Source organism: Chiloscyllium punctatum, chromosome 12 (genome assembly GCF_047496795.1).
Source record: "Chiloscyllium punctatum isolate Juve2018m chromosome 12, sChiPun1.3, whole genome shotgun sequence".
NCBI lineage: Eukaryota > Metazoa > Chordata > Chondrichthyes > Orectolobiformes > Hemiscylliidae > Chiloscyllium > Chiloscyllium punctatum.
The window spans coordinates 73755660-74044017 of record NC_092750.1 but is presented as its reverse complement, the minus strand read 5'-3'; the positions used below and the strand labels follow the sequence as shown (position 1 = coordinate 74044017).

Genomic DNA, 288358 nt, shown 5'->3' with positions numbered 1-288358 from the left:
CTGCCAAGGACATGGAGGTCCTGGGCCTCCTTCACCGCTGCTCCCTCACCACCAGACGCCTGGAGGAAGAACGCCTCATCTTCCGCCTCGGAACACTTCAACCCCAGGGCATCAATGTGGACTTCAACAGTTTCCTCATTTCCCCTTCCCCCACCTCATCCCAGTTCCAAACTTCCAGCTCAGCACTGTCCCCATGACTTGTCCTACCTGCCTATCTTCTTTTCCACCTATCCGCTCCACCCTCCCCCGGCCCCTGACCTTCATCCCCTCCCCCACTCACCTATTGTACTCTATGCTCCTTTCTCCCCACTCCCACCCTCCTCTCATTTATCTCTCCACCCTTCAGGCACTCTGCCTGTATTCCCGATGAAAGGCTTTTGCCCGAAACGTCGATTTTCCTGCTCCTCGGATGCTGCCTGAACTGCTGTGTTTTTCCAGCACCACTCTAATCTAGACACTGTTTCTAAAATGCAAACTTTTAAAAAGTGGTGGCCGTAATGCAATTGCATTGCCAACACTTAAAGCACTGTTTCTAAAGCATGGTTTTCCTATAATGCGGAGTTCCGTAAGAAAGCAACCACTGCGTTATGGAAGAACTATCTGTGTATAGAATAACAGATACCTAGGAGTGCGTTCCAGACTGGAATCGAGAATATAGAACATCTTGAATAAGAGTTCTACACTTTCTATCAGGGCAGCTAAAAATAGGTTCAAGGTAATCAGGCAGAATCATCATGGTTATGTGAAAGGGAGATCATATATGACCAATGTACTGAAGTTCTTAGAGTAGGTAACACATGCTGTGGATAGGGCAGAATTAGTGGAATATACTGTATGTAGGTTTCCAGATAAGCTGCAGCATTTACACTTATTACAGAAAACGTATGCTTGTGTTTTTGTGGGCAGCATATTGACAACATGACATCTATTATGGTCTTGGATGACGGGATCAAAGGAATGGTTGCTGAATTTGCAATGGCACAAGGATAGAGAGGAAAGTAATTTGTAAGGAGGACTTATGGAGAATACAAAGAGTTTCGTTGAGTGAGTAGGGTAAGTTGTGGCAATAGGGACAGAATCCCAGCAGGCTCTGAGTGACAAGGGGAAACAGGGGAATCTCAGCATTTGCAATTCAGTGTTGCACCTCAGGCTGTACCAGTAACACTCATTATAATGTGAAGGGACACATACCCAACTCATGGCCTGGGATAGGCTGTGTCTCGGGGCTCTTCCCTCACTGCTATAGTATTCACTCACTTTCTCATTTGGCCAGCTCAGCCAGAGAATCAAAGCGAATATTACTTCAGTCCTGCCTTGCCATTTAGCAAATACACGAAGCAAGAAGCTTGTTGTGGTTGTCAGCTAGCCTCAGTCAAGTTGACCCTTCACTCAGGGGTTCCCCCCCCCCCCCCCAGTAAATTATAGTAGTCTCTGACACTAGGGCAGGGCCTTTTGATTTTGCAAGTCCACCATCCTTGCGGGCAGTCCCTGTCGAGACACTGTCCACGGGTGAGACACAGGAGACAGGGTCCATGGGTGAGACACAGGGGACAGGGTCCATGGGTGAGACACAGGAGACAGGGTCCATGGGTGAGACACAGGAGACAGGGTCCATGGGTGAGCCACAGGAGACAGGGTCCATGGGTGAGACACAGGAGACAGGGTCCATGGGTGAGACACAGGAGACAGGGTCCACGGGTGAGACACAGGAGACAGGGACCAGGGGTGAGACACAGGAGGCAGGGTCCATGGGTGAGACACAGGAGACAGGGTCCACGGGTGAGACACAGGAGACAGGGACCAGGGGTGAGACACAGGAGGCAGGGTCCATGGGTGAGACACAGGAGACAGGGTCCACGAGTGAGACACAGGAGACAGGGTCCACGAGTGAGACACAGGAGACAGGGTCCATGGGTGAGACACAGGAGACAGGGTCCATGGGTGAGACACAGGAGACAGGGTCCATGGAGAGAGACAGGAGACAGGGTCCACGGGTGAGACACAGGAGACAGGGTCCACGGGTGAGACACAGGAGACAGGGACCATGGGTGAGACACAGGAGACAGGGTCCATGGAGAGAGACAGGAGACAGGGTCAACAGGTGAGACACAGGAGACAGGGTCCATGGGTGAGACACAGGAGACAGGGTCCATGGAGAGAGACAGGAGACAGGGTCCATGGGTGAGACACAGGAGACAGGGTCCATGGAGAGAGACAGGAGACAGGGTCAACAGGTGAGACACAGGAGACAGGGTCCACAGGTGAGACACAGGAGACAGGGTCCACAGGTGAGACACAGGAGACAGGGTCCATGGGAGAGACACAGGAGACAGGGTCCATGGGAGAGACACAGGAGACAGGGTCCATGGGAGAGACACAGGAGACAGGGTCCATGGGAGAGAGACAGGAGACAGGGTCCTTGGGTGAGACACAGGAGACAGGGTCCACGGGTGAGACACAGGAGACAGGGTCCACGGGTGAGACACAGGAGACAGGGTCCACGGGTGAGACACAGGAGACAGGGTCCACGGGTGAGACACAGGAGACAGGGTCCACGGGTGAGACACAGGAGACAGGGTCCACGGGTGAGACACAGGAGACAGGGTCCACGGGTGAGACACAGGGGACAGGGTCCATGGGTGAGACACAGGAGACAGGGTCCTTGGGTGAGACACAGGAGACAGGGTCCACGGGTGAGACACAGGAGACAGGGTCCACGGGTGAGACACAGGAGACAGGGTCCACGGGTGAGACACAGGAGACAGGGACCACGGGTGAGACACAGGGGACAGGGTCCATGGGTGAGACACAGGGGACAGGGTCCATGGGTGAGACACAGGGGACAGGGTCCATGGGTGAGACACAGGGGACAGGGTCCATGGGTGAGACACAGGAGACAGGGTCCACGGGTGAGACACAGGAGACAGGGTCCACGGGTGAGACACAGGAGACAGGGTCCACGGGTGAGACACAGGAGACAGGGTCCACGGGTGAGACACAGGAGACAGGGTCCACGGGTGAGACACAGGAGACAGGGTCCACGGGTGAGACACAGGAGACAGGGTCCACGGGTGAGACACAGGAGACAGGGTCCACGGGTGAGACACAGGAGACAGGGTCCACGGGTGAGACACAGGAGACAGGGTCCACGGGTGAGACACAGGAGACAGGGTCCACGGGTGAGACACAGGAGACAGGGTCCATGGGTGAGACACAGGAGACACACTCCATGGGTGAGACACAGGAGACAGTGTCAATGGTGAGACACAGGAGACAGGGTCCATGGGTGAGACACAGGAGACAGGGTCCACGGGTGAGACACAGGAGGCACGGTCACTGGGTGAGACACAGGAGACAGTGTCAATGGTGAGACACAGGAGACAGGGTCCATGGGTGAGACACAGGAGACAGGGTCCACGGGTGAGACACAGGAGACAGTGTCAATGGTGAGACACAGGAGACAGGGTCCATGGGTGAGACACAGGAGACAGGGTCCATGGGTGAGACACAGGAGACAGGGTCCATGGGTGAGACACAGGAGACAGGGTCCATGGGAGAGACACAGGAGACAGGGTCCATGGGTGAGACACAGGAGACAGGGTCCATGGGTGAGACACAGGAGACAGGGTCCACTGGTGAGACACAGGAGACAGGGTCCATGGGTGAGACACAGGAGACAGGGTCCATGGGTGAGACACAGGAGACAGGGTCCACTGGTGAGACACAGGAGACAGGGTCCACTGGTGAGACACAGGAGACAGGGTCCACTGGTGAGACACAGGAGACAGGGTCCATGGGTGAGACACAGGAGACAGGGTCCACGGGTGAGACACAGGAGGCACGGTCACTGGGTGAGACACAGGAGACAGTGTCAATGGTGAGACACAGGAGACAGGGTCCATGGGTGAGACACAGGAGACAGGGTCCACGGGTGAGACACAGGAGACAGTGTCAATGGTGAGACACAGGAGACAGGGTCCATGGGTGAGACACAGGAGACAGGGTCCACGGGTGAGACACAGGAGACAGGGTCCATGGGTGAGACACAGGAGACAGGGTCCACGGGTGAGACACAGGAGACAGGGCCAACTGGTGAGACACAGGAGACAGGGTCCATGGAGAGAGATAGGAGACACGGTCCATGGGTGAGAGACAGGAGACAGGGTCCACGGGTGAGACACAGGAGACAGGGTCCATGGAGAGAGACAGGAGACAGGGTCCACGGGTGAGACACAGGAGACAGGGTCCATGGATGAGACACAGGAGACAGGGTCCATGGGTAAGACACAGGAGACAGGGTCCATGGGTAAGACACAGGAGACAGGGTCCATGGGTGAGACACAGGAGACACACTCCATGGGTGAGACACAGGAGACACACTCCATGGGTGAGACACAGGAGACAGGGTCCATGGGTGAGACACAGGAGACAGGGTCCATGGGTGAGACACAGGAGACAGGGACCATGGGTGAGACACAGGAGACACACTCCATGGGTGAGACACAGGAGACACACTCCATGGGTGAGACACAGGAGACACACTCCATGGGTGAGACACAGGAGACAGGGTCCATGGGTGAGACACAGGAGACAGGGTCCATGGGTGAGACACAGGAGACAGGGTCCATGGGTGAGACACAGGAGACAGGGACCATGGGTGAGACACAGGAGACAGGGTCCATGGGTGAGACACAGGAGACAGGGTCCATGGGTGAGACACAGGAGACAGGGACCATGGGTGAGACACAGGAGACACACTCCATGGGTGAGACACAGGAGACAGGGTCCACGGGTGAGACACAGGAGACAGGGACCATGGGTGAGACACAGGAGACACACTCCATGGGTGAGACACAGGAGACACACTCCATGGGTGAGACACAGGAGACAGGGTCCATGGGTGAGACACAGGAGACAGGGTCCATGGGTGAGACACAGGAGACAGGGTCCATGGGTGAGACACAGGAGACAGGGTCCACGGGTGAGACACAGGGGACACACTCCATGGGTGAGACACAGGAGACAGGGACCATGGGTGAGACACAGGAGACAGGGTCCATGGGTGAGACACAGGAGACAGGGACCATGGGTGAGACACAGGAGACAGGGACCATGGGTGAGACACAGGAGACACACTCCATGGGTGAGACACAGGAGACACACTCCATGGGTGAGACACAGGAGACAGGGTCCATGGGTGAGACACAGGAGACAGGGTCCATGGGTGAGACACTCGAGACAGGGTCCATGGGTGAGACACAGGAGACAGGGACCATGGGAGAGAGACAGGAGACAGGGTCCACAGGTGAGACACAGGAGACAGGGTCCATGGGTGAGACACAGGAGACAGGGTCCTTGGGTGAGACACAGGAGACACGGTCCATGGGTGAGACACAGGAGACACGGTCCATGGGTGAGACACAGGAGACAGGGTCCATGGGTGAGACACAGGAGACAGGGTCCATGGATGAGACACAGGAGACAGGGTCCATGGGTAAGACACAGGAGACAGGGTCCATGGGTGAGACACAGGAGACACACTCCATGGGTGAGACACAGGAGACAGGGTCCTTGGGTGAGACACAGGAGACAGGGTCCACGGGTGAGACACAGGAGACAGGGTCCACGGGTGAGACACAGGAGACAGGGTCCACGGGTGAGACACAGGGGACAGGGTCCACGGGTGAGACACAGGAGACAGGGTCCTTGGGTGAGACACAGGAGACAGGGTCCTTGGGTGAGACACAGGAGACAGGGTCCACGGGTGAGACACAGGAGACAGGGTCCACGGGTGAGACACAGGGGACAGGGTCCATGGGTGAGACACAGGGGACAGGGTCCATGGGTGAGACACAGGAGACAGGGTCCACGGGTGAGACACAGGAGACAGGGTCCACGGGTGAGACACAGGAGACAGGGTCCACGGGTGAGACACAGGAGACAGGGTCCACGGGTGAGACACAGGAGACAGGGTCCACGGGTGAGACACAGGAGACAGGGTCCACGGGTGAGACACAGGAGACAGGGTCCACGGGTGAGACACAGGAGACACACTCCATGGGTGAGACACAGGAGACAGTGTCAATGGTGAGACACAGGAGACAGGGTCCATGGGTGAGACACAGGAGACAGGGTCCACGGGTGAGACACAGGAGGCACGGTCACTGGGTGAGACACAGGAGACAGTGTCAATGGTGAGACACAGGAGACAGGGTCCATGGGTGAGACACAGGAGACAGGGTCCACGGGTGAGACACAGGAGACAGTGTCAATGGTGAGACACAGGAGACAGGGTCCATGGGTGAGACACAGGAGACAGGGTCCATGGGTGAGACACAGGAGACAGGGTCCATGGGATAGACACAGGAGACAGGGTCCATGGGTGAGACACAGGAGACAGGGTCCATGGGTGAGACACAGGAGACAGGGTCCATGGGTGAGACACAGGAGACAGGGTCCACGGGTGAGACACAGGAGACAGGGTCCATGGAGAGAGATAGGAGACACGGTCCATGGGTGAGAGACAGGAGACAGGGTCCACGGGTGAGACACAGGAGACAGGGTCCATGGAGAGAGACAGGAGACACGGTCCATGGGTGAGACACAGGAGACAGGGTCCATGGAGAGAGACAGGAGACAGGGTCCACGGGTGAGACACAGGAGACAGGGTCCACGGATGAGACACAGGAGACAGGGTCCATGGGTAAGACACAGGAGACAGGGTCCATGGGTGAGACACAGGAGACAGGGACCATGGGTGAGACACAGGAGACAGGGTCCATGGGTGAGACACAGGAGACAGGGTCCATGGGTGAGACACAGGAGACAGGGACCATGGGTGAGACACAGGAGACACACTCCATGGGTGAGACACAGGAGACACACTCCATGGGTGAGACACAGGAGACAGGGTCCCTGGGTGAGACACAGGAGACAGGGTCCATGGGTGAGACACAGGAGACAGGGTCCATGGGTGAGACACAGGAGACAGGGTCCATGGGTGAGACACAGGAGACAGGGTCCATGGAGAGAGACAGGAGACAGGGTCCATGGGTGAGACACAGGAGACACACTCCATGGGTGAGACACAGGAGACAGGGTCCATGGGTGAGACACAGGAGACAGGGACCATGGGTGAGACACAGGAGACAGGGTCCATGGGTGAGACACAGGAGACAGGGTCCATGGGTGAGACACAAGAGACAGGGTCCATGGGTGAGACACAGGAGACAGGGTCCATGGGTGAGACACAGGAGACAGGGTCCATGGGTGAGACACAAGAGACAGGGTCCATGGGTGAGACACAGGAGACAGGGTCCATGGGTGAGACACAGGAGACAGGGTCCATGGGTGAGACACAGGAGACACACTCCATGGGTGAGACACAGGAGACAGGGTCCACGGGTGAGACACAGGAGACAGGGACCATGGGTGAGACACAGGAGACAGGGTCCATGGGTGAGACACAGGAGACACACTCCATGGGTGAGACACAGGAGACAGGGTCCATGGGTGAGACACAGGAGACAGGGTCCATGGGTGAGACACAGGAGACACGGTCCATGGGTGAGACACAGGAGACAGGGTCCATGGGTGAGACACGGGAGACAGGGTCCATGGGTGAGATACGGGAGACAGGGTCCATGGGTGAGGAGCCATCCATCTTGACTCTGTCTGCTCTATTGGGGGTTACTTTCCTCTTGGAATAAAAGGATCCAGGTATTAATCGGAGGTGAACGTGGGTGGTACAGATGGTGCCATTGGTGCCGGTGGAGAGATGTCTCAAGTAAGTGAGCAGGCAGCACAGGGGTCAGGCTCAATTGGTGGTATTGGAGGCTGGGGTGGGTGACAGTGTCCATGGGTGAGAGTGGTGGAGCATGAGTCTCTGTGAGCATCATGGGGAAACCGTGAGTGCAAACTAGCAGAGAGAAGTTAATGGCCCTGACACTGGCAAAGTGGAGAAGGACACTGAGCAATGGGTAATCCTCCAGATGGTGAGAATCGGACCAAGATGGCACGGTCAGGTGTCGTGGCCTCCACTGCTAGTCCTAGGAAATCTGGTCTCTGCACCACCACATGCAACATTACTGCAAGCTTTCTGCCTGCACAGTACCACGCCAATTTCAGACTGCAACCGCCCCCCACCCCACCCATCTGCCCTATCCACCCTACTGCCAGAAACTGAACAGGGCAGCTCCAGACTGACTGTGCGTGTCCAGGTATACACCAGGATTTAATTCAGAATGCCGGTGACTTCCAGGGTCACTGGCAAGAGACAAGTTGCACCGGGAACGGCGAGCGTTAGGATGGGGGCAGCAATCAGATCAGAGACACTGCAGGTACTGAAACCCCACTCGACGCAGTGAGTCCTGTAAGAAAGGATGAGGAACTTCATAGCGAGAATCCCTTCGCAAAACTCAACTTGCATTTAATCAAACAAAAATAAACCGTAAGGTTCAGCCCAGAGAGTATAATAACTGGAAATTGTCCTCCTTGGGACGAAGACTAAAAAAAGAAGCATATTATCTATTATAGGGGCTGCAGAGCTCTCACGCGCAGAGGGACCTGGGTGTCCTAGTGAAGAAGGTCAGTATGCAGGTACAGCAAGTAATCAAGAAAGCTCACAGAATGTTATGTTTTATTGTGACAAAGGATACACGAATAGGGAGGTTAAGCTTCAGTTATACAGGGCACTGGTGAGACCACGCCTGGAATACTCTGTACAGTACTAGTCAATATATGTATGTGAACATGCTGGAAGCATCTTCAGAACACAAGCTGGAATAGCCTGTGTTCTGAGGAAAGGCTAGCCGGGCTAGGTGTGTATCCTTTGAAGGTTAGAAGAGTCAGAGGTGATTTGATAGGATCCTATATGTCTTGGAGGGATCTTGACTGGGTGGATATGAAGAGGATGTTGTGGGAGGCTTGAAAATTCAGGGACACTGTTTAAAAATAAGGAGTCACTCATTGAAGGCAGAGACAGGGAGCAATTGTGGATGGCACGGTGGCACAGTGGTTAGCACTGCTGCCTCACAGTGCCAGAGACCTGGGTTCAATTCCCACCTCAGGCGACTGACTGTGTGGAGTTTGCATGTTCTCCCTGTGTCTGCGTGGGTTTCCTCCGGGTGCTCCGGTTTCCCCTCACAGTCCAAAGATGTGCAGGTTAGGTGAATTGGCCATGCTAAATTACCCGTAGTGTTAGGTAAGGGGTCAATGTATGGGTGGATGGCGGGTCGGTGTGGACTTGTTGGGCCGAAGGGCCTGTTTCCACACTGTAATGTAATCTAATCAATTTTCTCTCAGCGTCATGAGTCCTTGGAATGCTTTTCATCAAAAGGAGGTGGGAATATCATTAAGCATTCACCTTAAGTAAGGAGGGTGAAAGATTATCAGTAGCTGGGCAGGAATATGGAGCTCTCAGATTAGCCAGGACCTTCTGAGACAGTAGTGCTTGAGAGGCTGAATGGCCTACTCCTGATTTACATGCTCATATATATCTTGGCAATATAGGATCACAATGCAGAATCTTCTGTTGTTTTTGTTTCTCCTTTAGGATTCACCAACAAATAAACTCTTATACGCAAAGGAAATCCCAGAATACAAGAAAGCTGTGCAGAGATATTACCGAGAGATCCAGGAAATGATCACACTAAGTGAACAGGAAATGAATGCTCACCTGGCAGAGGAGTCTCGGGTAAGCAGCAGAGACTGAGTGGAAGGTTGTAGAGAGAGCTTTACTCTGTATTCAACCCTTCTGCTGTCCCTGACCTGGGAGTGTTTGTTGGGGACACCCTAAAGAGAGATTTATTTTGTCTCTATCCCCATGCTGTCTCTGTCCTGAGAATGTTTGATGGGGGTCAATATAGAGAGAGATTTACTTTTATCTAACCCCATGCTGTCCCTGTCCTGCAGAGTGTTTGATAGGGGACAGTGCAGATGGAGCTTTACTCTGTATATAACTCTGTGCTGTCCCTGTCCTGCAGAGTGTTTGATAGGGGATAGTGCAGATGGAGCTTTACTCTGTATATAACTCTGTGCTGTCCCTGTCCTGCAGAGTGTTTGATAGGGGATAGTGCAGATGGAGCTTTACTCTGTATATAACTCTGTGCAGTCCCTGTCCTGGGAATGTTTGATAGGGGACAGTGCAGATGGAGCTTTACTCTGTATATAACTCTGTGCTGTCCCTGTCCTGGGAGTGTTTGATAGGGGATAGTGCAGATGGAGCTTTACTCTGTATATAACTCTGTGCAGTCCCTGTCCTGGGAATGTTTGATAGGGGACAGTGCAGATGGAGCTTTACTCTGTATATAACTCTGTGCAGTCCCTGTCCTGGGAATGTTTGATAGGGGACAGTGCAGATGGAGCTTTACTCTGTGCTGTCCCTGTCCTGCAGAGTGTTTGATGAGGTACGTACTGTTGGAGCTCTGTATTTGATGCAGTAAGAAAGAGTACAATGTGATTTGTTGTTCCTTTGTGCTGATATCTGTCAAATGTTGAACTGAATCAACAATGAAATTGGCTTTGCATTCTGCCAGGAAGATGTAGCAAAACGGGGTTTCTGAAATTGGAGCATTCTCATTTTATTTTGTTTGCAGAAACACCAAAATGAGTTCAACACTAATTTCGCTATGGCTGAAATCTACAAATACGCCAAGAGATATCGCGGTCAGGTGGGTGCACTGTGTGTGTGTTAGTTCCTGCTGTTTCTGTTCTGCAGAAGGTGGTGGTTGTGAAATTGACAGGTCATGTAACCAATCGGAGCCCAGTAGACAGCCTTCTGCCCCCACCTACAAGCCCAGTCCGCACTCCCTCCCTCATTATGGGTGGCACGGTGGCACAGTGGTTAGCACTGCTGCCTCACAGCGCCAGAGACCTGGGTTCAATTCCCGCCTCAGGCGACTGACTGTGTGGAGTTTGCACATTCTCCCCGTGTCTGCGTGGGTTTCCTCCGGGTGCTCCGGTTTCCTCCCACAGTCCAAAGATGTGCAGGTCAGGTGGATTGGCCATGCTAAATTGCCCGTAGTGTTAGGTAAGGGGTAGATGTAGGGGAATGGGTGGGTTGCGCTTCGGCGAGGCGGTGTGGACTTGTTGGGCCGAAGGGCCTGTTTCCACACTGTAAGTAATCTAATCTAATCTACCACGTCGAGAGGTGTGCAGGGACATCCACAGATATTTCCCACTCGTCACTCCCAACACCGTCGGGCTCAGGTACAGTCAGACACATTCACCCTCAAAGACTAGCACACAGACTCACACTCCAACTGAATTCTCCTTTATTGGCGCACATGTGCTGGCATCACATGAGTTCGGATGGAAAACAGACCAATCGGCCCTTTGATCTTGTTCTGTCCTTCAATAAGATTGTGATAGCTCTGATCTTCACGTTCCCCCCTGACAGTCTCAATCTGGCCTTCAATCCAACCTCCACTGGGCTCTGGGGAAGAATATTAAAAAGTCAAATGAGTTGAGTTCAGATACAGCGACTCCTATCACCAGGTTTCCCCAATCCGCTGGGATGAGGAGGGAAATACTGAAAATAGTGTGTGCTTCTGAAGCCCTGTGTCCATCTGCTCACAAAACGTGAGGTCTATCAGTAGGGATGACACCCTGCTGCTCGAACATACTGTACACTACATGTCAATCTTACACCATCCACGGTCACCTCTTCTACCCTCACCCCATCCTCTTTCATCCCCTTCCACCATCACCCCATCCACCCTCACCCCACACTCTTCCACCTCCATTTCCTCTCACCCCTTTCACCATCACGTTCTCACTCCCATCCTCCTCCACCTCTACCACCATCACTCTCTTCCCCCCTCACTCCCATTCTCCCTCACCTTTTCCACCATCACTCCCTCTTCCCTCACTCCCATCCTCCTTCACCCCTTCCACCATCACTCCATCCTCCCTCACACCTTCCACCATCACTCTCTCCTCCCTCACCTCTTCCACCATCACTCCCTCTTCCCTCACTCCCATCCTCCTTCACCCCTTCCACCATCACTCCATCCTCCCTCACACCTTCCACCATCACTCTCTCCTCCCTCACCTCTTCCACCATCACTCCCTCTTCCCTCACTCCCATCCTCCTTCACCCCTTCCACCATCACTCCCTCCTCCCTCACCCCATCCTCCCTCACACCTTCCACCATCACTCCCTCTTCCCTCACCCCATCCTCCCTCACCCCATCCTCCCATCCTCCCTCACCTCTTCCACCATCACTCCCTCCTCCCTCACCCCATCCTCCCTCATCCCATCCTCCCTCCTCCCATCTTCCCTCACTCCCTCCTCCCATCCTCCCTCACTCCCTCCTCCTTCACCCCATCCTCCCTCACCCCCATCCTCCCTCACTCCCTCCTCCCATCCTCCCTCATGCCCTCCTCCCTCACCCCCATTCTCCCTTCTCCCTCCCTCACCCCCATCCTCCCTCACCCCCATCCTCCCTCACCCCCATCCTCCCTCACCCCATCTTCCCTAACTCCCTCCTCCCATCCTCCCTCACTCCCTCCTCCCTCACCCTATCCTCCCTCACCCTATCCTCCCTCACCCCATCCTCCCTCACCCCATCCTCCCTCACCCCATCCTCCCTCACCCCATCCTCCCTCACCCCATCCTCCCTCACCCCATCTTCCCTAACTCCCTCCTCCCATCCTCCCTCACTCCCTCCTCCCTCACCCTATCCTCCCTCACCCCATCCTCCCTCACCCCATCCTCCCTCACCCCATCCTCCCTCACTCCCTCCTCCCATCATCCCTCACTCCCTCCTCCCTCACCCCATCCTCCCTCCTCCCATCCTCCCTCACTCCCTCCTCCCATTCTCCCTCACACCATCTTCCCTCATACTCTCCTTCCTTACCTCATCCTCTATCACCACATCCCCTCCCCTCACCCCCATTCACATTGCTCTGTGATGTTTACCGTCTAACCTCTTCCTTTTTGCCTCATGTTTGACTTCAGCGGGAGTCTCCACACCTCCTCAGTGCCAGAGCAAGCTGCCAAAATCTCGGGATCTCCTCCTTTCGAGACATCACTAACGAGACTTCTTGTCACACTCTCAGTTCCAGCACCTCTCCATTTGTTTCCCACTCTGAGGATGGAAATTTGTTGGCATTTGTCCCATGCTTCCACATTTCAAAGGCAGGGATAATCTCCCACACATCCCTCACATAACACCCTCCCCCCTACAGGACAGTGAGGGGAATACGGTCTCAGAGTCCCAGTGTAGCATAACTGGTGCTGCCATTAGGAACACTTTTCAGAGGTTTGGAGAGGAAAACCACATTTAAAACTCTCAGTTGTGAATGTTAGCTGCTAATACTTATTCTCCCCTCCCTTCCCCTGTCCACCCTTCCCCTCTCTGTTTATTAATGTCTCTGTCTCACCCATTTTCTACATCTCTGACTCTCTCACTATTTCTTATTCACTCACCTCCTATCTCTCTCTCTCTCTCTCACACACACAATTTCATATTCCCACACTTTTCCTATCCCCGGCTGTGTCTCTCTCCCTTACTCTGTCTCTGTGACTGTCTCTCACTCACTATTTCATATTCACACTTGCCCCCAACCCCCTCACTATTTCATACTCTCACATCCCCCACACACCCCCCTCACTATTTCATACTCTCACACTCTCCCACACCCCCCTCACTATTTAATACTCTTACACTCTCCCACACCCCCCTCACTATTTAATACTCTCACACTCTCCCACACCCCCCTCACTATTTCATCCTCTCACACTCCTCCACACCCCCCTCACTGTATCATGTTCTCACATTCCACTCCACCCCCCTCACTATTTCATGTTCGCACACTCACCCACACCCCCCTCACTATTTCATACTCTCACATCCCCCACACACCCCCCTCACTATTTCATACTCTCACACTCTCCCACACCCCCCTCACTATTTAATACTCTCACACTCTCCCACACCCCCCTCACTATTTAATACTCTCACACTCCCCCACACCCCCCTCACTATTTCATACTCTCACACTCCCCCACACCCCCCTCACTATTTCATACTCTCACACTCCCCCACACCCCCCTCACTGTATCATGTTCTCACATCCCCCACACACCCCCCTCACTATTTCATACTCTCACATCCCCCACACACCCCCCTCACTATTTCATACTCTCACACTCTCCCACACCCCCCTCACTATTTAATACTCTCACACTCTCCCACACCCCCCTCACTATTTAATACTCTCACACTCCCCCACACCCCCCTCACTATTTAATATTCTCACACTCACCCACACCCCCCTCACTATTTCATATTCTCACACTCCCCCACACCCCCCTCACTATCTCATACTCTCACACTCACCCACACCCCCCCTCACTATTTCATGTTCGCACACTCACCCACACCCCCCCTCACTATTTCATATTCTCACACTCCCCCGCACCCCCCTCACTATTTCATATTCTCACACTCCCCCGCACCCCCCTCACTATTTAATATTCTCACACTCCTCCACACCCCCCCCTCACTATTTCATACTCTCACACTCCCCCACACCCCCCTCACTATTTCATACTCTCACACTCCCCACACCCCCCCTCACTATTTCATACTCTCACACTCCCCCACACCCCCCCTCACTGTATCATGTTCTCACATTCCACTCCACCCCCCTCACTATTTCATATTCTCACACTCCCCCACACCCCCCTCACTATCTCATACTCTCACACTCCCCCGCACCCCCCTCACTATTTAATATTCTCACACTCCCCCACACCCCCCCTCACTATTTAATACTCTCACACTCCCCCACACCCCCCTCACTATTTCATCCTCTCACACTCCCCCACACCCCCCTCACTATTTAATACTCTCACACTCCCCCACACCCCCCTCACTATTTCATCCTCTCACACTCCCCCACACCCCCCCTCACTATTTCATACTCTCACACTCCCCCACACCCCCCCTCACTATTTCATACTCTCACACTCCCCCACACCCCCCCTCACTATTTCATCCTCTCACACTCCCCCACACCCCCTCACTATTTAATACTCTCACACTCCCCCACACCCCCCTCACTATTTCATACTCTCACACTCCCCCACACCCCCCCTCACTATTTCATCCTCTCACACTCCCCCACACCCCCTCACTATTTAATATTCTCACACTCCCCCACACCCCCCTCACTATTTAATATTCTCACACTCCCCACACCCCCCCTCACTATTTCATACTCTCACACTCCCCCACACCCCCCCTCACTATTTAATACTCTCACACTCCTCCACACCCCCTCACTATTTAATATTCTCACACTCCCCCACACCCCCCCTCACTATTTCATACTCTCACACTCCCCCACACCCCCCCTCACTATTTAATATTCTCACACTCCCCCACACCCCCCCTCACTATTTAATATTCTCACACTCCCCCACACCCCCCCTCACTATTTCATACTCTCACACTCCTCCACACCCCCCCTCACTATTTAATATTCTCACACTCCCCCACACCCCCCCTCACTATTTCATACTCTCACACTCCCCCACACCCCCCCTCACTATTTAATATTCTCACACTCCCCCACACCCCCCCTCACTATTTAATATTCTCACACTCCCCCACACCCCCCCTCACTATTTCATACTCTCACACTCCCCCACACCCCCCCTCACTATTTCATACTCTCACACTCCTCCACACCCCCTCACTATTTAATATTCTCACACTCCCCCACACCCCCCCTCACTATTTAATATTCTCACACTCCCCCACACTCCCCTCACTATTTCATCCTCTCACACTCCCCCACACCCCCCTCACTATCTCATACTCTCACACTCCTCCACACCCCCCCTCACTATTTCATACTCTCACACTCCTCCACACCCCCTCACTATTTAATATTCTCACACTCCCCACACCCCCCCTCACTATTTCATACTCTCACACTCTCCCTCTCTGTGTCTCTCCAGGTGATGAATGCTTTGGAATCTAATTCAGTGACCAGACGCATGCAGTTCCAACACAAGTTTGAGCAAGTGATCGCATTAATGGAAGACAATATTTATGAATGTTGTAGTGAAGCCTAGCTGGCAGAGGCTGACTGACTGAGTACATTATCTCCTACACCTCCTAACACTGACAACCTTCGATGGACTGGTCCCTGTGCCAACCAATGCTGTTTGATGCCCCCAACACCACAATGTGAAGCAGACTGTGTGGTATATCTGGGAGTGATGGATGAGCACAAGTAATATTGGCCATTGATCAGCCCTGGTGACCGGTGTGCCAACAGGTGATGAACGGCGATGCGAGTGGCATCTCCGTGTCTGATAGGTGGTCAACCAGTGTGCCGAGGGAAGGGCGAGGATGGGATGCCCTTGGAACAGTGCGGGGGGTTGTGATCTCATCATGCCAGAGAGAGAAACCACACCTGGCAGACCTCTGGGGGCACAGTCTGATCCCAGTCGGAGGGCAGCAGCAGCTGGCAGGAGCTGGGGTGGGTTAGGGTGTGTGCCCATCTGTCAATGAAGAGGAACCAGAGTAAAAGGAGGGTAGAAACTGTACTCAGAATGGATGTTGGTAATCTCAGGGTCTGTTCAATTGGGAATGGGGGAGTCATGCAGTGACAGCCCCTTCCTTCTCAGGGATTCACTCCAGATCTTGAGGGGGGTGGGGGGCTGGGGCGGGGGGGGTGGGGGGTGCGGATGTGGTTTTACTTTATAAATGAGGCATTCTCAGTGTTGCACAGGGTCAGATCACTTTGATCAGTTTCTCAATCGGAGGCAAGGAACTAAGATTCCATCCTTAGACATGTTTAGTTGCTTCCAAGCTGTGTATAGGGGCTTCAGTTCATAAATAGGGAGGGGGGAGGGGGGGGGGTGGTGGTGTGTGTTTAATTTTACTGACACAACTGATTACATTTAGCATATTTAAGTACTGACAAGTTACTAACCAAAGTGGTTTAATGTGTGCTAATGGAGCTGGTTATCTCAGCAGTTGGGGAGCTCCTATAATGAGAGTGGGCTTCCTGCGATCCGAGCAGAATAGGATGGGAAACACAGGAAAAGACCTCCTGGGTTGGGACTGCCCCTCAGGAAGCCTCGGAAGCTTTGTGTCTGTCCCAGACGAGGACAGCTCTGTGGCTATGAAAATCAGACGTTTTTGGGTGACGCCCCCCCCCCCTCCCCGCCCCCCCCCCCTCCCCGCCCCCACGCCCCCACGCCCCCACGCCCCCACGCCCCCGCCCCCGCCCCCGCCCCCGCCCCCGCCCCCACGCCAGAGAGAAACTGCATCTGTCCAGCATAGGACAATAACAGGAAACCATATGGAAGGCCATTACTTCAGTCAAACAAAAGAGCCTCCCAGGAAAGCTGGAGGGCGGGATCTCCATGTTTGATAGGACTAGGTACATCTTGGGAATATCAAATGAGAACCCAGTCCACTTCCTAGCATGATCAGGTCCATTCCGCAGGGAGAGCAGCCACCTCCCATGTTTTATTGCCTGGTATCTGTTCCTGGATCAGGGTGAAGCTGGTTTGCAAGTGAATTTATTGGATTGTATGGGACCACCATTTGGACATATGCAAATCCCACCAGAATGACAAATGTTTCCCCAAGGGAGGAGGGAAATCTAGCCCACGGTGAGGGGCTCCATTTTAAGAATCAGGAAGTCTTTCTGTTTAAGACAGGGATGAGGAGGAATTCCTTGTTGGAGTCTCAGGAATCGTCTTCTGCGGTGGAGGCTGGGTCATTGCGTATTCACAATTGTGTTAGACCATTCTGATTGACCAGGATGTGGGGAATAGACACCGATAGAGCTCTGAAGCTCAAATCAGAGTAGCTATGATTTGATTGAAAGGTGAGGCAGGCTTAGGAAGAGGCCAGGTTCTGTTGTGCTCAAGTATGCAAGTATGTTTTGGTTATCCATTTTCCTTTCTAATCAACCTGTTTGGACATGTTATTAGACGCCTCTGGAGCAGATGGGGCTTGAACCTGGCTTCCCAGGCCTCCCGGTCCAGGGAAGGGTCACTACCATTGTGCTATTTTATACAGTCATTGTTAAAGTTGTGGTAGGATGCATCGACTTGGGCGAAATCGGGTTAGCGTATACAATGGATTTAAATAAAGCACTTGTTTTACTGTTCAAATTACGCCCAGACTCTCATCTTTGTTGCGTGGTACTGATTAGGAGATTGCTGGCATTGGTCAAATGGAGAAAGGGAGGACTGCAGATGCTGGAGATCTGAGTCGAGAGTGTGGTGCTGGAAAACCACAGCAGGTCAGGCAGCATCCGAGGAGCAAGAGATTCGACGTTTCGAGCATAAGCCCTTCGCCAGGAATGTGGATCCTAAATCAGTGAAACATCCTGCCAGGGACAGTGTGGATGTCATTTGAATGTTTCAGACCAGCTCTGCAAGTCTTTCTTTCCAATAAAACATTTCCTTGCTCAGTGGCTTGCACTCATTTCTTCAATGGCCAACGAGCAGCTTGCAGTATGAACCTTGAACCAAGATGGCTGGCATCACTCATTACTGCAGTGCCTTCGACTTTAACTCTAATGGCACTCATCATTCACGTTACAGAACCTGTCTTCCCAAACAGAGTCATTGTATTGGACCAGACAGATTGATGTTGGAAGTGGGCTTGAAAATTATTTTAAAAATTCATTTCCAGCTAGCATTGCTGACTAGACAGCATTGATTATCATCACTAATGGCCCAGCTAAGAGTTAACCGCATCACTGTGGGTCTGGAGTCACATGTAGACCAGGCACAGTTGACAGTTTCCTTCATAAAGGACGTTACTGAATCCAATAGGTTTGTCATCATTAGTAGATACTTCATTCCGGATTCTTATTCAATTCAAATCCCACCCTGTAGGTATTTATTCAATCTAAGCTGTAAGTTATTATTGAACCAGGTTCCAGCACCTTATTAGCAAAAAACATTGCTGACCACGATATCTATGTAAGGAAATTTTTTTGCCTTCATGTTGCCCCTGGATACAATGGAGGCATTAATCAAAATATTCTGGAACATTCTAAATTCCGGAGGGTCCCAACAGAATGGAAAATTGCTAATGTAACACAATAGCAGCATAGTGGCTCATTGCTTAGCAATGCTGCCTCTCAGTGGCAAGGACTTGCACTCAATTCAACCTGTATGGAGTTTGCACGTTCTCCCCGTGTTGGAGTAGGTTTCCCCTGGGTGCTCCAGTTTCCTCCCACAGTCCAAAGCTGTGGAGGTTAGGTGCATTAGCCATGGAAAATTGCCCATAGTATCCAGGGATATGTAGGTCAGGTAGATTAACCATGGGAAATGTAGGGTTACAGAGAAAGGGTATGGGGGTGAGTTTAGGTGGATTTTGGAGGAAGTTGGCGTAGTTGGGCTGCATAGTCTGTTTCCACACTGTAGAGATTCCAAGATAATTCTCCAACGAGTAGACCAGTTAGCCAAAAGCATGCCGTTCGGAAAATACTAGCTTTCATTTAAGAAGAAGAAATGGCAGGACATATTGAAAAATCTTAACTCAAAGAGAGTCAGCACTATTTTGTGAAAGGTGTAACGACGCTGTTCCTTTAACAAGGTCGTGTTGTCCTTGGTTACTCTTTCAGAGGAGTAACAAAGGCAGAGATTGTGATATGTCTGGGTTTATCTACTTGAAGAAGCTTTTCAGTGTTTTTTTTTTAAAACACGTGTACAATGAAAGGGGACTGGCCAATTCTTCCAGTCCAGGGATTGGTTTGTTTTAGCAAGCTGTTTTGTTTGCAGCTACCTGTCAAGTTTTAGCTGGGAACCCAGCTTTTGCAAGTTTAGCAAGAGTCCCCAGCCACCGACTTCCCCAGCCTTCCCTACTATTGCATTCTTAACATTCAACTAAGACCACTTTTTCAGTTAATTATGGGAAAGGCCCTATTTGACAGTAAGTGTCTCAGCCTTAATTTTAGGAACAAACTTGAAAAAGGTGGAAGAGAGGCAAAGATAGAGACCACATGGTCAGAGAAAGAAACCTACCCTGCTGTCTGTCACAACAGAGAATCTGCACAGCTACTGCCTTTGCTGTTTGAGTTCATGGATCTCTGTACATCAGAGTACACCGAAGAAAAATGAATAAACAGCAAAATTCACAGCTGACCTTGTAAGGGACCTGTGTGGGACAGCTAAGTGCATAGTTTAATTGTAACCTTGCTGTAAATCTACAAGAGTGAATCAAATGGGTTCTTCTTTGTTTAAGTTTTATTGAGATCTTCTCTTGATTGAATTTTAAAAATATAAAACATAGGTACTAAGTCAGCCTGGAGCAGTGTTTTTTTTAGAGCAGTAAGATGGTGCTATTTTCTGAGTCTGTAGATTGTTGAGGTGCAAAGTTGGCCTTTAGTAGAGCGATATGCTCTTCCTTTTGTATGTGGGAGATTAGGGAGAGTTTCCATGTTGCTGATGTCTACAGGGAGTGCCTTTCAGATCGCATGGATCAGCAGTTAGAGGCAATGAGGAATTTACAGGAGCTAGGGGGTTTGATGGATGATGGTTATAGGCTATCCTCATCTCAAACAAGTATTTTGGAAAACATAGAGGGTGACGGACTTGGGAACGTAGCACAATCAGCCGAGTTTCTGGTCGTAACATAACGAAGGGTATGTCAGGTTCCAAGTAATTGATTGTGAAGGAGGGGGGGCAGGGTCTCTAGTCAGAGGCACAGACAGATGTGTCTGCAGCTGACAGTGAAAAATCAAAATGTTGTGTTGCCTCCCTGGTGCCAGGATCAAAGATATCTCAGAGTGCAACATATTCTCAGATAGGAGAGGAACCAGCAGGAGATTGTTGTACGCATTGGAACTAATGACATAGGAAGGAAAAAGGATGAGATTCTCAAGGGAGAATATAGGAACTTAACTTTCCAAACATAGACTGGGACTGCCATAGTATTAAGGGTTTAGATGGAGAGGAATTTGTTATGTGTGTACAAGAAAATTCCAGTCCTGTATGTGGATGTACCTGCTAGAGAAAGTGCAAATCTTTACCTACTCTTGGGAAAAAGACAGGGCAAGTAACCGAGGTGTCAGTGAGGGAGCACTTTGGGGCCAGCGACCATAATTCTATTAGTTTTAAAATAGTGATGGAAAAGGATAGTTCTAAAAGTTAAAGTTTAAATTGGAGGAAGGCTAATTTTGATGGCATAAGGACTTTCAAAAATTTGATTGGGGCGGATGTTTGCAGGTAAGGGGATGGCTGGAAAATGGGAAGCCTTGAAAAACGAGATAATGGGGGTCCAGAGAAAGTTTATTCCTGTTAGGGTGTAAGACAAAGCTGGTAGGTGTAGGGTACGCTGGATGACTAGAAAAGTTGAAGTTTTGGTTCAGAAAAAGGACGCATGTGTCAGGTATAAACAGCAGAGACTGAGTGAATCCTTAGAAGAGTATATAGGCAGTTAAGAGTATTCTTAAAGAACTCAGGAGGGCAAAAAGAGGACATGAGATAGCTTTGGCTAATAAGATTAAGGAGAATTGAAAGGGAATTTTAAATACATTAAGGACAAAAGGGTAACTAAAGGAGAGAATAGCGCCCCTCAAAGATCAGCAAGGCAGTCTATGTATGGAATTGCAGGAGGTGGGGGAGATACAAAAAGAGTATTTTGCATAATTGTTTACTGTGAAGAACAAGGAAGATATAAAATGTGGGGAAATAGATGGTGACATCTTGAAAAAAAGTGTCCATTTTCCAGAGGGGTTGGTGGATGTCTTAAAAGGCATAAAGTGGTATAAATCCCCAGGACCTGATCAGGTGTACCTGAGAAGACTCTGGGAAGCTAAGGAAGTGATTGCTGGGCTCCTTACAGAGATATTTGTATCATCGATAGTCTCAGGTGAGATGGCAGAAGACTGGAGGTTAGCTAACATATTATCAATATTTAAGAAAAGTGGCAAGGACAAGCCAGGAACAGTGGACTGGTGAGCCTGGCATCAGTGGTGGGCAAATTGTTGGAGGGAATCCTGAGTGACAGGATTGACATGTATTTGGAAAGGCAAGGTCTGATTAGGAATAGTCAACATGTGTGTGTGTGGGAAACCATGTCTCACTAACTTGATCGAATGTTTGAGGTAGTAACAATTGGATTGGTGGATGTGATCAATATGGACTTGAGCAAGGCGTTCAACAAGGTTCCTCATGGTAGACTGGTTAGCGAGATTGGATCATGTGGAATACAGGGAGAACTAGCCATTGAGATACAGAACTGGCTCAAAGATGGGGTGCTGGAGGAGAGTTGTTTGTCAGACTGAAGACCTGTAACTAATGGTGTGCCACCAGGATCGGTGCTGGGTCCACTGCTTTTTGTCATCTATATATGATTCTGATGTGAACAAAGGAGGTGTGGTAGGTAGGTTTGCACATGAACAGTGGATAGCACTGCTGCCTCACAGCACCAGGGACCAGGGTTCGATTCCAGCCTTGGGCGACTGTGGAGTTTGCACATTCTCAGTGTCTGCATGGGTCTTCTCCCATGGTCCAAAGACATGCAGATTAGGTGAATTGCCAAAACTGCCCATAGTGCTTAGGGATGTGTAGGTTAGGGGAAATGTAGAGTAATAGGGTAGGGGAATGGGTCTGGGTGGGTTACTCTGAGGATCAGTGTGGACTTGGGCCAAATGGCCTGTTTCCACACTGTCGGGATTCTATGATGAAATCAAAATTGGAGGTACAGTGGACAGAAGGTTACCTCACTGTACAATGAGGTCTTGATCAGAGTGGGAAATAGAGTTTAATTAGGGTCATTGAGTCCTACAGCACAGAGGCCTTTTGGCCCCAAACTGGCCTATGCCAACCAAAACATCTGTCAACACTAACCTCATTTCCCTGCACTTGGCCTATATCCTGCGAATGGATTTTTTTATCTAAATGCCTTTTAAATGTTGTTAATGTACCCACTTCTGCAGGCAGCTTATTCCATGTGTACCACCGTGGTAAATGCGAGGTGCTGCATTTTGGAAAGGCAAATCAGAGCAGAACCTATACACTTAATGGTAAGGTCCTGGGGAGCGTCGCTGAACAAAGACATCGGAGTGCAGATTCATAGTTCCTTGGAAGTAGATGACAGGTCGATAGGATAATGAAGGCAACGTTTGGTATGTTTTCTTTATTGGTTAAATGATTGAGTGCAGGAGTTGGGAGGTCATGTTGCGGCTGTAAGGGACATTGTTTAGGCCATTTTTTGGAATCTTTTGTACAATTCGGGTCTCCCCGTTATACAAAGAATGTTGCGAAACTTGAAAAGGATTCAGAGAGGATTTACGAGGGTGTTGCCAGGATTGGAGGGTTTGAGCTATAGGGAGAGGCTGCAACTGTTTTCCCTGGAACAGAGGCTAAGCAGTGATCTTGGAGGTTTACAAAATTATGAGGGGCATGGATAGGGTGAATAGACAAGGTCTTTTTCTTGGGGTGAGGAAATCCAGAACTAGAGGGCATTAGTTTAAGGTGAGGGGGGCATGGACCAATTGGACCAAAGGGTCTGTTTCCATGCTGAACATTTATGACAGACTAAGGAGCTGAGCCAGACTGATCATAACTTAGATTCAAGATTGTTCTTGAAGGGACAAGAATGAGCTAGAAATTAAAACTTTCAATAGAAGGTGATGTTGGCGGGGGGGGGGGTAAAATCTAATTAAAAAAGTCAGCCTTAGAAAATCTGGCCAATCCTGAGGAAAATCTTTATTTGTTGTGGTGGTGGATTTGAGCCCTGTCCTTTCCTAGCCACCCAAACTCCTCCATTTAAAACTCCTTAAGTATACGGAGAGCTGGGCCAACTGAAAGAAATGGCCTACACCACAAGATCAAAGTGACAAAGGCGTATCAGTTCCTTAATGTAGTCTGCGGCTTGACCAGTGTATACTTAAGATCTTTTGTACAAAGACACCATTACTATCAATGATCCCTCCAAGGTTTCACTGCTTGAAGAGCCACCCCATTAAATAGAACATTGAACAGAACAGTGCAGTACAGGCCCTTCAGCCCTCGGTGTTGTGCTGACCTGTGGAACCAATCTGAAGCCTATTTAACCTACTCCATTTTCATCCATATGTTTACCCAGTGACCACTTAAATGCCCCGAACGTTGGCGGGTCTATTCTTGTTGCAAGTGGGTTCCATGCTCCTGCTACCCTGAGTAAAGAAACTACCTTCTGACATCTGTCCTATATCTATCACCCCTCAATTTAAAGCGTTGTCCCCTGTGTTAGCCATCACTATCCGAGGAAAAAGGCTCTCCCTGTCCACCCTATCTAACCCTCTGATTATCTTGTATGTCACCTCTCAACCTTCTCTCTAATGAAAACAGCCTCAAGTCCCTCAACCTTCCCTCCATACCAGGCAACATCCTAGGAAATCTCATCTGAACCCTTTCCAAAGATTCCACGTTAGTTATAGTTGATTATATTTGGTTCCAAGATCCTTAAAGACAGCTCAGAAGAAACTATTGAAGACTAGTTTCTGGAACCCCATGATTTTACGTGTTCAGCAAGCATTGTTTTTAACTGACTGTAAACCATCACTCTTTAGTTGAAAACCCCTCAAGTGGACTGCCATGCGTAATGGACAACTCAAGGGTCAAGAATACAAAAAGGTAGAATACAAATCAGGCTCATTAGTTCAACTGCTCTGAGCCAGCTTCCAAATCCCATTACCAACGACAACAATTCTACTGAACATGTATTGGGAAGATTGACAGATTGAATGGATTTGGGTCATAGCCAAATCAATTCAGCAAGCTGCAATCAGCTCTAAGACCAATTTGAACACATTGTCCTTAGAGGGAATGGAGGATAGAACATAGAACATAGAAGAATACAGCACAGGTCAGGCCCTTTGGCCCTCGATGTTGCGCCGATCCAAGCCCACCTAACCCATACTAGTCCACTATCCTCCATATGCCTATCCAATCTTTGACTACATAATTTTTAAAAGGCAAACGACCTACAATTTCCAGAGTGATGCTCAATCAAATACACAGGTCAATGAGCCAGAGATCGCGCACTCTTCTGAAGTGATCAGACATCACGAAGACAAGTCTGGTAAGCGTGGTCAAGAACAATCAACCTTCATACCCTTCCACACCTATTCTGGGCCATTAGGTATATTCAAGGCAGAGAGTTTAAAACCAGTAAAGCAAGAGCTGTGGGGAAAATACAAAAGTTTAATTCAGATCAACTCTGCTTGGGCGAAAAACAGACAGGCTCAATGAGCTGAATAGCCCAATTCTGCTCTTGTCTCATGGTGTTAAGAATCCTGAGCAGTGGTACAAGATTGAGACTGATGTTCATTGTGTTCAACTGACGTGGTTGCTATTTCACCAATACCCTTGAGGGGAACCAAGGATCACCCTCGTGCAACAGTTCACCCATTGATTGCTCAAAAAGGTCTGACCACACTCCATCTTGAAGGTGGTCAGTAGTATGATGTAAAATACATGCCACTCCTCACTAGCCTCAGACCACTTCAGACTGTAAACTGTCCAAGAGAACCTCAGGGCTGGATTCTTGACTACCTACTCAAGGAAAGTTTCCCTTCACCAGTAACTCATGAGATTGATCTGTCTGTTCTTCAGTTACTTTTGATTAAAAAAAACTCCCTTCACAAAATTCCAAACAAACAGTACAGTTAGAACCAGGACAAGAGTTCATGCTTTTGTGCAAATAGTCATCTCCACAAATTTCTGTCGTGGCAAGTCTACATCGTACAATGTCAATGAACAATAGTCAAGCCAAGAAACTGATATCTGATCAAACACCTGGATTTGAAGTTTGTGTACTTCATGAATGAGCTATATTGCCAAATCTCGCTAATTGCGTAATGATAATCTGATGGTCCTTGATCTGCCCAAGTGCTGTTAGTGTAGGACCTATACTCGTCTTTGTAGAAGTTACATAAAAGTGTAACTTTTAAACCTCAGAAGGGGAGTGCACCATTAAAAATATTCAGATGACATCATGACATGATCACTCATTAGTTATTGCTACTGAATGAGGCACACCAATCTGCTATGGAGTCAGCAAAATACCCGAATCACTGGAAAGACCAGGGAAATCATGTGGAAGTGGGAAATTGAATAAAAACCAGATATTGAATAAAGACTTTAGCCTTGACATAAGAGGGAAAATAACTAGAGAATAATAATTTCCTCTGAACCTAATGGGATAGCCTAGGATATTAAAATTGCTACAGGGATAATGGATGCATGGGTAGTAACCTTCCAGGAAGCCTTGGATTCTGGAAATGTTCCAAAGAATTGGCAAACTGCCAATGACACTTATGCAAAAGTTAGAAGACAAAGTTAGGCTGGTTAGCTTACTACCTGTGTAAGCAAGTTGCAGATGCAGGAAACCTGCTTGGGTCTGGCAGCATCTGTGGATGCTCACTATCCAAGGTTACAGAAACCTTGAAGATGAAGGAAGGATTTACATACACTTCAACTATTCTACTGCTTTCAACTACCCACTTTAATCCCCTGCACTGGGGAGATGAAAGACTAGTGACTGTTTTGCTGAACACCTATGTTCTGAACAAAAATGACCGAGCGTCTAGTTGCCTGTCATTTCAGTGCTCCCACTGGCATTAGGTCTTTGGCTTGATGTGGTGTTCCAACAAAGCTCAGTGTAAATGGAGAGAACAGCACCTCATTTTCCACTTGGAAAATCCTTCAGCTTTTGCACCTCAATGTTGGGTGCACTATAGAAACATGGACAAGGCGGCAGCTTGTTGGGATAAAGGGGACATTCAGGATGACAATGTATTTAGAGACATGCCATAGGGAATCAATGCTGGGGCTGCAATTAAATTGACAGTGTAATGTTAATGAGAATAATACCCAATATCTCAGACTGTCCATGTCATTGTATGCAAGGCTGAAGAATCTGGTGTAAAACATTGAGGACCCAATCACTCCTAAGTAGAAGAGTGACAGACTTTGCAGGTTAGAGGGAATAGCTACGCTTCAGGGTACAGAATAGAAGCTAGAAAACATGCAGCCAGCTGGCACCACAACTAAATGTGGAGAAATGGATTCAATCTTTTTTTTTAAAAAAAAGGGCACCATCACAAGATGCAGGAAAGGAAGGGTCAGATGGCACAAGAAAGGGGGAAAAAGGGTAAGCCCACCCAGGGTGGGGGCAAGAGATTTAAACTATTCAAGGGTCATTTGAAACAGCCACTCACCATTTCCTCAACTAGCCTCAGAGGGCCAGGATATTTACCTTGAGGACAAGCTTGGCGATAGGATTAGACATTGAACAATTTAACAGCAGTACTCATTAGCTCCACAGCCTCAGAGGCAAGTACCCCCATTAATATTTTTGGTGATAGCAAAGGGTTGATGTGGGAAATAACTTGCATTTTCACCTTGCGCAAGGAGGAGAGGGAAGACTATAATAGTAACAACTGACATGCCAAGAAAGCCTGCTGTTCAATCTGTTTTCAGGAAAGACTACCTCAGCATATTAAACTATGCTAGTCTGGCAAGAATATTTCCATTACAATTTGAGATGGCAAACACTGACTGGGTTGGGGGGGGTGGGGAAGAACCAAGGGGTCACCAGGTCTCAAGAGGGCCATCAAAACATTGTCAACTTTCTGCACCCCACAGATGAAGTTAGCATGTGTACAGGAAGAGGTTATTCAGCACAGTCTGCCTGCACTGTCCTATTCATTCTATTCTTCCATTGAGCAGGCAGATGGCTCATTGAAGCCATGAGCCTACTGCCCTATTCTGGCATGACAGGGTTCCCAGACATGGCCAAGGTTATAGGCAGTTCCATTCAAACAGAAGCTTAAAACAAAATGCCCCCAGTCAAAAAACAGGAACATTAATTCAAGAACACTACCAGAATAGTGCTTGAAAGTGTGCTACCCTCATTTGAGTGTCTGCTCAAGTCATTCAATACTGGAAATGGCCCAAAGTTTAAACATGGTACACCTTTCTCACATTTCAGAATGTCCAAAAGCACAGTAGAACCCAATTGGCACTTCATTCACAATGATCTAGGTGATAAAACAATAACAGCTATTCCTAACCCTACAGGAATATACAAATACTGGCAATTGCCCCAGTCAGGATGGGGATCTAAAGCTTAGTCAAATTTGAAGGGTTGTAATGAGGTGGTTTGGGAATGTCAGGAATGAAGTAAAGCTGGAATTACACTCGTCCTGTTGGAGAAAGATCAAGGCAAGCAACTTTGAATCAATACTGGAAGGGTTACCACTCCTACATTTTATATTGGCACCTAAAGATAACATGTGCACAGTGTAATGTTACTTACAAAAACTAAGTAGTTGCCCCAAATAACTGCTTGAGAAAAAGTATGGAATGGCAGTCACCTGGACTACAAACTCTGCAATTTAAGAGTCAAAATGCACCAGTTTAGCCTTAAAGATTTCATATTAAAGTTAGTTTTTATTGAACAGTTTACAAAATGCATTTTTAAAAAAGTGCAACTCAAATTTAATAAATTACTAGGAGTTTCAAGAGATGCATGAAAGGCAGTACTTTGCTTAATTATTTTTTGTTACTTTTGTCCTTTGTCTTGCTTTCTGCTTTCTTGTTCGGACCTTCAGCAGCTTTCAGTGAGGGCCCTGGCGCAGATGAGCCAGTTTTACGGCCAGACAGTTGAGTGTCCTCTGAAGAGGACGGTGCCTGTTTCAGTTCTTTCTTCTTACTTTTGCCCTTAGGGCCTTGTTTCACTCCAGTGCTGGATGGGAGCAACTGATTTGAAGTCTTCTTATTTATTGGAACTTTAGGACATGAATCTGGTTCGTCTTTTACAGCCTTGCTCTTTTGGCTGCTGTCTCCTTTTGATTTTGAAGGGAGAGACTGTCCCAGCTGCTTAACCTGAAAGTGGGGGGGCAAAGGAAACTTCAGCGAAAGTCCTACAAATCACTTGCATTGAAACAGATACCTATGAAGTATTTGCCTTAACTTTCATTAGTTTTCTAAACCAAAGTCCCTTATACAGAGGGGTCATTTGGCCCCATCAAGTCTGTCCCAATCCCCAAGAGCATCCAACCCTACTCTTTAAACCCCACTTTAGAGTTAGCCCACCCACCCTACAGGTCAATTTAGCATAACAGTAGCTTAGAGCTCCATGAAGCTGAGTCACAGACTTGAGACATGAGCTTGCTCTCTCTACAGATACTGCCTGACATGCTGCAATTTCCAGCTTTTTTTCCCCAATACAGGTGTTGGCATCTGCAGTAATTAGCTGTTAACAGGCACATCTTTGGATTGTGGAAAGAAAGCCATGCAGAAATGGGTAGATTTTGTACAAACTGTATACAGATACCCAAGGTTAGCACTGGGAGGCAATGGTGCTAGTCACTAAGCCAAAGGCAGGATTTATATACCTTTACCCAGTGCAAGTCATTCTGCAGCTTAGTTCACCTCAGTAAATAGACTGAAGAACAGAGTAGTAAAGAGACCAGTGGGGTGATGAAGCAAGAAGGTCTTGGAGGTTCCAGGGATGACTCCAATACCATAAACCTGATCCAACAATAGCTTAAAGGACCGAACAGGTGCCACACTTACCTTCCCAGATTTCTCTCCTTTGCCTTTGGAAGCATCTGAAGATTTTGATTTGGACTTTGTATCTGCAAGATTACAAGGTTTACTAGGGTTAAGGAGGAAGGAGAAAGATCAAGCTCAACATTTAACAGGACTAGACAGTTTAGATGTAGAAAGGATGTGCATGTTAACTGGAGAATCTGGGGTCAGTTCAAGGATACTTTCAGATAGAGATGAGAAATCTCTTCACTGACTGAGGACTTTGAAATTCACTCCAAATGGGTGCAAAGCATTGAATGTTTGCATTTAGATCAGTTCTTAGGGATAAAGTGGTCAAAGGCTGAGGTGGAGTAGTAACAAGGTACTGAGCTGGATGATCAGCCATGTAAAATGGTGGAGCAGACTCAAGGGTAGAATGGGCTGTTTTAGAGTGGGGCTTCATTTCATTCGTGACATGCATAGCTAACCAGCATTTGTAGATGTCATCCGTTAGCTACAAACTAAGGAATGGATGGTATTCTCCATTGAGGGGTGCAGACTGCTATTGTCTAGGAACATCTTATGCGACACAAACTGTTTAATGATTAGATTCTACAGTGTGGAAACAGGCCCTTCAGCCCAACAAGTCCACACCAACCCTCCGAAGTGAAACCCACCCAGACCCATTCCTCTATCCTATATGTACCCCTGACTAACACCTAACACTGGGCAATTTAGCATGGTCAATTCACCTGACCTACACATCTTTGGATCGTAGGAAGAAACCCGAGCACCCAGAGGAAACCCACACAGACAGGGAGAATGTGTGAAAGTTTGCGCAGACAGGTGGGAATCGAACCCAGGTGCTGTGAGGCAGCAGTGCTAACCACAGCCACCGTGCCACCCCAAAGTTTAATCAAAAAGGCCCTTTGAAATGTCTTCAGAGGGGGGTTCAGGTCAATCCTTGTGAGTATTAACACCGCAGGGATTAGAATAATATGATCCTAGAATTGAAGATCAGGTACTTAATTTAGATTTAAATTCAATGCAATAGTTATTGCTAGATGTTGAGGTGAAGTCCACTCAGGGGCTAGAAATGGAGGATAAGCACCAGAGATGACATTAAGCCATTATCATTTTGAGTACAGAGGGAAGTAAAGGTTGCAACTAATTTAATCAATTTTTAAAAATAGACAATTTTAGATAAGATTTCCTTTCCTGCAGTTGCTTTGAGCGTCACTATTCAGCGATTGGTGTTAATATTCACAGTTTAGCGAGCTGACAAAAACCAAACAGCATTTAATCCCTATTCACTATGAATTGGAAGCAGAGGAAGTTTTAAACAATAGTTGCACCCAGTTTAGAGGAGAGATTCAAGTTTACAAACAATGAAGCTCATATCCTCTAATCAGACAGGGCTGATTTTAAAAATGGGAAAGATAAATTGAGGCAAGGAGAAATCTTTTTCAAATTAATGCCATTGGAAGATTGAGAAAAGTTAGGTTATTCTGGTGCAAATTCATGGATTACTTTTATTCTAGTAATTCACACATTCTGGAGAAGTGCATACCGCAGTGTTACTGCATCAAATGAAACAATAGTTACTGAACTGAACTGGATCTATGGACAGAACAACATTTACCCAAGGCAGTGGATTGCAGTCCCCAGAATAAAAACCAAACCAGTACCAGATCTTCTGCGATATTTGATTCAATACTGTTGAGCTACATGTGCATGATCACCAAAATTATACTTTACCCCCACAATTGATCTAGCCCAAAGAGGGCCCAGGCACTAAATTGAGCTACAAGATGTAATGTGTTACCCGATTTTTTATCGGCTTCAGTTTTCTTCACCTTGGACCTCACTTTTGCAGCTGCCATTTTGACTGACTCACTGTTTGGATCAACATTTTCACTGCTTTTCTTCACATCTCTCTTACTTGCAAGCTGGAGATAGGAACAGAAACATCTCAGGCAGCCTCAAGTTAGTGCAAATTCAAAACTGGAAGGAAGTCTCTGGAGGCCTGTATTAATTCTTCTCCAAAAGTTTAAAATCACAACACCAGGTCCAACAGGTTGATTGGGAAGCACTAGTTTTCAGAATGCTGCTCCACCAGGTGGTTGGAGTACAAGACAGGATTTATAGCCAAAGTCTATAGGGTGTTGCAGCTGGAATATATTGGGCGACACAGTGGCAGTGGTTAGCACTGCTGCCTCACAGCACCAGAGACCCAGGTTCAATTCCCACCTTAGGCGACTGACTGTGGAGTTTGCACATTCTCCCCGTGTCTGCGTGGGTTTCCCCCGGGTGCTCCGGTTTCCTCCCACAGTCCAAAGATGTGCAGGTCAGGTGAATTGGCCATACTAAATTGCCCGTAGTGTTAGGTGAAGGGGTAAGTGTAGGGGTATGGGTGGTTGCACTTCAGCAGGTCAGTGTGGACTTGTTGGGCTGAAGGGCCTGTTTCCACACTGTAGGTAATCTAATCTAACCTGGATTGTATGTTAAATCTCATCTTTTAGAATTACCAGGCTGTTTTCAGTTCTTTCATATGTAAATCACAACTTTAAAGTTACATTCTCAAGTGAACTTTAGGTGTCATGTCAACTCAGAAGGTGTGAGACTGACTGATTCTATTTCTAAACAAGCTCTCCTACACACCCCTCGACTTGTATCCCTTACACTCGGGCACTCCTTCCCTTCACTCCAAACAAGTTTGTGAGGAGAATTTGTACTTGCAGAATTATATTTTACTTTGCTCAAAAAGTACTGAATCCATGCAAGATTCTTTAAACCTTTTAGAAATAGAATCAGACTGAGCATTTGGGGCACAGAGCCTCACACAGGATACCTCATACCTTCAATGCGTTATCTGAGCTGACTTGGCACCCATTGTTAAAATTCACTTGAGAACATAATTTTAAAAAGTCCTGCAATTTACACAAGACATGAAACCAACATGGTTATTTTAAAAGATGAGATTTAACAATCCAGGTAGTTTTCAATAGAAACTTTCAGTTACACCACACCAAACATTTGCTATAAAATGTGTTTTATGATCTTATACTCCACTACCTGATAAAGAACAGCACTCTGAAAGCTAGTTCTTCCAAATAAACCTGGTGTTGTGACTTTTAATCTTTCTACACCCCAGTCCAACACTAGCATCTTCAAGTCATGATCCCAAAGTTTGGCTGTTTGTAAACAATAGCCAATCTTTACTATCACCAGGGTTCCATCAAAACATGCACAATTTAAGTGTCCCAGGGATACAAATTGAACAGTAAATCAAGTGTCATACTTTATGATAACTGAGTACTGACAGACCCACTGCTGCTGGGGCAAGAGTCACTAACTGCTGTGATGAGCAAATGGTGCTGAGATTCTAAGTGAATAGATGTTCCAGTGGTACACTGCGCTGCTGAGTGATCGAGAGCTGGTGAAACAGCAGGGGGCTCCATTGGAAGGAAATCTCAATGGTGCTACATCAAAAGCACAGGCTAATAGCTACCCAGTGTTTAAACAGAACCAAATAACAAAGGTTTAAAAGTTAGTTTGTGCCATCCTCATCTGCAAGTATGGGGATTGAGGGGGGGGAAAGCTTAAAAAAGTGCAGTTTTTGAACCGACCACTGACTACTTAGATATGAAGGCAGGTATTTATTCTCACTTATTTGCAATGTTCCAAAAACTGTCAGCAATTGACTGCTGCACTAAGCAGAATTGTAACATAGTATCTTACCTTGGGTCTGGGTTCAATCCCACCCCATGCAGAGCTACCCCATGTCTCTAAGCCAATTAAGGCTTATAGCACAGTACTAGACCCTTGGACCAAACTTATCCATGTTGGATAATTTTCACAAACTTGTCCCATATACCTTTATATATCCAACTGTTTAAAACAGACCATCCTCATTCCCATGACTACCTCTGGCAACTGATTCCAGACCCTGCACTCTGAACTCTGAACTCTTGTCTGTCCCTTTAAACCTATGCCTTCTAGTCAGAAGACCTGACCACAGGAGAAAACGGTTAGCGATCTACCTAACCTCAAACATGGTTTTATAGACTCCTACAAGGTGACCCCTACAGTTTCCTACACTCCAGGGAAAAGTCCAGCTTACCCAGACTTCAACAGACCTGCCTCCTTCAGCAAACTGGTCTTGGGGGCATAGACCTAGATAAGCAGCTTAAGCTTAAAACATTCCACATGAGGCACTTTAAAGCTGTTGGTTGTTCCACACTGCAGCTGTACAGGACATTGTTAGACCACTTATGGAATATTGTGCAATTCTGGTTTCCTTCCTATCTCTAGGATAGGATGGAACTTGAAAGGGTTCAGAAAAGGATTTATGAAGATGCTGCCAGGGTTGGGGGACCTGAGCTCTAGGGAGAGGTTGAATAGGCTGGGGCATCAGAGGCTGAGGGGTGACCGTAAGTTTATTAAAATGAGGGGCATGGAGAGTCTTTTCTCCATGTGAGGAGTGTCCAGAACTAGAGGGCATAGGTTTCGGGTGAGAGGGAGAAGATGATAAGAGACCCACGGGGCAACTTTTTCCAGAGGGTATGTGTATGGAATGAGCTGCCAGAGGAAATGGTTGAGGCTGGTACAATTGCAACATTTAAAGGCAACTGGATGGGTATATGAATAGGAAGGGTTTGGAGGGATATGGGTTGGTTGCTGGCAAGTGGGACTAGATTGGGTTGGGATATCTGGTCAGCATGGACAAGCTGAACTGAAGGATCTGTTAGTGTTGCACATCTCTATTTATCTGACACATTGCCAGTGTCCTGCTCCAGGAAAAACAGCTACAAAATTGTGAATGGACATGATTTCAGATATTTCAAATCCTTGATACCCAGTTTCAAGTCCACTTGCTCCGGGCCTTTGTGGTGACGTCAACAGGTTGATTAAAATGCCTCGAGAAATGAATGTCCATTTAAACAGATGAGCTTTTACAATAGTTTGCACATAACTACGGCTTCATGCTTGGGGGCAGAACCAAGCAGCTTTTCTTCAATGGTTATCAAAACCTCAAGCACTTTGTTTAAAATTAATGTTGACAGTCACTGCTAACCAACTGACTAAACAATCAACAGCTTTGGGACATTGTAAATAAAACAAAATAGGACCCCCATTACTCAATTGCAAGTGACTGACCACCTATTATCACACTTCATATTGAAGTGGTGTTTTACAAACAGAGGGAGATCCCAGATGAACAATGCTATGCTTACTTTAAATCTTCCTGTTGCACCAGTAGCTTTGGAGTTTGCAGGCCGAACCAGAATACCCTTCTCAAGGCCAATAGCTAGGGCTTTCTTGAGACTGGTTTTCAAGTAGATTGGGTTCACTGTGGGGTACGTTGTCAGAATGTAATTCCTTATAGCTGGGACTGTTGTACCTTTCCGATCTTTGCTTTTCTTCAAGGCATTTATCACCATTTTAATCACCGGAGGACGTTTGTAAAATATCAGAGTACTGGCTCTCAAACCTAGAACAAACAGTAAGCTAGATCCAGGAGACAGAGGCTGGCATTTTTATACATAGTTATTGACACAGCTTTTAGTAGTCATATACAGCCACTGGAACACCCTTCTCCCCTTCTCTCTCTCCCCCCCCCCCCCCCCCCCAATAAAAGTTTAATGTCACTAAAATTAAGTTCTAGAGATTGAAATGCAGAAGCTCAAAGTTTGAATGCAATAGTAACTGAGCAGGAAGAAAGTGAAGACAGCATTTGCTGGAAAAGTCAGTTGAAAAGGGTGGCACTGGAAAAACCCAAATCAGACAGCTTCTGAGGAGCAGGCAAGCTGATGTTCCCTTCATCAGGGACCTTTTTAAAGGATAGAGATTTATAGCAACCTAGGTTGTATTGCATCAGTTGTACGACACTACAATCTGTTGTTATAAATGCTGTGTCTCATGATCCTACCCCACTAGCTACCCGATAAAGGAACAGCACTCCGAGAGCTCATACTTCCAAGTAAACCCATTGGTCTAGGATCTGGTGTTGAGAGAGAGAGATTTTTAAACACTGGACAAGGAGATCAAGTCCACTCGATTAGAAACAAGATTTTATAGCAGAAGCGATTGGAGTAACAAAACCGATTCACTGCTGCTGGGAAATTTAAGCAAGCAAACTGGTTGGGTGACACCAAAATTACTTACTTTCACATGAGCATTATACCAGAAGGTAATAATTTTTTTTAAAAAAGTGTATTTCACCTCCCTCAAGACCCTATAAGTAGGTTAGCCATTAGGCAATTGCCTAGCCCTTAAAACAGTTAAAAACAAACAATAAAATAGACACCAGGAGAGAATCCAGCTACTCACAGGAGTAAGTCAAAAGAAACTTAAAATTAGCTATTATAGCAACTGGAGGCATTCAGAAGCAACACTGAACAAATCAGTCACTATTAGGAAGCGAGGGCTGGTTGCAGGAACACCTAGATAATAAACCATATGAGTAGAAGGAATGCATTCAGCTCATCAAATCCATATCACTATTTAGTTAATGCACAGTCAATGTGAATCCTAAGCACCACACTCCTGTATTTCCCTCCCCCCATAGCCCTGGACTCAAAACCCATCCATTCCAGTCTGAATATGGTTAAAAATCACAACACCAGGTTATAGTCCAACAGGTTTAATTGGAAGCACACTAGCTTTCAGGGCTAGTGTGCTTCCAATTAAACCTGTTGGACTATAACCTGGTGTTGTGTGATTGTTAACTTTGTACACCCCAGTCCAACACCGGCATCTCCAAATCAAGTCTGAATATGGAATAACAGCCCCCTGTAGTAAAGGGATTCACTGCTCTCAAGAAATTCCTCTTCAGGTACTTTAGTCTGAAACTAGGAAGATGGGAACAGCCTACAATTATGGCCTTAAACCACTTCATAGACAGCCTGGGCAAAGTGAGAGCATTTCCTCACCGTTCCTACCTTGCAGAGACTGTCGGCGACTCTTCAATGCCACAATCCTATCGCCAACTGTGGTAGAAACTGTTACCTTAGTGACTGCTGACATTCTTTTGGGAGCCATAATGAACAAACAGGGACCTGTAGTTGCAGGTTGTCTATATAATCAGAGAGTTAACTGCAAGGGCTTCTGATTGGCTGAACAAGGGATGTCTCTCCAAGTCAGTCACCAACTCTATTGTTTTTGGAGTGGATCATTAAGATCCCTGGGTTATTTTAATCAACCTGTTTGGCCGTGTTATGACACACCTCCTAGACAGAGTCAGACTTCCTGAACAGTCTGTGAGAAATAGAGAGACTGCTAACCAGCCTCAGTGAAAATAAATTGAATTTGAGAAGATGGCCATAATTCAAGAAAAATAAAATGAAGCAAAACAAAATAAGCTCATCATTGAAATCACAGCATTATTATTTGTGTAGCTTAGATTACTTACAGTGTGGAAACAGGCCCTTCGGCCCAACAAGTCCACACCGCCCCGCCGAAGCGCAACCCACCCATACCCCTACATTTACCCCTTACCTAACACTACGGGCAATTTAGCATGGCCAGTTCACCTGAGCTGCACATCTTTGGACTGTGGGAGGAAACCGGAGCACCCTGAGGAAACCCACGCAGACACGGGGAGAACGTGCAAACTCCACACAGTCAGTCGCCTGAGGCGGGAATTGAACCCAGGTCTCTGGCGCTGTGAGGCAGCAGTGCTAACCACTGTGCCACTCTTAGACACCCAGCTAAAACAGTGTTTCACTGGAATAGCAGAGGGTATTGTGCAGGTGATAGGTATTATTAAATAAGACCTGAAGACTAAACAGGTGGAAATTGAACATAGTTTATTTCTTTAAAAAAAGTGACTTTCATCTACATAGCATCTTTTCCAGACACAGAATGCCCCAAAGGGCTTTACATTTGTAATTGAGAAAATAATGCACTCACTTTGTTAACAGGAAGCTCTCACACACAGCAATGTAATGATTAGACAAGAATGCTGTTTCTGATGTTAAATAAAGAACAAATATTAGTCAGAACACCAGGAATATCTCCTCTGCTGTTCTTAAAATAGTACTGTTGGATCTTTTAGATGTCTGTTTGAGTCTTTGTTCAATGTTTTCCCTGAAGGACAGCACTCTTTCAGTACAACATCAGAGTATCAAGCCCGATTCCTTGATTAAAGTGTTCATACATTGACAGTAGGATTTGAACCTGCAAACTTTGGTTCAGACAATATCAAAAATAGCAGCAAGACCAGTCTATTCAGCCCATCGATCCTACCCCAGCATCCAATGTGATCCTGGGCGATCTTGGGTCTCACTTCCACTTTACTGCCAACTCATTCTATCCCATGATTCCATTTCCAATATGACATTTAATATTGGAATCTCCACAAACCTCTTAGGTTAAGAATTCCAAAGATTCACAACACTTTGGATGAAATGATATTTCCTCATTTCAATTGCAAAGAGCAAAATGTCATTTTATCTTCCTGTATTTTTAATTGTAAACGAAGTGGGAATAGAACTGTTTTTAGAAAATGAAGACTGAGTCTTAGTTATAGAAACAAATGTATAAATGTCTATGCTGACCAACAGACACTAAGCTACAGTAATCCCATTTCCCTGCACTTGGTCCATAGCCTACTATGGCCTAGTATTTTAAATACTCACCCAGATGGTCCATAAACATTATGAGGGAAATTTGCTTCCTCCACCCTCTCTGGCAGCATCTTCCATATTTCACACACCTTCTGAGTGAAAAAATATTTTCCTTAGACCTCCACTAAACCATTTATTCCTCACTTTATACTTCTGGTCTTACACAGGTCTATTATGTGGAAAAGATTCTTACAATCTACCCTGTCTAGGCCTTTTATAATTTTGTATATCTCAACCAGATCATGCCTCAGCCTCCTCTGCTCCAAGGAAAACAAACCCAGACTATCTATTCTCTCCTAATATTGAGACTTCTCATCCCAGGCAACATCCCGGTGAATCTCGTCTGCACCCTCGCCAGTGTAATCACATTATTCCAATAGAGTGAAGGTGAACTGCACATAGTACCTCAAATTTGTAACAAGACTTCCTTGTTCCTATATTCTATGCTGAAAAATGTGTTGCTGGAAAAGCGCAGCAGGTCAGGCAGCATCCAAGGAGCAGGAGAATCGACGTTTCGGGCATGAGCCCTTCATCTCGAATGTGGGGGAGTGGGGGGCTGAAGGGGGCTGAGAGATAAATTGGAGGGTTGAGTGGGGCTGGGGAAATGATAGCTGGGAAGGCAATAGCTAGATGGAGGTGGGAGATGATAGTGATAGGTCAGAGATGAGGATGGAGTGGATAGGTGGGAAGGAAGATGGACAGGTAGGACAGTTCAAGTATGCGGTGACAAGTTGTAGGGTTGGGTCGGGGATGAGGTGGGAGGATGGGAGATGATGAAACTGGTGAAATTGATATTGGTGCTGTGGGATTGAAGGGTCCTTCCCACCTATCCATTCCACCCTTCCCTCCGACCTATCACCATCACCCCCAACTCCATCTACCTATCGCATTCCCAGTTACCTTCACCCCAGCCTCAACCCCCCCACCCTTCTATTTATCCCTCAGTCCACTTCCTCACACCCCCCCACATTCCTGACAAAGGGATTATGCCTGAAACGTTGATTCTCCTCCTCCTCGGATGCTGTCTGATCTGTTGGGTTTTTCTAACACCACACTTTTTGCCCCTAGCTAATGAAGGCAAACATCTTGTATGCCTTATTCATTACTCTGTCTACCTTCAGTGATCCATGGTATTGACCACCAAAGTCTCGTAGTTCCTTAGTACGTAGTTCCTCCCCAGGGGTCTACCATTCATTGTATAAATCCTTCCCTTATTAAACCTCCCAAAACGCATCACCTCACACTAATCAGGATTAAATTCCATCTGCCATTGCTCTGCCTGTTGATCAACATTCTCCTCACTATCAAAAATTCCACCAATTTTTGTGTTATCTGCAAACTTACTAATTATACCCTCTACATTCACATCCAAGATTTTAATATGCATAACACACAGTAAGGGTACCAGCACTGATCTCTGCGGTGCTCCACTGGTTACATGCTTCCAATCTCCACCATTACCCTTTGCCTCACATCTGTAAGTCAGTTTTACTAACTTGCCTTGGATCCTGTGGGCTCTTACCTTTTGGACTAGCCCCCAATATGGAACTTTACCAAAGGCCTTACCAAAGTCCATGTAAATCACATGAACTGCACTAACCCATGAATATATTCGATCACCTTTTTGAAAAACACAACTTAATTAATCAGACAGGCCCTCTCTCAAACAAATCCGTGCTGTCTATTCCTGATCAATCCCTGCCTTTCCAAGTATTGATCACTCCTGCCCTTCAGGATTGTTTCCAAGAATTTCCCTCCCACTGATGTCAGACTAACTGCTCTGTAATTAACTGGCCTATCCCTGCTGCCCTTCTCAAACAAAGAAGCTCCATTAGTGTCACTGGCCACTCGGGTGTTTTTCCTATCTTCCTGGTGGCGGAAATTGAATAAAGATTCGTGCACTTTGTGTCTTTCACTGTGTCTCACACCTGCACACACACACCATGGGTGCTGGGGAAAAAAATAAGCACTACCGCACTTAGGCGGTAGTGTGGGGGTTAAATTTAAAAAAAGAAAAAAAAAAAAAAGAGAAAAAAAAAGAGAAAGAGAAAGAAAAAAAAAAAAAAAAAAAAAAAAAAAAAAGAAGCTCCATTAGTGTCACTGGCCACTCGGGTGTTTTTCCTATCTTCCTGGTGGCGGAAATTGAATAAAGATTCGTGCACTTTGTGTCTTTCACTGTGTCTCACACCTGCACACACACACCATGGGTGCTGGGAAAAATATAAGCACTACCGCAGTTAGGCGGTAGTGCGGGGGGGGTTGGAGAAAAAAAAAGAGAGGAAAAAAAAGAATAAGAGTGTCTGATTACACAGCATTGTCCTTTGATGTAAAGGGCAGAAAAAAAAGAAGAAAAAGAAAAAAACGAAGCTCCATTAGCTATCCTCTAGTCATCTGGCACCTCACCTGCAGCCAGCAAAGTATTAAATACATCGATCAAGACTCCAACAATCTCCTCCCTTGCCTCACTTAACAGCCTGCAATCCATCTTATCACCACCTGGGAGTTATGTACCTTTATGTCTGCATTAACGACTAACTAAAATCTTCAGCTGCAATGTTTTTCTTGTCCGTGAATACAAATGAGATAAATTCATTTATGATTTCACCCACATTCACTGACTCCATGTACAGGTTGACCCTTTGATCTCTAAAAAGTCCCACTCTTGTCCTGGTAACCCTCTTACTCTTCATATACTTATAAAAGGTCTTGGAACGTTTCTTAATCTGATCTGCCAAAGATATTTTGTGCCCCCCCCCCCCAATCTTTGTCCTCCTAATGCCCTTTTTAAACAATCTCCTACACACGCTACAACCTGAAAGGGCTCCCCTGTTTTTAATGCTCATTTCTTCCTTCTTTACTTTTGCCAAACTCTTGATATCACTTAGCATCCAGGGTTCTCCAGACTTGCTGCCCTTGCCCTTCACTGTCAGAGGAGTACACTGACCCTGAATTCTCACTACGTCACTTTTAAAACACTCCCACTTTCGAGATGTAGACTCACCTGCAGGGAGCTGCTCTCCGTCTAAGTTTGCCAGATCCTGTCTAATGATATTGAAATTGTCACTCCCCAGTTTAGACCCTTAACCTCCGCACTATCTTTTGCACAAGGACTTGGACACTTACAAAGTTATGGTCATTATCACTGAAATACTTGTTCATTGAAACTTCAGCCAGCTCTAGCGCTGCCCCATCTGATACTGGCACAGAGTTCTCCTGGATGTACCTTAAAAATTCCACCCTGTGTAGTCCAACTAAGGCAATCCCAGTCATTATGAGCAAAGAAATCCCCTACAACTATAACCCAGTTTCTCTCACATATTTCTATGATTTGTTTATACGTCTGCTCTCCTATCTCCCTCTGACTGCTGGGAAGCCTGTGGTATAACCCCAGCAACGTAATCACCTCTTTTTTTCTTATTTCTAAGCCCTACCTGGTTGGCCTCATGTGAAGACCCTTCTAAGATACCCTTCCTCATTACTGCAGCAATGGTTTCCTTCATCAATAATGCAATGCGCTACCTCTGTTACTCTCTGACTTACCTCAGGGTCATTGTTACCATGAGCCTCCAGTTGGCTGCCACTTCAACACTGTTCCCTGGCCAACATCCCTGTCTTGGGCTCACTGCAGTGCTCCAGTGGAGTACAGGACAAGCTGGAAAAAAAACAGCACCTCATTTTCCACTCGGGAACTCTGTAGCCTTCTAGACTCAATACAGAGTTCAACAATTTTAGGGTTTGAGGCACCTTCTCCCATGTCCTTACCCCAAACCTCAAATACAGCTCTTGTCATCAGATGGGCTGCTACCATAAACAGTCTCTTGTCAGAAACTAATAGTCCCCATTCGTTCTTCTAGGCTGACCGTTATCCATCCATTGTTGGTCCAACTATGTCTTTCTCTTTTTTGGTTCTATCCCCACCTTTTAGTTATTCCACTCCCAGCCCACCCACTCCACCTTCTGCATATATGCCAACATTTTGCTAGCTGCCATCAGTTCTGAAGAAGGGTCACTGAACCGAAACATTAAGTCTGATTTCTCTCCACAGACGCTGCCAGATTTGATGAGCTTCCTCAGCCGTCTCTGTTTTTGTTCCTGATTTCCAGCATCCTCAGTTCTTTCAGTTTTCCGCAAGCCCACAGAATCGAGGGCAAGCTACTGACGTAGATCCGAAATTGGTGGAGTGACAGGAAACAGAGTCGGAATGATGAGTAAGTACTCAAATCAGCAGGATCTGACTGGTATACCACAGGGATCTGTGCTGGGGCCTCAATTATTCACAGTATTCATCAACAACTTGGATAATGGCATAAAAAGTCAAATTGGCTGGTGGCACAATTGGGCAACGTTGTAGACAGTGTTGATGCCATCATAAAATTGCGACAGGACATTAGTAGATTAGGTGGTTGGGCAAAGCTATGGCAGGTAGATTTTTAATAGAAGCAAATGTGAGATTATCAATTTCAAGCCAAAAGAAGGATAGATTAGTGTACCTTTTTAGAAGGGACAGTGGATGTCCAGCTGGTTTTGGGGGTTCAGATGCACAGCTCTTTAAAATGCCATGAATTGCTGCAGAAAATAGTCCAGACGTCCAACAGAATGCTGGGTTCATCTTTAAAGAGCTGAATTATAGGATCTCGACATTATGCTGCAGTTGTACAAAATGCTAGTTAGATCCCACTTAGCATACTGTGAGCAGATCAGGAAGTGATGTAGAGGGAGTTCAAAGCAGATTTATATGGATGATATCGGGACTTCGGTGGTTGATTTATTAGGAGAGATTAGGCTACAATTATTTACGTCTTTATTCTCAATAATCTAGATTAGATTAGATTCCCTACAGTGTGGAAACAGGCCCTTCGGCCCAACCAGTCCACGCTGACCCTCCAAAGAGTAACCCATCCAGACCTATTTACCCCACACTAATGTACCTAGCACTATGGCCAATTCACCTGGCCTGCACAAGGAAACCCACGCGGACACAGGAAGAATGTGCAAACTCCAGTTGCTCAAGGCTGGAATTGAACCTGGAACCCTAGTGCTGTGAGGCAGCAGTGCTAACCACTGAGCCACCGTGCCACCCAGCATTTAGAAGGTTAAGGATGATTTAATCAAGGGTGTTTAGGCTATTAAAGAAGTCGAACTGTTCATCAACTTCCACCCCGACCTTAAATTCACCTGGACCATCTCAGACACCTCCCTCTCCTTCCTGGACCTCTCCATCTCCATCAATGGTGATCGACTCAACACTGATATTTTCTACAAACCCACTGACTCCCACAGCGACCTGGATTATTCCTCTTCTGACCCTGCCTCCTGCAAAAATGCTATCCCGTATTCCCAACTCCTCCGCCTCCCCCACATCTGCTCCCAGGAGGACCTGTTCCACCACAGAGCACACCAGATGGCCTCCTTCTTTAGAGACCGCAATTTCCCCTCCCGCATGGTTTTTGATGTCCTCCAGCATATCTCATCCACTCCCTGTCCCTCCGCCCTTGAACTCCACCCGTCCAACCACAACAAGGACAGAGTCCCCCCAACCCCTGGTCCTCACCTTCCACCCCACCAACCTCCGCATAAATTACATCATCTGCTGACATTTCCGCCACCTACAAACCGACCCCACCACCAGAGAAATATTTCCCTCCCCACCCCTATCCGCTTTTGGAAAAAGCTGTTCCCTCCGCGATTACCTCTTCAGGACCACACCCCCCAACAACCCACCCTCCCCTCCTGGCACCTTCCCCAGGAATTGCAAAACCTGTGCCCACCCCTCCTCCCTCACCTCCGCCCAAGGCCCCAAAGGAGCCTTCCACATCCATCAATGTTTCACCTGCGCTTCCAAACATGTAATTTCCTGTACCTGTTGCTCCCGATGCGGTCACCTTTACACTGGGGACCCAGGACACCCACTCACAGAGCGCTTCAGCGAACATCTCTGGGACACCTGCGCTAGCTAACCCCACTGCCCCGTGGCCAAACGCTTCAACTCCCCCTCCCACTCTGCCGAGGACATGCAGGTCCTGGGCCTCCTCCATCGCCATTCCCTCACCGCCTGGAGGAAGAACGCGTCATCGTCCGCCTTAGGACCCTCCAACCCCATGGCATCAAGGTGAACTTCACCAGTTTCCTCATTTCCCCTGCCCCCACCTTATCCCAGTTCCAACCTTCCAGCTCAGCACCGCCCTCATGACCTGTCCCACCTGTCCACCTTCCTTCCCACCTCTCCCACTCCACCCTCCCCTCCGACCTATCACCTTTACCCCCACCTCCATCCACCTATTGCACACTCAGCTACCTTCCCTCCAGACCCACCCTCCTCCCATCTATTTCTCTACCCCCGAGGCTCCCAGCCTCATTCCTGAGGAAGGGCTTTTGCCCAAAACGTCGATTTTCCTGCTTTTCAGATGTTTTCAGATCTGCTGGACTTTTCTCGACTCTAACCTGCATTCCTCACTTTCGCCCAATAGATAAAGACAAACTATTTCCACTGGTTGAAGCTTCTTGTACTGGAGGTCAATGTGGAGAAATTCGGTCCAGGCTATTCAGGAGAGATGTTAAAAAGCACTTCCAGTGTGCAAGGAGTAGTGGAGGCTTGGAACGTTTTTCTGATGCTTTTTCTGATTGCGACATTTAAATCTGAGATAGACAAAGCTTTATTCAGCGAGGATTATGTGCCTCATCTCAGGATACTCCAGAGGTAGCTGGGCCCAACCCTGTAAGTCTTGGAAATCCGAGCCGAGTCAAGTCTGCTTTCCCTCGAGCAGGAAGACCCGCAGCAGAAGGGTCACTGGACCTGAACAAATATAGAATCCCTACAATGTGGAAACAGGCCGTTCAGCCCAACACGACCCTCCAAAGAGTAACCCACCCAGACCCATTCCCCAGACCCTATTGTCCTATATTTACCTCTGACTAATGCACCTAACCTACACATCCCTGAACACTACGGGCGATTTAGCATGGCCAATTCACCTGACCTGCACATCTTTGGAGTGTGGGAGGAAACCGGAGCACCCGGAGGAAACCCACGCAGACACGGGGAGAATGTGCAAACTCCAAGTAAACGGTCGCCCGAGGCAGGAATTGAACCGGGTCCCTGGCGCTGTGAGGCAGCAGTGCTAACCGCTGAGCCACCGTGCCGCCCTGAAACATTAACTCTGCTTTCTCTCCCCAGAGGGTGAAAGTGAGGATTGCAGATGCTGGAGATTAGAGTCAAGATTAGCGTGGTGCTGGAAAAGCACAGCAGGTCAGGCAGCATCCGAGGAGCAGGAAAATCAATGTTTCAGGCAGGAGCCCTTCATCAGGAATCATCCTGATGAAGGGCTCCTGCCCTAACCGTCAAACTTCCTGCTGCCTGCCCTGCTGTGCTCTTTCTCTCCACAGATGCTGCTGGATCTGCTGAGTTCGCTCCAGCAATCTCAGCTTTTGTTTCAGAATGCATCATTGATCCATGTCTATGTTGAGAAGTTGCTGCACAATGTCAAAGCAAGACGGACCAGGCAGATATTGGGTAATGGGTTCTGCTGGTGTCATTACTCCTCAGGGCTGATTCTTACACTCTGTCAAATAGCATTTTTGTGAATGAAGTGGTCAACAGTGTTTGGATGGGAAGGTGGACAGTGTACAGGAGTTAATGTATTAGGATCTTCAGGAGTCCCAGACACCTCCTGTTATCGTCCACACCCCTCCAGACTGCCTGTTATCGCCCACACACCTCCACACTGCCTGTTATCGCCCACACACCTCCACACTGCCTGTTATCACCCACACACCGCCACACTGCTTGTTATCCCCCTCACCTCCACACTGCCTGTTATCCCCCTCACCTCCACACTGCCTGTTATCACCCACACACCGCCACACTGCCTGTTATCACACCCTCACCTCCACACTGCCTGTTATCATCCACACACCGCCACACTGCCTGTTATCACACCCTCACCGCCACACTGCCTGTTGTCACACCCTCACCTCCACACTGCCTGTTATCGCCAACACACCACCACACTGCCTGTTATCACCCACACACCTCCACACTGCCTGTTATCACACCCTCACCTCCACACTGCCTGTTATCACCCACACACCGCCACACTGCCTGTTATCACACCCTCACCTCCACACTGCCTGTTATCACACCCTCACCTCCACACTGCCTGTTATCACCCACACACCTCCACACTGCCTGTTATCACACCCTCACCTCCACACTGCCTGTTATCACCCACACACCTCCACACTGCCTGTTATCACCAACACACCACCACACTGCCTGTTATCACACCCTCACCTCCACACCGCCTGTTATCACCCACACACCTCCACACTGCCTGTTATCACCAACACACCACCACATTGCCTGTTATCACCCACACACCTCCACACTGCCTGTTATCACCCACACACCTCCACACTGCCTGTTATCGCCAACACACCACCACATTGCCTGTTATCACCCACACACCTCCACACTGCCTGTTATCGCCAACACACCACCACATTGCCTGTTATCACCCACACACCACCACACTGCCTGTTATCACCCACATACCTCCACACTGCCTGTTATCGCCCACATACCTCCACACTGCCTGTTATCGCCAACACACCACCACATTGCCTGTTATCACCCACACACCTCCACACTGCCTGTTATCGCCAACACACCACCACATTGCCTGTTATCGCCCACATACCTCCACACTGCCTGTTATCGCCAACACACCTCCACACTGCCTGTTATCACCCACACACCTCCACACTGCCTGTTATCACCCACACACCTCCACACTGCCTGTTATCACCCACATACCTCCACACTGCCTGTTATCGCCCACATACCTCCACACTGCCTGTTATCACCAACACACCACCACATTGCCTGTTATCACCCACACACCTCCACACTGCCTGTTATCGCCAACACACCACCACATTGCCTGTTATCACCCACATACCTCCACACTGCCTGTTATCACCAACACACCACCACATTGCCTGTTATCACCCACACACCTCCACACTGCCTGTTATCGCCAACACACCTCCACACTGCCTGTTATCGCCAACACACCTCCACACTGCCTGTTATCCCCTCACCTCCACACTGTCTGTTATTCCCCCTCACCTCCACACTGCCTGTTATCCCCCCTCACCTCCACCACTGCCTGTTATCCCCTCACCTCCACACTGTCTGTTATTCCCCCTCACCTCCACACTGTCTGTTATCCCCCCTCACCTCCACCACTGCCTGTTATCCCCTCACCTCCACACTGTCTGTTATTCCCCCTCACCTCCACACTGTCTGTTATTCCCCCTCACCTCCACACTGTCTGTTATTCCCCCTCACCTCCACACTGCCTGTTATCGCCAACACACCTCCACACTGTCTGTTATTCCCCCTCACCTCCACACTGTCTGTTATTCCCCCTCACCTCCACACTGTCTGTTATTCCCCCTCACCTCCACACTGCCTGTTATCGCCAACACACCTCCACACTGCCTGTTATCCCCCCTCACCTCCACCACTGCCTGTTATCCCCTCACCTCCACACTGCCTGTTCTCCCCCCTCACCTCCACACCGTCTGTAATCCCCCCTCACCTCCACACTGTCTGTTATTCCCCCTCACCTCCACACTGTCTGTTATTCCCCCTCACCTCCACACTGTCTGTTATTCCCCCTCACCTCCACACTGTCTGTTATCCCCCCTCACCTCCACACTGCCTGTTATCCCCCCTCACCTCCACCACTGCCTGTTATCCCCCTCACCTCCACACTGCCTGTTATCCCCTCTCACCTCCACACTGCCTGTTATCCCCTCTCACCTCCACACTGCCTGTTATCCCCCCTCACCTCCACACTGTCTGTTATTCCCCCTCACCTCCACACTGTCTGTTATTCCCCCTCACCTCCACACTGTCTGTTATCCCCCTCACCTCCACACCGTCTGTAATCCCCCCTCACCTCCACACTGCCTGTTATCCCGTCACCTCCACACTGTCTGTTATCCCCCCTCACCTCCACACTGTCTGTTATCCCCCCTCACCTCCACACTGCCTGTTATCCCCTCACCTCCACACTGCCTGTTATCCCCTCACCTCCACACTGCCTGTTACCTCCCTCACCTCCACACTGCCTGTTACCTCCCTCACCTCCACACTGCCTGTTATCCCCTCACCTCCACACTGCCTGTTATCCCCTCACCTCCACACTGCCTGTTACCTCCCTCACCTCCACACTGCCTGTTATCCCCTCACCTCCACACTGCCTGTTATCCCCTCACCTCCACACTGCCTGTTACCTCCCTCACCTCCACACCGTCTGTAATCCCCCCTCACCTCCACACTGCCTGTTATCCCCTCACCTCCACACTGTCTGTTATTCCCCCTCACCTCCACACCGTCTGTAATCCCCCCTCACCTCCACACCGTCTGTAATCCCCCCTCACCTCCACACCGTCTGTAATCCCCCCTCACCTCCACACCGCCTGTTATCCCCTCACCTCCACACTGTCTGTTATTCCCCCTCACCTCCACACCGTCTGTAATCCCCCCTCACCTCCACACTGTCTGTAATCCCCCCTCACCTCCACACCGCCTGTTATCCCCCCTCACCTCCACACTGCCTGTTATCCTCCCTCACCACCACACTGTCTGTTATTCCCCTCACCTCCACACTGCCTGTTATCCTCCCTCACCACCACACTGTCTGTTATTCCCCTCACCTCCACACTGCCAGTTCTCTCCCTCACCTCCACACCGCCTGTTATCCTCCCTCACTTCCACACCGCCTGTTATCCCCCCTCACCTCCATACCGCCTGTTATCCCCCTCACTTCCACACCACCTGTTATCCTCCCTCACCTCCACACTGCCTGTTATCCTCCATCACTTCCACAGTGCTTGTAATCCCCCCTCACCTCCACACTGCCTGTCATCCCCACACATTTCCACACTGCCTGTTATCCTCCCTCACCTCCACACTGCCTGTTATCCTCCATCACTTCCACAGTGCTTGTAATCCCCCCTCACCTCCACACTGCCTGTCATCCCCACACATTTCCACACTGCCTGTTATCCTCCCTCACCTCCACACTGTCTGTTATTACCCCTTGCCTCCACACGATCTGTTATCCCCCTCACCTACAAGCAGCCTTTTATCCCTCCTCACCTGCACACCGCCTGTAATCACTCCTCACCTCCACACCGCCTGTTATTGCTCACACACCTCCACACGGCCTGTTATCCCCCCTCACTTCCACACTGTCTGTTATTCCCACTCACCTCCACACTGCCTGTTATCCCCCCTCACCTCCACACGGCCTGTAATCCCCCCTCACCTCCACACAGCCTGTTATCTCCCTCACCTCCACACAGCCTGTTATCTCCCTCACCTCCACACAGCCTGTTATTCGCCGTCACCTCCACACGGCCTGTTATTCGCCGTCACCTCCACACGGCCTGTTATTCGCCGTCACCTCCACATCGCCTGTTATCCTCCCTCATCTCCACACCATCTGTAATCCCCCCTCACCTCCACACGGCCTGTTTTCCCCCTCACCAACAAACAGCCTTTTATCCCCCCTCACCTCCACACTGCCTGTTATCGCCCACACACCTCCACAATGCCTGTTATCACTCTTCACCTCCACACTGCCTGTTATCCCCCTCACCTCCAACCTGCCTGTTATCACTCCTCACCTCCACACCGCCTGTTATCCCCCCTCACCTCCACACTGCCTGTTATCGCCCACACACCTCCACAATGCCTGTTATCACTCTTCACCTCCACACTGCCTGTTATCCCCCTCACCTCCAACCTGCCTGTTATCACTCCTCACCTCCACACTGCCTGTTATTCCCCTCACCTCCACACCGCCTGTTATCCTCCTCACTTCCACACCGTCTGTAATCCCCCCTCACCTCCACACTGCCTGTTATCACTCCTGATCTCCACACAGCCTGTTATCCCATCTCACCTCCACACCGCTTGTTATCGCCCACACATCTCCACACTGCCTCTTATCCCCCTCACCTCCACAGTTCCTGTTATCCCCCCTCACCTCCACCACTGCCTGTTATCCCCTCACCTCCACACTGTCTGTTATTCCCCCTCACCTCCACACTGTCTGTTATTCCCCCTCACCTCCACACTGTCTGTTATTCCCCCTCACCTCCACACTGCCTGTTATCGCCAACACACCTCCACACTGTCTGTTATTCCCCCTCACCTCCACACTGTCTGTTATTCCCCCTCACCTCCACACTGTCTGTTATTCCCCCTCACCTCCACACTGCCTGTTATCGCCAACACACCTCCACACTGCCTGTTATCCCCCCTCACCTCCACCACTGCCTGTTATCCCCTCACCTCCACACTGCCTGTTATCCCCCCTCACCTCCACACCGTCTGTAATCCCCCCTCACCTCCACACTGTCTGTTATTCCCCCTCACCTCCACACTGTCTGTTATTCCCCCTCACCTCCACACTGTCTGTTATTCCCCCTCACCTCCACACTGTCTGTTATCCCCCCTCACCTCCACACTGCCTGTTATCCCCCCTCACCTCCACCACTGCCTGTTATCCCCCTCACCTCCACACTGCCTGTTATCCCCTCTCACCTCCACACTGCCTGTTATCCCCCCTCATCTCCACACTGTCTGTTATCCCCCTCACCTCCACACCGTCTGTAATCCCCCCTCACCTCCACACTGCCTGTTATCCCGTCACCTCCACACTGTCTGTTATCCCCCCTCACCTCCACACTGTCTGTTATCCCCCCTCACCTCCACACTGCCTGTTATCCCCTCTCACCTCCACACTGCCTGTTATCCCCCCTCATCTCCACATTGCCTGTTATCCCCTCACCTCCACACTGCCTGTTATCCCCTCACCTCCACACTGCCTGTTACCTCCCTCACCTCCACACCGTCTGTAATCCCCCCTCACCTCCACACTGCCTGTTATCCCCTCACCTCCACACTGTCTGTTATTCCCCCTCACCTCCACACCGTCTGTAATCCCCCCTCACCTCCACACCGTCTGTAATCCCCCCTCACCTCCACACCGTCTGTAATCCCCCCTCACCTCCACACCGCCTGTTATCCCCTCACCTCCACACTGTCTGTAATCCCCCCTCACCTCCACACTGTCTGTAATCCCCCCTCACCTCCACACTGTCTGTAATCCCCCCTCACCTCCACACCGCCTGTTATCCCCCTCACCTCCACACCGCCTGTTATCCCCTCACCTCCACACTGCCTGTTATCCCCTCACCTCCACACTGCCTGTTATCCCCTCACCTCCACACTGCCTGTTATCCCCTCACCTCCACACTGCCTGTTATCCCCTCACCTCCACACCGCCTGTTATCCCCTCACCTCCACACAGCCTGTTATCCCCCTCACCTCCACAGAGCCTATTATTCCCCCTAGACTCCACACCGCCTGTTATCACTCCTCACCTCCAACCCACCTGTTATCCCCCCTCACCTCCACGCTGCCTGTAATCCCCCTCACCTCCACACCGCCTGTTATCCCCCTCACCTCCACACCGCCTGTTATCCCCCTCACCTCCACACAGCCTGTTATCCCCCTCACCTCCACACAGCCTGTTATCCTCCCTCACCACCACACTGTCTGTTATCCTCCCTCACCTCCACACTGCCTGTTATCCTCCATCACTTCCACAGTGCTTGTAATCCCCCCTCACCTCCACACTGCCTGTCATCCCCACACATTTCCACACTGCCTGTTATCCCGTCACCTCCACACTGTCTGTTATCCCCCCTCACCTCCACACTGTCTGTTATCCCCCCTCACCTCCACACTGCCTGTTATCCCCTCACCTCCACACTGCCTGTTATCCCCTCACCTCCACACTGCCTGTTACCTCCCTCACCTCCACACTGCCTGTTACCTCCCTCACCTCCACACTGCCTGTTATCCCCTCACCTCCACACTGCCTGTTATCCCCTCACCTCCACACTGCCTGTTACCTCCCTCACCTCCACACTGCCTGTTATCCCCTCACCTCCACACTGCCTGTTATCCCCTCACCTCCACACTGCCTGTTACCTCCCTCACCTCCACACCGTCTGTAATCCCCCCTCACCTCCACACTGCCTGTTATCCCCTCACCTCCACACTGTCTGTTATTCCCCCTCACCTCCACACCGTCTGTAATCCCCCCTCACCTCCACACCGTCTGTAATCCCCCCTCACCTCCACACCGTCTGTAATCCCCCCTCACCTCCACACCGCCTGTTATCCCCTCACCTCCACACTGTCTGTTATTCCCCCTCACCTCCACACCGTCTGTAATCCCCCCTCACCTCCACACTGTCTGTAATCCCCCCTCACCTCCACACCGCCTGTTATCCCCCCTCACCTCCACACTGCCTGTTATCCTCCCTCACCACCACACTGTCTGTTATTCCCCTCACCTCCACACTGCCTGTTATCCTCCCTCACCACCACACTGTCTGTTATTCCCCTCACCTCCACACTGCCAGTTCTCTCCCTCACCTCCACACCGCCTGTTATCCTCCCTCACTTCCACACCGCCTGTTATCCCCCCTCACCTCCATACCGCCTGTTATCCCCCTCACTTCCACACCACCTGTTATCCTCCCTCACCTCCACACTGCCTGTTATCCTCCATCACTTCCACAGTGCTTGTAATCCCCCCTCACCTCCACACTGCCTGTCATCCCCACACATTTCCACACTGCCTGTTATCCTCCCTCACCTCCACACTGCCTGTTATCCTCCATCACTTCCACAGTGCTTGTAATCCCCCCTCACCTCCACACTGCCTGTCATCCCCACACATTTCCACACTGCCTGTTATCCTCCCTCACCTCCACACTGTCTGTTATTACCCCTTGCCTCCACACGATCTGTTATCCCCCTCACCTACAAGCAGCCTTTTATCCCTCCTCACCTGCACACCGCCTGTAATCACTCCTCACCTCCACACCGCCTGTTATTGCTCACACACCTCCACACGGCCTGTTATCCCCCCTCACTTCCACACTGTCTGTTATTCCCACTCACCTCCACACTGCCTGTTATCCCCCCTCACCTCCACACGGCCTGTAATCCCCCCTCACCTCCACACAGCCTGTTATCTCCCTCACCTCCACACAGCCTGTTATCTCCCTCACCTCCACACAGCCTGTTATTCGCCGTCACCTCCACACGGCCTGTTATTCGCCGTCACCTCCACACGGCCTGTTATTCGCCGTCACCTCCACATCGCCTGTTATCCTCCCTCATCTCCACACCATCTGTAATCCCCCCTCACCTCCACACGGCCTGTTTTCCCCCTCACCAACAAACAGCCTTTTATCCCCCCTCACCTCCACACTGCCTGTTATCGCCCACACACCTCCACAATGCCTGTTATCACTCTTCACCTCCACACTGCCTGTTATCCCCCTCACCTCCAACCTGCCTGTTATCACTCCTCACCTCCACACCGCCTGTTATCCCCCCTCACCTCCACACTGCCTGTTATCGCCCACACACCTCCACAATGCCTGTTATCACTCTTCACCTCCACACTGCCTGTTATCCCCCTCACCTCCAACCTGCCTGTTATCACTCCTCACCTCCACACTGCCTGTTATTCCCCTCACCTCCACACCGCCTGTTATCCTCCTCACTTCCACACCGTCTGTAATCCCTCCTCACCTCCAATCTGCCTGTTATCACTCCTGATCTCCACACAGCCTGTTATCCCATCTCACCTCCACACCGCTTGTTATCGCCCACACATCTCCACACTGCCTCTTATCCCCCTCACCTCCACAGTTCCTGTTATCCCCCCTCACCTCCACCACTGCCTGTTATCCCCTCACCTCCACACTGTCTGTTATTCCCCCTCACCTCCACACTGTCTGTTATTCCCCCTCACCTCCACACTGTCTGTTATTCCCCCTCACCTCCACACTGCCTGTTATCGCCAACACACCTCCACACTGTCTGTTATTCCCCCTCACCTCCACACTGTCTGTTATTCCCCCTCACCTCCACACTGTCTGTTATTCCCCCTCACCTCCACACTGCCTGTTATCGCCAACACACCTCCACACTGCCTGTTATCCCCCCTCACCTCCACCACTGCCTGTTATCCCCTCACCTCCACACTGCCTGTTATCCCCCCTCACCTCCACACCGTCTGTAATCCCCCCTCACCTCCACACTGTCTGTTATTCCCCCTCACCTCCACACTGTCTGTTATTCCCCCTCACCTCCACACTGTCTGTTATTCCCCCTCACCTCCACACTGTCTGTTATCCCCCCTCACCTCCACACTGCCTGTTATCCCCCCTCACCTCCACCACTGCCTGTTATCCCCCTCACCTCCACACTGCCTGTTATCCCCTCTCACCTCCACACTGCCTGTTATCCCCCCTCATCTCCACACTGTCTGTTATCCCCCTCACCTCCACACCGTCTGTAATCCCCCCTCACCTCCACACTGCCTGTTATCCCGTCACCTCCACACTGTCTGTTATCCCCCCTCACCTCCACACTGTCTGTTATCCCCCCTCACCTCCACACTGCCTGTTATCCCCCCTCACCTCCACCACTGCCTGTTATCCCGTCACCTCCACACTGTCTGTTATCCCCCCTCACCTCCACACTGTCTGTTATCCCCCCTCACCTCCACACTGCCTGTTATCCCCTCTCACCTCCACACTGCCTGTTATCCCCCCTCATCTCCACATTGCCTGTTATCCCCTCACCTCCACACTGCCTGTTATCCCCTCACCTCCACACTGCCTGTTACCTCCCTCACCTCCACACCGTCTGTAATCCCCCCTCACCTCCACACTGCCTGTTATCCCCTCACCTCCACACTGTCTGTTATTCCCCCTCACCTCCACACCGTCTGTAATCCCCCCTCACCTCCACACCGTCTGTAATCCCCCCTCACCTCCACACCGTCTGTAATCCCCCCTCACCTCCACACCGCCTGTTATCCCCTCACCTCCACACTGTCTGTAATCCCCCCTCACCTCCACACTGTCTGTAATCCCCCCTCACCTCCACACTGTCTGTAATCCCCCCTCACCTCCACACCGCCTGTTATCCCCCTCACCTCCACACCGCCTGTTATCCCCTCACCTCCACACTGCCTGTTATCCCCTCACCTCCACACTGCCTGTTATCCCCTCACCTCCACACCGCCTGTTATCCCCTCACCTCCACACTGCCTGTTATCCCCTCACCTCCACACTGCCTGTTATCCCCTCACCTCCACACTGCCTGTTATCCCCTCACCTCCACACTGCCTGTTATCCCCTCACCTCCACACCGCCTGTTATCCCCTCACCTCCACACAGCCTGTTATCCCCCTCACCTCCACAGAGCCTATTATTCCCCCTAGACTCCACACCGCCTGTTATCACTCCTCACCTCCAACCCACCTGTTATCCCCCCTCACCTCCACGCTGCCTGTAATCCCCCTCACCTCCACACCGCCTGTTATCCCCCTCACCTCCACACAGCCTGTTATCCCCCTCACCTCCACACAGCCTGTTATCCTCCCTCACCACCACACTGTCTGTTATCCTCCCTCACCTCCACACTGCCTGTTATCCTCCATCACTTCCACAGTGCTTGTAATCCCCCCTCACCTCCACACTGCCTGTCATCCCCACACATTTCCACACTGCCTGTTATCCTCCCTCACCTCCACACTGTCTGTTATTACCCCTTGCCTCCACACGATCTGTTATCCCCCTCACCTACAAGCAGCCTTTTATCCCTCCTCACCTGCACACCGCCTGTAATCACTCCTCACCTCCACACCGCCTGTTATTGCTCACACACCTCCACACGGCCTGTTATCCCCCCTCACTTCCACACTGTCTGTTATTCCCACTCACCTCCACACTGCCTGTTATCCCCCCTCACCTCCACACGGCCTGTAATCCCCCCTCACCTCCACACAGCCTGTTATCTCCCTCACCTCCACACAGCCTGTTATCTCCCTCACCTCCACACGGCCTGTTATTCGCCGTCACCTCCACACGGCCTGTTATTCGCCGTCACCTCCACACGGCCTGTTATTCGCCGTCACCTCCACATCGCCTGTTATCCTCCCTCATCTCCACACCATCTGTAATCCCCCCTCACCTCCACACGGCCTGTTTTCCCCCTCACCAACAAACAGCCTTTTATCCCCCCTCACCTCCACACTGCCTGTTATCGCCCACACACCTCCACAATGCCTGTTATCACTCTTCACCTCCACACTGCCTGTTATCCCCCTCACCTCCAACCTGCCTGTTATCACTCCTCACCTCCACACCGCCTGTTATCCCCCCTCACCTCCACACTGCCTGTTATCGCCCACACACCTCCACAATGCCTGTTATCACTCTTCACCTCCACACTGCCTGTTATCCCCCTCACCTCCAACCTGCCTGTTATCACTCCTCACCTCCACACTGCCTGTTATTCCCCTCACCTCCACACCGCCTGTTATCCTCCTCACTTCCACACCGTCTGTAATCCCCCCTCACCTCCACACTGCCTGTTATCACTCCTGATCTCCACACTGCCTGTTATCACTCCTGATCTCCACACAGCCTGTTATCCCATCTCACCTCCACACCGCTTGTTATCGCCCACACATCTCCACACTGCCTGTTATTCCCCTCACCTCCACACCGCCTCTTATCCCCCTCACCTCCACAGTTCCTGTTATCCCCCCTCACCTTCACACTACCTGTTTTGCCCCCACACTTCCACACTGCCTGTTATTCCCCCTCAGCTCCACACCACCTGTTAACCCCCTCACCTCCACACTGCCTGTTATTCCCCCTCACCTCCAACCCACCTGTTATCGCCCACACACCTCCACATTGTCTGTTATCCTCCCTCACCTCCACACTGCCTGTAATCCCCCTTTCACCTCCACACCACCTGTTATCCCCCTCACCTCCACACTGCCTGTATTTCCCCCCCCCCACTGCTCCACATCACATGTTATCACCCACATACCTCCACACTGCCTGTTATCCCCCTCACGTCTACACCGCCTGTATTCCCCCACAACCCTCCACACCACCTATTATCACCCACACCCCTCTGTACCGCCTGTTATCACCTACAGCCCTCCACACTGCCTGTTATCCTCCCTCACCTCCACACCGCCTGTATTCCCCCCCCACAGCCCTCCACATCGCCTGTCATCACTTGCACATCTCCACACCACCTGTTACCACCCGCACCGCCTGTTATCACACACATCCCGCCAGACTGCCTGTTATCACACACACCCCTCCACACTGCCTGTTATCTCCCACACCGCTTGTTATCACCCACACCCCTCCAGACTGCCTGTTATCACCCACACCCCTCCTCAATGCCTGTTATCACCCACCCCCCTCCAGACTGCCTGTTATCACCCCCTCCCCACACTGCATGTAATCATCCACACCGCCTGTTATCACCCACACCCCTCCAGACTGCCTGTTATCACCCACAGCCCTCCACACCACCTGTTATCACCCACACCCCAATCACTGCCTGTTATCACCCACACCTCTCCACACTGCCTGTAATCACCCACACTCCTCCACACCGCCTGTTATCACCCACAGCCCTCCACACCACCTGTTATCACCCACACCCCAATCACTGCCTGTAATCACCCACACTCCTCCACACCGCCTGTTATCACCCACAGCCCTCCACACCACCTGTTATCACCCACACCCCAATCACTGCCTGTAATCACCCACACTCCTCCACACCGCCTGTTATCACCCACAGCCCTCCACACCACCTGTTATCACCCACACCTCTCCACACTGCCTGTAATCACCCACACTCCTCCACACCGCCTGTTATCACCCACAGCCCTCCACACCACCTGTTATCACCCACACCCCAATCACTGCCTGTTATCACCCACACCTCTCCACACTGCCTGTTATCACCCACAGCCCTCCACACCACCTGTTATCACCCACACCCCAATCACTGCCTGTTATCACCAACTACCCTCCACACCACATGTTATCATCCACATCCCTCCACACCGCCTGTTATCACCCACACCCTGACCACTGCCTGTTATCACCCACACCTCTCCAGCCTGCCCGTAATCACCCACACTCCTCCACACCGTCTGCTATCACCCACACTGCCTGTTAACACCCACACCCCTCCACACTGCCTGTAATCACCCACACCGCTTGTTATCACCCACACCCCTCCAGACTGCCTGTTATCACCCACACCCCTCCTCAATGCCTGTTATCACCCACCCCCCTCCAGACTGCCTGTTATCACCCCCCACACTGCCTGTAATCACCCACACCGCCTGTTATCACCCACACCCCTCCACACTGCCTGTTATCACCCCCCCCACACTGCCTGTAATCACCCACACCACCTGTTATCACCCACACCCCTCCAGACTGCCTGTTATCACCCACACCCCTCCAGACTGCCTGTTATCACCCACACCCCTCCAGACTGCCTGTTATCACCTGCACACCTCCACACCACCTGTAATCACCCACACCGCCTGTTATCACCCACACCCCTCCAGACTGCCTGTTATCACCCACACCCCTCCAGACTGCCTGTTATCACCCACACCCCTCCAGACTGCCTGTTATCACCCGCACCCCTCCAGACTGCCTGTTATCACCTGCACACCTCCACACCACCTGTTATCACCCACACCCCTCCATACTGCCTGTTATCACCTGCACACCTCCACACTGCCTGTAATCACCCACACCGCTTGTTATCACCCACACCCCTCCAGACTGCCTGTTATCACCCACACCCCTCCTTAATGCCTGTTATCACCCACCCCCCTCCAGACTGCCTGTTATCACCCCCCACACTGCCTGTAATCACCCACACCGCCTGTTATCACCCACACCCCTCCAGACTGCCTGTTATCACCCCCCCCACACTGCCTGTAATCACCCACACCGCCTGTTATCACCCACACCCCTCCAGACTGCCTGTTATCACCCACACCCCTCCAGACTGCCTGTTATCACCTGCACACCTCCACACCACCTGTAATCACCCACACCGCCTGTTATCACCCACACCCCTCCAGACTGCCTGTTATCACCCACACCCCTCCAGACTGCCTGTTATCACCCACACCCCTCCAGACTGCCTGTTATCACCCACACCCCTCCAGACTGCCTGTTATCACCCACACCCCTCCAGACTGCCTGTTATCACCTGCACACCTCCACACCACCTGTTATCACCCACACCACCTGTTATCACCCACACCCCTCCAGACTGCCTGTTATCACCCACACCCCTCCAGACTGCCTGTTATCACCTGCACACCTCCACACCACCTGTAATCACCCACACCGCCTGTTATCACCCACACCCCTCCAGACTGCCTGTTATCACCCACACCCCTCCAGACTGCCTGTTATCACCCACACCCCTCCAGACTGCCTGTTATCACCTGCACACCTCCACACCACCTGTTATCACCCACACCGCCTGTTATCACCCACACCCCTCCAGACTGCCTGTTATCACCTGCACACCTCCACACCACCTGTAATCACCCACACCGCCTGTTATCACCCACACCCCTCCAGACTGCCTGTTATCACCCACACCCCTCCATACTGCCTGTTATCACCTGCACACCTCCACACTGCCTGTAATCACCCACACCGCTTGTTATCACCCACACCCCTCCAGACTGCCTGTTATCACCCACACCCCTCCTCAATGCCTGTTATCACCCACCCCCCTCCAGACTGCCTGTTATCACCCCCCACACTGCCTGTAATCACCCACACCGCCTGTTATCACCCACACCCCTCCAGACTGCCTGTTATCACCCCCCCACACTGCCTGTAATCACCCACACCGCCTGTTATCACCCACACCCCTCCAGACTGCCTGTTATCACCCACACCCCTCCAGACTGCCTGTTATCACCCACACCCCTCCATACTGCCTGTTATCACCTGCACACCTCCACACCACCTGTAATCACCCACACCGCCTGTTTTCTACCACACCCCCCACACCCCTCCAGACTGCCTGTTATCACCCACACCCCTCCACACTGCCTGTTATTACCCACACTGCCTGTTTTCTACCACACCCCCCACACCCCTCCAGACTGTCTGTTATCACCAACAGCCCTCCACACCACATGTTATTATCCACAATCCCTCCACACCGCCTGTTATCACCCACACCGCCTGTTATCACCCACACCCCTCCAGACTGCCTGTAATCACCCACATCCCTCCAGACTGCGTGATATCACCCACACCCCTCCACACCGTCTGTTATCACCTGTCCACCTCCACACCGCCTGTTATCACCCACACCCCTCCAGACTGCCTGTAATCACCCATATCCCTCCAGACTGCGTGATATCACCCACACCCCTCCACACCGCCTGTTATCACCTGTCCACCTCCACACCACCTGTTATCACCCACACCGCCTGTTGTCACCCATATCCCACCAGACTGCCTGTTATCACCCACACCCCTTCACACATGTTATCACCCACACCCCTCCAGACTGCCTGTTATCACCCACACGTCTCTACACTGCCTGTTATCACCTTCACCCCTCTCCACCGCCTGTTGTCCCCCCTCACCTCCACACCATCTGTTATCCCCCTCACCTCCACACCGCCTGTTATCACCCATATTCCTCCACACTGTCTGTTATCACCCACACCCGCTACACCACTTGTTATCACCCACACCCCTCCTCACTGCCTGTTTCACCTATCCCTCCACACTGCCTGTTATCACCCACATACTTCCAGACTGCTTGTTATCACCCACACTTCTCCACACCGCCTGTTATCACCCACACCCTTCCTGACTGCCTGTTTCACCTACCCCTCCACACTGCCTGTTATCACCCACATTCCTCTCCATTGCCTGTTATTATCCACACCCCTCCATACTGCCTGTTACCCCTTGCGCTGGAGACAGTGTAGCCAATAAGGGTCTGCCTGCTTCAGGGCAGTTCATTCTTCACGTACCCAGGCCCTATAACCAAAAATGCTCCTGGGCCTGTCTGTCCAAGTCTTCCAGGCCAATGGAGTCCAGTATAGAACATGCTGCCTTTACCCCAACTGTGGACCCTGGGACAGCTCCCAGGTGCCGTGAGAGAATAAGGAAAATAAATACCCTGAGGACACATGAGTGACTCTTCATTGTAGACAAACCTTCTCTTCTGTGACCATGCCTGCACTTTTAACCTGTCTGATAGATGGCCACTTTGTGGGAGGACCACGTTACCTAGTTACTATCTCAGAGTTAGCAGCCCCCTTGACTCCTCCCAAAGAGTCAGGAGAGGGATCGCTCATCTCTGAGACAGATCCTGAAGATCAGCAGGTGTCAGACTTCCTTCGTCCTTGAGTGTGGTCTAGACTGAACTGAGGAGATCACCGAATATGAAGTTCTTCTGAGGGTCGCTGGCTGTGCTCATACCCCACCTTTGTCTTGTTTTGTGAGACGATGCGATCATTCAAGACCCAAGGGTTCATTCCATTCAAGTGTTTTATAAGTGAGCACACACTTTGTCAGGCCATAAGCTGGAGGAACAGCACGAGGCTATTCAGCCCATCTGGTCGGCTCCAACATTCAAACAGATCTTGACATGTCCAACAAGCCTCCACTCCACTTTCCTGATTTTGTTTTCATAACCCTGGATTCCTGTATGTCTATCTCAGCCTTAAATGTACTGACTCAACCTTGACAGTTCTCTGTGGTTAAAAAAAATTCCACAGATTCACTGCCTCTAGGAGAAAATGTTCTTCCTCATCTGTCTTAAATGGTTGACCCCTTATTCTGAGATGGTTCCCTCTGGCCCTAGGCTGTGGAAACAACCTCTCCATATCTACCCTGTCAAATCCCCTAAAATTCTTGACTGTTCCAATGAGATTGCCTCTCATTCCTGTAAACTTCAATGATTACAAACCCAGTCTTGTTCAACTTCTACTAAGAAGACAGGCCCTCCATACCTAGGATGAGCTGGGTGAACATTCTCTAAACTGCCCCTAATAACATGACGTTTTTCCCTACATAATGGGCCCATTCCCTACATAATGGACTGATGTCCCCATGGTTTTCCGTCTTATGCAGCTGTAATCCCTGGACTGTTTGAAGTTGGTCTGGAGTTTAGGCCACATCTGTTTGCAGTTCAGGTCACCACCCTGTCAGAAGGATAAGACCATAAGACATAGGAGTGGAAGTAAGGCCATTCGGCCCATCGAGTCCACTCCGCCATTCAATCATGGCTGATGCGCATTTCAGCTCCACTTGCCAGCGTTCTCCCCGTAGCCCTTAATTCCTCTAGACAACAAGAACCTATCAATCTCAGCCTTGAAGACATTTAGCGTCCCGGCTTCCACTGCACTCCGTGGCAATGAATTCCACAGGCCCACCACTCTCTGGCTGAAGAAATGTCTCCGCATTTCCGTTCTGAAATGACCCCCTCTAATTCTAAGGCTGTGTCCACGGGTCCTAGTCTCCTCGCCTAACGGAAACAATTTTCTAGCATCCACCTTTTCAAAGCCATGTATTATTTTGTACGTCTCTATTAGATCTCCCCTTAGTCTTCTAAACTCCAACGAATACAATCCCAGTATCCTCAGCCGTTCCTCATATGCTAGACCTGTCATTCCAGGGATCCAGGGATTCCAGGGATGTGTTTGCGCTGGAGAGGATGCAGAGGAGATTCGCCTGGATATTACCTGGGACGGAAAGTTTCAGTTGTGAGGATGGACTGGAGCAGAGGAGTCTGAGGGATGATCTGACAACACATATTAGCAAGGTTATCACAAGACTTTGCGACAGTAATCGCAATGCTCAGTATTCAGACTGTTTGGACCAGGTAACTGGTGCAGCCTTCAAAACCATGAGTCCAATACTTAAATTTTGACTGACAGTCACCCTTCTCAGAAGAATATGATGTAATTGAAGAAAAAGGACACACCGAGTGGTTTTGTATATGAGGAAGCAACTAGGGAAGGAATTGTTAACATGAGAATGATTAGATTAGATTACTTACAGTGTGGAAACAGGCCCTTCGGCCCAACAAGTCCACACCGACCCACCGAAGCGCAACCCACCCAGAACCCATACACTTACCCCTTCACCTAACACTACGGGCAATTTAGCATGGCCAATTCACCTGACCTGCACATCTTTGGACTGTGGGAGGAAACCGGAGCACCCGGAGGAAACCCACGCAGACACGGGGAGAATGTGCAAACTCCACACAGTCAGTCGCCTGAGGTGGGAATTGAACCCGGGTCCCTGGCACTGTGAGGCAACAGTGCTAACCACTGTGCCACCGTGCCGCCCTGTGAGTGTTATTGAGGTGGAGAAATGTTGCAAGGACAACAAAAAGAAATTATTGTGTGAATATTGAAAAACTCACTGAATATCTGAGGAACATAGCAATGAGTGGCAGAGAGTGTGAGAATAGACTATTAAATAACATAAAGAAGGATGAAAAATATATGAACAGCAGGAAGTAAGAAACAATCCCATTAGAGACAAAGAGGTTGATCTTTGCTTTGAAGAGCAGGCCAAGGCTGGAATACTGAATAAGTATTTTGTCTCCACATTTACTAAGGAAGGTTTCATGGCAGGAGAAGGAGAGATTAGATTAGTTTCCCTCCAGTGTGGAAACAGGCCCTTCGGCCCAACAAGTCCACACCGACCCTCCGAAGAGCATCCCACCCAGACCCATTCCCCTACACCTAACACGACGGGCAGTTTAACTCATCTAACCTGCATATCTTTGGATGGCAGGAGGAAACCCACGCAGACATGGAGAGAATGTGCAAACGCCACACAGACTGTTGCCCGAGGCAGGAATTGAACCTGTGTTCTGTGTGGCAGACACCAGGTGCTGTGAGGCAGCAGTGCTAACCACTGTGCCACCCGTGGTGGAAAGAATATGAACTGCCAATATACAAATGTCACCATGGTGAAAACTGTGGTTAAAGAGCATTAGAACAATTTTGTACGAGAATGAATATTTTTTAAAAAAATTAAGAAACTCACAAAAAAGCCGAGGTGACAATCTCAATTGTTGGAACTAACATCAAAAAAATGGGAGATGTTTCTGCACCTTGGCCACATCCTCATGGAAGCTGCTAAATTTGAAGAATTAATGTTCCAACAGAATGGATTTACTTCTGATAACAGTGTGGACACTTATTGTGTGAGACCTGGGACTGCACGGATCAGCCAAGCAAAAGAGTGAAACGAGAGCACACAGGGGTTTTATAATATTCTGGAGAGTGTCTGAGGGCGAGAGAAGACCAGATAGGTATTATCAATAGCCAGGATGGTCATCGGATAACAGTTCAATAATTACACACTGAACAAGAGAAGTAAAAACAAAAGGCAGAAGTAAAAGCAAAAAGCCTCCTTGATCAGTAACATCAAGGAATGAGCAAACGTAGCCTATCAGAAGAGAGTGAGGAAACTTAAACTGGATATTATCCCCCCATCCCACCTCCAGCTAGTGAATAGGTTCTGGGAGGAGGATGTAGGGACAGCAGGAATTGTTGACTGAGCTTAGAGGTAGAATTCTGACCGTCTCAATATCTCTCAAGTTGAGAGCTTGAGAAGACTTCAGTTGAGAACTTCAGACTCAGAGCAGGAGAGGCCATTCAACCCCTCGAGCCTGTTCCACCATTTAATATGATCATAATTGACCTCATTTTGGCCTCAACTCCACTTTCCCGTTCACTCTCTATAACCCTTCAACCCATTACTAATGAAAACTCTTTCCATCTCCTCCTTAAATATACTCAATGCCCCAGCGTTCACTGCACTCTGGGATAGGGAATTCCACAGATTCACAATCCTTTGATTGAAGTGATTTCTCCTCATCCCTGTTTTCGATCCGTTGTCCCTTATCGACCTTGCGTTCTAGTTTGCCTCACAAGAGGAAGCACCCTTTCTACACCTACTTCATCAATCCCTTTTAACTTCTTATATCCCTCAATTAGATCTCCTCTCGTTCCTTTAAACTCCAGAGTGTATAGGCCTGAACTGCTCAATCTCTCCTCCTTGGGATAGGCCAAGTGCAGGGTACACTTTGAGGCTAGAAGCTCCCTGATGGGGGCAGACAAAAATGGGGTTATAGAGTTATATAGAGTCATGTAGCACATCAACAGACCTTGTGGTCCAACTCATCTGTGCTGACCAGATATCCTACATTGATCTAGTCCCATTTGCCAGCATTTGGCCCATGCCCCTCTGAACCCATCCTATTCATATACCAATCCAGATGCCTTTAGAACCCTTTTCACATGGGCTTCCTCAACTGTGAAGTGAGTGAGGGGGCAGAAAAGAAGATCACTCAAGATTGACACTTCTTGGAGGAGATGGAGTGAAATGAAAGCCAGAAGGCAGATTATTTGCAATGTGCTCTTTATTAATTTGAATTGACACTACATTAGCTAAATCAGACCTGTACAGGGTAATTACATTGGAGTATCGCCAAAGGGACGGCTTGTTTTAGAAAGGGTCTGAGCTTTAAAAATAATTGGCGGGGGTGGGGGGGAGGGGGGTGCGGGTGAGGTACTAGACAGCCAGGTGGATTTTAGAGTGTATACGATACCCTGATAACCTGACAGTGTGGGAGACGTACTGTCACTCTTGTTATTGTCACAAAGCTCAAGATGGAAGGATTCATTCTGTTCAAATCTTCACCATGCAGATGAAAAGTTCCACTATTTTAGAACGCTTGGACTTGTTTGGAAATCGCGGTCCTTTGAATCTCAACGAGACAGATTTTTATTTTGGAAATTTCAGCTTCAACACCGCATGCCAACCTGGGCCTGGCTTGAGTTGGGCAAGCTGGCCCGTTACGCAGGCGCGACCTGACTGGATGAAACTGATGAAGCCTCAGTCTTACTGGCACTAGCTGAGGCGGACTCGTCCTCTTCGAATGGATTCTTGCCACAGCAGAGGGTGGTGATCATGCAGTTACGGAACTGGGAAAGAGCGAGAGTGAGGGAGAGAGAGAGAAGAACACAATCGAGTCACTCTGGGCTTGCACAAGTCTAACGACACACACTCTGAGCCACCCATCATCCTCCGCACTACCTACCAGAGAGTGAAACCTGCAAGTCCCAGTGCCTTCCCTTTTGAGACTATGATGATGTAGCCTATGGTGGTATACACAGACACTAGCAGGACATTACAAGGATTCAACATCTGGACTGTAGTCATTCAGAAGGAGGCAGAGAGAAAGAGAGAGAGAAAGACAGAGAGAGACAAAGAGGTAGACAGATAGACAGACAGAGAAAGACAAATAGAGACAGAGACAAACAGACAGAGAAACAGACAGAGAAACAGAGAAGCAGAAACTTTCAGACAGAACGAGAGACAGAGACAGTGGGAGAGAAAGCGAGGCAGAGAAATAGAGGGAGAGATTAGGGAGAGAGGGAGAGAGACAGAGGGAGAGTCAGAGGGAGAAAATGAGAGAGAGAGATACAGAAGGAGATAAAGAGATAGACAGGGGGATACAGAGGAAGAGAACAGCATTGTGAAGGTGTAAACGTCTTTATATACATTATTTGCCTGATTAAAAAGCTCTTCTGCAGGGTGCATTATTGAAATCAAGATCTGATGGTGTGAAATATGCTCATTGCTTTCATTTCCTTCTTCACAGACACACACACTCACTCACACACACTCTCTCACTCAATGTATTCTATCACCCACACTCTGTCTGGCAAATGCAGAATCTTTCATTCAATCTCACACTCACGCTCACTGTCACACACACACACACATACACACACACACACACACACCTGTGTATGTACATGCATAAATACAGACAGTGACTGAGAAACCTTCACATACACATTCATGCTTATACAGACACACATACAGACTGAGAGACAGCAATACCTACAAATAAACAGTGAGACATAGAAAGAGAGACTGTGAAACTGAGCCACCTTCACTAATGTATACACTCACATACAGACACACACACACTCACCACATATAGATAGACACACAGACTGAGAGACAGCAACGCCCAAATACAGAAAGATGTGGACAGAGAGACTAAGCGACTGAGACAAGCACAGTCAGATGTACATCCACACTCAGACAAACACCCACACACAGCCAGAGAGACTGAGGTACAAACACGTATCCAGATTTTAAGACAGAGATAGATGGATTGGCCTAGAGAGATAAATGAGACAGACACAAAGAGAGAACGAGAAAGAGACAGAGAGACGGAGTGTTTGAGTGACAGCGAGTGTTTAAAGACTGAGGGACAGTCGGCCTTACCTGTTTGTTCATCAGAATGTAAATCAGAGGGTTGTACAGAGCTGAGCTTTTGGCAAAGAAAGCTGGGATGGTCATGAAGACCGGCCCAAATTCACTGCCTTGATTGGTGAAGATGTAGAACGCCACAGAGGCATACGGCAACCAACAAATGAGGAAAGCAATCACCATGATGATGACCATTCGAGTGACCTCCCGCTCAGCTCTCTGGGTAGTTTCTGATTCCTGTTGCTGAGCTGCAGCCTGGGGACAAGAAGGGAGTATTAGTGAGTGAGGACCAATGTCAGTTAAGGAACAAACATCGAATGATGGTCAAATTTACAAAGCTACAAACTGCAGGTGACAGGCTGCTGGGTTATAGTATCCTCAAGCCCAGAATTGTGGATGAACAACGTGACTGAACTTCCATGCTGGCAAGCAAGAAAACAGAACTCAGCAAACCGGGGAATTTACAGGTTAACAGCAGGCCAGAGAAACCCAGAGAACTGCAGACGGTATAAGTCAAAAATTAAAACAGAAATTGCTAGAAAAAAACTCAGCAGGTCTGGCAGCATCTGTGGAGAGAAATCAGGGTCAACTTCTTGTGTTGACTTCTAACCCTGATTTCTCTCCACAGATGCTGCCAGACCTGCTGAGTGTTTTTCTAGCAATTTCTGTTTCTGTGTTAGAGAAACCCTCTGGTTCCCACGTATCCTTCAAACACAAGGAGAGGACGATGTCGTTCATGGAATGTAGGTGGAAAACATGGGTAAGAGGGGAAGTGGGAATGTGGAGTAATCAGATCAAGTTTTGTTGAATGGAAGAGCAGGTTTAAGGGCCAAATAGCCTACTGCTGATCTTGCTTGGTATGTTCATATATCTCGCTAGTGCCATCGACCTGGCTAACTTGCCCGTAGTGTTAGGTGAAGGGGTAAATGTAGGGGAATGGGTCTGGGTGGGTTGCGCTTCGGTGGGTCGGTGTGGACTTGTTGGGCCGAAGGGCCTGTTTCCACACTGTAAGTAATCTAAATTGCTTATTTCGGTTTGGATCTTGGATGGAATTTAACCCTGATATACATGAGGCAATGTACTTAGGAAGAAGGAACAAAACAAGGGAGTACTCAATGAATGGCAACACTCTAAGAAGCTCAAAGGAACTGAGGGAGCTGGGGTGCTTGTGAACATATCTGTGAAGGCAGTAGGACTGGTTAATAGGGTAGTTAAGAAGGCATGTAGGCCACTTACCTTAATTAGTCGAGACATCGCTTATAACAGCAGGGAGGTCATGTTGGAACTGCAGTGTTTTAGGCTAACCCACAACTGTGTGCAGTTCTGGTCTCCGCACTACAGCAAGGATGTGATTGTACAGGAGGGGGTGCAGAGGAGATTCACCAGGATGTTGCCTGGGATGGAGTGTTTTAGTGATGGAGAGAGGCTGGATAAGCTTAAGTTGTGTTCTTTGGAGCAGAGAAGATTGAGGTGGCACCTGCCAGAGGTGTATAAGAATATGACGGGCATGGACAGTATGAATAGAAAGCAGTTTCCCGTAGTTGAAGGGTCAATAGCAAGGGGGCGTCATTTTAAAATGAAAGAGGGGATTCAAAGAAAAACCTTTTCACCCAGAGGGTGGTATGTGCCTGGAATGCACTGCCTAGGAGGGTAGTTGAAGCAGAACATGTAAAAGGTAGCTGGATGACGATTCAAAGTGTCATAACCATTTAAGGCTATGGGTCTCATACTAGAAAGTGGGACTGGTGGAGGAAATCATGTATCTTTGGCAGTACCGGTTTGATGGGCCGAGGGTCCTCTTCCGGGGCTCTGCTGTATGGGATTATGACAGATTTAGATATGGCAGCCAAGAGAGAAAAAAAACACCCTTCATATTCGTTGATGAGACAAGGATTTGGGGATAAGATTGAAGGTTTCAGACAAGAAATAAAGGGAGGGAGTGAGAAAGATCTCACTCAGTGAGCGAGAGTGATCCAGAATTTATTGCCCAAGAAATTCAAGATGATCAATGACTTCAAAGGAACTCAAATTGCTGGGACCATGGAGATAGAGAGGGAGACATGAGACTGACCAGATTTCTCAATGGCCATTGACTTGATGGACTTCGCCTCCTCTGTGCCATGAATGACTTTTGATGATGCTGCTCTTTTAACAAGGTTATGTTCTCCTTAGTTTTTTTGGGGGCGGGGGCGGGCAAGTGTTTAAAACATAGGTTCTGAAAAGTCTGGGTTTGGGTGGGTTTTAGGGCCAATTTGATGATAGCTAGCAGATACTACCTGAGGCAAAAGGCAGCTTTGCTCTGGTTTGATTTGGTTTGAGCAGTCTGGCAATTCACTGAAAGCAGTCAGGTAGTGTTTGAGGTTGCTGATGCAAGAAACAGCTCTTTGGAAGAGGGTGTTCCATGCTGCCATCTCCCTGTCTCCGGTAAGACCCTGTGTTTGATTTTACCTTTTGTGCCAAGGGGAGCGTATGGAGATTGCTACAAGTATTTGGAACAGCATCATTAAGTTAGGATAATCTGTTGTGTTTTCGGATAGGTTACGTTTTTTTGTATTCTGTTCTTTGTTGGTTGGGTTTCATTCGGTAACCTTGTAAATAAACCCTGTTTTGTTTAAAAGTGAGTGGTTAGACCAGCTGCATCTCTCCTGGAATATGCACTTTACACCTGCTTAAAACAATTAGCAAAGTTAGGGTCGGGGCTGCTTTCATGAAATTTGTGGAGGCCTGGCCTAGTCCATAACATTCGATTATACAATGGAACATGGCATTATATGGCTCCAGCCTTTGTTATTTCATAAGATTAGGGGCATTATATGGCTCCAGCCTTTGTTATTTCATAAGATTAGGGGCAGGCAACCTCATCAGCGTTATTTATATTCAGGAAGGTATCTTAGAAAAGTATTTCACTCCAATATGACACAACATCAACTTAGAAATAAAAAACATTGGGTGCACTCAGCAGGATGAGAAGAAAAACCAATGGCTCAGGTAAGTGACCTTTTACCAGAACTGGGGAAAGTGAGAAAGCGAACAGACTGAAGCAAGTGAAGGGAGGAGGGTATTAAAAAAAATGAAAAGTCTAACAGGGAGAGAGCAAGGCAGAATACAAAAAAACGTAACCTATCCGAAAACACAACAGATTATCCTAACTTAATGATGCTGTTCCAAATACTTGTAGCAATCTCCATACGCTCCCCTTGGCACAAAAGGTAAAATCAAACACAGGGTCTTACCGGAGACAGGGAGATGGCAGCATGGAACACCCTCTTCCAAAGAGCTGTTTCGTGACAAACAGAAAGAGCTGGTGGAGAAGTGCTGAGGGAATGATATGGGGACAGACAGAGATGTTCCATAAAGTGGTTACCAAGTCTGTGTTTGGTTGAGGGATATACAAAAGGACTCCATCTCTGTCTGAGACACAATCAAGGTCTCCAATTTGTCTGCCATTTGACTTCATTTGCACCTCTTCTGTGCACATATACCTCGAGCTCCCATTTGCCTCAACCTGTTGTGTTCTGACATCTTCCCAGCACGGTTTCTCATCCCCACAGCCACTACCCGACCTGCTGAAGGGGGTAAGTGCCGAGCAATACTGCTCTTCTTTTATTCTGGACATGCCCTACCCACCCACCCCCACAGTACTTTCCGCGTTTTAGAAATGACACAAAATGTACTTTCAAAATTACCTCTTTGACTGTGCAGACGAGGCGGCCATAGCAAAAGAAGATAACAGTCAGGGGGATGGAAAAATGTACGGTGAACATGTAGATGACAAAGGATTCATTGTTCACTTCAGGCTTCAGGGTATAGTAATCGATCCCACACGAGCACTGCATTCCCTCAGGGATGTATCTGCAAAGATAAAGAAATCTTCAAGATAAAAAAAGGACCAAGGGATTTCATCAATGGAATGCCATTGGCAAACGCCATGCAAAAATGTGTTGCATTTCCCACTCTCCATTTCCCACTTGCTTCTAATCGCAACTCTTTATTAGAGTCCATCGAGCCCTCAGCCCTCTCTTCAGTCTCCTTATCCAACTTCCCCACTTTTCCAAAACGTTAAACCCACCACCTTGTCAATTCCTTCTATATTGTAAACCAGGACCTTTTGCCACCCTACACTTTGGCCTCCCTGGGGCCAAACTTTACCCTCCCTCCTTCCCCTTGTCACATTTGTCTACAACTTTCAGTCCCAGCCTTCCAGTCACCGTCACCTCCCATAGGCCACCACTCTCTTGGGAGCTCAGTAAGGAAAGCCATAGAGACTTCAAACAATTGTGAATGTGGTACCACAGGATTCTTGTGTGCTCCATGACTTTATCTTGAGTGAGGGATGAGATTTTCAAAGAGTTTTGAAGCTATTCAGAGCATCAGGTAGGCCTCAGGCTCTATCATACCATGGACTCACTTCTGTCTTCATCAACATTCCAGTTCATACCTCACTTGGGTACCATCACGTTTCATAGAAACCATACAGTGCAGAAAGAGGCTATTTGGCCCATCAAGTCTGTACCAATCCTCCAAAGAGCACCACCCCTTAACCCTGCATTTCCCATTGCTAATCCATCTAGCCTACACATCCTGGGTGGGGCAATTTAGCATGGCCAATCCACATCTTTGGACTGTGGCAGGAAACTGGATCACCCTGTTGACATGAGGACATGACAGACACGAGGAGAATGTACAAATTCCACGTACAGAGTCACCCAAGACTGGAATCGAACCTGGGTCCTGGCGCTATAAGGCAGCAGTGCTATCTACTGAGCCATCATACCGCAAGATAACTCAGAAATTAAAAAACACTTGGTGCACTCAGCACTATCCGCAGGAAAAAAAGACCTCGCACTTGGAGCTTTAACAGCCTGCAAAACACACCCCACCCCCTTAATGCACACACACACACACACACACACAAACACACACACACAAACACACACACACACACACACACCCACACACAAACACACACACACACACAAAAACACACACACACACACACACATAAAAACACACACACACACAAACACACCCACACACACAAAAACACACACACACACAAACACACACACACACACGCACAACACACACACAAACACACACACCCACACACACACAAACACAAACACACACAAACACAAACACACACACACAAAAACACACACAAACACACACACACACAAACACACACAAACATTCACACACACACAAACACACACACACACAAACACACACACACACACAAACACACACACACAAAAACACACACACACACACACACAAACACAAACACACACAAACATTCACACACACACAAACACACACACAAACACACCACACACACACAACCACACACACAAACACACACACACATAAACACACACACACACAAACACACGCACACATAAACACACACACAAACACAAAACACACACACACCAAGTTTATACTCCAGTAAATAATATTTAATTGATTTTGACAGGTAGTTGCAGGTCTGGACTGGTTTTTCATCCAGGCTCTGGGATTTAAGGCAAATCCCCATGAGAGTTGGTATATGTTGAAGTGTGACTTCTCTGAAGGTGAAGGTGTCATTTGCATTGATCAGTGAAGGAAAGGTGGGGTGTATTGCAAATGTGATTACCTGGACCATCCGACTAGTGGGGGGAAGGCACAAGCCAATGCCATGATCCACGTGAAGGCTACACCCATAAAGGCATGTTGACTGCCAAATCGGAAGTTGCTCATGGGTTTACAGACAACCACATATCGTTCAATTGCAAGAACCACAAGTGACCAGAGAGAGACTTCACCTGATGGAGAGAAAGGGAGAGTCAATCCCCTGACACAGCAAGATCCCAATCAGTCACAATATCAATTGGAACAAAGTCAGTTCAAAAATAAAATCCGCAAAAGATTCCCAATGAAAAGGTCACATCGGGCAAATTTAGTCTCACATTAATATCCAAAGAACAAGCATCCCATACAAACTCAGTGGATGGACTACTTGGAGCAAGGTCAATGGTAACGTCAACATAAATCCAACTGAAACATTCCTTCCAAAAATTTTAGTATGTCTCAAATTCGACAAAATTAATCAGGACACTAAATACAAATAACTTAATAATGCCAGCGCTTCAAAAGAAATGACCTCATTGCAGTCAGCAAACTGAGTAACATTCATACATTATCTAGTTTAAGTAACTTGAATGTAATTTAAGCTAGTAGTTATTCAATATGTTTGTAGTTTAGTTTTAGTTAAGTAGATAGGTTTGTTTTGGTAGAATAGTAACAATGGTACTATGTAATGGCCTTCTTCTGTGTACTTTTTTTCCTGTTTTGATGGGTTTTTTATATATAAATGTTTTGTAAAAGATTTTAAAAAGCTTTTCAATAAAAATATTTATAAAAAAAAGTTCATGGTTTCCAAAGAACCCAACGACATTATCATGGAAAATTCAATGACAATTTGAGATCAGCAACTCCACGAACATCCCTTCCTAAAAGTCCTAGGACATCCTTTGCATCAAACCTAGTGATATCATCAGCATTGAACAGAACAACATCAGCAATAAATGTATTCACATCATCACTGCCAACAAGTTCAGTGACATCATCAGTCTCCAGCAGGCCAAAAAACAATGTCACAATAAACACAACAACTTCATTGGCAACAAAGTGACATTACTGCCTCCATTTCCAATCACGTCATTATTTCCATCAAAGACATCTGAATGTTGGTTTCATGATTGTCAAATGTAGACGTTTTTCTTGTTCTTCTCTCTGTCTCTTACCCACACTATGAAATGGAGTAACTTGGACAAAGTTCCAAAAATAGGCAAGGATTTTTAAAATCAATCTATTCAGGAATGTTTTCCCACTCTCCTGGAGGAGGCGGGACTTGAACCTGGGTCTCTTGATTCAAGCAATAGGGAGACCACCAAGAGCATCCATTATCGCCATCAAACACATTCACATCATGATCCCCATAAACTCGAGCACATATTATCCTAATCAAAACCAAACAAATCATTATCTCCCTCAAATCCAATAACATCGTTATTCCCATTAAACTCAATGACATCATTATCCCCACCAAACTGAATGATTTGGAGATGCCAGTGTTGGACTAGGATGTACAAAGTTTAAAAAATCACACAACACCAGGTTATAGTCCAACAGGTTTATTTGGAAGCACTAGCTTTCAGAGCACTGCTCCTTCATCAAGTGGTTGTGGAGAATAAGATTGTAAGACACAGAATTTGTAGCAAACGCTTACAATGTGATGTAACTGAAATTATATATTGAAAAAGACCAGGATTGTTTGTTAAGTCTCTCATCTTTTAGAATTCTAAGAGATGACATCATTATCTCCATCAAATCCAATCACTTTGTTATCCCCAGCAAACCCAATCACAGTATGATCCTCATCAAAACTAAAGAAATCATTATCTCCCTCAACCCAATCACATCATTATCTCCATCAAATCCAACCACACCATTATCGCCATCAAACCCAATCACATCATTATCTCCATCAAACACAATCACATCATTGTCACCATCAAATCCAATCACATCATATCTCCATAAAGCCCAATCATATCGTTACCCCAATCAAATCCAATCACATCATAATCTCCATCCAGCTCAATCACATCATTATCACTGTCAAACTCAAACACATCATTAATCTCAACAAACCCAATCACAGTATTATACTCATCAAAACGAAACAAATTATCTTCATCAAACCTAATCACACCATTACTCCATCCAAGTAATGACATCATTATTTCCATCAAACCCTATGACATCATTATCACTAACAAACCCAATGACATAATTTTTCCCAACATACCCAATCACATCATTATCCTCATCAAACCCTATGACATCATTATCCCATTCAAACCTAATGACATAATTATCCCCAACAAACTCAATGACATCATATTGCCATCAAACCCAATCACATCATTATCCCTATCAAACCCAATGACATCATTATCCCCATCATACCCAATCACATCATTTCTCCATCAAACTCAATCACATTATTATCCCCATCAAATCCAATCACATCATTATCCCCATCATGTCCAATCTCTTCATTATCCCCATCATGCCCAATCACATCAATATCCCCATCAAATTCAATCACATTATTATTCCCAACAAACGCAAGGCAGAAAAGCAACATGATAATTAATTTAAAAATAATACAATTACATCACAATCTCCAAAAACAATGACAGCATCTGAGACAAAACAAGAAATCCCAACACATCACCATCAACTAATCAATTTACACCATCAAATATCATTACTATAAAAAATCCAATTACACCTATTCTCATTACTTCAATAAATCAAATTACACCATAGAATGGTGCATCCAATTACATCATTACATTATTTAAGAGATTCCAGTTATATCATCAAATACCATGACTTCAACAGATCCAATCGCAACATCAAATATTATTACTGTGATCACTTTAATTATACCCTGATTCAATTATACCCTGAAATACAATTACTTCAACAGATCTAATCACACCATCAAATATCATCACTGCAACAGATCCAATTATGGTAAGTCCATTACTGAACTCACTCCAATTACACCATCAAAAATGATTATTTAAACTGATCCAATTACACCCTAACATGCAATTACTTCAATATCCAGTTGTGCCATCAAATATCATTTTAGTAGATCCAATTACACCATCAAATACCTCACTTCAATTAGATCAAATACATCACCAAATATCATTACACCAGTAAATACAATTACACCATTAAATACCATTACTTCACTTATCCAATTATAGCTAACACCATTAATTCAGTACACCTAATTACACCATCAAATACCATTACTTCAACAGATATGATTACACCATTACTTGGTAGATCGAAATGCACCATCAATTACCATTACTGCAACGGATCAAATTATACCATCAAGTACAATTGTATCAACAGATCCAATTTTTTCAAACACCGTTAATTCAATTACTTCAGTATATCCAATACCAGTACCATCAAATAGTAGTAATTAATTGAGCCATTTATACCATGAAATATAATTACTTGAACAAATCCAGTTGAGTGAACAAATGCTATGACTTCAATGAGTCCCAGTTACATTCCATTGTAGACCCAATTATGCCATCATAAATCATTACTTCAGTCAATCCAATTGCATCATCAATTACCATTACTTCAACACATCTATTCTCACTTCAAATGCTATAATTTTTGCCGATCCAATTAAACTATCAAATACTGTTACTGCATTTGATCAAATCACACCATCAAAAACCATTATACCAGTACTTCAACACATCCAAATACATGGCAGAATCATTTCTTCAACAGATTCAATTAAACTATCAAATGCCATTACTTCAACAGATCCTATTAAACTAAAAACAATTATTTCAGTTGAACCAATGTGTGACCTTTAACAAGGTTATTCTGTCCTTGGTTTCTTTCAAGCGGCGTCGTAAAGGCAGAAGTTCCGATATATCTGGAAATATTTATTTTGAAAGTCTTTTAAGATTTTTATAAAACACTTGTACAATGAAGGGGAGGTGACCAGTTCTCCCAGTTAATGTTTTTTTTATAGTTTTGGGTTTAGTTTTTAGCTGGGGACCCAAAGGAACAGCTCCACTCTGTTTCTATCTCTCTGCAATCTCTCTCCTGTAAGAACCTGTGTTTGAGTTAACATTTTTGCCAAGGGGCGTGTTATGGGATGTTGCAGGAAATCAGAACAGCTCTTTGTTAAGTTGCGTTTTCACATCAGTTGGGTTTTCAAATAGTTATGTTATTCTAAGTTCAGCTTTCTTTTGTCTGTGTGTGAATAAATTCTGTTTGTTTAAAACCGAGTGGTTTGACCAGCTGGAATTAATGCTGCTTAAAACAACTAGAAAAGTTAGGGTCTGGGCTACCTTCATAAAATATTTTGAGGGGTCTGGCCTGGTCGATAATAGATGACACCATAAAATTCTGTTACTTCAACAGATCCAATTATACCATCAAATGCCATTACTTCTAAAGATCCAGTTAAGTCATCAAATATAGCTACATCAACAGATCCAAATACACCAAATATAATTACTTGAGTAGATCCAATTACACCATCAAATACCATAACCTCAATGGATCCAATTACAGTATACCATCAAATACCATTGCATCAGTAGATGCTATTTTAGCATCAAGTCCCTTTACTTCTTCAGATCCAATTACACCATCAAATACCATTACATCAATACATCTAATAACACAAAATCCCATTACTTCAGTAGGTTCAACGACACCATAAATAAAATTACTTCAAAAGATCCAATTACGCTAAATGTGACTACCTCAATAAATCCAAGTACATCATCAACGACTATTAGTTCAATAGATCTAATTAGACCATGAAAACAGGAATTTCTGTCATATTATCACCATGAAAACTCCAATACCATCTTCAACAAAGACCATTCAATCCAACAAACTCAATATCTTCATCACAAGTAACCCCAATGAGATCATTCAATCCAACAAGCTCAACACCTTCAACTCAGATCAACCCAACAAGGTGAATAACTCCAAGAAGTTCAACCACATGTTTCATCTCAAACAACACCCACAAGGTCACTAGAATAAACAAATTTAAAAACATTGTCACATCAATCAATGCTAATGTTGTTACGAACTTCCAAAGAACAAGATCTCCTCATCTCAACACACTCAGAAAGATCACTAACAAACTCAGTAACCTCCTCATTTCAAAAAGTACCAGCAAAATCACTAACCTAAAACACTAGAGTTTTATTTGCTCTCAGGAATTCATTAATAGAGCATACGTTGACATAATTCTCAGTTCTGATATGCCGTAACTGGCATTGGGTCTACTTTGTATCCACAACCACTGTAACTGTCCAATCAAACTTTTTAACTGTTCTTGATCTTTTTTGGATGCAAAACACTATTTTATAAGGGCTAAGCCATCAGGAAGCCATTAATTGTTCTAAGTATGAAAGTTGTCCAAAGTAATTCCTGACCTTTTCTGTTTAATTTCTTACACCAAATGTTTAGAGGTCCATAAGTCTGATTTCTAATCTTAAATTTCCTTTTCACCTTATCCATCACAAATCCCTCAAATTCTGAAGTACCTCTCCATAAACAAAATCAACATGCATCATAAAGGTGCCTTAGATGAAACCTCCCAGGTCACCTTTAAACTGAATACTGCCTATTCCAACTGGAGGTGGCTGACTGAGAAATATAGTCTTGCTGCAATAAGCAACCCATAAACACATGCAAAACTATCATAGTTTCCCTTCTATATTACTTTCTTGAAATTCCTTTTGACATTTTGCAATCTGCATAAATGTAACTTTGTTATTAATCGGATTTTATAGGAGGCGGATTGTGCTAAAAGACCTGAGAAAATGTTCAAAATCGTTTTTCCTGTAGGTAAGGTCATTATACTCCAGGGAGGAAAAAGGTCCACAAGAGGGCAGAAAGAGTCAAGACGAGTATTCAAGACCTGATATTTGGTTCCTAAACCCCTATAAGGAGAGGACCCTTGCTGTGAGTGGCAACTGACCATGCGAAAGGCCCTGGACTGATATTGAACAATGCCCTTGACTTACTATGTCTGGATGGCACTGTGGCTTAGCACTGTTGTGTCACAGCACCAGGGACCCAGCTTTGATTCCAGTCTTGAGAGACGGCCTGTATGGAGTTTGCATGTTCTTCCTCTGTCTGTGGGGGTTTCATTCAGGTGCTCGTTTCCTCCCACAGTCCAAAAGTATGTAGGTTAGGTTGACTGGCCATGCTAAACTGGCCTGTAGTATCCAGGGATATGTGGGCTAGTTGGATTAGCCATGGTAAATGTGGAGTTATGGACATTAGGACGGGAGGGTTGGGTCTGGATGGGATACACTTCAGAGGGTCAGTGCCGAGTTGATGGGCTGAATGCCTTCTTTCTGTACAGTAGGAATTTTATGGTTCTATGACACCCTGCCCTAAAGAGAGTTTCCTTTGACTTGACTGAGGATTATTCCCCTTCAACTTTAAGACTTGCCGTTTGGTGAAAGCACATCTCATGTAGCTGCTGAAAACACTTTGGCACATAGTGCAGGTATGAGATTGACATAGCTTGGTGCCATATAGCAATGTGTCCAGTCCTTTGACTATTGATAACCATGACAATTTGCCTGGCTTTGACTCTGCACTACAAGGTAAGTCAGGACAGAAGTACTTTGCGCTTGTTACTTTGGTTAAAGTGCAAAAAGGCAAGGCAAGGTGCTATTAGTATCCAAGTAGGCTCAAAGTGAGTGAGCACCAGAAGAACAAGCATTGTTCCCTAAGATGCACCGTGGTCCAATCTATGAGGTGGGAGCCCATCCCTGTGTACAAAGTAGCAGCACTACATTGAGAGACGCTGTTGTGTTCCAAAGTGCAGAAGCATATTGGAGTAGAGATGTACCATGAGAGTGGGCAGGGCTGGTATGTGTCAGATGCCCATTTCCATGGGCATGGGGTGTATGTGGCCCCTCCCAATGGGATACGTCCTGGGGTCTGAAGGAGCAAGCAGCAAGATGGAATATCAGGTTACCGCTTCAACTTTTATGTTGGCATCTAGTTTCTATCCAGCGAATGGGAGAATCAGAATCTGCATATAAGGGGACTTTTGATAGTGATGAGGTTGATAATGACTCATAATCCACACAAATTGGCCTCTTAGTGCTCACTATCCAAAATCTCAACTCGCTATCCAATACTTGCTTGGAACATGGGACCTTTTTGCACATCAAGGAGGTTCTTGAACATCTCATCCAATTTTTTCCCAACTTTCACTGTAGTCCATGTCATTCAGGGGCTGGGAAAATTTCACCCCTCCATGACTAAAGGGAATTTCTATGTCTGTTTTCATGACCACAAAGTTTATTTTTTCACACTTATTTTTAAATTCAGATTACGATCCCTCCCTTCCCACCATTTTCAGTTGGGAAATTATTCAGAGCTCCAGTCCAGTTTCTATCCATTTCTCCATTACCTTGGCAGCTATTATTCTTTTCTTTTTATACAATTGTGGAGTCGTAGTGGCTAATCTCAAGTTATAATTTTAAGACAATTCGGTCCTTTTTTTCCCTTTAAACTCTTATTTCTTGATACCAGTAATACCTGATTAACGTTGTCATTAGACAAGCTAGGTCATTCCTGCTGGATTATGTAAACTGTAAAACCACTAAAAGCTTTCGTGTTCCATATTCCACTTTCTTTGAACCTTTTTCATAGAGGGTCTGCTGAAAATAAGGATATTTCACTTGAAATAATTATGCATGTAATGGTTAAGTGCTTAACTCAGCTATTTTTACAGGGATTCACAAAATCTATAATTTGTCACACTCTTTGCAGTGATTTTAGCGCATTGGCATTCCCTAATCTGAAGCAGGGAAAGTTCTGAAATTCTTAATCTTACTTCAGCCCATCCAATTTAAAGAACCCCGATAACATTTTAACCAATCCATCGGGTTGAGGAATCTAGAACCGGGATTTGGGTGGGTAGGGTGGAGGGGGGAGGGGTTAAGGGGGAGGGGGGGAGGTGGGGCACAGTCTGACAAATAGGTCCACACTATTCATGAGCGATGTTAGGAAGTACTTCTACACATAAAAAGTGGTAGTTGTTTGGGAAGCTTTTCCACAAATAGCAGTGGATGTTGGATCAACTGCTAATTTCAAATCTGAGGTGGATGATTTTTTTAAGCGAAGGTATTAAGGGATATGGAGTCAAAGATAACTATATGAAATTAGGCCATAGATCAGCCAGGATCTCACTGAAAGGAGAAAGAGGCTCAAGGGGCAACTCCTGTTCCTATGTTCATTTAGAACAATTAACTGCAAACTGATATTTTGAGTTGCATGGTAGACCAGCCTGATAATTCCTCAGGTTATGTGGCTCAGTATTCCAATATAGTTCTCCAATTCCTTTTAATTTTCAAGCAACCTCTGTCCTCATTCCTTTTAGATTAGATTAGATTAAATTACGTACAGTGTGGAAACAGGCCCTTCGGCCCAACAAGTCCACACCGACCCTCTGAAGAGCAACCCAGCCAGACCCATTTCCCTCTTCACCTAACACTACGGGCAATTTAGCACGGCTAATTCACCTGACCTGCACATCTTTGGACTGTGGGAGGAAACCGGAGCACCCAGGGGAAACCCATGCAGACAATGTGCAAACTCCACACAGACAGTTGACTGAGGTGGGAATCTCTGGCGATGTGAGGCAGCAGTGCTAACCACTGTGCCACCATCTCACCACTATGATTTAGTTATGATTCTCATTTGATCTCGATATTTTCAGCCTATATCTGGGCAACCTTGCATTGCAGCTACATTTGAATCCTCCATTTCCTTTTGGATTTGTGCTGAATGTCCCATTTCAACCACGAAGGCTGTTCAGAATTAATGCTTTCCCAAGAATTTATTTAAGGCTTGGACATATATTCCAAAAAAATGTGGTTCTTTTGAAAAACCTAACTCTATACTAAGAGCCTACCACCCCCCCAGCCCCATGTGCAATGCATTAGTAGCATCCAACAACTTAAAGGCAAATGCTCAATTTTGGAATTGCAAAGTAGAAATTTTGAAATGTTTAATACAGTCCATTAAATTCCATTTATTGTTTAGAAAGATAGACAACAGTAGCACAAGAACCATTCCGCCCATCAAACCCACTTTACAATTCTATATGATCATGGCTGATCCTCTATCTCGACATTGCACATTCATGCTTGCACTATACTTATTGACATCTTTAGATTACAGTCATAGATTCATACAGCATGGAAACACACTCTTCAGTCCAACTTGTCCATATCGACTAAGGTTACCAAACTAAGCTAGTCCCATTCACCTGAATCTGGTCCATATCCGTCTAAACCTTCTCTGTCCCATGTCTCTGTCTCAAATTGTCTTTTAAATGTTGTAATACATGGCTTGGAAAGGGTGGATGCTAGGAAATTGTTTCCGTTAGGTGAGGAGACTAGGACCCGTGGATACAGCCTTAGAATTAGAGGGGGTAAATTCAGAACAGAAATGCGGAGACATTTCTTCAGCCAGAGAGTGGTGGGCCTGTGGAATTCATTGCTGCAGAGTGCAGTGGAGGCCGGGACGCTAAATGTCTTCAAGGCAGAGATTGATAGATTTTTGTTGTCTTGGGGAATTAAGGGCTACGGGGAGAATGCGGGTAAGTGGAGTTGAAGTGCCCATCAGCCAGGATTGAATGGCGGAGTGGACTTGATGGGCCGAATGGCCTTACTTCCACTCCTATGTCTTATGGTCTTATGGTAATTGTACACACCTCTACTACTTCTCCTGGCAGCTCATTCCATACACGAACCACCCTCTGTGTGAAAAAGTTGCCACTCAGGTCCCTTTTCGACCTTTCCCCTCTTACCTTAAACCTATACCCTCTAGTTTTGGACTCCCCTACTCTGGGTAAAAGACCTTGTCAATCACCTTATCTATGACCCTCATGATTTTATAATGCTCTATAAAGTCACACCTCAGCCTCCTATGCTCCAGGGAAAGACATCTCAGCCTATCCAGCCTCTCCTTATAACTCAAACCTTCCAGTCTTGGTAACATCCTTGGAAATCTTATACCCTTGCAAGTTTAATAACATTCTTCCTAAAGCAGGGCAACCAGAATTGTATGCAGTATTCCAAAAATGGCCTTGCAAGTCTATTTATTTCTGAAATATATACAGTGACTTGGCCTCCACCTGATGTCTGTAGTAGAGAATTAAGCAAATCTAAAACACTTTATTCCACTTTCTAAATTTATCAAAGTCTGCTCATGGTTGATTTGTTTTTAATAAACCATTTTTAGTTTTACTTATAAGGTTTTGGCCATCAACTTTAATAGAATTTCAAAGCCTGTCTTGATGTCTAGTTGCTGGGGCAGTTTCCCTTGCTGACCATCTTGCTGTTTGGTAGTGTATTTCAATCCCATATTGCACTATGTGCTAGCAGCTAATATAGCAAACACCCTGCACATGCAGGAAGTCTAAAGTGAGTAGTCTCAGTGAAGTCTGCATGAGGAGTTAGGGGAATCCTAGCACAATAAGTCAAAGACAGCCTCCGTTCCCAGTCCGGGGGATTGGTCATAACTCAGTTGTAGGGTCTGTGCCTCTTCAGTCTGTGGAGATGGTTACAGGTTCCATACATGATTCCATACTGGCCCGTCCTGAGGAGTAGGACAAGCACCATTGAGGAGACCAGGCAGAGGTTTTGGGTTCTTACTGGATGGGGCTGCTAGGTTAGGTTGCTCGAGGGATGGGTCAGTTCATCAGGTTTGTCAGGAACCCAAGGGGAAAGGGGAAATGTGGGTGGATGAGGGGGACCACTGCCGTGGAAATGAGATTCAGGAACAGAGTCTTCGGGATTGAGGCTGCAGGTTGGGTGTGCGGGGAATAGGAATTAAAGGGCGGCATGGCAAAAACATTTAAAAGGGGATACATAGGTGGGCTGGGGTCATGCAGGAAGGAGCAGGTCCACAAGAATGACCTCTCCTGGCACACTAGAAATAATATTCAAGCAATAATATTCAGAGATATTATTATTATTATTATTATTATTATTATTATTATTATTATTATTATTACCATCCTCTGGATATAGGTCAGATTTGGATATGGGCCTATTGACCCAGAGATAAGAACACTACCACCGTGCCACAAAATAACCACACCTGCCTTAGTAACCCTGTATGCCAGGACTGGGATGGGGATGGGGGTGGAAATGGGCAGATGCAGGCTGGTTTGTAAGAGTTGGTGAGATCTTGGTGAGGTTCACTGGAATAGCTACCAGACAAGGACCATGGACACTTGGGGCCTCACTGATATTAGAAGATAGAAGCTGCAAACCAAGAGCCAACGTCTCGTGTTATTTTCAATTGTGCTGGAAATCGTAAGTCATAGAGTCATAGAGATGTACAGCATGGAAACAGACCCTTTGGTCCAACTCGTCCATGCTGGGCAAGAACATCACTATGAGCACACCCGAATAGGGCAAATTAAACAACTTGACCCGTGACAAAGGAAGCTGTGGGACCCTTCAATATGAGGTCCTTTAAAGGGAAACAATATTACACACAGATCTATAGACTGTACAGAACACAGAACCTGTGGTATCCCTAATTGTTGGCCATCCTAATGCACTCATTCCTTGTTTGCTATGCACCTCCCTGTCCCAGCCATCACTTTATTCATATCATCTCATTCACACCAATACTTTTGGATACAAAGACCAGGGCTAACGGTATCCTGTATACACCATGTTCATCTTGCAACCCCCTTTTGCGGCAGACTCTCAACTCAGATATCATATCTTGTGCATCCATGAGTTAATTATTAGAGTTAATTTCTCACACCAGATGCTTAAAGACCCAGAATTCTAATTTCTAATCCTAAATTCCCTTGCTATTTTATTGATCACATAACCTTCCTGTTCTGCAGAATCTCTCCACAAAACCATCAAGATACATCATAAAGATGCCTGCCAGTTTCTCTCTGTGGTACTGGGAGAAAGTTTCTGGGTCTGCTTTAAACTGAATGCAGCCTACTTTCAGGTAGAGGTACCTAAGTGAGCAAGATCATATTCTTGCAACAAGATAAACTTACAACAAGATAAACCCATAAACTTACTTGTATAACTTTCATAACTTTCTTTCTATATCACCTGGCAGTTACATTTGGGAGTTCAGAGACTCAAACATAAAGGTACAAAGTCAAAACAGTGAGATTTATATAAATGTAACAAATAACATCCAGCGCACTGTCACCTGGCCCCCAAAGTGCCCTCAAAATGTTTTCTTCTTTCTCTCCCTCCCATTACATCTTATTGTAGTCCCTTGTTCCACAGCTGGGGGAAGAAACCTGCTCAGCAATGAAGTCCATATTCCCTAAGCGTTTGACTGGGCAATTCCAGGGGTATTTGTGCTTGGATGGCCCAAATATACCAAGAGTCCTCTTGCCAGAGGCAAGTGAATCCTCTCCACCTGCACCTTCTGAATGTGGGAAAGGGACAAGCAGGGTGGAGACTGAGGGCTTGGCTACCTCTGTAATGTCCTCAGCGGAGACTTCCAAGGATAGTGCTAGTGAATCGCCAGCTTCTGGGCAATGAGGATCAATAAAGAGCAGAATGGGCACCTTGTCTCTGGCAGGTCCTCCCAGCTACAGTGTTCTCTCTTGGTCAGCTGCAGAACTGTCACCAGATCGTGTTCCCAACCCTTTGAGTACTCTTTCTAATGTAATTAATTGATTGATAAATGCAAGACCAAAACTGGACACAATATTCCAGATATATTTGCACCATGCTGTGTTCAACTTATATCACATTTGATTTGCACCAAATTTTATGTACACTCTGACTGATTAACATCAAACAATATTTACACTGAGTTTGATTGACGCCATCATCGACTGACCTGTCCTGCTCAATATACACCAAATTGGATGCACTTCTTGCACTGTTTGTACCAGATATCTAGTTAACAAAGAAACTGGTCATCGACTGCAGGAAATGGAGTGGAGGGCACGTCCTTAATGGTGCTGAGCTGGAAGTGGTTGAGAGCTTCAGGTTCCTAGCAGTGAATATCACCAACAATCTATTCTGATCCATCCATGTCGATGTTATGGTCAAGAATGCCTCTACTTCCTCAGAGGACTAAGAAAATTCAACATGGCCATAATGACCCTTACCCAGTTATATAGATGCACCATAGAAAGCATTTTATCTGAATGCATCACAACTTGACATGGCAACTGCTCTGCCCAAGACCGCAAGAAATTACAGAGAGTTGTGAAGAGCCCAATCTCTCCCAAAAACCAGCCTCCTTTCCTTGACTCCCTGTGTACTTCTTTCTGCATTGGGAAAACAGCCAACATAATCAAAGACACCTCCCACCCCAGTGATACTTTCCTGCAGTGAGCACAACATATAAAAGTTTGTTGTACCAACAGATTCAAGAACAGCTTCTTCCCCGATGTTATCAGACTTATGAACAGACCTATATTTTAAAGATGATCTTTCTCTGCATCTTCTCCATTTTTAAAATTTAATATATTGTCACTTGTGCCTAGGTACATTTAAAAGTGAATAATGTTGCCATGTTTTAGCAGCATCTTGGATCGCAGAATAACTTACTGAATAAATTACTAAGTGGCAAAATACGAAATAAATTAATACTAAATTGATATCACTAAATACTGAAACATCTTCAAAAGTTCATCTTTCTTTCTTCATAGAGTTCACCCTTGCAGTTCCTCCAGCCGCCACCATCCAACATTGTTGCTGAGGTCTTGGCAATGTGCTCCTTTACTGCCACCATTGCCACCCGGCGCTTCTGCAATCACCACTTTCGAGCTGGAGATGGTCACCCCGCATGGGTACCATGCCTCCTCCAATGCTAGGTGTCAACTGCTGGGCTCTCCAAGGCAATCAACGGGGTCCTGGCTTGTTTTCCGATGCCTCCACCCAAGATGGAACAGGGATGGAGACACACGGGGCCCCAAACTCCCACAGGAGGACACCCCAGGGCAACAAAACAAAAAATAATAACTCCCGACCTGGAAAGACAACGGTGAGGCTGTGTGGAGGTGGCAGAGCCGGCCACAGAAGCCATGAACAGTTGGGCCTCTTGTTCAGGAGCCAAGCGCTGCCAACCCCACTGCCACCATTTAGCAATTTTCACCACCCTGCTGTCAGGGGGCTTTCACACTGAAAATAGCTATAACACTATATTCTGCATTCTATTATATTTCCATGATGTACTAACATCAGGTATGATTTATTTGGTTAGCATGTGAAACAATATTTTTCGCTGTAGCTTGGCACGTGACAATAATAAATCAAATCAAATCAAATGCTGCACGCAACATGAAGTGTACAGCAAATTCAATTATCATCCAATTCAATTCCCACCGTCCTTGACATCCTCTCAAGGCTTTGCTCTACCTGAAATTACATTTTGAGCAAATTTGATTTGCAATTTATTTGATCTGTACCCACTTCAATCAATACCACATTTAATTAATGTCATTTCCCATTTACATTCGGCTCCACGTCCTCCAGCATGAGGCATGATTTACACTAAGTATTTACTCCCTGCCTCATCACTAAATCACAATTTGCACTATTTCCATGTCCCACTGCATGTATGGAATTTACTGCTCAGCAGGAATTTCACCAGGTTCCTTTATATGCTCTCATGATTTATCCCATCCCTTGTTTATAGCCTGTCTAACATTGCACCCATTTAGTGAAACCACATTTACATTACTGTCACAGGATCTGCCCCAAGGTGCCCAAAATTATGTTATGCATATTAGGAAACTTGATCTTATTAAAATCATGGATGAAAAAGCTTCACGTCATATTCACGTCATCTTCAAAATATCCTGTCCCTGCTTATTCCCTTTCTTGATCACCAATTATCCAAGCATTTCCAGTATAGCTGTTTTAAATTTACAAGGTTCTTTTATTATCTTTGATCCCTTTGAGGAAAATTTATGCATCTTCAGGGTGGAAACGGGATAAGTTCATTCACACATTGTTCTCTCACCAGACTTTTGACATTGTTTTTCTGGTTGACTTGTCTCAAATCCCTCAGCAAACAGATTTCTTCACACTACCCATTTCTGCTCCTGAGATTCGACTTCTGATGGTGTCCCTATCTCTTCTATCATTTGGTTATTGTGAGAAGAATGTTTCTTATCCTCTTTTTTACTGGTTTCCGATATCTCCAGTTACCTTCACTCTAGAACATTGTGTTCAATATTTTTACTACTGGACTTCCAATATCATATCAGAGTATGAAATGCAGTTGAAAACAAAGAACTTGGACAAAAGGAACAGGAGTTGGCCATTCTGTCCTTTGAGGCTTGCTCTGCTATCCAATATGATCACACTTGATCATCCAATCCCCTGTTTCCTACTTTCTCCCCATTTGATCCCTTTAGCCCCAAGAACTATTTCTAACTCCTTCTTGAAAAAAAAATAACGTGACCTCAACTACTTCCTGCAGCAGAGAATTCCACAGGCTCACCACTCTCTGGGTGAAGACATTTCTCCTCAGCTTAGTCCTAAATGGCCTACCCCATATCCTTAAACTCTGGACCCTGTTTCTGGACTCCCCACATTAGGAACATCCTTCCTGCGTTTACTCTATCTAGACAAGGATAGATTTCCCGACCTTAAATCAGGGACTCTGGACACACTGTTTCAATGATTTCATCATTTCCCCCTTTTTCATTTTAAGACTGTACAGAGATTTCTCTCCCCCAGGATTAAAGGATTAAAGTTTGCGTTGGATGCCAACTTCCATTGTTTTACCCTGTTGATATCCAGGAATATTGATCTGCATAGGTGTTGAGGATCCAATACAGTACAACTTGATGCATGATTTTGTACCTTTAGTGTAGTAGTGGTTATCACATTCTGCCCAGCACACAAAAGCATCCTACTTCAAAACAGGCAGAAACATCACTAAAACTCACTCTCCCCGTTTGCGGCCAGTCTGACTTGCTCCCGTTTGCTTCAATGTGAACAGGACTCATGTTAAGCGTCTTGTGACACAGTTGTAGTTTTAGTGCCTCTGGGGCAGAAAGTCTGAGTTTAGCACACTCTTAAAAGGAATAAGAAAGACAGGGCACGGACTTAAAGTGATGTCCAAATGAGAAAAATCTTTTCCACACTGCAAGTAGTTAGGGTCTGGAATGTGTTGCATAGAAGTGTGATGGAGGCACGTTCAATTGAGGCATTCCAGTTGGCATTGGAAATGGTGTGCAGGGATATGGGGATAAGGCAGAAAATTGGCACGAGGTAATAGAACCAGCACAGGCAGAATAGGCTGAATGGCCTCCTTCTGCACCATTACTATTATGGAATTCTGCGGAAGTCCCAAACACGGCTGGGAAATGTACCATACCTTATCTGATTATAATATCTGTAACTCAATATTCTAGCCCCAAGGTTTTGACCCCAGCTAGTGAGCAACGTTTGCATTAAATAACGTAAATGGCCGATCAAGCCACACACATTAATCTTAACTTACGCTTTATCGAATCCACAGTGAAAAATTAACTTCAAGCCTTGTTACTATCTATCCTTGGAATGTCCCATTGAATTTTTCCTACAGACGCTTCTGAGCAAACAAGGGCTTGGACTGGTAATGAAATCACGCCGCCTACCCTCCTGACACATGGAGTTGGACCAAGCATTGAACCAGTGGCTGAAAACATATCCAGAACTTACCTCCAAGTGTGGCGAAGAAGCCTTCAAAGTTACAACCGGCCGGTCCGAAGATGAAATAGCCATTCATTGAGGTGATGATGGTGGTAGTGAATCCACCAAAAACCATGAAGAGATCAGAGATTGCCAGGTTGAGGAGGATGTAGTTAAGGGGTTGCCGAAGTTTCTTGTGCTGGATGGTGACATACAGGGTGAGGAAATTGACGGGGAACCCTGTTATAATGAGGAAGAACATGTAGGCTGCCAGCGCTGAGAATTTCCAAGGCTCAGCCAGGTAGTACTGCGGGTACTCGAATGGGCTCCTGACTATGCCCGTCTTATTGGACATGGGCACATAGAAGTTCTCTCCTTCTGTGCCATTCATGGTTGCAGCTTGTTGTGCAGGTCAGTCGAAGCAAACCTTTCCCTTCCTTTCCCTCGATGATGATCCTCTCTGAACCAGACCCGACCCAGCACAGGAACTGACTGACTTGAGCAATGACTGGCCAGAATCAAACCCCCCCCCACCCCAGGTCTCTGAGCCCCCTTATAAAGCCTTGGATTAAGCTGGCCCTGCCTGTCAGCAGAAAGCAATTAAGCCACGGTGAAAGCATAATAATCCAGGCTGGAGCTGAGACGGTATTGTGAACCCATCCAGTTATTAACACTCACACTGCTGGAGTGGATGGCGAGGCCTTGGCTGAGAAATCCCATTCAGAAATTATTGAATATGGAAGGAATAAAAGCACAAGGTCAACAGAGGTTTGTATCAGTGGACATGGTGTGCAACCGTATCCATATTTAGACATCATTCCAACTGGATGGACGCAGCACATCTATGGATGCAGGGGAACCGAGCCAGGTCTTTTGCATTGAACGGGATTTTGGAACCTCAGAATTGCTTGCATTATTTTACAGGCTAGAACATGTACAATAGCGAGTATTAGATGCTGTAGGATAGGACTGTGCTTGCAGTTTACATAGAAACATAAAATAGGTGCAGGAGTAGGCCATTTCACCCTTCTAAAAACGTTTTAGAAGGCTGATTCATGTAATCTCAGGATCCCACTTTCTCTTCATGCCCCTTGATCCCTTTAGCCACAAGGACCACGTCCAGCTCTCCCTTGAATATTTCTAATGAACTGGCCCCGAAAGCTCTCTGTGGTAGAGAATTCCACACATTCACAACTCTCTGCGTGAAGAAATTCTTCCTCATCTCAGTCCTGAATAACTTACCCCTTATTTTTAGAATGTGACCCCTAGATCTGGACTTTCCCAACACTGGAAACATTCTTCCTGCATCTAGCCTGTCCAGTCCCCTTAGGATTTTATACGTTTCTATGGGATTGCCCCCCTCATTCTTCTAAATTCCAATGAGTACAAGCCCAGTCAATCCAACTTTTCTTCATATGTTAGTCCTACCATCCCAGGAATCAGTCTCGTGGACCTTCACTGGACTCCCTCAATAGCAAGGATGCCCTTCCTCAGGCTTGGAGGCCAAAACTGCGCACAATACTCAAGGTGTGGCCTCACCAAGGCCCTGTATAACTGCAGCAAGGCATCCCTACACCTATACTCAAATCTTCTTGCTATGAAGGCCAGCATTTCATTAGCTTTCCTCATCGCCTTATGTACCTGCATGCCAACCTCCATCATGACTCCCGGGTTTCATTGCACATCACCTTTTCCTAAACTGCCACCATTGAGATAATAATCTGCTTTCTTGTTTTTGCGACGAAAGTAGATAATTTCACATTTATCCACCTAACATTGAATTTGCCAAATATTGGACACTCACCTGCCCAAGTCATCCTCCAGCATCTTAGCACTCTCACAGCACATACTGCCACCCAGCTTAGTGTCGTCTGCAAATTTGCAGATATTGTATTCTATTTCTTTGTCCAAACCATTAAATTTATATTGTGAACAGCTGGGGTCCCAGCACTGAACCTTGTGGTGTCCCATTCATTACTGTTTGCCTCGCTGAAAAGGACCTGTTTATTCCAATTCTCTGCTTCCTGTTTGCCAATCAGGTCTCTATCCACGGCAATACATTACCTCCAATACCATGAGCTTTAATCTTGCTTACTAATCTCTTGGCGTGGACCTTGTCAAAAGTCTTTTCAAAGTCCAAAAACACAACATTCACTGATTCATCCTTGTCCACTCCACTGGTTACATCCTCAGAGAGTTCTGGAAGATTTGTCAAGCATGATTTCCCTTTAGTGAATCCATAGTGACTTGGTCTGACCCTGTCACCGCTTTCCAAATGTTCAGTTATTACATCCTTAATAACTGACTCCAGCATTTTTCCCAGCATTGATGTCAGGCCAACTGGCCGATAAATCCCTTTTTTCTCTGTCCCTCCTTTTATTTCGAAAGAACAGGGGTCATGTGAGCAACGGGAGTGAATTTCTGTGAGGAACTATCATCGTTCTGCATGCACTGTCCTTGAGTATCACATGCCCCATGCAGAGCCAGGCACCACTGAATCAATATCTCTGACATTCGACTCTATTATGTCAGCCAAGGCACCTGGATTGGTACAGATTCACAGCCCTAAACAGGAAATCAAGTCCAGCTTGCTGACCATGTAACAGCCACAACAGGAACAGTGCGTGTTTCAGCAAGAGCCTGTTTCCACACTGTAGGGAATTTAATCTAATGGGAGTGAATCTCTGTGAGGAACAGTGTGAGTGTGAGCAATGAGAGTGAATTGTCATGAGAACAATATGTTTAGAACCAAAGAACGTAGAACCCCTGCAGTGTGGAGGCAGCCATTCAGCCCATTGAGTCCATACTGACCCTCTGAAGAACATCCTATCCAGACCCACCCCCACCCTATCCCTGTAACTTTGCATTTCCCATGGCTAATCCACCCAGTCGGCACATCCTGGCAATTTAGCATGGCCAATCTACCTGACTTGTACATCTTTGGATTGTTGGAAAAAACCGGAGCACCCAAAGGAAGCCCACATGGACATGGGGAGAATGTGCAAACTCCACATAGACAGACGCCTGAGGCTGGAATCGAACCCAGGTGCCTGGTGCTGTGAGGCAGCAGTGCTAACCACTGAGCCAGTATCCAAAAACAAAACACAATTTATTCAAACACTATAGTTAAAATATAACAAAAGAAAGAATAACTTGGTATAACTTAACTCGATTAGAAAATTTAACAGAATAATATATTTAAGATGCATTACTAATTAACTGTTCCAAAGACTAAAAGACAAATTCAGAAAACAGATAGTCTCACATGTAGTTCTGTAATCCAGGAGGAAAGAACATCAAAAGGCATTTCTGAGAGGCAGAGAGTAGTAGCTGGGAGAGATTCATTTTCCTCCAACCCTGCTGAGACCCCAGCAACTGCTGCTGAAAACTAAAAACTAAAAAAACATGGTTCTGTGGGTAGGAGTTTGACCACCCATTCAGGCTGCTTCTATTGTTCCAGCTTTTAAAAAATACCCAAGGCTACACAAGATTTTTCTCTTCTCATAGACTGCTCATCACGTATTCCCCAATCTCTCTCTTTTATAAAATAAAACAGGACAAATAATCTCTTAAAGTCACAAAACCGCCATACCTAGGTATACAGCTGATCTGTGGGGTACAGCAGGAGGTTTGTTTGCTCCTGTTTCTTCTGCTTTTGAATGCAATTTTTAAAAATACTGTTCACTTTCTCAGCCTTTTCAGAGGGCAGCTGCTTTAACCAGATTGGTGTGGGTTTGGCATCTCAGGTGGGAGAATGTGGCACAAGCAAAAGCAGTTGGAAGAAAGTATGAAGAAAAATAGAGAAATTACATAGATGTTAATTAATTTCTCAGTGTTATCGCTGAAGTAGTGTTTTTCATTCAACCACAAGATGAGGGGATTGTCCACTGGGCCAGCATTTATTACCCATCCCTAATTGCCTAGAGGGCAGTTAAGAGTCAACCATATTGCTATGGATCTGGAGTCACATGTAGGCCAGACCAGATAAGAATGGCAATTTCCTTGCCTGAAGGTCAGTAGTGAACCAAATGGGTTTTTCCAACAATCAATAGTGGTTTCACCGTCATCATTAGGCTTTTCCAGATTTTTATTGAATTCCGCCACAGGTCCCCAGAACACTACAGGGTCTCTGGATTAGCATTCCAATGATAACACCACTAGGCCACTACCTCCCCCATTGATAAGAAATTTCCCAAAACTATAGATCGAAATGACTGCCAAAAATGAGGCCTTGTAGGAAATTAGTCTTAGTAGAAAGATTGTAATGCAGAAATGAATGGGGCTGACAGTTGATAAATCCCCAGGACCTGATGGCTGTGGATATACCCAAAGTATTGCTGATTATCTTCCAAAATTCTACAGATTCTGGAACGATTTCTACAGATTGGAAGGTAGCAAGTGTCACCCCACTATTTAAGAAGGGCATGAGAGAGAAACCAACAAAGTACAGACCTGTTTGCATTATGTCAATAGTAAGAATATGCTAGAATCTAACATAAAGGACACTAGGCTAACAATGATCTAATTGGGCATTTGTTGGTGTGGATTTAAAAATGGGAAATCTGACGTTGCTAACGAAATTGATAAAGAAGAGCTGATGGATGTAATACACTTAGATTTTCTGAAGATCTTTCATGAAGTCCCCAAATGAGGTGAAGTAGAAAAATTAAAAACATGGAACAGAAGATGATGCTTTACAGACATGGTAATTGGGCCTTGTCAATGATAGAATCTTCAAACCTGTAAGTAGATTTAAAACAACATCGTTAGTAATTTTAACAGCCTTAGTATTGAGTTTTAAAAGAACAGAACAATTTTAAGTTACGTAAGACTAAGATCTGCTGTAAAGAGCTTGTAAAGTGTTGCCATGCTTAGGTGCCATCTTGGAATTCTTTAGGGTGGCAACCTGTCACTAGTGGCATGGATTAATGATTCACGAACAGATAGAAAACAGAGAGTAGGAATAAATGGGTCATTTTCTCACTGGTAGCTTGTGACAAGTGGGGTACCATAAGAATCAGTACTTGGGGCCTCAGCTGCTCACAATATATTTTAATAATTTGGAGCTGTGAACAAAATGCAATACTTCCAAATTTGCACATGACACAAAGTAAAGAATGTATAACACGAATGTTGTGTCTGTTTGGAATTCTCTACCATAGCGGGCTGTAGAGGCTCAACCTTTGAGAATGCTAAAAGTAAGGTTAAGAGATGTCTGATTGTAAGAGGGGGACAGGGTTTTGGGGGTAGGGTGAGTAAAATACATTGAAATATTTGGTCACCCATTAGCATATTAAATGGCAGGGCAGACTCACTGAATTGAATTTTGGATTAGTGGTGCTGGAAGAGCACAGCAGTTCAGGCAGCATCTGAGGAGCAGCAAAATCGACGTTTCAGGCAAAAGCCCTTCATCAGGAATAAAGGCAGTGAGCCTGAAGCGTGGAGAGATAAGCTGGAGGAGGGTGGGGGTGGGGAGAAAGTAGTATGGAGTACAATAGATGAGTGGGGGAGGGGATGAAGGTGATAGGTCAGGGAGGAGGGTGGAGGGATAGGTGGAAAAGAAGATAGGCAGGTAGGACAAGCCATGGGGACAGTGCTGAGCTGGAAGTTTGGAACTCGGGTGAGGTGGGGGAAGGGGAAATGAGGAAACTGTTGAAGTCCACATTGATGCCCTGGGGTTGAAGTGTTCCAAGCCGGAAGATGAGGCGTTCTTCCTCCAGGCGTCTGGTGGTGAGGGAGCGGCGGTGAAGGAGGCCCAGGACCTCCATGTCTTCGGCAGAGTGGGAGGGGGAGTTGAAATGTTGGGCCACAGGGCGGTGTGGTTGATTAGTGCGGGTGTCCCAGAGATGTTCCCTAAAGCGCTCTGCTAGGAGGCGTCCAGTCTCCCCAATGTAGAGGTGACCGCATCGGGAGCAACGGATGCAATAAATGATATTAGTGGATGTGCAGGTAAAACCTTGATGGATATGGAAGGCTCCTTTAGGGCCTTGGATGGACGTGAGGGAGGAGGTGTGGGCACAGGTTTTACAGTTCCTGCGGTGGCAGGGGAAGGTGCCAGGATGGGAGGGTGGGTTGTATGGGGGCGTGGACCTGACCAGGTAGTCACGGAGGGAATGGTCTTTGCGGAAGGCGGAAAGGGGTGGGGAGGGAAATATATCCTTAGTGGTGGGGTCTTTTTGGAGGTGGCGGAAATGTCGGCGGATGATTTGGTTTATGCGAAGGTTGGTAGGGTGGAAGGTGAGCACCAGGGGCGTTCTGTCCTTGTTACGGTTGGAGGGGTGGTGTCTGAGGGTGGAGGTGCGGGATGTGGACGAGATGCGTTGGAGGGCATCTTTAACCACGTGGGAAGGGAAATTGCGATCTCTAAAGAAGGAGGCCATCTGGTGTGTTCTGTGGTGGAACTGGTCCTCCTGGGAGCAGATCCGGCGGAGGCGGAGGAATTGGGAATACGGAATGGCATTTTTGCAAGAGGTAGGGTGGGAAGAGGTGTAATCCAGGTAGCTGTGGGAGTTGGTGGGTTTGTAAAAAATGTCAGTGTCAAGTCGGTTGTCATTAATGGAGATGGAGAGGTCCAGGAAGGGGAGGGAGACGTCAGAGATGGTCCAGGTAAATTTAAGGTCAGGATGGAATGTGTTGGTGAAGTTGATGAATTGCTCAACCTCCTCGCGGTAGCATGAGGTGGCGCCAATGCAGTCATCAATGTAGCGGAGGAAAAGGTGGGGAGTGGTGCCGGTGTAATTACGGAAGATCAACTGCTCTACATAGCCAACAAAGAGACAGGCATAGCTGGGGCCCATACGTGTGCCCATGGCTACCCCTTTGGTCTGGAGGAAGTGGGAGGATTCGAAGGAGAAATTGTTAAGGGTGAGGGCCAGTTCGGCCAAACGAATGAGAGTGTCGGTGGAAGGGTACTGTTGGGGACGTCTGGAGAGGAAAAAACGGAGGGCTTGGAGGCCCTGGTCATGGCGGATGGAGATGTAGAGGGATTGGATATCCATGGTGAAGATGAGGCATTGGGCGCATTGGGAAGTCTTGGAGGAGGTGGAGGGCGTGGGTGGTGTCTCGAACGTATGTGGGGAGTTCCTGGACTAGGGGGATAGGACAGTGTCGAGGTAGGTAGAGATGAGTTCAGTGGGATAGGAGTATGCTGAGAAAATGGGTCGGCCAGGGTGGTCAAACTTGTGGATCTTGGGAAGGAGGTAGAACCGGGCAGTGCAGGGTTCCCGGACTATGAGGTTGGAAGCTGTGGGTGGGAGATCTCCTGAGGTGATGAGGTTCTGTATGGTCTGGGAGATGATGGTTTGGTAATGGGCGGTGGGGTCACGGTTGAGGGGGCGGTAGGAAGAGGTGTCCTCGAGTTAGCGTTTGGCTTCAGCGGTGTAGAGGTCAGTGCGCCAGACTACCACTGCGCCCCCTTTATCTGCTGGCTTGATGGTGAGGTGGGGATTGGAGCAGAGTGATTGGTGGTTACGGAGGCAGGCACTAAGGAAGCAAACGTGGCTGTGGTAGCGAGTTTGTTTCAGGACATGTTTGAAGAGCTTCAGGGTAGAGGAAATGACCTGGGAGTTGCAGTGGGAGAGGGACTCTGAATTGAATGCCTACCTCTACTTATATATGCCTATGTTCCTGTGTCCCTACGTAGTTGGTCCCAATGTGTACCACAATCTTCAACACTTTGCCCTCCACCTACTGAATACCCCACAGCAATTCAGTGATATCCTTGACCCTGGCCCTAGGAAGCCAACACTTTGTCCTGGAGACATGTCTCAGGCCGCAGTGTTGCCTGTCTGTAGCCCTCGTTATTGAATCGCTGACCATACAAAGTGCATTAGGGTAATAGAACAGGGCAAAAAGTACAATGTTAAAGTTGCAGGCAAAGTGCACTAGGAGCAAGATCAACATTAGTTGCAACCTGATTGCAGTCCGCGGGTCAGGAAGTCAAGAATCCAGTTGCAGACGGCAGAGTAGAGACATCAGTCACGGAGTTTGGAGATTAGTTTGATTGGAATTATGGTGTTGAAGGCAGACCATAATTAGTCAATAAGAAGGAGCCTGACATAGGTATCCTTGTTATCCAGATGTTCCAAGGCCAGGGAGATGGCATCCGCCATGGACCTGCTGCAACGGTAGACAAATTGCAAGAGGATCAAGGCAGGCTGTCAGGCTAGAGTTGATGTGAGTTACGATTAAACTCTCAAAGTACTTCATAATTATGGAGGTCAGAGCCATCTGGTTGTCATTAAGGCATGCTGCAGAGTTTACTTTGGCACGTGGATAATGGTGGTTTTCTTGAAGCAGATGGGGATTAAGAACTTATTAAGGAGAGGCTAGATTAGATTAGATTCAATTCCCTATAGTGTGGAAACAGGCCCTTCGGCCAAACAAGTCCACACCGAACAGTAACTCACCCAGACCCATTTCCCTCTGACTAATGCACTTAACACAATGGGCGATTTAACATGGCCAGTTTTGGACTGTGGGAGGAAACCGCTTCCCTCAAGGTTGGGTGCCGTTCCTGAGGTGGTCGGTCCTCTTTTGGGATCAGGGTGGGCCTCCCCAGGATCAGGTTACTGCGGGTCAGGTTTTGTTCCTGGGCTGGTTAGACCTTGGTTCCCAATTTCCTCAAGGTCAGGAAAATCAGGCCTGAGGGAAGCCAGTAGGCTTCTGTTCACTCTGTGCTTTGCAGACATGGTAATTGGGCCTTGTCAATGATAGAATCTTCAAACCTGTAAGTAGATTTAAAACAACATAGTTAATAATTAAAACAGACTTAGAATTGAGTTTTAAAAGAACAGAACAATTGTAAGTTACGTAAGACTAAGATCTGCTGTAAAGAGCTTGTAAAGAGTTGCCATGCTTAGGTGCCATCTTGGAATTCTTTAGAGGGGCATTAGGATGGCAACCTGTAACAAGTGATGTGCCACAGGGATCAGTACTAGGCCCACAATTATTTACAAAATATATTAATGACTTGGGTGAGGAAAGTGCATGTACTATAGCCAAATTTGCCACTCAAAAATAGGTGGGAAGGTAATTGAAATTGTAAAAATGAAAATAAGGCTGCATAGAGATATAGATAGGTTAAGTGAGTGGGCGATAACTTGGCAAATAGAATATAATGAGGGAAAATGTGAGGTCATGTACTTGAATCAGGGAGCCAAGTGTTATTAAGTGGAGAATGGCTGCAGAAAGCTGCAGCACTGAGGGAGTTTGGAGTCCTCCTGTATAAATCACAGTAAGCAAGGATCCACGTTCATGGGTAATAGGGAATGCAAATGGAATGCTTCTTTCAACAAGAATGGAGTGTAAAAATAGAGGATTTTGCTAAAACTACACATGGCACTGGTTAGACCACAGCTAGAATTCACTGAGTTTTGGTCCCCTTATCTGATGAAAGATAAACCAGTACTGGAGTCAGTGTTCAATTGGGTTCAACTGGGATCAATTATTCATGACCCATGTTAATTAATTGGTAAAAATGCCAGACTGTATTGTATCCACAATTATTGATGACATTAAAAGGGGCAGAAAAGGAAATGGTTGGAGGAGGATACGCTGAGGGTGCAAAGTGGTACAGACAGGATAAGAGTATCGCAAACAATTGGCGAATGCAGTACCATGTGTAGAAATGTGAGGACGTCGACTCTGGCAGGACAGAAACAATATTATTGAGATGGGGAGACTACAGAATGCTAAAATACAGAGGAATCCATGTGTCCTTGTACATGAATCATGAAATGCCAGTACCATGCCCAGTAACAACACATTCTACTCGTGAACATAAACTGTTGTGTGGGATCTTCTGGAACAGGCTTTTCCTTTTACAATTTGACAAAAGATGGCTGCCAAAAAACCAGCCGAATTGATCTGTTGACTCAAAACTGCCACATTATCTCAAAATGGCAAAAAGGTTCCTTTAAGATTCCAGGTGTCACTGCCCATCTCCCAGCGGCATTTCCTGACTGGAATAGATTTTGTCTGAAGCCAAGATGAAGATCCTCTCAAGCCTCCAGGATGAATGTTTACAAACAATGAACAAGTGTGGAGTCAAGTTCACCATATTTAGAAAGAGTACTGATATCGTGAGGAGTTGGTTTGACCGTACCATAAGGACCTGAGGAAGCAGAGGCCACAACTTCACAAGGTTTCCAAGTCGGTTCCAATTTGAGGCCATTGATACAACAGGCAAATCTCAAGGAAAGAAACAACTTTGTGATCTGCAGAAATTCCATTGCTCTGAGAATCCTACAACCACCTATTGATTTCTCCTTATTACTCTTCATCCTCAGCCCAAAAGAAGACAACCCCATGAATTACAAAACAATTCTCCATCAATGAAAATGTGTTATTTTCTCAAGTGTACTTTCCACTGATGTGTGTGTGTATGTTTACTTGCATGTGTGCATGTATGTGTGTGTATATGTTTCCTTGCATGTGTGCATGCATGTGTGTGTATATGTTTATTTGCATGTGTGCATACATGTGTGTATATGTTTACTTGCATGTATGCATGCATGTGTGTGTATATGTTTACTTGCATGTGTGCATGCAGGTGTGTGTATATGCGTGTGTAATGTGTGTGCATGTCTTTTTTGAGATGGATGTATGACTGAATAATTCTCTTGATTTAAACCAACAAATAATTTGCTGCTGATCTGTCAAATAGTTCACACAAATCTACCTTCTTGAAACCTCACTGATTGTAAACAGTGGGAAAAGGAAACAGGGGCTTCAGCTTTTTCTCATCCATGTAGCAAGTGACTAGGAAGGCAAATGGAATGCTGGTCTTTAATGAAAAGGAGATGGAATTGAAACGAGGGACTCTATCTTTACTAAAGTATAGAGAATTAGTGAGATCACACTCGGAACACTGTGTATAGTTTTGTCTTCTAACCAAAGGAGTGATAGACTTACATTGGAGGAATTTCAAGAAAGGTTCCTTGGGGTGCTTCCGAGCACAAAGGGCTACCCCATGAAAAAAGGTTGGTCAGTTTGTTCTGGTATCCACTGGGGCTTAGAAGAATGAAAGATCAACAGATAAAAGATTCTGAAGGGGCTCGAAGGGGCGAATGCAATGTTGTCTCTTATCTCAAGAGGGTTGGAATATAAAAGCAGAGATGTACTACTAAGACTTTATAAAGCTCTGGTTAGGCCCCATTTGGAGTACTGTGTCCAGTTTTGGTCCCCACACCTCAGGAAGGACATACTGGCACTGGAACGTGTCCAGCGGAGATTCACACGGATGATCCCTGGAATGACAGGTCTAGCATATGAGGAACGGCTGAGGATACTGGGATTGTATTCGTTGGAGTTTAGAAGATTAAGGGGAGATCTAATAGAGACGTACAAAATAATACATGGCTTTGAAAAGGTGGATGCTAGAAAATTGTTTCTGTTAGGCGAGGAGACTAGGACCCGTGGACACAGCCTTAGAATTAGAGGGGGTCATTTCAGAACGGAAATGCGGAGACATTTCTTCAGCCAGAGAGTGGTGGGCCTGTGGAATTCATTGCCACGGAGTGCAGTGGAAGCCGGGACGCTAAATGTCTTCAAGGCCGAGATTGATAGGTTCTTGTTGTCTAGAGGAATTAAGGGCTACGGGGAGAACGCTGGCAAGTGGAGCTGAAATGCGCATCAGCCATGATTGAATGGCGGAGTGGACTCGATGGGCCGAATGGCCTTACTTCCACTCCTATGTCTTATGGTCTTATGGTCTTATGGTAAGAGGATGTTTCCCCTCATGGACGATCCTGGAACTAGTTGGCATCATTCCAAAATGAGATGTCTCTCATCTAAGACTCTTCTTCTGGCTAACCTTTTGTCTTCACAAACTTGAGCTCATTCAACACCCTAACTTTTACCAAGTGCTGGGACTACCCTCCCCTCAACTCTTGTTAGCTCCTGATCCAGAAACACCTCCATTTTAAAAATGACAACCATGAATCCAAAACTACCCCATTTGGCTCCTGTCTTCTCTGTAAAATTATTCTCTCACCTCATGTCTTGGCATCAAGCAGCCCTAGTAAAACAATGGGTATCTGGGGCAAATTCTCTGCTGGTTGAAGTCATACCTGGCACATAGGAATATGGTTGTCATCTCAGTTTCAGGACGTCTCTGCAGGAGTTCCTCAGGACAGTGACCTAGGCCCAATCATCTTCAACTGCTCCATCAATGACCTTGCCTCCATCATAAGGTTAGAAGTGGGGATGTTCGCCAATGAATGCACAATGTGCAGCACCATTCACGACTCCTCAGATACTGAAGCATTCCATGTTCAAATGCAACATGGTCTGGACAATATCCAGACTTAGGTTGACAAGTGGCAACTAACATTTGTGCCACATAAGTGCCAGGCAATAACAATCTCCAATAAGAGACCATTTCTCCACCATCCTTTGACATTCAATGGTGCTACCATCACTGAATCCCCCACTATCAACATCCTGGGGGGTTAGCATTGAACAGGATCTCAACTGGATTTGCCACATAAACACAATGGCTATAACGGCAGATCAGAGGTATGGAAAACTGCAGTGAATAACCAACCTCCTGACTCCCCTAAGCCTATCCACTATCTACAAGGCACAATGATGTGGAGATGTTGGTGTTGGACTGGGGTGGACAAAGTTAAAAATTACAAACACCAAGTTATAGTCCAACAGGTTTATGTGGAAGCACTAGCTTTCGGAGTGCTGCTCCTTTATTAGGTACCGGTGGAGCAGGATCATAAGACACAAGATTCTAGTGTTGTGTGATTTTTAGCTTTGTACAAAGCACAAGTCAGGAACGTGCTGGAATAATCCCCACTTTCTTGGATTACTATAGCTGCAACAACACACGAGAAGCTTTACACCATCAAGGACAAAGCAGCCCACTTGATAGGCACTACATGCACAATTATCCGTTCCCTCCACCAACAATGCTCTCTAGTAGAAGTGTGCACTGTCTATAACATGCACTGCAGAAATTCACCAAAGACCCTCAAACAGCATCTTCCAAACTCACAACCACTTCCATGTCAAAGGATTAGGGTAGCAGATACATGGGAATATAAGCCCCTGCAGGTTCGCCTCCAACCCACTTACCATCCTGACTTGGAAATATATGACTGTTCCTTCACTATCACTGGGTCAAAATCCTGAAATTCCCTCTCTAATGGCATTATGGGTCAACCCAGAAGAAGGCAGTTCACCATCACCTTCTCAATGGTGACTAGGGAAGGACAAAACCGCCGGCCAGCCAGCAATGTCCACATCCCATGAATGAATGAAAGAAGAACCTCTTCCAGCTAAATGCAATACCTTCCTTCCCACTCCTCCTCCTCCTCCGGCCACTCACCTTTCTCCAATCCATCCATTGGTGGCCATGGCTTCAGATGACTGAGTGCTAGCTCTGTAACTCACTCTCTCAACCTTAATATTTTGTTATGTATATAATGTTACATTTTCTCTGTTTGCACTATCTTGATCATTGATGAGGTCAATGATGTTGTAAGCAAGTTCTTGTTTGAGTGGGAATCCTGTAAGTCAACCCTGAGATTCTGATCGTTCACCATTTTAATCCATAATCCTGCTCTCAATATCAATCTCTCCTTGACACGCTCCTGTATTTGTCATTGTTCACAGAAAGGGCATCGTTGGCTGGGTCATTATTTGTTGCCCGTCCCTCGTTGCCCCCTTGAGAAGATGGTAGTGAGCTGCCTTCTTGAACCATTGTAGTCCACACACTGTAAGTTGTCCCATGATGCCCTGGGGGGAGGGGGGGGAGAATTCCAGGATTTCAACCCATGTATTTGCTGCCCTTGTCCCTCTGGATGGAAACATTGAAGATAGAAGCAGGAGGAGGCCATCTGGCCCTTCAAGCCTGCTCCTCCATTCATCACGATCATGGATGATCTCATTCGCCCCAATTACTATATCTAGCTGCCTCTTGAATAAATTCAGTGTTTTGGCATCAACTACTTCCTGTTGTAATGGATTCCACAGGCTCACCACTCTTTGGATGAAGAAATGTCTCCTCATCTCCGTCCTAAATGGTCCACTATGAGTACTCAGACTGTGACCCCTGGTTAATCATAGAATCCCTACAGTGTGGAAACAGATCATTTGTCTCAACAAGTCCACACTGACCCTCTGAAGAGTAACCCACCCAGACCCATTCCCCTACCCTATTACTCTACATTTACCCCTGACTAATGCACCTAACCTACACATCCCTGAACACTATGGGCAATTTAGTATAGCCAATTCACCTAACCAGCAGATCTTTTGGACTGTGGGAAGAAACCAGAGCACCCAAAGGAAACCCACGCAGACACAGAGAGAACGTGCAAACTCCACGTAGACAGTCGCCCGAGGAATCGATCCTGGGTTCCTGGCACTGTGAGGCAGCAGTGCTAACCACTGAGCCACTGTGTAGCCCATAACATGGAAGCACCTACCAGCAGGAACATCCTCCCTGTATCGACCCTGTTTAGTCTTATTAGAATTTTCTAAGTCTCTAGAAGATCCCCGCCCCCCTCAATCATCTGAGCTCCAGCGAAAACCATCCTAACCTAGTCAATCTCTCCTCATACGTCAGTCCTGCCATCCCTGGAATCAGCCTGGTAAACCTTCACTGCACTCCCTCGAGAGCAAGAACATCCTTCCTCAGAAAAGGAAACCAAATATTATAGGTGTGGCCTCACCAAGGCCCTGTATAACTGCAACAACACATCCCTGCTCCTGTACTGGAAACCTCTCGCAATGAAGGTCAATATACCATTTGCCTTCTTTACTGTCAGCTGCACCTGTATGTTTACCTTCAGCGACTGATGCACAAGGACACTCAGGTCCCACTGCACACTCCCCTCTCCCAATTTACTGCCATTCAAGTAGTAATCTGCCTTGTTTTTGCTTCCAAAGTGAATAACCTCGCATTTAACCAAATTGTATTGTATCTGCCATTGATTTGCCCACTCACCCAACCTGTCCAGATCATGCTGAAGGATTTCTGCATCTTCATCACATTTCACCCTCCCATCCAACTTGGCATCACCTGCAATCTTTGAGATGTTACATTTTTTTCCCTCATCCAAATCATTAACATGTATTCAGAATAGCTGGGGTCCTCATACTAATCCCTGTGTCATGCCACTAGTTACTGCCTGCCAATTTGAGTAGGACCCATGAATCCTCACTGTTTGTTTCCGCTCTGCCAACAAATTTATAACCATCTAAATAGACTTCCTATAATCCCATGTGCTTTAATCTTGCACAATAATTTCTTATGCAAGACTTCGTCAAACGCTTTCTGAAAATCCAAATATACCACATCGACTGATTTCCCCTTGTTAACTCTACAAGTTACGTCTTCATGCTGACTCGATCTGATTTTGCCAATCCTTTCTAAATGCTCCTCTATAAAGTCCTTGATAATGGACTCGAGAATTTTCCCCACTACCGATGTTAAGCTTACTGGTCTAAAATTCCCTGGTTTCTTTCTATCTTCCTTTTTGAGTATTGGAGTAATATCAGCTACCCTCCAATCTGGAGAGAATCTTGAGTCTACAGAGTCTAGCCAGTGGGATGCCACAGGGAAAAAAATGCAACATCTCAAAGATTGCAGATGACCACCAATGCATTCACTATTTCTAGAGCCACTTCCTTAAGTACTCAGGGATGTAGATTATTAGGCTGTGGGGATTTATCCACCTTCAATCCCCTCAATTTTCCCAGCACCTTTCCTGTACAAATATTGATCTCCCTCAGTTCTTTGCTCTCACTAAATCTTGCATTCTCCAACATTTCTGGTATCTGATTTGTGTCCTCTTTTGTGAAGACAGAACCAAAGTATGTATTCAGTTGCTCAGTCATTTCCTTATCCCCGATTATACATTCCCCCATTTGTATGGAGGGGGGCCTACATTTGTCTTCAGTAATCTCATTCTCTTCGTGTACCTATAGTGTCAGTCTTTATATCCCTGCAAGTTTACTTTTGCAACGCATTGACCCCTTCTTTATCAATCTCTTGGTCCTTCTTTGCTGAATTCTACACAGTTCCCAATCCTAAGACCTAGTATTTTTCTTGGCCAATCTGTATGCTTCTTACTTAGATCAGATACTATCTCGAATTTCCTTTGTAATCCATGGATTGACCCTCTTACCCATTTTGTTTTTGTGTCAAACAGGAATAAACAGTTGTTGCAGTTCCCCCATGCATTCCTTGAATGTTTCCCTTTGCCTATCCCCTGTCATCCCTTGAAGTAACTCTCCTCAATCTACCAAGGCCAACTCACACCTTATATCCTCACATTTTCCTTTATCAAGATTCAGCATCCTAGTCTCTGACTCAACTATGTCATTCCCCATCTAGATAAAACAATTCTATCATGTTATGGTTGCTCATCCCCAAGGGGTCTCACACAGCGAGATTTCACAGTACCCAGTCTGAGATGGCCTGCTGTCTAGTTGGTTCCTCCACATATTGATCAAGAAAACCATCCCATATACATTCCAGAAATTCCTCAACAGCCTTGTGGCTAATTTGATTTGCCCAGTCTACGTGCAGGTTAAAATCACCCGTGATCACCGATTTTCCCATATCACACACATCTCTAATTTCCTGCTCAATGCCATTCCCAACATCATCTCTGTAGTTTGCGGGGGCGGGGGGGTCTATATATGACACCCACTAATGTGTTTTCCTCCTTGCTATTTCTCAATAAAACCCATACAATCTCCACATTGCCAGAGCTAATATTTTTTGTCACTATTGTGTTAATTTCCTCTTTAATCAGCAATGCCACTCCACCACCTTTTCCTTTTTGTCTGTCCTTCCCAAGTACTGAATAACCTGAGACATTCCTGGTCACCCTGCAGCCATATCTCCGTAATCCCAATTATATTGTGCTCACTTACATCTATCTGCGCAATTAGTTCAACCACTTTATTTGGAATGCTTCGTGCATTTAGATACAAAGCTTTTAAATTTGTTCCCCTGGTAAATTTCCCTTTTTATTATAATTCCTTGTTGCATAAAGATATTCACCTGTTGTTGTGGTTCTGTTCGTATGTGGCGCTTAGGCGGTTGGCATAGGATTCCCATTTCCTAGCTTGTCTTAGCGTCTCTCGCCCGTTCTGTCCCTCATCTTTATTGTCTGGTAAACATCCACCACATCGTTAACCTGGAATCTTACCTCCTCGTTTAATTTGGGTTTTCTAATTTCCCCTATAACTGAATTTTCCCTTACCCTCCACCAATTTAGTTTAAAGCCCTGTCGTCATCCCTGGGTATGCGATTCGCTGGGACTGTTGCCCCACTGCGGTTCAGATGAAGACCATCCCATCAGAACATGTCCCTTCTTCCCCAGTACTGGTGCCAATGTCCCATGAATTCAAACCCATTCCTTCCACACCAATCATTAAGCCAAGCATTTACCTGCTTAATCTTATTGACCCTGTGCCAATTAGCTCGTGGGTGGGGTAGGAATCCAGAGATTATTACCTGTTTGATTCTGCTTCCTAATTTAGCTCCCAGCTGTACATACTCCCTCAGCAGAGCCTCTGTCCTGGTTTTTATTTATGTTTTGGTACCTGCATGGACCACAACCACTGGATATTTACCCTCCCATTCCAAGTACCTCTGCAGCCCAGATGTGATATCCTGAACCTGAACACCAGACAGGCAACACAACCTTCGGGACTCTCGATCCCTGACACAGTGTCTATGCCCCTAAATTTCCTATCCCCAAATACAACAACATTTCTCTTCTCATTCCCCCCCCCTCCCCCACTTGAATGGCTCCCTGCACCACAGTGCTATGGTCAGTCAGCTCATCCTCCCTGCAGTCCCATTCCTGTCCACACAGGGAGCAAAACTCTTGAATTTGTTGGACAAGGGGCTGAGGCTCCTGCAACTCTACCTCCTGGATCCCTCAACCTCCCTCACTCACAGCCACACCCTCCTCTCCCTGACCAGTGGCTAAAATTAGAGTTAGTAATTCTAAGGGGTGTGACTGCCTCCTGAAACACAGCATCCAGGTAACTCTCCCCCCTCCCTGATGTGTTACAATATTTGAATCTCAGACTCGAGTTCATCGACTCTGAGCCGGAGTTCCTTGAACAAACAACATTTGCTATAGGCGTGGTCACTGAGAACCACAATGGGGTCCACCAGCTCCCACATCATGCAGGATGTGGAAGTGGTCATGGCTTTTGAAGGTGAATGTTGGGAGGTGGACACAAAAGAGATAGATATTTTTAATATAACACATTTCTGGAGCAGGTGGGACTTGAACCCAGATCTTCTAGCTCAGAAGCAGAGACACAATGGGTACAGTACAGGAGTCTATTGCAAAGAGACCTAGGTCGGATAAGTGAGGTGAAAATTTGGCAGATGGTCTATATTGTGATGTAGCCAGTGAAAGAGGAATTACGCCTCATCTTTCAATGAATCACTTCACAGCCTTTGGGACTCAAACAACTTCAGAGCTTGAACTTTGTCCTCCATTTTGATGGATTTTTTTCCTCCTCCCCCCCCACCCCCGCCAAGAGCTGTTCTGATTCTTGGCATCATGTTTTTACTGTCAGATGGTGCTGTGCATCATTCTGCCATTAACACTTGCTCCGGAACCAATACTTTGTGTTTTGCCACAACTTTTACCACTCCCTTTGTCGTTAGCTCCAGGTCATCCATTATTTAATAGTCTTACAGCAGAGAAACAGGCCTTCAGCCCATACTGTCTATTCTGACCCACAAACACCAAGCTACAGTAATCCCACTCCCTTACACTTGGTCCATAGCCTACTATGCCCTGGCATTTTAAGTACTCACCCAGATGTTTCTTAAGTGTTGTGAGAGTCCCTGCCTCCATCACCCTCTCAGGCAGCACCTTCCATATTTCTACCAACCTCTGGGTGAATAAATATTTCCTCAAAACCCCTTTGAACCCCATTTTCTCCTCAGCATAGACGTGTGCCCTCTAGTCTTAGATGCAACTGCCATGGCGAAAATATTTTCACAATCCACTCTGTCTGTGCCTCTCATGTCCCTCAATCAGATTCCTCCCTCAGCCCCCTCTTCTCCCAGGAGAATAAACCCAGTCTATCCAGAGTCTCCTTACAACTGAGACTTTCCATCCCAGGTAATGTCTCCTACCTCTTCCTGACTTTTCCTTTTGTTCTCCCTCCCACGCCCGTCATCAACATAAAATCCACCACAACCCCAACCCCCTTCAGTTTTGGAGTCATACCTGACTCAAATCATTCATTCTGTTTCTCTGTCCATAGCTGCTGCCAGACCTGCTGAGTTTCTGTGGCATTTTCTGATTTTTACCCATAGTATTTGATCCACAGTATCTGATGCGTATGCATACAGCCACGCCCCCACAACCCCCCAACCAAAGAAGAGGCACTGATTACTGTGCCTTTCAAAGATGCAAATAGATCACATTTACTAGTTCCCCTTTATTGTCTCTGCTTGTTAAACCCTTAAGTATTTTTTTTAGATGCCAAACATTGTAGCAGCCGATCCCAGAATTAATAAGAGCATAGATTGATGGTGTTGGAGGGAGATTGTGTTGTTTAGGGAATGTGATACTGAGCTCCAAATTAGGAAGAGGCTTCTTCAGCCTGAGATAATGGTCAGAGAGGGGAATGGAGTCAGTGTCTACAGGGTGGAGATTCGTGGATGAAATTGTCAGACATTTTGTCTTGTTAACTCTGACCTGAAGATCATGTTGGAAATCAAAATTACTGTCTTAAAATTCTCCTGTACTCATCTGTGGTGTATTGAGGAGGTTGAATTGTTACTGAGAGCTTAATTCCTTGAGAAAGCAAAGTACATTTTAACCATGACTGTCAAAAGTTTAGGAGTAGAAATAAGCTGCAAGTGTTGTAGCTTACTGGTTTCCATGGGATTGATGACAGAGGAGATTCATTATGCTCTCTAGTGAGAGTAAATTTTGCTGTCCCAGTTTTTTACATGTTCAGCTGCACGGGAGCATTACTAACACTCTGATTATGGTCTTACTGAAAGCAGTTTCCAAAGTAATCCCATGTTGAGAGTTAAGTGGTAATTAATTGAGACAATTCTGTAGCTGATTGCTGACTTAGCAGGAGATTTGGGATCTGGCTGGGTTAGCAATGGACACCAGAGACAGAATTCTGTGCGTGTTCGAATCTTCAAGCAATTATTTGGCAAGGCACCCAACATGTTGTTTTGTTGTTAATTAATCAGACAGGTGACCTATCTGATAAATCTGCTTGACTGCTTTTGAATGTTTGAGGAGGTCAGAGAAGCAGGGTACTTCTTCTGTACTTGGCCCTAGGCTTTTCACTTTTTAAAAATCTTTCCCAGAATATTCAATGTGTGTGATGATGGGTACATAGTGGGATCAGGGAATGAGGAAGTATCTTATTATAATCTGAAGCCCATCTATCCTACACTATTCCATTCTCCTCCATATGCCTGTCCAACGATCATTTAAATGCCCTTAAAGTTGGTGAGTCTACTACTGTTGCAGGCAGTGCATTCCACACCCTTTCTACTCTGAGTAAAGACCCTACCTCTGACATCTGTCCTATATCTATCACCCCTCAATTTAAAGCTATGTCCCCTCGTGCCAGCCATCACCATCCGAGGAGAAAGGCTCTCCCTGTCCACCCGATCTAACCCTCTGATTATCTTATATGTCTCAGTTAAATCATCTCTCCGCCTTCTTCTAACGAAAACAGCCTCAAGTCTCTCAGCCTTTCCTCTTAAGATCTTTCATCCATACCAGGCAACATCCTAGTATATCTCCTCTGAGTCCTTTCAAAAGTTTACACATCCTTCCTATAATGCTGCTGTCTGCAATACTCCAAGTGCGGCCGCACCAGAGCTTTGTACAGCTGCAGCATGACCTCATGGTTCCAAAACTCAATCCCTCTACCAATGAAAGCTAACACACCGTATGCCTTCTTAACAACTGTATTAACCTGGGTGGTAACTTCCAAGGATCTATGTACCTGGACAAAGAGATCTCTCTGCTCATCTACACTACCAAGGATCTTGCCATTATAGCCCAATACTCTGCATTCCTGTTACTCCTTCCAAAGTGAATCACCTCACACTTATCCACATTAAACTCTATTTGCCCCCTCTTAACCCAGCTCTCCAGCTTATCTACGTCCCTCTGGAACCTGTAACATCCTTCGTCACTATCCACAACACACACAACCACTTGATGAAGAAGCAGCGCTCTGAAAGCTAGTGCTTCCAAATAAACCCATTGGACTATAACCTTGGTGTTGTGTGATTTTTAACTTTGTACACCCCAGTCTAACACCAGCACCTCCAAATCACAACTCCACTGACCTTAGTGTCATCCACAAATTTACTAACCCATCCTTCTCTGCCCTCATCCAGGTAATTTATAAATATGACAAACAGCAGTTGGCCCCAAAACAGATCCTTGCAGTACCCACTAGTAACTAAACTCCAGGATAAATATTTCTTTCAGCTAGCCAATTTCTGATCCAGCAAGGACCAGCTAGGAAATCAAAGATTATGGAGAAAAGTCAGGAAGGTGGAGTTAAGGATTATTAGGTATAGAGCGCTGCTCCTTCATCAGGTGAAATGAAGAATAGACAGGTACAGGATTTATAATCAAAGAGATCAAAAGATCAAATAAATGGTGTTCGTGGAGTGTCAGCAGATTGAATAGAATGTGCAGGTGATCAAGAGTGTCAGACAGGTGTGAGAAAGTGTCAAAGTGTGGCGCTGGAAAAGCACTTTAGGTCAGGCAGCATTGGAGGAACAGGAGAGTCGACGTTTCAGGCATAAGCTCTTCATCAGCAATGTGAGTAAAGTGTAATAGCAAGTGAAGGAATGACCTATAATTTGATTAATTGAGGCAGAGAGATAATTACAAAAAATTAAAACAAGGTGGTACTGGAGACAAATCAAATGACTGGAATAACATGATAGGTATAAGAAGCTCAAGTAATCCAAAACTGTGCAAACTAATTGGTAGATCATAACAAGTTCTCAAGGTGATTGTGTCAAAACAGGACAGTGAGGAAGATGTTACAGAAACAGAATAATATGGTGTCTTTCTTGGATACATACATTTCCATCAAGGACACTCACCTCAGTACCTCATCCTACCACAAGCACACAGATGCTGCACATCTTTTGCTTCCACCCATGCTAAAGAAGTCATCCCTTACAGACAAGTCCTGCACATACACAGGATCTGATCAGATTAGGAGGGACGCGACAAAAAAAACTAAACATGCTAAAAGATGTCCTCGTAAGAACAGGATACAATGCTCAACTCATCAACTGCCAGTTTTGATGTGCCACAGCGAAAAACTGCAGCAGCCTCCTCAGAAGGCAGGCACAAGACACGACCACTACAGTACCCTTCGTCGTCCAGTACTTCCCCTGAGTGGAGAAACTACACCACGTTCTTCACAGCCTTCAACATGTTATCGATGATGACGAACATCTCGCCAAGATTATCCTTACTCCTCCACTTCTCACCTTCAAACAAACTCCAAACCTTAAACAGACGATCGTTCACTGCAAACTGCACAGCCTTCAGGCCAACATTGACCACAACACCAGAAAAGCCTGCCACAGCAATCTCTGCAAGATCATCGACATGGATACTACCATTACACGTGGCAACGCTACCCATGACATACATGGCAGATACTCATGTGACTTGGTCTACGCTGCAGGCAAGGATGCCCTGAGGTATGGTGTGTTGGTGAGACCATGCAGACACAGCAATGGATGAAAGGACACTGTGCAACAATCGCCAGACAGGAATATTCCCTCCCAGTCGGAGAACACTCCAGCCATCAAGGACATTGGGTAAGCATCCTCCAAGGCGGCCTCTGAGATACGCAACAACATAGAACCACCGAGCCGAAACTGATAGTGAAGTTCCATACCCACGAACTGTGATCTTGAGTTCATGTCATGCTGCATGTGACCCCACCGTACTGTTCTGTTTCTGTAAAATCTTCCTCACTGTCCTGTTTTGACACCATCACCTTGAGAACTTGTTACGATCTCTCTACCTTAATTAGTTTGTACAGTTTTGGATTACTTGTTACTTTGGTTAGACCCTGGCATGCGACTCTTATACCAATTGTATTACTCCAGTCATTTGGTTTGTCTCTAGCACCACTTTAATTTTAACCTTTTGTAATTATCTCTCTGCCTCAATTAATTGGACTATAGGTCATCCCTGCACTTGCCTGTCGATACTCCACTCAGACCATTTGTTTGATATTTTGATTATAAATGTTGTGCTTCTCTTCACTTCACCTGACAAAGCAGCAGCACTCGAAAAGCTCATGATTTCAAATAAACCTGTTGAACTATTATCTGGTATTGCGTGACTTCTGACCTTGAGGATGATCACATCAGCAATGATCTCACTGAATCGCAAGGGAAACTTGCTGGGCTGAATGGCCTACTCCTGCTCCTAATTCTGACGACCTATAAGGGTAGCTTTGTGGGGGAGCAGAGATACCTGTGCAGGAGCAGAAAGACAAGCCATTTTTAGGTGATTGTCTGGGTACGAAGAATTAGATAAGAATTGAACCATGTGAGAGCAGTCCAACCTAGACGGACAATAGGAGAGAGCTGTCGGAAAAGAATGGTGTAGTCAAATATGCCAAAGGCTGCAGTCAGTTGACAGCATCATAAAGCAAAAGCTTACTTTTGCCTCACTCTCACAGGATAGATCTTGTGACTTCAGTAAGACCTATATGTTCACTGTGACTTGATTCAAGCAGTTCAAACAAAGTTGCTGGTCAGAGCAACTTTGGGAAGTGACAACACCTTCAAGGGTTATGGAACTGAAAAGAGGTTGGAGGTGTGATGGTAGTTTGCAAGAATGGTAGGGTCAAGGTTAGATTTTTTTTTAAAAGGTGGTGATGAATGGCAGATTAAAATAACAGAGGAGTTTGCAGCCAAGCAAATAAGCTGAGGATGTCTTTGCATTTTAAAACGATCTAGGGAAAGTGAAAAGCTTTAGCAAACGAAGAGTGGGACCTGATAGCATGGCCAGATCTTATTGTGGACATCCAAACATGTTCGCTGCCATATTCTTCCAAGCCTGTATTCAATGGACTTGAGGAATTGGACATGAAGGCCAGTATATGAAAGTAGGATGACCAGAGTTAGGCACAATCATGGTGGATGTGAAGGCGCAGTTGAAAAAAAAATCAGTAAGTGGTGGAATTGTTGTGATGAACATAGGGCCAGGAGCTGGAGATTTTGTAAGTGATTTGAGGACTTTTTTGATTCCCAGGGACTGACATAAGAAATAGAGTTGGGATCAATCTTCTCTCCAAGCTGGGGAGCTCTGCATGCATTGATCAATGTATCAATGGATAACTCCCACTTTCAGGTGTGGCTGCCACATGTGGACCTCACAGCGCGGCACAGCAACAAAATAAAACTACAATGAATATTGGTTGGGTTATGGAAGTGGGCAGATACCATTGGAGACTGAGATAAGGAAGTGATCAGAGATAGTCTCATAATGTTGAGGTTATCAAGACCACATTAGATGATAAGGTCAAGATGAGGTGATATAAACTATTTAATATCATTCATTTTGGGTTAGTAATGTAAGGGTTCTCTGTGTGCCTGAAGTTAATAATTGACTTGTATGTAGTTCTATCGCCATGGCGATTTTCAACTATTTGAGAAAGCTTCTTTCACAGCCCATGGATTGTTGTTTACTTTCGGATTTTATGGCTTAACATGGCAGAAGAATTCTGAGAGAACTTTCTGGACTTGGGGGTTTTGCTAAGCTTAAGGGAAACACTCATATTAGAGAGACTGACTTTTATTTCAGTTTTACTTTGGTTTTGGCAGTTCTGTGAAATTCTTACACATGCTCCTGAGAAGGGAATTGTACAGTAAACTCTCTTAGATTACCTTAGACTAAGAACTCCCTAGAGGTGTTCGGTTAAAACCCTGACGAGTACAAGAAACGGTGTTGGTTTAAACTTAGGTGTACAATAAATCCATGAATAAGCTATCACAGTGTCTCCAAACTTGGAGATAAAATCACATCTAGCTTAAATTTATTGAGGTGTTAGATAAGAGGATTCTACTCTGAATACCGTACAAGGCTTGCTATTGTGTACTATATAAGGAATTTCTTTTTACGCTTGCAAAAGTGTGTTTTGAGATTAATAGGATTGTACTTTTACTGTGTTGAAAACTTTAACTTATAAATTTTCTTTACTATTTCTTCCCAAAGACACTTGACCCTTTGAATGTGGGCAGCACGGTGGCACAGTGGTTAGCACTGCTGCCTCACAGCGCCTGAGACCCGGGTTCAATTCCCGCCTTAGGCGACTGACTGTGTGGAGTTTGTATGTTCTCCCCGTATCTGTGTGGGTTTCCTCCGGGTGCTCTGGTTTCCTCCCACAGTCCAAAGATGTGCAGGCCAGGTGAACTGGCCATGCTAAATTGCCCATAGTGATAGGTAAGGGGCAAATGTAGGGGTATGGGTGGGTTGCGCTTCGGGGGGTCGGTGTGGACTTGTTGGGCCGAAGGGCCTGTTTCCACATTGTAATGTAATCTAAAAATAACAAATTCCTCATCTCTGCCTTAATAAGGCAATCCCTTAATTTTAATCACCAAATTCTTATTAAGTTGTTTTATTCTTGAAACAAACCCTGTAACATCACGTGTTTCTGTCTCAATGACAGCGGGCCTTGTTGAAAAACAAAACAAAACAAATTATGACCTATCAATCCAGATTTCTGTCTGGGATCTGACTTGTCCAATAATAACATCAGGAGGAGATCATAATGGGGTGGACACAGGCTGGGGAGTTTTGCAAATGGTAGGATTTATGGAGGACTAGAGGGGCAGCCACTCAGTCGATAGAGAGAGGTCCTGAAGCTGTTTCCATTTTGCTGGGTGAATGCTGGACATTAGACCAGCTGCCGTGTCCAGGGGTCTAGTGCTACAGAAGTGGACCATCAGCTTGGGATTGCAATGAGGGAAAGATCTCTGCCAGAGCCATCAGGTACCCTCAGCATTAAAACCTGTGCTGTACAAGCCACGCTTTGTTCCCTCCCCATCAAGATCTGGCCAGTTAACTGCAAATGAGTCCAGCAACTCCACTTCCACCAGTGAACTGATCCAGCACCAGAAATACAACAAGGCTGTTTTTACCCCAGGAAAAACAAGGGCTTTGATTTGGATGAAATTGAACTTTAACACATTCCCACACCCGACAAACATACTAAGTTGATGTAATTATGAGTAAAATTGGTTGTGTTTGAACTTTTCATACACAGAAATATTTTCAAGGAAACCATATTGTACAAACATTTTTAGTAATGTATACATGAATTTACATCAACACAAAAAAACAGGGAGAAGACTTTCAGTATCCATTTGTAGTGAAATTAAACACTTCGTTGACAGTTTTAATTTTGTAACAATAAACACAGAAGAAAAGTGTGTTCACTTCTGGCAACATTCTAACAAACTCCTTCCATCAAAGAACTAAGCTGCCCCTGTACATTTCGCATGATATTATTTACCTTCAGAGGCCAAACCTTAAATCAGTTTATTGGACAATGAAAGGAGCACTCTTTGAACTGTATCCCTAAGGCATATCTACTGCCATTACACAGCTGCCCCTCCGCAGTGTCCCTCTATTCAGTGAGCTGTTATAAAAGGAAATCACAAGAATAACAATAAAACCTAAACCTTTAGTCTCACATATTTACATTTGCACAGATTTGTACCGAGCACAATCTGCTTCATGTGGGTCCAATTAAGACCTGATTGTCATCTTAGAAAGCAAATGTTGGTCATCACTATATTATTGGGCTGACATCCTCTCAACTTCTAGATCTCCTTGCATACAAGGTCAAAAAAATAATTCTTATAATCCTTCTTAACATTGTGAACATAATGCTCAACACTTTAGTCGGGGGGAGGGACAGGGCAAACACTTTTCTGTAAATGAGGTCAGGTGGTGCTGCCATTGGAAAATTATTGCAGTCAGTAACAAAATCAGTGTTTCAGACACTATTCCCCTCAAACACTCAGTGACAGCTGCAGCATGGTGTTAGGTATAGTGCAAAATGCCGTCTACTCTTTAGAAACTAAAATTAAAGAAACAGTCTCCATCAAACACTCTGGATAGGTGCAGCACAGGCTTAGATACAGGGTAACCGTTTGCACTTAAAGTAAACCTCCCCACACTGTCCACATCCCAAACACTCCCAAGACAGGGACAGCAGGAGGTTAGATACAGAGCAAAGGTTCATCTCCACTCACCCCATCAAACACTCCCAGGACAGGGATAGCATGGAGTTAGATACGGAGTAAAGCTCTCTCTACACTGTCCCTATCAAATACTCCCAGGACAGGGATAGTCTGGAATAGGCCAATCCCAGAGTCAAATTCCCTATACACTGTTCAGTCAATTATGCCCTAATCCAAAAGTCCAACTGCATCAGCCTGAGATATTTAACTTCTACTAAAATCCAATTGGAATCAGACTGACTTGTTAAAAATATGATTCCACTTGGTAATATTCTTAGTACAAAGCTCAGGTCAGCAGGAAGTATCAGGATGAGTTTTCTTATTTTGTACTTATGTTGTATGATCTCCTGCTGTGCTACTCTGATAGATGATGCTCAGTCTTAGAAGTATGCAACCAAAAAATTGACCCCATAATTAAATAGTGGCAGTTGTTATAAACTTGCGTTCTCTGAAAAGTGGGTTGTGATCGTCCAAAGCTTATTTCATTCACTGAAAAGAGACTATTACCCCAATGGTCTGACCCAAATCACTGGTATGCTACGGGGAATATCATCATCTGTCAGATGGACTCCTGTAATGTTTAGGTACAACTACAATATCATTACAAAACTACCCCTCAGCACAGACTGTAAGACCATCAAACACTGTACATAAATGAAAAGATCATGTTAGGCCTGTGACGTTCTATGATCTACGTGTATGTTTGATGTGAAATGGAAAACCATTCTAGGCATCATTTAATAATCAAGCTTCAAACCTGCTAATTAAATTTACTGAGAATATAAATTCCATCTTCACTCCACACACATTTCGTTGTTTCTCAACCGATGTAAACATGGAACATGGGGCCTTGTTTGTAGGATAACTTTTTGAAAATATTTTAGTAATTCTTCTTATATACTGTAGGTAGGTTTCAACTTGGGTGGATGTGATCTCATTTTGGTTCACGTGGAATGTTTTAATTTATCTTTGAGGTAACTGGATGTAAATTGGCAAACACAACGGAAATGCATTCTATGGGAGGTGGGGGAGTGCTGTAAATCTATTCTGGTTCTGTAATATACTTCAAATCAATGGGAGGAATATTGCTCCCCAAAGTCGAAGCTCTTTACCAGTGGTGCATACTTACTTAGTTAGCCCAAAAACACATATCAATAGCACACTTAGCTGCAGCTGATGTATGCAGTTATAGTCCAATGAGATTTTCCAACATGTCTCTTGGAAAACCATCTACTCAAGGGAGGCAGCTGGAGTTGGGAATGGGAGCAAACTCTTAATACTGAGGCTAATTGAAACAATTGGGGATAATGAATGAACCAGTATCACTCATCTGTATCATATACCATGGGGTGGGGGGGGGGGGGGGGGGGAGAGAGGGGCAGGATTGTAGTTAAAGAACTGGTCACATCATAAATGTGTCACCCATGAGTGTTTTTAAGTTAATATCCACATTTCTTACATCGCATACTGTCCTCAATAGTTTCATTTTCTGTTCACTCAAGAACTGAATGCTAGCACTGCAGATTAAGGGAGTGACTATTTCAGGTACTTGTATGTTCAGTGTTCTAAATGAAGGTATTGGTCTCCATGACACCACAATACAACCAGCCTGGGCTGGAAGGTCAGCGTGAAGTAGACCAAGGTACAACAGATGATGCCACTAACATTAGTAGCAGCTGTAAAGTTCTTCAGCTCGATATTTCCATACCCCAGGACTGGCATGTGGTGATCAGACACTGGGTTCATCTATTGGGCGACGACAGTATGGGCAGCAATTGTGCTGGAGAACAAGCAGCTCATAGTCTTCACTGTGAAACATCTGTTGGTGAAGGAGAACTGTGTTAACATAGCACTGAGCAAAGTTAGCTCAGATTTAAACTACTAAATCTGGAGAAATCAAAGATACATCTGTGGGCAAACATGAACGTAGCCATCAGAAATATTAAAGAGTGTGAATGAACAGAGACAGGGGGATTCAGGCATCTAATTCCCTGACAGTACAAGAGCTAGTGGATATTTTTGGGAGTTACGTAAGTCAAGGCATAAAGCACAAAGGTGGAGAGACAGTTGATATTGGAGAAAATAAGCTGACGGTTTATTCTAAATGATTATGAAGTAATATACATTTGCAGCAGACTACAGTGAGGTACCAAATGATTTGCTAAAGTCCAAGGGGATCAGAGTAATTGAGGTTTGCTTATATTTGTCTGGAGACAGTGAAGATGAGGCCAGGAAGGCTGAACAAAATAGAAAATCAGGTTTACAGTTGGCTCTGCTATAACAGTAGTTCCACTATCCCTGGTGTTATGAACAAATTGTGTAATAGCAGCACCATTTAAACTAATGGGGCCAGAATCGTATTATAACCAATACATGCTTTAAAAGTTTATGCTTCAGAAACAGTGTCCCCAATGCGTCAATCATGTTATAGCAAATTTGCATTAACGAATTGTATGTTAAAGCAGAATGACCTTAGGCAAGAACTTTCGAAAGCTGATTGGGGGCAGATGTTCACAAGTAAAGGGACGGCTGGAAAATGGGAAGCCTTCAGAAATGAGATAAAAAGAATCCAGAGAAAGTATATTCCTGTCAGGGTGAAAGGGAAGGCTGGTAGGGATAGGGAATGCAGGATGACTAAAGAAATTGAGGGTTTGGTTAAGAAAAAGAAGGAAGCTTATGTCAGGTATAGACAGGATAGATCGAGTGAATCCTTAGAAGAGTATAAAGAAAGTAAGAGTATACTTAAGAGGGAAATCAGGAGGGCAAAACAGGGACATGAGATAGCTTTGGCAAATAGAATTAAGGAGAATCCAAAGGGTTTTTACAAATATGTTAAGGACAAACGGGTAACTAGGGAGAGAATAGGGCTCCTCAAAGATCAGCAAGGCGGCCTTTGTGTGGAGCCACAGAAAATGGGGGGGATACTAAATGAATATTTTGCTTCAGTATTTACTGTGGAAAAGGATATGGAAGATATAGACTGTAGGGAAACAGATGATGACATCTTGCAAAATGTCCAGATTACAGAGGAGGAAGTGCTGGATGTCTTGAAACGGTTAAAAGTGGATAAATCCCCAGGACCTGATCAGGTATACCCGAGAACTCTGTGGGAAACTAGATATTTGTATCATCGATAGTCACTGGAGGTTGGCAAACTTGCTGCCACTGTTTAAGAAGGGCGGTAAAGTCAAGCCAGGGAACTATAGGCTGGTGTTCCTGACCTCGGTGGTGGGCAAGTTGTTGGAGGGAATCCTGAGGGACAAGATGTACATGTATTTGGAAAGGCAAGGACTGATTCGGGATAGTCAACATGGCTTTGTGCATGGGAAATCATGTCTCACAAACTTGATTGAGTTTTTTGAAGAAGTAACAAAGAAGATTGATGAAGGCAGAGCATTAGATGTGATCTATATGGACTTCAGTAAGGCGTTCGTCAAGGTTCCCCATGGGAGACTGATGAGCAAGGTTAGATAGCCATTTGAATACAGAACTGGCTCAAAGGTGGTGGTGGAGGGTTGTTTTTCAGACTGGAGGCCTGTAACGAGTGGAGTGCCACAAGGATCAGTGCTGGGTCCTCTACTTTTTGTCAATTACATAAATGATTTGGATGCGAGCGTAAGAGGTACAGTTAGTAAGTTTGCAGATGACACCAAAATTGGAGGTGTAGTGGACAGCGAAGAGGGTTACCTCAGATTACAATAGAATCTTGACCAGATGGGCCAATGGCTGAGAAGTGGCAGATGGAGTTTAATTCAGATAAATGTGAGATGCTGCATTTTGGGAAAGCAAATCTAAACAGGACTTATACACTTAATGGTAAGGTCCTAGGGAGTGTTGCTGAAAAGAGACCTTGGAGTGCAGGTTCATAGCTCCTTGAAAGTGGAGTTGCAGGTAGATAGGATAGTGAAGAAGGCGTTTGGTATGCTTTCTTTTATTGGTCAGAGTATTGAGCATAGGAGTTGGGAGGTCATGTTGCGGCCTGTACAGGACATTGGTCAGGCCACTGTTGGAATATTGCGTGCAATTCTGGTCTCCTTCCTAGCGGAAAGATGTGAAACTTGAAAGGGTTCAAAAAAGATTTACAAGGATGTTGCCAGGGTTGGAGGATTTGAGCTACAGGGAGAGGCTGAACAGGCCGGGGCTGTTTTCCCTGGAGCGTTGGAGGCTGAGGGGTGACCTTATAGAGGTTTAAAAAATTATGAGGAGCATGGATAGGGTAAATAGACAAAGTCTTTTCCCTGAGATCAGGGAGTCCAGAACTAGAGGGCATAGGTTTAGGGTGAGAGGGGCAAGATATAAAAGAGACCTAAGGGGCAACCTTTTCACGCAGAGGGTGGTACATGTATGGAATGAGCTGCCAGAGGAAGTGGTGGAGGCTGGCACAATTGCAACATTTAAGAGGCATTTGGATGGGTATATGAATAGGAAGGATTTGGAGGGATATGGACCGGGTGCTGGCAGGTGGGAATAGATTGGGTTGGGATATCTGGTCGGCATGGACGGGTTGGACCGAAGGGTCTGTTTCCATGCTGTACATCTCTATGACTCTATGACCCGTCGTGCAAATCTGGCATTAGATCAGAACCATTCCTGTTCTTGTCAGGTGGGTGTCATTAAAATCAGTATTTAAGAAGTTAGATTTTATAAATTTAGCTGTAAGTTACTTGGGGAACATCTTGTATTTCTTTGAGCTGATGCAGAAGGATGCAATGGGTTTTGGGTGCGGGAGTTATAAGCATGTGATTAGAGGTGCATTTTCCATTAAGTGAGGTATAGGAAACATGGGAGGAGAGAAAGGAAAGGAGATGAGAAGCCCAAGGGAAGAGGGTGTGAATATAAAAGCTGATGTACAGGTAGAACAGCAGGGAATTGAAATCTTAGGAGAATTGTCAAGAGAAGCTGATAAACTGGGAAATAACTGGGAATAAAGAGTCACTCAGGGCACAGAATAGCAGAGGAGAGAGGAAATCTCTGGAAGAAACTTAATTCAGACTTGAGGAGACAGAGAGTGGAGAACAGGATTGTAAAGGAGTGTATAATGACATTCTCACCTGGAAACATGTCGGGCACATTGTGATGGAGACATCAGGTAACAATGATCGATAGTAGTGCCACGTTAATGGCTTTGGCCAGCGTTTAATCAGAACATCCCTCCTGCTCATTGACTGCAGAACCTCCCTGTTCACAACCACAGGAACAAAATCTGAGCCACCTTGCTGCAAAAAATGAAGGGAACAGAAGTTTGTCATCATTGGACTGGTCTGAAGATTATTTTTGCAAGACTTAGAAGTTATGCTTATTTGATTTCCAGACTGTGACTGCTCCAGTTCTGCAATCTGTAGAAAGCGCTACAGGAAAAGGTAAGCAGAGTGCGGAAATCACTGCCAAACATTGCAGCAGTGTGTACTATCTACAAGATGCACTGCAGAAATTTACCAAAGATCCTCAGACAGCACCTTCCAAACCCATAACCACTATCATCTACAAGGACAAGAGCAGCAGATACATACCACCACCTTCAAGTTCCCCTCCGGAAATATATTGCTGTTCCTACACTGTCACTGGGTCAAAACTCTGGAATTTTCTCCTTAATGGTATTGTGAGTAATCCACAGCAGGTGAACTGCAGCAGTTCAAGAAGGCGGCTCACCACCACCTTCCCTGGGGCAACTAGGGACAGGCAATAAATGCTGGCCCGCCAGCAACCCCCACATCCCACAAATGAATAAAATTTTTATAAACAGGCAAAGGTATAAGGAGATTTGATATTGTAAGTGTACAAAGTTATGACCCGTTTCAGAAAGACAAACGGAAGCTGTTCCAAAAAACAAGTGGTACAAGGACTCAGGTATAGCTTTACAGTCATGGGACATAGCTGCAGGAGTGCAAGGAAGAACAATTTTACACAGCAGACAACAATTACTCAGAACTCACTGTCTAATGGAGGTGGTAATAGAGACTGCAGAGCAGTGAGACTGACTGGATTGCTCTACAGAAAGTCAAAAATTGACTTGATACAGCAAATAGCCTCCTTTTGTGTTGTAAAAACTCTGACTATTCAGTAAGTAGTTTTAAAATGAATGACAACAATTAGACCTTACTGAGTTGGTAACACCATCAAATCTACAGGCAATCATAAATTAAGACTGCGGTTTTATATTTCATTGTCATCACGTGTACTCAAGTACAGTGAAAAGTGCATAATTTTGCCACACATGGCACCATATTAGGTACCAAAGTACTTAGGTGCAAAAAAAGCTTAGGTACACAGTAGTAAGAGAAATGAGAGTTAAAAAGTCAAGCACTATTTCATCGAAAAATAAAGAAATAGATCATAGCTCACAATAAAGTCTTTTATAGTTTAAACTAGGAAAATAAAGGAATAAGCTAAAAGTTCAAAATTCTTTGATGAATCCTCTGCTTATCTTGCTCTGCTGTCTGTTCTCAAAGTCTCCAAGAAGCTGGTCTCAGTGCTGTTGAAACTGCTGCCACTCCGATCTCAGGAATATACCCAGGAAAGATCTACTCATATGCCAAGCCGAGACACCACCACAAGCTGCCAAGAGACTGACTGACATACCATCAATAGTCCAGGCTGAGTGATGCCAAGCCACAGAGAGACAGGATCCTGGACTCGTCAGAAGCCACCGGGAGACTGGGCCTAGACCCCTGAAAGATCAAAGTGAGGGAGAAAAGAGAAAGAAACAGAAGGAATGGAGGAACTCCAGTTGGAGCATCCTATCCAGAATCTTGACCGGAAGATTAAAGTTTTGGCTAAATTCCAAATTGATGTTTTAATAAAAGGGACAGCATACTTGAGAAGTATACTTAACCTGTGGCTGCAAGGATATAATTCGTCATTCACCATGCTATTGAAGTCTGAACTTTGGTTTTGTTTCCTACACATGTTGCAGCATTCTCTGACTATGAAAACTACTCTTACAATCTTGTTCTTGCTCAATTGCTTGGAAATATGCTACTTTGAATTCAATCTGTGACACATTCTTCACAATAGGTTCAATAAACTAGACAGTGAAGCTGCAGACTCAGATCTGTTTCCTCTCACTCTCAGTGGGGAAGCTCCTTCATTCGTAAGATAACACACTGAGGTGGGGAACCTGACAAATGCTGAAATTGCTTGCAGTCTTCAGAAATGTCACAACGAGATGGTTGATCCAATCAAACTGTCTTTCTAAAACAGTGTTGGCTATCACTTAAGACATATTTTCATGTCGATGTCCCAGAGCTTTGCACCTAGTGATGGGTTCTATTATTTTGATTATTGCTAATGTAAGACTAATAGGTTTGATCTTTTTGAAAATACCATATTGGTATCAAAGAGTTTTCACTTGTCCTCATAGACATACATTTTCATTCCACCCACTGTGTAACACTAAGCTGTAGTGCCAGGACTCGAGTATCCGAGCTATATTGGAGCACATTTGGTAGACAGGGCAGCAGAACCACCATGATGTACATTTGTATCCTCAACATATGCTGTGCTTAAAGATTTTTCAATATTTTTATAAACCCAGCAACAGACACTTGCAAATTTAAATTTTCCACAGAAAAATGCCACCAACAACGACCCTTTCAACAGACCGAGAAGTTCATGAAATGTGCTGAAAGGAGTTGTGCCAATATGAGACTGACACTCCACATGAAGCCTGGATGGCATTTTATGAGATGTAGTTTCATTCTACACTGGCACAATTCTCAGGAGATGAAAAATCAGTCAAAAAGCACTTTGCATAATTTTTCCTATCTGTTTGAAAACAAGTAGTGCCCAAGCAAATATTGGTTGTACAATATCTAATATAAATAGGAGGGATCACTCAATCTCTACAACCTGCTGCAACAGTTAATTTGATTATCATTATTGTTACTTCAACTTCATTGATACATTTAATGCTCTCATCCAATTACAATATACACATTTAGTTTTAGAAGTTTCAATCAACATCCAGCATCCAAAGGCTCCAAGGGCACAGTTTCAGATCACAATCCCCATCAGTATTAGAATTTAAATAAAATGGACGGAAGCTAAGTAACATAAAAATAAACTGTAAAGGCTTCTATAACAAAGTGAAAAAGAAAAGATTAGCAAAGACAAATCTGGGTCCATTACAGGCAGAGACAGAAGAATTTATAACAGAAAATTTCCAAACAGCAGAGAATTAAATAATTGCTTAGTGCCTGTCTTCATGGAGGGAGAATGAGAAATCACCACAAAATACAAATCCAAGAGACAAGTGAGAACGAGGAACTGAAAGAAATTAACATCTAAAAAAGTAGGAACTGGAAAAATTAATGGGACTGAAAGTTGATAAATCCTTGGATCTGTTGAACAACATGAGGCTTCAAAGAGCTGGCTTTAGAGATAGTGGATGAATTAGTGGTTACCTGAAATGGAGGTTTCATATTAGAAGGTTGCAAATGTAAGCCCACAATTTAAGAAAGGAGGAAGTGAATAAAAACAGGGGATTACAGACCTGTCAGCCTGACATCAGTAGTAGGGAAAATATTAAAAACTAAGGGCTACGGGGAGAACGCTGGTAAGTGGAGCTGAAATGCGCATCAGCCATGATTGAATGGCAGAGTGGACTCGATGGGCCGAATGGCCTTACTTCCACTCCTATGTCTTATGGTAACTATAATAAAGGATGTGATTTTTGGATACTTCAAAAATAATGATCTGACTATGAAGACACAACAGACATTCAAGATTAGAGCATGTTAGTAATCCACTGTAAAGAAAACAGACTATAGGAACACAGGCTGGTGAGTCTCGGGTTGGTGGCCCGTGACTGGTGCAATACTGCAAGAATGTTGAATTGTTACAGTGTAGGAGGATATTTGGCACATTGTGTCTGCTCTGGATGGCACAAAACAGGTTTGAATATGAGTTGTGAGGAGGACGCAAAGAGGCTTCAAGCGGATTTACACTGGCCAAGTGGGCAAGAACATGACCGATTAAACATAAAGTGGTTAAGTGTGAGGTCATCCAGTTTGTTGGGCAGAATGGAAGTGCAGAGTATTCAGAAGCTTTCACATCCAAAGGAACCTCGGTGTTGATAAGCAGAAGCAAAGAACTCTTTGTTTCAACTGTATAGAACCTAGGTGAGACTAAACCTAGAGTATGTTGTGCATACTGGTTCCTTTTCCAAAGGGAGGGGAGAGACTCATTGAGGGAATGTAGCAGTGGTTCACCAATCTGATCCCTGGGATGGTGGGACTATCCTGTAAGGAGAGTTTGAGGAGACTAGATCTGTGGATTTTAGAAGAATGAAAGGTGCTCTCAGAAAACTTCTCTGAAATCCCCAATCATCAATCTAACCCCATGACACTGGGCACCTTCCTACCAACACTGTTCTTTATACACCCCTACCTGGGCAGAACAGGAATGGAAGCAGTGTGAGCAATGTTGGGGCTCAGAGGAACAGAGCTTGGGCGTGGAGTCTGGGTTTGTTGGGGAGGGGTAGTGTCTGAATGTGACTAGGGAATGAACAGTCTAAGGAGGTGAGTGGTCAATTTCACTGTTGGCGGACAACTTTGACACTCTCCTTGATTTAAAGGGCTAAACTGAGCAAACTTTACTAATGTTGTGAACAGTAATACAAAACAGGAGGACTGTCCACACAATCTCTGATTTGTGCTGAAGCAAGAGGTCCAGTGTAAATCAGCCATTCAGCTCAGAGCTCACTGTAATCGTGATGGGAACATTTGGGTTGTAATTTTAAAACATTGAATCACAGGTTTCTATCATCTCATCTAAATTATTGAAGTGGTGAAAAGGGCACCGCACAGTTTTCTGCGGTCAACCAACATTCTGTTTCCAACCATTTCCGACCCATGTGGCAGAGCCGCTCCAATTTTGTTGTCTTTCATGTCTTCTTTTGTGCAGAACCTTGCATATCCACATAGGTATCACCTATAGACAATTTCTAACCTATGCCACTGGCCTCTGGAAGTCAGACATAACCTATCGTTAGTAGATCTATTCTGGCTTTGAGGCCAAGCCAAGTACTCATTCACCTTCCATTGCACTAATGATGTCATTTCTTCCCAACTACTAACATGAAATTGACAGATCTTCCCATCTGTCATAAAAAAAGTGAACACTGCAAGTCTCCAATGCAATGGCATAATTCCTGAAAATCAAGGGAACTTTGGAAGATAATGAACAGCACCCCCTGCAATTACCTCAGCTCTGCATCCTTTAACGCTTAGAGCAAATCCACAAAACCTTTTGGAGATTTGTCTCATCACTTTCACTAGCATCATTTTTTTTTAATAAAGAAAAATTTTAATAAATTCAGTTAGATCTTTCCTTGGACTTATTTTCAGTTTCCCAAAGTTATTTTGCCCTTTCCCTCCATGGTAAAGTCATATGGAAATTGTTGTATTGCTGTGTGTGAATTTAACAACATAAAATTACCTCAAAGCTCAGTTTTGCAGTGAATGGGTCTGTCTCAATCTTGGTCACACTGTCATCAAGCTGTAGAGTTTGTGTATCTACAAAAATAGTAAAGAAATACTTCAAGGTTTATTGGAAAATACAACAGGTTCAAAAACACAAGTGATTTAGTTCAGCAGCCTCCACAAGTATCCACTCTCTTTATCACCAACACTCAGTATCAGCAGTATGAAATATCGACAAGACGCACTGAAGAATATCACCAAAGATCCTTAGACAGCACCTTCCAAACCCTTGATTACATCTAGGAGGACAAGAGTGGCAGATACATGGAAACACTACTACTTGCAAGTTCCCCTCCAAACCACTCATCATCCAGATATGGGAATATATTTCTATTCCTTCACAGTCACTCTAAAACGGGTACTGCCAAAATCCTGAAATTCCCTCCCTAACAGCATTGTGGGCCGCAGAGTGCAGTGGAGGCCGGGATGCTAAATGTCTTCAAGGCAGAGATTGATAGATTCTTGTTGTTTTGAGGAATTAAGGGCTATGGGGAGAATGCGGGTAAGTGGAGTTGAAGTGCCCATCAGCCATGATTGAATGGCAGAGTGGACTCGATGGGCCGAATGGCCTTACTTCAACTCATATGTCTTATGGTCTTATGGTCTAATCTACAGCACATGGACTGCAGTGGTAACCCTTCTCAAGGGTAACTGGAGATAGGCAATAAAGGATGGCCGTTCAACAATGTCCACATCCCACAAGTGAATAAAAATCTATCAGTCACAGCACCGGGACGTGGTTTAACATCTTATCCAAAAGTTGACCCCTCAATAGTGCAGCACTCACTTAATACTTAGTGCTGCACTAAGTAAATCAACCTGGATCATATACTTAACTCTCTGGAGTACAGCTTGAACCAGCAATCTTCTGGTCTAGGTATGAGAGCGCTCCAACTGAGCCAATGTCCTTTGTTGCTACCTATGGATGACCTTTGATTACAAACACCTAAAAAGAATTCACTGGATGTGAGCTGCAATGGGTTAGAGCTTACATCTGCAGAAGCTGCAGTTGTGAGCCTTGTTGTCAATGTAACTGGTTGAAGGTAAACTGCATATAAGCCAATTCATGTTTTTGACAACAGCAATAAAGTGGTGAACTTTCCTGGCATCTGCGACTGTGCCTTGAAAATCTCCAATGACAGTGATCACAATGTCTTTTGCCATGATTATTTGTGCCAATGAGCCCAACAGCATCAATAGACTGCATTATAATTAGTGCCACACGCCTAGGTGGCATAGAGTTGGATTTGCACCAGCAGAAGGCACAATACACATTGACAAAGGCCAATTTTTCTTATTAGCAACACAGGTTTTTAAAACTCCAAAAGTACAGAAATTAAGTCAATAGCATACTTATAATTTCTCTTCTTCCACTAAAAAGTTACCTGATCCTCATGCTCTGGACAACATATACACATAACCAACATAATCCTCGTTCTAACTGAAGTTGCATAATTCAGAGGGGCACATGACGTACAGAGGTGACTTTCCCACTCATTTTTTGGTCTGATCTTGTCATTGTCCTACTGCAGTGTAATCAGGTGGGTGGCCACATTCTGTTATGGTATACATCAGTGTTTCAATGTGCCACTCTATTCACATCATTAGTAATACAATAAAATGGGTACCGCCAATATTCTTTTCCTGCCATCCATCCTTTTTCAGTTCCATGCTGGGCACTTCACGATCAATGAGGGCCACTGCTTCTTCATCCGTGATCCCTTCTTCCAAATAGAACTGAACAAGTGGCAGCACCTCTAAAAACACAGTAAAAGAGAGCCCATAAGATGAAAGCCCTGTGGAACTCCGTGTGTAGCTCATCTGATTCAAATCTTTCTGAACTTAGATCTAAATCTGGTAAGTGCTTGTGAAGCTCAGTTTAATAATGAATAATGACTTCCCTGCTCTATCCTTAAACAATATTTTGCCAAGCCCAATGAAATCAGAATTTTTTAATATTATAGGCCTTTTGAAACAAGTAGTTTAAGGAAAGACTGTATCGTTGTAACTATTCTTACTCTTTTCCCAACTTTCGCCATCCCTTCTGTCTAGCAGGGTTTCAGAACATTATTCAATTGTCATTCTTCCTTTCTATTTCTGGATTGCGATTGTTTGAATAAGATCCTGCATTTACTGCAGCTTGCCTCAGAGAAAGATGAGAATAGGATTTCATCATCTACCCAAACAGCAATCCTGGTTTATGCATGTGCTTGGCTTTGGAGAACAAAGGAAGTGGGGGATGTGGGAACAACTCCCAATGTCTGCTTCTCAACAAACATAACAAGCTGACAAAATCTAGGGCAATAAAATAATCATACAGCCTCAGAAGACAACCAACAGAAACATATGAGAAATGCAGCTCAAAGAGCCCATAGGCCAATTACGTTTGGGTCAACTTTTGTTCAGTCACTCCATTTCAATATTAATCCCATTATTCCAACTTCTTCTGCTAAGTTTGTATTAAACTGAACCAATCCCAATATCCTGATCATTCTCCTGTTTCAACCTTTTTTGTGGGATTTTCTTTCAGAAGAGGCAAGAGGCCTTATGCATTCCAATGATAGAATATTTCATGTTCCAAAACCAGTTTTTGTAAAGAAATTCTTCATTAGCTCTTTTTGCTCTTTTACTGACAATTATAAGTGAAAGCTAACATCACAACTCCCTTGAAGTGGACTTTCACAATTTTAAAACAAGCTACTATTTTTTTCTTACATGGGACATGTATGCTACTGGCTATTATTATCATAATTGCCCAAGAGCCAACGACATTGCCATTGGGTCACATGTAGGCCAGATGTAAGGATGGTAGATTTCATTCCAGAAAGGACATTAGTGAACCAACTGGGTTTTATTTTAACAACAAATCAACATAGTCACCATTAAGCCCACTTTTTATTGAATTCAAATAATACCATTCGCCGTAGTGGGATTTGAATCTATGCCCTTAGAACACTGGTCCTGGATTCTACACTATTAGTCCAGGAACATTATTCTCTAGAACACGCCTCCCAAAAAAACTGTTCGCACAGCCTTCTCTGTTGCTGTGGTAACAGTCCCTCATAAGTATACCCGTAATCATAGTTCTTAATCATTTACGTCATACTCACTATGGCTTTAATATTCTTCCCTTAATCGGACTCTCAATACTCTAACTGCCTTGATCCACATTTCTCATAATTTTATCCTTGTTTTTACCTTTGTCTTCTGTGTCCTTACTTATATAACCTAAATGCAGGCAGCCTTTTTACATGGCTATATCTAACTGCCATCTATTTTGAACCCTAGGTCTCTGTATATTCGCATCTTTCTAATGTCTGTAAATTCAGGTACACATTCCTCCCAAAATACATTGTATCCATTTGTCTGCTACATTGCATCTACCACTGTTTATCCAAGCCAAGTTGTGCCAATTGAAGTACACACTTACATACATTAAATTATGTATGATAGGATCCTATGTTATCATGGGATTTTAATAAACCAAATCTCTTATGGGCTCCACAACTGGCCTCTACATTCCTGGATCAGAGAATGGTGAAAAAAACCATAACCCACTTTCCTGTTCCTAAGCAATGGTCCCATTCATATGTGTATGGACCAAGGGCAAGGCCAAGACCTGATGTGGTTGTGATGGTAGCTATCATGTGACAGGATGATCAAAGTCTCAGCAGTGTCCCCAATTCACACACGATGCGTTAAGCAGGTCACCTCAATTGCTGTGTAAATGCCATTTAAGAAAGGCAATCATTCTAAATGACCATGACATGTTTTCTGTTCCTCAAGCACAGTGCCTTCTGGAGGATACACTAAGGTCATTCAGTTCAATCACAAAATGAAATAGCTCAAAGAGAGGTACAAATCCCCAGCAAGGGAAAGATATATTGCATATAGAGTTGAGAATGTTCATATAATCTAGGTTACCCAGGGCACAGATGCATGCTGGATCAATGCTTGGCAGCAGACTATATCTGTAAGCAAAATGTTGACTTGTATGTGAACTTTATAACACAAAGTGATTTCTCTCTAGAATGGGTGTTTCAAGTGTGGATTTTGCCTTAAGATGTATGTTTAAAATATGCGCCAATAGACATTCACAAACAAATCCCAGATACATATATGTCAGACTCTTCAAATGGTCAAGTAGATCTGCCAGAAACAATGTTAGATCTCCTTATGTTCTTAAAAGATCTGTATCCTAGCAACTAACAGGATCTGACACTTTACAATAAGTCTAAGGTCGATTACATGAAGGGCTCCTGATTCAGCAGAACTTTGCAATAACACAAGGATACAAGATTCCTTACAAAATAATGTAATACAAATTCTAAAACAAGAAGGCTAAGACTGAAAGTAAATTATGGTTGAGATCTGAGATCCATCAAGTCCTCACTTTTGGAAATACAGTCTTGGACAGAGATGAATTAGGCGAAAATGAAATTGTTTAATTTTTAAAGTTGTTTGAAGAATTATTGTTTGAAAATGAGAGAGGAACTAAGTTCTTAAGATCAACTACACAAGAATCCATCTGATTAATCACCTCCAACAGGATAAAATGGGAATGAAAAACTAAATGTACATTCACGCTTGGAAGAGACTTCACTTCAGCATTTCTTTACCAATGTGAAACTAAAATAGTTTGGCTAAAAGCATTAAAATTAGCCAATGTTATGATCATCTTCATTATTCTGTAAATGATAGACTGGGAAAAGCAAAATCACAGTTTAAGCATAAAAAGGGAAATCCCAATGTCAATGTAACCTGGATTAAAGTCTTTAATCTGTGATGATCCGGTTAACAGTTTATCTTCGGTGGATAGTGGATATATTGAATAAGATTACGTTTCACTATATTGTTCCTTACATTAAAAGAAAACCAGTCCAGGAGGTATAAGTTGCAGCAATAAATTGGGTTAAAAGACAAGGTACTTCAAACGATAAACTTGCATTTACATGGCACCTTTCAAGACCTCAGGATGTATCAAAGCACTTACAAACAATGCTATTATGTAATCACAGCTAATAATACAAAGTGCAAGAGCTAAATTGTGCCATGCAAGTTTCTGCAAACAGCAAGGAAACAAGCACCAGCCACAAAATCAAAACACTTCTTGTCATAGTTCAAATAGTACCATGGGATTTTCAGTTCATATGACAGGTGACTAGAGCCACAGTTTTAACGTTTCTGTTTGCGGATATTGATAAACTTTTTATTACCGTTCAAGAATATTCCCTCAGTACTGCTGTGAAATATAAGCCTGGATCATGCATTGTATTTCTGGAGTGGACTATAACTCCAGAAACACTTGACTCAGACATTAATGAGTTCCCACTCATACAAGCTGACATCATCGTTGAATCCATAAAACTGAAGAAACAGTCAAAGTTGTAAAAGATTGCATTAGGATGTGGGTAGAATAAAAATTTACAAACCTATGAACGGATCATCTTGCAGGTCAAAATAAGTGAGATAAAATGGCTGAGCTAGTCAATGCTGTGAGTAATGGAGTCTGAGACCAGGAAGATCTCAGGGTCTGTGTCCAGTCTGTTCTGATCTTAAGCAGAATCATCACAAATGAACTCGGGTCCTATTAGTTAAAGATCATTAAAGATTGTTTGAGCAAGTCCCTACTTGTGCAGAGATTCTGAAAGTACAATGGGCTTTGGATGTGAAGCTGGGCAACTCACTGTGTAGGCTCACAAATGAATGGTCACTTGGGTAAGGTATGCGTACATCGATTAAGAGCCAACATTTTTGATTGGGGAATGGCAAGGAGAGATAAAAAGAATAGAAGAAGCAAGGAAAAATAAAAAACCAATGACCATTGGTCAACCCAAGCACTAAAATGCTTAATAGGCAGTGTACTATATTACGTTACAAAGCCTCTTTGGAGCAAGGCAGCTTTTCATAGGCTATTAATTCAGTAAGTAAACATGTATGAAGTCAATAGGAGAGGTCATCCAACCTGAATCTGAAATGTTAACTCTGTTTTGTCTGGCTTCACCGAGTTTACTGATGATTTACAGATAATTCTGTTACTTGTCATTACTAAATTCATTTCCCAACTCATTACAAAGTTCACGTGCCCAAACTTCCAGCCCTCAACAACTTCAGAGCTGTTACTGTAACAAGGAGCTCCAATATTTCAGGATTTACATGGCATGCTTGATACATTGCAACATATGCAGTAACTATGCATGACTAGAAACTGTAGTTTTGGTTACCTTATCTAGGAAAGGATGTATCTTCATTGGAGGAGGTTTACTAGATTAATATTTGGATGCCTTATGAAGACATGTTGTACAGGCTGGGCTTGTTTGCACTAGAGTTTTGAAGATGAAGGATAACTTGTTTGAAGGTGCAAGATCCTGAAAGGTCTTGACAAGATAGAATATTAAAATGTGTGTCCTCTTCGGGGTCAATTCATACCCAGGAGGCATGGTTTTAAAATTAGAGATCATCCTTTCAGGCCAGAGATGAGGATTTTTTTCTCTCTCAGAGATCACAACTTTGAAACTTGGCCTCTGAAAGTAGTATTGGCAGTGTCATTTTGAATTGTTTCAAAAAAACTTGGATAGATTCTTGTTAGGCAAGGGAATTAAAGGTTATTGGGGATAGATGACGATGTGGAATTCTAAACAGAAACAGATTAACCACGATCCAACTGAATGGAGGAGAAGGTTTGAGGGACAAAATCGTCTACTTCTGCTCCTGCTTTGGATGTAGAAGAAAGCAGCTCAACAAGGGGTGTAACCTATTTGGCAGAAGTGTTTCCAAAGAGAGGCTCCAGTTAGAACCATAAATAATCAGCAGAGCTTTTTTCTACCATCTTTCATGCTTCCCCGTTGCCTGTGTACTCCTTACCCCTTTAGCTAGTCTCATTCATACATTATTTCTCAAATATGGCTACTATATCTTCTCCTTATGCTGAACAGTGTCACATGTTGATATCTCAATCAATACAAATCTGTAAGCTCACATTCCCATGACCCTCTCCTCTCTATTTCCTCTGCTTCTTTGCAAATGTTGTTGACGTGTAGCATCAATTTTCCACTAATACTGTAGAGTTATTACAGCACTTTCCTCCTTTGCTTGTGTTTCAAGGAGGAACGCTGCTCCAACAATCTTTGCTGGTCAGTTGTCAGCCAAGCTTCTATCAAAATTCAGGGGTGTTTTCGGTTAGGCAAAAGTGAGGACTGCACATGCTGGAGTTTACAGTCAAGATTAGAATGGTACTGGAAATGCACAGCAGGTCAGGCAGCGTCCGAGGAGCAGGAAAATCGACATTTCGGGCAGGAGCTCTTCATCAGGAATGCCTTCATCAGGATTCCTGATGAAGGGCTCCTGCCCGAAACACCGATTTTCCTGCTCCTCGGATGCTGCCCAACCTGCTGTTTTTTGGTTGCCAGCTCTGTGGAGTTGTATCATCTTCCTTGAAGCTATTGATCAGTTTTGCTACCATTTTACTTTGTCATATGTGCAAACACCAGCCATTTCTTCTTCCACTTAACACTTGCTTATTTCTAGGTGGAACTGTGTTTGATTATAAACGGTCCACAGTAAAAGAAAAAAAATAAATAAACTAACTACAATAAGACTTCAAAGTAATAAATGTAAGCAAAGTATGCTAGCATCAGCAGAGAGTAAACTCACCATAAGAGGAAGCAGAGAACACAAAAGGCTGTCGACAGTTAATGCATACGTTTCCCTGGTTATTGAGCAATGGATTATTAGTTGAACACCTGTAGCACATCGGTACAAAGTCCTGTATACACATATAGCAGATGGTTATACAAAACATATACACACAAAGTGATGAGAGTTTGCAAGGTAAAAATAAATGATACAAAAACATTAATAATGTTGAACAATAGTTCTTAAACACAACTCGGCTACTGGGCAATTAGAACTTATTTTGATTTGTCAGGCAAGAGAACATTTCCTGTCTATCTCGCCAACTCACTTTTCCACAAGTTTGCTATGGTACAGTAACACCGAAAACTACTTGGTAAGAAAGGTCTGTTTCATCCTTTTCAAAATCCATTCACATTTCTTATTCCACCTCCAGTGACAGCTTTATCTGAAATCTTAACGTCATGAACTTTAGTCAGAGAACATGGTTATGAAATAACAAAATATATGTTCATAAAAATGAGATCACCCTTTATAGCGAAGCAGAAATTGCAATATACTCTCAAGGATGTTAAAGACAAGAAGCATACAAAAGAAAGAAACAAAGAAATGATCACTTGATAGCAGGGAACTAAAGTATTTCTGGAAAGAAGAAACATTCTGTTGAAGCTTTCTGTCTTGTACTCATTGGTGTACTTCATTGTCAGTATGTGCTAATATGAAGGAGAATTGCAAGGATACCAAATTTCAAAGGGAACAACAATTTATACTACATGGGAAATAGGTGCTTGTGACTGGTCAGCAGCTTAACACTGATTGGTCAAGATATCGCCAGGAAGAATGCTTAAGGAAACGATTGTACCTCATGCTTTTCTTTAATTCAAGAAAGATGGTTGTAGGCCCTGGTACCAGTATTTGAGTACATAGAACACCCAGCAAATGAGCCACATTGCTACAGTGACGGCTACAAGATCAGTGATTCAAATCTGGTTATCCAAACACCAGATAAACTGCAATGGTATCCTTTAATTCTTATTAAATAAGTAAACTCACACAGTGGATTGTTCAGCTAGGTGCTATATTGGTGCGGTATATTTTAAACGACTTACCAGCTCTGCATGGTGTTTTTTTTCCCCACATCCCTAATGATTTCAGATCCCACCAATGTGCCTGACCCAAAAATCAGTAAGATCCAAAAGTCAACGGAGACTTGTTCCCAAGGTTGTTGGTTTTGAGACTCTGTACCTGCAATCTTAAATTGGTTATCGGTGTAATATGTAGCACATCGAAGATTGGCCAGCACACCCTAAACAATCAGGATCATATTTAACATTAGACATGATGTTCTCAGTTGCACAAGTGCAGTCACCATTCTACTTATGGAAAGCTGAAGGAATGTGCTGTTTGATATCCTATGACCTGCAAAATCAGCACGTCACCAGCATTACATTACCATTCCGCATTATTTATGTGGGATAGACAGACTGTCATTTTGGTTTGACACAGGACCCTGTTGGTAGAGGATACCACTGGAGTTATTATCACATAGTCGCATCACCTGAAGCTGTTAGTCGGTTTGCTGAGCTGGTTGATTTTTTTTGCGAACGTTTAATCCCCTGATGGGTGCCATCTTCAGTGCTGTGTAGCCTCCAGATGAAGTGCTTTGTTGTGACCTGCCCAGAATTTATACAGTTCTGTCTGTCAAGGAGCGTGGTTCTATTTCAACATGTTTGTTTATGCAACCAGGATGAACACCAGGTCTCCAGGAATTCCCAAGATTGTCTTTGTTTTGGGTGTCCCAGTATTGTAATGTTGTCCCAGTTGAATTAGTGTCCTTCATTGTCAGTGTGTATTGATATGAGGGAGAACTGGCCATGTCGTTTTGGTGAAAGTTGATGCTCATGTATTCTGGTGGGAAGTTTCCTGCCTGTTTGTCCTGTGCAATGTTTCTCACAGTTGCTGAATGATAACATCACCTATTTTGCGATTTTTGAGATATAAGACATACTGGGCATTGTTCAGGTCTGAAAGTGATGGCCCTAGGCTCACTTCTGAGTATGCAACAATTGTGACTGTGCCAAGAATTAGACGAACAATTAATTAGCGTAGGTAAAAACACTTCAACCCCAGGGCATCAATGTGGACTTCAACAGCTTCCTCATTTCCCCTTCCCCCATCTCATCCTAGTTTCAAACTTCCAGCTCAGCACTGTCTCCTTGACTTGTCCGACCTGCCTATCTTCTTTTCCACCTATCCACTCCACCCTCTCCTCCTTGACCTATCACCTTCATCTCCTCCCCCATTCACCCACTGTACTCTATGCTACTCTCTCCCCACCCCCACCCTCCTCTAGCTTATCTCTCCACGCTTTAGGCTCACTGCCTTTATTCCTGATGAAGGTCTTTTGCCCGAAACGTCGATTTCGCTGCTCGTTGGATGCTGCCTGAACTGCTGTGCTCTTCCAGCACCACTAATCCTGTAATTAATTAGCGTAGTCAGTCACGTTCAGCATGTGGCTCACTTATGATGCTAGAGGTTATATATATTCAAATGTAGGACCCTGACCTCTAAGTGGGAAGGAAGTATATAAAGTTTTGTGCCTTTTTAAAAATGAAACAAAAGTGCAGGGGCAATATTTCCCTGGTGCATTCATCATGCCAATAGCTTATTGACTTGTCAATCATGCAATATAAATTGTTATTTTTTTGAAATTGGGCATCCTTACACCTGTCCTGATAAGTGTAAGTCAAAAAGCCTTGACGGCATGTCTCTTTTCTCAGCAATAAACGAAAAAAGGAAAAGGAGGGAAAAATTATACTTGTTCCACTCAGATGTAAGGTTTCTCCCTTTTCCTCGGTGGTCAGAAGTATTCTCAGTCCTTTTAGAGCTGCAAATACTTTTTGGAGCCATATACACTTTGTTAATTAGACATCTCCCATTTCCTTTACATTGTTTCAATTTATTAATTCAATTATCTAAATATAGTCTGATCTACAGCCTGGATTTACCGATTCTATACTTTCAACTTCATCTTCTTCAAAGGAATTACAGTTTGAAGAAAGGCCACCAATTGTTGCAGCCTTGTCACTCAATCTATCTCCTGCCCAGTGTGACTCAGATCTGGCAGCATTGAATCAGTATATTTAACTGTAAATTTACATTTACCAATGTAAAGAAGTTACTTTTCACTTATAATTCATTTATTAAAATTATTTATACTCCTTAAAATAATTTATTCATATACTTCTGATGTCTGTGCCTAGTGTAGCAGCTGGTACTTACAGAAAAATAGAGGGAAAAACAATGACTGCAGATGCTGGAAACCAGATTCTGGATTAGTGGTGCTGAAGAGCACAGCAGTTCAAGCAGCATCCAAGGAGCTTCGAAATCGACGTTTCGGGCAAAAGGCCTTGATGAAGGGCTTTTGCCCGTAACGTCGATTTCGAAGCTCCTTGGATGCTTCCTGAACTGCTGTGCTCTTCCAGCACCACTTACAGAAAAATAGTCAATAAAAGTCAATAATGACGAGAACGAGGGTAGGTCCGATCAAGGACAGTAGTGGGAGACTGTGTATTGAGTCGGAAGAGATAGGAGAGGTCTTGAACAAGTACTTCTCTTCAGTATTTACGAACGAGAGGGACCGTATTGTTGATGAGGAGAGTGTGAAACGGACTGATAAGCTAGAAGAGATACCTGTTAGGAAGGAAGATGTATTGGACATTTTGAACAACTTGAGGATAGACAAGTCCCCCGGGCCTGACGGGATATATCCTAGGATTATGTGGGAAGCAAGAAAGGAAATTGCAGTACCGTTGGCAATGATCTTCTCGTCTTCACTGGCAACGGGGGTGGTACCAGGGGACTGGAGAGTAGCGAATGTTGTGCCCCTGTTCAAAAAAGGAAATAGGGATAACCCCGGGAATTACAGGCCAGTTAGTCTTACATCTGTGGTAGGCAAAGTAATGGAAAGGGTACTGAGGGATAGGATTTACGAGTATCTGGAAAGACATTGCTTGATTAGGGACAGCCAGCACGGATTTGTGAAGGGTAGGTCTTGCCTTACAAGTCTTATTGAATTCTTCGAGGAGGTGACCAAGCATGTGGATGAGGGTAGAGCAGTGGATGTAGTGTACATGGATTTTAGTAAGGCATTTGATAAGGTTCCCCATGGTAGGCTTATGCGGAAAGTCAGAAGGCATGGGATAGAGGGAAATTTGGCCAATTGGATAGAAAACTGGCTAACCGGTCGAAGGCAGAGAGTGGTGGTAGATGGTAAATATTCAGCCTGGAGCCCAGTTACAAGTGGAGTTCCACAGGGTTCAGTTCTGGGTCCTCTGCTGTTTGTAATTTTTATTAATGACTTAGATGAGGGAGTCGAAGGGTGGGTCAGTAAATTTGCAGATGATATGAAGATAGGTGGAGTTGTGGACAGTGAGGAGGGCTGTTGTCGGCTGCAGAGGGACTTAGATATGATGCAGAGCTGGGCTGAGGAGTGGCAGATGGAGTTCAACCCTGCCAAGTGTGAGGTTGTCCATTTTGGAAGAACAAATAAGAATGTAGAATACAGGGTTAATGGTAGGGTTCTTAGTCAGGTGGAGGAACAGAGGGATCTTGGGGTCTATGTACATAGATCTTTGAAGGTTGCCACTCAGGTGGATAGAGTTTGTAAGAAGGCCTATGGAGTATTATCGTTCATTAGCAGAGGGATTGAATTCAAGAGTCGTGAAGTGATGTTGCAGCTGTACAGGACTTTGGTTAGGCCACAGTTGGAGTACTGTGTGCAGTTCTGGTCGCCTCACTTTAGGAAAGATGTGGAAGCTTTGGAGAGGGTGCAGAGAAGATTTACCAGGATGTTGCCTGGAATGGAGAGTAGGTCGTACGAGGATAGGTTGAGAGTTCTCGGCCTTTTCTCGTTGGAACGGCGAAGGATGAGGGGTGACTTGATAGAGGTTTATAAGATGATCAGAGGAATAGATAGAGTAGACAGTCAGAAACTTTTTCCCCGGGTACATCAGAGTGTTACAAGGGGACATAAATTTAAGGTGAAGGGTGGAAGGTATAGGGGAGATGTCAGGGGTGGGTTCTTTACCCAGAGAGTGGTGGGGGCATGGAATGCGCTGCCCGTGGGAGTGGTAGAGTCAGAATCATTGGCGACCTTTAAGCGGCATTTGGATAGGTACATGGATGGGTGCTTAATCTAGGTTAGAAGTTCGGCACAACATCGTGGGCCGAAGGGCCTGTTCTGTGCTGTATTGTTCTATGTTCTATGTTCTAAAATAATGGAATAATTCAACATAGACACTCAGTCCATTGTACTTATACAGGTTATTTCAAAGTGGTATCCAATTGATCACATTCCCCCCTAACTCTTTTCCCATCATCAAACAAACCTTTCTCCAAGACCTTCCCATTCAAAATGTAGTATTGATTGATCACCCTTTCAGGCAATGTGTTTCAGTGTATGACAAACAGTGCTGAAGTATTGTTTTCACAGGTACTTCTGGTTTTTGTGCCAATCAAAATCTGTCTCTACTAACCTCTCTATCACTTTAGTAGTAAGTTCTATTAATGTTATTGAAATCCTTCAAGATTTTGAATGCCTTCATTAAATCATCCCTTAATCTACCTGGCTTCAGAGCGAATAAAGCATCCCGCCTCCAAGAGTCTTTTTCTCATTCATGGGATGTGAATATCACTGGCTAGTCAGTATTTATTGCCTGGTCACTATTTTTTCATAACAAAGTTCAATTTTTAATACTTCAATCCACTTGCAGCCAGTAGCTGATGAAGTTCCTCACCTCACTGTCATGGAATGGCTTAGATCGAATTGTCAGGCTACCCAGCTCAATGGACTTCTGGAACCTAGCAGGAATGCGGAGACCCTGTAGTTTGTCATAGGCATGCCGGGCCAGTTTGTATGCACCAAGCGCTTTACTTTGTTTGGCTAGAGCATATAAAGTATTACTGATAACAGTTAAGGAATCAAAAATACAGTCATTTCTCATCAGAAACTCTATGGAACTGAAGTTAGTCATGCTGCATAACATTAGTCATTGAAACGTTAATACATCTGTATGAATGCACATTGTGATATTGAAAAATATACTAATGACATGACATGTTCAGTACTAATATCATAGTGTGATTTCAACATATACAAGAACTAATCACGTCATTCAGGGTGAGTTTGCCAGTTGGATACAAAATTGGCTTTATGGTAGAAGACCGTGAGTGATGGTAGAGGGTTACTTTTCAGACTGTAGTCCTGTGATCAATAGTGTTTCACAGAGATTGATACAGGGTCCACTTTTGTCATTTATATAAATGATTTTGATGAGAATACAAGAGGTAAGGTTAGTAAGTTTGCAGTTGACATCAAAATTGGTGGTATCGTTAGCAGTGAAGAAGATTATAGGAGAAAGTGAGGTCTGCAGATGGTAGAGATCAGAGCTGAAAAGTGCGGTGCTGAAAAAGCACAGCCAGCCAGTCAGGCAGCATCTGAGCAGCACAAGAGTCAATGTTTCGAGCATGAGCTCTTCATCAGGAATGGGGTGGTGCTCAAGGGGCTGAGAGATAAATGGAAGGGGGGTGGGATGGGGGTTTGTGGAGGTGGGTTTGTGGAAGAAGGTAGAAGGCAGATGAACTGGGGGGTGCAGCGAGAGAGAGAACTTCTTCAAGGTGGGCATCCTTGGAAGAGGTTTCACAGTAAGGTTATAATCAACTAGCAGAAGGTGAGGACTGCAATGCTGGAGATCAGAGTCATAAAGTGTGGTGCTGGAAAAGCATAGCCAGTCTCTCCTGCTCCTCAGATGCTGCCTGACCGACTGTGCTTTTCCAACACCACACTTTTTGCGTCTGATGTCCAGCATCTGCAGTCCTTTTCAAATTTCACAACATCTTTCCACAAGAAAAGATTTACAATGATGGTGCCAGGGTTGGAAGGTTTGAGCTATAGGGAGAGGCTGAACAGGCTGGGGCCATTTTCCCTGGAGCGTCGGAGGCTGAGGGGTGACCTTACAGAGGTTTATAAAATCATGAGGGGCATGGATAGGGCTGGGGAAAGAGGACGTCCTATAGGATTCATGGACCAAATTACTTGGCTAGAGGTAAGGAACAAAAAGGATGCAACTACATTGCTTGATGTAAGCTACAGATTGCCAACCAGTGGGAAACATATGAAGGAACAATCTTTTAAGGAAATTACAGGGGTGAAAAATCTAAGGGTAGTTCTAAGGGGAGGGCAGGTTGTGGAAGGTGGAGATGGATCAATATAGACTGGAATAGTAATAGTGTGAAGGGCAGTGAGAGACAAAAGTTCCCAGTGCACGTTCAGGAGTATATTTCCAGTTTAATGAGAAAGGACAAAGTCAGAAGTCACATGACAGCAGGTTAGTCCAATAGAATTACTTGAAATTACAAGCTTTCTAAGCACTGCTCCTTCATCATCATATTTCCACAAGACAGCCTGCACCGGTACCTCAACTTCACCTGTCAAAAGGAGCAGTGCTACAAAAGTTTGTGATTTCAAATAAACCTTTTGGACAATCACCTGGCGGTTGTGACTTCTGACTTTGTCCATTCGAGTCCACATATCACTGCTAGACCTAGTTCTTGCGGATGAAACCAGTCAAGTGGATCGAACGTCTCTGGGAGAACATATAGGGGACAGTGATCATTTATCAAACATTTAGGCTGACGATAGAAAGGAAAAGGAACAATCCAAAGTCCAAATTGGATGAAAGCCAACTTCTCAAGGCTTCTCAGTCCCAACCCTTGGACTCAGCATCGCCTTCTTGACCTGCAATCTTCTTCCCGACCTCTCCGCCCTCACCCCCTCTCCGGCCTATCACCCTCAACTTAACCTCCTTCCACCTGTCGCATTCCCAATGCCCCTCCCCCAAGTCCCTCCTCCCTACCTTTTATCTTATCCTCATTCCTGAAGAAGGGCTTATGCCCGAAACGTCAATTCTCCCCGTTCCTTGGATGCTGCCTGAACTGCTGCGCTTTTCCAACGCTTTTTCTTCTCAAGGAAAGAAGCTTGATCTAGTAACCTGGACACAGCAGAAGGCAAAGGTTGGCAGGAAAACTGGCAGCCGAATAAAGGAATATCTTAAAAGAGGAAATATTTTGGGGACAGTCAAGATTTAGTCAGTTAAGGCAGGAGAAACAAATCCAGAGACCGCCAATGAAAGACATAGGCCACAGTAGAACAACCAATACATCCTAACACTGGCTACCGTCATATGAAACTTTGTCAGTCTGATGATAGGTCACTGAACTGTAACTTAAATGCTATTTCTCCCTCCACATAAGCCTTACCTGTGCAATCACACCAGCATTTTGTGGTTTTTAGTGCTAGCCATATGAAATAGCTTGCTTGACAAAAGGATACACTTTGGAGATGCCTAAAGGGGTTTCCTTTGTAAGATTGTGAAGTAAAAATCGGGAGATATTGAAGAGTGCTTCAGGTAAATGGGAACTAAAAGGTTCATCCTGCAAAGAAGATAAAATGAGATAAATTTTGGCTTTATGTTCTCATACATTATATTCCTAATAATATTCAGGGATGAATGAGAAAATCAGAATAAATGTAAATTGCTGTAAAGTGATATGTAAGGCATTAAGATTGTCCAATTCAGTCCAGAAAATTAAGCAGAATTAGCGCTCACGTTTTATTCCGTCGGCTAACACAATAGAGTCATAGAGATGTACAGCATGGAAACAGACCCTTCGGTCAAACCTGTCCATGCTGATCACATACCCCAACCCAATCTAGTCCTACCTGCCAGCACCCGGCCCATATCATTCCAAACCCTTCCTATTTATAAACCCATCCAAATGCCTCTTAAATGTTGCAATTGTACCAGCCTCCACCACTTCATCTGGCAGCTTATTCCATACATGTACCACCCTCTGTGTGAAAAGTTGCCCCTTAGGTCTCTTTTATATCTTTCCCCTCTCACCCTAAACCTATGCCCTTTAGTTCTGGACTCCCTGATCCCAGGGAAAAGACTTTGTCTATTTATCCTATCCATGCCCCTCATAATTTTGTAAACCTCTATAAGATCACCCCTCAGCCTCCGACGCTCCAGGGAAAACAGCCCCAGCTTGTTCAACCTCTCCCTGTAGCTCAAATCCTCCAACCCTGACAACATCCTTGTAAATATTTTCTGAACCCTTTCATGTTTCACAACATCATTCTGTTAGGAAGGAGACGAGAATTGCATGCAATATTCCAACAGTGGCCTAACCAATATCCTGTACAGCTGCAACATGACCTCCCAACTCATGTACTCAATACTCGGACCAACAAAAGAACGCATACCAAACGCCTTCTTCACTATCCTATCTACCTGCGACTCCACTTTCAAGGAGCTATGAACCTGCACTCCAAGGTCTCTTTGTTCAGCAACACTCCCTAGGACCTTACCATTAAGTGTATAAGTCCTGCTAAGGTTTGCTTTCCCAAAATGCAGCACCTCACATTTATCTGAATTAAACTCCATCTGCCACTTCTCAGCCCATTGGCCCATCTGGTCAAAATCCTGTTGTAATCTGAGGTAACCCTCTTCGCTGTCCACTACACCTCCAATTTTGGTGTCATCTGCAAACTTACTAACTGTACCACTTATGCTCACATTCAAATCATTTATGTAAATGATGAAAAGTAGTGGACCCAGCACCGATCCTTGTGGCACTCCACTGGTCACAGGCCTCCAGTCTGACAAACAACCCTCCACCACCACCCCCTGTCTTCTACCTTTGAGCCAGTTCTGTATCCAAATGGCTAGTTACCCCTGTATTCCGTGAGATCTAATCTTTCTAACCAGTCTCCCATGGGGAACAATGTCGAATGCCATACTGAAGTCCATATAGATCACATCTACGACTCTGCCCCCATCAATCTTCTTTGTTTCTTCTTCAAAAAACTCAATCAAGTTTGCGAGACATGATTTCCCACGCACAAAGCCATGTTGACTATCCCTAATCAGTCCTTGCCTTTCCAAATACATGTACATCCTGTCCCTCAGGATTCCCTCCAACAACTTGCCCACCATCAATTTTGACGGTATTAGGCAAGAACTTTCAAAAGCTGATTGGGCGCAGATGTTCACAGGTAAAGGGACGGCTGGAAAATGGGAAGCCTTCAGAAATGAGATAACAAGAATCCAGAGAAAGTATATTCCTGTTAGGGTGAAAGGAAAGGCTGGTAGGTAGAGGGAATGCTGGATGACTAAAGAAATTGAGGGTTTGGTTAAGAAAAAGAAGGAAGTATAGACAGGATAGATCGAGTGAATCCTTCGAAGAGTATAAAGGCAGTAGGAGTAAACTTAAGAGGGAAATCAGGAGGGCAAAAATGGGACAAGTGATAGCTTTGACAAATAGAATTAAGGAGAATCCAAAGGGTTTGTACAAATAAATTAAGGACAAAAGTGTAATTAGGGAGAGAATAGGGCCCCTCAAAGATCAGCAAGGCGGCCTTTGTGTGGAGCCGCAGAAAATGGAGGAGATACTAAACTAGTATTTTGCATCATTATTTACTGTGGCAAAGGATATGGAAGATATAGTCTGTAGGGAAATAGATGGTGACACCTTCCAAAATGTCCATATTACAGAGAAGGAAGTGCTGGATGTCTTGAAATGCATCAAGGTGGATAAATCCCCAGGATCTGATCAGGTGTACCCCTAGAACTCTGTGGGAAGCTCGGGAAGTGATTACTGGACCTCTTGCTGAGATATTTGTATCATTGATAGGCGTAGGTGAGATGTTGGAAGACTGGAGGTTGGCTAACGTGTTGCCACTGTTTAAGAAAGGTGGTAAGCACAAGCCAGGAAACTACCAGAATACTACCAACTAAAGCTTTTCGGCAATGACTAGCATTCCAAGCTATCTGGCTTAGATTTCCTCACAGTCTGTTTACTGCAAGGACTCTATTCCATTCTCCCATCACTGGTCTGTTTTAATGATGCAATCTACTGTACCAACTCTTCTGTACATTTTACTTCTTCTTTAATTGCAGATCCCCTGGCCTCCACCACTATTGTAAGAGGTCTCAACTGCTTCTGTCCTGTTTCCTGCTTTATCACCATTCCCTCCCTTCTAGAACCAAAATAGGATTCCCCTTGTCTTCACCTTCCAATCTACCAATTCCCACATTTAATGGATCGCCCTTTCTTTTACCGCTAGGATGATGAAGGTGATCTTGTTTGTTCTGCCCAAGTGCCTCACTTCACATTTATTCATTTGCCACTAACCAACCCATCTGACCAGCCTACCTACATGCTCCTCACTATTTACCACTCCACCAATTTTCATATTATCTGCTAATTTACTGTTCAACTCTCTTCATTCAAGTCTAAATCATATATTTATACCAGCTTGATAGCCTTTATTCCCATTTGATCTGGCAGCATCTGTGGAGAAGGAAATAGCATGAATGTTTCAAGTCAGGTGTGCCTATTCTTCAGAGGCGTATTGGACTCAAAACATTACCTCTGTTTTTGTCTTCATAGATCTACCAAATTTTTGTTTTGGATCATACATGTTGCCATCTTCTTCCCTCTTACTGTCTGAGAAGCCACGGAAAGACAACCTGGTGATGTGAAGCCAATTGCAAAGCCACATTCTGATTTACTGTACATGAAGGAATCAAATAGACCCAGGTTCAATTCCCGCCTCAGGCGACTGACTGTGTGGAATTTGCACATTTCTCCCCGTGTCTGCGTGGGTTTCCTCCGGGTCCTCTGGTTTCCTGCTACAGTCCAAAGATGTGCAGGTCAGGTGAATTGGTCATGCTAAATTGCCCGTAGTGTTAGGTGAAGGGGTATGTGTAGGGGTATGGGTGGGTTGTGCTTCGGCGGATCGGTGTGGACTTGTTGGGCCGAAGGGCCTGTTTCCAGACTGTAGGTAATCTAATCTAAATATAGTGAATCAAATATAGTGAATCTCCTTTAATAAGATTTAAGGATGTTCTTTTGCTCATCCTAAAAAAAACTATCCGCCTGATAAATCTTACTCATATCGACAAACTAAATCCTAAATCTTGGCACATTTCAGAAAGATGATTGTTTTTGGAAAGCAATCTGAGCAGTTTCTCACCGTGTATCTCTGGATTGAGTGGTATGCATGGTAAAGTTCCGCTAGGTGCTGGAAATGGTGAAACATTTTAAGCATCTCCAGTTGCTTCTCTACCTTTTCTGTTAAACACATGCAAAAGCTGTTAAACTTTATCATGCCAAAGTAAATAAGAACAAATTAAATTTCAGATAGATGTCCATTCTTAAAATTTACATCAATAAGGGTCCAGTTAATCAAACACACTCACCTCTGTTACATGCAATTCCTTATCAGTCTTCCCAGACATGTACTGTATCTAATTAATACTCAAATCAATTTAACGTGTGATAAATACTCTGGGCCCAGTAGTGAGGCTGGAGGGCTAATGCATTGAGTTGTTTTCACAAAGGTTGGAAAACGTTGCCCTGGGATCAGCCCTCAATGAATACTTACACAAACTCTAAGCATTTCAAGGATTTGAAATAAAATGTAACAGTGCAGTCACAAAAAAAAATTGATAACAAAAGAAAGGAAAATGCCAGAAACAGAGCTGGTGAGCAAGTGATAGGGCAGCCCCTAAATGACTATTTGATGGTGTCATCAATGCAAGTTACACAAAATGGAGTGCAAGTCAGGGTCACAGAGATGTACAGCACGGAAACAGACCCTTCGGTCAAACTTGTCCATGCGGACCAGGTATCCCAACCTAAACCAGTCCCATTTAGAGTCATAGTCATAGAGTTGTACAGCATGGAAACAGACCCTTCGGTCCAACCCGTCCATGCCGACCAGATATCCCAACCCAATCTAATCCCACCTGCCAGCACCCGGACCATATCCCTCCAAACCCTTCCTATTCATATACCCATCCAGATGCCTCTTAAATGTTGCAATTGTGCCAGCCTCCATCACTTCCTCTGGCAGTTCATTCCATAGACGTACCACCCTCTGCGTGAAAATATTGCCCCTTAGGTCTCTTTTGTATCTTTCTCCTGTCACCCTAAACCTATGCCCTATAGTTCTGGAAAAGACTTTGTCTATTTATCCTATCCATACCCCTCATAATTTTGTAAACCTCTAGAAGGTCCAGGGAAAACAGACCAAGCCTGTTCAGCCTCTCCCTAAAGCTCAAATCCTCCAACCCTGGAAATACATGTACATCCGGTCCCTCAGGATTCCCTCCAACAACTTGCCCATCACCGACGTCAGGCTAACTGGTCTATAGTTCCCTGGCTTGTCTTTACCGCTCTTCTTAAACAGTGGCACCACGTTAGCCAACCCCGAGTCTTCCGGCACTTCACCTGCAACTATCGATGATACAAATGTCTCAGAAAGAGGCCCAGCAAACACTTCCTTAGATTCCCACACCTGATCAGGTCCTGGGGATTTATCTACCTTGATGCGTTTCAAGACATCCAGCACTACCTCCTCTGTAATATGGATATTTTGGAAGGTGTCACCATCTATTTCCTTACAGTCTATATCTTCCATATCCTTTTCCACAGTAACTTTACTGATGCAAAATACTAGCTTAGTATCTCCCCCATTTTCTGAGGCTTTACACAAAGGCCTTGCTGATCTTTGAGGGGCCCTATTCTCTCCCTAGTTACCCTTTTGTCCATAATGTATTTGTAAAAACTCTTTGGATTCTCCTTACTTCTATTTGTCAAAGCTATCTCGTGTCCCCTTTTTGCCCTCCTGATTTCCCTCTTAAGTTTACTCCTACTGCCTTTATACTCTTCTAAGGATTCACTCGATCTATCCTGTCTATACCTTACATATATGCTTCCTTCTTTTTCTTAACCAAACCCTCAATTTCTTTAGTCATCTAGCCTTCCCTCTACCTACCAGCCTTTCCTTTCACCCTAACAGGAATATACTTTCTCTGGACTCTCATTATCTCATTCTGAAGGCTTCCCATTTTCCAGCCGTCCCTTTACCTGTGAATATTTGCCCCCAATCAGCTTTTGAAAGATCTTGCCTAATAAGGTCAAAATTGGCCTTTCTCCAATTTAAAACTTCAATTTTTAGAACTGGTCTATCATTTTCCATCATTATTTTAAATCTAATAGAATTATAGTCCTGCCATGCCTTATTTCCCAAGAGTAGTTCAAATTTTGCACCTTTTCTAGTAGGTACATGCATGTACTGAATCACACACTTAACAAATTCCTCTCCATCTAAACCCTTAACACTAAGGCCGTTCCAGGCTATGTTTGGAAAGTTAAAATCCCCGACCATAACCACCCTATTATTCTTACAGATAGCTGAGATCTCCTTACAAGTTTGTTTCTCAATTTCCCTTTGACTATTAGGAGGTCTATAATACAATCCCAATAAGGTGATCATCCCTTTCTTATTTCTCAGTTTCACCCAAATAACTTCCATGGATGTATTTCCAGGAATATCCTCCCTCAGTAATGCTATCCCTTATCAATACTGCCACTCCCCCTCCTCTCTTGCCTCCCTTTCTATCTTTCCTGCAGCATTTGTATCCTGGAACATTAAGCTACCAGTCCTGCCCATCCCTGAGCCATGTTTCTGTAATTTCTATGATATCCCAGTCTCATGTTCCTAACCATGCCCTGAGTTCATCTGCCTTCCCTGTTGAAATAAATGCAGTTTAATTTATTAGTCCTTACCTTGTCCCTGCCTGGCCTGACTGTTTGAGTTGCTTCTGTTCTCAACTGCACCAGTCTCAGATTGATCTCTTTCCTCACTATCTCCTTGGGCCCTACCTACTCTGCACCGCTCCCCCAAACCTTACTAGGTTTAAATCGTCTCGAGCAGCTCTAGCAAATGTCCCTGCCAGTACTTTAATCCCCTTCCAATTTAGGTGCAATCATCCTTCTTGTTCAGGTCACTTCTACCCCAAAAGAGATTCCAGTGATCCAAAAATGTGAATCCTTCTCCCATACACCAGCTCCTCAGCCATGCATTCATCTGCTCTATCCTCCTATTCCTGTCTTCACTAGCTCGTAGCACCAGGAGTAATCCAGATACTACTACCCTTGAGGACCTCTTTTTTAAATTCCTGCCTAACTCTCTATGATCTCCCTTCAGAATGTCAATCTTTTCCCTTCCTATATCGTTGGTTCCAAAGTGGACAATGACCTCTTGCTGGCCTCTCTTCCCCCTTGAGAACACTCTGCACCCTCTCTGAGACATCCTTGATCCTGGCACCAGGGAAGCAACACACCATTCTGCTTTTTGGCTGCTGGCCACAGAAATGTCTGTCTGTACGTCAGACTAGAGAATCCCCGAACACAATTGATCTCTTGGAATCCGACATACCAGAAACTTAGCTGTTTGTGTTACATTCCCCTGAGAATCCATCACCCCCCTACATTTGCCAGCACTTGGCCCATATCTCTCTAAACCCTTCCTACTCATATACCCATCCAGATGCCTTTCAAATGTTCTAAGTGTACCAGCTTCCACCACTTCCTCTGACAGCTCATTCCATACACACACCAACCTCAGCTTGAAAAAGTTGCCCCATAGGTCCCTTTTAAATCTTTCCCCTTTCACCATAAACCTCAATGCATACAATTCTGCAGTGTACACGCACTGAAACCAGGGACGAACTGCTACGTCATAGAGCATGGAGCACTGCTATTCAGGCACTTTATACACAATATCTAATAAAAATACTAGCCTTACCTCGAGCTATGTCCAGACATTGCATAGACAACATCCAATAATAATAGGCAGCATCATTGAAACGACTTTCCAGAACCGCATTGTGAGTCAGTTGCTCCAGAACCTTGACTGCCTCATCTTGCCGCCCAGCCTTGTGAAATGCTGGAAATAGGAGTAAAGGAATCCAAACCAAACCTTTAGCAATCTTTCATAAATGTATATGTAAGTAACAAGCTGCTCATTACTGTCCTGAAAATTGTCAGGCTGCAGGAAACTGATCGGTATTCTTGGTACCGCATTAGGACTGGCCCAGCAGGGCAGCAATGATTCCAGAGGTATGTATCTGGCAAATATATCTTAGAGTTTGATACCTCCATATAATTGGGTGGGAAAGGTTCAACCTCGGCCTGGTTTACTTATTCTTCTTCCACCCATGGAAGCCTTCTTGCAGCTATTTGAAGGATGATTTTTTTTGTCTCTGTCTCTCAGCGTACCAATCTCCGGTATAATGAGAGTTCAACCAAACCAGGGATATAGCAACTCCCACAACTGGCACTTCCACTCCTTGCTACTATTTATGGGGGTGACCCTGACATCATCTACATTTTAAGAAGTGAACAAAAGAAAGAAGAAACTTGCAATACATGCCTGAGTGAGTGGAATTTCCACCCCCATATGACTGAAAGGAAAATCTCCAGGTTTGTGGGACATTACACTATAATGTCACTCCCCAATTTTAGTCAGGAGTATTGGATAGCAAAAGCACAGTTAAGGTACTTTACAGCCAATGACTCGAAGCTGCACTTTCTTTTGCCTGTCATTTCTCTGGTAAGCAAAATAACAACTTCCCACTTACAAACTTACACGGAAAACCAGAAAATGTGCTCACAAACTGTTATTTTAGTCACAAGAGAAAAGACAGCTTCAACAATTCCAGATTTGGGTAAAATCACTTCCCTTGCCTAACATGAGTGAGCCCTGACAATACGTCGCCAAGTTTAACAAATTCTCACCGTTTTGGGCTTCTTCAAATTGATCATTTTCTGCTAGCCACTGTGCATATGGCACATACACGGTGTCTTTGAATTCTGGGTGCCGAGCCACCAAAGCAAAGGCCTGAACAGAAAATAAACAAAAGTTCACACCAAACGGAACATGAGCACTACGTGGTCCAACAAGGTTGCTAATCAGACGTTATCCGTCACAGACGCCAATACAATTAGTCGCTTGGGAAAGGCATGAGAATATATAAGCAAGGAGGATTCTGAGATAGGGTGTAAACAGAACTATAGCACAGACATAAATTGCCCCCAATTAATGGAAGGAACAAATTCTGTCACCAGTCATTGCACCTGACCTGCCTAGATGCTGAGCAAAATAAACTAAGGTGGAGAACTCAGTCAGTGTCCCAAAAATATGGAAAACATTGCCCTGGGAAAAACTATCAGTAGCTACATTGAGCCTATGAAGTATTCCTGTGAATATTTATTTCTTTAGGGCAGTGCAGTGGTTAGCACTGCTGCCTCACAGCACCAGGGTCCCAGGTTCGATTCCAGCCTCGGGTGACTGTCTGTGTGGAGCTTGCACATTCTCCCTATGTCTGCGTGGGTTTCCTCGGGGTGCTCCGGTTTCCTCCCATAGTCCAAAGATGTGCCGGTCAGGTGAATAGGCCACGCTAAATTGCCAGTAGTGATAGGTGCATTAGTCAGCAGGAAGTGGATCTGGGTGGGTTACTCTTCAGAGGGGCGGTGTGGACTGGTTGGGCTGAAGGGCCTGTTTGCACACTGTAGGGAATCTAATCTAAACATACTTATGATTTCACTAGAAATACTGAACAGAGTAAATCTTTCTGAAACACATTTACAATGTTGCTACATCATATGACCAGAACAATATTTCCCCCAAAGTTCCTGAATTGACATTTAGGTGATATTTCAATTCCTTGCACCAACTGCCTGATGCAGACCAAACCTATGGGCAGTTTCACTTTATGGGTCAAAACCTTGTAGAACTAGTACAAGTCTGCACCGATGCTTTCACAACTTTTCAATTTTCTTAATACTACATAATTCCTAACATCATGCAAATGCTGTTATCGCTCTTCACTACATACAAACCCAGTCAGTGCTGAGCTTTCTGTAGACAGTGATCATATTTATTACTTGCTAGTTCTATAAAAATCTGGCACGTTATATCATCTATAACTATCTATGGTACATAAACCTGTCCTGGGGTTGCTATTATGTCAAGGTTGCACTTTTTCAAACCATTACTTCTCAGTAAGAGCAGATAGCAAACATCCTCACCTCTTCCCAGTGCCTGGTCTCCACATGCAGCAGGACCTGGGCCTCAAGATCTCCCATTTTCATATATGTCTCTGCTGCGTATCCAGGATGCTGAAGCTTCTTTAAAAAATAGGCACACCTTGATAGAGGTTCCCGCTCAGCCTTGTCTAATTTGCGAGCTACATCAATTAACCTGTATAAGGAAAACAAAAGCTGCTCATTAACAGTTCAATAGAGTTTTGTTGCAAATATAGAAACAGAAATGTATATTTTCTTTCATGATTTGATCCATTCTTCGTATTGTTTCATGCTTAGGTTAGTGTGCAATTTGGTGATGGTTTGTGTTATGATCAGCATATGTCTGTGTTGGTTTTTTTTGGTCAGTGTGTGTGTCTGCATTGGTTGATGGCTTAATCAGGGAATGTGTCTGTATTAATTGGTGGTCAAAGTCAGTTTTGGTGCACATCCTCAGGTATTAGTGAGATAGACTTTACAAAGTCACTTAACAAGGATGCGTCTTTGGCATTTCTAGTACCTAGGTCAATGACAGATTGTTCATACAATTGCATTCACGCGATATTAATGGGAAAGGGTAGCACCAGTGACTGAATACATTACTGGAATACAAGGGACCAGTGAATTAAGGCTTTTATAGAACATAGTAAAGTTGCTGTAGTCCTATCAGATCACATGACTGCCCGCTCATTAGAGAGATGACTAGTGGGGAATTAACTTGAGGATCACCACAGAGGCAAGGGGAGAGGCTGAGAAGGAGGCTCTTTCATAGTCCTAATCAATGTGAAAACTGAATCCACGATGTTAGCATCACAAAATGGCAAACCAGCCGTCCTACCAACTTATTTAAGCTAAGTGCCTTGAAGCTCTGGTATTTGATAGCTCCAGGAGGAAGATATCAAACTTCTAGTTTAATAATTGAAGCACCAAGTGACTAAACCAAGGTGTTAAAAATAGGGGTAATGGTTTAAGTATTATATAAGTGGTGATTTGGGGACTGAACTACAGGTGGCATTTTAGGAACTTACCAGTGGTTTTTCTATACAAACACTGCTTTGTTTCTTTTCAATTTATAAAGGAGCATGTTAGGGTTAATGGGATTATACTCGGTGTCATACAGTCTATAGCATGGAGACATGCCCTTTAGCCCAAACTGGTCCATGCTGACCAAAATGTCTGTCCATGCTAACCCCATTTCCCTGCACTTAGCCCATATCCTTCTAAGTAAAAAAGGTAAAAACAATGACTGCAGATGCTGGAAACCAGATTCTGGATTAGTGGTGCTGGAAAAGCACAGCAGTTCAGGCAGCATCCAAGGAGCAGTAAAATCGACGTTTCGGGCAAAAGCCCTTCATCAGGAATACAGGCAGAGTGCTTGATGGGTGGAGAGATAAATGAGAGGAAGGTGGGGGGTGGGGAGAATGTAACATAGAGTACAATAGGTGAGTGGGGGAGGGGATGAAGGTGATAGGTCAGGGAGGAGGGTAGAGTGGATAGGTGGAAAAGAAGATAGTCAGGTAGGAGAGGTCATGGGGACAGTGCTGAACTGGTAGTTTGGGACTGGGGTGAGGTGGGGGAAGTGGAAATGAGAAAACCGTTGAAGTCCACATTGATGCCCTGGGGTTGAAGTGTTCCAAGGCGGAAGATGAGGCGTTCTTCCTCCAGGCGTTGGGTGGTGAGGGAGCAGTGGTGAAGGAGGCCCAGGACCTCCAAGTCCATACCCTTCTAAACCTTTCCTATCCATGTATTTGTCCAAATGCCTTTTAAATGTTGTTACTGTACTCACCTCAACCATTTTCATGGCAGCTCATTCCATATGCATGCCACCCTCTGTATAAAAATGTTGCCCCTCAGTTTCCCTTTTATTCTTTCCCCTCTAAACTTAAACTGATGCCCTCTAGTAGTCGAAATCCCAACTGTGAGAAAAAGACTTAGTGCATTCACCCTATCCATGCGTCTCATGATCTTATACACCTCTAAAATATCCACCCTCGGTCTGCTACACTCTGAAGAAAACAGTCCTGGCTTGTCCAACCTCTCCCTACAACTCAGATCATTGAGTCCACGCAACACCTTTGTAAATCTCTTCTGCACTTTTTCCAGTTTAATTACATCTTTCCTATAACAAGGTGACCAAGCTGAACACAATACTCCAAGCGCGGCCTCACCAACACCAACATAACGTCCCAACTTCTATACTGACTGCCCTGACTGATGAAGGCCAGTGTGCCAAAAGCCTTCAGAGAAGTGTGAACCTGAACTCCAAGATCCATCTGTTGCATTACACTCCTTAAGGCCCTACCATTCACCATGAAACTCCGATCTTAAATTAGATTCCCTACAGTGTGGAAACAGGCCCTTCGGCCCATACCAACCCTCCAAAGAGTAACCCACCCAGACCCAATTTCCTCTGATTAATGCATCCAACATTACAGGCAATTTAGCATGGCCAATTCACCTGACTTGCACATCTTTGGACTGTGGGAGGAAACCAGAGCACCCGGAGGAAACCCACGCAGACACGGGGAGAATGTGCAAATTCCACATATACAGTCGCCTGAGGCTGGAATTGAACCCGGCTCCCTGGCGCTGTGAAACAACAGTGCTAACAACTGAGTCACCATGCCAGCCTATATTGATTTGACTTTCCAAAATGCAAGACCTCACACTTATCTATATCAAACTCCATTTGCCATTTCTCAGCCCACTTCCCCAGCTGGTCAAGATTCTGCTACAATTTCTTTTAACCTTCCTCACCGTCCACAATACTACCTATTTTAGTGTCATCAGCAAACTTACTAATCATACCTTGCACATTCTCATCCAAATCATTGATATAGATAACAAACAGTAATGGGCCCAGCACTGACCCTGAGGCACTCCACTAGTCACAGGCGTCCAGTCCAAAAGCATCCTTCCACCACTATTATCCTCTGCTTCCTACTATCAAGCCAATTGTGTATCCAATTTGCCAACTCCCCCTGAATTCCATGCCATCTAACCGTCCAGAGTAGCCTGTGGAACCATGTGGAATCTTATCAAAGGCCTTACTGAAATCCATACAGATTATGCTCTGCTCTGATCAATATCCCTGGTCACTTCATCAAAGAACTCTAATAAATTTGTGAGGCATGATCGCTCATTCACAAAGCCATGCTGACTACTCCTAATCAAACCTTGTCTTTCCAAAAGCATGTTTATTTTATCTCAGCTTCTTCTCAAGTAACTTACCTATCACTGATGTTAGGCTTACTGGTCTATAGTTCCAAGGCTTTTCTTTGCAGCCCTTCTTGAATAACGACACAACATTTGCTACCCTCCAGTTTTCCAAGACCTCACCCACGGCTAATGATGAGTCAAAAATATCAGTCAGTTCTTCTCTAATTTCTTCTCTAGCCTCTTGCAGCGTTCTTGGATATATCTGGTCAGGACCAGGAGATTTATCCACTGTCATAAATTCTATTACATCCCACACTTCCTCACTGTGATATGGACTGTCACCAAGATATCATCACTAATTACCCCAAATATCCAAAGCCTTTCTCCATCTCTCCACGCAGAGAACAAATATTCATTGAGAACTTTGCCCATCTTGTGCGGTTCAACACATACATGTCCACTTTAGTCCCTGAGCAGGCCCTATTTTCTCTCCAATTCTTTTTTCCTTTAATATACTGAAAGTACCTCTTTGAATTCACCCTAATATTCTCAGCCAAGGCTATCTCATGCCCCCTTTTTGCCCTCCTGATTTCCTTCTTCAGTAAACTCCTGTATTCCCTGTATAGCTCCAGGGATTCCCTTGATGCCAGCTGCCTGTACCTGAGCCACGCCGCCTCCTTTTTTTCTGGTCAAAGCCTCAATTTCACTTGTCATCCAAGGTTCTCTATTCCTACCAACATTATCCTTCACCCTCACAGGAACATACAGACCTTGAACTCTAGCTATCTCACTTTTAAAGTCCTCCCACTTGCCAGAAGTCCCTTTGCCTGCAAACAAACTACTCCAATCAACCCTGTCAGCTCCTGTCTAATTCCATCAATATTCACCTTACCCTAATTTAGAACTTGAACCTGTGACCTGTGGGCCCATATGGGTTCAAGATCTTTGAATTTGTATTATGAGCAGATTGTTGGGATTATTCTAATTTAATTTCATTCTTTTTGTAATAAAGTTCTGTTTTATTGTTAAAGTTTCTATAGCATCTACATCTATACTAATGTGTCAGCATGTGACCACTTTGCTAAAACTAAACCAATATGATCCATCAAGCATGGTCTCTGCCTGGGATCTGATTTATCCAATAATTACACCAGCCGGGAACATAAAAGTAGTGCATGCTGCAACATTGTCAATATTATGTAGTTGCATTTTAAGGAAGGAAAACAGAAGGAATCCAGCAATCTCTTTCCTTTACTTTCAAGTACACAAATGGCTATTTAAATCCATGTCACAGACTTACATATCAACCCAACCATGGTCCCCAATGATCTCAATTGCTTTTAGATGCTCCCCTGCAGACAGGTACATTTCTGCAGCTGCTTTTGGTTCATTGATATTCCTGGCCCAGTCTGCTTGTTTAGTAATCAACATCTTTGTATCCTTGGGATCGCCTGAGCCAAGGAAATCCTGAGGAAATTACGATAAAATGGATCATTAATATTTCCTCTGATAAAGATCTGGGAAAGATTAGTTAAATGTAAACCATTCATATACAGTACATTTTTAACTCCAACCAGACAAGAAGGTTCTTGTGTAAAATAATCTGGCTTCCTTTAACAAGCTATTAATTTGATCTAAATTATTTAATTGCACCTACTTCTGGCGCATCTCTGGCATTTTGCTTCTCTTCCTTGACTTCACTGTTTCTATTTGAGTGTAGAGGACATCCCAACGATATCCAATATAAGCCCACAGACACCCAAAGTTATTTTGATTACACCTCCTCCCTGCTTCCTCCAAGGATTCCATTCCATTTTCCTCATCTCTGTCGCATTTGATCCAAAGATGCCACTTCCACCGGGCTGCCTCCGATATCAGTGTCTTTTTCCTCAACTGGGGATTCAAGTATTTCCACCATCACCCCTTCCCCTCCTTGCTACAACAATGATAGGATCTATCTCAGCCTTACTTTCGACCTCACAAGTCTCTGCATTCAAAGGATCATCCTCCACCACCTCCAGCAGGATGCTACCATTAAATATATCTTCCCCTCCCCTCCACTGGAAGCATTTCACATGGACTGCACCTTGGTCCACTTCTCCAAAAGTCTGAACACTTCATGCTCCCCAACAGCACCCTCCCATGTACCCATGTACTTCACCTCCTCCCTCCTCATTGTCCAAGGTCTCAAACCCAGGTGAAGCAGCATTTTGCTTGTACTTCTTCCAAGCTAGTCCAATGTATTTGCTATTCACAACATAGTCTCCTTCACATTGGCGAGATCAAATACAGACTGAATGACTACTTTTGCAGAGTACCCCCACTCTGTCTGTAAGAATAATCTTGACCTCCCAGTTGTTTTCTATTTCAATAAACCACCTTGCTCTCATGTTAACATTTCCATCCTGGTCCTGCTGCAATGTTTCAATGAAGCATAATGTAAGCTCAAGGAACAACATTTAATTTTGCACTGAGGCATTTTTAGCCTTGAAGTTTCAATATTGAATTCAATAACTTCAGAAACTAGCCACATTATGCCTGTTCTCCATTTTTCTTAGATTCTCTACCACTAACTCCACAATCTTGACTTGTTTGCAACGTGTATACTTTATACTTATTAATTTTTAAAATTAGATTAGATCCCCTACAGCGTGGAAACAGGCCCTTCGGCCCAACAAGTCCACACCGACCCTCCTAAGAGTAACCCACCCAGACCAATTTGCCACTGACTATGAACAATTTAGCATGGCCAATTCACCTGACCTGCACAACTTTGGACTGTGGGAGAATGTGCAAACTCCACACAGACAGCTACCCAAGGCAGGAATCGAACCTGGGGACCCTTGTGCTGCGAGGCAGCAGTGCTAACCACTGAGCCACCCTGCTGCCAATTCTTTCCTCCTTTCACATCTTAACTTACACTCATTCACACCAGTGGTTAGCACTGCTGCCTCACAGCGCCAGGAACCCGGGCTAGACTGCAGCCTCGGGCGACTACACATTCTCCCCATGTCTGCATGGGTTTCCTCCGGGTGCTCCGGTTTCTTCCCACAGTCCAAAGATATGCAGGTTAGGTGAATTGGCCGTGCTAAATTGTCCACAGTGTTCAGGGATGCAGGTTAGGTGCATTAGTCAGGGGAAATGTAAAATAATAGAGTAGGGGAATGGGTCTGGGTGGGTTACGCTTCAGGGGGTTAGTATAGACTTGTTGGACCGAAGGGCCTGTTTCCACACTGTAGGGACTCTATGATTATATTTCACATCTCTTTTCTTTCTTCACTATTAACAACCCCCTATGTCTTTTGCACTGGGCTTCTACGCCATTTGCTCTATTGCTCTTCTCGGACTCTGTCAAAAATATATTAAACAAACACCTTTAATTCTTTAGAAGTCATACCGGACTTGAAACGTTAACTCCGTTTCTCTTTCCACAGATACTGCCACACTGCTGACTTTTCAGTATTTTCTATATTACTTAATTTGCTAATATTTTTCCTTTTGATTTGGTGGGACATTGATGACAGTGCCAAGGTCATATCAATTGCCTTCTTTTGTTGTCTTAAGATCATCATGATTTAAATAAGTAGTATAAATGGTTCTGTAGAACCGGAAAAGGTATCAATTCCCTTCACTGAAGAATATGGACAAGTCATCTGGGTCGTCACAACAATTCAGAAGCTTTCATGGTCATTTTGCTTTCGGTGCCAATCTTGTGGAATTAAATTTCATAACTTACTATAATAGGACTTGAACTCAAGGCTTCTCATGGTGCCCATTTAGAATCAAAGTCATCAACATACTTAACCCAAATTCACCGTTGTCTAATAATGAAGCTTTTAGTGACTATAAAACATGTAAAATTTTATTTTGCTTCCTGTTAGGAGTTACCAAGCCTCAGCCCTGTACAACAGAGAACAGGAATGTATCACATCTAGGGAAGGTGCCAGCTTCACACTGTTCCAAAGTATGCACTCTGGTGTTCAAAGTTAGTGATTGGTATTATGGCACGTCATGTCAAGCTCCACCCTCCTCCTCTCCAGCTCCTAGTTGTTTAAACTGCTCATTCATTCATACCAGAATGTTGACTTAGCAGAGAAGATTAAAATCAAATTACAACAACAGAAAATGCTGGACAAACTCAGCAGGTCTAACAGCATCTGTGGGGAGAGAAACAGAGCTAACATTTTGAGACCTACATTATTGTCCTTCCGAAGAAGAGTCATATTGGACTCGAAATGTTAATCCAGTTCCTCTCTCCACAAACTGCCAGACATACTGAAATTCTCCAAAACTCTTTTATTATTTCAGACCTCCAGCATCGGCAGTACTATGCTTTTATCAAAATCAAGTTACTCCTTTAGGGCTTTTGATATGTGGCTTTTCAAAATATATATATATGTTTTCGTTGGAAAGCAGGCTAAATGCTTTTTTGCTTATGCCATTTAAGAATGTCTGAGATGGTGACAAGATCCTAATGCACAAATAAAAAAGGCCAGCCATAAATTTAGAGCTACATTCAAAGAAGTGCAAAGTAGGCAAAAAAATCTGCTCTAGCCATGCTCTATCGATGTTGGTGCATGTTAAAACTTGAAACTACAAGAACTGAAGTTTAAAACCATCCTAAAGATTATTAGCAAGATAGTACCTTGGCATAATCAAACATGCATAGGTCAGTATACATATTTAAGGCACGACTATTATTTCCAGTCTTCTTGTACAGCTTAGCTGCCTCATGGAACTTGGCTTGGTAGGCATGCACATCTGCGAGGAACAGCTCATTGTCATTTTCACCATGCTTCTTACGCTCCTGTTAAGGAAATAATTCAATTAGTAATAAATTCAAACACAGATAGAAATTATTCAACCCATTTTGCACTGAGTTAATTGTATAATTGAAAGGGAACAGAAGAGATTTGGGCTGACTGGAGATATCCTCCGGTTTAGTCGGATCAATCACTCTAGTAAGTGGATGCCCAAGCTTTTCATGTTTCTCAAAGCTGGCTTTCATGGAACAATGCCAACATAATCCAAAATGCATCGCCTTAGCGTAAGAAATTATGAACTCTGAATGTCTTCAGCTGGATTGTTGCAAACTTTCCAAAGGCATGCCAACAAAACACCTTAAAATGGGGGCAAACATCAATGAGTTGGCTGCTTTACCTTGACATTAATGGCATGCTCGAATGCAGCAAGATCTGGTCAATATCCAGGCTTGGGCTAATAAGTGGCAATTCATAGTTGTGCCATGGAAGTTCCAGGCAATATCCATTTCCAGAAAGAGAGATTGAACCTTTGCTCATTGCCATTCAATGGCATTATCATTGGTGAATTCACCACTATCAACATTCTGGGGATACCAACTGACTAGAAATTGAATTGGAATAGCCATGTAAATGCTGTGAGTACAACAGTAAGCCAGATGTTGGGAATCCTACGATGAGTAGCTCATCTCCTGTTTCCCCTAAGCCTGTCAACGATATATATGGCATAAATCAGGAGTGTGATGGAAAACCCTCCACACCTCGAACATAAGAAACTCAATACCATCCAGGACAATGGTTCATTGGCATTCGGACACCACTTTCAACATTCACTCCTTTCAGCAACGATGCACAGTTGCATCACCCACAGGATTCACCAAGGTTCATTCAACAGCATCTTCCAAACATATGATCCCTTCCACCTAGAGAAGGACAGAGCAGCAGGTACATGGAGACATCACTACCTGCAAGTTGACGGCACTTAATCAATCAATCTTCTGAATCACACACTGCAAGTTCACACATTAGCACCCCAATTTAGCTGAGAATTTCTTAAATTTTCTGTGACCCCACTTAATTAATTATCACTCAGTTCTCTATGCAGACTATTTCTATTTTTTTAACATTATACTTTGGTGCTCAAACTTCTATCAAATTAATTTAAATTTTCTCCCATAAGACTAGTTAATTTCCCCGTAGTCTAATAAGGAGAAAGTGAGGACTGCAGATGCTGGAGATCAGAGCTGAAAATGTGTTGCTGGAAAAATGCAGCAGGTCAGGCAGCATCCAAGGAGGAGGAGAATCGACGTTTCGGGCATCAGCCCTTCTTCAGGCTCATGCCCGAAACGTCGATTCTCCTGCTCCTTGGATGCTGCCTGACCTGCTGCATTTTTCCAGCAACACATTTTCAGCCGTAATCTAATAACCCAGGACTCTTGAGCTCTTCCATTGCAGAATGTATCGAGTTACGCATAACCTTGCAATATCCTTCTATGCCTGGCTTGTGGCAATGGGAGTAAGCTCTGAGGTTCTGCTTTTTAACTTGCTTCTTAAACTCTCGCCTCTCCAATCTTCCTTCCAATGGACTGTGACTGCTGGTCCTTCTCTTTCCTGTAAAATGGTCTGTACCCTTTCCAGGACAGGTAACACAGCATATTGATGGTCGAATAACAATCTGTCTCCAACTCCGAGTTAGACTTCAGAAGGTTCCAACTTATTTATCAGGATAATTGATGAGGAAACATTGGTAAAACCCATGTCTAATTCCTGCGTAACTATATAACTGATCCTTTGACACCCCACTGGACCTACTCCACCAACACGCTCCCCACATCCCCAACCAGAAAGGAGAAAACACTGGCAAAAGGGCTGCAGCAATCAGCTAACCACAAGCTGAACCAGCTTATGGAACCATTAAGAAACAAGAATCAGGCTGTGCCAAAATTAACCTGGTTATCAAAAGGCATAGAAACTCAGATCTGTAACTCCTGCTTGAGTTACACCTTGACAGGTAAATTCACATATTGGGATGAAAGGTTTGCCTGCAACTTATTCAGCTTGGAAAAACAATTGTGTCAGACACATGAATAAACAAATTACCTATATTTAAAGCAGCTGCATTGGCAGAAAGGATAAGTAACAGCGGGACTTGGTCCCTTTTATCTCACCCAGTAACAAAACAATCTGGAGAACATCAATTTTTCAAGGAATATATCTACAAATTTTGTTACTGCTGAGAATATAAGACATTGATTAAACAAGTAGTAAGTAGTTCACCTCCTGACTCTCCAAAGACTGTCCAACATCTACAAGGCACAAGTCAGGAGTGTGATTGATACTTCCCACCCGCCTGGATGAGTCCAGCTCCAACAAGGCTCAAGAATCTTGGCACCATCCAGGACAAAGCCACTTGTTTGACTGGCACCATATCCACAAGCATCCACTCCCTCCACCATCGATGCTCTGTAGCAGCAGTCTGTATTATCTACAAGATGCACTGCAGAAATTAGCAAAGATCCTCAGACAGCACCTTCTAAACCCATGGACATTTCCATCTAAAAGGATGTGGGCAGCAGATACATGGGAATACCATATCCACAGGTTCCCCTGAAAACCCCTGAGATTCAAGGGCGGCAGGGTGGCACAGTGGTTAGCACTGCTGCCTCACAGCGCCAGAGACCTGGGTTCAATTCCCAACTCAGGCGACTGACTGTGTGGAGTTTGCACATTCTCCCTGTGTCTGTGTGGGTTTGTGGGCGGCACGGTGGTTAGCACTGCTGCCTCACAGCGCCAGAGACCCGGGTTCAATTCCCGACTCAGGTGACTGACTGTGTGGAGTTTGCACATTCTCCCCGTGTCTGCGTGGGTTTCCTCCGGGTGCTCCGGTTTCCTCCCACAGTCCAAAGATGTGCAGGTCAGGTGAATTGGCCATGCTAAATTGTCCGTAGTGTTAGGTAAGGGGTAGATGTAGGGGGTATGGGTGGGTTGCGCTTCGGCGGGGCAGTGTGGACTTGTTGGGCCGAAGGGCCTGTTTCCACTCTGTAAGTAATCTAATCTAATCTAAAGCAGTTTACCATCACCTTCTCAAGGGCAAATAGGGACATGCCCTAGCCATCAACACCCACAAGCCATGAGAAAATAGCTGTGGTCTCAGATTAAAATCTACCAGCTCAGGGACTTTTAAACTGAATATTCTTTTATTTTGTACTAGACACTATCCACTTCTTAAATTTATATCTGTTTTTGCATGTGTTTAATGTCACGTTTTATTCATTTTGTTTGGAGGGGTTAGTAAGCTCCTCTTTCTTTCATTCAAGAAAACCTTATAATTTGCTCCTTAATTTTGAACTGGTGAATGTTTTAATTGAAGTGTAATATGCTGAAAAGAAAAGCACATCAGTATACTGAAAAGAAATGAAAACTATGCTATGGTCTACCAAGGGTATTAAAAAGAAGGGAGTTGATTCATCCCTGCTCACTTAGTCATAATGCCCCACACACTAACCCTTCTCTTTGTTGTTTCTCAAAGATGTTCTGGCCATTTATACTCTTTACTATGGCAGCTACAGCCATAAAAAGTGTCTTTACCAATGTTCTCTCTGCTGTCCTCTAGTATGATTTCTGTGCTGTGCAATTTCTGCACAATTCTCCACCAGAACAGTCCAAACAAAATCAGAGTTAGGAAGTATGTAGCCTTTTGGCTGATCTGGCTTGGAAATAAGGATCCCCACCTAGAATGAAAGATTTAGGTCAATGTGAGGCTATAACCTGCAAGAAGAACCCTGCTATTCCAGCCTCAAGTCCAGAATGACCACTGTTTTGAACTTTAAGCACAGCTTTAGAGTTGGTGAGAAGTGGTTCATGGTGAATTTAAACCACATCAAATTCAATTATGAAATGGCAAAAAAAAGTACCTGTGTTTTCAAATTGCTAAATCCATTCAATATGATAGGATAATAATTATAAGAACATTAAAATGATTCACAAAGTAATTTCCTTACCTCAATGCTGCTGATAAGTTCCAGGTAGCGGAGATCCCGCACTCTGATAAATGCCTGCCAATCAATTAAAACATTAGATTTAGGCATACAGGTGAATCCTACTCCACTTCAGCACATAACCAATCCAAGCTCATGCGTCACTGCTGTCCTGATACACACTCATGTACTTGTGCATTGCTGCATAAAAGAGATGCCAGACTTGCAAGTTAATCTGAGGTCCATTTCAGGTAGAAATAAAATGCACTGCAATTATTCAATGAACAGCAAGGAGTCTTCCCCAGTGTCCTAACCAACATTTATCCCACATCACTACTATGCAAGTTTTTCATTTTCTCTATAAAACTTTACTGAAATACAGATACAGTACGTTTCAACAGATAAGGACAGCATCATGACTCACTGATTAGCACTGCTGCCTCATAGTGCCAGGGACCTGGGTTCGATTCCATCCTCAGGAGTTTCTCCCTATGTCTGCATGGGTTTCCTCTTGGTGTTCTAGTTTCCTCCCACAATCCAAAAGATGTGCAGGTTGGGGAACTGTCATTTTAAATTGCTCATAGCGTTCAGGATGTGTAGATTAGGTGCATTAGTCTGGGGTAAATGTAGAGCAATATGGTAGGGGAATGGGTCTGGGTGGGTAACTCTTCAAAGGGTCAATGTAGATTTGTTGGGTCAAATGGCCTGTTTCTACAATGTAGGGATTCTATGATAACAAAATATTGCAGTGCTACTTGCTAGAGATCGAATATGCAGCTCCAAAGAACTCTATCCCGTACCTATTCCAATAAATCCCAAAGAGGAGACACCAAATTGAGGCAAAATCTTTCCTTGAGGCAGATGTGACAAGAATAATTCAATTGCTATTGTGAACACATCTTGCTTAAAAGTAGCACACAGCATGTTAAAACATGGTCTCCCAATGTCAGTCTGACATTTCCTGCTTGTAAGTGATGAGTCAGAGATTACAAAGGAGATGCACATTTCCTCCCCTCAATTATATTCTAGTGTTGCAATTGTATATGTTACTTTGCAATAATTTAGGAAACATGATTTTAAATCATGTTACATTTGAAGTCAAAACTAGCAAAAATGTGAAAATAAAAAGTTAATGCTTCAATTCAATTTATAGGGCGGCAGTGGTTAGCACTGCTGCCTCACAGTGCCACGGTCCTGGGTTCGGTTCTAGCCTTGGATGATTGTGTGGAGTTTGTACATTCTCCCTGTGTCTGCATGGGCTTCCTAAAAGTGCTCCAATTTCCTCCCACAGTTTAAAGATGTGCAGGTTAGGTGAATTGGCCATGCCAAATTGCTCATAGCGTTCAGGGATGTGTAGGTTATGTGCATTAGTCAGGGGAAATGTAAAATAATAAGGTGGGGGAATGGGTTTGGATGGAATAGTCTTCAGAGGGTCAGTGTGGATTTGTTGGGCCAAATGGCCTGTTTCCACACTGTATGGATTCTATGATTCTATGGTCCAATACATGCTTCTCCATCCCTGTTGAATGCTCCCACTTGGGCTTTGCCCTCAGTGCAGGACACTATCCTTCTCCAGTCCAGTCCCTCACTGTAGGACACCCACCCACTTAAACTCTGTCCTTCAGTGTAGAACACACTCACTCAGGCTGTGTCCATCACTGTAGAATACTTACCCACTCAGGCTCCGTCCCTCACTGTAGGACATTCACCCTCTTCAGCCCAGTCCCTCACTGTAGGACATTCACCCTCTTCAGCCCAGTCCCTCACTGTAGGACATTCACCCTCCTCAGCCCAGTCCCTCACTGTAGGACATTCACTCTCTTCAGCCCAGTCCCTCACTGTAGGACATTCACCCTCCTCAGCCCAGTCCCTCACTGTAGGACATTCACTCTCTTCAGCCCAGTCCCTCACTGTAGGACATTCACTCTCTTCAGCCCAGTCCCTCACTGTAGGACATTCACTCTCTTCAGCCCAGTCCCTCACTGTAGGACATTCACCCTCTTTAGCCCAGTCCCTCACTGTAGGACACTCCCTTTACCCAGACCTGTTTCTCACAGTAGGACATTCACCAGCTCTAGCCCTATGCATCACTGTAAGAAACCCACCTTCTTCATCTCTGTCCCTCTCCACCCTTCTTTTCATTTACACAGAGCAATCAGTAAAGACAAACTTTGCAATCTCTGCTGAAGTGTTGGAAGGATAAACATATTTTGGCAAACTGATAGTGACAGGACTAAAACTGCTTTGCAATAGCAGTATTTTATATGAATAAGTGCCACAAGAAAAAAATAAGCCAATGAAATGGTCTGATTAGATTAGATTCCCTACAGTGCAGAAACAGGCTCTTCGGCCCAACAAATCCACAATGACCCTCCGAAGAGCAACCCACCCAGACCCATTCCCCTACATTTATCCCTGACTAATCCACCTAACACTATGGGCAATTTAGCATGGCCAATTTACCTAATCTGCACTTCTTTGGACTGTGGGAGGAAACCGGAGCACCTGGAGGAAACCCATGCAGACACGGTGAGAATGTGCAAACTCCACACAGACAGTTGCCCGAGTCAGGAATTGAACCCGGGTCCCTAGCACTGTGAGGCAGCAATGCTAACCACTGAGTACCGTGCTGCCCTCACTGTAGGACACTCCCCTTCTCCAGACCTGTCCCTCACAGTAGGACACTCACCAGCTCTAGCCCTATGCATCACTGTAAGACACCCACCTTCTCCATCTCTGTCCCTCATTGCAGGACAGTGGTTTTGGAATTAAAACCATTCCTCCTTTGCAAAATCTGCTCAGACATTTTCTGCTCATTTGTACTAATTTAATGAATACCTTTAAGAAGCTGAACTTCTTACTCTATTTATCTGCATACGCTTGCAGAGTTTGGGACTTAGATATGATGCAGAGCTGGGCTGAGGAGTGGCAGATGGAGTTCAACCCTGCCAAGTGTGAGGTTGTCCATTTTGGAAGAACAAATAAGAATGCGGAATACAGGGTTAATGGTAGGGTTCTTAGTCAGGTGGAGGAACAGAGGGATCTTGGGGTCTATGTACATAGATCTTTGAAGGTTGCCACTCAGGTGGATAGAGTTTGTAAGAAGGCCTATGGAGTATTATCGTTCATTAGCAGAGGGGTTGAATTCAAGAGTCGTGAAGTGATGTTGCAGCTGTACAGGACTTTGGTTAGGCCACAGTTGGAGTACTGTGTGCAGTTCTGGTCGCCTCACTTTAGGAAAGATGTGGAAGCTTTGGAGAGGGTGCAGAGAAGATTTACCAGGATGTTGCCTGGAATGGAGAGTAGGTCGTACGAGGATAGGTTGAGAGTTCTCGGCCTTTTCTCGTTGGAACGGCGAAGGATGAGGGGTGACTTGATAGAGGTTTAGAAGATGATCAGAGGAATAGATAGAGTAGACAGTCAGAAACTTTTTCCCCGGGTACAACAGTGTGTTACAAGGGGACATAAATTTAAGGTGAAGGGTGGAAGGTATAGGGGAGATGTCAGGGGTGGGTTCTTTACCCAGAGAGTGGTGGGGGCATGGAATGCGCTGCCCGTGGGAGTGATAGAGTCAGAATCATTGGCGACCTTTAAGCGGCATTTGGATAGGTACATGGATGGGTGCTTAATCTAGGTTAGAAGTTCGGCACAACATTGTGGGCCGAAGGGCCTGTTCTGTGCTGTATTGTTCTATGTTCTATGTGTGTGTTACTGGTACCTTTTTAGCAGTGTCGAAATCCATCCCTTCCAAAGCTTCTATTGCTAGGTCTCTCCAATCATTCTCTGTTACACCCAAGCACGCAATTTGATAGGCTTCCTTATACATCTTCTTCTCCAAGTACTGGTACATGGGTGCAGACTTATTTTTAAAACAAGAAGGTTGTATGTTATTTATGAGCAAGTCTAATTGCATCTGTGAAACAGAACATTTTTTTTAAACATTAGCACCATCCCATCTCCTAATCTTGCTCTGAAGGAGATAACACACAACCACAGCATACCTCTGGACAATGCTATGCCTTACGATAAGTTTATTAGGTGATTCAGGATGGGGTACATGGTAGACAGATTAGTTTCCCCCATTAGCCAGTCTGATTCAGGTCCTGTAATATACATTTCATGAGATCCTGTCTAATTAACTCCAATCAAACTTTTCACTTTCCCTTTGGTCACTGACGAACATTGCCTTCCCAAGTCCAAGAGATTAAAAAAACTGCAGATGCTGAAATCCAAAGTACATGAGTAGGAAGCTGGAAGAACACAGCAAGCCAGGTAGCACCTGGAGGTGGAGAAGTCGACATTTTGGGTATAACCCTCCTTCAGGAATGGAAGTGGGAGTCGGCGGAGGGGGGGGGGGGCGGGGGCTGCAGATAAAGAGAGGCAGAGGAAAGGGTTATGGGTGGGGAGACAGGCAGAGTGGTGAGGTTGTGATAGGTGAACAGGTGAACACAGGTGGTGGGTACAACCTGGTTGGTTGATGGGAGGAATGAATCCAGTTGGTATTTGGAAGGAAGGGTCAGTTGGAGGAAAGGAGGAGGCGGGGCTAGAAAGGGAGTCAGGGAATGGAAGTGAAGGTTATTTGAAATTGGAGAACTCAATTTTGAGTCCTCTGGGCTGTAGGCTACCCAGGCGAAAGATGAGGTGTTGTTCCTCCAATTTGCAGCCTGATTCACTGTGGCAATGGAGGAGACCAAGGATGGACATGTCAGAGACGGAGTGGAAAGGGAATTAAAATAGGCAGTGACCAGGAGGACAGGCTGGCCCTTATGGGCCCAGCTGAGATGCCTGGCAAAATGTTGCCTAAGTTTATGTTCTGTCTCACCAATGTAGAGATGACCAGACTGGGAGTACCGAATACAGTCAATTACATTGGAAGAGAGGCAGGTGAATGTCAAACAGTCCTTCCAGGTATAACATCAGTGAGACCAAATGTAAACATAGGCAATGTTTCACTGAGCATCTCAGCCGAGCCCACAAGGACCTGCCTGACCTCTCAGTCCCGCCCATATCAATTCCCCTTCCCACTACCTCTCCGACATGTCCATCCTCAGTCTCCTCCATTGTCACAGTGAATCAGACCGCAGGTTGGAGGAACAACACCTCATCTTGCGCCTGGGCAGCCTACAACCCGGAGGACTCATCATTGAGTTCTCCAATTTAAAATAACTTTCCCATCTTCCCCTAATCCCTTTCCAGCCCTGCCTCCTCCCTTCCATCACTCCGACCAACCCTTATTTCCAGCTACCAACCAGATTCATTCCTCCCATTGACCAACCAGGTTGTTACCACCACCTGTATTCATCTATCATTACCTCACCACTTTGCCTCCTCCCCAGCCATAACCCTTGCCCTCCCCCCACTTTTACCTGCAGCTCCCCCTATACCCTACAGGTATAACCTGAAGAAGGGTTATACCCGTAACGTCGACTTCTCCACCTCCAGGTGCCACCTAGCTTGCTGTGTTTTTCCAGCCTTATGCTTGTCTTCCCTAGACCAAAGCAGTTTAATGTCTTTTGAGTGAATTTGTGTATTGTGGTAATGTGAATTGGAAAGCTTTAAGTAATTCTAGAGCCTACTAAAGATCTATACAGAACAAAGCTCTCTGTCCTGTCCAAGCAATGGGTCTCAGTCTCATTCCGGAAGAGGACTCATTCTATCACACCTTTTCATTTAATTTGTTTCATCAATCATCTTATTGGGAGATTACCACTTTAACACTAACAGTAGTAAATTAAGGACATTTTTGAGCCACAGATCCCTGCCTATCAGGAACTGGGCTGAGTTTTCTTAGAATTATTTGACATGAAAACTTCAAGCTTTTGCCTTCAGACAGCAGCACACCTGTTATAGGCTCACATTTTGTTCCTTTGTTTCTTTTCTTTCCTCAGCACTATTCCCCTTGATCCTGTGAGCTAAACATTTCCATCATACAATCATTCCTGTCCTTCATGCAATCACAGACCTTCCATTTGTCCCTGTCCCACTAATCCCTTGGTCAAAACTTACTACATTTCTTGCTTTTCCCAGTTTCGATAGAAGGTTAGAGTCCTGCAACATTAACTCTGTTTCTTGCTCCACAGATGATGCCTGAACTGCTTCATACTTCCAGTATATTCTTTTTTAAATTTTCAATCTTATCTTTATCAGGCATGCATTTTAAACAAGTGTATTAATGACTATTAAATCTACTTTGCTCTCAATGGCGTTGAAGTCAAGTAAACAGATGCAGTTGCTGCCCTGGCTGAGTTTAGCTAATAATAATCAGAAATATCCCTATTCTCAGTGCCATACATAATCTACTCAATAATGCATCAGCGAGACTCTATGTTCACAGATCATATGCACACTGTGACCATTTATCAAACCATACAATGAGACATACCTGCGGGACCTCAACCGCTGACATGGCATACACATGTAAGCAGAAGATTTTGGAGCCATTGTATCCCACCACAAAGCCCTGAAGTTTCTGTTGGTGCACTGGAAAATTACTGGCTTTGATGTTGAGAAAACCACCACCAGAAAAACAAAGCATATCTTCGCACTGGGTGTTCCAAGCCACACTATTGGCATTCGGCTCCTACAGAGGACATTGAGTGGAGGAATGTTCACAGATTATTAGCCAGCATTAATTTTCAAAAAGTACCATTTTCCAACAACTATAACAATTACTACTGATTGCTGCAGGCCCTGGAATACAGAATCATCAGTAATTTTGGATATACTGGCCTTGGAAAGAATACTAAGTAAGTTAACATGAATGATACCTGGAATTCAGGGATAAAATTATGAGGAGAGATTATACAAATTAGGCCTTTCTTCTCCAGAATTTAGAAAGTTAAAGGATGACTTGATTAAAGTCTTCAAGATAGTAACAGGAAGATAAAGATAAACTATTTCTACTGGTTGTAGATTCTAGAACTAGGGGGCATAGTCTGAGAGTTAGGAATAGACTGTTCAGAGAGATGTTAGGAAACACTTCCACACACAAAGGGTGGCTGAGGTTTGGAACTCTCTACCATAAATGGCAGTTGATTCGAGATGAGTTATTAGCTTTAAATCGGAGATAAATCAATTTTTGTTAAGTAAGGGTATTAAGGGATATGGACCAAAGGCAGGTTTATGGAGTTAGGCCACAGTGCAATCATGGTTTCCTACGTTTGCTCCTATATCCCTATAATTATTGGCTATGAATGAATATAGTAGCAGGGGTTAGAAAGAGACAACATCACCAATGAATGGGAATAGCTTATTTACTGAATTTCTAACTTTAAATCCAACAATGGAGCAACGGCAGGCTGACTGAGAAGCACATCCAAAAAATGGAATAATCAAAATTGCTACCTTTCCTTATCCCACCTAAATGACTATAATGCTAATGCTCCACGCCAAATACTGCACCATATTTCAATTTGTAATAATCATATTTAAAGCTACAGGCAAAGCAATGAAAGATTGTATTGGATTTGAAGCCTCAATGAAACAGTCTGACACTAGTCGTCACCTTGAAGCAACAAAGCCAACTTTTTAAAATTTTCAAGGACATTGTTGCTCATGTTTTCACAAAATACTGCAATAAATAGAAGGCAGTTCTTCAAAGAATATCTACACCATGATTACATCCAACTTACCTGGAAAAGGAGTTCTTTTGTACTTATGTCATATACCAGACAAGTGTTGTGTTCATCCACCACAGCCAGTTTGTTGCGTGATGTACTCATGTCTAAACAGCGGACAGATGTGGCTTGCTTAAGAAGCACAATGGCAAATGGGTTGTCAACAAATATTTTCAGAATCTATAAGTGATAAGCAAACAGATACATAATCACTTTTCTAAAATATGCCTGATTTGTGATTCATTTTAATACTGTAGCATTATGTGCCGATACCAGAAGTGATTCTGAAACTGTTGGTGTATAATCTCCTATTTTCCTCTAAAAATGAATGACGGTGGTGAGCACCCGTGTCCTTAGACTTCTGGGATTGTTTTTTTGATTCCAGTTTAAAGCTTTGGAATAAAGTCTCAATTTTCTGTCAATCCAGGTGAAATGTGTTTGGCAGCTTCAGTCCAGTTCACTACAGCATTGGTTTACAGCACAGAATATTATGCCATTTAACTTTAATTACATTTAAACATAAAACTTAGCTGAAACTTTGTTGATTCCTGCAAGACAAAAGATCAGCATTTCATGCCTTTATATTTTCTCGCCTTTAAGTCCATCACAAAATCCTCAACCATTGCCAAAACAGCAAAATAGCAAAACTCAATGGAAAGATGGGACGGGATTAGTTAAAATGCTCCAAAGAATGATGGTAACAAGGAAGACAGGGTAGATGGGAACAACTGCTCTCTTTGGTTAAGGATCAAGACAAGGTGGCACAGAGATTAAGGTAACTGGCAAAAGATTCAATGGAGAGATAAGGAAAAACCTTTTCATATAGCAATTGTTTAGGGTCTGGAATGCACTGCCTGAAGGTCAGGTGAAAAAGGGTCAATCAAAGCTTTCAGTAGGAAATTGGATTTTCTGCCTGAGAAAAAATAATGTGCAAAATTCCACAGAGAAATCTGGGGAATAGCACTAGGATTTGGCACAGACTTGCCAAACACAATAGTTTCCTTTTGTACTGTAGCAATTCTGTGATAACTTTCACTATTCAGTATTATTTGCACACGGATGGAGTCATGCGAAGGCTGTACCAATTTAGAAGAAAGGAAATTCTAGCCGAGGAACTTCAAACTTCATTGTCAAGGAAGTTAAAAATCAGACAATATCAGGTTATAGTCCAACAGGTTTATTTGGAAGCACTAACTTTTGGAGCACTGCTCCTTCATCAGATGGTTGTAGAATATTAGATCATAAGACACAGAATTTATAGCAAGAGCTTACAGTGTGATGTAACTGAAATTATATATTGAAAAAGATCCGGATTGCTTGTTGACTTTCATTTTTTAGAATAAGCTTGTTGGTTTCAGTTCTTTCATGTTTAAATCTCAGAACTTTTTTAAAGTTACATTCTCAAGTGAACTTTAACAATTGGCGTCATGTCAGCCCAGACAATGCATTTAAAGTGAGGTGCCCTATGTGAGACTGTCTGTGCCTCAATGTTCAGACCGATTCTAATCTAAAAAAGATTTACAGAATCTTACATGGATTCATTCAGTTTTTGAGCAAAATAAAATGTAATTCTGCAAGTACAAATTCACCCCAAAAACCTATATATGTGTGTGTGTGCGCATGTGGGTGTGTGTGTGTGGGGACAGGGTCTATGAGTGTCTGTGAGACAGTGCGTGTATGTGTATGAGTGTAAAGGGGTTTAAGTCTGTGAGAAGGTGCATGTGTGCATGTGAGTGCAGTAGTGAATGTATGACCGTATGAGAGAGGGTCTGCGTGAGTGTATGCGCGTGTCTGTAGCCGTGTGTATATCTGTGTGTAGGAGTGTCTGTGTGTGTAGGAGTGTGCATATCTGTGTGTGTGTGTGTGCGCATGTGTGATATACATATATAGTGCAGTGGGGTCCCCTCTAGTGTGACGTGAACCCAAGATCCCAGTTGAGGCCATCTCCATGGGAACTGAACTTGGCTGTCAGCCTCTGCTCGGTCTCAGCGTTGTTGCCTGTCCCAAAGTCCGCCTTGGAGGATGGACACCCGAAGGTCTGAAGTGTTGACCGACTGTTGTGCGGTGTCCATTCAACCACTGTGCAAAGTGGCAGAGCAGAGGCTGATAGCTAAGTTCAGTACTCATAGGGGTGGCCTCAACCGGGACCTTGGGTTCATGTCACACTACAGGTGATCCTACTGCAGTACACACACGCACACAGAAGCGCATGTATGCACACACACACCTACAGCCCCATACACTCACGCAGACTCTCTCTCATACACCAGCTCTCTTTCAAACGCTCACAAATACACTCCCACATTCACACATACCCTCTCAGATTTATACTCCTTTACACTCACATATACACATACACACATTCTCTCACAGACACTCATAACTCTCCCCGACCCCCCATCCCCCACCACCCACACACCCACACACACACACACACACACGTAAGTTTGTGGAGTGAATTTGTACTTGCAGAATTACATTTTATTTTGCTCAAAAACTGCATGAATCCATGTAAGATCCTGTAAATCCATTTTTTTAAGATTACAATCAGTCTGAACATTAAGGCACAGACAGTCTCACACACACTACATCACACCTTAAATGCATTATCTGGGACGACATGACACCAATTGTTAAAGTTCACTTGAGAATGCAACTTTAAAAAAGGTTCTGCGACTTACATATGAAAGAACTGAAACCAACATGGTCATTCTAAAAGATGAGAGATTTAACAAACAATCCAAGTCTTTTTCAACATATAATTTCAGTTACATCACACTGTAAACTTTTGTTATAAATTCTGTATTTTACGATCTTCTACTCCACAACCATCTGAAGGAGCAGTGCTCTAAAAGCTAGTGATTCCAAATAAACCTGTTGGACTATAATCTGGTATTGTGTGATTATTAACTTTGTACACCCCAGTCCAACATCGGCATCTCCAAATCATGACTGCAGAAACATGATAATTTGTATTATGCAAATTAAGGATTCATTAAAGGAAATTACAGAGCTTAACATAGCCCCAGTCAAGATGTTACCAAAGCAAATTTGACAAACGATTGCCCACAGGCCTCCAGAGAAGTGACAGATGAAATAAACGAGATACGGATTCAGTCAATTTTTCAGAGACAAGATAAATAAGCAAATTCCATTTGAACAGGGCTTCAGTACCAAGACAGACTGGGCTTATATTTACAAATCCAGGCACATAAAGAAGAAATCATCTTAAGGAAGTCAATCTATAGACAAGTGAAGACAGCATCAAGATTTCAGCTAGCAAAATGTGGACATGGAGAACTGGGATATACTGAATCTCCGAAAATACGGAATTCTGAGCTTCAAGATCAAATTTGCAAATATATACACAACCTGGAACAGTTTTACAGAAATACAAAGGATATTAAGTGATCAGCAGCACTGCCTCAAAGTGTCATGGACCGAGATTTAATTCCAGATTTGGTATGTCTGTGTGGAGTTTGCTCATTCTCCCCTTGTCTGCATGGGTTTTCACTCGGTGCTCTGGTTTCCTCTCTCTGTCCGGATATGTGCAGGTTAGGTGGGCTGGCCCTGACAAATGCGGGATTGTGAGGATAGGGTGAGGAGGGCTAGGTCTGAGTGGGATGCCCTTCACAGACTCGATGGATCAAATGGCCTCTTTCTACACTGTAGAGATTCTATGATTCAATGATTAATGTAGTAGAAAGGGTTCAGTGGCAGAGTTGCTAGGTCTGAAGAGACACCATATTAAGAATATCTCAGAAAGATAACACTTACTTTCACGTGAGAACAGATAGGTAAGGGGAGGGCAAGCAAGGTTAATCTCTGTTTTACATTTACCATAGTTAGAACTCAAAGTACTAAAAGATATAGATATGGTTCGAGAAACAGTTCTAGAAAGGCAAATTATTAGTGAGATTTATCAAATTAGATGATACCTTGAAACTGACATCTTACAAAGGCTGGATCAAATCAAAGCCTGAGGTGTGCCATTTCCTATGCAAAATGGCCTAGACAATCAGCATTGTGGCATGTTTATCAGATTTACAGGCACAGCCTACAGTTAAAACATAGAATAGAACATAAAATCCCTCCAGTGCGGAAACAGGCCATTCGGCCCAACAAGTCCATGCCGACCCTCCAAACAGCATCCCACCCAGACCCATTCCCCTACCCTATCCCTGTAACCCTGCATTTCCCCTGGCTAATGCACATAACCTACACATCCTTGAACTCTATGGGTAATTTAGCATGGCCAATCTACTAATATGCATACCTTGGACTGTGGGAAGAAACCAGAGCACCCAGCGGAAACCCATGCAGACACGGGGAGGACGTACAAACTCCGCACAGTCACCCGAGGGTGCAATCATACCTGGGTCCCTGGCACTGTGAAACAGCAGTGCTAACCACCTAGCCACTGTGCCACCCAGTTCATGAGGAAAAGAGCAAAAAAAAGGTAAATTTGGAAATCTTTCCAATGACTGGAACAGTGGATGCCATTGTGGCTATTATCTTCAAAACTTTGGCCACTTGTTCCTTAAAATAGCAGAAGACATCTGTCACATCTCCTGTGGGGAAATACTAGTCTGGAGTCAGGAACCTTTGACATGTAAGTTCAAAGATGTTGACAACATCTAATGTCATAACTGAAAATAACTGTATAAGATACATTTTTAATACAGTGATTGACAATAGAGGTGTGTTCTTAATCAGCAAGTGACCATTTAACTGATAGTATTGTGAAAATCCAAAAGATTTCAGATGCATTATAGCGTCGGAGGCTGAGGGTCGACCTTATAGAGGTTTATAAAATCATGAGGGGCATGGATAGGATAAATAGACATAGTCATTTCCCTGGGGTGGGGGAAGTCCAGAATTGGAGGGCATAAGTTTAGGGTGAGAGGGGAAAGATAAAAGAGACCTAAGGGGCAACTCTTTCACCAGAGGGTGGTATGTGTATGGAATGAGTTGCCAAAAGAAGTGGTGGAGGCTAGTATAATTGCAACATTTAAGAGGCATTTTGATAGTATATGAATAGGAAGGGTTTGGAGGGATATGGGCCAGGTGCTGGCAGGTGGGACTAGATTGGGTTGGGGTATCTGGTCAGCATGGACGGGTTGGACAGAAGGGTCTGTTTCTGTGCTGTACATCTCTATGACTCTATATTATCCAAGAGATAAAATGCTCTCATGCATTGGGCAGTATTGATATTCAGATTTAGCTGTGTCAGATGTTGCCTTTGATCTCATCTTTTAATTGAATGGCTGTTCAGACATCTGTTTCATTGCTTTCAAAATTGAACTCGTGCACAAGCTCTTTTAGTAATTTAAACATTTTTATTTATCTAGATCTGGAAGTTTTGTTGGCATAGCTGCGCAATGGAAGTCCCGAGGAATGCCTAAATGCCTTCTAAGTCCCACTAACAGATACAGATCTGCAAGGTTTGTTGACACAGTCATTCAAGATAATGTCATTCTGTATGTGTTGCTGAGCTCGAAACTCCACCAATGGATTCAGTTCAGCAGAGGCTGTGGACACAGCTGTCAAGGGTACTGTCAGTTTGCGATTTTTGAGAAGATTTGTAGCTCAGGTTGAGGTTCAAGTTGTAAGTTTGCTCGCTGAGCTCTAAGGTTTGTTTTCAACCTCTCAGAGGTTGGTAAGTGGGGTCTAAATCAATGTGTTTACTAATGGAGTTCTGGTTTGAATGCCAGGCCTCTAGAAATTCCCATGCATGTCTCCGTTTAGCCTGTCAGAGGGTGGATGTGTTGTCCCAGTCAAAGTGGTGTCCTTTTTCGTTGATAAGTAAGGATACCCAGTGATAGTGGGTCACGTCTTTTAGTGGCTAATTGGTGTTCGTATATCCTGGTGGCTAGTTTTCTGCCTGTCTGTCCGATGTAGTGTTTGCTACTGTCCAAGCAAAGTTGGCTTGATATTAAAGGACTAGAGTGATGCAAATGTTACACCCTTTTACTGGGCAAGAATGCACTGATAAACCAAGCACTTTCAGCTTAATTTCAGCAGTGGGAAAGTTCTAAGAAACAGTCATCCTTGACAAAATTAACAATTACTTGGACGTGTGTGAATTAATTAAGGAAAGACAGCATGGATTAGTTAATAATAGATGGTATTTAATTAAGTTGTCTTGTTAGGTAATTTAGAATTAATGACAGTAACGTGGTTGATAGGGTGTACATGGACTTCCAAAGATAATTGAAGTCTCAAATAATATGCTTCCCAGCTCAATTTGAAGCCCTTACACTAAAAGGGACAGTGACAGTGTGGATACCAAATCAGAAACAACTTGATGAAATGGCATTTTCTGACTGGAGGAAAGTACACAGTGAGGTACTGCTTTATTTGATCTCTATGAGTCTATTATGTTCTGCAACAGCAAAGAATCTAACCATCATTTATATAAATGATTTGGATGTGAACATAAGAGGTACAGTTAGTAAGCTCATAGATGGTGTAGTGGACAGCGAAGCTAACCTCAGAGTACAATGGAATCATGGTCAGATGGGCCATTGGGCTGGGGAGTGGCAGATGGAGTTTAATTTACATAAATGTGAGGTGCTGTGTTTTGGAAAGGCAAATCAGGACAGGACTTATACATTTAATTCAATTCAATTCGATTCTCTACAATGTGGAAACAGGCCCTTCAGCCCAACAAGTCTACACCAACCCTCCGAAGAGTAACCTACCCCCCTCTGACTGATGCATCTAACTATGGACAATTTAGCATGGCCAATTCACCTGACCTGCACATCTTTGGAACATGGGAGGAAACCGGAGCACCCGGAGGAAACCCACGTAGACACGGGGAGAATGTGAAAACTCCACACAGTCAGTCACCCAAGGCTGGAATCGAAGCTGGGACCCTGGTACTATGAGGCAGCAGTGAGTCACCGTGCCGCCCACTAATGGTAAGGTCCTGGGAAGTGTTACTGAACAAAAAGACCTTCCAGTGCAAGTTTATACTTCCTTGAAAATGGAGTCGCAGGTAGGCAGGATAGTGGATCATGAAATAGTTTTAGCTGGCAGAATTAAGGAGAATCCCAAAGACTTTCATTCTTATATAAGAAGCAAGCGGGTAACTAGAGAAAGGATTGGTCCACTAAAGGATAAGGAAGGAAGGCTGTGTATTGGACCTGAGAAAATGGGTGAGAGTTTGAATGATTACTTTGCACCAGTGTTCACTGAGGAGAGGGACATGGTGAATGTTGAAATTAGAGATCGAAGTTTGATTACTCTGGATCACGCTGAATAAGTAGGGAAGATATGTTGGGTAGGCTAGAGGTTAAGGTGGACAAATCCCCAGGACTGGATGGGATCTATCCCAAATTGCTGAGGGAGGTGAGAGAGGAAATAGCTTGGGCCCTGACAGATATCTTTGTAGCGTCCTTAAACATAGGTGAGGTGCTGGAGAACTGGAGGGTTGCTTATGTTGTCCCCCTATACAAGGAGAGTAGTAGGGATATTCAGGTAACTACAGAGCAACGAGCCTGACATCAGTGGTGAGAAAGTTGCTGGAGAAGGTACTGAGGGATAAAATCTATTTATATCTGGAAAAGAATGGGCTTATCAGTGATAGGCAACATGGTTTTGTGCAAGGGAGATCGTGCCTTACCGACTTAATGGAGTTCTTTGAGGAAGTGACCAAGTTTATAGATGAAGGAAGGGCTGTAGATGTCATATATATGGACTTTAGTAAGGCGTTTGATAAGGTTCCCCATGGTAAACGATCAGAGAAAGTGAAGTCACATGATGTGCAGAGTGTTCTAGCTAGGTGGATAAAGGACTGGTTGAGCAAGAGGAGACAGAGTAATAATAGTTGAAGGGAGTTTCTCGAAATAGAGAAATGTGACCAGTGGTGTTCCATGGGGATCAGTGCTGGGGCCATTGTTGTTTTCGATATACATAAATGGCTGGAAGAGGGCACTGTTGGTATCATCAGCAAGTTTGCAGATGACACAAAGATTGCTGGAGTAGCAGAAAGCATAGGGGACTGTCAAAGAATACTGGAGAATATAGATAGACTGTAGAGTTGGGCGGAGAAGTGGCAGATGGAGTTCAATCCAAGCGAATGTGAGGTGATGCATTTTGGGAAGTCTAATTCTACAGCGAATTATATAGTAAGCGGAAGAGCCTTGGGAAAAGTTGATGAGCAGAGATATCTGGGAGTTCAGGTCCATTGTATCCTGAAGGTTGCTGCACAGGTGAATACAGTGGACAAGAAAGCATATGGTATGCTTGCCTTCATCAGACAGGGTATTGAGTAGAAGAGCTGGCAGGTCATGTTAAAATTGTATAAGACATTAGTTCGGTCGTATTTAGAATACAGTGTACAAGGACGTGGACGTTTGGAGAGGGTGCAGAGAAGGTTAACGAGGATGTTGCCAAGTATGGAAGATGTTGAGTGGTTATGAAGAGTGGTTAAGTAAGTAAGGATTGTTTTCATTAGAAAAAAAGGAGATTGAGGGGGGACCTGATTGAGGTCTACAAAATCATGAAGGGTATAGACAGGGTTGATAGAGATAAGCTTTTTCCCAGGGTGAAGGATTCAACAACGAGACGTTATGCTTTCATGGTGAGAGGTGAAAAGTTTGAGAGGGATACACACAAAAAATACTTTACACAGAGGGTGGTAGGTGCCTGGAACGCATTGCCAGCAGAGGTAGTAGAGGCAGGCACGGTAGATTCATTTAAGATGTGTCTGGACAGATGCACAAGTAGGTGGGGAGCAGAGGGATACAGATGCTTAGGAATTGGGCGACAGGTTTAGACAGTGGATTTGGATTGGCTCAGGCTTGAAAAGCTGAAGGGCCGGTTGCTGGGCTGTAATTTTCTTTATTCTTTGTCCTTTGTTCTTTCTTCCTTTAAGACACTACTTAAAACCTACCTTTTTGACAAATATTTTTATCACCTGACCTAATACATTCTTATGTGACTCAATGACATTCTTTATTCTAATGCTACTGTGAAGCTTCTTTAAGCCTTACAACATTAAAGATGCTACATAAATATGAGTTGTTGTTGCTGGAATGTACAGTGGTAGGAAGGAGTAGGTTGCAATATCTATAAAGGGTACAACTTTCAATAGGGTGCAGGAACAGAGACCTAGGGGTATGTGAGCACAAATTGCTGAAGGTGAGAGGGCAGGTTGAGAAAGTGTTTAAAAGCCTTCCTGGGCTTTATAAAGATAGGCAAAAAGTGAAATTGTGAGAAAAGGCACAACTAACAAGTATAAAACCATGCTTTAAGTAAAACTACAGTATCCAATTCTGAGCACTAGAATTATAAAGAACGTGAACACTTTAGAGAAGGCTTTATGAGAAAAGGTTTGAGAATAACTGCAGGGATAAATAATTTTAGAGGTAAGGAAAGATTAGAGAAGTTGAGGTTATCATCTTTGAAGAAGCCTGAGAGGAGATTGGACAGAGGTGTTCAAAATTGAGAAGGAACTAGACAAACGGGTTCCAATGTGTGGATCATGACTTCAACTGGGGTCATGGGAAATAAACTCTCCCTGCCCTTTACATCATCCCAGCAGTCCAAATGACCAATGATGAGACAAACTGCTGGCTTTGGACATTGAGAAACTGTGGCAGCACTGATCATTTGTACTGTGCAGTCATTATACATTTCATTAATATGTCAGATGCTCCTGAAGTGGCTTCTCAAAGAAACAGACATGATTCAGTGATCCAGTTGCCAAGGTTCACATTACAAATTCTCCGTATTACACGTGTATTCATAATACATTATGTTTAAGAACTTTATACTAAAGGTTATTACATAGAACAGTACAGCACAGTATAGGCCCTTCGGCCCTTGATGTTGTGCCAAGCTTTTATCCTACTTGAAGAGCAAACTAACCTACATACCCTTCATTTTACTATCTTCTATGTACTTTTGCAAGAGTCGCTCAAATGTCCCTAATGTCTCTGACCCTACTACCACTGCTGGCAGTGCATTCCATGCACCCAACACACACTGTGTGAAGAACCTGCCTCTGACATCTCTCCTAAACCTTCCTCCAATTACCTTAAAATTATGCCCTTTGTGATAGCCATTTCTGCCCTGGGAATAAGTCTCTGACAATTCACTCGATCCATGCCTTTCATCACCTTGTACACCTCTATCAAGTCACCCTTCTTCGCTCCAATGAGAAAAGCGTTAATTCCCTCAACCTTTCTTTATAAGACATGCCCTTCAGTCCAGGCAGCATCCAAATAAATCTCCTCTGCACCCACTCTAAAGTTTCCACATCCTTCCAATAATCAACAGGCCAAATGGTCTGTTTTAGTGTTGCAACCATTTGATGATGTTCCTATGCTGTGTTGCAATTACACTACTGAACTTTTCTAATATGGTATCTATTTTATTAGTTTACAGTTCTGTATTGAGTCATTTCTTTAAACTAATTGTGCGATCTACTTTAAGTCATATGTTCTGAAATTGAATATTTAATGATAATAAACAACTACAGTCTCTCCATCTGCTGCAACACAGCTTGATGATTCCTTTTCCTCCCATGCTGTTCACACACTCCAAGCTGTTGAATGTCTCCATTCCTCTTTAAACAATAGATAAATGCTGACTAGCATTGTTAGCCTCAAGCAATACAGGTAACAACTCAATAGATGACCTAACTATACTGGGCAGCACAATGGCTCAGTGATTAACACTACTAGCTCAGTGATTCCACCATCGGACAACTGTCTGTGTGGAGTTTGCACACAATTCTTCCTGTGTCTGTGTGGATTTCTGCTGGGTGCTCTGGTTTCCTCCCACAGTCCAAAGATGTGCAGATTGGGTGGATTGGCTATACCAAATTGCCCCTAGTATTTAGTGATGTGCAGGCTAGGTGGATTAGCCATAGGGAATGCAGGGTGGCATGATGGGTCTAAGTGGGATGCTCTTCGAAGGGCAGTGTGAACTCAATGGAGATTCTATGATTTAAGAGGACATTCTCTGATTAGTGGTAGCCTGGGCACATACTATTATATTACATGGGCGGCACAGTGGCACAGTGGTTATAACTGCTGCCTCACAGCACCAGAGACCTGGGTTCAATTCCCGTCTCAGGCGACTGACTGTGGGGAGTTTACATATTCTCCCCGTGTCTGCGTGGGTTTCCTCCGGGTGCTCCGGTTTCCTCCCACAGTCCAAAGATGTGCAGGCCAGGTGAATTGGCCATGCTAAATTGCCCGTAGTGTTAGGTGAAGGGGTAAATGTAGGGGTCAGGGTGGGTTGCGCTTCGATGGGTCGGTGTGGACTTGTTGGGCCAAAGGGCCTGTTTCCACACTGTAAGTAATCTAATCTAAATGTGGTCAATTTTAAACAGATAGTTTAAAGATGCTGCCATAAAACAGAAAAAGCTGGAATTACTCAGTAAATCAAACAACATCTGTGGAGACAGAAATATCGACTCACTGTCTCAGGTTTATGACCTTTTGTCAGTCTTGAAAAATTAACTCCAGGCTAAATCTTATGCCTTTTTGGCTCAGCGTCTGTTTCATTGAGTTTTACGGAGGCTGTCTCTCTGTGAGGCCAAATTCAACTTATTAAATATCTACCCTAACCCATGTACATCCCACTCAGCTAATGCATAGTCTTAATTTCCAGCACAATGGAAGGCGATAGCAACTGTTCTTTGGGCAATGGTTTTCAGTTTCCACCCCTACATGTCAGTGAGGTACTGAATATTAAGATCCCCTTACTAGGAGCCATTCCAATGTAACGCAAAGGCTTCACACCTTCCCATGTCCCCATCCTGTCCATCTATATGGGCCTACACCTGCCCATCTTTCCACTTCAACCCTGGACATATGAGGTAACCATACCAGCTACAGTCATACACTACTTCCTCACTTTGAAGCCAGGGTGCTCTTGACTATAAATAAATATTCCCAACATTTCTTAAGTATGCTCACATAAGCTGCTGGCACATGGGGTAGGTATGAAATTGACATGTCTCTATGCTGCACAGCAAAATGTGGGCCCCCTTCAATCAGACTCCTGACTAGCAAGGCCAACTGCTTGATTGTGTGACTGTACTAAATGGCATGGCAAGGCAGGCAAAGAAAAGCAGGGATATGATGAGCTTCCAGGTGGGCATTAAGTGAGGGAGCATAGAGTCATACAGAAGGGAAACAGACCCTTCAGTTCAACCAATCCATGCAGAATATAATTCTAAACTAAATTAATCCCACCTGGCTGCATTTGGCCCATATCCCTCCAAACATTTCTCATTCATGTACTTATCCAAATATCTTTCAAACATTGTAACTATTAGCCCTGAGATGTAGCCAGGTCCAATGTATGAGCTGGATGTCTGACCTGGGCACAAAATGCCCTTGTTGCTGCCTTTCAATGTTAGTTGCTGGGGCATCTTGCCATGTGCGTCTCAACTTCCTAGGCATCCTGCAAGTGGATCAGAGAGGTGCCTGAGGATGCTGAAGAGTTGGCAAATACTGAATGCTAATGTCCATGGACAAGGGATGTGTGTGATTGGTGCCCATGGATTGTGCCTTGAGATGCTGTTATGTGGTGAATAAAACAGAGGTTCTTCACAGTCAGCTGAAGTTGCCAGATAGCCATTCTGACTTTCCATGTTGGGAATTTCTATCATCTTATTTGCCTACCGCAGATGGTAAAATAGAAATCAGCACATCACTTAGGTGAGATGTGCAGTTAATAAGATGGTTAACAAGTAATTAATAGGCAACTCACCACTGTGGAGTGAAAATCTCGCCTCCACATTCAGAACGGAGTTTAAAAATGCAGCAAATTGCTCCCAATTTCGAGACAGTCCTCATTGGACCTCTTGCGTGATGTTATCACTTTTCTTACCATAATCCATGTCATTCAGGCCCCTATAAGATTCCATCCTCTATTTCATTCTCAACTGACATTGGTTGTTCTGTCAGTTATTAACAGATTTTGCTGTTTTTATTTTGGATTCCCAGCATCTACAGTACATTGTTTCTGTAGTCAGCGGAACCTATATTTCAAATCGAGGTATGTGCTAACCTGCTATGGATACCTTTCATGCCCCATATCTGCAAGTTTAAAATGCTGGCATGCATTTACACTTGGTGACAAAGTGGTTGGCAGCCACTTCCAGGATATGCAATGTTAAAGATCAAGTTGTGTAAGCAGAGAATCCTAAATATTCAGTCATTGGAGGAACTCTCAAACTTGTTAATCAAAAGGTTGTCTTCCTTTTCATTTCATTTTGGTCAAATAATAGCACTTATGCCTCAATGTGCCAGAGACCCGGATTCGATTCCAGCTTTGGGTACTGTCTATGTGGAGTTCACATGTTCTCAGTGTCTGCGTGGGTTTCCTCCAGGTGCTCCGGTTTCCTCCCACAGTCCAAAGATGTGCAGGTTGGATGGATGGGCCATGCTAATTTGTTCTGTAGCATCTAGGGATGTGCAAGGTAGGTCGATTGATAGAGGTCTGGGTGGGATGCTCTTTGGAGGATCAGTGCATACTCTATAGGCTTGAATAACCCTCTTCCAGCGAGTTTTGAGAAACATAAATAAAAAGCAGGAATTTTCAGCATTGCTTTGCATGAGGCCCACTGAAGATGTTACCTAGTAAGGTAACGAAATGTCTGGAAATGAACCTTTCAGCTCAGCAAGCAAACCTACATCTAACCCTCTTCCAAACTGTAGGGATTTTATGAGATAATCCGATTTCTAACACCAGCATTTTCTGAGTAGCTTGCCAAATGTCTGATGGCTTAATGTGCTGTATAGTGGTTAATAATTCTACAGAGCTCAAAAAAGAGCAGTGCTCACCACTGTGATAATATTACATTCTTGGCCCCTTATGTTTCTGAAAGCAATCAATATATTGTGATGAAAAAGAAAGCCCACGGTAAAGAAATGGTACATGATTCTTGACTAACCAACTGAACTTAAGTCTTTGCTCATCTCAGAGTCACTTACTTCATGATATAACATGGCTTGAGCACATATAACTTCAGTCAGTCTCTAAGCTACGCTATGTCTGACAGATGAGTTTAATGCTTGATTCACTGACCGCAGTGGTGAAAATATTGCATTCCTTAGGACCAACATTTTACATTTATTACAAAAACCTTAAAGTGCATTAAAAAAAGTCTTAAATTTCTATTTTGAATCATCATTTTACCATTTACTCATTCATGCTCTTTGTGTTAATTACGATTTTGTAACAAATATGGCACTGAGCCATCCAACTGCAGGGATGCAGACTGACTGCCTAACCTAGAAACAGGATGCAGGAAGGTGTCAACGGGGCCAGATGGCACAAAAGTGATTAGAGGTCGTAAAGAGTGTTACAAAATATTGACACACTAGAAAGCGGAACTACAAAAGACAGGAAAGGCTAGATGATGTAGGGAAAGCCAATGCGAATAAGTGTAAGCAAGGTGAAAGTGGGGTGAGACAATGGATGAGTCAGAGAACATGAAAGAATCTGGAATGGGTGAGGGGCTAGAGGAGTTTATTAGTTTTCACCTCCTGGTTAAAAATTCTCCTCCTGTGTTCTGGGTCTTCCCCAGTGATAAAGCTAAGTACAGGAACACATTTTTTCTAAACTCATATGCAATCATTTGCTTCAAATTTCCTACCTTCTCGGTAGGTGTTCCATCCTATGTTCAAACTTGCTCTCGAAATCTTGCTAATTTTAATAAACCACAGGGGCTTCAAGGATCAATTTTCCTTGTCCAGTGGGGTATAGTTATCTGAAAGCAGTGATCCATCAAATTGGAAAGCAGTGATCCATCAAATTGGAAAGAAGTGAAAATAGCGATAATGTCCCTTCCAGTTTCATGCAAATTGAACTTTGCCAATGATTCAGCATTAAATCATCTTGCTCAAACATTAAGTGTGTTATACATTTCTTTCTCAATCGTTCCTATCATAAAAAATTACTGAAAACAAATGCAAATGGTTGGGCTTTTATCTCCACAGGAGCTGATATAATTCAGCCAAGACGTAAAGCAACAATCTCTGAATTACTATTCCATCCAACTCAGTGATATAAAGTAAAGCTGAGGGGTAAAAAACAAGGTCCCCTATCTTATTAAAAATGTGCTGCATTAACAGTACCTGACCATTCTTCAGACCAACTAACAGGCCTTCTCTTCCTGATGGTCCTCCAATGACCTTAATATAGCGAATAAGTGATTCCATGAGCCATTCTCTCTCCTTCACACCACTAAATGACAAGCACTGCAATCTCTTTTCCTACATGGGACATAAAGAAGGCATTAATAAAGTTGCAAATGGCTGGCAAGAGTGTCATTAATTGAAAGAGTACCCAATTTAATTTAACTGCGCAAGGCTCAAAATCTGGATTAAACACAGTCCAAGCAGAACATAACACTTAGAAGTCTCAACTGGTGCAAACTTCTTTCCTGGTCCCAGTGGAACCTAATTTCTACCTCAGTTAGCCAGAAAAGATCTAAAGACAGGACTAAGAAGAGCCAGGAGGAGACATGAGAAATTGTTGACGGATAGGATTAAAGAAAACCCTAAGGCCTTCGATAGGTATATCAGGAATAAAAGAATGACCAGAGTAAGATTAGGGTTAATCAAAGATAGTAATGGAAAGTTATGTGTGGAATCTGAGGACATAGGGAAGCGCTTAATGAATGCTTTTCATCAGTATTCACATTGGAAAAGGGCAATGAGAGTGAGAATAAGGAGATACAGGCTACTAGATTAGATGGCTTGTGGTTGACAATGAGGAGATTTTAGCAATTTTGGAAGATCTGAAAATAGATAAAACCCCGGCCCAGATGGGATTTATCCTCGGATTCTCTGGGAAGCCAAGAGGAGATTGCACAGCCTTTGGTTTTGATCTTTGTGTCATCATAGTCGACAGGAGTAGTGCCAGAAGACTGGAGGATAGCAAATAATGTTCCCTTGTTTAAGGAGGGAAGTTGAGTCAACCATGGTGATTATAGGCCAGTGAGCCTTACTTTGGTTCTGGGTAAGGTGTTGGAAAAGATTATAAGAGATAGGAAATTTATAATCATCTGGAAAGGAATAATTTGATTAGAGATTGTCAACATGGTTTGTGAAGGGTAGGTTGTGCCTAACTAACCTTATTGAGTTCTTTGAGAAGGTGACAAAACAGGTGGATGAAGGTAAAGTGGTTGATGTGGTGTATATGGACTTCAGTAAGGCGTTTGATAAGATTCAACATGATAGGCCATTGCACAAAATATGGAGTTTCAGGATTGAAGGTGATTTAGCGAATTGGATCAGAAATTGGCTTGGTGGAAGATGGTTGATGAGAAATGTTACTAGTTACTAGCGGTATGCCGCAAGGGTCTGTTTTGGGGCCACTGCTGTTTGTCATTTTTATAAATGATCTGGATGTGGGCGTAGAAGGATGGGTTAGTAAATTTGCTGATGACACTAAGGTAGGCAGAGTTGTGGATAGTGTCGAAGGATGTTGTGTGTTACAGAGGGACATAGTTAAAATGCAGAAGTGGAGAAGTGGCAATGGAGTTTAATGCAGAAAGGTGTGAGGTAATTCACTTCAGAAGAAATAACAGGAATGCAGAGTACTGGGCTAATGGTAAAATTCTTGGCAGTGTAGATGAACAGAGACCCTCTGTGTCCAGGTGCATGAATCCCTGAAAGTTGCTACCCAGGTTGGTAGGGTTGTTAAAAAGGCATATGGTGCGTTGGCATTTATTGGTCGGGTGGGATTGAGTTTCGGAGTCATGAGCTCATGCTTCAGCTGTACAAGACACTGGTAAGGCCATACCTGGAAGATTGCATACAATTCTGGTCACCGCATTATAGGTAGGATGTGGAAGCTTTGGAAAGGGTTCAGAGGAGATTTACTAGGATGTTCCCTGGTATGGAGGAAAGGCTGAGGGAACAGAAGCTGTTTTCGTTAGAGAGAAGAAGATTGAGAGGTAACTTAATTGAGAATCAGAGGGTTAGACAGGGTGGACAGTGAGAGCCTTTTTCCTTGGATGGTGAAGGCTAACACGAGGGGAAACAGCTTTAAATTGAGGGGTGAGAGATTTAGGATAGATATAAGGGTTAGTTTCGTTATTCAGAGAGTAGCAGGGGCGTGGAATAGCCTGCCTGCATCAGTAGTAGACTCGCCAATGTCAAGGCATTTAAATGGGCATTGGACATACATACGGGTAATAATAGAAGGGTGTAGGTTAGATGGGTATCAGATTCATTTCACAGGTTGGCGTAACATTGAGGGCCAAAGGGCCTGTACTGCATTGTAACATTCTACGTTCTAATCCAATGGACACAACAGCTCAAATTCAAATGGCAAATGGTTTAATTGATGCCCAAAACTCTATAAAAGAATTTATTTTCAGTTTCTACACTGCTCACAAAATTCTTTGTAAATTTGAACTTTCGGATCAATTCTAATCTAAATATGCTGCCTTCACACTAAGTTTCTGTCAGAGAGAGCCAACCAAAGGCCAACCTTTCCTCTAAACTCAGGAACGTGGTGCAGTAAGTGAATGAAATAAATAATCAAGGCAGATTCACCTTAAAAATAGGGAAGAGGAGAAATATAAAGTAACTTTTTAACTGTAGCAAGCAAATTAAAAATGAACTTTCCCCTCAAATTCAAAGTCACAAAGTTTACTTCAATTACTAATTCCATTTTGTAAAAGTGGGGATACATAAAACTTTTTCCATTTTCTTTCTCCTGACCTTTACTAGGGCACGACTCCATGAGTATAACGCTATCCCTTCCTACCTTGCCATAAAGAGACCCTTCATATGAGAGAATGGACAATGAGCTTCTTATTTCTCCAAATCCCTTCAGCTCAGTTTCGGATGCCTTTTAAAATCACTCCAAATGTGGCATTCAATATGTCACTTTATGCTTCCCAGCTGTGAAACAGATCTGAGAGGTTTTCAGACATGGTAATGTAATTCAGTGTCTAGTGATTGACCCAGTTTAGCTATTAACCTTCAAGGGCATGGTGCGAACATATTTTCATACCTTGTCTAGAACTACAGATTGACATTTCAATGAGAGAGACAATTTGTAACAACATTCAGATTTGATTTTGTCATTTTAGAATATAGTGCATATGAAATTACTTCATGTTCCCATATGTTCTGTCACTTATAATTTTTAAATATTCAGCATTCTAAACTTACAGGACAAGCATTTAAAAGTTAAAGACAAAGACCAGTAAATGTATTGTGTGTAGAGAAGCACCATATAGACTTCAGCCTGACCCCTCGCTGGGTTAGCTGATTTTAGTTGAAGCAAAAGTTTAGCTCCTGTAATTAGCCCACACATTTCTAATTGGAGCAATTGGTTAGGATAGGGGTGATGGAAATCAGCTTGGATGTTCCTTACTGATTGTTTTAAGAGACGCTGCCTGGAAACTAATCTGTGTTGGCATTTGGTAAGGGCAGGGCTGATTTCTGAAGGTTGCCCAAGTTGGTAGCTTGTTAGCTTTCATTGTTTAGACTCACACATGGTGGTGTGTTAGGCCATAGTCACTAATGGCATGGGAGCATTAATAAAACAGAAAGCAAACGGGTTTATATATGGAAAAATATATCACTTCCAGAGCAACCCAAATACAATCACAATATAACAAATTTTTAATTTTGCAATTTCTACTTGTGTATCTTGATCTGGCCAAGGAGTTTGAATGTAGACACTTTTGTTATTATTACATTATTATGGCAACAAGAAAATGGGCTATATCATAAATATATGAAGAAAAAGAGCCTGGTATTTTAAAACTAAAGGACAAGTGTATGAGGTTATTAAGAAACAGATTGCACAGCATGTGCACTGTATTTGGGTGGTGTAAACACAATGTGCTACAGAGTGGTATGACAGGAGTTTCCACCTGCAGTTCCTCACACAGTGATGTCTTAATTTTGGTTGTTTTGGCTGGCAGTCTGAGGGCAAAGTTGGAGGGCAAGGATTCTCAGAAAGCTTAGGTGCACCCAACATGTGACTGCAGTAGAATAGAAGGAGCCTGCCTGTCCTTGGAGTGAATTAAATCTGTTATAATAAAACCACGTTCCTTTCAAATCTATCAGATGTTTAATGTCTCCTGTAACAGAAAAGAAAATCAAAGAACAAGTAAATCTTCCTCACACAGCTATTCCAAAGTAAGCAAGTTACTTTGTAGTCACTGTTGTGGCAAAACCAGCTGCCAATTGACACACATCAACAGTGGCTGAAGCATTAGCAGTGATCGCTTACATTTATAGTTATTTCTAATCAACCTGTTCACATATGAGTCATACAGCATAGAGTCATGCAGCACAGAAACAGACCCTTTGGTCCAACCAATCCATGCCGAACAAAGTCCCAAACTAAACTAGTCCCACCTGCCTGCTCCTGGCCCATATCCCTCCAAACTTTTTGTATTCATGTATCCATCCAAATGTCATTTAAACATTGTAATTGTACCCGCATCCACATTTCCTCAGGAAGTTCATTCCACATGCAAACTACCCTCTGTGTAAAAAAATGGCCTCTTATGTAATTTTAAAACTCTCTCCTCTCACCTTAAAAATGTACTCCTTTGTTTTTGAAATTCCCCATCTTAGGGAAAAGACAACTACCATCAAATCTATCTATACCTCTCATTATTTTATAAACTTCTACCAAATCACCTCTCAACCTCCTAAGCTCCACAGAAAAATGTCCCACCCTATCCAGCCTTCCTTTTTAACTCAAACTTCCATATCCAGCAACATCCTGGTAAATCTGTTATGAGACATCTCAGAGCAAATGGGACGTGAACTACTTAAAGTAATACAGCACAGAAACAAACCCTCTAGTCCAATTCGTCCATGCCGATCAGATATCCAAAACTGATCTAATCCCATTTGCCAGCATTTGGCCCATTTCCCTCTCAACCCTTCTTATTTGTGTAATAAATGATGCCTTTTAAATGTTGTAATTGTATTGCCCTCCTCCTCTGGAGCTCATCCTACATGCATCACTCTTCTGTGTGAAAGCATCCCTCAGATCCCTTTTAAATGTTTTCCCTGTCACAGAATCATTGAATCCCTACATTGTGGAAGCTGGCCATTCTGCCTAGCTAGTCCATACACTGACTCTCTGAGGTGAATTTTTTTAGATTAGATTAGATTACTTACAGTGTGGAAACAGGCCCTTCGGCCCAACAAGTCTACACCGACCCACCGAAACGCAACCCACCCAGACCCATTCCCCTACGTTTACCCCTTCACCTAACACTATGGGAAATTTAGCATGGCCAATTCACCTAACCTGCACATTTTTGGAGTGTGGGAGGAAACCCATGCAGACACGGGGAGAATGTGCAAACTCCACACAGAGAGTCGCCTGAGGCGGGAATTGAACCCGGGTCTCTGGCACTGTGAGGCAGCTGTGCTAACCACTGTGCCACCGTGTCGCCCATCTCCACCCAGAATCATCCCCTAACCTATAAACTTGCATTTCCCATGGCTAATCCATCTAGACTGCACATCCCTGAACACTATGGACATCTTTGGACTGTGGGAGGAAACTGAAACACCTGGAGGAAAGCCAGCTGGAATCGAACCCAGTTCCTGGTAGCATTGAGGCAGCAGTGCTAACCACTGAGCCACCGGATTGCACCCAAACCCTAATCCTAAACCGAACCTTAACATTTGCCCTGTAGTTTTGGACTCCCCTATCCTGATAAAAAGGCTATTTATCATATTCATGCCCCTCATGATTTTATAAACCTCTCCTCTTATCTTAAAGATTTGTCTCCTGGTCTTTAAATCTCCCATCCTAGGGAAAAGACAACTACAATTAACTCCCTCAGCCTCCAACACTCCAGGGAAAAAGGCCCCATCCTATTCAGCCTCTCCTTATAGCTCAAATCCTCCAATCCTGGCAATATCCTTGTAGATCTTTTCTGAACCCTTTCAAGTTCAATAACACCTTTCCTTTAGCAGGGAGATCGGAATTGAACATAGTATTCCAAAAGTGGCCTCATCAATGTCCTGCACAGCTGCAACATGACATCCCAACTCCTATATAGGTTAAAAAGTGTGGCACTGGACAAAACACAGCAGGTCAGGCAGCATCAGAGAAGCAGGAGAATCAGCATATTGGGCATAAGCCCTTCATCAGGAAAGTCAGGGATGGGGGAGTGCCAAGAGATAAATAGGAGGATGGGGTGGGGGATGAGGTAGCTGGGAAGGCAACAGGTAGATGCAGGTGGGGAGTAATGATGATAGGTCGGACAGGAGGGTGAAGCGGTTAGGTAGGAAGGAAGATGGACAGGTATTTTCCTGCTCATCCAAACACCTCATCTACTGTGTCTGTTGCTCTCGACATGATCTCCTCTACATTGGGGAGACAGGACACCAACTCATGGAACGTCTCAGGGAACATCTCTGGGAGACACACACCAAACAACCCCACTGATCTGTGGCCACTTTAACTCCCCCTCACACTCCACCAAGGACATGCAAGTCCTGGGCCTCCTCTACTGCCAAATCCAAGCCACCCAAGACCTGGAGAAAGAACACCTCACCTTCCGCCTTGAGACTCTCCAATCAAATGGCATTAACGTCGGCTACACCAGTTTCCCACTCACACCCCCGCACCCCCCCAGGATTCCACATGATCTAACCTTGCTAACTATTCTACCATGCAAAACCTTGTTGAATGCCTTGCTGAATTCCATATGGACAATGTCTACTGCTGTGCTTTCATCAATCTTCTTTGTCACTTATAGAGTCATACAGCATGGAAACAGACCCTTCATTCCAACCTGTCCATGCCGAAGATAAACTCAAGCTAAATTAGTCCCATCTGCCTGCTCCTGGTCTATATCCCTCCAAACGTTTCCTATTCATGTATTTAGCCAAATGTCTTTTACACTTTGTAATTGTACTCACATCCACCACTTCCTCAGGAAGTTCATTCCATACACGCATCACCTTCTGTGTAAAAAATTTGTCTCTCGAGTCTTTTATAAATTTCTCTACTCTTATCTTAAAGATTTGTCTCCTGGTCTTGAAATCTCCCATCCTAGGGAAAAGACAACTACAATTAACTCGATCGAAAACCCTCATTATTTTATTAACTTCTATAAGGTCATCTCTCAACCTCCTATATTCTGGATTAGTGGTGCTGGAAGAGCACAGCAGTTCAGGAAGCATCCAAGTAGCTTCGAAATCGACGTTTCGGGCAAAAGCCCTTCATCAGGAAAGGGCTTCATCATTCCTGATGAAGGGCTTTTGCCCGAAACGTCGATTTCAAAGCTACTTGGATGCTGCCTGAACTGCTGTGCTCTTCCAGCACCACTAATCCAGAATCTGGTTTCCAGCATCTGCAGTCATTGTTTTTACCTCTCAACCTCCTATACTCCAGTGAAAAAAATGTTCCAGCCTATCTAATAACTCAAACCTTCCAAACTTTAAAAAAAACTCAACCAAGTCAGTGAGATATGATTTCTCATGCTCAAAGCCAATCTGATTATATTTACATACAGCTTTCCTTGTACTAAAATGCCTCAAGGAACATCATAGGAGTGTGATAAAGTACAATCTTACACTGAGACACTAATAGAAAAACTTTCACCAACATTTATACAGTGCTTCCCATGACTAGATGTGTCAAATGGGAAACTGGACAACCAATTTGATAATAGTAAAATAATCTGTTCTTGTAATGTTGATTGAAGAATAAATATTGGCTAGAACTGGGAGAACTTTCCTACTCTTCTTGGAAGTAAGCTCACGTATTTTCTCACATCCATTTAAAAATGTATACATGGCTGGGTTTACCCAAAAGACACACCACAGACAATGCAGCACTTCCTAGATACCACATTAGAGTGTCAACCTTGACATTTGTGCTGACATCCTGCAGTGGGACTTGAACCCAGAATTGTCTCAGAAGAGAGGGGGCTACAATCTAAACCCTAGCAAATACTAAAGGAGATATTGAGCAGGTGACCATCTCTCTCTAAAAGAGATGGATTTTAAGGTGCCTCTTAAAGCAGAACAGAGAAGTAGAAAGAGGAAGAGGTTTAGGGGCGGAATTCCAGAGCTTAAGGCCTTGGCACAAAGCAGGGTCACTAACTGCTCCACAATTGAAATTAGGGTTGCTCGAGAGACCAGAATTAGAGGACAGCAGATATCGCAAAAGGTTATTTAGGGTTATGAAGAGGAGAGAAAAAGGATGAGTATTTTAAAATTGAGAATTTGACTGCTCGTATAATTTAGCAAATGCAGAAGTGACAAGTGGATGAATCTTGGTGCAAGTAAGGATGAGTACGCAGTCAGAAACATATTTCTGGGTAAAACATAACACAAGGATATGAAGTCTGGATCAGTCTCTGCAATTATCAGGCATAAAAAGAAATCTAGCCTGTAGTTTCTGCCTCAATGACTCCAGGCACCAAACATTTCCATGTTCCGTGCACTTCAACAGATTTTGATTAGGGGAATGGAAGAGAGCCGGAAAAGTGTAGATGAAACAAAAAGCTTTGTGTATGCTGTCATCCATATCGTTTAAGTATGTGGGTTCTTTTGGGATTTACATGGTCCACTTTGCAAGGGTAGCCACCTTTTTTTCTAATAAGGAGAACCTCGTAGCATAAACAAGGTGTAGTTTATTGCAATTCTGCAACCACTCACATGTTACAAGGAAAGGCTCTACAAAGCCTGTTGAGGGAATGTGCCTTAGGTCTTACCAGCTCCTACATTACTCTCCCATCAAGTCCTCATCACGTTCACAAAGTGAATGCTGATTATTGCACTCAATCACGTAGTAACCCATCCAGACCTTCCCTTCAAAATCCACCAGTGGCCATGTCAAATGGTGGAGCATACTCAATGGAACACCTTATCCATGCATGCTCCAACCAAGTATATTCTATGCTCTCTGATTAGAAATAATTCTTCTAACCTCTCTCCTCACTTTCAGCAATGATTTTCAATAAACTACTTTTCAATCAAAGAAAATTATTTATCCTGTAAAACCCTTCAGCCTTTAAAATCTACTAAAAAACAAGCATGCATCAGTTTTCTCTGCTCCAATGGAAATAGTGCCAGTATGTCAGTTCTCTCCTCATAATTTGACTTCCTCACACCCCAGTAGTATCCTGATCAATCCGCACTGCATGCATTCTTCATTAAGCATTTCACATAACAATTTCTCATATCTTCCTTTCTCCTCAACGAAGAGTTCAATTCCTTTCCACTATGATTGATCTTTGACCATACCTGACCTCTCCCATACTCCATCCCCTTCCTTCCAGAACCAGGATAAGTTCCTCCTGTATTCATTTTGCATTCTTCTGGGCTCAATATGAGTTCAGCAATTTCAGGCAATAACATCAATTCCAACTTTTACAGACAACAGGCTTGTTTTATTATTCAATAATGGGATATGGGTGTAGCTGGCTATACCAACATTCATTGCCCTTACCTACTTGCCTAGAATGTAGCTAAGAATCAATCATGTTGTGAAGATCTGGAGTCATATGTAGGACAGGTAAGGACTGCATATTCTGTCTCTAAAGGACATTACTGAACCAGATGGGTTTTTTACAACAATTGGTGTAGTTACATAAAATCACTGCAGTATTAAACCAGGCCTTTTGGCCCATCAAGTCCACAGCAACCCTCCAAAGAGCATCCCACCCAGACCCAGCTCCCCACCCTATCCCTGTAACCCTCCATTTCCCATGGCTATGGGCAATTTAGCTTGGCCAATTCACCTAACTGGAGCACCCGGAGGAAACCCACACAGACATAGGGAGAATGTACAAACGCCACACAGGCAATTGACGGAGGGTGGAATTGAACCCAGATCCCTGGCACTGTGAGGCAGTAGTTCTAACCACTGAGCCACTGTCCTGCCCGGCACATGGTCACGATTAGATTACTTTTTCATTCCAGAGTTTCAGTGAACTCCTCTGCATGGAGGGGTTCAAAGCTATGTCCTCAGAACATTAACCCAAGGTTCTGAATTACTAAGCCAGTGACATTATAACTATGTCACCACCTCTCAAAGTTACATTTAATGATTCTGCTATTATCATTCACACAATCTCTAGATCCATATTTTGCTTCAACTGTTTCATTACCACTTCCTAATGCCTTGCATGATCATCCCTTTTGATATAAAATCATTCCTGCCTACTTGTCTAATACAGGGTTTCCCTTTTGTTCATTCCTTCCCTCTGCACTGTAATGTCTCTGCCTAAACCTCATATTTGCGCTGCCTGCTGAAAGTTCCACAACCTTAAGTGGTAAATTCTGTTTCTCATGCCAAAGAAGGTCAGTAAGTTCAGAATTTTCTGTTCTTACTTCAAACTTCCACCATCTACAGTAATTTAAGCAAAGTTCAAGATTTCTACCTGACAATGTCAGGCAATTTGAAACAATGCCTGAAAGTACTTTATTATTTAAAGTATTTAGAGAAAGACATTCTTTATAAACCTAGCCAAGTTGAATGCCTCCTATAAAGGAAATAAACTATATACTGTATATTATACCATAATAAAACTATGAACTGAAATTTTAATTCGTCAGCATACCAGGCACAAGATAAGGTGCTGTGAGCATACAACTAAAAGGTTGCATTCAAATTTCTTAGTAATCTTCTCCTTTACACGGTAATGCATGTCAGTATTATCTTCTGAAAAGAGCTCATAGATCAGGATTTTTTCCGGCAGCTGGATTGCTAGTCTGTTCTTATAGATAGCAATCTTCTTCACGAGTTCCCTGCATCTGATCCGCACTAGGAAAGAGGAAAAGGTACATGATAAATGCACAGACTGGCCATTATCAATAGCATGCACTTGGACTGATTACACTAAGTGCTAAATGTATCACTAACTACATTAGTATGGGAAACTGCAATATCCCAGTTATAATTACTCACACCTTTGTTTAAAAACTCACCTTTCTGTTCTGTGATGAGATGTTGGACAATGACATCAGTCATACTGTCTCGATAGGCATAGCGGTCCTTGTATAATCCATGCACCGTGCTAAAAATTATTTGGTAAAAGGCAATTGTACCATCTTGACAACCTACGACCTTGTAAGAAGAATACAGAATCATTTGCACTTGCTCATTATCCAGAGTAATAATACAAAGAAACAAAGTGATATGTAATCCTCTTCAGTAATAGCTGAACCACACTCAAATGGCAAAATAGATCTGACAGACTGAATGACTTGTTCCTGTTTCTTTGAAATACGAATGTATGAAATTTCTTTTTGATACACTGTTAGAATTATGTCAAGTTAATTTTTAATCATTACTGTAGCTTTACACTCATTTTAACAATACTGAAAACTGACGATAGGTGCCACCAAGTGGTTCAACATGTGAGTGCATTCACCTTCACAAGCTAAACAAAAAAAACTGAAAAGTCTTTAAACTTCACCTATTCTCACAGTTCTGTCTAAGTATGCATTCAACAAATAAATAAGTACACAAATTGAAACTTCGATAATTATTACATTTGGATTAGTGACAAGTCTATTTTCCACAATCAAATGAGCCAGAAATTAAAGGATGGTCATTTTTGACAGGTGCAAGCAGTAGGCCCAAGGCTTAGGGTGTTCTTGATTTTGGGCTTCAGACTTCATTTTGACTGAACTACGGAGAGTCAGATGAAGATTGTCCAGAAAAATATGTTCAAAGGTCAGGTTGCTACTGCAGTGATTGTAACGAAGTCAGCCAGGTGGACCTCACAGCATATCAGATCCTTGATTGGGGCTATTAACCTGTTCCAATCAAGGAGCCCTGGCTGACAGATATAAACAAGAGTGTCAAAGGCTCTGTTCACTATGAAAGCTGGCTCTGGGAAGTGAAGGAACAGGTGACATCCTTCAGGGTGTTGGCGCACTATGATCCCAAACGAGATCTGGTATTGACATGCAATGCTGATCCATATAGCATCAGGTTTGTATTAGCTCATAGCTGGCCCAATGAAGGGGAACGCACAACAGCATTTGCATCCAGGACTTCGGCTAACGCAGAGCGTAAATATGCCTGGATAAAGAAGGTAGGTTTGGTGGTCATATTTGAATCAGGAAGTTCCACCAATACCTTTACAAATATAAATTTGTAATAATAATGGACCACAACCCCTGCTAGTCTGCTTAAGAAAACAAAACAGTACTGCCCATAGCTTCAGGCCGAATTCAGCAAAGGGCTCTTGTATTAAGTGCATATAATCACAAGTTGGAACATCGTGCGAGAGGCCAAGTCGTGAATTAGGCCTCCCGCTGACAAATACACTACCGGTGACACTGCCACTGGAAGGATCTGTAATGGTTTTAAATTTTCAGGACACACTTCCTGTGACAGCTGACAATATCAGACTTTGGGAGATCCAAGATGGCGGCAACCAAGCAAGTCTGAGTCTGTAGTTCTCTGCCCAAGACTCAGGCAAAGTGGGCAACCCGCCTCCACCACACCTGCCAAATAATTTAAAATAACTTTTATTTAATATAGCTAGTCATTTTGCATGTTAAAATGACTAAGGGAAAGAATGCCCGCAGCTCGCAGCACACAGGAACCCCTCCCCTACCCTCCCCAGCTGCAGCAGAGGTGTCCGCAGCCACCCCGGGGGACTTACCTACGGTGGCAAGCCTTGTTGCAGTGATTACCAAGCTTGAAGAGAAGATTGACACCTTCATAGAAGAGTCCAGGAGCAGGTCAGAATTGTTGTCGGTCGCGCTGCAAAAGCACGACCGAGACATAGAAAATAATCGAACATAGAGTCGGAGGGGAGAGTCTGAGGCTATTGCAGAATCGGCCGTGAGTCCGGGCCTTAGCAGATCACATCGACGACCTCGAGCATTGGGGCTTCCCGAACGGGAGGAGGAAGGCCAGCTTGCAGTGTTTCTGGAGCAGTGGCTTCCTCAGATGTTGAAGCTGGAGGCTGGATCAGGCCAGGTAAGGGTAGAATGGGCCCACCGGGTTGCAATACGCAGGCCCAGGTCGGACCAGTGACCCCGCCTGATCCTGTTCCAGCTGCAGTGTTACAGGGAGAAGCAAATGCTCCTGGAAACCTCCAGAGATCTCGGGAAAGATTCCCAAGCCATGACTTAGAAAGGATCCAAGATTACGCTGTTTCAGGACTTTTTCCAGCTTTGGTCCACAAGAGGAGGGCGTTTGATGAAACGAAGAAGTATTTACGGGATTTAAACATTCAATACTCCCTGCGCTACCCAGCAACGCTACCTTTTAGTCACGAAGGGTCCATCTATAACTTCGGATCGCTGGAGAAGGCCAAGGAATTTTTGGACTCTCTTAAATAAATTGTAAGAGTTAATTTGTGTGGTGAATGATGTTGTTCTGCACCCCCCCCCCAACCTTCTCTGGTTTATCCTTTTTTTTCTCTTATTACCTTTATTGCTTATTATTAGCTCTGGGGGGGGTAGGGAGTGGGCTTATTTGTTCTCCACTTTGCGATTTTCCTTTTTGTTTTATACATATAGGCTGGTGGTCTAGTTGATTCAGGTGAGGAGGGGTGTCTGCCTTGTCTTACCATATCTCTTTCTTTTAGAGCGGGATTTTTTCCCTCTATTATTTTGTGTTACTATACTTAATTAGTATCTGCTGAGATTGAAATTTTATAGCTTTATATATTTATACATGGTATTAACATTACCAAATATATCTAGGTGTTGGTGTGGGTGGGGAGGAAGTAGGATACTCACTTTAGGGGATGTGACTACAGTGTTTTTAAGGTTGTTGGTCTCCGACCGGTGCCTGCGTAGTCACCTTTGTGATCGTTTTACGTATTTTATCGATGAGGTAAAAACAATGACTGCAATTGCTGGAAACTAGATTCTGGATTAGTGGTGCTGGAAGAGCACAGCAGTTCAGGCAGCATCCAAGGAGCTTTGAAATCAACGTTTCGGGCAAAAGCCATTGATTCCTGATGAAGGGCTTTTGCCCGAAACGTCGATTTCGAAGCTCCTTGGATGCTGCCTGAACTGCTGTGCTCTTCCAGCACCACTAATCCAGAACATATTTTATCGATTACAAAGTAAGGTCGAACCTCCTCATGGTTCCCCCCCGGTAACAGCCTGTATGAGGAAGCTTTTGACGGGGAAGCAATTTTAACTTTTAGAGATTGTTTTAGTCTGGTTTTATCTTTGGTTTTACCGGTGCTATATGCCCATGGCAAAGATACGAGTCAGCGGGTGACCTTTCGATCTAATTTAAACCAAATTTGGCAGCGGCGATTATGGCCAATTCCAAAATTTCCGGTTGGGTGGGAGACCAGGAAAATAACTGCCCCGCACGGTTGCTATTGGCAGCACGGTGCGCTAAATATGTGAGCCAAAAACGGATTGGACAATCCATCTCGACTCAGATGGATGAGACTATAAGGATTATTCCGGCAAGGCTGTCCTCAGGCAGGCACGAGGAAGTCATTAATATCGTCCAGAATGATCAGGACATAATTCGAAGAGAAAGACTAGTAGAGAAGGCCCCTCTACAGTCGGGTTCATTTAACAGCCAGACAATTTTTAATTTGAATTTTAATGGGCCATTTGTTTTTAGTCGATATGGAGAATCAGAGAGCAATGAGGAGAGGTATGAAGGTAGGATTATCCATCCGGTAATTGGGGAAATAGATAAATTAGAGTTAATAATTAAGTAGCCGATAGAAGATTTTAAATGTAATTATTGTAATAATATCTATAACACCACGAGGATGTTAAGGAAACACTTAAAGATATGTAAAGGAATTAAATTAGTGAGAATTAGGTGTAGTAAATGTGAGTGGGAAGGGAATTATCAAGCAGTAGCGTGCCACTATCCAAAGTGTACTAAAAATGATAATAATAGTAATAGTAATAGTAATGAAGAAGGTGAGATAGAAAAATTATACCAGTGTGAAATATGCCCTTTAAAATTTAAGACAGCCAGAGGATTGGGGCAATATGAAAGGCATGTACATCCCATCTTGAGAAATGAGAAGAGGAAAAAAGGAAAGACAGAGACTAAGGATAAGTTGGAAAATAGAGAGGGAAATAAGAGGGGAATATGGTCTAAGGAAGAGGTGGAAAAGTTGCAACAATTAGAAGTTGAGTTTAGTGGCTGTAAAAATATTAATAAAGTTATCGCGGAGAAAATAGGTTCTAAAACTGCTAAACAAATTTCTGATTAAAGGAGGTTATTAAATAAGAAGAGTAAAAATCGCGATAATGATAAGGGTATAGATCAAGTTGTGGTCCTTAATATTAGTGACAATAATGAAATGGAGAATAGTGATCTGGTGATAGATTGGGTAATGGAGGAAGAAAGATTGAATGAACAGAGTGATCAGGAGAATAATAATACTATGAAAAATCTAGGTTATAGTGGTAGGTCACTAACAGAATTAATTAAAATAATTGAGGATGATATGGGTAGGAATAAAGGTATTAGCAACATGATAACATCATGGGTATGATAATGGACAAATTAGGAAAGAATAAGGAAGATGGTACATGTAAGAAAGTAACTCATGTTAAACGAGTAGGTTTTAAGCAAAGGCATAGTGGACAAAGAAGGAATAGGAAGAAAAATAAAGCTAAGAGAAGGTATAGTAAAAAGAAGGGTAAATTTAAAGAAATGCAGGTTTTATATAAAACTAAGAGACAGTACCTAGCAAGAACCCTAATGGGGACCCCAGTTAGGTGTGAATGTCTCCTTAGTAAGGAAGAGTTAGAAGATTACTACAAAGAGAGATAACTAATCCTAATGATAAGAATAACTTAAGAGGTTTTGCAAAATACAAAAGTCAAGGGGAGGGATTGGTAGGTGGGATTCTGACTGGTCCTGTGACGGTGGAGGACGTAAAAACCGCTGCAGGGACGGATAGGGTAACGCTGAAGGAGATAGTTAAGATATTTAATAAAGATAATACATTACTTCCTAGATTATATACTATTTGGATAAAAACCGGTAAAATATCAGATCAAATGAAAATAAGTAGAACTGTATTGATTCCCAAAGTGAGCGAAGAAGAAGGGTTAAGGGATATTAATAATTGGAGGCCAATAACTACAGGGCCAATTATGCTCAGAATATTTACAAAAATTGTAGCGAGTAGATTAAGTAAAGTGATAAATCTAAATAAAAGACAGAAAGGTTTTATGGCCGGTGTAGCAGGATGCGAGGAAAACATTAAAATCCTGGAAAATATTATTAACGGGGCTAAAAAGAACAAGAGAGATTTAGCGGTAGTTTTTATGGATCTAGCAAAAGTTTTTGATACAGTAGGCCATAAACTAATTACAACAGCTCTGAAAAGACTCCAGCTCCCTTTAATGTTTATTAAATTGATTGCAAATTTATATGATAATAATTTTACTCAAGTGGAAGGTTTTAATTGTAAAACCGGAAAAATTAAAATTTTATGAGGAGTCAAGCAAGGTGATGCATCATCACCAATTCTTTTTAATATTGTAATGGACCCTTTGATAAGTACCATCGAAGAGAAGAAGAAAGGAATATTTTTAAGGTTAGATAGGAATAGCTTTCACTGCGCGACATTAGTGTTCACAGATGGTATAGCATTAATTAGTCAATCGTATGATGGTATGGTCTACAATCTAAAACTTGTGGAAAAACTTTGTAACAATATGGGAATGGAGGTTAATATAAAGAAAACGAAAGGATTTTACTTTACTTATAGAAATAAGACAGTTATATATAATGATAAAACTAACTGGAAGTTAAATAATGAGATCATACAATTTATAGAACCAGGAAACACGGATAAATATTTAGGTGCCAAGATAGATCCGTGGATTGGAGTAAGTAAATCAGATTGGGAAAGCCAACTAGATATATGGATAAGAAATTTAAAAAGATTCCCCCTTAAAACCAGTACAGAAATTAGAACTTTTAAAAACGTATTTTATTCCTAGGCTGTATTATTATCTAATTTTATCAGAAGTTTCTATTAATTATCTTAATAAACTAGACAATATTATCAAAAGTGCAGTTAAAGAAATTTTACACCTCCCGCAATCCGTCACAGATGGAGTGTTATATGCCAAATCCTGTGATGGTGGCTCTGCTTTAAACAGACTGTCAACCTTTATTCCAATTTCGATTATGAGGAAGTATTAGACGCTACACAAATCCGAGGATGAAATTTTGCATGCATCGTTTCGGTTCGAGGGTGATAGTGTGGCTGTGAAAATGCACAAATTGAGTAAATTAAAAGTATTGGAAAAGATCTGGAACCCGAATATTGATCGGCAATTGGATGAAGAGGATATTATCATGGAAGATAGTGAAGATGAGATGGAAGAGTTTAAGAGTACCAACTATGCTAGTTGGAGATCCATAGAGGTACAGAGGTGGATGGCCCTCCCCTGTCAAGGGGCAGGTGTTCATTACTATAAGAATGATAATATATCCAACAACTGGTTGACAAAACTATTAAATATGAAGACGTCCAAAGTTATTAATTCGATCTTGCTGAGATCAAACTTATTTCCAACACGGGCGTAATTGTCGTATGGAAGGCCATTTAATATCAAGAATTGCAGAAGATGTAATGATATTTCGGAAACGTTTGCGCATATTTCTGGGTAGTGCCCTTACGTTAAAAACATGAGAATTAGGCATAATAGGATAGCAGAAGAGTTAGTCAAGTTTGTTCGGAAGAACGGGTGACTATATATATATATAGAGCCGCAAATTAAAGATGATGCCGGAAAACTTTGGATATCGGATTTAATCTTTAAGAAAGAACATCAGATTGTTGTGGTGGACGTGACTATTAGAACGGACCTTCAGATCAACTCTCTTGAATTGGCTTGGGAAGAAAAGATAAATAAATATAAACATCTAGGAAAAGAGATAATGGACCTCATTGGTGGAGGAAAGACGTCTTTTTATGGGTTTGTGATAGGAGCTCGAGGGAAGTGGTTCAAATTCATTGAGTTAATGAAAGACCTCGGGATTTTGAAATTTAAATATTTTGCACAGAATATCACAACCCTAGCTTTATCTTTGACCCTTGAACTTCTATGGATTTTTATGGACTCTTAATGTCTCCTATTGACGTATTTTAATAAGGTTTTAGGTATTTTAATAATTTTAAATAATGTTTAAATAGTTTTGATTTTAATTAATTTTAAATTTTATTAATAAAATTGTATTGTTTTAGATCACTTAGTTAATTGGTGGTGGGTAATTCGAGGTGGTAAATAATTAAAGTGCATGGTACACACAAGTGATGAGTGGTAATTTAGTCTAACGGTTGATAACCTCAGCTCATCCCTCGCCTCGCTGAAATTCTGATTCACAATGTTTTATACCGTCCCCCTTAAGATCATCTGGCTGTGGTTTTGCTAAATAGGGTATTCATTCGTCGACGAGCGACGTTAAAATCTCAAAAAGGACACGATCCATTGCGTATGGTGAGTACATAAAATTAGCCTTATAGTACACTTGAATTTTCTTTATTTTAAGTTGGGATGCCTGGGTCAAGGGTGGGGCACTAGTTGGGAGAGGATATGATGGGTTTCCGGATAGGAAACAAGGAGAAAATCTCCGTTTAAATATGTTCCACATATTTTCTATTTAAAAATAGTTTTTTTATTACATTGGTGTGCATGTATTGAAGAATCGCTATTTTTGTGAATTTTCTATGGTCTATGCTCGGGATATTTTGGATGGGGTTTCTTCTCCCAGGGGGTCTCGGACTTGCCTGGACGATTATGGTTAGTCATTCGATTAAATGGTGCACCTGGAATGTCAAGGGGAGTAATTCACCAGTCAAAAGGAAGAAAAAACTATCAAACCTCAAAAGGAAAGGGTTGATATAACTCTCCTACAGAAGACACATTTACTGGATAAAGAACACTTGAAATTACAACAGGGTGGATTTGATCAGGCCTTCTTTTTCTCTTCCAGCTCAAAAAGTAGGGGAGTAGTCATTCTTATGCGGAAGAATCTCCATTTCAAAATCCTAAGCCAAACAAAAGATGAACCTGGACAATATATACTGATTAAAGCCCTTATAAATGGAGAGAAATATGGAATTTTAAAATCTGTATTGTCCCCCGGCACATCCTTTCAAATTTATAATGGAAGTCTTCTCAAACTGATGGCTCTCGAGGCTCGTCATACAATTATAGGGGGAGATTTTAATTGCATTATGGACCTGGAGATAGACAGGATACCCAAGAGTACTGCTGGTGTATCGCCCAGATCCAGACAATTGGCGGATTTGAATAAAGAGCTAGGATTAGTAGACGTGTGGAGGTGCCTTCACCCGCAAGGCAGAGATTTCTCTTTTTACTCTAATCCACATAAATGTTACACTAGAATTGATATGTTTTTTGCCCCCTCGACCTTTTTGAATTCCATATCATCCCACAAAATAGGTAATATAATAATTTCTGATCACGCAGCTGTGTATAGGGAAATCAAGGCTCGGAACAATGAGGCATCCCCCCAACACTGGCGTATGGATTCCTTCTTAATGAAAGATAGTAAATTTGTAAAGTATTTTTCTCAAGAATTTAAAACTTTTTTGGAAATTAATTCAGGTACGGCTAGTAACCCGTCAATGATGTGGGAGACCATTAAGGCTTATGCGCGAGGTCTGATCATTTCATACTTGGCGACTCAGAAAAAACTAAAGGGAGAACAACAGCATCTACTTGAGACTCGCTTAAAAGCAGCTGAGGCAGCGTATGTTGATAAACCTTCTATTGCTAAATTACAAAGGATTACGGCCCTTAGGACAGCCCTGAATACCACGCTTACCAAACAGCAAAGAGGGAAATATTATTTGCAAAGCAAAGATTATATGAATTTGGCGTTAAACCTGGCAGATACTGAGCATTTCTCGCAAGGAAAAAAAAAAGGCCCCTCAAGCTATCACGTCCATCAGGGAAAGTGCTGGTACTCTGACTCTCCATCATAAAAGGATCAACACAATCTTCAGAAAGTTTTATTCTGATTTGTATAAATCGCAGGATTGTGAAGATAGAGCCAGGAAGATGGAGTCCTTTTTTAAAAGCCTGGCCTTTCCGGACTTTACCCCGGAACAGGTATTGGTCCTGCATGCTCCCCTAACAACCCAGGAAGTACTTGACGCAATCAGGCATCTTCAGAGCGGTAAGGCTCCTGGCCCAGATGGATTTCAGGTTGAATTCTACGAAGAGTTTACAGGAGTATTAGCTGGTCCACTTATGGACATATACAACTACTCTTACAGTCTGGGCTGCCTCCCGCCTTTGCTGAAAGAGGCGAATATCTCACTTATTCTCGAAAAAGGAAAGGCCCCAGAAGATTGCGCATCATACAGACCAATATCTTTGCTAAATGTAGATTTTAAAATTCTTTCTAAAACATTAGTATTGAGGCTGGAGAGGGTATTGCCATATATCATAAAAAAGGATCAGACGGGGTTCATCAAGGGCTGTGGATCATCTAATAACATTCAAACGGTTTTGAATGTGATTCAATTCGGTCATCAGGAAAAAGTACTAGGAATAGTAGTCTCATTGGATGCGAAGAAAGCATTCGACAGGGTTGAATGGTCATACCTGTTCTATACATTAGAAAGGTTTGGCGTTGGAAAGGTATTTGCTAAATGGGTCTCAACATTGTATGATGATCCCAAAGCAGTTGTGATCACCAATGGATTAGGCTCGGTTAGCTTCAGTGTAGGTAGGGGCTGCCGTCAGGGATGTCCTCTCTCACCGTTACTATTCACACTAATATTTGAGCCACTAGCGGAAGCTATACGGGCTGATTCTAATATAACGGCCCCAAGGGTTGGCACGGGTAAACATAAAATTACCCTTTCTGCAGATGATATTCTCCTTCTTCTTAGCAATCCTCTGATGTCCGTGCCTCGCTTAATCCAAGTTATTAATACATTTAGTACATTCTCAGGCTACAAAATTAATTTCTCAAAATCGGAGGCCATGACGATGGGTGGCCTCGCTAGTATGTCCCACTTATTGGACGGATCTCACTTTCCCTTTCGGTGGTCTCTAGAGGATTTCTTATATTTAGGTATTTTTATCACCCCAGTACTTGGCCAGCTGTACAAGGTCAATTTTGTGCATCGACTGGAGAGGATAAGGCAGGACCTTCAACGTTGGGGGGATCTTCCAATTTCCTGGCTCGGTAGAATAGCCCTAATTAAAATGAATGTCTTGCCCCGTCTCTTATGCCCTAGAAGAGTATCCCGGTGATGCTGCGGAGGCCGGCACTGCGCAAATTGTATGGTTGGCTGGGTTCTTTCATCTGGAATCATAGACGGCCCCTCATTAAGTTAAGGAAGCTACAGCTTCCACAGGCAAGGGGAGGGCTGGATTTTCCAGACTTTAGGAAGTATCAGCTGAGTTCTCTATTAAGCCACATAGCCAATTGGGTCTCGTCTGACCTGCAATCAATCTGGCTGGACATCGAGGCTTCTCAAGTAAAGTGCCCTCTTATTTTTAGATAAGATGAAAATTATTATGGACCACTGTTAAAACCCTATAGTATTAAACACAATTAAAGCCTAGAAGATAATGCGCAAAACAAGGGTAATTCACATAAAACATCCCCCTATACTCCTATAGTGGGGGCATGGGGTTTTCAACCGGGGCTCACAGACGCCACATTCAAATCCTGGAGTTCCGGGGTATCTCCTGTTTTGGGGATCTGTTTGAGGATGGGGGTCCTGATGTCTTTTGAACAGCTGCCTCAGAAATTTGGACTACCTAATGGTAGTCTTCCAAATTAGAGATTACATACAGAAGACAACCACGCTATTAGATAGCCTTTTAAAATCAGACAGAGAACGTAGAGTATTGTGACCAATGGGTGTACCCTCGGTCAGCACTCTTTATTATTTATTACATAATGAAGTGTCGGAAGACATGGACCCTGCTTAGAACATGGGATCAGGAATTGGGGCTTGAAATTTCTACAGAAATGTGGGTTGACATCTGGGAAAATGCCAGAAAAATCTCCATTTGTAACAGAACCCAGGCCATTCAGTTAAAGATATTCCATAGGGCTCATATAGTACCGGAACAACTGGCAATATTTAGGGCAGGAGCATCTCCAATGTGTCCCAAATGCAAAACAGAGGTGGGCACTCTTTCACACTGCTTATGGACATGTCATAAGATGCACAAATACTGGACCAAAGTAGTAAATGCCTTGACAGAAATCTTGGGAACGGAAATTAGAGTAGATCCAGTATCTCTTCTCCTGGGCTTCTCGAGTTTACCTTCTATGGATGTGCACGGGTGGAAATTATTTTCCATTCTCTCCTTTTGTGCAAGGAAAAAATATACTAGTAAACTGGGTGGCTGAGGGCCCTCCAGGATTTCCGAATTGGCACAGATTAATCATGGAATGTATTCCCCTTGACTTCCTTACCAAAAAAACTGAATTATTCTATAAAATATGGCAGCCCTTCTTGAATTATATAGATACAGGTATTTTGGCCATTTTGTCAAGGGCTTTCATCTAGTTGAGGTAACAGTTCTGGCTGGTCCAGGGCCCCTTAGGGGAGGAATCCCGCATGAATATGGGTTTTATTATGATTTGATGTTAATTCATTCAGAGCATGTACTTCACTATTTAATTACTATGTTATCCTTTTTTTCTCTTGAGTAATGTCAGATATTTGATCATACACTGATTTGTTATAGGTTAGATTAGTAGTTAGTTGAGTTTTGTCTTTTTCTTTACTTTTCCTCTGTATCTCATCTTTTTGTTTGAAAGATTTTGGCTATTATTTATTTAAGATTTAATTGAATATTAGTGTTTGTACTTGTGTTTTTTTTAATTTGTAAGCTTGCAAAAACATGTTAAAATTTCAATAAAAATATCTATTAAAAAAAAGACAATATCAGACTTCAGGTGCAGAAAGATCCGGTCGTAGCACAACTGAAACAGCTGGTGGTAATGGGGAAACTAAAGGGCTATCACAAATACAACTGAAACCTCTCTGGACCCAGGAAGAACAGATCACAGTAAAGGATGGGGAGCCAGACTGATTGTCCCAAACAATAGTCACCATCAGATACTCGATAAACTCCACCAGGGTTATTCAGGTTTTCCAAAATGAAGATGTTGGCAAAAAGTTATGCCTGGTGGCCAAGAGAGGATGCAAGCATAGCTGCATTGGTGGGGCAATGTCCAGAGTGCCAACAAGGTAAAATTTACTGCCAGCAGCTCCCCCACATACATGGGAATGGCCAGGTAAATCCTGTTCGCGGCTACACGTCGACTATACCAGCACTTTCATGGGCTCAATTTTCTTAGTCATTGTGAACACCCAAAGTGCATAGAGTTCAGTTGTTAAACATGGAGATGATGACATAAAAGCAGTGAGCATTTTTTTCAGTACATGGGCTACCAGAAAGATTGGTCACAGGCCATCATTTTATCAGCAGGGAATATGAGTATTTCCTAAATTTGAAAGGCATTTGGCATGTAAGGACACCTCCATACCATCCATTGTCCAGTGGTCTGGCAGACAAAAAATTTGAAGGCAGGCTTAAAAAAACAGCCTACAGCTTGACTCGATACCAAACTGCCCCAGTTCCTATTTTATTATCAGACCACCCATCATGCAACTACAGGCATAGCTCCAGAACACACAAATGCAGGAGTTGCTGGAAAAGCTTGGCAGGTATAGCAACATCTGTGAAGAGAAATCAGAATTAACGTTTTGGGTTGAGTGACCCTTCCTCAGAACTTACTACAGTTTTTGTTTCTGATTGTTTTTTTTTAAATAGCTCCAGCAGAGTTGCTAAATGGGGATAAACTTTGGCACCAGGTTAAAACTGATTGCCCAGACCTGGGGCAGGGAGGGTGAAACAGCATCAGGACTGCCAATGCTAGACACGAGACTCCTCTGAATGGGAGAGACATTTTATTTCAGGGGACAAATTTGGTACCTCAGAAAAAGCCCTGCATGGGTAAGAAGCATGGTCAACGCAAGGTCAGGTCCGAGGACATACAAAGTTCAGATAGATGAGGGGGTCGTGAACAAGGACATGGACCCACATGAAGGTTGCAAACAAGAAAACGAATCAGGAGCAAAACATAGGATTTGGTTCTGGGTAACGAACCAGGCCAGGTATTAGAACTAGAGGTAGGTGAGCACTTTGGGGACAGTGACCACAATTCGGTGATTTTTACTCTAGTGATGGAGAGGGATAAGTGTGTACTACAGGGCAAGAGTTATAGCTGGGGGCAGGGAAATTATGATGCGTTGAGGCATGACTTGGGATGTGTGGATTGGAAAAGTAGATTCCAAGGCAAGAGCGTAATTGATATGTGGAACTTGTTCAAGGAGCAACTATTGAGTGTCCTTGATAAGTACGTACCTATCAGGCAGGGAGGAAAGGGTCGTGTGAGGGAGCCGTGGTTTAATAAGGAGTTGGAATCCCTTGTTAAATGGAAGAGGGCGGCCTTTGTAAAGATGAGGCGTGAAGGTTCAATAGGGGCAATTGAGAGTTATAAGGTAGCCCGGAAGGACCTGAAGAGAGAGCTAAGAGCAGCAAGGAGGGGACATGAAAGGTCCTTAGTTGGTAGGATTAGGGAAAACCCTAAGGCTTTCTATAGGTATGTTAGGAATAAAAGAATGACTAGGGAAGGAATAGGTCCAATCAAGGATAGTAATGGGAAGTTGCGTGTGGAGGCTGAAGAGATTGGGGAGGCGCTGAATGAATACTTTTCGTCAGTATTCACTCAGGAACAGGACATTGTTGTCGATATAAATACTGAGGCACGAATAAGTAGAATGGATGGCTTTGAGATATGTGGAGAAGAGGTGTTGGAAATTCTGGCAAGGGTGAAAATAGATAAGTCCCCTGGGCCTGATGGCATTTATCCTAGGATTCTCTGGGAAGCAAGGGAGGAGATTGCAGAGCCATTGGCCTTGATTTTTGTGTCCTCTTTGTCGACAGGAGTAGTGCCAGAGGACTGGAGGCTAGCAAACGTGGTTCCCTTGTTCAAGAAGGGGAGTAGGGATAATCCTAGTAACTATAGGCCAGTGAGTCTCACTTCTGTTGTGGGCAAAGTCTTAGAGAGAATTGTAAGGGATAGGATTTATGCACATCTGGATAAGAATGATGTGATCAAGGATAGTCAGCATGGTTTTGTGAAGGGCAGGTCGTGCCTCACAAACCTTATTGAATTCTTTGAGAAGGTGACTAAGGAGGTAGATGAGGGGAAAGCGGTAGATGTGGTATATATGGATTTTAGTAAGGCGTTTGATAAGGTCCCCCATGGTAGGCTACTGCAGAAAATACAGAGATATGGCATTGAGGGTGAGTTGGAGGTTTGGATTCGGAATTGGCTCTCTGGAAGAAGACAGAGGGTAGTAGTTGATGGCAAAGGTTCATCTTGCAGTGCCGTCACTAGCGGTGTTCCGCAAGGATCTGTTTTGGGACCATTGCTGTTTGTCATTTTTATAAATGACCTGGAGGAAGGGTTAGAAGGTTGGGTGAGCAAGTTTGCGGATGATACGAAAGTCGGAGGAGTTGTAGACAGTGAGGAAGGATATGGCAGGTTACAGCGGGATATAGAGAAGCTGCAGAGCTGGGCAGAAAGGTGGCAAATGGAGTTCAATGTAGCTAAGTGTGAAGTGATTCACTTTGGTAAGAGTAATAAAAAGATGGATTACTGGGCTAATGGTAGACTACTTGGTAGTGTGGAAGAGCAGAGGGATCTTGGTGTCCATGTACACAGATCTCTGAAAGTTGCCACCCAGGTAAATAGTGCAGTGAAGAAGGCATACGGCGTACTGGCTTTTATTGGTAGAGGAATTGAGTTCCGGAGTCCTGAGGTCATGCTGCAGTTGTATAAGACTCTGGTGCGGCCGCATCTGGAATATTGTGTGCAGTTTTGGTCGCCATACTATAGGAAGGATGTGGAGGCACTGGAACGGGTGCAGAGGAAGTTTACCAGGATGTTGCCTGGTATGGTAGGAAAATCCTATGAGGAAAGGCTGAGGCACTTGGGGTTGTTTTCATTGGAGAAAAGAAGGTTTAGGGGTGACTTGATAGAGGTGTACAAGATGATTAGGGGGTTAGATCGGGTTGACAGTGAGAACCTTTTTCCACGTATGGAGTCAGCTATTACAAGGGGGCATAGCTTTAAATTAAGGGGGGGTAGATATAGGACTGATGTTAGGGGTAGGTTCTTCACTCAGCGAGTCGTAAGTTCATGGAATGCCCTGCCAGTAGCAGTAGTGGACTCTCCCTCTTTATGGGTATTTAAGCGGGCATTGGATAGGTATATGGAGGATAGTGGGTTAGTGTAGGTTAGGTGGGCTTTGATCGGCGCAACATCGAGGGCTGAAGGGCCTGTACTGCGCTGTATTCTTCTATGTTCTATGTTCTATACCCGGTCCCTCAAAGCATCCAGAAAGGCTGTCAGAACCCATGGCTGCCCACCCTGATCTAGCATCAAAGAAACCTCTGAGTCTGAGATGGACATGGCATATGTCGCAGCCTCGACACCTTTACAATCTGAAGAAAAAGATTAATTTCTTCCAAGACGCTCCAGGCACAATAGGTGGACAAAAGTCTAGTACACATCACACGTATCCGAGACTGAGTTGGAGGAACCAAACTGGATGAGAAAACGCCTCAGAAGAGCCTACAAGAAAAAGAACAGATCTACGTCCCTGCATTTAAAGGGGGTGTATTTGTTACAAGGTCAGCCAGATGGACCTCAAAATACTAGTTCCCTGATTGGGGCTGTTAACCTAGTCCAATCAGGGAGCCCTGGCTGACTGATATAACAGGAGATTCAGAGTCTCCTCAGTTTAGGGAACTGACTCTATGCTGGCTGGTGCTACAGTCAGTGTGTTACTGTTAGTTTCTGCTTCTCTTTTTTTGAAGGGGGAAACCTGATTCCTGAACTGACTGAATTATTTAGCCAGTTTGTTAACTGGCATTTCTTTGAGTGAGGACTGATTGTGTGCATCAGGAGTTTAACAATGTGTTTCAGGTGTAACTCAGTTCTCATTAGGGGATTGTTGTTTCACTGGCTGGTTACAGCCTGTGTGTTACTCTTTTTGAGAAAAGGACGATGTTAATTTTGTGGTAGGGCTTAGCCCTTGGACTCTAGTTTCCTTTGTTGTTTTGCATGTGTCTTCACTTTTTATTGGCGTTTGGACTGAGCCCTTGTGGAAGACATACATTTTACCAGAGGAGCTGTTCCTGTGGGGAGGCCTAGCCTCTGAAGATTGAACACCTGTGTGTGCTGGGAGGAGAGTATTTGCTGTATCCTGGAGTTTGGCAGCAGACCTTTCCTTCTGGAGTGGACCAAACCCCTGTGAGTTAACTGCACCTGTACAATGTACTGTTCCTGCGAGTGGGGCTGGTTTTCCAAGGCTGGGCCAGGACTCCATGGAGACTGAACACCTGTGTGCTGTGGGGTGTACATTTCCTGCCTTCAGGAGTGGACTCTGCCCTTGGTTGCGGACTCTGTTTTTAGCAATATACTCTGCAGCTTGGAGTGGACTCTATTTCTGATAACGCACATTGTATACTCGAGTGGACTCTTCCTGGAAATGGATTCTATATTTTGAAGACTGTATAGATTTGGACTGTGTACCAGAAAGGACTCTGTTTTTTGGTAATTAACTGTATTGTGGTGTTTCCTGAGTCTATCACCTGCACTGTCTTGCGTGTCCCTGGGTCTGGCAGGCCTTGCTGTGAACTGGGAGGCTCATGGGTCGTCTTGAAAGCTGTCACCAGAGAGCCGGAGGGTGGATAGGCCGTTCTGAGCGCTGTCGTCCTGAGAAGGGGTAATCGGGATGGGCTGTCCTAGAGGTGTGTCAGAGCAGCCGAGCGCCAGAAGGTGCGTAGGCGGCGGGCTGAGATCCAGAAGGCTTGTGGGATACCCTGCATGCTGTTGTCTCAGGGAAGGGGACATGCTGTCCTAGAGGTGGCTGGAAGGTGTGCCAGGATAGCCCACTGGCCGGATGGCACATCGGGGTGGGTGAGAACCCAATGGTATGTAGGGGCAGACCAAGAGCCAGAAGGCGGGTAGCTGAGTTCAGCGCTGTCACCGGGCAGGTACCGGGGTGGGCTGCCCCAGAGGTGGTCGAAAGGTGTGTCAGGGCAGACCGAGAACTGGAAGGGGCATGGGGTGGACAGAGTCGGAAGGTGCGTAGGGGCAGGCTGCCTTAGAGTGGCCGGAAGGTGGGAGGGACGGGGGCTTGCTGGGTCTGTATTATATGCACCGTTTATGTAACTGGATTGTCCTTTTATGTACAAATGTCATTGTCACTGTCTTTTATATGTGAAACTGTGATTTGAGGTTTGTCCTCATCTCCCTGTAAATTGGTTGAACAGTAGGGTTTGGGGTCTGGCTTTGCTGCTCCTCTCCCTTGTAAAATTGCTGTTGTATACAGCTGTCAATGTTTACTGTTTTTTGTAAACTGTTTTGTAATTTGTTTAATAAAATATTATAACAGGAGATTCAGAATCTCCTCCGTTTAGGGAACTGACTCTATGCTGGCTGGTGCTACAGTCTGTGCATTACTGTTAGTTTCTGCTTTTTTTTGGAGGGGGAAACCTGATTCCTGAACTGGCTGAATTATTTAGCCAGTTTGTTAACTAACATTCCTTTTAGTGAGGACTGATTGTGTGCATCAGGAGTTTAACAATGTGTTTCAGGTGTAATTCCGTTGTCAGGGGATTGTTGTTTCACTGGCTGGTTACAGCCTGTGTGTTATTCTTTTTTTCTTCTTTTTACTTTTTGAGGAAAGGACAATGTTAATTTTGTGGTAGGGTTTAGCCCTTAGAGAATCGACATTTCAGGCATAAGCCCTTCTTCAGGAATGAGACTGGTGTGCTAAGTGGGCTGAGATTAAAGGTAGGGTGGTGGGGCGCTGGGAATACGATAGGTGGAAAGAGGTGAGGGTGATAGGCTGGAGAGGGGGTGGGGGCGGGGAGGTCAGGAAGAAGATTGCAGGTCAAGAGGATGGTGCTGAACCCAGGGGTTGGGACTGAGAAGGTGGTGGTGGTGGGGGGGAAATAAAGCTGGAGAAATCTACATTCATCCCATGTGGTTGGAGGGTTCCTTGGCGGAAGATGAGGCGCTCTTCCTCCAGGCGTCGTGTGCCAGGGTCTGGCGATGGAGGAGGCCAAGGACCTGCATGTTCTTGGCGGAGTGGGAGGGGGAGTTAAAGTGTTCAGCCACTTGGTGGTTGGTGCTGGTGTCCCAGAGGTGTTCCTTGAAACATTCTGCCTGTCTCCCCAATGTAGAAGAGACTGCAGCGGATACAGTAAATGATGTGTATGGAGGTGCAGGTGAATTTCTCACTTCCTCCAAACCAAAGGAGTAGCCATAGGCACCCGCATGGGCCCCAGCTATGCCTGCCTCTTCGTCAGATATATGGAACAGTCCATCTTCCGCAGCTACACTGGCACCACCCCCCCACTTTTTCCTCCGCTACATCGTTGTTTGTACTGGTGCTACTGCGTGCTACCACGAGGAGGTTGAACAGTTCATCCACTTTACTACCACCCTTCCACCCCGACCTCAAATTTATCTGGACCGTCTCGGACTCTTCCTTTCCCTTCCTAGACCTCTCCGTTTCTACCTCAGGCAACCGACTCAACAGAGACATTTACTACAAACCGACCGACACCCATAGCTACCTAGATTACACCTCCTCCCACCCTGCCCCCTGTAAAAACACCATCCCATATTCCAAATTCCTTCGCCTCTGCCACATCTGCTCCCAGGAGGACCAATTCCAATACTAAACAACCCAAATGGCCTCCTTCTTCAAAGAGGGCAATTTCCCCTCCAACGTGGTCGACGATATTCTCCACTACATCTCCTCCACTTCCTGCACCTCCGCCCTTGAAGCCCGCCCCTCCAATCGCCACCAGTACAGAACCCCACTGGTCCTCACCTTCCACCCCACCAACCTCCAGATACATCGTATCATCCTCCGTCATTTCTGCCACCTCCAAACAGATCCCACCACTAAGGATATATTTCCCTCCCCACCCCTATCAGTGCTCCAGAGAGACCACTCCCTCTGCGACTCCCTCGTCAGGTCCACACTCCCCACCACCCCCCCAACCTCCACTCCTAGCAACTTCCCCTGCAACTGCAAGAAGTGCAAAACGTGCGCCCACACCTCCCACCTCACCTCCCTCCAAGGCCTCAATGGATCCTTCCATATCCGTCGCAAATTCACCTGCACCTCCACATACAACATTTACTGTATCCGCTGCGGTCTCTTCTACACTGGGGAGACAGGCCACCTACTTGCGGAACACCTCTGGGACACCCGCACCAACCACCAACCAACCGCCCCGTGGCTGAACACTTTAACTCCCCCTCCCACTCCGCCAAGGACATGCAGGTCCTTGGCCTCCTCCATCGCCAGACCCTGGCCACACGACACCTGAAGGAAGAGCGCCTCATCTTCCGCCAAGGAACCCTCCAACCACATGGGATGAATGTAGATTTCTCCAGCTTCCTCATTTCATTTCCCCTTCCCGCCAACCCCCCACCCCCCCACCTTATCTCAGTCCCAACCCCTGGATTCAGCACCGCCCTCTTGACCTGCAATCATCTTCCCGATCTCTCTGCCCCCACCCCCTCTCCGGCCTATCACTCTCACCTCCTTCCACCTATCATATTCCCAGTGCCCCTCCCCCAAATTCCCACCCCCCTATCTTGTATCTCAGCCTGCTTGGCACACCAGCCTCATTCCTGAAGAAGGGCTTATGCCCAAAACGTTGATTCTCCTGCTCCTCGGACACTGCCTGGCCTGCTGTGCTTTTCCAGCACCACATTTTTCAACTCTGGTCTCCAGCATCTGCAGTCCTCACTTTCTCCTTAGCCCTTGGACTCTAGTTCCTTTTTTTTTGTATGCCTTCACTTTTTCTTTTGCTGTATCCTGGGGTTTGGGCGAAGACCTTAACTTCAGGAGTGGATCAAACCCCTGTGCAATGTACTGTGTTCCTGTGAGTGGGCCTGGTTTTCCAAGGCTGGGCCAGGACTCCAAGGCTGTGAGACTGAACACCTGTGCGCTGTGCATTTGCTGCTTTCAGGGGTGGACTCTGCAGTTCGGAGTGGACTCCATTTTGGACCAAGCACCTCAAAAACTGGAGTGGACTCCATTCCTGGGAATAGACTCTATATTTTGAAGACTCTATTTGGACTGTGTACCAGAAAGGACTCTTTTTTGGTAATTAACTGTGTTGTTTATGACTTGCACTGTCTTTTGTGTCTCTGGGTCTGGCAGGCCTTACTGTGAGCTGGGAGGCTCATGGGTCGTCCTGGAAGCTGTCACCCCTAGAACCGGAGGGTGGGTAGGCCATCCTGTGAACCTGAAGGTTGGTAGGCTGTCCTGAAAGCCGGAGGGTGGGTAGGCCACCCTCATGCCAGTCGCCCCAAGAGCCAGATGGTGAGTAGGCCATTCTGAGTGCTGTCATCCCGAGAAGGGGTAATCGGGACGGGCTGTCCTAGAGGTGTGTCAGAGCAGCTGAGAGCCAGAAGGTGCGTAGGGGCAGGCTGAGATCCGGAAGGCTTATGGGCTACCCTGCACGCTGTCGTCTCAGGGAAGGGAAGGGGCTGTCCTAGACGTGTCCGGAAAGTGTGCCAGGATAGCCCACTGGCCGGACGGCACATCTGGGTGGGTGAGAGCCCAATGGTACGTAGGGGCAGACAGAGAGCCAGAAGGCAGGTAGCAGTCCTCAGCGCTGTCATCCCGGGCGGGCTGTCCTAGAGGTGGTCAAAAAGTGTCAGGGCAGACCGAGAACTGGAAGGGGCATGGAGTGGACAGCGAGCTGGAAGCTGCCTTAGAGTGATTGGAAGGTGGGAGGGACGGCGGCTTGCTGGGTCTGTATTGTATGCACTTTTTTTAATGTAACTGGATTGGCTTTTTATGTACAAATATCATTGTTGCTGTCTTGGCATATGTAAAACTGGGATTTGAGGTTTGTCCTCATTTCCCTGTAAACTGGTTGAACGGTAGGGTTTGGGGCTGGGCTTTGTTGCTCCTCTCCCTTGTAAAATTGTTGTTGTATACAGCTGTAAATGTTAACTGTTTTTCTGTAAACTCTGTTTTTTTTAAAAATTGAATGAGCACTCTGGAACCCTTGTAATTATTTAGAGTCCTGGCTCTGATGAAGCCAGACTTGTGTCAAGTACTATGCACATGTAAGTAAAGGGTAACTTTATTTACTGGTCTGGTCTCTACAGTATTTCAGCTACAATATTGGATAAATATGAAATTGCAGCAATTAGGCTGGGTGGGGGTGATGGGACTGTTGCTGTCATCAGGTTAGAAGGTGATAGTGGGTGAACATGGATGTAAACAATGATGATCAGCAATAGCCAACATTCTTTTAATATGGGGTCAAACAGCAGCAATTCCATTACAACATTCAAAATAAACATGGTTGAAAACCTATTTTGTTCATTCCCACCTCCACAATCTTTTTAAGGACCAATATTAGGCTCCATGTAGCCTCATTTCCCTGTGTGTAGCTGACACCAACCACAGTCAACACTTGTTCCAGATATGGACCATAGTTTGCCAACTCACACTTGGTAATGTTTTCCTGACCTCCACATTAGAGGCTTTACAAAGCCACTAGACAATGTAAAGCTGGTGTTGCTTAGCCCAGCTTCCAAGTCACTGCTAGGCAACTGGATGAACTTGAAAATGAAACAATGGTTTCAATGAATAATGTGGTTAAAGCAAAGATTTTGGCAACAGTCTTCAATCCATAATTCTCCCAGGACATACTATCATAGAGAGATATAGATGATCTCAAGAATGCTGCTGGACGAATAAAACTAAATATTTAGCATTGTTATTATGATAGAATATTGACAGGACTGGAGGTTTATAAATACTGCTTAAAGACTACATTTAGCGAAGATGAACTGAAAAAGGTCTTACTACATAATTGGAGTCTGGCTTCACTCTGCAAGTCCACACCCAGGATTGCTGTTCCCCAATGCTACCGAGACGAACTCCATCCTTTGTGTACAAAGAGACTTGTTTATCAGAGCCTCCCATCACAATATACTCCCCTTTTGAGAAGTAACTGACACAGCAGGGGTCAAAGTTTAGTGCCCTGTCTTTTCCAATCTGGAATGGAGATAGAATTCAATATTATCAAAAATGTAATCAATTCCATTAGCTACAGTTTTTCAACTAAACAATTTAAATATACAGGAAAACAATATTTCAAGTGTAACTAACCAGCTCCACCTTGATAAGAATTTCTGAAAATTAAAGTTTTGAAAATTTAAAATAAAGTATTATACCCCAACAGTCCATGGCCACTGATGAAAATTACCTTTATCAGAACCACTTTTCAAGAATGAGGAAGTACAAGTTAAAGTCCTGCGTTGTAACCACCTTTAAATAATCCTATCCGTTATATAAAAAAAAGATTAATTGAATATTGCTAGCAGGAAAGACACATTGCCAAAGGTATTAATCTTGTGCTCTTCGGACCAAATATGAGCTTATCAAATTTCAAACCAACAACATACTATTGCAGGAGAAAAAGGGTGGTTTTTGTGGTGATGGACTGAAATTGGTCATTCTTGTGTTTTTCCTAATGAACATAAGATGAAAAGCTTCAGCAATGTGCCTGTTATTTTGGTAACATCCAAGTTCTATACTACCAAGTGACTATTTGTAATCAAGAAGTGTTACCTGCTCAACTAATACTGCACAGCACAACCCAGAATTACAGTTTCCAGTGCCATTATGTAATTCTCAATTAACAGCCCGGTGCAAGCACAACTTTCGGACATCCCGAAGAAAATTACAGCCAAAGAAGTACTTTGAAGCGTAGAGTAGCTTTGTAATATGTAATATGACAAATGACATTTACCATAAAGTGAAATATTTGTAATTTGTTTTTTGTTCATTCATGGAGGAAGGGCATCATTAGCAAGCTCAATAGTTACTGTCCTCAGTAATTGCCCTCAATGTGGTGGTGAGCTGCCCTTACAAACTAACTGCAGTTCAAGTGGTGAGTCGTCCTAACTGTAACATAAGGAGATCCATGATTTTGATGAATGAATGAGGAAGCTTCCAAAAGATGGTGTGTTCACTTTAAGGTCTTGTGCCCATGCATCTGATGTTCCTGTTCTTCGAGTTGCATGTGGTTGCAGATTTGCCAAAAGAAGCCATGAAGTATTATTGCACTACACTTTATAAATGGTGCACACTACAACTACACTGCACTAATGGTGAAGGGAATGAAGTGGTTAAGGTGGTGGATGGGACAAGTGTTATTGAAAATGTACTCATCCAGGGAATACACCTTAATACTCTTGACTTGCCTGTTGCAAATGTTGTAAATATTTTACTGAATTGAGTCACAATGAAATTTCAATTTGCTCTTCAGTCACAGCATTTATGTAAGTGTTCAGTTAAGATGCCGGTAAATGTCATCCCCAACCATCCCACATTTGATAGTATGACAGACGGAAGGTCAATAATGTAAGAGCAGAAGATGGTTGAGCCTAGAATATTACCCTAAGAAACTCCTGCAGAGATGTGCTTTGACAAATATGATTAATCATCAACAATTACAACCAACTTCTTGTGTGCTAGGTATGACTCCAACCAAGGTAGGCTTTTTCCTTGATTCTCATTCACTTCCAATTTTGCTCCTTGATCCTAAGGATGAAAGGCTGCCTTTGTATCAAGGGTAGCCATGTGCCCCGAACTCTGGAATTCAGCAATTCTGTCCAAATTTGGGTCACCACGATTCAAACTGCCTTGGCTTTCATCGTGCAGGCTGTTTATGAATAAATGCTGCTTGATTGCACTGGATTGTGCCTTCCAACACTTTGCTGATGATTAAGATTTGGCTGATGGATGCTAATCAGCAAAACTGAATTATCCTACTTTTTGTGGACAGAGCATTTTTCTATTTGTGAGGCAGATAGAGGCTGTAGGTGTACTAGAACAACTTAGCGCTTGAGCACATAAATAATTTAGCATGACAAATGGGATTTGATCATTCCCAGTGTAATGAACTGTTCCTTGATATCACATGGATTGCACTAATTTGGATGATTTGCAACTAAAACATGCTTTACCAAATTGACATTTTTAAGTATGGCTGAGGATGTTTCTGACATGCTCTCTATGCTCTTCAATTCAGTGTTCCCTCTATTTTCTGTATGCTGCAATGGACCAGCTTATTGTACTATGAGTTCCTTTAAGATTGGGACGGACATGCATATCAAGAAAGAACTGTTGCTTGTTTGCAATCTTTTGATTCCCCATGCTGCACATTCAGGGTTCTGGCATGCCCACACACCTACATACATTAATCCTCATTTAAACATGTTAATGTTTGTTAAACCAAGTTAAATTGAGAAATATACATTCCATCAGGTTATATATTGTAGTGGAATACAATTATGCCACTGCTGATAGCCTCAGCTCATTATAAATGCCCAATTTTGAACAGCTAGATCTAATCTGAATTATTCCTATTTGAGAAGAACATTTGCCATGCACAAAGATATTGAGGGTATTCTCTGTGTAAACAAGAATTCACCTCCACAAGGTGAGTGTACAAGTAAACCACTGTGCTCGGCTAAAGTAGGATCCTCCCCAACAATGTTGGTTCAAGCTGCCACAACCTGATCCAACAGATATTGCCTTCAGAAATCAGCCAGCTGGATCAATGCTGGTGCTTTTTATGATGGACATTGATATTTTGCCATGCTCAGTATTTGCCAAAGTTGGTGCCATGAGACTACATTGGTTCTGGAGACTATGTTGAGATTTCCCAGATGCATTGTTTCTGCTAGTTGTACACCATTATTAGATTAGATTAGATTAGATTACTTACAGTGTGGAAACAGGCCCTTCGGCCCAACAAGTCCACACCGCCCCGCCAAAGCGCAACCCACCCATACCCCTACATTTACCCCTTCCTAACACTACGGGCAATTTAGCATGGCCAATTCACCTGACCTGCACATCTTTGGATTGTGGGAGGAAACCGGAGCACCCGGAGAAAACCCATGCAGACACGGGGAGAACGTGCAAACTCCATACAGTCAGTCACCTGAGGCGGGAATTGAACCCTGGCGCTATGAGGCAGCAGTGCTAACCACTGTGCCACCGTGCCGCCCATGCTGCTGCACTTGGAGGTCACCACTGATGATGTTACCTAGCCAGGTAATGAAACATCTGGATATCAAACCTACAGCTCAGCGAGCAAACCTACACCCTAAACCTCAACCTGAGCTACAAACCTTCACAAACCTTGCATTATGCTGCTGCCTCGTGAGCTTCAGTTCTCTGGGTCGGGAAGGGTCAATTGGAAGTCTTGGTTATGAAATTAAACTTCTGGGAAATGAGCCTCTGGTGGGTTGCCAGGGAATCATAAGCTACTTGGGAGATCGGAGTTTAGACTATGGTCAGAACAAATGAAGGAGCCTTACTGTTCAAGATGTTTTAGCCAGTCCTCAGAACAGGAGTATAGCTGTAAAACATTGTCCATCTGTTTCAGTGTACCAACAAATAGGAAGAGAAATTTATTGATGTTATTGAGCAAATGGTACTGTAAAATCAGGTGAAGACTAATCAAATGGTCAAATATAAATAACTAAAAGTTGCTATCTGAATTGTGCCAGATGGAGAGATTGTGGCATAATGATAATGCCACTGTACTAAAAATCTAGATTTTGTTGCCAAGGTCTGCACTTGGGTTCAAATCTCACAATGCCTTCTAGTGGAACTTTATATTTAAAAAGTATTTAGACGATCACCTGAAGTGCCTTAGCATGCAAAGTTACAGGTCAAGTGCTGGAAAATGGTACTAGAGTAGATAGGTGCTTAAAAACTGGTACAAATACGATGGGCCAAATGGCCACTTTTCATGCAACTCTGATTCTCTCTCGTCTTAAGCCATATATTTTGTCTTTTTCTAAGGGCTAGCCTTTGTTGCTAATCAAACTTGCCAGCAAAATTAATAGCCCTTTCAATGTAATTTTAAACTCTAATTCCTCCTTAACTCTTGCAATAAAGATAAAATTTCTATGATTCATCATTTCAAGTTTGAACTTGCGAGATTTTAAGAATCTCTTTTTTTGTTAATTTTGCTCTCTTGATCCATTATTTTTCCTTTCCCTCCTTTCATTTCCCTTTTAAAAGATGTTGTTATATTAAAAGTTAGTGTTTTTATTCAACCCTAATTTAGTTATGTCAGATTTGTAAAATGTTGTAAGATGTCCTGTTTACTTCAGCCTGAAATGCCCTATTTCCACCCCACTGTTACAATGAGAATTTACCAGGATGTTGTCGGGTACAGAAAGTTCAAATTATGAAGAAAGATTGGATAGGCTGGGACATTTTTCACTGGAGCATAGGGGGTTGAGAGGCGATCTGATAAAAGTTTATAAAATAATGAGAGGTACAGAGTTAATAATAGTTGCCTTTTCCCTAGGATGGGAGATTTCGAGACTAGGTGAGAGGTCAGAGACCTAAAAAAGACATGAGGGGCAATTTTTTTTAAACAAAAGGGTGATTTCCTGAACTTCCTGAGAAAGCGGTGGTTGAGAGTACAATTACAACATTAAAAGACATTTGGATAGTTACACAAATAGTAAAGGTTTGGAGAGATATGGGCCAGGAACTGGCAGGTGGGACTAGTTTAGTTTGGGATTACGTTTGGCATGGATTGGTTTCCATGCTGTATGAGTCTATGACTCCATAACTCACATTTTCAACAAACTGGGCCATGATTCTTGTTTCGAGCTGCTGGTGCATGGATAGTTTTAACTAATAGAAGACATCATTAGATTTGTTTATTCTTTCATGGGAAGTAGATGTCACTGGTAAGTCCACCATTTGTTGCCTATCCCTAAATGCACCTGAAATGAGTGACTTATCATGTTATTTCAGAGGATAGTTAAGAGTCAATCTTGCTACTGTGGGTCTGGAGTCAGTCCAGGTAAGAACAATAAATTTCCCTCCATTAATCAAATTCCTGGATTTTACTGGTGAATGCTTAGTTCAGTACGCCTTTACTGTGAGTTCAATCCCCACACCAGCTGAGATTACCATGAAGGACTCTCTTTCTCAACCTCTCACATTGCCTGAGGTGTGCTGGCTCTCATGTTTAACTATCACCAGTCCTTTCTCTATAATGAGACAGCAGCTCTATGGTCTGATAAGACTACTGCGACTTGACTTGACACTTTTACTGGGCTCAGTAGTTAAACTGATACTTCACGTGTATGTTTCATCTATTTCATTTGATTAAATGTTACTTTCTGAATAGGAAAGAAAGCTGTATATCTGTATTTATGACAGCTAAGTGTGACATAGGAGCTGTGTCAAGAGGGACATTATTTTTTATAAATGATGTATGCAACTTCCAAAACTCATCCTCTGTAGCATTCCTTCAGAAATGCTTCCCAGACATACCTGTTTCCCACTCAGTTGGTAAAAGGAAAGTCGCTGCCCCCAGTCCGCTACAGCTAAGATGTCGGTGTGTTCATCTCTGTACAAACCAAAATCAAAAGTCAGAAGAACCTCAATGACTAATATCTATGACTCATGATCGAGTCATTCCATAACCACTTGTCTTATTTATTGAGGCACAAAACCTGAACTTCAGATGAAATAGGAAATAAGTTTGAATGTTCCAGAATGTTTAAATCTGACATTCTTAAATATTGTGAAATAAATACAGAATTAAACTGTTACTGACAGGAGACAATGATTTGGTTGTATGGAAGAGATATTTACTGCAATCGTTTTGCAGCATTTCTGAGGAGAGAAGGGAAACACTGGATGCACAGTTGCTCCTTTCCCAATGTATCCACTGTCAGGATGTAGAATGGGTATATCTAAGTAGTGAATAAAAAAGGGGTTCATGTGCGAACTCCCTTTATTTTATGAACTGTCTTAAGAGAAAGCATGTCAGTTGAAAATGACAACTGTCGTTCTACCTGTCGCCTTTAGATAATATCAAGTGCTCTCACTTCAGTTACATCACATACTATTGGACAGCAAGGTTCTCCCTGCTTTGCATAAACAAAGTACAACTTCAAAACTGCATTAGTATTTTCTCATTTTCAATGTCATTCACTATCAGAGTTTAAATTTCCTGCTCAGTGCTGATTAGGGTTCAACTCTGGATTTTATTTTTTTCTGAAAAATTGTGTAATTGACTCATACATTTGGTTGACACTATCCAAACACAATTTCTTATCCTGTAATAGCCAGGAAATAAAGAAGATTTTCATCTCATTCATCTTAAACTAAGCCACTTTGTGATCCAAAGGCATTTCTGGTAACCTGCCTAATCCACAACAAAAAGTTTTGTTTTTGCTATCTATAATTCACATTAATATAAATCAAACAAGGTATTGAGCTTTGAAGAGGAACCATCTGAAAAGCATGAAAAGGGTTTGCTCCAATTCACTAGAGTGCACTTCATTACTTACTTGGATGGATTCCAGCAAATTGACCAGATTGGGACAGCACCAGGTCGCTCAATTCTCACTTTCTCTTCTCCACTCTTACTTCGAATGCTGACAATACCATTAAACAGGCTAATGGCCAGATACTGACCATCATTTGTCCAACTAGCAAAGAAGCAGAAATAAGAACAAGTTTAGAAAGCAGTTTCAAGGGGGCAAAGTTAGTGATAGCATTTTAAAACTGCTGTTACTGAATTTTGAAAAGATTTCTATCTTGCCTTGAAGGCATTGACCCCCTTCTGGGATATGCTGTGATCTATACAGGCTATTGGATGGGTAGTATTCTATACTGGGATCATTTGGTGGCTTAGTGGCTCAGGGGTGAGCACTGCTGCCTCATAGCACCAGGGACCCGAGTTCAATTCCAGCCTTGGGCAACTGGCTGTGTGGAGTTGCACAATTATCCCTGTGTCTGTTTGGGTTTCTGCCAGGTGCTCCGGTTTCCTCCCACAATCCAAAGATGTGCAGGTTAAATGGATTAGCCATAGGAAATACAGGGATTTGGTGGGGGGGGGGTGTGAGTGAGTCTGAGTGGAGTGCTGTTCAGAGGGTTGGTGTGGACTTGTTGGGCAGAATGGCCAGTTTCCACACTGTAGGGATTTATGACATTTGGCTAGTATATAATAATCTGGTACCTATTACAGCTGCCTGCTACTCCACAGCCAGCATGTAGATCCTTTGAAGTAGGAGTAAAGCTCGATAACCTGATTGAAATACAACATTTTCCAAATACAAAGCAAAGCCAAGTAGTGTATTTGAATTAGTGGTCCAGAGACAAAAACTGCTGCTCTGGGAACATGAGTTCAAATCCCACCATTAAATTAATATAGCTGAAAGAAAAGCTGCCATCATCACTTTGTCTGGCTGACATGTGACTCCAGATCAACATCAATGAGTGTTCTGAAATGGTCTAGCAAGCCAATAAGTTGTACCAAACCAGTATAATGTCTGATGAAAGTAATGAAACTGGATAGACTACCTAGTGCTGATCCATGCACTGGAACAATAACGTTATTGGAACAATATCTGTTGGAGATATAAACATCCTCTTTACTAACATCTAGAACTGTTCAAACAACAGCCCAACAGTCATTTTCATGGAATGATACCTCATAAGCAGTGTCCCAGAACACACCATCAGCATCCCAGGTTTGTCCTGTCCCAAAGGTGGGTCAAACCCAGAGAGGTGGCCAGCTTAGTGATATACAATCTGGACGGGACTGGCATGGGACTCCTAACACTGACTCTAGACCCAACGAAGTCTTGTGGTATCAGGTCAAACATCGGCTAGGAGACTGCCTGCTGATTACTGCTTGCCATCACCCACTCTACGCTGCCTTGGTGATGAATCAGTACAGCATTTAGAGGAAGCACACAGCGAGCATGCAGAATGTACGCTATGTGGGGAACTTCAACATCTGTTACTAAGTTTGGCTTGGTAGCACCACTACTGACTGAACTGGTCAAGTCCTAAATGACATGCACACCTGGCAATGACAGTATCAGTGAGCGTGACCACTGCACAATCCTTGTGAAGGCAAAGTCTCACCTTCACATTGAGGATACCCTTCATCGATTTATGTGGGACTGTTATCATGCTAAATCAAACAGATTTGACAACTCCAAATTGGGAAACCATGGGAAGCTGTGGGCCATCAGCAGCAACTAAATTGTGTTTAATAACCTCATGGCCCTGCAAATCTCCATTCTACCATTACCAACAGTGATCAACCAAACTTGAACGAAATGAGCAGGAGAGCATGCCAGGAGCACCATGAAGCATACCAAAAAAAAACAATATTTTGGTGAACCTACAATACAGGACCCCTGCATGCCAACAGTGGAAGCAGGATATAATAGACAGATCTAAAATGATCGCTAACCAATAGATTAGATCTTAGCTCTGTATCCCTATCACATTCAGCAGAGAATGATAGTGAATAATTAAAGACCTCAGTGGAGGAGGAAGCTCCACAAATAGCCTCAACTCTCAAAAATGGAGCAGCGCATGACAATCGTGCAAAAAAGCAGGCCAAAGTTTCAGTGGGGACAACTTTCATTCAGCAATGTTGAGTGGATAATGAATCCTGGCCTCCTCGAAGTTCCCAGAATCAAAGATGCCAGTTTTCAACCAAGTTAAAAATCACACAACACCAGGTTATAGTCCAACAGGTATAGTCAAACCTGTTGGACTATAACCTGGTGTTGTGTGATTTTTAACTTTGTACACCCCAGTCCAACACCAGCATCTCCAAATCATGACAGTTTTCAACCAATTTGATTCAGTCCATGCTCTACTAAGAAATGGCTGAAACGCAAAGGTCATTATTTTCGGATAAAATCTTCAGCTGTTTCATCAATAACCTTCTCTTCATTAAAACTAAACTACTCCCAACTACCTGTTCCTGGCCTATATCCCTCCAAACCTTTCATATTCATGTACTTACCCAAATGTTTTTCAAACATTGTAAATGTACCTACATCCAGCACTTCCTCAGGAAGTTTATTCCACATGCAAATCCTTTTAAAATCTCTCTCCCCTCACCTTAAAAATGTGCCCCCTATTCTTGAAATCCCCTTTTCCTAGGGAAAAGACAACTACCATTACCTCTATCTATACCCCTCATGATTTTATAAACGTCTATAAGGTTGCCCCTCAACCTCCTAGGCTTTAGCAAAGTAAGTCCCAGCCTATTCAGTCTTTCTTTATAAAAGGCTTCAAACCTTCCATATTCAGCAACATCCTGTTAAGTCTCTTCTGAACCCTCTCCAGTTTAATAATACCTTTCCTATAACTGGGCGACCAGAAGTATTTCAGAAGAGCCACCAATGTCCTGGACAGACAACTTCAGCATAACTTCCCAACTTTTATACTCAAAGTACAGAGAAATGAAGGCAAGGGTGGTAAATGCTTTTTTTAACCACCTTGTCTATATGTGATGCAATGGTATGCCGACATTAGTCAAGAAACTTGAGAATTACTGCAAGTGTTACAAAAGTCTTTTCACACTTTTTTTTTCATTCATGGGATGTGACCATTTCTGATGAGGCCAGTGTTTATTGGCCATCCATAAATGATCTGGAGAAGGTGGTGCCTTCTTGAGTTGCTGCAGTCCTTGTTGTATAGATACACCCACAGTGCTGTTAGAGAGGAAGTTCCAGGATTTTGACCCACTGACAGTGAAGGACAGGGCAATAATTGTAAGTGAAGATGGTGTGTTACTTGGAGCAGAACTTGCAGGTTGTTCATTTTAGAAGGGAGAACAAAAAGACAGTGTTTTATTTAAATGGAGAAAAACTGCAGAAAGCTGTAACACTGGGGGTGGGGTAATGTGTACATGAAACACAGACAGCAAGCTCGCACACAGATGCAGCAGGTATCAGGAAACCTAATGGCCCTTCTTTCCATTAGGTTGAAGTATGAATAGGGAAATCTTACTACAACTGTACAAGATGCTGGTGAGATCACATCTGGAGTACTGTAAGTAGTTTTGGTTCTCTTATTTAAGAAAATATATTATTTTCTTGAAAGCAGTTCAGAGAAAGTTCACTAGGATGATCTCTGGTACGGAGGGATTGACCTATGAGGAAAGGCTAAATAGATTGGGACTCTACTCATTAGAATTTGAAAGGATGAATGATGATAAGATTCTTAAGGGGCTGACGGAATAAATGCTAAGAGGATGTTTCCCAACATGGACAAAGTGAGGACTGCAGATGCTGGAGATCAGAGTCGAGAGTGGGATGCTGGAAAAGCACAGCAATTCAGGGCTGCATCCAAGGAGCAGGAGAATTGATGTTTCAGGCAGAGCCCATCATCAGGCATGGGAGAGTCTGGGACCAGATAGCATAATCTCAGAAGTAGCAGATGCCAACTTAATACTGAGATGAAGAGGAATTACTTCTCAAAGTGTGACTCTTTGAATCCTCTGGCCACAGAGAGCTGTGGGGGCCAAGTCCTTGTATATATTCAAGGCTGAGATAGATAGATAGATTCATGATTAGTAGAGGAATTAGGAAATGCAGGAATGTGGATTTGAGCCACGATCTTGTTGATTGATAGAGCAGGCTACTCCTACTCCTATTTCTTATTGTTTTATAGGTGATGGCACGAGTATGCTGCCCTTATCTTTTTAGCTGGTAGAAGTCATAAGTTTGGATGGTGCTGTTGAAGGAGCCTTTTTGAATTACTGCATCATATCTTTAGATAGTGGTTTTGATCTCCAGCATCTGCAGTTCTTTCAGGCTTTTTTAACCGATGAAGTGGACTGCATTGATCTTAATGGTGTTGAACTTCTTGAGTATTGCAATCATCCAATCAAGTAATCCTGACCTGTACATTGTGGATCATGGAGAAGACTTTGCGTTGTCAGGGTGTGAGCTACTTGCTGCAAAATCTCAGCCTCTGGCAACTATTGTAACTATTGAAAGGATCAAGTCAGAACTTTTCCATGTTGAGCAACACTTGGAGAAAGCACAGAGGTGGCAAGGGTGCAGAATTTACACTGGTTGGAGTTTTTGGAGCAGTAGCATCAGTACTGGCCAAGCTGGTTCAGTACTAAAGGACATAACTGCTTCCTAATCTACTTTCCAGCTGGTGCAATGCCAATGACAGTATGGGTAATTAACATAGAAATTGGCCAGGTTGGATTTGTACTGCTATCATATTGCACTATATTGTACTGTAGCCAGTGTATTTGTAAAGGTGGTTTGGTTCAGTTTCTGGTCAGTAGTAGCATCCAATATGTTGATAATAGGTGAAATCTATGATGGCATTGCCAGTGAATATCAAGCAGCAGATTGGATTCTGTTTTGTTGCAAATAGGGGTTCAGTTACATAATTCTTTTTCTTAAAATATATTTTAAGAAGAGGACCAAAACTGCTTACAGTACTCCAGATATGAACTCACCAGTATCTTGTACAGTTGTAGTAAGATTTCCCTACTCTTATACTTCAACTCAATGGAAATAGGGCCATTAGCTTTCCTGATACCTGCTGCATCTGTGTGCTAGCTGTCTGTGTTTCATGTACACATTCCACCACCACCACCCCCCAAAAGTCCCAATGTGTTACAGCTTTCTGCAGTTTTTCTCCATTTAAATAAGTCTTTTTGTTCTCCCTTCCAAAATGAACAATCTGCAAGTTCTGCTCCAATAAACACTGGCCTCATCAGAAATGGTCACATCCCTTGAATGAAAAAAAAATGTGTGAAAAGACTTTTGTAACACTTGCAGTAATTCTCAAGTTTCTTGACTAATGTCGGCATACCATTATTCAAGTACTATGTCTAAAAAGCTCCAGAAAATGCTATTTTTAAGTCTGATATATTTTTCTCAATGGTGGATGGGAAGGTAGAAGTCCCAGACAAGGTCCAAACTCTGTCATATTCATGTGCTGGTCCTAGTGAGAACCATCTTAAAACCGAAGGTAATTTTTGCTGAATGATTCTCCAATGATCCTGGAATAAATTTGCCTCATTAGAAGTTGCAGAACCCTGCACACTGTAACTTGCTGCATACCAATCCAGTGAGATTAAGATAGCTATGTTTCTGATTTTAGCCAATTTAAGAAGCAAGAAAATTTCTTTAAAATCTGGATGTATTTTTATAACCATACATGTGCTAATCATGACGTTCATGCATGTCCTACGCACAAATGTATTAAATGTTTCTGAATCACTCTGATATAAGCACAGTTTCTTTTAAAGTCGTGACTGTAGCAAAGATATTGCACAGTATGATACATTTGTGATTCTCTTTACAGATGCCCACAGTAATCCTTCAGCCCATAATGAAGAAAACTGTCTAGAATAAGCAAATTGAATGGTGGATCTATGGTGTTTAAATGGAATTGGATCAAAGGAGGTGCAGACATTCAGTTTATAATTACAACTCTGAAGCTCAATTTGCAATCAGCTTTGGGAATATGTTTAAAGCCAAAGGCAGCAATGATATGAGCAGCAAAGACTGGATTACCTGCAGCAGGTGATTTTGCTGTTGACTTTGTGCTTGGAGACAGATTTCTGCTCTGGCGACCACAAACCTGTAATTAATTCATTTTAAATAGAGGCAAAGGAAATCAAATTCAAAACTTTTACTGATTCTAAATTAATTCAACCATTCTTTGAGCTCAAATGTTTGTCTCTAGTCTTTCTGCAGCACTCATTTCAAAACAGGGATCTGGCAAACAGCAAAGAAGGCTATGAGAGAATCATATAATCCCCACAGTGTGGAAACAGGCCATTCGGCCCAACAAGTGTACATCGACCCTCTGAATAGTATCCCACACAGACCCATTCCCCCACCATATTAGTCTACATTTCCCATGACTAATGCACTTAACCTACACATTCCTGAACACTATGGGTAATTTACCATGGCCAATTCACCCGAGATTTCAGAAAGTGACAGACAATTTTGTGGAAAAGACAGAAAAGTATCAGATGTAATTTAATATCAAGAAGCATAAAGGAATGAACTTTGGAAGGAAAAACTGAGAATGGGAGTATACACTAAATAGGAAGACACTGAGAATGTCAACTAATTTAAAATGACTTGGTCTGAAAGGTACTCGAAGGATGTAAAGGCATCGAATTCCTACAATATGTACATGAGTCCTTTTTAAATTAGTATGTAAGAAGCCCGAAAGATTTGTGAATAATTCAGAAATGAAGAATGAACCAAAGCAGATGGAGGAATAAAATACGGGGGCATCTAGGCCACAATGACCATAATAACATAATCCAACTGAAATAACTCCACAGAGGCTGGTAACCCAATCAGGGAATTCATATTCTACTTGGTGTCCACCTGGCTGACCTCATTACAATCACTAAAGTAACATACTTTAAAATAATACCTGAGAAGGATGGAAGCAAAAGACAAAGACTCAATAATAAACTGCAGAAATGCCTATTTTGAAAGTCTAAAACTTGGTAAAACTGGGAAACAACAATGGAGAACAGTAATGAGAATCATTTAAAGCAGTTTATAAAGCAGAACAGCTATACTGACAAAGGGTGATTACAATCAAAATTAAACTTTTTAGACAGCATCTTCCAAATCCACGACCACTCCTGTCTAGAAAAACAAGAGCAGCAGATACATAGGAGCATCACCATCTGCAAGTTTCCCTCCAAGCCACTCATCATCTTGATCTGGAACCATATTACCAGGTACTAGAATTTAGAGAATTTGGAGTCACTTCAGTGTGGAAACAGGCCATTTGGCCCAACAAGTCCACACCGGCCCTCCAAAGTGTACCCCACTCAGACCCTTTCCTCTCCTGTATTACTTTACATTTCCCCTGACTAATGCACCTAATCTCCACACCCCTGAACACTATGGGTGATTTTAGCATGGCTAATTCACCTAATCTGCACATCTTTGGACTGTGGGAGGAAAATCAAAATCCTAAAACTCCCTCCCAAACAGAAGACTGAGGGTGTGCGTACACCAAATGTCTGCAGCAGTTCAACAGGTCACTCTCACCCTCAAGAGCAATTAAGGATGGGCAATAAATGCTGGCCCAGTCAGAGAAACCTACATTCTATGAATGAATAAAGAAAACCTGCCCTGATTATTTATATATTAATTCTGCCCACTCACTTTGGATTAGACAAATTGCTATTTCCAACAAAAAAAAATACATAAAGCTAAATTAAATCATTAACATATAATAAACACAAATGTAACAATTTTCTAAATTTTACAAAAACAGTTAAAGAGCAATTTACCAAAGTCACTAGAGGAACATGATGCCAGTTGGTGAGTGACTGGGTTGTATGCGATGCACTGAATGGAATCATTATGTCTGTAAATAATAAACTCAGTTATTGCAAATTATAAAGTCACAGATATACAACACAGAAACAGACCCTTCCATCCAACCTATCCATGACAACCAGATATCCTAAATAAATCTATTCCCATTTGCCAGCATTTGGTCCATATACCACTAAACCCTTCCTATTCATATCCCCGCCCTGGTAACTTTTAAATTAAGTGTTCCCACCTCCACCACTTCCTCTGGCAGCTCACTCCATACATGCACCACCCTCTGGATGAAAAGGTTGCCCCTTAGGTTACCTTTATACCTTTCCCCTGTCAGCTTAAACCTATGTCCTCTAATTTTTGACTCCCCCACCATGGAGAAAAGACCTTGTCTATTTACCCTATCCATGCCCCTTATTGTTTTATAAACCTCTATAACGTAATCCCCCAGCCTCCAACACTCCAGGGAGAATAGTCCCAGCCTATTCAGCATCTCCCTGTAGCTCAAACCCTCCAACCCTGGCAATATCCTTGTAAACCTTTTTTGAACCCTTTCAAGTTTCACAACATTCTTCCTATAGCAGGGAGATCAGAATTGCATGCAACATTCTAAAAGTGGCCTAACCAATGTCCTGTACAGCTGTGACATGGCCTCCCAACTCCAATAAAGGCAAAGTTAAATGATAAAGGGTCTTCTCTAATTCTGGGAAACATGAAATCAGAAGTGTCCACAGGTGCTTCTGAGCTGCTATATGTTTCTATTACAGAGAGTTATCTTGGAGTCTCGCTCTTGATAGCTCCATTATAAATTAACACACAAACTCGTACAGTTTCAACGTACAACTTATACTACCTCTGCCCCAGAAGATGGATGGAGATATTGTTTTTGTCTGTTGTCTATAAACAATGTACCTCAAAAGCTAATGGCCAAATATCAATGAAATATGGTACACCGATAAGGTACTGCCCAAGGATGAAATGTCTAATATTTGACGCAGATAGAGATCCAGATTCAAATCCTGTATTGACAGATGGGATAATTTTTCTTTAGAATGCTCTGGATTATCCAGGTGCTATGGTAGAGCTGTCACATCTGTCAAAATGTGAGAAGAGTTTCAAAAGTAGGTTATTAGATTGAGAATTGGTCTGAAGCCTCCTCAATGTGATGAAAGCTCTTAATAAAAATATTTATCTTCTCCACATTTTAGTTGTTCAACAACAACCAGATAAAGGAAATCTTCAAGGTGTTGGGTTAACACAGTGTGATGCAGGTATGCATCGTAATTAGTCTGAGTTAACATTCATACCTCAAACAGCTATACAAAAAAAAAAGGTCACTTTCATTTTGCAGATTGAGAAATCTTCTGTGTACAAACGGACTTGTGTGGTTCCTAAATTACAACACTGATTAACTTCAAAAGTATTTCACAGGGTACTTCACAGGGTGTAAAATGCTTTGAAACATCTAATGTTCTTCAAGAGCACTAAATGAGTTAGCTTTTTTTCATGCACATAGCATGCCCTTAAATGTTCTGATGACGACAACAGTTGGTGGAATTTGAATTCAACTCAGAAAATCTGGAATTTAAAAAGTTAGGCTGAGTAATGGTGACCTTGAAACTATTGTTGGCTGTACTAAAAGTCCATCTCGATTGCTGTAGTCCTTTAAGGCAGGAAATATGCTGTCCTTACTTGGACTTTTATGCAATGGTTTCACACAATTCAATGATTTGCTAGGATATTTGAGAGAATGCTTAAAACCAATATATCTGAATTCATGTATCGACTAGACTAGGTATGGCAGATTTCCCTCCCCAAAAGACATTACTGAATCAGTAATGGGTTTTCAATAGTTTCCCAGTAGTTTCATAATTATCATGACTGAAACTGGAATTTATTGCAGTTTATTTAATTAACTGAATTCAAATTCTCCAGCTGCTGTGAAATTTGAATTTGTGCCTTCAGATCATTAATCCAGACCTCTGGATTACTAGTCCAGTAAGATAACCACCATGTTAATTTACCACTGATTCTCTATTCTTCACTTCCCTCCCACTTTGTTCTCTATAACCCTTGGCTCACTGCTCCTTGGAGAGTTTCAGCCTGAGACCATCAATTGTTTTGGTCTTCCACTTTCTGCCCCAACTTCCCCTGGACCTGTCAGCAATGCTGAGGGAAAGTTAGTGACAATTTTTATTTTATTTTATTTTTGTTTCTTTTTACAGAAAGATCCAATAATTGCATTAATGACACCAGCTTTTAAGTCATAATCTACTTTTCACTTGCATATTCAGTTTAGGAGAAAAATAAATAAGTAAAACTCACGTATATTTCAAGATGCCTTCCAGTTTTGAAGTCCAGATTATAATGCTCTTGTCAGTGGAACCCGATGCAAATCGTTTACCTGATAAAAGATTGCAGAATCTAAGTAGGGTAATTTCTGTCCAATGTGCTATCACCATGATGAATGAAGGTAGCCCAACACATCTGCACATATGTTCATAAGTGGGCTCTTTATGTAAGCCATATGATATCACATGAGCAAATCTGCCCGAAGGTAGAGCACAAGGATTAACAGAATTTCAGGCCAGTTCTGGGAATAGTGTCATACACAGAATCCAGGGACTTTGTAAATAAGTGAACCGTCTAAACTCATAGCAAAGAAACATTATGGGAAGGAAACACAACAAAATTAAACTCAAATTAAAATAATTGTCAGTCTTCAGACTGAAAAGGTTTATATACTGGGAATGTCAGAATGTAAATGATAATGAGTGGCAAGCTTCCCAAATCAGTTTGTGCTGAAATGCTTGCTTAGCCAAACATTGATGCGTTACAATTGGCTTCAAGGAAAGGAAAGTAAATATGTTGAGGGCCCTGAGAATGATCATTACCCATTTAATGGAAAGTGCATGTCTATATTTCATACAAGACCAGCTGAATAGTCTGCTAACACATTCACTCTTGGTATAAGTTGTCAGAGAACAACCACACCCATGGATCCACACACAGCCTTCACTACACAAATTTGATATTGGTTCACTTTATATTTCTGTACAGAGTGCTCCTAATAGACACAACTGTCACAGACTGGGCCCTATCTGGAGCTCGTGTACATTGATATAATTAAGAGAAAATTGAACGATGATCAATATGTATCATCAATGCAGGTGGAGGCGTTGAGAGGGGAACAAAACATGGTACTTCAAAACACAACTCTATTAAATTGCTACAAGAAATATAGGTACATAACTCTCATCACCTACCATCTTTAGCATAGGCAACACAGTATACGGTGTCCCTGTGTCCTTTGAGTGGCTGAATAAGAGTGCCATCAGAAGTATCATATACCTAGAAATAGAACACAGCAATTTTTACTTCATACCTTTACATGTATTTTACATTTTAATTCATTTCATCAACTCTACAATCACACAGTTAGACCTGCACATCTCTGTCTACATTCTCAATGGTACAACCTAAACACAGGGTGAGGGGTGATGGCTCCAACTAACTTGACATGCAAATCCAGGTTCAGTCCACATCTCAAGAACAGGCCTATCTCTTCAGTGAGGCTGACACCCACATCAAAGGTGGAAATACCACAACTGCTGCAGGTCTCTGGGGCTTACAGCAGTACTGGCTGCTGACACAAAAGCTTTTTAGGTCCCTATGTAGACAAAGTGATCTACGTTTTAGGTTACCATTGCCTTGCCTTCTCAAATAACCCTACTTAGAGCTGAGGGGGCAGATTCAATCTAATGTACTAAAGAGAAGGGTCATTCTCTCTCTAGGACCCTTCTCTCTAAATGGCATTGTTGGTGCAATGAATAATGTCCTCCCTCACCTACCTCAGTGGATCCCAGAAATCCTCCTCCTATCCCACCTGGGAACTGAGCACTTCCAAGAACAGCACTGAATTATTGCTGAGATTTGTCCATTTGCAATTAGTGACATATAGATGGCTATTGCTATGTTATAAAACACACTCGACCAAATGTAAATGACCAAATATCAAGTCAGTCTGCATCATCTAGGACTAACTGGATGGACTGAAAGTTGGTCAAATCATGTTATTCAAACCTGCGCTATAGTCACAGCTGTTTGCTGATCTGAACATCTTAACATGCTGATTAAAAAAAAATCATAAAGGAGCATCCAGAATGCCCTAAGTTTTAAACTAATCAGAGAGGGGGTATAGTTGGGGAGAGAGGAAACATTGGCTTACAAAGCAAAAGGATATGGCAAATTATAGTGCAGCTATTTGGATAATACCACTTGGAGGGGGACTGGAAGGAAGCCTATTACAAACATAATATCATTTTTCTAAGTATAGTAGAAAGAGGAAAAATTATAGAAAGACCAAATTAATGGCTCTTTATTTAATTGTTGTATTATTTGGAACAAAATAGATTAATTAATTGCATTAATACTGGCTAATGAGTGTGATCTTATAACAACTACAGAGACATAGTTACAAAGAGATCAAAGGTGGTAGCTAAATATTCAGGGGTACTTAATTTTTCAAAATGACCGAACAAAGAGTGGCATTGAGAAGTGCCTTAGGAGGATTCTGGGACAAGTCAGCTTGCTCACCTTGACTGAGAAGTGGATCATGGAGGACCCGATGCTCAACAGTAGGAAGACCATCCAACACAGGATGGCAGTGAAAAGCTACGGAGGAGAATTCTGGAAGAAACTGGCTCACTCACTACAACGGAGAAGAGGATCACAGAGGACTTGGTGTCAATGCAAGGAATTCCAACAGGTAAGGCAGATGAGCTTAGAGCGTGGATTAGTCAATGGAACTACGATGCTGTAGCCATTACAGTTCAGCACCTCAACATTCCAGGGTTTAAATGTTTCAACCATGATAAAAAGGAATGTAAAAGGAGTGGGGGAGTTGCTTTACTAATGAAGGAGAATGACACATGTTGGAGGGTTCATCCAGTGAGGCTATATGGGTAGAACTCAGGAATAAGTAAAGTACAATTACTCTGATGGGTTGCGCTATTGACTTCCCAATATCCAGTGGGAGATAAAGGAACAGATATGGAAGCAGATCATGGAAAGATTTAAAAGCAATAGGGTTGTCGTAGTGGGTGATTTTAACTTCCCCAACATTGACCGAGACTCCCTTAGTTCCAGGGGCTTAAATGGGGTAGAGTTATTTTGGTGTGTCCAGGAGGGTTTCTTGAAATAACATGAAGACAGTTGTACTAGGAAATGAACCTGAGTAAGTGATTGAACTTTCAATGGGGGAGCACTTTGGAAACAATGATCATAAGTCTGTAAATTTTAAGCCAGCTATAGATAAGGATAAGACTGATCCTTGGGCAAAAGTGCTAAACGGGGAAGGCTAATTACAACAATGTTAGGCAGGAACTGGAGAAATTAGACTGAGGGTGGCTGTTCAGGTTAAATCCACGTCAAGACATATGTGAATCTTACAAAGGTCAGTTGATCAGAGTTCAGAACCAGCATGTTCCTGTGAGGATTAAAAGATAACGATGGCAAGATTCAGGAATCCTAGGTGACATGCGATTTTGGAAGATTAGTCAAAAAGAAAAAGGAAGCATATATAAGATTTAGGAAACGGAAATCAGATAAGGCTTTTGATGAAAGCAGGAAAGAACTTAAACAAGGAATTAGGGGACTAGAAGGGGCCCTGCAATGTCCTTGGCAAGTAGGATTGAAGAGAAATCTCAAGATATTTTATACTTACATTAGAGCAAGAGGTAGCTAGGGAAAGGGTAGGTCCACTCAAAGACAAAGGAGGGCATTTATGTATGCGTGAGGTCTTTAAAGAGGACTTTGCATCAGTATTCACCAAGGAGAAGAACATGGATGATAGTAAGATTGGGGGGTATGTTATTTATTCTATGACTAAATCAAGAAGGAGGTGATGTTGATTGTCTTCAAAGACATTAAGATAGATAAGTTCCCAGAGCTTGATGGGATCTATCCCAGGATACCAAGGCAAGCAAAGGAGGAGATTGATGGAGCCTTGACAGAAATCTTTGTAACCTCTTTAGCCACATGCAATGTTATAAAAGACTGGACAATAGCCAGTTCCTTAGATAACCCAGGAAATTAAAGGCCTGTGAGCCTTACATCAGTAGTAGAGACATTATTACAGAAGATTCTCGGGGACAGGATTAACTCGCATTTGGAAAAGAATGAACCTATTAGGGATAGTCAGCATCAAATCTGATTGAGCTTTTTTTTTGAGGAAGTTGAGGATGGTTGATGAGAGTAGGACAGTAGATATTGTCTACATGCACCTTGCTAAAGAATTTATCAAGTTCCCTCATGTTGGCTGGTCCAGAAAATTAAATCACATGGGCTCCACGCTGAGCTGTTAGGTTGGATACAAAATTGGTTTGCTCAAGAAAGACAGAGGGTAGTTGTGGAGGATGTTTTTCTGACTGGATGTCTGTGACTAGTGCTGGGACCTCTTGTTTGCAATTTGGATAAAAATGTGTCTGATTAAGTTTGCAGACATCACGATAATTGGTGGAGTTATGGATAGTGAGAAAGGTAATCAATGGCTTTGGATATAGATATCTATATAGGTTACAGATCCATGGGAAAGTTGGGTGGAGTGTGAAGTGAGAGAGTGAATGATCTATTGTCTCACATATCGAGGGAGATGCAATGAAAAGTGATGCATTTTGGAAGATCAAATGCAAAAGTAAAGCATACAGTAAATGGCAAGACTCAGGATTACAGAGAGGCCTTGGGGTGCAAATGTGCATCTTCCTGAAAGTGGATAAGATGGTAAAGAAGGCATATGGCATGCTTGCCTTCATCAGTCAGGACATTGAATACAAAAGTTGGCAAGTCATTGCAGATGTACAAAATTTTAATTAGGCCATATTTGGAGAACTGTGCACAGTTCTGTTGCCACACTATAAGGAGGATGTGGAGACTTTGGAGACGGTGCAAGGATGGAGAAGGCTGCTGCATGGATTAGAACATATTAGCTATAAATGGAAGGTTGGACAAACTTGGATTGTTTTTGCTATGAAGGCTGAAGGGCAACCCGATAGAAATCTGTAAAATGATGAGAGGCATGGATAGAATGGATCATCAGAATCTTTTGTCCAGCGTAGAAATGTTAAATACAAGGGGGCACAGTTTGAACTGAGAAGGGGAGAGTTTAAAGGAGATGTGCAAAGTAAGATTTTTTTATGCAGTCAGTGTTAGGTGCCCGAAATGCACTGCATGATAGCAACATTTGAGAGGTATTTAGACAGACACAGAATGGCAACATCCTGGTCAGCACAAACATGACGGACTGAAGGCGCTGTACTCTTCTATGTTCTATGACTGTCAGAAAGAAAAGGGTGCTGATGTAGCATTGTTAAAACGGGATGGAAAAAGTGGAATTGCAAGAAATAGCAATATAATAGCAGAGCGTGGATTTGTTCACCGAGCCAGTATGTTTTTCTGCAAATGTTTCGTCCCCTCGCTAGGTGACATCATCAGTCTTTGATAAGGTGTCGGTGGTGTGTCCTACCTTGTATTTCTACATTCCTGATGAAAGGCTCTAGCCCGAAACGTTGATTTTCCTGCTCTTGAATGCTGCCTGACCTGCTGTGCTTTTCCAGCAACACACTCTCAACTTGTATTTCTGTGTCTCTGTTTGTTGATAATTCCGGTTCTGTAGCTGAGTGGTTTGTATATGGGGTTCAGTTCAACGTGTCTATTGATTGAGTTTTGGCTGGAGTGCCAGGCTTCAACGAATTTTCTGGTGTGTCTCTGTTTTGCCTGTGCTGGGATGGTTACATCGTGCCAGTTAAATTTGTGTCCTTTGTTGTTGGTTGGTTGGTTGGTTGGAAATGAGAGTGTTGGCCATGTCTGGCAGTGGTGAGCTCATGTTTGTGCACACATATGGTCAATTTTCGTCCTGTTTGTCCGATGTAGAGATTTTCACAGTTTTTGCAGGGTATTTTGTAGATAACATTTGTCCTGTTGGATCTTTAACCTTTGTGAGGTGCTGGTGGAACGTGTTTACTGGTTTGTGGTCCACTAAGATTCCCAGGGGTCTGAAGGGTTGGGTAATTATCTCTGATGTGTCTTTGATTATTGGTATGGTCATTATCGTGCTGCGTTTTCTTCTTTGGGTTTGTCCCAGAAGTACCTGGAGGATAATGCTCTTGGCGTATCGGTTTCATTCAAATCCTTTGAATAGGAAATCCTGTTCTGCCTTCTGGAGTTCTGGGTTGCTGCAGTGTGTTCTTGCCCATTTAAATAATGTCCTAATGTAGGTCCATTTGACAGTGTTAGGTGGTTCCTGTTATAGTCTAGTTTCTGGTCAGTATATCTGCTCTTCCAGTATGCACTGGTCTGGAGTTCTCTGGTTGAGTGCATTTCACTAATACATCCAGGAAGGGGAGTCTGCTGTTTTCCTCTTCTTTAGAGAAGTTTCTTCTGATTATGATTTGGATCCCAATGAGCCCACTGATGAACTGGAACAGTCATCACAGGGATCTGCAGAGGAGCGACCAAAGAAGGTGTCAACTTGGACCCCACCGGAGAGCCACTGCCCTGGGCTTGACATGTATGCTCAAACCGTCAGGAAATATATAAATGCCAGATTCATCAGCTGTACCCACAAGGTAGAGCAAAACATCACCCGTTCACAACGCTATGCCATCCAGGCTCTCAAAACCAATCACAACATTGTCATCAAACCAGCAGATAAAAGAGGAGCTATTGTCATTCAGAATAGAACATATGACTGCAAGGAAGTGTACCAACAACTGAACAACCAGGAACACTGCAGGCAACTACCAACTGATCCGACCAAAGAACACACCCGTAAATTAAACACACTGATCAGAACTCTGGATCCAGTCCTTCAGAGTTCCCTACGCGCCCTCATCCCACGTACTTCTCGTGTAGGCGACTTCTACTGCCTTCCAAAGGTACACAAAGCCATTGTGTCGGGCAATGGGACCCTATGCGAGAATCTCTCCGGCCATGTGGAAGGCATCTTGAAACCTATTGTACACGGGATCTCCAGCTTCTGTCGTGACACTACGGATTTCTTACAGAAACTCAGCACCCATGGTCCAGTCGAACCGGTAACATTCCTCGTCACAATGGACGTTTCCACACTCTACAACAGGATACCCCACAATGATGGCATCGTGGCAACAGCCTCAGTACTCAAGACCAACAACTGCCAATCTTCAAGCACCATCCTACAACACATCCGCTTTATCCTTGATCACAACGTCTTCACCTTTGACAACCAGTTTTTCATCCAGACACACGGAACAGCCATGGGGACCAAATTTGCACCCCAATATGCCAACATTTTTATGCACAAGTTCAAACAAGACTTCTTCCCTATGCAGGATCTCCAACCAACATTATACATCAGGTACATTGATGACATTTTCTTCCTCTGGACCCATGGCGAGGAGTCACTGATAAAACTACACAGTGACAGCAACAAGTTTCATCTCACCATCAAACTCACCATGGACTACTCTCGACTATTTGTCTCATTCTTGGACACATGCATCTCCATCAAGGATGGACACCTCAGCACCACACTCTACCGCAAACCCACAGACAACATCACAATGCTACACTTCTCCAGCTTCCACCCAAAACATATTAAAACAGCCATCCCCTATGGACAAGCCCTACGCATACACCGGATCTGCTCAGATGAGGAGGAACGTTATGGACACGTGGAAGTACTCAGGGGTGCCCTCACAAGAACGGGGTACAATGCCCAACTCATCAACTGCCAGTTCCGACGTGCCACAGAAAGGAACCGTAATGACGTCCTCAGGAAACAGACATGTGCTGCAACTGACAGGGTACCCTTCGTTGTTCAGTATTTCCCAGGAGCTGAAAAATTACACCATGTTCTTCGTGACCTGCAACACATTATCAATGAGGATGAGCACCTCACCAAGACCTTCCCCACACCTCCACTACTTGCCTTTAAACAACTGCCAAACCTCAAACAGATCGTTGTTCATAGCAAGCTGCCCGGCTCTCAGGACAACTCCATACAACCCTGTCATGGTAGGCGGTGCAAGATGTGTCAGAGTGTGGACATAGATACCATCATTACACATGGGGACACCTCCCACCATGTATGTGGCAGGTACTCATATGACTCAACCAACGCTGTCTATCTTATACATTGCAGGCAAGGATGCCCGGGGGCATGATACATTGGGGAAACCGAGCAAAGGCTACGACAACGGATGAATGGGCACTGCACAACAATCAACAGACAGGAGTGTTCCCTCCCAGTTGGGGAACACTTCAGTGGTCCAGGACATTCGGCCTCGGACCTTCGGGTGACCATCTTCCAAGGCGATCTTTGGGACAGACAGCAGCGAAAAGTGGCCGAGCAGAGGCTGGTAGCTAAGTTCAGTACCCATAGGGAGGGCCTCAACTAGGACCTTGGGTTCATGTTACATTACAGGTGACCACCATTACACTAAACACACACACACACACACACACACACACACACACACACTCTCACATACAAAGACACGCACTTAGACACCCACACACACCCTTATAGACACCCACACACACTCCCACACTCACACATGCACCCCCTCACAGACTTAAGACACTCTGCACTCACTACACACACACACACACACACACTTTCTTACACTCACAACCCCCAACCCAGACAGACACACGCACACAGACAGACAAAGACCCACATGCACACATAGATTTTGTGGGGTGAATTTGTACTTGCAGGGTTACATTGTACTTTGCTCAAAAACTGCATGCATTCATGTAAAACTCCATTATCTCACAAAGGTTTTGTGATTTACACATGAAAGAAGTGAAATTATCACGGTATTCTAACAGATGAAAGGCTTAACAGACAATCAATTTTTCAATGTATAATTTCAATTACATCACACTGTAAATTTTTGCTATAAATTCTGTGTGTTAGGATTGAGCCCTCCACTATCACCTGATGAAGGAGCGATGCTCCGAAAGCTAGTGTGCTTCCAATTAAACCTGTTGGACTATAACCTGGTGTGGTGTGACATTACTGTCTTCTGGTTAGGATGTTATTGATGTGGAAGGCTGTGAGTGATCTGTCTGAGAGGTTCTTGATCCATGTTTCTGCATTGCCTGTATTGTTGTTGTGGGTGAGTTTTAATAGTTTTTCTTGTAGTGCTTGTTTTTTCCTAGTTCTGGTCCAATGTTGCTGTATGGTGGACGCCTCCTAGGGACACCTACTTACAAGTTAGCCAAGGAGCTGCAAACAAGACTGAAATAGCTAATAGAATACTCCAATCACTCCATTCAATCCTCCCAAGAGTTCCTCGACATCATCAGAAACACCACAAGAGAAGAGGATAAAATAATAATTTCATTTGACGTAACAGCACTTTTCACATGTGTAGATATTGACCTAGCCAAGGACACCATTGCCACATTATTGGACAAAGTGGTTACTAGGACACCAAATGAGACCAGCAATATCAACAAGAATATCAGTAAAACTAGGAAACCTATACCTCACAACTCAATTTACTTTCAATGGACAAGTTTACAGACAAATCAATGGCATACCAATGATGTCCCCGATATCAGGACTGAGAGCCGAAGCAGTAATGCAATGCTTAGAATGAACAGCCCTCCCCACCATTCAAGCCACACTCTGAATCTGGTATGTAGATGACACCTTTGCATCAGTAAATGTATACAACTAGAAGAAAACCATGAATAACACCATGAGTGGAATAAAGTAACTATTGTAGCACAGGCAAAACAGAGACACTCCATGAAGTCTGGCACTCCCCCTGGAACTCAAACAAAAGACACATTGAACTGGACCCCGTTTACAAACCACTCAGATACAGAACCGGCAGCACCAGCAAACAGAAACCAGGCGGGACATACCACCAACACCTTATCAAAGATGCACTGATGATGGCACCTAGCAAGGTGATGAAATGTTTGCAGAAAAACACACCAGCTCCGTAAATGAATCCATGACTTCAATGTAATAATTATCATGTATTCAAACCACAATTCTTGCATTGAAATCTGACATAAATATCTCAAAGGGGTTTCTCATTTTACATGTTTCCACCTCTGTGTTTATATTTTCTCTAGGGAAGCCTAATTCCACTGAATGTGACAGCTTCTGATGGTAGAGTAGTTGAAAAGAATAACTTGCAATCCATGCAGTTATGGGTTCTGACCAATATATGTGTAAGACCAAGAGGCCTAGAGTCAAAAGTAGGCCATTTATCCCACTGTCTGCTCCACCATTCAATGAGAGCATGGCTGATCTGATAATCCTTAATTCCACTTTCCTGCCTTATGCCCATAATTTTATTTTCCTTAATTTACAGAGCCTTGGAGAGATTACATCTGGAATATTCCATGCAGTTTTGGTTTCATCAGAGAAAGGATTTTTTGGCTACGGAGGAAATGCAGCAAAGGCAGTGTTGGGGTGTTAGGGCTAATGTAGAAAGAGAAACTGGATCAGTTTGGACTATATTCACTAGAGTTTAGAAGAATGACGGCGGGGGGGGGGGGTTGGGGTGCGGGGAGAGAAGATCTCAAAGATGCCTCAACTTCCAACAAGACCAGACAGGATAAACTCAATGTTCCTGATGACAGGAGTGTTCAGAATCACATGTCACAGCTTTAGGATGTGGGGTAGGCCAAATAGGACTGAGATGAGGAAAACATTTTCAGAACATGCAGAATCCTCTACCACAGAAAGCTATCGAGGTCAGAACATTGAGCATTTTCAAGAAAGAGATAGTTATAGGGTTCAAAGGGTATGGGAAGAAAGCAGAAACAGGGTATTGAGTTGGATGATCAGTCATGATCATATTGAATGGTAGAACAGGCTGGAAGGGCAGAATGACCTACATCTGTTGATATTTCCTGATAAGCTATCTGATCTAAGACACCATTATCAGTGTCCCATGATCATTCCCAAATCTGGCATCCCAAGGCAGTTTACTGAGAGCAGTGTGACCTCTGATAATATACATTGTAAAAGGTGAGAAGTTGAGAAATGTCTTGAACATACCAGGACTCTGTTTCCTGCTGCTACTATCAGCTGAGTTCCATCCGGCTTGAATGCAATATCATAAATACTGCAAAAATGTGAATAAAGAACAGACACAGTTCTGTAAATTTAGAAGCAATGAACTGATTATGTGCAATCTTAAAATGAATCACTTCCAGTAAGAACAGAACACAAACACATTTGGCCAAAGTATTAACCACCCTCTCACTTCTTATCCTGTCAATGTACTGTTTCCTTCCCACAGATTTATTTCAGTACATTATCCACTCCCCAGTGTATTATCCTCCTTCTGGTGTATTATTGCCAGAGTGTTACCCTACCCCATGAATGTATTATGTATTATCTAGTATGAGTCCTCTTCAGAACTGAAGAAATCATGTCAGACTCAAAACATTAACTCTATGTCTCTCTCTACAGATGCTGCCAGACCTGCTGAGTTTCTCCAGGGTCTCTGTATTTGTTCAATATTTATCTGCTGCTTTCTGGAATATTTTCAGCGTCTCAGTTTCCACAATCTTCTGTGGTAGAGAATTTGACAAATTCACTGACTTTTAAAAGAAGAAATATTTTCTCAACTCAATTCTAAATGGTCCACCCTGTACGTTGATAATGTCCCCTAGTTCTACACTCCCTAAACATGGAAAATATCTTCCCTGCAGCTTGTTTGTCCATTAGAATTTTATATATTTCAATCAATCTCCTCTCATCCTCCTAAAATCTAGTGAATTCAGACCCAGTCAAACCAATCTCTTCTTATTATACAATCCTGCCATCCTCAGTGAACCCTTTATGGCAAATATATCCTTTCTTATATTGGGAGATCAAAACTGCATGCAATTTTCCAGGTGCAGTCTCACTAAGGCTCTGTATAACCACAGTAAGCTGTCCCTACTTTTGAACTCAAAACATCTTGCAGTTAAGGCCAATATACCACTTACTTTCCTAATTACTTGTTAGCTTTCATTGACTAGTGCATGAGGACACCCCTCTTATCTTTCTTCACTTTAATTACACCGTAACTGCCATATGTTTGGCCATTCACCCAATCTGCTTAAATCATGGATATCACAAGCACCAATCCCAACAGTACCCCACTAGCACCGCCTGCCACCTGAAAAAAGACTCACCTATTCCTGTTCCCTGATTCCTGTCTGTCAATCATTCATAACCCATGCTTAAATATAATGCTATCCCAAATGCATTAATTTCGTTCACTTTTTCTAATGTGAGACCTTATTAAAAGCCAATAAACAATCCAAACACACCAGATCCACTGCTTCTCCCTGATCTAATCTACTCCTTGCAATCTCTCGAGCTTAAGTAGGCTAGTCAAGCATAATGTGCCTTTCATAAACCTCTAATGGCTTTCTCCAATTCATCAATGCTTTCCATACATACTGTTACCATGGCTTTTATGACAAACTCGAGTATTCCCACCACATCACCCACTCCACCCAGTACTGAGGTCAGACTAACTGGTCTAGAGTTTTTGAGTCTCCCTTGTTTTTAAACTGGGGGATTACAATTGCCACCCTCCAAGCTCTAGGAACTGCTCCAGTCTATAGCATTTTGGAAAATAACTACTATCCATCCAATATTTCTCAGCTTCTTCCTTTAGTACTCTGGAAATATGTTATATGTTAGGCCCTAGTGATTTGTCTGCCACGAACCCCAATTCCCTTGGCACTATTTTGTTCTTGATATTATTTCCTTCAATTCTGCCCCCTTACTAGATCCTTGGTTACCTAACAGTTCTGGAAAAGTACAGTAGATCAGACAGCATCCAAGGAGCAGGAGAGTTGATGTTTTGAGCATAAGCTCTTCATGAGGAATGAGAGGGTGGCTGAAGAGGGCTGAGAGATAAATAGGAGGAGGGTGGGGGTGAGGCTGGGGAGGTAGCTGGGAATGTGATAGGTAGATGGTAGTGGGGGTTAGAAGTGACTAGTTTGGAAGGACAGATTGCACCTGAATTGCAAGAGGACTAATATACCGGTGGGGAGATTTGCTAAGATGCTCGGGACGGCTTAAACTAGTAAGAGGACGGTGGGACCCAGGGAGATAGTGAGGAAAGAAATCAATCTGAGATTGGTACAACTGGGAAAAGGAACAAAGCAAACAGTCAGGGCAGGCAGGAACTAAACAGAGAACAAGGTAGGACCAATAAATTTACGTGTATTTATTTCACTGCAAAAAGCCCAACAGGGAAGGCAGATGAACTTAGGTCATGGTTGGGAACATGGAACTGGGATATCATAGCAAATACAAAAATGTAGCTCAGGGATGGAGGGACTGGCAGCTTAATGTTCCATCATATAGATACTATAGTTGAAAAATGTGGTGCTGGAAAAACACAGCAGGCCAGGCAGCATCCGAGGAGCAAGTGAATCGACGTTTCGGGCACAAGCCCTTCCTCAGGAATGAGGGGGTGGCTGAAGAGGGCTGAGATATAAATGGGAGGAGGGTGGGGTGGGGAGGTAGCTGGGAATGTGATAGGTAGATGGAGGTGGGGGTTAGAAGTGACTAGTATAAGGAGGACAGATTGCACCTGAATTGCAAGAGGACTAATATACTGGTGGGGAGATTTGCTAAGATGCTTGGGAGGGCTTAAACTTCCTGAAGAAGGGCTTAGGCCCGAAACATCAATTCTCCTGCTCCTCGGAGGCTGCCTGGCCTGCTGTGTTTTTCCAGCACCACATTTTTCAACTCTGGTACTCCAGCATCTGCAGTCCTCACTTTCTCCTATAGATACTATAGGAAGAGTAGAAAGTTGGGGCAAGAGAGGAGGGGCATTTTTGATTAGGGAATACATCCAGGGAGGTTATTTGGGTGGAACTGAGAAAGAAATAAGGAATGATCACCTTATTGGGATTGTATTATAGATCCCCCAAGAGCCAGAGGGAAAATGAGAAACAAATTTGAAAGGAGATCTCAGTTATCTATAAAAATAATAGGGTGGTTATGCTAAGGGATTTTAACTTTACAGACACAGACTAGGACTGCCATAGTTTTAAAGGCTTGGATGGAGAGGATTTTGTTGAATGTGATTCAGTATGTGGATGTACCTAGTAGAGAAAGTGCAAAACTTGACCTACACTTGGGAAATAAGGCAGGGCAGGTGACTGAAGAGTCAATGGGGCACTTTGGGGCCAGGAACCATAATTCTATTAGCTCTAAAACAGTGATGATAAGGATAGACCAGATCTAAAAGTTGAAGTTCTAAATTGGAGGAAGGCCAATTAGGCAAGAATTTTCCAAAGTTGACTGGGGGCAGATGTTTGCAGGTAAAGGGGTGGCTAGAAAATGGGAAGCTTTCAAAAATGAGATAACAAGAGTCCAGGGACAGTATAGTCCTGTTAGGCTGAACAGCAAAGCTGGTAGGTGTAGGGAATGCTGGATGAGTAGAGAAATTGAAGTTTTAGTCAAGAAAAGGAAGCCTATTTCAGGACATTCAATTTCTAATTGAATCCTTAGAAAAGTACAAAGGCAGTACGCGTATACTTAAGAGGGAAATCAGGAGGGCAAAAAATGGGACATGAGCTAGCTTTGGCAAATAGGGGTAAGGAGAATTCAAAAGGGATTTTATAAATACATTAAGGACAAAAGGGTAACTAGGGAAAGAATAGGGCCCCTTAAAGAGCAGCAAGGCCACCTACGTGTGGCACTGCAGGAGATTGGGGAAATACTAAATGAGTATTTTGCATCAGTGTTTACTGTGGAGAAGGATATGGAAGATTTCATACATTGGAAAGTAGCTATATCTTGAAAAATGTATATATTACAGAGGAGGTGATGCTGGACGTCTGAAAATGCACAAAGGTAGATAAATCCCCAGGACCCGATCAAGTGTACCCTACATTTCGATAGAAAGTTAGGGAAGTGATTTCTGGGCACCTTGATGAGATATTTGTATCGTTGATAGCTACAGGTGAGGTGCCTGACGACTAGAAGTACCACAATTTAAGGAAGGTGGTAAGCAAAAGCCAGGGAACTATGGACTGGTGAGCGTGACATCAGCGGTGGGCAAGTTGGTGGAGGGAATCCTGAGGGACAGAAATTACATGTATTGGGAAAGACAAGGACTGATTAGGGATAGTTAACATGGATTTGTGCATAGGAAATCATGTCTCACTAACTTGATTGAGTTTTTGAAGTAAAAAAAAAGAGGATCAATGAGGGCAGAGCAGTGGACATGATCTATACAGACTTCAGTTCGGCGATCGACAATCTTCCTCACAGTAGACTAGTTAGCAAGGTTAGATCACATGGAATACAGGTAGAACTAACTAGTTGGATACAGAACTTGCTTGATGGTAATGGTGGAGGGTTGCTTTTCAGACTCTGACCAGTGGTGTGCCACAAGAATCTGTGCTGGGTCCGTTGCTTTTCATTATTGAAATAAATGATTTTGAAATGAACATAGGAGGTATAGTTAGTACGTTTGCAGATAACACCAAAATTGGAGGTGTATTGGACAGTGAAGAAGGTTACGTCAGAGTACAACAGGATCTTGATCAGATGGGCCAATGGGCTGAGGAGTGGCAAGTGTTGCGCTTTGGAAAGGCAAATCAGGGCAGGACCTATACACTTAATGGTAAGGTCCTGGAGAGTGTTACTGAACAAAGAGACCTTGGACTGAAAGTTCACAGTTCCTTGAAAGTGGAGTCACAGGTAGATAGGATAGTGAAGAAAGTGTTTGGTATGCTTGCCTTTATTGGTCAGTGCATCGAGTCTAGGAGTTAGGAGGTCATGTTGGAATACTGGGTGCAATTCTGGTCTTCCTGTTATAGAAAGAATGTTGTGAAACTTGAAAGGGTTCAGAAAAGATTTACAAGAATGTTGCCAGGGTTCGACAGTTTGGGTTATAGGGAGAGGTTAACTAGGCTGGGACTATATTCCCTGGAGCATTGCAGTCTGAGGGGCGTCCTTATAGAGGTTTATAAAATCATGAGGCATGGATAGGGTAAATAGAGATCTGTTTCCTAGCATGAGGGAATCAAAACTAGAGGGCATAGCTTTAAGGTGAGAAGGGAAAGATTTAAAAGGGACCTAAGAGGCAACTTTGTTCAGGCAGAGGGTGGTGTGTGTATGGAATGAGCTGCCAAAGGAAAAGTGGCAGCTGGTACAACTTAAAAGGCATCTAAATGGACATGTGAATAGGAAGGGTTCAGAGGGATATGGATCAAATGTGGGAAAACGGGACTAGATTTATCCAGGATACCTGGTCGGCCTGGAGGAGTTGAACCAAAGGGTCTGTTCCCATACTGTACAACTCTATGACTCTAAGAATTATTAGTTGATACACTGATTTGGTGATATAATTCCAAGTCAAAATGGTACAGGACTGGGAGGGGAACTTGAAAGAATTGGTATACCCATTTGGAACGTGTTGTTGGAAGGAACCTTTTGAGATGCAGCACTGCATCTTGTAATTTTTAATTAGTTCATGGAATGAGTGTGTTGCCAAGGACAGCACTTATTGCCCATCATTAATAAATGCTGGCTCAGCCAGCTCACAATTACACTCTGCTCCATAGTTTACATTATTATTCCTGCTTGTTTCCCCCCCCCCGCCATACCAATGTATTTTCCCCTCAGCGTGTAAATGACCTCCTGTTGCTTTGAGTCCCCATGATGCATTATGACTCCTCCAACTGTATTACTGTGCTCCGCAGTAAATTATTTTCCCTACTATAACAGTTCTCCACCTCAGCATGTTATTGCTCCCCCAGTGTACTAACACCCTTCCCACGCATTCTCTCTGGGCTCCCAATCCATGTTAGCTCTCTGCCACCCTCTTCACCCCCCCTTTTACATCACTCTAGCCGCTTGGTATATTATTGTTAAAAATCACACAACACCAGGCTATAGTCCAACTGGTTTAATTGATATCCCTGATGAAGGGCTTTTGCCCGAAACGTCGATTTTACTGCTCCTTGGATGCTGCCTGAACTACTGTGCTTTTCCAGCACCACTCTAATCTAGACCTTAATTGAAATCTGTTGGACTATAACCTGGTGTTGTGTGATTTTTAACTTTGCGCACCCCAGTCCAACACCAGCATCTCCAAATCATGAGGTATATTATTACTTTTTGCCCCCCAAGCCCCCTACTTTTTGTTTCCTCTGTCCTTTCACACTCTTTTCTGTATATAATCTTGATTTCGAAGCTCCTTGGATGCTGCCTGAACTGCTGTGCTCTTCCAGCACCACTAATCCAGAATCCCGTGTATTATCTCTCTCCCCTATTTATTGTCCCATCCATCGCCGTGTGTCTCTCTCCCCCCCCATCCCCCATCCTCCATCCTCTAACAGTGAGGCGTTGCCTCTCAGTGGATGTCACGGTCGCTCCAGGCCTGTCTGCCTGTTTACATTAGAAACCACGTTGCTATGTGGTAACCAGGGCAATGGCGGGGTGAGGGTAGCCCGGCCGCAGCTCCTTACCACTGTTCGACCTTCTCCCTGTCGTGCACCCTGTCGATCCAGGTGGGGACGGCTCGCATTTTCCCCTGTGAGAGTGAGTGAGTGAGTGTGTGTCCGCCCGGGCTCACTCAGGACTCCCTCTGGAGGAGCGCCCAGGTCCCGGTCCCGGTCCCTCCGACCGCCATCTTCCTGCGCGAGTCTCGCGTGATGTGGAGCGAGCCGCCCCGGAATGGCGGGTGGAATGGCGGGAACGGACGGCCCATTGCAGCAACCACCTCAGACTTGGGACTCTTGACCCGCCCAGAGGGAGTCCAGCTTCATTTCATCTCCCTGAGATTTACCGCACTCCCCGCCGCAAGAGACTGATCCTGAAGGGAAATGTAGTCATTGGCGGTTCCTAACCATCACGGGCCAGCAATCAGCTTGAATAAGGTAGAGAGAGAGAGAGAGAGAGAGGAATGATTTTTTTCCCTTATTAATATGTATGCCAACATTCATGAAGAAGGGTTGTACCCAAAACCTCCTGATGCTGCCCGACTTTCTGTGTTCTTCCAGCCTCCTGCTTGTCTAGTTTGGATTCCAGCATTTGGATTTTATTTTGTCTCCAGCATTTATAGCCCAGTGGGCTGTTAAAAGTTTCCTGATGGAGGGCTTTTGCCTCAAAGGTCAATTCTCCTGCTCCTCAGATGCTGCCTGACCTGCTGTGCTTTTCTAGCACAACTCTAATCTTGACCCTGATCTCCAGCATCTGCAGTCCTCACTTTTGCCTAGTTAAGAGTCAACCACTTGGCAATGTTGTGTGGTCTGGAGCCACATGTAGCCCAGACCAGGTTAGGATGTCAGTTTCCATCCCAAAAGGACATTAACAACCAAATGGGGTTTTGCAACAATTGGCAATGAATTCAATTTATTGTCACGTGTGCTGAGGCACAGTGAAAAGCTTTGTGAATTTATGATTGTCATTAGACTCTTAATTCCAGATTTTTATTGAATTCAAATTCCAATGGTGTGATTCAAGCAGGTCCCCTGGGTCTCTGGATTAACACTCGTGATAATACCACTCAGCCATTGCCTCTCCATGTTGTTCTAATTAGCTAATGATAGAAGGACAAAAGGGGAACATATTTTTCCTGTATCGATGATAACGAGACAAAAACAAATTCAGTTTTGACAAAGGGTCTCTAGACCCTGAAATATTAACTCAGATTTGTGTACACAGACACTGCCAGACCTGCTGAGTTTTTCCAGCAATTTTTGTTTTTGCTTCAGATATTCAACATCCATAATTCTTGTGGGTTTTTTTGTTTGATGATAATGAGTTTGCGTTCACCGTCTTTTGTGGGCAATGCAAAATAAGACAATGAACAATTTTGAAAATGGACAGGACCAGCAGTTGAGAAGTGATAGAGTTTAGCAGAAAGAACCAGGGAGACAATATAAAATGGAGTTCCAAACAAGAGTCATATAGGACTCTCAATCCTTTCTCCACAGATATTGCCAGACCTTTTTAATCTCTCCAGCCCTTCTTTTTATGTCAGATCTCCCGCATCCACAGTACTTCCCACCAATACACTCCTCCGCCTCGCCAAACTGGCCCTCACCCTTAATAACTTTTACTTTCACTCCTGCCATTTCCTCCAAATCTTGAGGGTAGCGATGGGCCCCGGCTACGCCTGTTTAATCCACCTCCTGATGCTGCCTGGCTTGCTGTGATCTTCCAGCCTCCTGCCTGTCTACTTTGGATTCCAGCATCTGCAGAGTTTTTATCTCCATAGTACTTTGTTTTCACGAAAATGAAGGTTATTGTTTTAAAGAGAGTTGAGGCACAGAGACTAGGGGTTACATGCGTTATCATTGAATGTGATATGTAGGTTGAGACAGTAACTAATAAAGTAGTTGGGACCTTAGGTTTTCTACTTCATGGGGAGATGGTAGTTTACTTGTAATGTTACTGGATTAGTAATCCAGAGGACCAGGCTAATGCTCCAAAGCATTTCAAATCCCACCTTGCTTGCTGGTGAAATTTAAGTTCAATTAATAATATTTAGTACTGGAAGCTAGTGTTAGAAATAGTGACGAGGAAACATAACGTCGATTCTTGTAAAAACCCACCTTGTTCATGAATGCCCTTTAGGGAAGGATATCTTTTGTTCAATATGTGACTCCAGACCAATAGTAATGTGATTGATTCTTAACTGTCCTCTAAAGTGGTCAAGCAAGCTATTCCGTTCAGGGGCAATTCAGAGGATTAGAGGGAATAGTGTGCATGTGCAGAGGTCCCTTAAGGTATCAGGATAGGTGGATAAAGTGATTCAGAAGGTTTGTGCTATTCATGCCTTTATTCATCAAAGCAGAGTGTTTACGAGCTGGAAGGTTAGACCGAAACTGTATAAGATGCTGGCCAGGCCACAACTAGAGAACTGTGCGGATCAGAAATCCACATTATAGGAAGGGTGCAATAGCACTGGAGAGGGTGCACAAGAGATTTACTGGGCTGGAGAATTTGAAGAGACTGGGGTTGTTTTCCCTGGAACAGAGGGCACTAAGAGTGAGATATGATTGTGATGTATAAAATTATGAGGGGCATAGTTAGAGTAGACAAAAAGAAATTTTTCCCTGTGAAGGCTTAGAGAGCTTTGAGGAGAATTATTTTCACCCAGCGAGATCTGGAACCCACTACCTGTCATGGTGGTCGAGGCAGAAACCCTATATTGAAAAAGTATTTAGATGTGGACCTGCACTGTCAAGGCATATAAATCTATTGGCCAAAAACTGGAAAATGGGATTAGAATAGTTAGGTAGTTGTTTTTGTGTAGATGAACTGAAGTGCCCTTTTCAGTGCTGTCAATCTCTATGACTAAAATTCATGATGGGCAACAAATGCTGGTTTTGCCAGTAACATCCATATCTATGAAATTTTTTTTTCAAAGTATAGCATATAAAAGCAAAGGAATGATGATAACGCTTTACAAGTTTGACCTCAACTGGAATATGTTGTCCAATGTGTACATCAGGAAGCTTTTAGAGTAGATGCAGAAAAGAAATCATACAAATGGCTCCAGGAATTATAGACTTCAGTTACATGGATTGAGCTGAAAAGCTAGGGTTCTATTCCTAAGAGAAGAGAAAGTTACAAGGGAATTGGATGTAACAGTCACTAGAGTTCGGGTTAGAGAAGAAAGTGGCATCAAGATCAATGAAACGTCATGTGTCCAGTGTCAAAGCTGAAGACTGTTAGGGCTTCACAGCTGTTTATCACTGTGCTGTCATCTCAGAGATAGGTGATATAAGGTATGATTTTATAAGAATTATTATGTTAGACTGTGGCTTGATTAGTCTGTGGGCCAGTTCTTCCACTACAGTGAGGAGGACTTTACACAGTAGGTGTATGTGCCATTGTCATTTTCGCCTATCACCACCCCGCCCCTCAGGTGAGGGATGTGGGGATCCTGGTGCATGATTCACAAAAAGCTAACATCTAAGTTCATAGGGAAGGTAGTTGTTGGGAAAATGCAGGAAAGTGGAGTTGAGGATTTTCAGATCAGCCTTGATCTCATTGATTGGCAGAGCAGACTTGATAGCCCAAGTGGTCTACTTCTCCTGTACAAACTTATGGTAAAATCCAGAGGATACTTGTGTAAAATGGCTGACAAAAGAGCAATAACAATCAGGGAAGAACTTTTTTACCCTGTGAACAATTAAAATCTGGAATGCAGTACCTGAGAGAGTAGTGGAGCCAGATGCAACTGTGGCTATCAAAACGCAGTTGGATACGCATCTGAAGTGAACACTTGTTCAGGGCTTTGCAGAAAGAGAAGAGGTAAGAAGTCAAGTGGTTCTAGTAGAGAACTGGTGTGGACACAGTGGCCTGTTCCTGTGCTGCAACTATTCTGTGATTCATTTGATATTTAAGTCTGTGCAGAGTCAAACCCAAAGGCTGGAAATAGGCAGGAGATCAGGCAGCACTGGAGAGAGAAAAGCACAGTTTCAGGTATGTAACTATTCGTTAGAAATGAAAAATGTTGAAGTAGAAGTGTAAAAACGATTACTGAGATGGAAATGGATTTAGGGATTAGGAGAGAATAAAGAAGAAGCAGCCCAAAGATGATTGATAGATGTATTGGAATACTTCCCAATTGCCTGGAAGATGCAATTCCAACAATACTCAGCAACTTATTCCACGCAGTACAAAGTAGCCGCTTGATTGTGGCCTCATTCACCACCTTCAAAATTCACTTTCCCAACCACAACAATTTGGATCAGTGGTTAGCACTGCTGCCTCATGGCGCCATGGACTTGGGTTCAATTCCAGCCTCAGGCAACTGTTTGTGAGGAGTTTGCACGTCCTCCCTATGGCGAAAGTGAGTACTGCAGATGCTGGAGATTAGAGTGAAGAGTGTGGTGCTGGAAAAGCACAGCAGGTCAGGCAGCATCCGAGGAGCAGGAAAATTCCTGATGAAGGGCTTTTGTCCGAAATTTCGATTTTCCTGCTCCTCAGCTGCTACCTGACCCACATTCTCCCCATGCCTGCATGGGTTTCCTCCAGTTGCCTCCCACAATCCAAAGATGTGCAGGTTAGGTGAATTGGCCATGCTAAATTTCCCACAATGTTCAGAGATGTGTGGGTGAAGTGCATTAGTCAGGGGTAAATCTAAAGGAATGGGTCTGGGTGGGTTGCTGTTCGGAGGGCCGGTGTGGACTTGTTGAGCCTAATGGCCTGTTTCCACACTGTAGGGATTCTGTGAACCACAACAATATGTTAAGAATGTTTTGATAAAACCTTCTGAACCTGCACCATTTGCTATCTAAATAAAAGGAGAAAGTGAGGACTGCAGATGCTGGAGATCAGAGCTGAAAATTTGTTGCTGGAAAAGCGCAGCAGGTCAGGCAGCATCCAAGGAGCAGGAGAATCGACGTTTCGGGCAAAAGATTCCTGAAGAAGGGCTTATGCCCGAAACGTTGATTCTCCTGCTCCTTGGATGCTGCCTGACCTGCTGTGCTTTTCCAGCAACACATTTTCAGCTCAGTATCTAAATAAAAGGTCATAGGCAGCAAACCACACACCCTCTTGACTTGAAATCGTATAACTGTTACTTCACTGTCACTGCATCAAAATCCTTGAACTCCAGGACAGCGCTGTGGGTGTGCCTACGCCCCAAAGACTGCAGCCATTCAAGGAGACTGCTCACCACCACTTTCATTGGACTTTTCAGAATTGTCATCAAATACTGACCTGGCCAGTGACACTCACATCCCACGAATGTTTCAAAAATTATTAGAAGGTATAATGGTGAGATCGGAGGAATAATATTAAAAGAACAAAAGGTTGGCCCAGGGAAGATTTAAATGGTAAAAGCGGAACCATTGCAAAGTAAGTTTGGAAAGTTAGGCCAAAATGTAGTTCTCTTCTAGAAGTGCCTATAGTTTGATGTTAATACATGGAGAAACTGCAAGAAATTGATGAGCCCCATGGCGTTATTTCCTGGATTTATTGGAACATACTTTTGAGGCAACATCAAAGTTGTTTCTGACTACCTATTATGTGAAACATTTTGCCAGGGAGCATTTGTGGCAGCACAGAAGTTGCCCATAATGTGCCTGCACAGACCTCATACCTCCAATATAAATAACATTTTCATTGCCATTGAAATACCCATAAGTACAAATCCAGTGGGAAAAATACGTTTTTGAAAATGGGGAAAGCAAAATATGAATGTAATTAATTGTGCTGTATTTTTGGCAGGGAAAAGGATTTAAAGGAAACTTTCCGAATGGAAGTATCACCTTCTGGTGTGGTCAACAACAATGAACACTGTTTCCCAAATGGAACTATCAAAAGAGAATATCTTAAACCCTGAAATGGAGAACACAGAAAACACACAGTCATTGTCTGAAACTGGGCCTATCATTCATGCTTTGGATAATAAAATAGCCCAAGACTGTTACCCTGAACTTCCTGAAGGATGGAAGAGAATAGTGAAAGAAAGAAAAACTGGGAAGTCAGCAGGAAAATCTGATGTTTACATTGTAAGGTGGGAGATATTTTTATTTTTAAAACACAGTTGGTGTCTTTAATCTTTTCACAAGATGGTGGAGGAATGAATTATTTTTACAGTTAATTTAGAGGCAGCTAAAATACCCGACTCACTAATTCACTAATCTCAGTCTTTTAACACCAGAAACTGCACCAGACCCGAGACTTACACAAGTACACATGAAAAAATTAAGACTGATACATTCAGCCTCTCGAGCCTTCTTCATCTCTTGATAAAATGATCTGTTTGTGACCTGCACACTTGTGACCTTAAAGTCGTGAACCATTTTCCTGTGTATCGCAAAACCCTTTGAATCCCTCATCAATCAAGGATTGATCAAGGATTGAAGGTATGTTCCATTCTTCAATAACTCTGCCTCCATTGCACTCTCCGAAACGAATTCCACAGACGAACTGACTTGACACCTGGGACGAAGAGTTGGACCCATATTCATTGGAGTTTAGAAGAATGAGAGGCAATCTTTTTGAAACATATAAGATCTAGCAGGGACTTTACAGGGTGAATGCTGAAAGCAGGTTTCTCCTTGTAGAAGAGATTATAATTCTGTCGGAACTAGAGAGACTCACGGTTGGTGTGTTGTCTCCCAGTTGCCAGGGTTCGTGATGTCTCTGTGTTTTTGGGATCCTTGAGGGGGAAAGGGTGCAGCCCCAGGTCATGGTCCACATAGACACAGATAGGAAAAGGGATGAGGATTTAAGGCAGAAATTCAGGGAGCTAGGGTGGAAGCCTAGTGCGAGAACAAACAAAGTTGTTATCTCTGGTTCATTGCCCATGCCACGTGCTAGCGAGACGAGGAATAGGGAGGGAGAGGAGTTGAACAAGTGGCTACAGGGATGGAGCAGGAGGAGGGTTTCGGATACCTGGATATTTCAAGATCATTCTGGGCTAAGTGGAACCTCTACAAATAGGATGCTCTAAACCTAAATCAGAGGTGTACCAAAATTCTGTGGGGTGAGTTTGCTAATGCTCTTCGGCAGAGTTTGAACTAATTCAACAGGAAATGGGAACCTAAATTGTACTTCCAGTGTCCAGGAGGTTGAGAGCAGTGAGTTCATAAATGAGGTTTCAAGGTCACAAGAGTTCACCGGCAAGCAAGAAGGTTTGAAGTGTGTCTGCTTCGATGCCAGGAGCATCAGGAATAAGGTAGATGACTTTGCAGCTTGGGTTGGTACCTGGGACTTTGATGTTGTGGCCATTTCAGAGACAGGGATAGAGTAGGGACAGGCATGGTTGTTGCAGGTTCCGGGATTTGGATGTTTCAGGAAGAACAGAGATGATGGTAAAAGAAGGGGAGGTGTGGCATTACTGACTAGTCTGTAATTGCCAGGGATTTCCTTATTACCCTTCTTGAAAAGAGGAACAACATTCACCTCCTTCCAATTCTTCGGTACGACTGCCGTGGAGCCTGAGGAGGCAAATATCCTCGCCAGTGGCTTAGCAACCTCCTTTCTCGCTTCCCGGAGCAACCTAGGATAAATCTGGTCTGGCCCTGGGGACTTATCAATCTTAATGTTTTCCAAAATTTCCAGCACATCAACTTCATCAATCTTGATCTGGTCAAGACTGTATCCCAGCTCCTCAAAGTTCCAATCACAACAAGGTCCCTTTCCTTGGTGAAAACCGAAGCAAAAAACTCATTTAGGGCTTCCCCTATCTGCTCAGACTCCATGCACAAGTTCCCTCCGCTATCCCTGATCGGCCCTATCTTCTCCCTGATCATTCTCTTATTCCTCACGTATGAGTAAAATGCCTTTGGGTTCTCAATAATCCTTCCTGCCAACCCTTTTTCGTGCTCCCTCCTGGCTCTCCTCAGTCCATTTCTGAGCTCCTTTCTAGCAAGCCTGTACTCCTCTAAAGCTGTGCTAGATCTTTGCTTCCTCCACCCTTTTTAGCTGCCTTCTTCCTTTTAATGAGAAGCTCCTCTATTCTCGTCATCCTAGGTTCCTTAATCTTACCCCTTCTTACCTGTCTCAGAGAAACAAATTTGTGCATCACTCCCCACAACTGCTCCTTAAATAGTCTCCACATGTCTGCTGTGCCCTGACTATGGAACAATTGCTCCCAGTCTATACTTCCCAACTCCTGTCTGATAGCATCATAATTTCCTTTTCCCCAATTAAATATCTTCCCTTGGTAACTGCTCCATTCCCACTTCCAAGGCTATGCTAAACGTGAGGCAATTTTGATCACTTTCACTAAAGTGCTCTTCCACCTTGAGATCTGACTTGTTGCCGAGCACCAAATCCAAAATGGCCTCTCCCCTCGTTGGTCTGTCTATAGACTGAGTAAGGAACCCTTCCTGAACACATCTGACAAAAATGGCTCCATCCAAACCGTCTGTACTTAGGAGGTTCCAGGAAAATTGAAATCACCCATAACAACAACAGTGAGCCTTACTTCAGTTGTGGGTAAAGTGTTGGAGAGGTTATAAGAGATAGAATTTATAATCATCTAAAGGGGAATGAGTTGATTCAGGATAGTCAACATAGTTTTGTGGAGTGTAGGTTATGCCTCATAAACCTTATTGAGTTCTTTGAGATAGTGACCAAACAGGTGGATGAGGGTAACGTGGTTGATGTGGTGTATATGGATTTCAGTAAGGTGTTTGATAAGATGCCCCATGGTAGGCTATGGCACAAAACATGGAGGCATGGGATTGAGGGTAATTTAGCGGTTTAGATCAGAAATTGGCTAACTAATAGAAGACAGAGGGTGGTAGTGGATGGGAAATATTCATCCTAGAGTTCAGTTACTAGTGGCGTACCGCAAGGATCTGTTTTGGACCACTGCTGTTTGTCATTTTTATAAATGATCTGGATGAGGACATAGAAGGATAGGTTAGTAAATTTGCAGATGCCACTGAGGTCGGGTGGAGTTGTGGATAGTGCTGAAAGATGTTGCAGGTTACAGAGGGATATAGATAAGCTGCAGAGCTGAGCTGAGAGGTGGCAAATGGAGTTTAATGTGGAAAAGTGTGAGGTGATTCTCTTTGGAAGGAGCAATAGGAATACAGAGTACTGGGCTAATGGTCAGATTCTTGGTAATGCAGATGAGCAGAAGGATCTCTGTGTCCATGTACATAGATTACTGAAAGTTGTCACCCAGGTTTATAGGGTTGTTCAGAAGGCATACGGTTTATCAACCTTTATTGGTTGAGCCACAAGGTCAAGCTGCAGCTGTACAAAACACTGGTACTGCCGTACTTGGAGTATTATGTACAGTTCTGGTCACCACATTATAGGAAGGATGTGGAAGTTTTGTAAAGGGTACAAAGGAGATTTACTAGGATGTTGCCTGGTATGGAGGGAAGGTCTTATAAGGAAAGGCTGAGGGACTTGAGGCTGTTTTCATTAGAGAGAAGAAGGTTGAGAGGTGACTTAATTGAGACAAATAAGATAACCAGAAGGTTAAATAGGGTGGACAGTGAGAGCCTTTTTCCTCAGATGGTGATGGCTAACACAAGGGGCATAGCTTTAAATTGAGGGGTGATGGATATAGGACAGATATCAGAAGGTAGTTTCTTTACTCAGAGTAGTAGGGGTGTGGAATCCACTGCCTGCGACAATAGTAGACGCACCAACTATAAGGGCACTTAAATGGTCATTGGATAAACATATGGATGTAAATGGAATAGTGTAAGTTAGATGAGCTTCAGATTGGTTCCACAGGTCGGCACAACATTGAGGTCTGAAGGGCCTGTACTGTGCTGTAATGTTCTATGTTCTACGAATTAGGAGATACAGTTTAAGATTAAAGGCGTCTCCCTTTTAAGACAGAAACAAGGAGAATTTATTTTATGTTATTCTGTTCGTCTCCCTCCTTTTCACTGCTTGTTTCTAAGCATTTCCGGGATATTATTTATGCCCTGTACAAGATGTGAAGAAAGATTTAACATATCTGTTCAATTCTTCCACCATTTCTTTATTTGCATTACTAATGTCTTGCCTCACTGAATTGTGATCCTGCCTCATGTACTTGAGTACATTTGACAATACACTTAATTTTAATTCTAGCAATGTGACTCCTGATGGAAAAGGAGTGAGTTACTACCATACACATCAAAACATCATAAGACATCTCCCAAGATTTCTACAGGTGAAGAAGATTAATTCAACTTAAGTGATGCCCCCCTTCTCTCCATAATCTCATATCTAGGCCTCCTCCTGTTGTTCAGTGGATAAGATTTGGAACTGAGCTATACCGTTCAATGAGGTGCAGGTTTAATGCATATTTGTTACATTTGCTCACTCAGTGGCACTGGATTACTATAATTGGATTCAAGTATGGCGTAGGACTTAGAAAAATCAGCTAGGCTTTGATTTCTGATCATTGGTCTGGTGAATGTTTACTGAAAAATGCCAATACATTGATGCTAGATCTGGAGAGCTAGGTTTGATTGTGATAGTTCTGTGGATGATCTGTTTGCAGGCGGTTACTGTCGGGGTTTCAAACAAGTACCTAAGAAACATAAGGGCAGATAAAGCATGAAGGAAGAGCAGAATATTGAGAAGGAAGAAGTGACTTTTCCTTGCCTGGTACAAGCTAGTTTTAGTTCAATTCCGCTTGCAAACCAGCCAGCCTTCCAAACCTGAAAGTATTATAACCTATATGTAAATCATTGAGCAAATTCCTAGGGATTCTGTCCATAAAATTTGTCCTCCTTCCTCTTGGTTGTGACCACTTGTTCATTAACTGTGACATTTTTCATTTTAACCTGCCCATTTCTATCCACAGTTGTTCTGCTCCTGCAGGATGGCAATAGCTAAAAGGTATCCAATTTCAGTCTTAGTTTAGATTAGATTAGATTACTTACAGTGTGGAAACAGGCCCTTCGGCCCAACAAGTCCACACCGACCCGCCGAAGCGCAACTCACCCATACCCCTACATCTACCCCTTACCTAACACTACGGGCAATTTAGCATAGCCAATTCACCTGACCTGCACATCTTTGGAATGTGGGAGGAAACCGGAGCACCCGGAGGAAACCCACGCAGACACGGGGAGAATGTGCAAACTCCACACAGTCAGTCGCCTGAGGCGGGAATTGAACCCGGGTCTCTGGCGCTGTGAGGCAGCAGTGCTAACCACTGTGCCACCGTTCTTTGCTGTTAATTTTAAATCCCTTCTTCCTAATGTCAAGCATTGGAAAGGAACTTTTGATTAAACATTCGTAGTGCAAGAGATCCAGACAACAGCAGGTGGGATGGTAGTCTTGGGAGATTTTTATAAATATTTTTCGTTCATGGGATGTGGGCATCAGATCCATTGCCCTTTTGCTCTTGAACTGAATAACATGTCAGGACATTGCAGAGTGCAGCTGATAGTCACTCAACCACGTTACTGTGGGTGGGGAGCCACATGTCGGGTAGACTAAGTAAAATGACAGATTTTTAACCCTAATTGCATTGAACAAGATGGGCATTTACAGTAATGGGCAGTGACCTTTGATTCCAGGTTTTTATTGAATTCAGATTTTTTTTCCCATCTGGCTTGGACTGATTCAAACCTAGGACCCTAGAATATGAGCCTAGGGTCTGGATTACTGGTGACAGTGATATAACCACTGCAAGGCCTGTTTGGAGGGGCAAATCAGGAAGACTATGATCTGTGTATAGAGGCGTGGAAGAGAAACACTTCTGCTCCAGGAGTGGCAATCAGGAAGCCTGGACTAAAGAAGTAAAGTTTGCGCATTTTGATTCAGTTTTATTTCAGGTCAGGTATTAAAGAACTGAGATTAATAAGTAACAATAAAGCTGATATTTTGTTATAAAACTAGTACTGCATTTCGAATTTTGTTTTAAATTTGCTCGTGCATCCCATTTACCCACAGTGCCATCAAAACAATACAATGAGGACTGGCACTGAGCAAATAATGATCATTCCGACAACCTATCATATTTAAATTCAATTTTGATAGGCAGGTCTTATCACAATATGACAGGTTTAAAGAGGAAGTTTCCATTATAGTACAGACATAAATGTTTAGAATAACCCTGCTTCACACGAGTCTTGATCTTGACAGCCCTGTGTCTGATGCCACTGGAAATCAATTAGTCTTCATTATTTAATTGGAGAGGAATTGAAGAAGCAAATGTTCCTGTGGGGGATAAAGCTGTTTTGTTTTTAATGTACATTCATATTCCTTTGTTTAGTCCTCAGGGGAAACTATTTCGATCCTCAAAGGAACTTAAAAATTACTTTCAGAGAAGCACCAGAGAGGAAAACCTGAAGCCTGAAGACATTAGTGTTTTCTGGCGTGGCTTTACTCGGGAAAGGATCACCCTTGATAAACAGACAAGTCAGCTACAGGCCACCACTCCCATAACACAAGACTTCAACACATTGACTGTTGACATTCCACAAACTGTGTTGCAAGATCCTGATAGAGAGGAAGGATTTGAAACCGAGGGTGGTTGCAGTAAAAGGCAGAGGCAGACAAAGGTTAAAAATGCCTCAAAGCAGAAACCTAAAAAAGGTGCAAAACTGCAAAACTCTAACAGGCAGAGGTTGTGTTCAAGAAGATTGTCTGCAAAAGCAGACCAGAAAGAACTTCCTCCCTCTGAAGAAAAGAAGCTGGGTGATGGGACTCCACTTGATGGAAGTCAAGAAAGTTCCAAAGCTAAGAGGAAAGCCGGTAGCAGAAAGTCTAAAGAGCAAGCAGCAGACAACAAAAAGCAGTCTCGAAAGGAGCAGGCATTTGTAAGCAAAGGATCACCAGAAGTACAAGTGGAAGAAGCTGAAGAATCTGTTTCTGAAGTATCAAAGTTTAACAGGCAGATGGCACTGTCAAGCAAGGAGGACAGTGCTGCTGATAGCGCAATCTCTGGAAGATCTGAATTATGCACCAGCCCTTCACATTGCTCAGAATCTGAAATTCCCTCTGAAAACACTCGCAGGGACACAAAGGAATCCAATGGGGACAGTTTTACATTGCTTAAAACCCAAGGTACTTCATTTAAAGTAAAGTTAAGTATTTACATATAAATGTGTGTGTCTGCTTTTCATTCTGTTATATTTTCTCAAAAAGCAGAATAAAAAGAGTGAAAATCCCAGCTAGCTGAAGCCACTGATTTGTGTTTCCAGCATCTAAGATATTCTTCCAAAACAAGTAAAAACAGAATGGCAGACTATTAATAATAAGAATGTTATAGCCAGGGTCGATTCTGTTCTCCTCCAAACTGCACATTCCTGTAAGGGAGTCAAGAGTTGTTTAGACAGGAAGGAACGTTGAGTAAAGGATCCAGTCAGATCAACCATATTCTTACTGAATGACAGAATAGACTGAAAGGTCCAGATGGCTTACTTCTGCCCCTATTTCTCACGATCTTGTGCAGAGATTGTGGTTTAGCAATTGAATAAGACTCAGGCTATTTCCCCCTCCCTAACCTGGGGACATTAAGGTTAATTATCCTTCCTCAACAATTGCTGTAAGTGAACTCAGCCCAGCACAGGTCAGCAACTGGAACTGAAATTTCTGATCTACGTTTCTCAGCTGTTCTTTATTCTCACTAGCCTAATGTAATTATACTCTATTCCATTTCTGCAAATGTGCCAACCCCATCCCCCACTACCCTGCATGTACTGCATCAAAAAAGTCATTAATTGCTGAGCCATGGAAATCCTTGTAAAAGGCGTCGGGAGATGACACAAGATTTTCCAAAGTAATCTGTGTTTGATTTTCCAAAGTAATATCCGGCCTTTGATGAAATCTCTGCTCTGTACTTAGTAGATAGGCCCTTTCTCGTGACCCATTCCCCCACCATACCTTGCTGCTATGCAACTTTGCTGTATGGATATTGATGTGAACAAAAGCTGAAACTAGCAAGTCAGCTGGGATAATAGAGTAGGAGACAATCAAGTCTATTGTGGAAGAATATGGGAGGAGGAGTAAGCTGCTCGGCCCCTTGAATTTACTGCATTAGAACAGAGCTGAGTCATTCAGCTCATCAAATTTGTTGCACAACAGCAGGAGATGCATCCTATTTATTTGATAATGGCTGGTATACAAGTCAACACCATTTCTTGTGCCTCTGCATCTGATACCTTGGTATTCTTGCCTGACAAAAAAGTCTTGTGATCTTCGATTTGAAAATTTCAATTGAATGTATCTGTGTTTAATCAGGAACACTAGATATCTCATAATTCCTCATTTTCTGCTGGATTTCATTTTTTAAGTAGACAATCAACCTGCTCCAAAAGTGAAGATGGATAAAAGGAAGACTAGTCCATACTTTTCCAGGAAGTATTCTGAAGGAGGTATGGAGTGTGAATCTTTATCCAGGTCTAAGCTTGTTGTGTGCTGTGAAATGGTGCTGACCAGTAAGATGACCATTTGGTTTGTTTTGCAGCATCCAGCCCACCACGGCGTAAAGCCTTTGCCAAGTGGATTCCTCCTCGATCCCCATTCAAACTGGTCCAGGAGACTCTCTTTCATGATCCTTGGAAACTTCTTATCGCAACCATACTTCTGAATAAAACCTCTGGTGAGTAAGCCTCTGATGTTAACAGAGAAAACTGGGTGTTAGCAATGAGCCATTCAACTGCAGCTACTATTCGGACAGTTCTCTTGACTGGTTGAATTGAAACTAATATCAATACTAATTGAAATGTTCCCACAATTTTGAACCTCTGGAAGATCTGAATTATGCACCAGCCCTTCATATTGCTCAGAATCTGAAACTCCCTCTGAAAACACTCGCAGGGACACAAAGGAATCCAATGGGGACAGTTTTACAATGCGTAAAACCCAAGGTACTTCATTTAAAGTAGTCCTGGTGTTTAGGTGCGGTAAGTTTGATCTCACTCACGCACCCTGCACCCACTTTGAGCAAGTTAGAAGGCATAGATGCCATGTGATGTCTGGTCATCTCCTTAAAAGGAATCCAGGAAGTCGGATGACACTGGTTCACTTGTGCACATCCTGGGTGTCATTTGCCAGGGAGCAGATTCTTCGGAGAAGACTTTCTAACCCCCTTATTCTCTCAACTAATGCTGTGTGCCAAAAAGTTAAAGGAGAGAGGGATATCCCCTTCATCAGGATGCAGTGATTGAGGATAACAGCTCACTACCATCATCTTAGGCTAATTAAAATATAACAAAGTAAAATATAACATTATATATTAATATAAATCATAGTAATGCTGTGGAATATTTTGCCACCTTGAACAATATCTGTTTCAAAATCATCTTATAAAGAGACAACTGGTGAGCACACTATCACTTCATCTCTGGCCCAGTTCAAACTACACTACATTACTTATTAACACATATTTTGAATGATTTAATTCATTTTCTAAAGTGACACACAACTGGACAACAGAAATGCTGCCAAATATTTTGCACACAAATTATCAGACTCAAATATGGCTTTTGTGGAAAATGGAATGTAAAGGATTTCTAAGGCAGAAAGGAGGGGGTATGTAATCTGCCTTTTCTAGGAACTTTGATGTAAATACTGTAGTGCCATTCCACAACCCAGTTTTGCTGCCAGTATCTGAATCATCAGAAGTATTTAGGTACTAATTTGAAACTGCTCCGGTCATATTTTTTTTTCTTGCATCAGGTAAAAAAGCCATTCCTGTGTTGTGGGATTTCCTGGAAAGATACCCTTCTGCGGAAGTTGCCCGTGTAGCTGATTGGAAAGAAGTAGCTGCACTTCTGAAGCCACTTGGCTTATATGAGCTGAGAGCAAAAGCTATCACCAAGTTTTCTGGTATTATTTCAGTACTTAACCCTGTTGTGTTTACCTTTATTTGCTCAGTCTGTTGATAAAATTATCCACCTGCATTCTTTCCAGTTATTGTTATCTGAGAACCATAGACATTTACAGCGAAGAAGGAGGCCCTATGTAGTACACTGCCATTCTATGCTGACCCTTTCAAAAGGATATCATTTCACATCTCTTCTCATTGAACTCCATTTGTCAGGCTACTACTCATGTTGTTATTCTGTCTGTGTTGACATGAAGTCATGGATTTCTGAGTTAATTTCTGTATCATTTGCAACCTTTATAATGCAATTCCCTTCACCTGAATCAAAGTTGTTCATAAAAACAGAAAAGTTGTGGACTTAAAATTAATCCTTGGGGAATGCCTCTACTTTCCACCTCACATTCTGAAAAGCATCCGTTCAGCTCTAATTGTTGACTGGACCAACTTTATCTCTCTACAGCCATTTTCCCTATAGTTTTACCATCTTACCAGGTGCCCTGTCAGACACTTTGTTGAATGGCTTCTGAAAGTCCATGTGTCCAACATCAATTTGTGCTCCCTTGATCAACCTTCCCTTAACTCATGAGTGAGGTCAATCAATTTGTTCAACACATGGTAACCAGCAATATTAAGAATCTTTTGCTGGTCTTGTTTGCATTGTGCCACTTAATGCAGTTATATCATTATATCAACTCCTTCATGTTGAACAACACTTGGAAGAAGCACTGAGGATGGATGGCAAGGGTGCAAATGTACTCTGGATGGGGGATTTCAATATCCACCACCAAATTGGCTCAGCAGCAGCACTACTGATCAAGCTAGTCAGATCCTAAAGTATACAGCTGCTGGATTGGGTCTGTGGCAGGTAGTGAGGGTAACAACAAGAGGGATAAACATATTTGATTCCATCCTTAATAATCTGCTGGCTGCAGATACATCAGTCCCTTGACAGTATCGGTAAGGGTGACCACCGCGCGCACCTTATGGAGACAAAGTCTCGCCTTCACACTGAGAATACCCTCCATTTTGTTGTGTGGCTAACTGAGACGACTTAAACAGATTTAGCAACTCAAAACTAGGCATCCATGAGGTGCTAAGCGCCATTAACTACAATAGAATAATACTGTAACATAGTCTTCAGCCTCGTGGTGGGAAGTTCAGAACTTCCCGTATGTGGCAGTTAATTCAGCTCTTGAGCCAGGCAGTCTACAATAATTTAGAGTCCTGTTCCAATTGCCAGTGAGTTGAATCTGTCACTGGAAGACTGGCACATGTCCCACAGAGCATTTGGATTAAAAAGTAATCGAAATAATAGAAAAAGACGAAGTGATGTAGAGTAGGAGAGGAGGAGTTTCCAGTGGTCCTTTCCACAAATACACATTTCTCAATAGTTTGGTTTGGTGATTGTATAGCATAGTGATGTATTCCTGTGAGAAACTAAAATGACATTTTAGCAAAGATGTGTGGTATTTGATGATTGATCCAGAAATTGCCCTTCCCCTCTCCTCAAGTTGTATGTTTCAACTTACTGCAGTGATGTTGTGCAATATGTTTACATTGTTTTTGTAATCCATGTGACAGACGAATACCTAACCAAACAATGGAGATATCCGATTGAACTGCATGGTATTGGGAAGTACGGGAATGATTCCTACAGGATTTTCTGTGTCAAAGAATGGAAGGAGGTATGAGTCAAAAAAGGTTTTATCTGTTAACAAGGCTTCTACATTCAACATACATTTTGACTTTAACTTTTCTGATATTGACTGGGAAAGCTATAGCTCGAGTTTGTTAGATGGGTTGGTGTTTGTCCAATGTGTGCAGGAGGGTTTCCTGACACAATATGTAGACAGGCCAACGAGAGGTGAGGCCATACTGGATTTGGTTCTGGGTAACAAACCAGGCCAGGTGTTAGAATTGGAGGTAGGTGAGCACTTTGGGGACAGTGACCACAATTCGGTGACTTTTACTCTCGTGATGGAGAGGGATAAGTGTGCACTGCAGGACAAGAGTTATAGCTGGAGGCAGGGAAATTATGATGCAGTGAGGCATGACTTAGGATGCGTGGCTTGGAAAAGTAGGCTTCAAGGCAAGGGCGTAATTGATATGTGGAGCTTGTTCAAGGAGCAACTATTGAGTGTCCTTGATAAGTATGTACCTGTCAGGCAGGGAGGAAAGGGTCGTGTGAGGGAGCCGTGATTTAATAAGGAATTGGAATCCTTTGTTAAAGGGAAGAGGGCGGCCTATGTAAAGATGAGGCGTGAAGGTTCAATTGGGGCGATTGAGAGTTATAAGGTAGCCAGGAAGGATCTGAAGAGAGAGCTAAGAGCAACAAGGAGGGGACATGAAAAGTCCTTAGTTGGTAGGATTAGGGAAAACCCCAAGGCTTTCTATAGGTATGTCAGGAATAAAAGAATGACTAGGGTAGGAATAGGTCCAGTCAAGGATAGTAGTGGGAAGTTGCGTGTGGAGGCTGAAGAGATTGGGGAGACACTGAATGAATACTTTTCGTCAGTATTCACTCAGGAACAGGACATTGTTGCCGATGTGAATACTGAGTCACAATTAATTAGAATGGACGGCTTTCAGGTATGTAGGGAAGAACTGTTGGAAATTCTGGAAAGGGTGAAAATAGATAAGTCCCCTGGGCCTGATGGCATTTATCCTAGGATTCTCTGGGAAGCAAGGGAGGAGATTGCAGAGTCATTGGCCTTGATTTTTATGTCCTCGTTGTCTACAGGAATAGTGCCAGAAGACTGGAGGATAGCAAATGTGGTTCCCTTGTTCAAGAAGGGGAGTAGGGATAACCCTAGTAACTATAGGCTGGTGAGCCTCACTTCTGTTGTGGGCAAAGTCTTAGAGAGAATTGTAAGGGATAGGATTTATGAATATCTGGATAGGAATAATGTGATCAAGGATAGTCAGCATGGTTTTGTGAAGGGCAGGTCGTGCCTCACAAACCTTATTGAATTCTTTGAGAAGATGACTAAGGAGGTGGATGAGGGTAAAGTGGTAGATGTGGTGTATATGGATTTTAGTAAGGCATTTGATAAAGTCCCCCATGGTAGGCTACTGCAAAAAATATGGAGGTATGGCATTGAGGGTGAGTTGGAGGTTTGGATTAGGAATTGGCTGGCTGGAAGAAGACAGAGGGTAGTAGTTGATGGTAAAGGTTCATCTTGGAGTGCAGTTACTAGCGGTGTTCCGCAAGGATCTGTTTTGGGACCATTGCTGTTTGTCATTTTTATAAATGACCTGGAGGAGGGGCTGGAAGGTTGGGTGAGCAAGTTTGCAGATGATATGAAAGTTGGTGGAGTTGTTGACAGTGAGGATGGATGTGGCAGGTTACAGCGGGATATAGATAAGCTGCAGAGCTGGGCAGAAAGGTGGCAAATGAAGTTCAGTGTGGGTAAGTGTGAGGTGATTCACTTTGGTATGAGTAACAAAAAGATGGGGTACTGGGCTAATGGTCGGATACTTGGTAGTGTGGATGAGCAGAGGGATCTTGGTGTCCATGTACACAGATCTCTGAAAGTTGCCACCCAGGTAAATAGTGCGGTGAAGAAGGCATATGGCGTACTGGCTTTTATTGGTAGAGGAATTGAGTTCCGAAGTCCTGAGGTCATGTTGCAGTTGTATAAGACTCCGGTGCGGCCGCATCTGAAGTATTGTGTGCAGTTTTGGTCGCCATACTATAGGAAGGATGTGGAAGCACTGGAACGGGTGCAGAGGAGGTTTACCAGGATGTTGCCTGGTATGGTAGGAAGATCGTATGAGGAAAGGCTGAGGCACTTGGGGCTATTTTCATTGGAGAAAAGAAGGTTTAGGGGTGACTTGATAGAGGTGTACAGGATGACTAGGGGTTTAGATAGGGTTGACAGTGAGAACCTTTTTCCACGTATGGAGTCAGCTATTACGAGGGGGCATAGCTTTAAATTAAGGGGTGGTAGGTATAGGACAGATGTTAGGGGTAGATTCTTTACTCAGCGAGTCGTGAGTTCATGGAATGCCCTGCCAGTAGCAGTGGTGGACTCTCCCTCTTTATGGGCATTTAAACGGGCATTGGATAGGCATATGGAGGTTATTGGGCTAGTGTAGGTTAGGTGGGCTTGGATCGGCGCAACATCGAGGGCCAAAGGGCCTGTACTGCGCTGTATTTTTCTATGTAACATACATGTAGCAATGATGAATGGAGTTGGCAACTTGCATATAATTTACAGCAAAAAACTGGCAACTCATGGTGACAAGTCCATGTCTGTGTTACTGCTCCATACAAACCTTGAGCCTCCCTTCAGCTCACCCTATCAGCATATCCTTCTCATATTTTGGGCATTAGTTCACTACAGCAGTTGTGCCTGAAGAGGCCTTTACCGTCGTTATTCCACCTGGCACACTGACACTTCAAATGAATGTACTGGTTTAAAATCTGGATTAGTTTATACATTGAAAACTGGGAGTGTAGGCATTGAAAGAGATTGAAACACAGCCAGCCCCAACATCTCCAATCCTGTGAATTAAGGCGACTATCCCAGTGCCAATAATTCAGTAACACTATTGCTTAGCACCACGTCCAACCCTTGAGCTATATGATACAAGTCAGGAAGGTTAACCCCCTGCTTAGATAGTGTCCCAGCCTTAGGTGCTTTTAGGAGAACCACAGTTTACATTGGTCCTGCAGAGCAGAACAGCAGAAAGATCAGTAATGGGTCTTGTTCTGTCAGAAGCACCTTTTTTGTAAAGTGTACTTTAGCCTTATGAATCACACCCTCCCTTCAACCACAGTTATAAAGCCTGAAAAGCCCGTAGTGAACAGGCTAAGATGCATATCAGGGTGTGTGGAGGGCAAAAGGATAAATCTCTCTCTCTCTCTCTCTCTCTCTCTCTCTCTCTCTCTCTCTCTCTCTCTCTCTCTCTCTCCCCCTCTCCCCCTCCCCCTCCCTCTGTGGGGCTGCCAGGACTTGGTTTGATTTATTGTAGTCACATGTATGGGAGTGCAGTGAATAGCTTTATTTGCAAGCAGTGCGGGCAGATCATAGGAAGCAAGGACATGCAGATCATAGGGTGCTTAGATAGAGTGAGGCATGCAGTGTGTAAAGCAAGTTCAATATTATTTGAAGTTAGAGAGTCCATTCATCAGTCTAATAATGGCATGGAAGAAGTTGCTCTTGAACCTGTTGGTGCATGCGTTCAAACTTCTGTATCTTCTGCCTGATGGAAGAGGTTGTAGGAGAAGGTTACCAGGGTTTGATGATGTTGGCAGCCATTCCTCAGAAGTGAGAGTTGTAAATAAAGTCAATGGATGATCTGGGCTGTGCACATAACCTTCTGTGGTTTGTTAAGGTCCTGGGCGGAGCGGTTGCTGTACGAGGCCATTATGAACCTGGACAGTATGGTTTCTGTGGTGCATCTGTCCTTATGGACATGCCGAATTTCCAAAGCCGCCTGAGGAAAAAGATGTTGTTGTGCCCTCCTGACTGTAGCATCTTGACACTTGTTTGAAATATCCTTTACTTTCTGAGTTCTGTTGAAGAGGTGATGACAATCCAAATTAGTTATATAGCTCTGCTTGAAAGATTTCTCGATGATTTTGTGGGTAAATGCAACATATTTTTACCAAATTAAAGAATGGTCACAATAGGGCCCTGTTGAAAATGTGGGTGTTGATAGATAAAGAAGTGACACTAAAAAGCCTGCCGGCACTCCAAGTGGAGAGGTCACCAGACCTGAATCGGATGCATCTTGCATTGCTAAGAGTGGTACAGGAGCAAATTGCAGAGCCATTGACAAAACTTTCGCGGCCTGTCTGATCACAGAATGAATGCAAGTGTGACGCTGTTGTTTAAGAAAGGGGCAAGGACTAACTTAGGAAACTACAGACCTGTGAATTTGATATCAGTAGTGAGAATCTGGATTAGTGCTGCTGGAAAAGCACAGTTCAGGCAGCATTTGAGGAGCAGTAAAATCGACGTAGGGAAAAAGTAGCATAGAGTGGGGGAGGGGATGAAGGTGATAGGTCGGGGCGGGGGGGAGGGTGGAGTGGATAGGTGGAAACGAAGGTAGGCAGGTAGGACAAGTCATGGGGACAGTGCTGAGCTGGAAGTTTGGAACTGGGGTAAGGTGGGGAAGGGAAATGAGGAAACTGTTGAAGTCCACATTGTGCCAGTCCTACCTGCCTATCTTCTTTTCCACCGATCCACTTCACCCTCCTCCCTGACCGATCATCTCCATCCCCTCCCCCACTCATCTATTGTACTCTATGCTACTTTTTCCCCACCCTCCACCCTCCTCTCATTTATCTCTCCACCCTTCAGGCTCTCTGCCTGTATTCCTGATGAAGGGCTTTTGCCCGAAACATCAATTTTACTGCTCCTCGGATGCAGCCTGAACTGCTGTGTTTTTCCAGCACCACTAATCCAGAATCTGGTTTCCAGCATCTGCAGTCTTGTTTTTACCCATCAATAGTGAGAAACTGATGGAGGCCATAATGTCGCATGAGATGACTATGTACTTAGAGAAAAAACAAGTGAATACTTGACATGGCTTTGTCAAGAGCAGGACATGTCTGACAAATTTAATTGAGTTGTTTGACGGGGTGACACAGGCAGTGAATAAGGGTAATGCTGTCATTGTTATACATGTGGACTTTAAGAAAGGATTTGGTATGGTGCCATGTAGCAGGCTGGTTAGCAATTTAGAAATGTTTGGAATAGTTGAGTCCTTGGCAACATGGATTAAAGTTGGCTAAAAGATAGGGAGTAGGATATTAGCGAGCTTTGAGAAGATTTATAACTCAGGTTGAGGTTCTGGACGTAAGTTTGCTCGCTGAGCTGGAAGGTTTATTTTCAGATGTTTCGTCACCATACTTAGTAACATCAGCGAGCCTCCGGTGAAGCACTGGTGTTAGTGACCCACTTTCTATTTGTGTTTAGGTTTCCTTGGGTTGGTGATGACAAGCCAAACAGAGACACGCACGAGAGCTCCTAGAAGCATAGCATTCCAACCAGAGCTCTATCAACAAACACATCGATTTGGACCCCGTAAGATAGGCCCCATGGTGTTCGAGGCTAGGTGCTCGCATGGATAGAACATAGAACATAGAAGAATACAGCGCAGTACAGGCCCTTCGGCCCTCGATGTTGCGCCGATCCAAGCCCACCTAACCTACACTAACCCACTATCCTCCATATACCTATCCAATGCCCGCTTAAATACCCATAAAGAGGGAGAGTCCACTACTGCTACTGGCAGGGCATTCCATGAACTTACGACTCGCTGAGTGAAGAACCTACCCCTAACATCAGTCCTATATCTACCCCCCCTTAATTTAAAGGTATGCCCCCTTGTAATAGCTGACTCCATACGTGGAAAAAGGTTCTCACTGTCAACCCTATCTAGCCCCCTAATCATCTTGTACACCTCTATCAAATCACCCCTAAACCTTCTTTTCTCCAAAGAAAACAACCCCAAGTGCCTCAGCCTTTCCTCATACGATCTTCCTACCATACCAGGCAACATCCTGGTAAACTTCCTCTGCACCCGTTCCAGTGCCTCCACATCCTTCCTATAGTATGGCGACCAAAACTGCACACAATATTCCAGATGCGGCCGCACCAGAGTCTTATACAACTGCAGCATGACCTCAGGACTCCGGAACTCAATTCCTCTACCAATAAAAGCCAGTACGCCGTATGCCTTCTTCACTGCACTATTTACCTGGGTGGCAACTTTCAGAGATCTGTGTACATGGACACCAAGATCCCTCTGCTCTTCCACACTACCAAGTAGTCTACCATTAGCCCAGTAATCCATCTTTTTATTACTCTTACCAAAGTGAATCACTTCACACTTAGCTACATTGAACTCCATTTGCCACCTTTCTGCCCAGCTCTGCAGCTTCTCTATATCCCGCTGTAACCTGCCATATCCTTCCTCACTGTCTACAACTCCTCCGACTTTCGTATCATCCGCAAACTTGCTCACCCAACCTTCTAACCCTTCCTCCAGGTCATTTATAAAAATGACAAACAGCAATGGTCCCAAAACAGATCCTTGCGGAACACCGCTAGTGACGGCACTCCAAGATGAACCTTTGCCATCAACTACTACCCTCTGTCTTCTTCTAGAGAGCCAATTCCGAATCCAAACCTCCAACTCACCCTCAATGCCATATCTCTGTATTTTCTGCAGTAGCCTACCATGGGGGACCTTATCAAACGCCTTACTAAAATCCATATATACCACATCTACCGCTTTCCCCTCATCTACCTCCTTTGTCACCTTCTCAAAGAATTCAATAAGGTTTGTGAGGCACGACCTGCCCTTCACAAAACCATGCTGACTATCCTTGATCACATCATTCTTATCCAGATGTGCATAAATCCTAACCCTTACAATTCTCTCTAAGACTTTGCCCACAACAGAAGTGAGACTCACTGGCCTATAGTTACTAGGATTATCCCTACTCCCCTTCTTGAACAAGGGAACCACGTTTGCTAGCCTCCAGTCCTCTGGCACTACTCCTGTCGACAAAGAGGACACAAAAATCAAGGCCAATGGCTCTGCAATCTCCTCCCTTGCTTCCCAGAGAATCCTAGGATAAATGCCATCAGGCCCAGGGGACTTATCTATTTTCACCCTTGCCAGAATTTCCAACACCTCTTCTCTACATATCTCAAAGCCATCCATTCTACTTATTCGTGCCTCAGTATTCATATCGACAACAATGTCCTGTTCCTGAGTGAATACTGATGAAAAGTATTCATTCAGCGCCTCCCCAATCTCTTCAGCCTCCACACGCAACTTCCCATTACTATCCTTGATTGGACCTATTCCTTCCCTAGTCATTCTTTTATTCCTAACATACCTATAGAAAGCCTTAGGGTTTTCCCTAATCCTACCAACTAAGGACCTTTCATGTCCCCTCCTTGCTGCTCTTAGCTCTCTCTTCAGGTCCTTCCGGGCTACCTTATAACTCTCAATCGCCCCTATTGAACCTTCACGCCTCATCTTTACAAAGGCCGCCCTCTTCCATTTAACAAGGGATTCCAACTCCTTATTAAACCACGGCTCCCTCACACGACCCTTTCCTCCCTGCCTGATAGGTACGTACTTATCAAGGACATTCAATAGTTGCTCCTTGAACAAGTTCCACATATCAATTACGCTCTTGCCTTGGAATCTACTTTTCCAATCCACACATCCTAAGTCATGCCTCAACGCATCATAATTTCCCTGCCCCCAGCTATAACTCTTGCCCTGTAGTACACACTTATCCCTCTCCATCACTAGACTAAAAATCACCGAATTGTGGTCACTGTCCCCAAAGTGCTCACCTACCTCTAGTTCTAATACCTGGCCTGGTTCGTTACCCAGAACCAAATCCAGTATGGCCTCACCTCTTGTTGGCTTATCTACATATTGTGTCAGGAAACTCTCCTGCACACATTGCACAAACTCTGACCCATCTAACGAACTTGAGCTATAGCTTTCCCAATCAATATCAGGAAAGTTAAAGTCTCCCATAACAATCACCCTATTACTGTCACTTTTCTCCTGAATCATCTTCGCAATCCTTTCTTCAACAATTCTAGGACTATTAGGAGGCCTGTAAAAGACTCCTAACAGGGTGACCTCACCTCTCCTATTCCTAACCTCAACCCAAACTACCTCAGATGGCAAATCTTCATCCATCTTCCTTTCCACCGCTGTAATACTATCTTTGACAAGCAAAGCCACACCCCCCCCTCTTTTACCCCCACCTCTGACCCTACTAAAACATTTAAACCCTGGAACCTGCAACAGCCAATCCTGTCCCTGATCTAGCCATGTCTCCGTAATAGCCACAACATCGAAGTTTGGCAATCTGGCAGGAAGCAGAGAGTGGGAATAAAAGGGCCCTTCTCAGGTTGACAGCCAGTGACAATTGGTGTTCAGCAAGGCTCAGTGTTGGGACCACAACTTTTCGCTTTACACATTAATGATCTTGATGAAGGAACTGAGGACATTCTGGCTATTTTGCCAATTATACAAAGATAGATAAAAGTACAGGTAATACTGAGGAGGTGGGGAGGCTGCAGAAGGACTTGGGTTAAGAGAGTGGGCAAAAAGGTGGTAGATGGAATACAACGTGGGAAAGTGTGAGGTCATGCACTTTGGTAGTAAAAATAAAAATATAGACTAATTTCTAAAAGAGGAGAAAACTCAGAAGTCTGAAGCGCAAAGAAGCTTGGGAGTTCTAGTCCAGGATTCTGTCAAGGTAAACTTGCAGGTTAGGAAAGCAAATATAGTGTCAGCATTTATTTTAAGAGGAGTAGAATATAAAAGCAGGGATGTACTTCTGAGGCTTCATAATGCTGTGGTCAGACAACATTTAGAGTATTGTGAGTAATTTTGGGCCGCATACCTAGGAAGTATGTTCTGGCCCTGGACCGTGTTCAGAGGAAGTTCACAAGAATGATCCCACAAATGAAAGGCTTAACATATGAGGAATGTTTGCGGACTCTGAATGTCTACTTAACAGAATTTAAAAGGCTGAGCAGGGACCTAGTTGAAACCTACAGAATGCTGAACGGACTAAACAGAGTGGATGTTGAGAAGATTTTTCCATTAGCAGGAGAGACTAGGACCCAAAGGGAAGACCCTTTAGAACAGAGAAGAGGAGAAACTTCTTCAGACAGAGAGTGGTGAATCTACGGAATTCATTTCCACAGAAGGCTGTGGAGGCCAGGTCATTGAGTATATTTAAAAATGAGATAAATAGTTCTTGATTGTCAAGAGGATCAAAGGTAACAGGGAGAAAGTGGGAGATTGGGCATGAGAAATTAATCAGCCATGACTGAATGGTGGAGCAGACTCAATGAGCCAAATGGCCTAATTTCTGCTCCTATGTCTTATGGTCTTGTGATCCCAGTTGTGATCAGGTATTGACATACAATGCCTCCCCATATAGCACTGGGATAATATTAGCTCATAGGTGGCCCAATAAAGAGGAATGCCCAGTGTTTATGTCCAGGGCTTTGGCTAATGCAGAGCGTAAATTTGCCCAGCGAAAGAAGGAAGCTTTAGTCCATATTTGGAGTCAGGAAGTTCCACCAATACCTTTACAGATATTAATTTGATATAATAACGGATGGTAAACCTCGGTAGGTCAATTTAAAGAGGACGAGGCAATGAGCTCTCATAAGTTCAAGTTATTACTTAATTACAAGTCGGACTAACATCCAGGAAGTCAATGTGGATGCAATGAGCTGCCTCCTGCTGGCAGACGAGAGACTGGTGGTAATGCCATTGGAAGAATCTGGATTAGTTTTCAATTTTCCTGACACACTTCCAGTCACAGCCGGCAATATCAGACTTTGGACACAATAAGATCCATTCCTGGCAAAACTCAAATAACTGGTGGTGATGGGGGAAACTAGAAGTCTATCACAACCAGAATTGAAACATTTTTGGACCTGGAAAGATCGCAGTAGAGGACAGCATATAATTATAGGCAGCAGAAGTGATTGTCCCGAGCAAAGGTCACAGCCAAATACTGGGTGAACTCCACCAGGGTCAACCAGGGGTTTCCAAAATGAAAATGTTGTCAAGAAGTTATATATGGTGGCCAGGATTGAATGCACACATACAGCATTAGTGGGGCAGTGCCCAGAATGCCAACAAGGACAAACATTATTGCCAGCAGCTCCCCTACATTAGTGGGAATGGTCAGATAAACCCTGGACTTGGTTGCACTTGACTACCATGGGCTCAGTGTTATGAACATGTGTAGGCTTTATTCATCAAACACGCAGACAATGATAGAAAAACTGTGAACATCTTGCAACATTCAGACTCCAGAAGTATTTATCACAGACAACAGGCCATTGTTTACTAGCAGGGAATTTGAGTAGAGCAGGGAATTGTTTACTAGCAGGGAATGTTGCGCTGACCTGTGAAACCAGTCTGAAGCCCATCTAAAGTACACTATTCCATTATTATCCATATGTTTATCCAATGATAATTTAAATGCCCTTAAAGTCAGCGAGTCTGCTACTGTTGTAGGCAGGGCATTCCATGCTCTTACTACTCTCTGAGTAAAGAACCTACCTCTGACATCTGTCCTATATCTAACACCCTTAATTAAAAGCTATGTCCTCTCGTGCGAGCCATCACCATCAGAGGAAAAAGGCTCTCACTGTCCACCCTATTTAATCCTCTCATTACCTTGTATGTCTCTATTAAGTCACCTCTTAAGCATCTTCTCTCCAATGAAAACCGCCTCAAATCCCTCAGCCTTTCCTCACAAGACCTTCCCTCCATACCAGGCAACCTTCAGGTAAATCTCCCCTGCACCCTTTCCAATGCTTCCAAGTTCCTCCTATCATGCGGCGACCAGAATTGTACGCAATATTCCCAGTGTGGTCGCACCAGAGTTTTGTACAGCTGCAACATGATCTCATGGATCCAAAACTTAACCCCTCTACCAATAAAAGCTAACACACTGTATGCCTTCTTAACAACCTTGTCAACCTGGGTGGCAACTTTCAGGGATCTATTCACAAGGACACTGAGATCTCTCTGACATCCACACTACCATTAGCCCAGTACTCTGAATTCCTGTTACTCCTTCCAAAGTGAATCACCTCACACTTTTCCACATTAAACTCTATTTGTCCCCTTTCAGCCCAGCTCTGCAACATATCTATGTACCTCTGTAACCTGCAACGTTCTATTTCGCAATCCAAAACTCCACTGACTTCAGTGTAATCCACAAATTTACTGACCCATCCTTCTACATCCTCATACAGGACAATTATAAAAATGACAAACAGCAATGGCCCCAAAACAGATCCTTGCGGGACACTACTAGTAACTGAACTCCAGGATGAATATTTCCCATCAACCATCATTCTTTGTCTTCTTTTAGCTAGCTAATTTCTGATCTAAACTGCTAAATCACCCTGAATCCCATGTCTCTGTATTTTCTGCAATAGTATACCATGGGAAACCTTATCACATGCTTTACAGAAATCCATATACACCACATCAACCGCTATACTGTCATCCACCTGCTTAGTCACCATTTCAAAGAACTCAATGAGGTTTGTGAGGCACGACCTACCCTTCATAAAACCATGTTGACTATCCCTAGTCAAATTATTCCTTTCTAGATAATTATAAATTCTACCTCTTATATCCTTTCCAACACTTTACCCACAACCGAAGTAAGGCTCACTGAGCGATAATTAACAGGCTTGTCTCTACTCCCCTTCTTGAACAAGGGAACAACATTTGCTAAAAAATGTGTTGCTGGAAAAGCGCAGCAGGTCAGGCAGCATCAAAGGAGAAGGAGAATCGACGTTTCGGGTATAAGCCCTTCTTCAGGAATGAGGAGGGTGTGCCAAGCAGGCTAAGATAAAAGGTAGGGAGGAGGGACTTGGGGGAGGGGCGTTGGGAATGCAATAGGTGGAAGGAGGTTAGGATGAGGGTGATAGGCCGGAGAGGGGGTGGGGGCGGAGAGGTCGGGAAGAAGATTGCAGGTCAAGAAGGCGGTGCTGAGTCTGAGGGTTGGGACTGAGAAAAGGTGGAGGGAGGGGAAATGAGGAAGCTAGAGAAATCTGCATTCGTCTCTTGTGGTTGGAGGGTTCCTAGGCGGAAGATGAGGCGCTCTTCCTCCAGATGTCGTGTTGCCATGGTCTGGTGATGGAGGAGGCCAAGGACCTGCATGTCCTTGGCGGAATGGGAGGGGGAGTTAAAGTGTTCAGCCACGGGGTGGTTGGGTTGGTTTGCTATCCTCCAATCTTCTAGCACTAATCCTGTAGTCAATGACAACATAAAGATCAAAGCCAAAGGCTCTGCAATCTCATCCCCGTGTCCCAGAGAATCCTAGGATAAATCCCATCCAATATGACTCTATAGTCTAATAGCCTGTATCTCAGTATCTCCTCAACAAAATGTCTTTTTCCAGTGTGAATACTGATGAAACATTTTCATTTAGTGGCTCTCTTTATCTCTTCAGACTCCATCCACTACTGTCCTTGACTGGCCCTAATCTTATTCTAGTCTTTCTTTTATTCCTGACATACCTATAGAAAGCTTTAGGGTTTTCCTTGATCCTACCTGCCAAAGACTTCTCATGTCCCCTCCTGGCTCTTCTTAGCTCTCTCTTTTGGTCTTTCCTGGCTAACTTCTAACTCTCAAGCGCCCCAACTGATCCTTGACCTCTCATTCTAACATAAGCCGCCTTCTTCCTCTTGACAAAAGATTCAACTTCTTTAGTAAACCACGGCTCTCTCACTTGACCACTTCCTCCCTGCCTGACAGGTACATGCTTATCAAGGACACGCAGTAGCTGTTCCTTGAGCAAGCTGCACATTTCAATTGTGCCCATTGCCTATAGTTTCCCTCCCCATCCTAAGCATCCTAAATCTTGCCCAATCGCGTCGTAATTTCCTTTCCCCCATTATTGCCCTGGGGTATATACTATCACTTTCCATCGCTAAAGTAAACATAACCGAAATGTGGAGGGATGAAGGGCTTATGCCCGAAACGTTAATTCGCCTGCTCCTGGATGCTGCCTGACCTACTGTGCTTTTCCAGCACCACACTCGACCACGATAACTAAATTGTGGTCACTTTCACCAAAGTGCTAACCTACCTCCAAATCTAACACCTGGCTGGGTTCATTACCCAGTACCAAATCTAATGTGGTCTCGCCCCTTGTTGGCCTGTCTCCATACTTTTTCAAGTACTCGAGCTATAGTATTTCCAGTCAATATTTGGAAAATTAAAGTCCCCTATAACAACTACCCTGTTACTTTCGCTCCTATCCAGATTCATCTTTACCTCTACATCTTTGGAACTTTTCAGAGGCCTGTAGAAAACTCCCAACAGGGTGATCTCTCCTTTCCTGTTTCTAACCTCAGCCCGTACTACCTCAGTAGACGAATCCTCATCAAGCATCCTTTTTGCTAGCGTAATACTGTCCTTGACTAACAATGCTACACCTCCCTCTCTTTTACCAACTTCCCTGACCTTACTGAAACATCTAAACCCCGCAACCTGCAACATCCATTTCTGTCCCTGCTGAATCCATGTATTTCCTTAGGTCAAATGGTATTCAGCATATAAGGACAGCTGCAGACGATCCATTATCTGATGGTCTGTTGCAAAGAGCAGTTCAAAGTTTGAAGGCAATCTCAAAGAATTGGCCTACAGTTTCTCTCGATACCAAACTGCCCCAGTTCCTATTTGATTGTAGGAGCCCCCCTCATGCATCTATAGGAAGGCCTCCTGCATAGTTACTAACGGGGAAAAGACTGTGCACCAGGTTAAATCTGATCTATACCAACTGTGCCAGAACCCATGGATTTTCCCTCTCTGTCAAATATTGAAAATACTTCAGAATCTGAGATGAACACAGTGAATGTCGGCCCTTGACACCATTGCGGCCTGAAGAAGAGAATGAATTTTCTTTCAACATGCTCTGGGTGCAAGAGGCAAGCTACTGTGCATTAGACACTGCCTGTATCCAAGGCAGAGCCAAGGGAACCTGATTTGGTGCGAAATTGGTCCAGGAGAAGCTTGACAAAAAAAAGAACTCGACTCCGTCCTTGTACTCAGAGGGGGAGGGATGTAGTTAAATAACAAGGTCAGCCAATGGACCTCGTCGAATATGAGTTCCCTGATTGGGACTGTTAATCTGGTCCAATCAGCGAGCAATGGCTGACAGATAAAAAGGGGTGTCAGACATGCTGTTCACTCTGAGAGCTGGATCACTGTCAAGGACTCTCCACACGTTTAAATAAAAGGGTGACTTCATAACAGACTACCCCTATGGAGTTATTTCAGTTTGATCATCAATGCATGAATTGATGCAGAATACAGAATGGAAATTTGTATGTAGATTTTACAACATAATTCAGAAACAAAGGGATGTAGACATCCTAAAATTGTTAGGCAATGAAGAAGCTATTTGGAGTAAAAAAGCAAAGGAATTTTGGGTTTATAACAAGAAATAAAATGCAAACCACAACCAGGAAGCTATGATAGACTCAGGAAAGGCAGATGCTCCTGACATGTTTAGAATACTATGTTCACGTTATGGGCTTCTCAATAAAGTACCTTGAAGTAGTGATATTTATCAGCCATCTTTGTGGATGGACACTCAAAAACACAAAGCTATTTCCTCAGGTTTTCTAATTTACTTTCCTGCAGCAGAGAAAATCAAAAGGATGATTTTTGGGTGTTCAAAAAGGCTAAAAGAAAGGCAGAAAAAGTACAAGCAATTTACAGCCAATAATTGACAAATCAAAGATGCATTACAAGCACAATTTCAAGGGAGAGGCGATAAAAGGATACATTTTTAAAATCTTTTGCGCGCATAATATACCAAGTATATTGTATAGAGTCACTCTTTAACAAGTGTTTCACTACTCACCCAGTGTAATAGTGACTGAACAGGTTGGATAGGAAATATCTCTGGTCACTTGTTAATGCTATGTTTGCAATTTCTATGGCACAATTTTGACATGCTGTTTATCATTTCTTCCATTTTTGTCAATCATTTGTTCATATTTGCCTATGATTCATTGTGATTCTCTCCAGTCCTTTAGACTAACCCCTTTCACTGGTTTAATTCTGAGCCTGGTATTTTGTGACAACCACGTTACATCTACTAAAAAAATAAAAACAAGCATCAGGCAATATATTCCACCTGTTAAAGTTTGAGTCTATCCAATGCTGTCCAGTTGTCACATTTGTAAAACAACAGTAAATCTCAACTGAAAACACACAAAGTGGGAAAAAATATTCAGTCTGTCCTCCTGTTCCTTGGTCTGGAGGTAACTTGAGTGTTTCTTGAGATAGCAAGATTAGCCAAACAGCTAGTGATCGAGAGAGAATTCTGAATAACAATAACTGAACAATTATTGTAAAGGCTCAGTCAATTCCAATTCCAAATCAGGCACCCTGTGAAAACATGCCAAGTCTCATCTTTGTGCCTCTACTCAGTGACAAGACTGTAACAGCTGGGTATGTTGAATTGCGCATTGAACTACCTTCTTACTACACTCAAAACGCACAAAAACAGAAGTGCTCTGAAAGTGTGTGAGCACATTCTCTGCTCATTCATGTTTTTTTCTTTGCTTTTGTTTCCCCAGGTGCAGCCTCAAGATCACAAACTCAACAAGTACTGGGAATGGCTTTGGGCAAATCAGGAGTTGTTGGGCCTGTCCTAACCACTCAATACTGCTGATTCCTCATAAAGTGTATTAGTTGGAATTTGTTGCAGCCTGATAACTCTGAGGTATGATTAATGCACAGGCGAGATATGTGCACTCTGTTTATTACGGAAATGCAGACCCAGCAATTAGTACCTTGCAGTGGTGGATAATGATATTTCTTGGAGCAGTGTCAATCATGGCAAGCCAAGTGGCAGTAGTTTTAAAAGTGCAAAATTAGCTGATCTTCATCATGTGCTCCAATTAGTCTCATTATGTCTTTCAATAAGAAAAATGAGGGTTGGGATCAGGGATGAAAAATGTCACCGAGAATCCTGCTTCTCACTATCTTAAAAGAAGTTGGACATTGAATGAAAACAAGGCTGTAGATCTGATTTTAAATCAGAATTATGTTAGCCAAACTTTCTGGCCATGTTGCTGTTGGTTCTGTTCTCAAACATAATGTTCCTGAAATACAACATTGAAACTGATATTGGCACAACTCCTTATTGTGCAACACATATGCTTCATTGCACAATGATGAACTCTTATCATGTGGGCAGTACAGTTCATCCATAATGTGTTAGATAAACTAATCTAAGCAGCTTTTACACAAGTTCCAAGCAATTGTACTTGGCAATACAAACTCAGCATTCTTTGCTCAGCCTGGAACACTTGATGTACATATTTGCTCTACAGATCAGCTAAGGGAGCATGTGTTTAACAGTTACCACTCCTTAAATTGCCTCAATTAATTCTACAGCTTCACAGTGACAATAAGCTGCTACTATAACTAATGTAATTGATTATTATACAGTAATGTTGAGCTAGTAGTCATGATTTGCGAAATGCCACAGAGGAAATATAGTGAGAAACTAATAAGGAGCTACATGCAAAGGGAGAACTATGTTTACCTCTCCTATAATTTGGTGCTGTG

The 288358-nt window shown here is 43.9% G+C and overlaps 4 protein-coding genes across 9 annotated transcripts in view; 2 read left to right on the top strand and 2 right to left on the bottom strand.

The window, feature by feature from the left end:
* Positions 1-17187, top strand: part of plxnd1 (plexin D1) — a 190021-nt gene extending 172834 nt beyond the window's left edge. For all 3 annotated transcript variants that reach the window (XM_072582788.1, XM_072582787.1, XM_072582786.1), the window contains 3 exons: positions 9554-9694; positions 10596-10670; positions 15974-17187. In XM_072582788.1, the coding sequence (XP_072438889.1) occupies positions 9554-9694; positions 10596-10670; positions 15974-16090 (333 nt within the window). In that variant the 3' untranslated portion in view covers positions 16091-17187. The remainder of the gene's footprint in view (positions 1-9553; positions 9695-10595; positions 10671-15973) is intronic.
* A 48406-nt stretch (positions 17188-65593) lies between these two features.
* Positions 65594-90330, bottom strand: LOC140483937 (rhodopsin). Its single transcript, XM_072582785.1, has 5 exons — positions 89811-90330; positions 73118-73286; positions 71166-71331; positions 67495-67734; positions 65594-66176 (listed from the first exon to the last, which is right to left on the bottom strand). Exons 1-5 carry the CDS (start codon positions 90169-90171, stop codon positions 66048-66050), a joined length of 1065 nt encoding a protein of 354 aa, XP_072438886.1. The 5' UTR covers positions 90172-90330; the 3' UTR covers positions 65594-66047.
* Positions 90331-116107: 25777 nt separating this feature from the next.
* On the bottom strand, positions 116108-254860 carry ift122 (intraflagellar transport 122 homolog (Chlamydomonas)). 4 transcript variants are annotated; one of them, XM_072582779.1, is made up of 29 exons: positions 254475-254859; positions 248035-248101; positions 238232-238316; positions 237291-237369; positions 234929-235005; positions 233169-233235; positions 227157-227297; positions 226132-226207; positions 220615-220806; positions 198617-198755; positions 198250-198452; positions 187805-187942; positions 172710-172874; positions 171461-171658; positions 168797-168937; positions 165103-165156; positions 160987-161148; positions 157642-157808; positions 153189-153360; positions 151896-151998; positions 150904-151044; positions 147283-147380; positions 143575-143675; positions 140981-141146; positions 135204-135315; positions 129179-129307; positions 127507-127583; positions 122121-122285; positions 116108-118888 (listed from the first exon to the last, which is right to left on the bottom strand). In XM_072582779.1, the coding sequence occupies exons 1-29, from the start codon at positions 254531-254533 to the stop codon at positions 118799-118801; spliced, it is 3564 nt and encodes a 1187-aa protein (XP_072438880.1). In that variant the 5' UTR covers positions 254534-254859; the 3' UTR covers positions 116108-118798. The 4 variants fall into 4 exon arrangements, with proteins under 4 accessions (XP_072438880.1, XP_072438882.1, XP_072438883.1 ...); XM_072582782.1 differs by lacking the exon at positions 116108-118888 and adding an exon at positions 123649-123737 and having other exon boundaries at positions 122185-122285; positions 254475-254860; XM_072582781.1 differs by lacking the exon at positions 187805-187942.
* A 5340-nt stretch (positions 254861-260200) lies between these two features.
* mbd4 (methyl-CpG binding domain protein 4) lies at positions 260201-287912 on the top strand. Its single transcript, XM_072582784.1, is given in 8 exon segments — positions 260201-260272; positions 260274-260485; positions 266663-267456; positions 268689-268766; positions 268859-268993; positions 270073-270222; positions 271802-271905; positions 287362-287912. Coding segments are annotated over 8 exon segments (1599 nt in total). The 5' UTR covers positions 260201-260224; the 3' UTR covers positions 287440-287912.
* The last annotated feature ends 446 nt before the right edge of the window (positions 287913-288358 follow it).

What these genes read in the sequence shown, in the direction of transcription:
- ift122 (XM_072582779.1), bottom strand. Translation starts at nt 254,533, where the DNA reads ATGCGAGCCGTCCCCACCTGGATCGACAGGGTGCACGACAGGGAGAAG. An exon ending in ATTTGCTGGAATCCATCCAA is followed by an intron (nt 226,208 to 227,156) that starts GTAAGTAATGAA and finishes TGGTTTGTACAG; the next exon opens with AGATGAACACACCGACATCT. An exon ending in ATTTCGACACTGCTAAAAAG is followed by an intron (nt 165,157 to 168,796) that starts GTACCAGTAACA and finishes ATTGATTGGCAG; the next exon opens with GCATTTATCAGAGTGCGGGA.
- LOC140483937 (XM_072582785.1), bottom strand. Translation starts at nt 90,171, where the DNA reads ATGAATGGCACAGAAGGAGAGAACTTCTATGTGCCCATGTCCAATAAG. An exon ending in CTTCTTCGCCACACTTGGAG is followed by an intron (nt 73,287 to 89,810) that starts GTAAGTTCTGGA and finishes TCTCTCCATCAG; the next exon opens with GTGAAGTCTCTCTCTGGTCA. An exon ending in CCACTAGTCGGATGGTCCAG is followed by an intron (nt 71,332 to 73,117) that starts GTAATCACATTT and finishes TTATCTTTGCAG; the next exon opens with ATACATCCCTGAGGGAATGC.